The sequence below is a fragment of the Cinclus cinclus genome, chromosome 16, assembly GCF_963662255.1.
Source record: "Cinclus cinclus chromosome 16, bCinCin1.1, whole genome shotgun sequence".
Lineage (NCBI taxonomy): Eukaryota > Metazoa > Chordata > Aves > Passeriformes > Cinclidae > Cinclus > Cinclus cinclus.
In genome coordinates this window covers 15,714,417-16,002,774 of record NC_085061.1, presented here as the reverse complement: position 1 = coordinate 16,002,774, position 288,358 = coordinate 15,714,417, and the positions used below count along the sequence as shown (strand labels likewise).

Here is a 288,358-nt window from a genome sequence, read left to right as displayed (position 1 = left end):
CATTCAGTTGAAGAAGCTTCAGCACAAAGCTTTAGAATATTTTATGTTGCATTCTTTTCAAATTTCCATTTTATTTTTGTGATCAGAAACAATTTACCCTCAGATATTTATATCTAGCTTTTAATGGAATTCTCCATTTTCTGAAACAGCCCACTATCCTGACCAGAAGTCTGTGAACTGGGATCTTTCTATGAGGTTTGATGTATGTACAGGCTTTTGATATAAAAAAATCTGCTGCTGAAAATACTGTTTAGTGAAGACCATGCTCCAAGTGAAATGATGTGTTACCCACAGCTCTTTATTGCAGAAGTGTACAAACTCAGGTGTTACATTTTAGTCAGCTGGTTGATTGTTTCATGGAAGTAGGTCATTATTTGAACACTAGAGCAGGTTGTCTTACCATTCACCTTTGAATATTTAGAAAGCAAAGACAGTGGACAAAGCAATGTAATCTTATTTCAAATTTGCTACACACAACCCAAATTATTACAGAAATAAAAGCCTATTCAGTCTGCTTTATGTCATTAGCTACTTTGGAACAATTAAAAACCTACATGGTACGACCATCTGCTATTAGATTTTATATTATGTATCTATATATTATATAGAGCTCAGTGCTGAAAAATAGCATACTGAACTTCGACTGCAAAATCCAAATAAATGGCATCCTGAAAAAGTAATTATTTTTCTTCAACCACAGTGTTCCATTTATCCATATGCCTATCACCGTAATGTATTATAGTTTTGACTGCAGTGTTGTCTGCAGAGGTGCACAGTAAGCTCTGAGGCTTCTGGAATCTCTATTTAAGCAGCTGATCCTACCAGGAATCTTATTTAAAAGTTGTATTTTGTGCAGCTCTAGTCAAAACAAAGGCCTGGGTAGCTACTGGAATGGGAATGGGTTTCCTGAGGAAATGCCACTTGTGGAGTGCTTCTCATTTTCCAGGCTACTGTAAAAATCTGCTCAGACACTGCATTTTGCCTTCAATGTTAAAACCTCAAAATGGAAATACCACAGGAGGATCTTAATTTGTCAGCAGCCATTATCTGACAGATGCCACAGTGTACCTCAGCAGAGCTACACTGCATTGAGATTAATCACTTCAGTGGCAGGAACCAGCACATCTATAAAGAATTCTGTTTCACAGCTGATGCTACTTCTTGCAAATTAGCAAATGCTGTTCCTTCAGAGAGGTGTGCATCCTAAACAGGGTCTGGGTGAACAGAGCACATCTTGTCTAGGTGTCTCAAGAAGTGAGCAATCACTGAATATATAAAATTTCTGCCCAAATGGTGGAAATCCTTTGTGCTTTGGGATGTTTAAGATTCCCTTACCTACTTCACAGAGGTCTAAAATGAAAATGATGTATGGCTAATTATATACCCTTTATTCTATATACCATGAGATCTGACATTTCATTTGAGTGATTAAGTATCAATAATGAACAGAAAACTGTTACAGCTGATATATCTGATCAGTAGACACTTGGCCCACAAAGGAGTTTTTTGGGGTTTGTTTGTTTTTGCTCCCTGTAAGAGCCCTTTACTTTTATTTTGCAGGCCTGGTGGGTGGGAGATGACTTTTCTACAGATGTCTGGAGAATGTGTGACACGAATACGAGCACCTGTATGGCTATCACTGATGAGTTCAATGGTGAGTGTCTCTCCATGCCTATGTTCCTTCAGCAGATCTGCTGAAATTGCTATTAAATTTACAGGGGCAGTTTTAAAGTTCTTCAAAAATCTGCATGTCCTAACTAGGCAGGTCTTCTAAAAACTTTAATATTGGTTTTTCATTGGAAAAGCAACTGTTCTAACAGTTTCTGTGAGAGGAAAGCAGAAGGAACTGTCATGTGCACATAAGAGACCAGAGCAAGAGAGTAAACACAAACTACTAACAATGACTGCTAACAAGTTCTTTTAAAAATTAGGTTAAAACAGTGAAGTTATCTGAAGTGATAGAAATTGCCTCAGAATTGAACTTGCAGAGAAGAACCTAAAAATACTGACTGTGTGCAAGAATGGGGGAAAAAGTGGAAGAAAACACAAGCTGGAGTTTTTAACAATGAAGTCTTAATATACAGCCTAGCGTAATATCCTTCTTTACAAAAATTGAAAGTATTCCCAAATATTCTATTTATTTTTTTACTTTCAATATACGTGTACATTAAAGAGGTAAATAATTTGAAGAACCACGTACCCACGAAGTAATTTTGTTTTCCAAGCATCAGGTTGGTTTAGGGCCCGTAATGTGCAGTGAGCTGACTGCACACAGGGTATCTCAGCTAACCCAGGTTTAAGGGTTTGCATTTGTTCTCTGTATTACTGTGTGTCCACTGCAGTCAGGTACCCACCCCGGGGAGATCAGGGGTGGCTGAGGTGTGTCTGCTGCTCCCAGAGCTCCTGCCTGCCGCGTGCCTGTGCTGAAGGAGAGGGGCCATGGGAGCTCAGCCGTGTGGCCCAGCTGGACTACAGTGGGGCTGCAGATTTACACACAGCAGCTGCATGTGCTTAAAAATGTATTGGTTACTTCAGCTCCCAGTTACTTCCCAGGGAAGTAATTGACAGCATGAAAAACCTGAAGGAGAGGAATCTTTAGTGCCTAGGGTATTTATTCTGTCAGGTTACATCTGCCTGGACAGAAATGTCTCCAGGTCCCGTGGGAGGCTGGGGTCTGCATTTGGAAGTTGTTTGGGACAGCACAAGTTTCACTGTGCTTCTAGGGACATGGATGTCAGCAAAAGGTGTAGTGTGGCAGAAGTAGTCTCTTCAGTGTTTTCATTCAGTTTGATGAGAAGCTTTAGAATTTTGACGCCAGTGGCTGTATTAATACCAAGGAAGCAGAGGAGAACCAGCCTGTGCAATGCACACACAACTGCTTTGCTGCATCTGCTGGGCTCCTACTTACACAACACGGCTCTGCCCCTTTACTCCTTGCAGGGAGAAAGCAAAGACAGAAACTATTTGTAATCAAGGCTGCTTTGTTTTTGCAGAGTATCAATCAATTCAGGCTGTTCAGGCCGCCATGATCCTGTCTACAATTTTCTGCTGTGTGGCATTTCTGGTTTTCATTCTTCAACTCTTCCGTCTAAAGCAAGGAGAAAGATTTGTGTTAACCTCTATTATCCAGCTCCTGTCATGTGAGTGATTTTTCAATGCATTTAATGATATTTTTGTGAAAGTAAGAAAGTGGGAAAAGGTTTCAAAAAGAACAAGCTGCATGAGAACTCTGTGGTGCTCTTGAGGCCATAGCTTATCCTTCATAATTGCTTAATCAGTGAACTGTTCCATTCTGTAATACATAGGCAGTTAAAGCATGGGTGTCATCACTGCTCAGGATAAAGTAATTTAAACTTTGAAATGAAAGAATTTGAGATTCTGAACTTCTTGAACACAATAAATAACTCTCTAACTGTTTCAGGCACTTTGGTTTTTATCAGTCTTAAAAACTACCCAGATGTTCAGAATCATTTTCTGTTCACTGCAAATGACACAGATACACAACAGCACTTCAAATCTAAAGCCTGTCAGATAAACTGAAAATACGTCTTGAAATGCTTCCAGGTTAGTCTGAGGATTGAAAACGAGTGTCTGCAAAGAAAGAGCATTGGTGGAAGCAGCCAACAGAAGAGACAGTGAATAGTTGTGTGTACTGATAATATTTTAAGATGCTGACCTTTATTATTTTCTTCCTCTTGCAGGTCTGTGTGTTATGATTGCAGCTTCCATTTACACAGACAGGCATGAAGACCTGCACCAGAGCCATGGATATAGAATGGAAGTTTCCAAAGGCCAATATGGCTATTCCTTTGTCTTAGCCTGGATTGCATTTGCCTTCACCCTGATCAGTGGAGTGATGTACTTAGTATTAAGGAAGCGTAAATAAATGTCAGCACCTTGTTATTTCTGTCACTGCAGTACAAAACCAAATTACAGTAATCATTTTGTATATAATCATTTATGTGGTTTTGTAGTAAAGGTATTGTTTCTCTTTAAATGTACTGTGTTCTTGATACAAAACAGAATTAAAAAAAAAGAAAAGAAAAAAAGAAGGCAGGTGAAATGCCTGGCACCTCCAGGTCAGGGGTCAGAGCAAGACAGAGCCAAGTTGTTTCTTTTACATATTTCATCATCATAAATGGTTTTCCTTTATTAGGCATTAACAGTTTGTTCCTGGCCTCTAGTAGATTACAAATAAAGCCCGTATAAATTAATTTGTAAGTAATATACTAACTGTATTCCTGGACCAGATACATCCCTTTGAGATATGCTAAATATAAGGGTGTGTAAAAAAACGAGGCCCAGGTCACAGTGAAAAATCAAACTGTTCTAAAGTCCAAAGCTGCACTCAGAGCTCTGCCCTGGCGCAGGACCAGTGTTCTGCTCTTTATAATGTGCAGTAAGTGTCATCAAGTTTTTATTAAAACCACTTGCTCTGCAAAAGTAAACAAGTCCTTTTTGTACTCCAGCAAATGTTTCTCTCGATTGTCTTTCACATGTAATTTAAGCACAGAGGGCCTTTGGTGGGAGCAGTTATCAGCCAATTCCCTGTTCAGCCTGGGCCCAGCACAGCTGGAGCAGTGAGGAACTCCCCATCCCAGTCCTGAATCCGTTCAGCTTAGCCTTGGGCAGCCTTTCTGGGAGGGAGAAAAGGGAAAAGAAAAGCATTAGTCTGCCTGCATCTGCAGTTTTCTAAGCAGACTAGTGATGAAGCAATGCCAAATTTAGGTTTTTACAGCCAAACTCAACATGTTTATTATACTGGGCTTTTATCATGTAGTGATTTCATGGTTAATGTGTCCTGTACAAAAGCATTCCCTGAGTCTGTCCATTAGGAAATTGGCCTTTTAAAAATTCATTTTAAATTCCTTTGTGGATTTTACTGGAACTAAACACTGCTACTAAACAAATCAGAGTGCAATTGCTATGCTTATGCATTCCAGGATAGGTTTCAAGATAAAATGACTTGGTGGTTTTTATTTTTCAGTAATTTTGTGAGCTAAATCTTTTCCCTAATTCCAGGCTTAACTGCTCAGCAGTGTAATTTGGCTGATGATGATTTTGGAGATCAGTGTGGAGAATGAATGAAGTGGCCTGTTCTGCTTAGTCACAGCTTTGATGCTTAAGTACAAATTTGACTTTTTTAAAGCTCTAACCATTTATTATTTCAATATATTCAGTACAGGCCCAATACACAGTAAAAAAAGTAAACAGATGTTGAATGAGGTATTACACTTAAAGTAGAACAAGTTCAGTATCATAAGGCAGTGTAGCTCTGCTGAAGTTAATAATTACTACACTGATGTCTGATGTAGTCAGATAATGAAATTTTGTTTGTTTTCTTCATATTTATCCTTGATTTATCACAAAGTAAAAGTTCAGGTGCATAGCTTTTTAGGAACTATCTCCAACATGAGTGACAGGTCATGTAGTTCCATCTTCATTCCTTCAGCGTCCTATAATGCTTTGGCATGTGCTGCTTGTCTTTTGGGAGCAAAAAAAAAACCCAAAAAGACTGTTAAAAAATAGGATGAGCAAGCAGGACATCACAGTAAAAGTAATAATAACAGTTAAAAACCCACATCAGTTTCAAGAAAAGGGATTTTCCCCAGTCTAGCATCATGGTAGTGTTTTGTCCGGTTTTTTTCCTTAGTGGGAATGCTCTGAATTTCAAGAATTATTACCCTACTTTTTAAAAAAGTGTTTCTGTAATTTGCTGAATACATTTCAGGTTCAAAACCTCAGTTTTTGCAAGCAAGCAGAATTTGTCTTAAATAAATAGATGCAGGTTTAAGGCTGAAAGTAGAAAGACTGTTAGGCATTTTGTTACATTTATTAAACCATGAAATGTTAGGTAAGCATTTTGCTACATTTATTAAACCATGAAACCATAAGGGAAATTTTAAAGCAAATATGGATTAAAGCTCTAATATCTAGAGAACAGTCCTGAAAAATTCTAAGTTAAGCTTTTATGCCAGTGACTTGCAGAGATGCTTCAGTTTCTTGCCTTGAAAATGCTCAGGTCATTTGTAGAGCAGATATTTAAAGTAAAGATGTAGATATACATGAACACAGTTTAATTCCGCAGTAAAAGCTGTGTCCCTTTAATTAAGTGAAAAGCACACACACAACAACCACTCTGATGCACAACACCTCCACTTTTGTATAAACACCAGCACGTGCATGATGCCACACAGAATAGATGGGAATGTTCTGCACAGCAAGTGAAAAAATACCAAATCAGTCTGAACTAGAGTTTGAGCAGGACAAACATATTTTAGGGGTTTTTTTCTACCTTATATGCCTTTAAAATATACCATTTTCTATACTCTATATATTCTGAAAATGTACATGAAAATAAAGTAAAATGAATTCTTGTACTGTAGTAGCAAACTCAATACATTTAGCAATCTGACCTTGTCTTTAAGCTTGGGATATATTTACACAATGTTGGATGAGAAATAGTTGAATATTTGTATGAACAGGTAAAATTAAATTCTTCCTTCCTGTAGCAGAACCACAAGCTGATTATTTTGTCCTTTGTTGAAGACTTTTCAGGGTAAGCAGAGAATATATTAGTGTATTAAACTTTTAAATATATGATGTCAAAAGAATGTCTTGAGTAATGCAAGATCCACTGATGCTTTGAGGAGTTATTACTTATAAGGGATTTTTATTTTCCATCACTTGCCGGAACATCGTATATTTTAGGATGAGGTTGAGTGCCTTAAGCAAATAATGAGAGAAACAGGCCAGTGACTTCTGTATCTGCTCTGATCTAAGCTTTGCATTTGCACTGAGGTGCTAACAGCACACTTGGGTTTGTGTGATCCATTCATAACACTCCCCCAAATCCATAGAAATAATTTCCCAAACCCCATAAAACTTCTCCCTTCTAATCATAATGAATAAAAGGGAAAAGTCCCAAATATTAAAATACTCACTACCAGCTGTGAATCTACCTATATGTTTTTCACCCAGCAAGTAATCATCTGCAGTACAGGAAACAATCTTGGAAAAACGATTTATAATATTTATGCCAAGATACTTACCAAAAAATATGTTTGCTTTTATTTATGTATTCTGTTCAGGACAAGAGATGGGCATTACATTGCTATACTGTATCTTAAAATATTGTAGGTGATAGGATCTGTGCTGCTTAGACTTTAAGTAGTTTTTTACCCCAGCTACATCAAAAATTAATTTTATGTGGTTCTTAATGTGTTCAAAATAATGGAGGGATTGCTTGACTTGTTCTGTTCTTATCATGAGCATAATGGAATTTTGTGCCATTTAGCTAAATAGACCAAAGAAAAGAATTCTTCCTGTAATTCCTAAAGACAGGAATAAGATGAGCCACAGCCTTACCAAACACTAAAGACAGGCTAAGAATCCTAAAATCATTGAAATAAAATAATTAAGTTGAAAATTTTACTATATTTTTCATTTCTTTTATATGTGCAATAATCGCCTCTCAAGTAATAACATGAAAGAAAATGAAATGTGGAAGTGAAGTAGTTATAAAAAGAAGGCTTTATTTTCAAGGCTGTAGAATCAAGGTTACAGAATTAATGGAGTAACATAACAGACTATAACAAGTAAGAAACGTGAAGTTAATACTGTCTGCAGTGCATATCGTGCTTTGACATGAAACTCACTCAAATACCAGTCTAGTACTTAACAGCAGTAGCAAACCACTTGGTAAGGTACTCTGTGTACTAAAGAGTTTTCTAAGCAGTTATGGATCAGATCAGCAAATGGTCTATGACATCCAAATAGTTCTTGTCATTGAATGACAAAGCAGCTCCTCTGGGGATGATAACCTGTGGTCAACAGCAAGGCACTGGAAGTGGCAAAGCCTGTATTTGCCTGTTTTGTTCCAGACTGAAGCAGAATTACTACAAGGTTTTAATGGGACAGACACAGGTGATAACTGCGTAAGGAAGCACATTTGGATCAATTTCTGTAAGGGTCCATGACAGTACAATCCCCCTTGGATTTTGTCATGAGCCTCTTTTAGTTCTGAGATTCTGAGAAGGGTCTTTGAACCCTTCAGGAAGCACTGCACAAACAAGGATCTTTGGCAAGATGTGGATACCTGGAGGCAGACTGGCTATTGCCTGAAAGTCTAGGCACCGAGACAAAACCAGTTGTTAGTGCACCAACAAAAATAAGCCACTCATACTACTTTATATTCATACTAACTTAACTTCATTTAAATGTCTAAATCTTCATTTAAATCTGTAAGATGAATTGCTGCTGTCTGTACAGTTTCCAGACTAACAGCACTGGCCTGGACTACCTGACGTTCATGGACTAATACTCAGCATCTTGTTGAACTTGGTTTCTATCTGTCCAGTTGGGTTTTCCCAAGGTAGAAAACCCTCCTGACACACTGGTAGTAACAACTTAGCATCACCTTGTGCTGTCAAAAGGAGGGCTAAAGAAGTTCCCATTGCATTTAGAGGGTATTTGTTTATCTTGAATCACTACTGCACTAACTTTCTAAAGGAAAGTGTGTGCGTGTTCTCCATAATCCTTCCCAGAAAATTCAGCCAAAATGTCAAAACGCTGTGCATGTACTTTGTTTCAAAACAGGTTTGCATTGCACAGATGAATAAAACTGCCTTAATGAAATTAAACTGCTGTAATAAATGTCAGCAAGTATGAAACAATGACAGTGATACCCAAACTGTATCATATGCAGGCTTTGGTCTTTCTTTACTGCTGCTGCTTGAAGAAAGCTTTTGTTCCAATTCAAAAACCTGCAAAAGTGAAACTTTCCAATAAAGATTGTGCTGCTGTCATAAATGCTAAAGTTCAGAATACTTCATTTAAACCAAGCAGGCAAATATTATTACAAAGGGTTGGAATATAATGTGTGCACTGATTCACTGACTCAATTTTCTTAGTATATTAATAAGTAAAAAAAGGTGCTATATTGAGAGGTTTTTAAAATATTACTTTAGACATTTTTATTTTTATCATAAAAATATTAGGTTTAAAGTATTGGTATTGAAGACTCAAATATGCTTTGGAAATTAAAAGCCTAAAAGCTCATAGGGTAAAAGTTTAAATCCTTTTGTCAAGAATTGTTTTTACACACTGACAGATTTGGAGGGGGAGGAAGGGAAAGGAAGGAAACGACAAAGTAGAGGAAAAAGAAGATAAAAGGGGAAGGACGGCTAGAGCAGGTTCTGGCGCCAGGCGTTTTTGTGTGTTTATCTCTGACGATGGTGTCTCCTAGCGTTCCTCACTTGCTTCTACAGAAAAATATTTTGCTGTTCCAATCCCGTTCCAATGGAGCCTCCTGGTGGCCAAAGAAAAGCCTTCGTCAAAGCCCAGCCCGTCACTGATCCTTTCCCTTGGCAAGGTCTTTAAAAAGCTTAACTTTCCATTAAGTCCTGAACATTCTGCGGTGTGAACAATTTAAAAAGTGGCTGGGCTCTGGCCTGGAAGGTCCGTTCTGGAAGAGGTTTGAAGCGGCTCTGTTGATGACGGTGCGACCATCCAAGCCCTGCTCTCTTCTCACGGGAGCTGCCCCTGCAGCCCACCACAGAAACCATGGCAGGTACACCCAATGATTCCACGGGATTAGCCTCTCCTTAAGGGTACCTAAATTATTACATATTACACCTCAGGCATTAAGTTTAGGGAGTTGCTGGAAAATAAATTTTAAAATTTTTATTTTACATTCACTAGAATTGTGGTTTTCTTCTTTTGCATTGATCACTTCAAGTTTTCTTTCTTTCGTTTCACTCTGATAATAGAGAATTTCAGTGGAAGGCTTGTCTGTAATCAAGTGTATCCAAGACTACATACCAGTTGGCAGAGTGGAACACTATCTGCTTGCTTAGATTTCTTAAAACAACCAAAAATTATTGTAAAATGCAAAATTACATATCCAAAAGTTCACGTAAGTGAAAGCAACACTTGATTCACAGCAAACTATTTAGAACATAATCTAATTGCCTGAGGACATATCACATATCTTAAAACCTTCACACATAAAGAGTAACTTGTTTTAAAAAACCCAAATTAAAATTTAAAACTTGAGGCTTGTGTCTTACTGAGCCTTATCTTTGTTTTATATTTCGATTAAAGTTTTTGGGAAAATTGCCAAGAAGATGTGAATCTACTTTTGTAAAACTTGTGAAAGCCTTAAACAAAAGGACAAGACTGCATATTTGTCACAGGCAATTCTTTTATACTTTTAGATGTGAAAGAACAAAAAGTCTTAGACTCCAAAGACTTCTTCTGAACAACTGTATTTTTTAAGATTTTTTTTTTCCATGAAATATATGGTCAGCATGAAACAGGAGCTGACAATTTATAGAACTATACCTCCTGTAAGATTAGCTAAAAGAATTTCAGCACAGCAAAATACAGTCTAAGGACATGAGAAATTCCTGTTCTCCCTAACAACCAAATGTCCCAACAAAAAAAAGGTATTTTGCAGTCTTATCATTTTAGTACTAATGCACCAATATCACCCATGAAAAATGCTCTTGTACGAGTACTATGTTACTGACATTTTTTATTTATTGTTTCGTATTTGCAATTGCACTGTCTAAGAAATTAGTCTTCAACTTGCAGTTCATGGGTCGTAGGCAATGGGCTGGGAATAGGTAAATGGATGATGCAAGGTAACTCAAAGAGGAAGGTACACTGTCAGGAACTTTTTTATGATAAAGAGGTCTGGCCCTTCAGCAGAAAACTCCAGTATGTCTCCAGGACAGCATCAAAGCAGAAGTTGTCAACATCCCCTCCTTTGAATTCATTTAATCAGACTGAAAAGAACTATGTTGTAGTCTCAAATTCTTAAACATCAACCAATACCAGCTCCATATACATTTTTTCTGTTCTTAATGCAACAGCAAGGGAACTGTATCAGCCATGGGGGAGGCTGCAGCTGCATCCCACCTAAGGAACAGCTGCTGTTGATGAGGTTTCCCCAGGAGTGCCAGGACTGCATTCACGTCCATCTCCAGTTCCGAGACCTTTTGCCACAACAGAACAAACACAGCACAGACTGACACAGCTCACCTGCAATAAGAAGTTGTGTATTATTGCTGTGTGAAGAGTAGACAGTGAAAGAGTTGAAACAGAAAATAGAGTTATTATTAACCTATCTTTGTCACAAAAAAATAAAACAGTTTGCATAATTTCGGTGTCTTTCTTTAAGGTAGCGTAATAGTGTTGGGGGTTGTTTTTTTTTTTTTCCCTTTTCCCTCTGTGGAATTTTCCCCATTGTCATGCTAAGATACTGTTGACTGGGCCCTGGTGACAAGGTGGGGGGGGGGGGGGGGGGGGACTTTCAAGAAGTGGGAGATTAATCTACCAAAGGCCACATGGTTAGTGAACACCCGAGGTTCCACTAATCGAGCAGGCCCTGCCCAGTCTGAGCCCTTGAGAACACCAGATGGGGACAAGGTTCCAGTGGTGCATATGAGAGGTATGCTGGGAAAAACTGTTTGGGTGAACCCTGCCTCCAGCAAAGACAATCCAATTCGGGGGGTGGTTTTGGCTCAAGGGCCAGGGTGAACCTGGTGGATCATGCAAAGGGATGGAAAGACCCGATGCATACCCCAAGGAGACCTTGTTTTAGGGTGAACTACCTACCATACTGTGCCTGTATCTGTAACTGTATGGATGTCTATAATTTGAAGATTTTAATTTGATTTGGCATGATGGTAGGGGAAAATTCGGGGTGGATAATGTTGAGGGTTAGTTCTCTCCCTTTTTTCCCTCTGTGGAATTTTCCCCATTGTCATGCTAAGATACCTGTTGGCTGGGCCCTGGTGACAAGGGGGAGGGGACGGGAGGGAAGAGTGAAATCCCGCGAAATTCAAACATCCAGAAGAGGAAGAGGAAGGCTGGGCCTCGGCCCATTTCCCCCGCGGAGTTCGGACGAGAAGGACAATCGCCGTCTGTGTCCCATCCCTGCCATCCCAGCGTCAGGAGCCATCCTCCGGGACCCACACCGTGAGCGGAGAGCTCTCTCTCCATCTCTCTCTCCCCCTGGGACAGCGCTGCCATCACCCCCAGCCCTCCTGCGGCTCTGCGGGACCCGCCCGCCCCCAGCACCGGGAACTGCAGCTCAGGGAAAAGGTGCCTGCAGCCAAAAAACACTGGGACTGAGTTACTGTTCTGTTTGTGGCTAATTTCATAGCTGTTGTTGTTCTTGTTTGTCTTGTTAGATATACTAGTAAAGAACTGTTATTCCTACCCCCATATCTTTGCCTGAGAGCTCTCTTAATTCCAAAATTATAATAATCGGAAGAATCACATTTTTTTTTCAGTCCAAAGGGAAGCTTCTGCTTTCCTTAGCAAACATCTGTCTTTCAAACCAGGACAAATGGTAATATGTGATTTACACACAAAAAATTCACACAGTTATACAAATAAACATACTAGTGATGTTTTAACTATTTCTTCATGGGTTTTTTTGCATTCCACTTGTCCAACTCTTCTCTTTAAATGTTCTACTTCTTCATTAAAGAAGTCATTATTTAAAATACCCATCTGCTCACCAGTCATAAGTTTAATCTAGAGTAAAGAAAAGATGTGTTTCAAACCTGAAAATATAAACTCACTGAAATGCCTGTATGAAACAAGTGCTAAATTTAAAATTTTCCATAGTTTCAGGAAGAGTAGTACTTTTCTTTCTATTGTTTGTATGGCATTTCTGGCAGGTACAAACCACAGAATTTTGTACCTTGGCATTCTTCATTGGTCTTAAGTCACTGTGCATAAAGGAGGTGTCACAATATGCCTACCTTCTAAAATTTAAATGTTTGTATTACCACTAGCAATGGAAAATACAGCTTTAAACAATTTAAAAATGTTTCTAATTTCTCTACAGACAAAATTAAGGGTTTTATTTTCTACAGGACTGGTGATCAAAAATTGCTGAGAGGCAAATTTAAAGCAGGGTACTCATGAGCAAGTGAAACTGCTTAACCTGAGAAATAAATAAAAAAATATAATGTTTATATAATGATGAATAATAAAATTTTAAATATCTTCTAAATATTTTAAATTATTCCTGTTAAAATTATTAGTAGACTTTGTACATCAGACATATATCCATAATACAGCTACAAGAAAAAAAAAGTCTGCATAATCAGGACTAGAGTGTATCGTGATGTAAGGAAAATAAAAATTTTATGACGAGCACAGCATATCGACAAATTCTATTCCATGAACACACTCCTATAATGAATACAGCTCTGGTGTTTGTCCTGTGCTGTTCACTAGAGCTGGCTTCGGCAAAGACAAAGTCCTGGAAGTTTTCACAGGCTGTAGCTCCTTGCTGTGTGCTGGAGAGAGTGAAAGTTTGGGATCTCAGACCCAGAGGGCCTCTCTCAGGAACAGCTGAATAGCAGTGGAAGTGGCAAAGCTCCAGTTGTCCTAAGCTGGTTCTAGGCATGGAAAATTCCTCTGTGTGAAATTCCAGGGTAAGACAGCCCATCTCTGTAATGTCTTGCTACCTTCCTGACATAAAGATGTATTCACCCAGCAGAAAATACTGTGAAATATACTTAATATTGAGAAACATCTATTTTTTCCCAGAAAACCTGAATCTTAACATCTGAATGATGCTTTGCCAATGTTTACAAATATAAGCCCATTTGTTTCCTCCGTGTTGATTTTTTTATTTCCATGGATGACAGATCATATAGAACTGTTTCTTTCATCAACAGTGCCAGGGTGTGCTGGTTAGGTGTTCCTCACATTGTAGCCTCAAGCTTTTCCATTTGTCACATAGTAGGTATTTAATAAATTAGGGTATAATAGCTGAAGGATATATAGGACTTACGCTAAAAATTGTGTTGCTCTATTAAACCCTGTGAACATTTTATGATTTATTGCTTATATTGAAACATTTGATATTGCAGTAAAAAAAGAGGCTCCTGAGATGCTTCATTTTAGTAGATTTGCTGTTTACATAACAGAGTAGTCTAAAACTGTGAACACTGACATTTTATTAACGGCATTGTCATGCATTAAAACTCGTGAGGTGCTAATGATTAGTCCAATGATTGATTTGGAAACAATATTTTGAGTGCATTTGTTACTGTTTTTCAAATGATCCTCTCTGTGCAGTCTACATCTTCAGAAAAAGTGAGGATATTCCAAATGGGCATTCATAAAGCGGACTATTGTTTTCATCTGTGTACAAGAAAAAATTCTGCCCTGGTTTTGTTTTTCAGAAGCTGTTCCTTTGCATAACTGTTTGAGGATCTGAGAGTAAAAGCACTAGCACTAACCTCTCCAAAATACTGGCATTTTTATAAAATGGTACCTTTAACTTTCATAAGTAACATTAATTTTATACATCTTTACGTATATACCCAAAGATATTAATGAAAATTAGAATGGTAGTTTAGAGACTGTATAAGTCTAAGGACATATTTATCTTCTATTCATAACTATGCATAGTGTTTTATTAGCTCAAAAGCAGCTTGTAAAGCTTTTTTGGAAGGAAGATGATTTGAAATTCTCAAATGCAGTCTGCTGTGAGTAGCATTGGTAAATAAAGCTAGGATAAAAGGCTGTTTGAACACCTAAAATGTAATCATTTGCATTCAGATTTTTTTGTTGTTTTATCCTTAGGTGAAAAGTAGCAGCACAGAGGAATAATGGATGATCTTTTCAAAATTTTAATTTTTTTGTCTCACAAAAACTCACAGAAATACAGCGGGGCTTGGGGTTTATTTTTATTTTTCTCTGAAAGGTCTATGACATGAATGGTTTCCATTAATCAGAATGAGATATTATGTTTCCAGTTTCTTCAGTTGCTCCATCATTGCTCAGACTACAATCTTATATGGCAATTCTATTTAGAGTGTAAAATCTCATGTGTTTTTCCTCAATGGCCATTAAACAACATTATTTAAATGGATGTTTTAAAGATTTTTTAAAAATCAAGCAAAAATTTTACAAGCATGTATCAGTAGAAGTTGGGTTGAGTTCTCATTTTGCATGCTCATTTCCTCATCTCTGTCCTCTGCAAGGAGGTAAAAGCACTTGTGTCTCCTCAGTGTCCTGACTTGAGGTCAGACTGGTGTCTTGTCTCTGTTAGCAATTAAATTCAGAGCAGTAGCACAGTTTTGAAGGGAGTGCCCTGATTATTTCAATTTTGTTCATGTAGGGTCAGTTCTTAAAACAGTTCACTGATTGCATGTATATATTAGATGCCTTTCAAAGGAAAGAAAGCCAGAAGCTCTGCTCCAAATGAATTTTGATAACTGCCGAGACCTTTGTGTTCTGAATCTGCTCCCAGAAGCTCTGGAGAGGTGATAGGAGTACTTGGAGTTCTCACTGGAGATCTTTCCTTACCTCCTAAAGGGATCATGTCCCTGTGGGTGGGCAGCATGTGCTGGGGCAGCTGCAGGAAGAATGAGAAGAGAAGGAAGTTTGGCCCAGCACTCTTCCCACTCCACAGTGGGAGAAGCTGGCTGGAAGGACGAGGTGTGACAGAGGACTCGGAGCAGACCAAGCACTTCCAGGCCCTCTGCTTTTCTTCCAGAGCCCTGAGAGAGTGCTTTTCTCCCTGTGTGCTGTTTGCCCCTCAGCTTCAGCACAGGTAAACTGCCAAAGGTCTGTTGGGATAATGTTATACTTTGGGTACTTCACTTATGCTTTTTGGTTTGTAATATTTTAGTGTAATGCTCCATCTTCTGGGCAAGAGGTAACATTTAACAGGCTTAGAATGTCTCATTAAATTATGTGTCCTATTGAACATTTTATTAGAGAAATTTGTTTGGCACTCATCCACTTTGTCTTGCCTCCTTTCCTGCTATAGATTGGCTTTTGACTCTCATTAGCCAGACATTTTTTGTTTGCTCTTTTTTTTTAAAAAGACGTCTGTAAAAATACAGTGGATCGTTTTTTCCCTTTCTCTTTCTATTTTTTTTTTAATACGACCTCTCTAGCCAAGAGTTTTAATGATTGCAGTTTTAAAAAGTGCCAGAGAGTTTTGAATTTGCATTAGTCAGGAAGCAAATGATTGTCAGTATCTGGTCAGTTCAAAAAGTTGCACAATGGGCAATAGGAAGCAAAAGCAAGCACAGCTAAAAACGCAGTTGTAGGCTATCAGTTAATGAGTGAGTCAGTGCTACCCTTCTTAAAGAATCAACTCCCAGATTTTTCACCATTTTTGTAGTGAAAATTTCAGCTCCAACCACATTTTAAACCAAGGCCATGAAGTTGGGGTTTAAAGTAATTTTTATGAAATTTGCATGATCCTCAGAGGCCCCAACACCAGCAGTTCATTCCAGAATTCCGACATATTTATAGTGGTCTGCCCTGATCCATAGAGAAAGACAGAAACAATAACAAGGTCAAATCTTGGTACATTAATTTGATGGAAAGAACCTCTTAAATAAAACTGCATGCAGTTCCTGAATGTTACTTTAGCTCCCCTACGCTTAAAACAGATCCCGAAACAAAATTAATTTTCCAACAGTAGTCACAGACAATTCTAAACATCTTCCAGAGACATATTAAAAATATGTGGCAGGTTGTGTGTGCTGTGCTTCCCCTTTGTGTCAATCAATTACCAACTGTAATGACAAGCAGGTGATCAAGAATATAAAGAGCACCTGCTCCATGCTGTTCTGTACATACACATCTGTTCTCAAGTTGAGTGTGACTCAAAAATTTGCTGAAGCCATGGTTCATCAAGCTGCATTGCAGGTAAGTTCTGCCCTGCTGTTGTGAGAAATCTGCAGGATAATTGGGATTCCATTGAAAGGTCCATCAGGTGGTGCAATTGCTGCATGGTCTCGCTACAAGATTTTTCTTCAAAGGCTGGAAGCAGGGTGTAAAAGGAGTAATCTCTTATTTTACTGAAAAACAGCTCAAAAGGAATGCAAATTAAATATATTCTTTCATATAGGAAACACTAGTTTTGAAACTATTTACAGCAGAAGATGATTCCTAACAGTCCTGAATGAACTAGCAGGTGCATTATGCTAAAGTTTGTAATTGTCCAAAAGATTTAAAAACCCCACAAGGCTATGTAAAATATTCTAAAGAGCTAGAGAAAAACTTGGGTCACTAAGTTAAAGCAAATAAACAGCCAAGGGAAAATAAAAGCCTTTCATGCAGAAAATCTGAGAACCTTTGTTCCTTTCAACTCCACATCTCTCTGAGATGGTATGATATGCTCCTCTGTTTTTAGCTGTCATGCTTAAATACAGCAAATAAATTTTAAGTCCATCCAAAATGTGAAAGTATACTTTCCACATATAGAGCTGTCAGATATAAGATGGTATATGAAGATTTATTTGACAATAGTCTTTCCTTAAGTCAGGAGACATTTGAAGTATTACTAAAAAGAAAACACACAACTGTTCTCGTTAACTGTGACAAATTGCACAAGCTGCAAAAGTCCAAGCTGCAAATTTGCACAAGCTTCAAAAGTGTAGTATAAGTTTTTGATAAGAAAGTTATTTGATGTTTTCTTCCTTCTTACCTTTTGAAGCAAAGAAAATGGAGAAAGAAAATAAATTTTAAGCATGAAGTAGAAGAGTAGAACTTGAATTGTACAGGAGCGCAGTCCAGATCTTCACATGAGGATTTTGCCTGTCAAGTGCCTCAGTTAGAATTAGTTCTTTTGGTTTTTAACAGGCACTAAGTGTCATAAAGTAAGCTGAAAAGTGAGAAATGAAATGGAAGTAAGTTGAGAGGTGATGGCAGAGGGCTGATAAATCATTTAGCTGTTATCTACTAACTCTTAATTTTTTTGGTCTAAATTGGTAATATGAGTCTGGAGTAGCACAAAGAGATCTAATGGAAAAGTAATTAAAATTATATTGATTAGCCAGATTAAAAGTGAAAATAATTATTTTTAATAATCAATAATTGAATGGCCTACATAAATTTGTAGGGTGTGGATTTTGTTTCAGAACTTTGGAAAGCATATACATCACAAAGTAAGTGGTCGTGTTAAGTAACCTTCCTTGAAATGGTGCTAAGTAGTTTAATTTTACTTAATTGTTTTATTTTTCTGTTTATTGATTACCTCCCATAATTTGCTTGCTTGAACATCACTTTGAGGCCAAATGACTTAGATTTCTTGGACAGTCCCATTTATTGCCTGTCACAAAGACACAACACTAAGCTTCCTTCTGCTTTCCTTCCAGAAAGAATCTGTAGCTTCACCAGTTTTTTCAAAAATAACTTACAAATTAATATAAATAGTATGTGGAGCTCTCCAGCATGTTCTTTAGATTTTTCCATGGTGCATATTATCTCCCTTAGCACATTAAAGTCCTTAATGACTTGATATTTGTTATCCTTTCTGTCTTGATGCTAGGTGTACCATTATCCTGCCAAAATATGAACTTCTTACATGAAATATACTTCCAGAAGTATCAGTTATCATTTAAAAAATTGGATGTAGTCTGTAACTGCTGTATTAATATGCTTCTTTTTCCTCATGCTAGCTGCAGACAGTAGTCACACCTAACTAAATAAACATCAGTAGTTATTCCACTAAATTTATTACATACATCTTTTCATACATCTTCCCAAACAGAAGCCCTGAGAGTTGTTACACCAGTAGTGCATGCTGGCATGTTCCAAGGTAAATCTTATCTCCACAGATCTGTCATTTTCTAGAGACCAGCTTCTAAGCTTTTCCATATGTTTTATTCCTTTGTTTTGTCTTCCTTCAACATCTGTTTGTGTGGAGATAGAAGCACATGAGAGTATGTTTGTCTTTATTTTGCAAGAACCAGTAAACTGTGATAGAGACACGTTTCTCATGTGCATGGATTTCAAAATAACTGTAGCTTTTCCATCTATGTTAGAATATAATGAATAAAAGTCTTCTAAATTATGAAGTCTGAAGTTTCTTTTGGCCATCTTCAATTGGAGGGTCAGTAGTCTATGCAGTGGGGGTGACAACTACTGGGATGTGGCAGCTTTATTAACGACATGATGCTGACGCAGTGTCTTGCTTAAACATTTGGGTTCATAAAGATGCTGGCAGGCTGGGGACAAGGCAAGTCTTAAAGTTATTTTTGATTACATGATCAATGCAAGTGAAAATTTGAGTCTCATGGCCTCAATTTTAAGTTTTCATTGCTGCCTTCCCTTGAGAACCCTAACACTGTTAGAAGTGCTTAAGGCTGAAGAACTTCTGCCCCTCTCATAATTTTCTCATGTTTTCATATATTTGATTTATTGCTGTACCTTTTTCCTCTGAGTTATCTAATCTTTCAGTCATTAACTCGCTTCTTTTGGGAAAAATATCTGACAGCCATTAAAAACTTGGGGCTTCTGGCTAGGAAAACAGCAGGGGATGTCACACTTTTCTTTGAAATAAAGGCCTGAACTGAGAGGTTTGTGTCTCATGTAGAAAGCACACTGTGGCTTGTCCTTAATACCATAGGTTAGGTAACATTAAACATCAAGTCTGAGGGTAGCCAGCCTTTGTATTGAGATTGTCTGTGCGATTTTTGTGTATGCATCCAGCCTGACAGAATCTGATTCATTCAAGTCTTTATTTTCCAATCAATTTAAGCTACTAAATAAGTAGTTTTATATGTTGTTACACAACAGCTTAAATCAACTCAAGTCAACACTGCTGTGGTTCTACCTTTTCCCTTCCCTCCATGTGATGGAGTCTCATGTTCCCTTTCCAGGGCACTCATATAATCCATGCAGAGCTCATTCAGGGAGCTGACTAGCAGGATGTGCACTGTGCTTTGTATTTTTTCCAAGTCAGTTTTCTTGGGTCAGGGTAGAGCCAGCACACGTGTGATGTACAGGCTGATGATACAGGCTGTGGTAATACCGACATACATTATCATGGTTGTTTTGGGAATGCATGGATGGATGGCTAAGCTCATCTAATAGCTTGCTGCGAAGGAAGGGAGGGAGGGAGGGAGGGAGGAAGGAAGGAAGGAAGGATTCCAGGAAGGAAGGATTCCAGGAAGGAAGGATTCCAGGAAGGATTCCAGGAAGGAAGGAAGAAAGGAAGGAAGAAAGGAAGGAAGAAAGGAAGGAAGGAAGGAATGGTGGGTTTCTTCCCCTGCCTCCCAACTAGGTAGAAACTTAGTTATGTTCTCTTCCTGATTTTTTCATCAGTTCTGAAGTAATTTGAATGGTGTGTTGTGCTGATGAATTTGCTAACAAGGCAGAAAACTCCCTTAAGATGCTAAGTATCTAGCTCTGTGTTAGCAGGATTTACCATACATTCAGACTAATTCCAGAGGCAGCATAAAACCAGAGAAGAAAAGGTGTTAACAGGGTTTTAGCTCTGAGTGAGAGTAAACTAGTTGTAGAGTGCACTTAAGAAATGAACCTGGGCTTGACTATGGCTGGTCAGATCAGTGACATTTGTCATGCAAGTGAAAAGATCTTTTAAGAAACATGAACAAAATCCATGAATTTACCAAATCCCAAGGCAGTAGTGTCACACAGCATTATTAGATGGGACTGCTTGATGCTCCAGAAAAGTCATTGTGGCCTTTGAAGGAGAAATGTGATTTAGTTCTGCTTTTTCTTGCTTGACTTACTTACTTTGAAGTTGTGCAATTTGATAGGTAATGAATTTCTGGCATCTCAAGGCTGAGCCTTGCATGATGGAGAAAAGGCAACACATGATTCTAGAATGGGTAACTTGGCACCCCATCGTGTATGTTGAAACAGGTTTAGCATTGTATCTCTGTGTTTGTTATCTTCAAGGTGTCCTGTTCATAGCTTAGATCTTGCAACTTTTCCTCTTGACTAGACTTTCATGCCAGAAGTTGCAGGATGTGGAGATGCCAGTCCATCTTTCCTTGTGTAGGCTTTGTTAGCAAAGTGGAATCACCCTGTGCATGTGTGACCTGCCTTCAGGTAAATGTTAATAAAGATACTGTTGTAGTATTGCAGAAGAGAAATGATTTTTGGCTCTGGGAAAGCAGGGAAGTTGTTATGAGCATAACCCCCAGGTCTTACACTGATTTGCATATTTTGTTTTGTACAATGGAACAATGATTTTAATTGTTTTCTGATTGCTTTTTGATTTATAAATATTTCCCACTCCCTTCTAAGGACACTAAACAATACAAGTGTTTTAAATGCTTTTTAAAAAAAAGTCTTTAAAAGTGGAGATCTGTTAAAGTAAAATGAAGTAGTATGGTTTTGTATAAATTGGTAAACAAAATGCTGATAAGAACTTACGCATCTTTTTAAAGACTGAGAAAGTACCATGACTGTTTGATGAAATTTCTCATCTCCCACTAACACCTACATCAAAAAACTTTGATCTGCTAGAAAAATACCAGGCAATTTCCATGAGAAAGATATCTTTGAAGCAGATTTGCATGGTTGGCCTGTTCACGCTGCTAGCATTGGAGAGATTGTGTCCTGCTTTGGCTGCAGAAGTCAAAGGGTCTGTGCAAAGGCTTTGCAGTCCTCCTGAGAGGCTCAGCGTGTCCCAGCCATGTGCCACCAAGGGAGACATTGCTGTTGTGCACAGGGGCCTAAACAGGACGAGCACTTACATGTGGTGTCTCATAAAAAGCTTTCTTGGGAAATACTGTGGAACAATCCAGGAAATGGATATGTGGTTGGGATCGTAAGTGTCTTTATCTTCACTTTCAAGCCATTGTTTTGAGTTGAGACCACTGTACATGTTAGGTTGCACTGTTACATTCTTTCACTTGTATTTTCAAAAGAAAGAGATAGAAGCACAATGGAAATGGAGGTCTTGATTTCTAATCTCTGAGTTGTAGAACAGCTCAGGGAGAAAAGCCTTTTCAATTGCCTTAGATAAATTACCACTGCACATTAAAATTTGTTTTAATGTGAATGCTTTCTGCATTTAGTGATTGCAATTTGTTCATTCAGAAGAGATACAAAGGGTATGACCTATGATTGTTCATATTTGAAAAGAAGATTTCTCATTCTTATAAAAACACCTGCTTTTCATAGCAAAGCTCTGGAGTGTGCCTCAAGGTATCATTTCAGCCCATTCAAACCCATGCTATTAGATGAGATAGTCACCAAATATGTCTGTTGAATGCTGAGATAACATTGGGGCTTTCAAAACCACGTAAACAGTAAGTTTAAGAGAAAGTAAAATATGAATTCTCTTTGTTATTATTTAGCAACTTCTTTAATTTCTTGAAATATACTGTAATATATCTCAGACTTGAAGTGGGAGAAACTAACTTGTGTTAATAATTGGTTATTTTAAATGCTAGGGAAAAAAAATCTACCTACTGCATCCTTTAGCATCTGAATTGGTATTCAGAACTAAGAATCAGCAGGCTGCTCCTGGGGTATTACTAAAAGTGACCCTGAAGAAGACTGTTTTTTAAGAGGCAAATTCAAAATGTATTTCAGCTGTTTATTAAGAAGTTCATATTCCTATTTAGCATGTATAAGAGAGAATGCAGTAAGAAGAGAAAGATAAATCATGGCAGGAAACATTTAGAGCAGAAGGTGATCGAGTGTAGCAGTAGGCAACAACAGCAATGGACAAAAATATGTGGAGGGGAAATTGGAAGACCAGGAAAGGTTAATAGATTTTGGTAGATGAAGAGCGAGTAAATTATAGGCAAATACCGAGCAAAGTGGAGCAAGCAAACAGTATCCAGGACAAACTTAAATGGAGATGAGTCAGAACAAGCTGACACACCAGAGTATGCCATAGCTGCCATTTCAAAGGCAAAATGAGATTCTTGTCTTTGCCTTATTTTAGAAGGCAGGCAGTCTTTAAAGAGAACTAAGTAAACCAGAAAAGAGGAAAGCACAGGTTCTAGAATGGCTGCTTTGACTGTTGCTGCCCGTGCTCTGAAGCCCTGGTAGCCCTGAGCAGCTCCCCCTGAAGCCTTAAGCCACAGCCCCAGGCCCAGGCTCTATTTAAACTCAGCCTCCAGGCCCCCTTCTGCCTGGGGAGAGCTGCAGGGTGGCCACGTCCGTGCTCTGCTCTGGGTCCTGCAGAGCAGGACTCTGGCCCCTGCCCTTGATGTCCTGGTGTTGGCCTGGCCCTCACATGCAGAGCAGTTTCTGGGTTTGGACCTGTGTTACCTTGGACCTGTGTTACCAAGCTGGGTCTGCTCTGCCTGGTGGTCCGGGCTCTTGGCTGAGCCTGCCCTGCGCTCTTGCTTGGCTGCTGGCTTTGGTTGGTGAGCCCTGCCCTGCTGACCATGCTGGTGTGCAATTGCTCCTGGCCCTTGCTGCGCCTTGACAATTGCTTTGGTGACTGGAATAGGATAGGTTCAGTGAAAATCAACAGCTTCTCTTTTATTTATTCTTTCAAAGTATTAAGTTGGCAGAGGCAAATTATCCGTTTCTAGAACTGAACTGCTTTAATGGCTTTTTATCTTTCCAGTAATTCCTTGCATAGTAAAATAAGAGTGAAAATAATGTAAATAAATGGAATTTTCTCAAATACTGACATTTGCTTAAAATAATCTTTTCTAGGTCTACAGCTGTGCTGAACTGACAGCTTTTGAAGCACAATATATGTAACTTGGTATGTTGCTGTAATGGCTGGAGGAATCTAATAGCAGTTTGGAAAGCAGGAGGCAGTAATGGTACTGTGACCCTTGATCTCAGGTGAGACTTTCAAAGTGCTGAACTTTTTCACAGCTTACCTGATATTTAAATCTGTGTTTTTAATATCCTTAGAATTTTCACCTGAAACTGTGGAACAGAAATTATTAACCTTATTAACTCTACTACTTTGGAATAACTTTAGATCTAATGTAATTCATTCAAGAGCAGTTTGCAGAACTTTTGTTGCCAATGATGCACTTCTCTATTCTATTAGTAGTATATGACTTTTCAGAAAGGAAGGCTTTTGCCTTTTTAAATAACATTAACTGGCAAAACTTTTTATTCATATCCTGTTCATTTTGTTAGAAAAGCTAGCTATAGTACTGCATCCAGCTTTCTCCCCTGCATTTGCACTCTATCCACTTTCTAAGGGAAGTGTGCTTATGTGCTTTAGCCTAAATGCTTAATAGAATGTTGCTTCAGTTGATGAGGACATGTTCAATGTCTTTCCTATTGCTTCTAATTACACAATGCAAAAAAAGGTTTCCATTCTCCTGAACAAGTTTATCTGCTCAACTTCTTCTGTCCAAATGATCAATCAAACTTCCTAGTCTGCATTAAGGTGAAGATAAATGCTGAGGCAATAGCAGAGACAGGCGTCTTCTGGGAGTGCAGGCTCTGGGTTGTGAAGTCTAAGTCTCCCTTGGGAGACTAAGGGAATGGGATTGCAAATACAGCAGCTAATATGTGCTTTGAAGCATTTGGTTTATAGGTAGGCATTGGCTAAATTCTACTACTTCTGACATTGCAAGTACCACTACTTCAGGATTTCACTTCTGAATTTTGCTTTCTAGCTCAGTAATGTGGTTTTTGGTAGTGGTGGATTTATCTGTAGCCTGACCTTGGCAGCTGATCCTGCCCAGCCTCCATTTTCAGGGGAGCAGTGCACGCTTCAGTTATATTATCATCACACTGCAGAGATGAGCAATTACTTAAATTTCTTGGCTTTAGCTATGTGCTTACTCATGAAACTAGATGCTTTACTCATCTCCTTGTGAGACATGGGAGGGTGGTTTGAGGAGTTAAATAGAACTTCAGATCTCTGATAAAGAATGTCAGAAATTTAGCTAACATGATAAATGATTCAGTCTTGTGCTGGTTTGGTAGGCCTTTAAAGAACCATCCAAACAAAAACCCAGAAGCCAGACTAATGTACTGCATTTTTCTGCGAGCAGCCACTGTAAAATAAACAAACCTTAAAGATCCGTGTGGCGTGAAGGATTGAAAATGTTGTCAAAACTGGGTCTTTTGGTCAGCTGCAATGGAGGCATGAGCACACTGAGTACAATTACCATGTATCTCCCCATAGGACGTATCATAGAAAAGACTAAAAACCAGGTCCCAGTTTTTCTGAAGTGTCATAACATTGATACTGTAACTTAGGCTGTTAGTTCATTACTTATCTTTTGGGAAATTAAAGCCACTTCACATGTGACTGCAGGGGTAGTGACTTTAGTGACTTGCTAGTGAATAGTTGGTTGATTATAACATCTCTAAAACACTTACATTAACTTGTCCATGAATTATTGAAAGTATATGATAGCAAAACAGAACCTCAGTGATATTTTCAATGTTCTTTCCTTTCCTTGTTTAATCATGTCATTATTTTACCGTGACTCCATGGAACAAGGGAAAATGCAATTTTGACATTTTCTTGTAGATATCAAAGGATGAAGTATTCCATTATTATAACAGCTCAATGTCCCTGACAAATTCTTTTTCAGCCACATTTTAGCAGCTGTATTTTTTACCTATTTTTTACCTACCCTGTGCTTATTAATTCTTCAATACTGTACTTCCTGATCCCTCCCCCCCCATTAACTGCTTTCTTTTATAGCTTTCCTTTTTTACTTTTTTTTTTTTTTTTCCCAGAGCCTTGGTTGCAGAATAGCATTGTGCATAAAGTGTCATGTTACTAAAAATATAGTTTTCTTCTCCTACTTAATGGCTGTTTTGGAGAATGTGCAGTGGCTTCCAAACGTTCAAATGAAGCTTTGCAGTTAATTTGTTAACTGAAAAAAATCTCATGATGTTTGGTTCTTTACTATGTCATTTTATGTGGTTTATTAGATGAAGTATATTTGCAAATAGTGAAGATTTTGGCTGTGCTAGTCAGGTAGACCTCACTTATAATGACAGTTGAAATAAAAGGGGTTAATAATTCCATTTGTATGGATTTTTCAGAACCATCTATTCCATGAATGTAAGATATAGCACAGAGTAATCTAGTTCTTTACATATATAAAAAATGCAATTGTCTGGAGCAAAGGTTTACGAATCTTTCTGTAATACACAACATCTAAGACTGGCATTGCACTTTTGTCAAAATACTTTAGCTTGTCCAAAATTTGTGTTTAATATCTGTGGGGGAAGAGGACAGAGCACTGCTTCCTTCATTGATTGCTGAATTGCAGAACACTTGCATCTTATTCAGAGAATAGGTAAGGTAAAGGAACTCCACTGTCTCTGATCAGGAATCCTTTACTGTAGGATTCTCACTGTAGTCACTTCCAGTGTCTTCTGAAATTCAAGTTTATGCTTGTAAGTGGGTCCTAATTCTGTGGTCTGAACTGGCAGCCCCAGTGTTCTGTAGGTAACTAGGTCCTGCTCTGGATGGGTAACGTTCTAAGAGAGCACAAAACAAGTCTGCCACAGAGGTGCAGGAAGGGTAAAAAGGCATAGATCAGCAAATACAGTATTCAGTATTACTGTGCTAAATCTTCCAAACATACTGCCTTTCCTAAGTTGGTCTCCTTACCTTACTTTTGTTTATGGTTCCATTATTGAAATATAGATGGAAACACCATGTAGTGCCTAATGAAAACACTGGTCTGTGTACATTGTACTGTCAGATTGCCCATACTCCTTGTGCATCCTAAACTATCTTGATCTCTGGCAATCATTTTGAAGTTACTTTCATTGTACAGTGCTGTTTGATCCTAAGGGATGCTTAAGTAGCTGAGTAACTGGATAAACAGAAGCTGAGCTGCTTGAACAGAACTTCCTTGCAGAGAAAATGGATGTAGCTGTGAAAACAGAAGCCCGTTAGCTCTACTACTAGCTCTACTACTCTTAAAAAAAATAAAAACCCAGTAACTTTAATACTGTTTTGAATAATCAGGTGGTGTTTGTTACTGATATTTGACTGTTCTAAAGTAAATGTAAAATTGTTGCTTATCACGCTTGTATTTAATTTTTGTACTTGATAAATGCTGATGTCAGCCCATACTCATATGTATGCTAATCACTGTTCTCACTAAAACAGTAGGAAAGCTTATGTAAAGATGGGGTTTACAGAAATACCTGGCAATATTGTCCTATGTATTATTTTAAGGACAGTCTTTGTAGTTAAATTCCAGTTTTCAGAGATCAGCAAGTCACTGGTTTTCTGAGAGCATTTTACCAGGATAAGAAAATCAAGAGATACTTAAATGTATCTCCAAAATGGGCAGTTTACATGACTAGTACATGGCTAGAGGAGTAAATCAACTTGCTTATTCATAAGCATCTTTACTGAACAGCTGCTATCAGATTTTCATTTAGAGATAAATATTAAGTCAGTTTAATTTTGGTGCTAATAAGCAGTTTGTGTACTTGTTCTTGAGTAATAAAAATACACCTTTTATATGTGATTTTATCTACTTTTAGATATCTCACTCATACACAGAAAAACCTTGAAATTAAAACATTTATTATCAGTGATACAATTGCTTACGAAATCATGTCTTTTATTTGACTGTTCAACTAGAAATTCATGAGGAGGCTTTGAAATAGAAGCTGGCACTCAGGATTTCCCCTTTTGAAATCATTCTTTCTGGTGCACTCTCCCTTTGGCTGCGTGAATTCCTGCACCACACCTTGTGCAGCCTGTGGTCTGAATAAACACTTCAAATGCAAAGTCAGGTGTTTGTTAGCCTAATTAAAGTCTTGCTAGTCTAATCAAAGAGTTCTTATTAGCCTAGGAAGTTTCAGAGAGAATACTGTTGTAGAAAAGGTTTCAGTCATGATACAGTTAAACTTATTATTCCACGCACCTTTTTATTTCCCCCCTTTCCCCCCCTGCTTTTTTATTCATCCGTTTGCCCCCTTCTGTGTCCTGAGGTCAAGGGGTGCAGCTTTCCCCAACAAGGAATGGGAGGGAGGTGACAGCCTGGCGACATTTCACAGGCAGGAAACTAATACTGATGATGCTGGTTTTTTCTTGTAGCCCTCTTGGGGCTAATCCTGTTCTAGTGCATGTTTACTCCTTAGTCCTTCATGTGTCTGGAATTCCATATTACAGCTGAATTTCCCAAAAGTAATAAATACTACATACATATATATATTGGATGCTTATTCTTTGGTTTTCTTGTCGTATGTGGTTTTATCCAACTCTGAAATTTGTATGCATTTAAGGACCAGCAATCAACTTTTCATGAGCTGAATGTAGTTGAGATCTCTTTTAATTTCCTGCGCTTGTACTTTCAAGCCCTTTGTCATCTTGTGCCTGAGCTACTCTATGCTACATTGTTATTCTAGGGTTGTAAATAGTTTATTCTGTAATGCATAACTACCTGTTACTATGCTACATTAATCGGAGGAATGTCTTGCAGTTACTGCAGCAATAGGTCTTGGACCACCCAATTGCTGAGCTGTAAGTAAAACAAGCAGTAGCACCTCCTGTTTGATCTCCAGACAGACCAAGACAAGTCCAGAGCTCTGCTGAGCTTTGAAGGAATGGGTTCATAAGAGCCCTGAGATCTGACTGGCAGTGGCAGTGTAATGTTGGCTTTGCTGCAGGCCCACAGAACGTTGCTGAACATTGTTTTGAGTTCAGCTCAGCCTCTGGCCCCGCACAGAGCTGCTCCCACGGCAGCAGGGGTGTGCACTTCATCCTCACAGCGCCAGTTTGTGACTGACTGCTCTGGGGGTGGTTGGAGACAACCAACATTTAATGAGAGGCTGATTTCAGTTTTCATGTGTATCTCAATAATGGAACCTCCCCACGCCCCCAAACACAAAACCTCAAACACAAACCCCTGAGACTCAATATGGAGTGTGCCAGTGCCTTCTGTAGTGTGACATACAGAAGACAGTAAAAATACCTTTTCCCTAAAAGTGTGCAGAGAAGAGTTAAATATTTTTTTTGCATCTTCTTGTTTATGCTTTTTGTTTTCTTGACATCTTTGTTCTGATCTCTCTATTAATTTAATCTGGACATGCTAGGAGCATTTTGAAATGCAATCGTGATTCTTCTGTGATTTCCTTTCTTGAGAGCTTGTTCAGAGATGCAAAAGAAGGGATCTCAATTTTAGGAAAAATCCTGAATATTTTATTTTTCATATCTCATCTAAAAAATGCTAGCCACTCTTGAAGACCTTGGCAATGCTTTTGATACAAAGTTAATTATATGCTTTCTTAATGTGCTGTGAGAAGAGAATAATGCTTTAATGTTTATGGAAGAACTGCAGATACCGTCTGAAAAACTGGTAGTGAGGCAGTTTTCAAAAATGTTTAACACTACAGCTCAGTGTTTGTATTAGGCTATTATAATAAAGGATAAACTACTTTACAGGATTTAAAACTGCAATTAGTAAGTGTGCTGTTGAGGATTGGCTCTGCTAAATGAGGGAAATGGGTATTAAAATTCCTGTTGTGTTTACAGGTCAGTGAAAAACTGACTGCCTGCCAACCTCCTTGACTCATCGTAATGCCTCAGAATTAAAATAAAGCAGTTAGTTTAGAGATGAACTTGCTGCTCAAAGATTGAAGCTAAGGATGAGGTGACTGATGGGAGAATAATCTGGAGTTCTGTGGTGTAGAAAGAATTGCAATGTTTCAGTGTTTAAGGAATAGCAAGTTAATGTTTCCATAGTTCTAGAAGGAAACAGAAGATGCTTGGATTATTTGAAGGTGTCAGGTGGGTTTAGTAGTGATAATGCACTTCAGATCATGGGAGCAGTAGAGATGCTTTGATTTATCAATGAAATTTCCCTAGCAATTTTCTCCCATCCATTTTCTTTTCTGAGCAGAGGAGATTAAAACATTCAGACATTAATTTTCAGTGGTTTCTTGTTATGCTTGGAAATTATTCAAAACATTGAGGGTTCTGTTTTTGGCCATTTTTTTCCCTACTACTCTATTCTTTGCCTGGGTTTTGATTTTGTTGTGAAGAAGTAAATTTATTGACAGTGATTGTTGAGTTAACCATTGTGACAGAAATTCTCTTGAGATTAAATAAGCATTGAGGCTTTACTGTTACACAACTGGTAATGTTTTTATTGAGGATTCTGTACACCAGATTCCTGAAGCTGATGTAGCATGTGCCATCACTGAAGCTTTCTAACTCTGGCTACGCTGTGTACCATCAGGTTTTTTTAAGGCCTTTTCCCACTTTTTTAAAGAAACACAAGGTGTCAAGAAAATTTACTATATCCAAGAGTAGGAAGTTAAATCTCCAAAAAGTGTAGTGTACCTTTTTCCAAAGGTGACAGGGCTACATTTATGGTATTTGCACAAGGCTCTAGAGTTCCTAGGAACTATGGGTGTGTGGGCACAGGGACAAGAGAAGGAGGAAGAGGTTTGTGAAGGCTGTTGATTGAGATCCCTTACTAAAATCTGAAAGAGCAATTGTTTATTTTAATGTATCTGGTATTATGTGCCTTTTCATACCAATATAAAGCATCTGATTAACTCTAAAATACAGAAATCTATTGCTTTTACATCTCACGCAAAGCTCAAATGCTTTAGATGAGACAGTAGTTTCTGACATGCTTCTTAAAGGTCTTGGTACAACATTTGGAAGAAAGTCCCTTTATAATTATATACTTAAATGTGAAAAATAGCTGAGCTGTAACTAGCAACAGAACGAAGCATATGGAACAAAGTAATGCACAGTAGAGAGAGGCAAGTTACCAAATTTAGATGGGCTTCAAATTTGAGGGCCTAACCAAAAAAATAAATTATTACTTAATTTCTTAGACTCTGCGTGAGTTTATAATCAGGGTCTCTTGAATCTCAGTGTTCTTAACTGATGTGAGTCCAAGCTTTGTTAATTCTTGAATAAGCAGTGGTGGAAATCTTCACTATTCCTTTTATTGAAATAGGTGAATATCAAAATTCCAATCCAACTCCCACCCTGGACCAAAAAAACCAAAAACCAAAAAACCAAAAATTCCCATAAATCTAATAATGATCCAAGGAAGGTATAGCCTGAAAAATACAGAAAATTGTCTGGAGAAAATGCAAGTTTTTTCCTAGAAAGGGTGTATAGAATGCTCAAGATGTCAAATTTCAGTTGTTACTTTGGTGAAATCTGTATTGAATTTGAGAAGCTCTGATTTGAAATACTAACTTCTACTGTCTCAGATTGAACATAGCAAAACCAGAAACACTACTAAGTGATATTCCTAATATTTTTTTGGTCTGGATGGGTATGGAGATTTGTGCTTAGCTGTCTCTTGCTTTATCGGTTACTGCAGGGTTTGACTGCAGAACCTGTAATATTAATGAACCTTTTCCAGCGAGTTTGCTTTATTGGTACCTCTCTACACAGGTAAGTGCATCCAAGTGAGAGAAGTCAGCTAGGGAGTAAAATCCTTGGGCAATGCAAATGAATTCCCTTTCACTTTATTACTTGTCCTGCAAATAAAATAGAGAAGCTGCCCATTAGTCAGAGGCAGTTTGCTGTGTCTGTCCCTAGCATTGCACAGAAGCAAGGTAAATCCAGCTGCAGAATGGTCTGTGGGGTGAATCATGCACCTGGGCAATGCTCAGCACCAGTCAATGACCGTTCACTGAAGGTCATCATCCTTCTTTCATTCTAAAACATTATTTCAGCTGCGGTCATAACAACTGCATATTAAATGTAGACTGGAAATTCTTTTATATTAGTTTAGAGAAGCTGATGATATCATTAAAAATGAACTCATTCTGAGCTGGAAAATAAACCTTTGAAAATGCTTTGAAAGTGATGAATAAGTGTTAATTAAAATGGTTCATTATATCTGCCTCCTAACTGCTTTAGTGATAAATAAAAATTTTCCAGTGCTGCTGAATCAGTACTAGATCAGGGATGTGTACAGCAATCACAGTTACCTGAACTGACTGCTGAATGACATTTGTGCTCTGCAGTTATGAAAATCTGAGCATTTAAATTTTCAATATAATTATTAGGCAATGTGGAGACACCAGGTTTTTTTTTTTTTTTGGTAATAGAACAGTAACTTTTTTCATTTAGTAAATTACTCTATCGAAGGGAAAATACTTACTCTTTGCTCAAACAATTAAGCAGAAAAATCAAGCTCGTATTTTGTAATACAGGGTATTACATTGGTCTTGGACAGAATTCCTTGTGGGTTGAAGGGCATTAATCTGCGACTCCAAGTAGGTCTAGTGCCATTTTTGGTGGTGTGAATAAGTGCATGCTGGCTATTTCTAAATTTAGTCTTAAGGGGTGTAGTGCATTGTCAATTTTGCATGGAGTTTGGGCTGATAGCCCAAATAATGACAGAAATTACTTTTGTTGTAAGTGTGTGACAGATTTGTCTGAGGGCAACTTCTAATGCAGAATGGGAAACAAATATGGAAATAGTAATCTGCAACAGGTTTGATGTATTTATTTTTATATTAACTATAGAAATATGTGCTAGAAGTTGTTTCTAATTAAGAAAATACATAAAATGCATATAACTAATAGATACAGTACATAGGGCATTGCAGAAGAAGGCAAGAGTGGAATTATAGGGAGACTTGCATGAATCACTAGTTAAATTCTTCCTGACTGTATGGGCCTGTTAAGAATGTGGATTTTGATTTTTCCATCCTAGGTCCTCCTTTTTTCTTTTCAAATCATAGTTATCTATTAGTATAGCAAGACAGGAAGCTTTCTTATTTTGCGTAATTTGGTTACAGACTTTGATACTTTTTTTCATGTTCTGCATAGAGAAAAACCATTTTCTTACAGAGGTCTGAAACTGGGAGCTAGGCTCTGCAGAATTTTGTAAACTGAGGCTTTGAGTCTGAAGTTTCGTACTTTAGGTCAGTAGTGTTAAAATGTTTTCTTTTTTGGGCCATTTATTGTTTCTGACTGGGAATTTGGAAATGTGGATTATGATTGTTTTTTTATTTTTTAAATTAGCGCTGGTATTCCCTATGGAAATATTTATTTTCCAGAAGAGCAGCCTTTTGAGAAATTTCTGGTATGTTCTGTTATCAAATGAGAAGGGTAGGTAGATACTGAGCCCGGGAGAACAAAACAAGCCAGAAGGAACATGAAGTTGATTAGCTCATAATGAAAACATGTTAGGGAGTTTGAAAGAAATGCATCTAAAGTAAACAAAGCAAAAAGATGTTTGAGTGGGAGGTGAGATGCTTGAAGAAGGGTGGATGGGTTTTGAGGTTGTAAATCTTGAAAGGGAGGAGTTATTTCATCCAGATCTGCAAAAAAAGGCACAAGTGGTTCTAATGAAAGCAATGAAGAATATAAAAATGGCTTTTGGCAGGTAGTGCTGACTGTTCTGCATTGTGAAAGAATATTGCCTGTTGGCTTTTGGGCAATGCAGCTGTGGGACATGCCCAGCTGACACACTTTGTTGAACAGTGTTCAGTGGCAGAAATCTCTTCCTCTCTTCCAATTGCCTGTGCTCAGTGGATTTCATGTGCTCTTGCGCTTGTCGTTCACAAATGTCACAAAGACATGGGTGAGTTGTTTGGAACAGAATAAATGATGAAATCCTGGGACAGCAGGTTGCCTTACCAGCTTGTTTGTGTCTACAACAGAAGGCCACAGTTGCCTTTGGCAGGTCCACCAGAAATTGTCTTTTTACCCTAAACAGTGGCTCCTATGGGTTTTTATGAAGGAATGAATTCATTGGCCAGAGTCACTCTCAGGTTTTTTTTTATTTAGCAGAATGACATTCTGTGACTTAAAATTTTAAACAACAAAGCAAGTAACATTTAGTAGAATGAATATGCATACTTGAAGGATAAGTGGCAGTTTAGTAGTGATTTCAGTGCAACTACCAGAAGGAGAAATAAAATGAAAATAAAATAACTCCATCCCACCCAGTATAAATTTCCCTCAAAGTATGTTTAATTTGGGAGATGAACAGTTTTCAGTCAAGTGAATGGGTGGTACATGTTGGCTGCTTGTACTAAGGTTTGAGTGGCAGAATATGTGTTGTCTTGGAAAGGAAAAAGTTTGATTGTTTAATTGTGTTTATGCCTTTTTATCATTGTCCATAATGAACATGATGAAAGCAGAAAAGAACAGAGGCACTTCTACTGCATTGCCAGGAAACAGGTGTCCCTACTTGGTTATTTATAGACCACGAGGATGCATTTCATGGAAATGGGCTCTGAATGGCCAGTGACCCATCTGTTTTATCTGCTGGGTATTGGGACTGATTGTGTGGAAACTGACTTTTTTTAGCTGATGAAATTTGTGCTTCTGAACAAACCATTAGATGAGTGACTTTCTGCTATTCTTTTAGTTCTGCAAATCAGTCGTATGTGGTTTTTAGGTTTTTTAAATGGGAGGCTCTTGCTGTAGACCTTTTCTCATTCCTGCTGAGCGAAGAGATTTCTTCTGGCCCTGAATGCAGTATTCTGGATTGTAGCTATTTAGTACAGCTGATTCACTGGTTTTGCCTGTTTTTTAATTACAAGTTTAGTGGTTTTGGTGTTCGCTCATTGTCCCTTTCGGTTTCAGATTAGCTGGAAGAAATGTCATTACCTACTTCTCAATACTTTTCTCCCTTCTCTGCATTAATCTAAGCTTGTGTCCCAGAACTGTGGCTGTCACTGAGAATATGTGAGCCCTGAATGCTTGCTTAGAAATATCAGTTCTTTAGGATCTAGGTCAAAAGCTGATTCAAATGCAATAATTTATAATAATGAAACTAGGGCAAAACAAACAAACAAACAAAAAGCCCTAAATGCAGCTTTTCAAGTATGGAGAGGGGGGAGTAATCCATTACATACAGAATAGCCAGCACATCATGGGTTGAGAAAAAAATTACTGTTCCTTACCAAATGAAGCTGTCCAGACCTTCTCAAGCAGCTTTAAGCACTGGTAGTTCCTTTTCAGTTTGTGCAGAATGGTGACATCTACAAATACTGTTACAGCTTTCAGAGAGCAGAAACAAACATGACAAAGAGAAACTGTCTGACCTCCTTCAGTCTACACTGGTCTGTTATAGTGTTACTACATAAACTGAAAATCTGCTCATTGGTAGATGAATTTCTTGTGATTATGCATCACAACAATTAAAAATATTAAACACCTATAAAACGTGTTGTAAGGGTCCATGGTAATCTTATAAATCAATCTTGTGCCCCTTCTGTAATGATGAAGTTATTGCATCTTGCAGTTGCTGATATTATTAGGTCTGTATTAAAAGTATATATATGCTGATTAAGATAAAATGTTGAATTTCTTTTCCCTTTGCTTACTTGCTTCAAAATTTGAACTGGCTATGGTGACATTGTTCCTGTTGCTCTGAGGTTTAAACATGGAGCTCATTGTCTATTGAAATTCTGTACAAATTATACCTTCTCTCCCTGGGACGTAGGATCTTTCATATTCACTATTCATATTAATCTTTCATATTCATAGTATTTGTTGGGGAATGTTTTAATGATTTAAACTAAGTTCCTTATACAACTAATACAATTTAAAATGCAATTTTGTTTATTCATACTCTCATATCAGAGGTGGTGGTTAATATTCTCAACAATGTTGTGATGGAAAGAGGTATTTAATAGTCAGTGCATAGAGTTTGCCCTCCCAGGTAGTAAGGCTTGCAAGATAAATGCTATGATGTACTTCCAGTGGTTAACATAATTAATCCTCTCTCTGATCTCCTCAAAATACTTAATTAGGAAGGCAGAGGAGCCTCCTCTGGATGTGCTGGGATCCTACAGGATCAGCACTTTCCTTGAGAAGTCAGGACAGTATGGGGTACATAAAGAAAAAAGTTTCTAATATGTTCTACTTATGGGTAGAACTAGGACATACTTTTTTTCTGGCCACTTATTTATTCAGTAGATACAGATTTGGGTCAGCCAAAGACATTATATTGCTATTTAATCCTGCTTAAATTGTCCAGTTGTGATATAAATAATTTTGACCTGATGTTTTTGAAACAATTTTATCTTGCTTAGATAGCCATTTAGATGTTAATATCCCAGCATTTCCTTCAAAGTCAGGTTTTGGTTTAAAGTGTACAAAATTGTTTTCCTACTTTGCATTAACCACTGAACTGAAAATATCCTTCATTTACACAGCAGTATTTGCAATGCTTCTTTTGGGGGAAGCTACAAACAATTCAAAGCTTCAAAGTAAATCTGCTTTAATGTGTTTAAAAACATGCAAGATATTCCTTGATGGGAAATAGAACACTTCTATATTATTATGTAATATTATGTAAAGATAAAGAAGCTGAGGGAAAAGGAGACTGACTCATCACCAAGAAAGCTGATGGAAAAACATTTGCTCCTTTTCTCCATCACAAGAGTTTTGTGGATAACTGTATTAAGAGATTGTGAGATGCTGAAATACAACAAGTGGGGAACATCTCTAGTCAGAGAAAATGATACATTAATTTTTTTGTTTTCTGTCCTGACTTTTGCACGGAGATCACTTTGCTTCTCTGAGCCATAAATTTTAAATGTTTTTGCAAAGGTGAGGTAAATTTGGTTCACACTGATTACACATACAGAAATGCTCCTCTGCTGGAAGAGAAGGAAGTGATGTGGAAGAGTTAGGAATTATAGCCAGCTTAGGTTCTGGGCATGTGCTGCAGCATCTTTCCCTTCCACTTAGTGCCCTTTCACTTAAAGTGATGACAATTTTCAGAACTGAGGTGCAAATTCAAACCTGTTGAAGTTCATCCATGGTCCTAGTGCTGAAGCAGTGGGATTAAAGTAGTTGGTAAAACGATTGTTCTGTTTGTCTTGCATACAAAGAGTCGGTTTATCACAGGTGATGGCACTAACTGTTAAAAAAAAGTGGAACAGCTGAAGCTTGTGTTTCAGTGACATTCAGCTTGCTTTGGCTATACTTCAGGTTCCTTTTCAAGCTTTTCTTCAAAATCTCATACAGGAAAAAAATCACATGAATTTAAAACTTATATTTGAGAATGAAAATACAAACCCAGGTATGATTTTGGGAATGGTAGCCAAAACCTGAACCTGAAATCTTATTCAAACTCTGTGTGTACAGGAGAGGGATACTCTCTCTGTATCTGTTTGCCGTCCCTTGTTTTTATTTCCCTCCAGAAATTTGCAGGCAGGCTATGACAGTGATGTAATTGTAAACTTTTAAAGACAAAGAAGATACAGCTCTACTTACAAATTTGGAATGCTTTTAAGTAGATGACAAGGATCAGAGAATGTGCCCACAGCCTTCACAAACTGATAAGAAAAGCATCAGGAGAAATAAAGCAATCCCAGCGCTGCCTTTGACAAAGCAAAACACTTCAAAACCCCAGGCAGTGAACTGAAATGTTGGTGTCTATTCAGAAAGGGTTTGAGCTGTAGTTTTTTACCAGGGTGAGGGGAGGAGGGGAGCATCATGTGTTTGTTTAGCTTGTGTGTGCTCTTCAGAGCTCCTGAAGGCAGTTCATGTGCCACAAGCCGTGACTGCATGACTGTTGCATTCTATAAATGTTCCCATGTCCCAGCAGATTAAGACCTAAATAAGGGGATTTCTTCAGTGCTATCTATACTCTGCCTGATTTATGTTTGCTACTTATTGTAACTGTCTCTGCAGGGTTAATCGTGCTATTCTTAGCTCAGTTTCTTTGCCTCCTTGTTTCACCTCTGATGCAGTGCAGTGCTGGAACTGCAATGCATTGTCAGTTTACATCACATTACACCAGTAACAGTTTTTAAATCAGCACGAGGTAATGTGATTTGTTTTCCTTTCCTGTGGTTGGATGCCTACTAAGTAATCAAGGCTGCATGCTAATGACTCAAGAGTAGTTACAGATCACACCTTGAAAAAGTAATTTGATGTGGACACTATGTGGATAGCTTCTCAAATAATTTTGTGTAAACAATATAAATACAGCTGTGCTCTGGAAATCTTCAACCCAGTTTTGAATGTAGTTTACATGCAGAATTGAATGAAAACAACTTGCTTATGCTTAATGTTGCTTTGGACTATTTAATGTAGGATAGACTTTATTTTTAAAAATAATGCACTTGACTAGAATAATCTGTTCTCCTTTATGTTCTGTCCAACTGCTTGTCTTGAAATATTAGTACACATGGGGGGAATTTTTCTATATAGTGGCTAGAATTTTGCTCTGAGGACAAATATGTCCCAGTCAGGTGTTTGGTATCATTCTGAACTTTTTTGACAGTTGGACAGAACCACTGAGATTTTTCCTTAGTTCATACAATGGGATTTAAAATGAAGTGTCCAGCCAGGAAGCATGATAGATGAGTGTTCGAGATCCAACTAGATCCAACTGAGAAATTGCAGTATGGTTGCAGACCTGGATTTTAAACTTAGCCTGAGACAATATTAAGTGTTTGATCTGAGCACAATTTAAGGTCTCAGTGAATCATCTCACTACTGCCTAGAGAAGTGTAAGAGACTTGAAGAGTGGCATTTCCACCACATAGGAACGGAGGAATTCTCACTGTGTGGAATTAGTTCCAATGAATCTATAAGCAGCCTGTATGGAAGACAATTTTAATGAGCTTAGTCATCCCTGTGCTGCAGTTGGAAGGTGTGGTAACTGCTGAAATCGCTGACTGGAGTTCTAAGTTTACCTTTCCTATAGAACAAGGGACAGCGTGCAGTTGCTCTGTGCTTATGCAAGACTGCTGTTCTTGGGTGACACACAGCATTTGTTAGGTAATTGCCATGCAAGGCAATGGAGTTGCTTTTTGTCTCCTTGAGTAGTTTTAACATCCTTTGACTTTTAGACCATCTTTCCATCCATTTCAGGGAGTGGATTATATCCTGCTGTTCCTTTTCCTTTTCTCAGAGGGAGGTCGAACACTGGGATGCTGTTCAGCTTGATAAGAGTAGTCATAGAGGAATTTTGGGATTTAGCCAGAGCTTTAACTATTCAGAAGCTCTTGTGAATGAAGTAAATTATCCTGAGCATATGACATTTCAAGAGGAGCATTTTATACGATGGCGTACTTGATGCTAAGAATAGCCATGACTTCCTGTGGTTAGATTAACAATCACGTGCTCCAGAGGTGATGGATGTACAGTCCTTCAGTGTGCATGTCCTTCTGGAGGATGTGTTGGGTTCTCTGGAGTCACTGGAATTTATCTGTGTGTGACACTTGTTAGGGTGTTTATTTAGCTGCTGCAGGGCATGGTTTGAGACATGGCTTTGTAGGTTGAGTCTGCATCTTGGTCTAAGTGAACAGCTGTCAAATCAGACCATATCTTAAATGGTAAATCAGATTGTAATGACTCATGTCCTTTTCTGCAGGAATACACAAAAAGTAATTTCAGTTTAAGAAATATAAGGGAAACAATTCCTTTCTGCAGTAAACCCCTTGGTTCAGTTTATCAGTTAAATATCTGCTGAGTTTATAGATGACTAATAATTTGCCTTTTAAACAAGAAATTTATTGCCTTTTCAGTCTTTCTTTTATAAACTGAATGCTCCGTACTATAATGTTTATAAGTTCAGTTAGAATTTTGACTTAATGTTCTGTCCTATTATAAGCTAGTGTCTTTTGTGGATCTATATATAAAATCAAAGGCTCCATATCTGTGCTGATTTGTCAGATCTTGTGTGTGTTTGTTCCTCACATTTATAAAATTAACTTATTTGGAAAACAACCTGAGAAAATACTATTCACTTATCTCTAGAAACTGAGCTTTATTATTCCTGCCTATGCTTTCCTCTCTCAGCAGTCTAAGTGCCTTAATTGATCATCTTGATATAAGGTTTAACTCAGCAGTTAATTGAACACCAGGGAGTAAAATACACTTTCGTTTACTAAACTGCCATTCTGCTGGTGAAGACATTGGACCTGCCAATGCTCCAGTGCATTCAGGTAACAGTTCACAGACAAAACATAGGTGTAGATCAAGGTAAAACACAGATTATCTCAAAGCTTCTAAGAGAAATGTGAAGGCTTAACATGTGCTGAAAGTATCAAACCTTCATGGACCTAGTCTGGTTGGCTGGATAAAAGAAAAATTATCAAAAGTAAATTATCAAAGTTATTCAGCTATCTTGCCTGATGTGATGGGGTATATTTAGGGAGTATACATCACGCTGTGTGCATGACAAGATATATTTTGAGATGGTGCACTTTTGTATACAGATAATTTGGGCGATCTCATGCAGAATAGAGATCTTTGTCATTCAGAGGATAATGGGGTGTTCTTTTTTTCCTTCAGAATGTGCCCCACTTAGATTCTCAGAGGCCACTTCTCTTGGGGGTCTCTATCCTCCTGTGGTCTCTTAAGTAATACTGAAATCAGAAGTGCCTTTGTAAGTGATCATGGTGATGTTTTAATGACTCTGAATTGGGAAAAACTGGCTATGCTAAACAGCAAGGGATTGTCAGCATTGGGAAATTTTGCCTTTTTCAAATACCATAGTGTTTGTCAGGGCATGGAACTGGAGTAAGTGAAACAGATGTTCCCGATGAGCGAAGATGAACATCTGGAAGTGTCCTTATGCAGCTATGCATGCTGATGGCTGGTGCAGCTCATAAAGGTTTGCAGAAGGTAAGGCAACAACAGAACCCTTGAAAAATATAGGAAGACATTTTCAAAATAATGAAGGATTAAAGTGACCTGCTTAAACCCCAGTCCATGCCTCCAGTCGGAAAACTGAGCCAAATCCTAGTTCAGAGCCCCTGTCCCATCCCCAGAATGGAATTACTGATAAAAATATTCTCCCCTTTCAACCTTGTAACTTACTCCTGTAGTAAACAGCCAGTCTAGGAATTAATGCTATTAAAAGATACTGTGTTCAACTGAGGTAAGAATGTAAGCTGAAAATTCTGCAAAGAGTAAACACAGAGTCTGTTTTTCATTTTGTTTTTGAACCTTGAAGTGTTTGGGATGAACAGCTCTTTCACCTGTGTTCAAGGATGAATGTTGATAACCAGCAGAGATGAAAAGTCACTTGGTAAAAAATATGATGTTTCAAGTTTTCAGATTTACATGAAAGAAAACTTGAAATCGGGAAACAAGTCTGTGAGTTAGTATAACAGTGAGATTACTAAGGCTAAGTGGTGATTACCACTTGGGGTGAATATAAACCCAGTGTGTTTTGGCATTTTTAAAAGAATATAGATATTGTATTCATCTGCTCCTTGGGATACTGTGTAAGAAAATGCTGTTTTTCCTGCAAATCTAACTGTTTTTTGATTTTGATAGGAGAGTCTGTGTAAAGGTGAAGGCAATACAAGATAAACACAGATGGAGTAGCTCCTGAACCCTTGTCCAGTGCTGTGTGCCTTGGAAGAGGCCACTGTTCCCCACTCAGCCAGGCAGTCTAAAAAGAAAGTCTTGTCTTCTTGGTTATCTTCCATCATTTTTGCTTTCTGGCTAAAATCAAGAAAGCAAGAAATCTGTCTGATCTTTCCAGATGAAAGATAAGATCTGGCAGGCTTTAAACTGGAGCAATATTCTTGTTCCTACATATATCACAGTTATTTTGGAATCTGTACGATAGAAAGGACTGGTGGGAACAGAAATAGTTGTGTGAGGGTAGATAGCATACAGCCGTCTGCCAAGTGAGATTACAGTTAATTGGCTTATAAAAATTAAGCAATTGTATATTAATTCCAGAAAATGGCTCTGGGACTGATTTTTTTCCAATAAGTTGGTGAAATAACTTCAGATGTTTGTTTTTTAGATGATTCTTGCATATAATTGGTGCTTAAGAAAATCCAATCCTGCAAGTGTTTGAATGTTTTTACTGTATGTAGAGGGTGAGGTAAAACAAAACAGGATATTTATAGTTCAAAATATGTACTTGAGCATATACTTGACTATGTCATGAATTTCAAAAGTTTAGTACTTGTGTTGATATATCAGATCTTGTTTAGCAGATGGTATTTTAAAAAGTAGTTGATCTCAATGAAAATAATTTCATTAATGTAAGCCTAGATTTAATTTGTACCCACTTAAGTCACATTTATGAAGTCATTCCAGTAAACCATAGAAGGCTCTTTATTTGGAAAAAATACTGGTTTTGCTTTTTGTATTTCTTAATGACTGTTATGAAGTTTATCAGAGAGGATGCACCTATGTGCATAGAAATTTAAAATGAGTTTAGGCATCTATGTTCAAATACCAAAACAACAGAAGTCTTAGTGCAAGTTACTTATATCACTGAGTGTGGATGGAACTGTCCTGAATGTTGACCCTGGAAAGAGCAGAGAGAAGCAACACTGCAAGGCAAGTCTGCAGTCAGCATCCTCCTCCCAGGTGTAACTCAGGCTCCCACCTGTAGGATCCACTTAATCTCAGCCTCTCAACTCGAATTCTTTCTCAAAGCAACTTTGAATATATTCTGTGTCACCTGGAGAGCCAGGACCTTCCCAGTCCTTGACCTCTCTTTGCAGAATTCATACAGGAATGATTTTCTTTTGTCCCATTAGGACAGGAGAGGAGGGAAGAATAGAATTCTTGACAGTAACTTTTTTTGGGAAAAGACCTCTTTAAACCTGTATCTTTTGACCATAAAGAAACCAGCACAAACAAAAGGCATGTCTCCTCCTAAAGATTAATTCCATGAGTATGGAATTAACCTTTCAAGTAGGCAAGAGAGCAGTCAACTCCTGTGTTTCTAGTAACCTGAAAAAAAATCCTTGAATCCTTCCTTCTTCCATCTAATTTGATCTCGCCTGCCCTAAGAAGCAGAAGCCAGTCCTTTTAGGTTTCAGAGCTACCCATCAGTCAGACAAGAGTTTAGAGGTAGATGAAATAGCATTTGCTTTTCTTGGGAAGACATTTCAGAGCTATGGTAATTGATTAGGATATCCATTCCTAGAAATGTGGTCACCTGGGTAAGATAAGCCTGCATTTTAGGTAGGAGACAAATGTGTTTTGTTATTTTATTTAAAAAGCCCCTTTGTCTTGCTCATTGTTTCCACCAGTGAGATTAAGTAAAGGTTTGAAAATACAATCAAGTGAAATAAATTAGATCTGCTAGTAATCACAGTTGTGATTATTACCACTGCAGCCTGGAATTTTCCTTGGGCAGGGAAAAGCAAGAGGGATTCTTTCTACAGAGAGCAAAAAATGGGGTTCCTTTGAAGCAAAAGCAGATAAAACACAGGACAGAAGCACCATGATAATTGCCCTTTAAAGAAAACTCATACTCAAGTGGCTTAATAGCATTCCTGTATATGAACAAAAGCCATGTAGCCTGTATGGCAGAAATAGGTGACAGAAGGCTCTGACTCATCATGTGGAACTGTAATTTAAGTTCAAGGGGGATTTTTCTATCTTGGATCTATTCCTACTGGCTCAGATGTCTCATAAGCCTTTAGCACCTAGTTTTAATAGAGCCAGTGCCTACGATTGAGAGATGGGTTGGATGCAGGGAGCAAAATACTACTCATCTTAAAAATATCTTCCAGCTAGAGCTGAGGTAACTCTGTGCTGGTAAGAAGCTTCCACTGACCTTTACTAAATTTGATTTTCTAGATTTAGAAAAGTCTCAACTCCCTAAGAATTTGCTTAGTGAAGCACTGAGAAGCAGATGCAGTGTAGGCATCTTGGTTCTTCCCACTCAGTACAACTTTCTTTTAGCAAACAAGTTCTGCCAATGAACAATGTGTGAGAGGTCACTGCTGGCTCTTATCAGTCATAAGTAGTATTTTTTTTTTAAAACCAATTTTATAAAAAATTACATAATATTTAATGAAAGTTTGGTTTACAAATAATGCTAATATTGGTAAAGACAAGTAGATCACCTGTCTCAAAAATTCATAGGGTATTTTCTAATTATTTTCAAACTTAACAAGTCTGTCCAGCCCCTTGAATATCTAATACATGAGAATTGTTTCATCAAAAGATCAAAATTGTAGTAGTCTCTAACTTTTTTGCTAAAAATTTGAAAATATACATAATCTATATACACAGGGGTCTTTTTAGGTATATAAAATCTTTATAAAGGTAGACCATCTCAAATGTGGGGGCACATAGGATGTTCCAAGTGAGGCAAGAGCAAAACTGCTGCTGCCATTATAGACTTCCAAAATGTGAGCATCCTTTATGTAGAGCAATAGAAGGTAGTAACTGCTTGTCTGGGACACTCACCATGCTGTCCATAATAGATACATGAGACAGATTTGTATGGTTTAGGGGGACTGAAGAGGAAGCTTCAAATGGTATTTTTAGAAATTCTGTTTGTAAAGGCTTACCACTGCAGTTACTAAATTCAGTCAGGGTTAGGAGATTGCATTTTGGCCCTAAATAAATAGTGGCAATTTTTGACTGTTCCTTTACTGTTGTAGGCACTAATGAATAAGCTGTACTGGCCATGCATTGGTCAGGTGTTTCCTTGGGTGTTCCTAGAAGATTTTATTAGAAATATACTGTTATTCCCCAGTTTCTCACGGGGGAATGCAGTGAAAGGAGAAGAGAGGCAGTTTTAAACTAGTATTTGCCTGGTTCAGTTCCCTGAAGCCCAGCCTTGTGCAGGCAGTTCAGTGTGTAGTGGGATTGGTACTGATATGGTCTTCACAGGACTGCACCGCTGTGAGACAGATCTTTGTTAGTAAAGCTGCCTTAATTAAAAAGTACAGAGTTCGTGATGAAATTCTATTTTGACCCTTTGAGTTAGATTTGAATAAGAAAGAATTCCTCTTGGGAGCTGCATAGAAGAGTTTGGACATACATCTGAAGTAATTTGATACGGGAAATCACAGAAGAGGCAGAGACATGATCCCGGCGAATAGCTCTGACAGTCAGAGGTGAGGTGGAAAGGAGCAATTCTGGCGGAGCAGTCCCTGGTGTGTTCCTTCCTTGCTGGGGATTGTTTGCAGAGAAGCTGAAGTGCTGTAACAGCCTCAAGCTCCACTCAGTGATGTTGCCTCCTCTTTTTTTCCATAGCAGCTAGCTCATGTCCTTTGCAAAACTGAGAGTAGCTTAAGGCCATCATTTCATGCATGACTGGGTAAATTGTGCAAGAAAGAGCGCTGCCAAATGAGGAGCTGCGCCAGTTTTCAATAAGAGGGCCATCTGTGACAAAATGTTTTAGCAAGTTTGAAAACAATTGAGTTCTTTTCCATTTTTACTTTGGTTTCATTTAGCATTTAAGTAACTTTGAAGCCTCCCAGGACTAAATTTGTGTTACTGTACTATGTGTTTGCTATGCATTCAGTTTTTTTGAGTGTCAAGTGCTTTCATTTCAGACCTGATCCTGTGTGGTTCTGAAAAATGACTCTGCATCAATGTTACTTTTGATAGTAATTTTGTTAGTAGTTACAGCAATAGTACCTAAATGTAAAAGCAGTTTATTGTAAGAATTAAAACATTTTTAAATTTGGAAAGAATTCCAAGTGAGCTTCTGTCCCTTAATCCAGCCTGATTATATCCCATTATCATCTTGTTTCATTAAATTTAGGAATTGTTGCGACGGACTTTTCATGTAGCAAGGATTATTGAGGAAGTCTGCCATTTGTTTGAGATATCTCTCAAACTTTTGCAAGGAAGACTACAAAGAAGACTACCTCAATAATAGAGTGGCAATAATGGAACCTCTAATATAGTACTTTTTCAACTAATTTTGCTGTAATTTCATGAAAAGAGTTTTAGGTTTTTTAAGAGCATGGTTAGACTTAGCTTACTTAACTGCACTTTCTAAAAGCAAGAAGAAAATATAGATAAGAGTAGTTTTCTGGAGTCTGGAGGTTTAATTTGACTTTTAATTTAGCTGTTTAACATGTCTGAGGTTAAGCATCTTTCAGCTGGTACAGTAAAGCAAATAGAGAGGAAGTTAGTGTCACTCACTAAGGAGTCAGTGACAGACAGAAACCTGCCTTGTGCCAGCCCATCAGACCCTGCTTTGGAAAAACTGCTTGCACCTGATCATTTGGCTGCGTGTTTCTGCTGGCAAGTGCTCTCTGCAACAGGTCATTTTCAGAAAGAGGAAACCTTTTTTGTAACTTGATGTTATTTTAGAAGGAACAGAGTATGAAGAAAGTTCCTGACCTTTAAATATGTATTTATATAGGAGGTAGGCCTGGTAGGGAAACTTCAGGTGGAAAATATCCTCAGAATGCATGATTCCATACCTCTTGAACTTGTGTTGCAGCTGCTTTTAGTAAAGTGCAGAGCTGCCCATGTGGAGAAGGCAATCATTTAGGGATAAATCCACCTGCTTTCCAGAATAAATGTTGTCCATGAAGATGCTCAATGCCCCACATGCAGGGATGTGTTTCTTATAGTGCTTGTGAAGTAAATGTTCCCGTACACACAATTGACAAGGATTAGACATTTAAATGCAGGTTTTATTTTCTTGTTTCTGCTGAGTGAAGTTGACATCTTAATCACATTTGCAGCTCTTTAATTTAAAACTGTGCAGATATACCTAGAGATGGAGGGTGAATGTTTATTAAAGCAGCAGTCTTAATTTTGCAGCATTTATTAAATTCTGTAGGCAGTAATCTGCTTGAATTTGGTGAAGCTTTTGGGAAGACTGCATATGTATTGCCAAGATTAATCCCACTGTGTTTGCACAAACTTTTAATATGTTCTTTTCTAATTCTAATTTGTAAATTTGGACTGTTTTATCATGATATTTCACAAAATTTTGAGAGTAATTGAGGAAAAATATTTGGAAATAATGCCAAACTATTTCTAAATTTAGATTAATGGAAATTATATAGCTCTGAAGTTAAAAAATGTGGGTATTTCTTGTATTGGTCTTTCACACCATTAGACTCAGTGTATTGTACACAGTATATTGTATACTAAATATTTCCCAAAAACACCATGTCCGTTTTTATATTTCAAACATAGGCTAATGCTAGAGCCACAGTTTTTCACTATTGTGAATTTCACTTGCATTTGAGGATTTTGAATGTGCTTTTGCTGCTAGTTCCAGTAAATCTCCTGGGTGATAACACTGAAATAGCCCTTACGCAAGGATGGAACTGCAACCTTATCTCCAGTAACCGTGACAAACATCACTGTAATATTTACAGGGGGAAAATGTTCATCCAGGGTGAAATGCAGAGATGCATTAAAACATCAAAGATTAAGAAAAAAAAAGGCAGTTGAAGCTGCTTAATTGCTTTGCTTAGACTAATGTAATGTCTGAGGAAATAATCCCTAAATAAGTTAGGAGGTGAGATTTGTTCAAAGGAGGAAAAAAGCCAAGCATAGACCTTATCAGGGAATTCAATGATGAGATTGTCAAGAGCAGTAAAGCTGATGTGTTAAGTATCTTTGGGAGAGATTTCTTGGTGTTCTCTGTCTTAATGTAGTGAAAAGCAAACTTCAGTAGGTGAACACTTGGCATTATCCTGTTTGAACCCAAAAGTTTCCTCTGGCACAGGAGTGTGGGGGGATCTGTCAAAACGTGTGACTGCCTTACTCTGAAGTATTCAGTGTAGGAACTAACATGGCTGTAAAGGATGGAGCTCGGGAGAGGCCATCCCTCTGTGGTACTTAGCTGGAACATTCATCTGTGCAAAGCCAAATCAGTTGTGGCAGCTGGAGCAGGATGGTGGAAAGGAAGAAGCAGGAGAGCAATGGAGTGAGGCAGAAGGCACAGTAGGTGTGGTGGAGGAGGTTTAGGTGGGATGTGGTGTGGGCAGGGAGGCAAGAATTGCTCTAAGGCCAGGTGGGTCCGACACCCTAGGGCTGTGAGAGGGGAATGGGAGATGGAGAAACAGGCTCTAGGCTTTGAAATGGGAGATGTCGAAAGGAGGATGGAGCAGCAGGGATGCCCAGATGGAGCCAACTTCTACAGAGCTTTTTTTGTGATATTTGGCTGCTGTCTGGAGCTTTTAGGGCTGCTTTTAGTGCGTAAGCTGCTGCTCCACATTCATTCCCCTGAGCCCCACGGCAGGGATTTCTGGTTGACATCCCCTGCATCAAGGGAAAGGAGAACACTGTGGGGTTTCCCGGGCTACCAACCTTTCGCTGGGGATGTTACTGCGGGGCCAGCGCTCGAGTTTGCCACTCCTGTGCCCCACACCCGGTGTTCTCGCCGTTCCCCCAGATCTGACACCCCCTCCCCCGATTGCCTGCGTCTGACTCATTCACTGGTGCTTGTGCAAGCAGAGCGGGGCGGGGGGGGGAGGGTGTGGAGTGGGGGAGAAGCCTTCAAAGTATCCGCGGCTGGGCTCGGTTTGACAGGGCGGCCGTGAGCTGCGGCTCTGCAAGGGCGGCGGTGCCGGGGGCGGCGGAGCGGAGCGGAGCGGAGCGGAACGGAACGGAACGGAACGGAACGCAGGCGGCCCCGGGTGGAGCCCGCCGCGCCTCCCGGACTCCGTGCCGCCAGTGCCCGCCGCTTCCAAGGAGCCGGGAGCACCGCGGGGGCTCCGTGCCTGCTGACCTGGGGAACTGCTGCGGCAATATCGCAATTTAAAAAAAAAAAAAAAAGGAAGATAAAAACAATAATAAAAAAATGAAGACGCTTAAATGCCTCCTGCCAAAAGTAAAGAGCGAATCTCAGTTACAATGGCTCTGCTGAAACTTGATCATGCGGGATTTCAAGCGATAAAGAGCTGCCGGGCTGCTATTTACTGCGGTGGGAACAAGTTGCAGGATGAAATCCAGGCGTTAAGGACCCTATTTTGCGCTTCATTGTTTGCAAAGGAATCTACTGAAATGACTTTGAGAATCTTTAGACTGGAACTATGTGGAGGGAGAATGCAGTAAGTATCGCCTTTGCGGGGAGCCCGGATCGGCCAGCTCCGGGGCGGGGGCGCGGAGCCCCGGGTGCGGCGCTGGGCTCCCGGCGGTGCCGGCTCCTGCCGGCCGGGGCTGCGCTCCGAGCTCCCCGCCAGCACCGGGGGCCGCTCAGGGAATGCCGCCCGCTCTGCCTGGCGCGCCAGCGTCCTACATAGAGCCGGGGTTGCTTGAAGAACCATCTTCATGCATATTTTCTGGGAACTGTGAATGAAAAATACAGAGCAATCGAGCTTTCCGTGACGGGCTCTGCTATAGTGTCTCCCTGGGCTCGTTTATGGTAAACTGGGAATTAAACTGTTGTGTTTCAGGAGCGAAAAGAGCTTAATTCCCACACCGCTTTAGCTGTGCTCCAGGTTATGCTCGTTTTGAGCCTGCCAAGAAAACTCCTGTCCTCGCTCATGTTAATTAGTTTGCTTCTAGCTGCGCTTTTCCGGTTGAATGTCTCTTCCCTTCGAACCCAAACCCGTCCGTCTCCCTCGGAAGCAAACGGGCAGTTGGGAGCCCAAGATTTTCCTGACCTGGACAAGATGAGGGACGTGTCCCGGACAGCTGAGGGATCGCGAAGCTGCTTTTAGCAAAGAGCTGAAATCAAAGTGAAGGGGGGGAACTTTTGAGTGTAGTCACTTTATCTCCATTCACGTACCGCATGCGATTGAAGGATAGTTCTTTTTCTCCCGTCAAACCCGCAGCCTGACTAACGGCTTCTCCTCGTCTCCTCCCCTCCCCTCGCTGTCCCGTCCCGTGTCCAGCCCCCCCTTGCCTGTCTCCCCGTCCTCGTAGCTGCCCTCCCGGGATGCGATGTCGCTCGCAGGCTGCGGCGGCGATCACGCGTGCGGCCCGCGGCGCGGAGGCCGCCCCTGAGCCCGGGCAGCGAAGGGCGCGACATGCCCGGGGTCGCGACATGTCCTGCAGCGACACCGACAGCAGCACCGGCCCCTCCGGCAGCCGCCGCCGCTCCGTCTCCTGAGGCGCTGGGTACGTGCGGCCCCGCGCCCGCAGGGGGAGCCCTCGCGCCGGGACTGGGAGAGGGACTGGGAGAGGGATGGGAGAGGGATGGGAGAGGGACTGGGAGAGGGACTGGGAGAGAGATGGGAGAGGGACTGGGAGAGGGACTGGGAGAGGGACTGGGAAAGAGATGGGAAAGAGATGGGAGAGGGACTGGGAGAGGGACTGGGAGAGGGATGGGAGAGGGACTGGGAGAGAGATGGGAGAGGGACTGGGAGAGGGACTGGGAGAGGGACTGGGAGAGGGACTGGGAGAGGGACTGGGAGAGGGACTGGGAAAGGGATGGGAGAGGGACTGGGAGAGGGATGGGAGAGGGACTGGGAGAGGGACTGGGAAAGAGATGGGAGAGGGACTGGGAAAGAGATGGGAGAGGGACTGGGAAAGAGATGGGAGAGGGATGGGAGAGGGACTGGGAAAGAGATGGGAGAGGGACTGGGAGAGGGATGGGAGAGGGACTGGGAGAGGGACTGGGAGAGGGATGGGAGAGGGACTGGGAAAGGGATGGGAGAGGGACTGGGAGAGGGACTGGGAGAGGGACTGGGAAAGGGACTGGGAGAGGGACTGGGAAAGAGATGGGAGAGGGACTGGGAGAGGGACTGGGAGAGGGATGGGAGAGGGACTGGGAAAGAGATGGGAGAGGGACTGGGAGAGGGATGGGAGAGGGACTGGGAAAGGGACTGGGAGAGGGATGGGAGAGGGACTGGGAAAGGGATGGGAGAGGGACTGGGAGAGGGACTGGGAAAGGGATGGGAGAGGGACTGGGAGAGGGACTGGGAAAGGGATGGGAGAGGGACTGGGAGAGGGATGGGAGAGGGACTGGGAAAGGGATGGGAGACGGACTGGGAGAGGGGAGAGGGACTGGGAAAAGGGAGAGGGGTGGAGCGGGGCTCGGGGGGAAGCCGGCACATTTCGCTTTGCTGTTGCGCCGCGCTCGGGGGAGCCCGGCCCGCAGTGAATCGGGCAGCACGGCGGCACCCGAGTGCACTTCAATGCTCTGTCGAGTGCTCGTCTCCCCGTGTGCCCCGACAGGAGGGGTGATGCTGCAAGCCCGTGTCTGGCTGTGTGTTGCAGCCGCAGACGGCTCTGACCGAGGATGGAGATAGGGCTGGCAGATGAGAGGGGGGATCTGGAGAACGCCACCCCTGATGGGACTGCCCCGCTGTGTGTTCTGCGGGACGCTTTGCAACAAGCTTGGCTTTATGTGGCACAGGGTCTCCCTTCTTGCAGCTAGCAGAGAGCCAGTTATGGGGGTGGAAATCCCTCGGGGCAAGAAACGGGGGGAGAGCTTGCAGAGTCAGACCTGCTCTCCTCCCTCCTTCAGACAGTTCAGACCCCTTCTGTGGCTCATCTCTCTCCCCATCCTACTCCGTCTGTATTCAGCCCCCTACAGAGATTCAGTGACGACATGAGGTACCCAATGCAGTGATGCTCATTTATGGAACACCCTCCCCTTCAACTCAAGGGACGACTTTGTGTCCGAGATCAGCAGTTCTGAGGTGCTCAAGTTCTGAATGCTGCAGGAGAGGGCAGAAAAGAATTAAGATAGAATATTGTGCTTTTGAATCTGTTCCAGAAATGCAGCAGTAGGATTCCTTAAGCAGCGGCTGCCTAGACGAGACCTTCAGAAATAAAACAGCATGGCTTTGGGATGCTGTGAGATGTATGGATTATGTGGAGTGGGGTTTCCAGCAGACCTCTGGCTCACTTCTCTCATTTTGAGCTAAAATATATCTTTCTGTTAGACTGTGACTGAAGTCTAAATAGATGTTCAGGATGAAGGAAAATATCCTGGATGGAAGAAGATTTCTTTTGCTTATTTTAGCACAGCAAGGTTAAAGAGAAGGATGACAATGTCTTTCTTTTTTTTTTTTTTTTTTTAATGATATCAGTCATTTAAATTTTGTTGGCTATCCAGGAAGAATGTTAATGGGTCTTTTCTCTGAACTTCAGCTACAGTTTTTGCCTTGCTTGTGGAAGACCAACTATAATACTGTCGTTATCAAGCCAAGTTTTTGATAGGATATAAGAGGCTTGATTTGGACCGAAGGTGAAGGGTGCATTATAAAAAGCTACTAAAGTTTGCATTATGTCCAGAAGCTTTCTGTTTAAAACCTTCTTTGAAGATATACAGTATATATATTTTTCTCTATGTTCTTCTTATACATTGTGATCGCTTTTACAGGGGATAAAGCTGGCAAAGATGAGGAAAATTGGCTGTGCTCTCCTGGTACTCCAAGCTCTTCTGGCACCTTTGGATCTTGTTCATGGAGCAGAGAAAAGCTATCCCATCCTGAACATTGCAGTGATTCTGGGAAGGACCAAGTATATAACAGAGAGAGATATCAGAGCTCTCTGGACCAGGGAAATGTCAGCAGACCTGACTGTTGATATCAATGTAGTGACCCTTCTTGTGAACCAGACTGACCCTAAGAGCATCATAACACATGTTTGTGACTTGATGTCGGGCACCAAGATCCATGGAGTGGTTTTTGGAGATGACACTGATCAGGAGGCAGTAGCTCAGATTTTGGATTTTATTTCATCTCAGACTTCTATTCCAATTCTTGGAATTCATGGCGGGGCCTCCATGATAATGGCAGATAAGGTAGGAAAATTTATTAAGAGCTCTTGCTATTATAATGTACTTTATTGTGTCGGTCTCTATCATGAATAATTGCTACAAGCAGTTAAAAAAAGATGCTCTTAATTGTCTCTCTGTACTTAAAAGAAGAAACAAAGTATGCATAATGGTGTCTTTCTTGATGGCTCATCAAATATGCTGAAATATTTTGGGGCTTGTGCCTGAAACTCAACTTTCTAACACTATAAAAGCAGCCCTAATGAACAGTTCTCTCCAGCACATGGAATGAAGGTCAATTGAAAAAAAACAACTTCAATAGCTAATATGATCTATAAATGTAAAAACAGCCTCATAATAGTAGGTTCATAAAATGATTTTTAGGATAGGATGCAAAACTATAAGCAGATGTTCTGTGGTGCTTATAAGAAATGGCAAGCAATGGACTTGAATGAATGTATTTGGATACAACAGTAGTAATAGGACAATAGTAAGTCAGACTTTAGTGATCCAGTAGTGTCTGAATTAAGTAGTCTTGCACACTTGAACCAACTGCATTCCACAGATTTATGTAATTAGATTTTTTTTTTAAACTGGATGCTTCTACTTTCCTATTGTAGTTCATGAAAATCCAGTAAGGGCTTGTCTGAAATCTGGAGATAATGACAAATGGTTTTGTTGGAAAACATATTTATATGTAATCTGTTGTGAGACTGGAAGAGCAAAAGTGACTCATGTCTAAAGTTCCTTAACGTTATAACAGTTTTTAAGAACTCCTTGCTAGCACTGCAGCATTGATGTTGTGAGGTGTTCGCCGTTCCTGAAACAGGCACTTTAGTGCACACACTTAGTGTGTTCTGCTGGGGACTCTGCCTCACCTGAAAGTCACAGGAGCTCCCATGGGGGTGTAAGAGAGAAGAGCTCAGAGGGAGCGTGCAGACGTGGAAATCACTGGCTTGCCAGCACATGGGGATCTTTAATGTTAATTGTAACTTATTTCCTGATATTTCCATACTTTAGGGTTCCTTATTAATTGACTATTATTATTTCTTATGAGTGACGTTTGAACAGGAAAAGGCTCTCTGAACACATCTGAAAAGGAAGGGGTCCAGGTGTATTATTTTGTGGAGTAAGGAGGGAAAAAGAAGCAGGATTAGTTATGACTGAGGAATCAGCTTTGAACTTCAGAAGCATTTTACTTCTGGCAGAGACTTTTTTTTTTTTCCATTGGAATAAGAGGTCTGTTTCTCCTGGTATTTTGAATGATCTTCCTTTAGGACTTAACATTCAAGGGGAGGACAGTAAGTACTGAATTACAGCAGAGATCCTATGACTGTGGCTTTGACATCTTGATTTATACAGGAAGATCATTAGAGTCAATGCTGCTATCCTAAATGCAATTGCAGTGACCAAATTACAGAGGCAGTTATATTATGTGCTTTTAAATTACAGTGCAGATTTACTTGTCTTTTAAAGCTGGGTTTATATGTGTTTAGTGCTTCCATTTGATACCTATTTCACTTTACTGACTCTGCCAGTGTAAGAACACTTGAAGATCCAAGCCAGGCTAAGTGATGAAACACTGGAAGAAATCCTTACAGAATCATCTTCATTCTCAGTAGCAGATGCAAGATGTTATTGATACAGATCTATTTTTACTTTTATGTAAGAGCTGCTGGAAAATGAAGCAGTCTAATTTTTTTCTGTCTCAGTAAATTACTACTATTATTGCTGTCTGCTAATATTATCATTATTATATCACTGTCTTTTATTTTATCAAAGTTACCAAAGTTTTATTAGCAAACTTTCCTGCTGAAATTTAGCTTCTAAGATGTCCATTTGGGAAATCAAAATTGTGTTTTGTGTGTTAAAGCAATCTAACAGAGCAGCCTTCAGTAGCTTGAGTTGGCTGAAGGAATTGTTTGTTCACGTAACTAATATTGCCTTAATTTTTAACCTGACCTTTGCAATGTCTTGTAATGGGGTTTGGAACATTTCAGTAATGAGACTTGCATGTTCACTCAATTAACCATTCATTTAGGAATGAATTCCTGGGAGATGAAGCTGAAATACACAGTGCTGTCATAAAGGCGGGCAGATGAAGTCTGAGGGAGAAGGATTGCAAATATGAAATCTTTCAAGTCACTGTCAGGATTTTAGCTGGCACACAAAGGTGTTGGCTGACTTGTGAAGATTATTCTAAGTCTCCTACTTTGTCTCATGCATTGAGATGCCTGGCTCTGCAAAAGGTGCCTTGTCCCGCTTCTGCTTGTGGGTGTAGTGCTCTGGCACTGTAATAAAGCCATTTCATTTATGTCCTTATTGAATGAGTTCTGTGCTGGGTGATTGTTATGTGATGTTGAACTCGACTAAACTGAAGGCACAGGAATGAGAACTCATCTATAATGTTCTACACTGCTGAAAACTTCACTGAATGACTCAGAGGAGATAAGCTGCCATATTCTCTGTGGCTAATAAATATTATGTCAATGTGAATCTTGACTGAAGAGTCATATCTGTAAAAAAAAACAAAACCAAAAGGTAGTTCTGTATTTCTAAGGATGAGGTATGGCCATATTTGGAGTTTGCAGTGATTAATGCAGGACCTACAGCTTTTTGAAGCACTGAGTCCCTGTCTAAACATCTGGGGTGAGTGATATGTTGTCTAGACTGCCTCCTTTGCCAGCCCAGCTCTGCTCCAGTTTGCTCACTTTGCCTGCACCATCTGAGGAGGGATTTTGCATGATTCAGACGTGGAAAATAGACAGGCATGTGAAACCAACCAAACCCGAACTTTTCCTGATGTAGTCCTCACTGATGTGTTTTCACCTGATATCAGCTGTCTAAACCCTACCAACAAACCAGTGAGACACCTGGGGCTGTATGGCACTTACCTGATCCTGCCTATGCTGCAGAGATACCCTTTGGACAGTGCCACATGTTCTGCTCCAGCTGATTTTATCACCTACTCTTGGCAGGAGCTTTCCTGTCAGTGAACTGCTCCTTGGCTTTGGTCCCCAGTTCTGCCACACACTTCAAACATGTTCAGATGTGGGATGGTCTACTGAAACAAGATGAGAATTGTCTGGGGCATCTGCGCCAGCCTGCTGAGCATCAGCATCCCTTGGAGGATGCTGCAAACAGCCTGGCTGTTTATTCATCTTGTACCTCTTGACATTTGAGACATCTCAACACAAACATTACTTAAGAGCTGTTTTCTGACTTGAGCATTTGTTTTCAAACATAGTTACCTTTGTTTCACCACATGCTATGATTACAGTGATAGTATTTGTAATACTTTTTAAAAAAACCCAGATCATCATGGTTAGTTTTGTGTCAATACTAAAAGACTTGCTTCTTCACATATGGGAAAAAAATCCCTATGTGTTATAAATACAACCAGGATTATTTAGTGTCTTTGAGCCATACTGCTTTTGCATACAAAGACATAATTTGAGGCATTGTATTGTGGAAGTACTCACTGTTATAGCATAGTCAAGAAGTGTTAAAGGTGAGAGTAGTTTTCCACAAGGGCTATCACAAGGCGTTACTTCTTGAAACAGATCTGGAAATGTTATGCAAAATAACTAACTGCTTTTCCAAAAGGTAAGTACTGTGTATTATGGCATAATGATTCTGAGAGAGCCCTGGAGGTTAGACAGGATTGCTGGAGGTTGTCTAACTCAGCCCTAACTCTGTGATGAGCTAATATTGTAATCAGATCATCCAGTCAAGTTTTGAATATCTTCCTGGAAGTAGATATCACAACCTCTCTGGGCAGTCTGTTTCAGTAATTAACCTCTCTCACCATGCAAATATTTTCCTTTTATCTCATTAGAATTTCCCTGGATACCACAGGCTTTTGTTCTTTTGCTGTGAATCTGAGTCCAGCTCTGTCTCAGTGCTGTTGCAGGCTGCAATTACAGCGCTCTTACCTGTCGCTTTCTTGGGGAAAAGGTTCCATCAGCCCTTACTTGCACTTGCAGTCCTTTGGACTTGCTTGGGTGTAGTGGTGTCTTGTATGGAGAGACCCCGAACAGGACAGGGGACTGCAGGTACGGCCTGGTGAATCCTGCAAGGGGAGCACTGCTGACTCCTCCAGCCCGTCCCACGGACCGTGCCCTGGAGCGCTGCCTGGATAGATCAGAAATAAGGCATCTAATTGCTAATGAGCACTGAGTGAAACTGTGCTTTGAAATCTTTCTTTTGGTGGTGATTTTTTAGCCACTGTAATGAAATTCCTGCAGATGTTTTCTTTCACCTAATTACAGGTGTAGCTGGAATTGCTTTGTTTTAGCTCATTTGAGAGGCAAAAGATTGTGCTGCACTTGTGCAAACCAGAGCTCGAAGCAGGCGTGATCAGAGCCCGCTGAGACTCCTGGCTCTGGAGCATTTATGCTTCCTTATCTGTACCTGAATTTGTTGATGATCCTAAAGTTCTTCTGCACATCCTCCAGCGTCTTTACCGAATGTCTCCATGGTGCAGTGATTCTCTAAAGGACCAAAAAGGTTCAAAAGCCACATTTAACTTTTGCACTATGTGTAAGTGTGCTTCAACTCTTAATGCTTTTAGAATTGTTTGATGGATGGCAGTGGGGTGTTGTATTTGTTTTTTATTGTAGAATCTTTTCTGGAGGTCATACTACATGGAATGTACTCATTAATTCATATGTCTGCCATATGCCTATGTAGATTTCTGTCCAGCCTGTTTAGTTGGCTCATAAAAGCAGTTCTGTATTTCATTATAGAAAATGTAAATTTATGATTTTCTGTAATAGCAACTTTTCATTCCTGCCCTTACTGGTGGCTGATGTGTATGGCACTGTGTGTCTGAGCATGATATTCACTTTGGCTTTGTTACTGTAAAAGACTGGAAGATTAAACCATAGGTTAATAAATACTTTAGTGCAAAAACAGCAGTATTCATATAACTGCTGTTTCAGGTCTAGACATAGTAGCTCTGTGCACTACTACATAGTCTGTTGCACACAATATTTCCAGCTTCTGACTCATTTAAAGAAGCAATTAAATTTGAATTTCCTTCCTTCTAGGTGTATGGAGGTCCCAATAGAAGGAATAACCTTCAGATATTCTAATTTTTATTTTGAGCTGCAGTAGGAATGTAGCACTGACCTCTTTGCAAATCTGTGTTTACTTGTCCATATCCATGAAAGCCAATCTATATGCAAATTTAAGAAAGTCTTGCACATCCCTAAGTTTTTTAGACCTAGAATGTAATATGTGGTAGTACATTTTTCTCACACGTGCTGTAATCAGTGGTATTAAATGGTCAAAAACGTGCCTGAGATTTGTCCTGCTGAGGTGAGTGAACACAATATCTGGTGTTTTTCCTCCTCAGGAGGCAGTGCTGTGCAAGGGTGAGGTGGTTGGGCTAGAGCCTGCTGGTTTAGACATTGCTGTTCCTGTACTGGCATGGCTGGGAGTGTTTGCTGCTTTCAGCTGGGTCTCGGAACTCAGAGGAGCATTATATTAATGATGTGAGCTTTGCTTTCTTGCTCTTTTTCTCCCACTCCTTTCTATAAAGGGGTTTCCTACCAATTTCTAGAGGTGATTATATTATTCCTTATTCTCTTGTCCATATAAGTTTATCCCTCTTAATTCAGTGAGGGAAAACATGCATGAATTTCTGGAATACTGTGAGAGTAGACTTGAACTGTTGCTCTTATGGAGCGCAAGGGAGGGATATTTAGTATATTTTTCCAAAGTAGAAGGAAGGTAGTTTTGAAAAGATTAGGAATTTTGGTAACTAATGAGCAGGTTGTAGGAAATTTGAGTCTTCTTTAGTTTGCTTGTTTTTTCATGCAGTTTAGGTGTGGGAAAATTCCTGAAATTTTAGTTTGCTTAAATTTACAGCTGCAGCTGAGCTGAGGGTGCAGGCTTGGTTTCTACACACCACTCGTTTAGGGGAGAGGAGTGTTAGGCTTCACTTTAGTCCTTTGCAATAATATATATTTTCATCTCAAAGGTGCTGTTTTCTTTCTCTTCAGACTGTTCTTACAGTAAATAGAAATCCTTAAGTATCTTTGTTTTGAGCAACAACATCTTAACACTGCTAACAAATCCCTGTTGTGGATCACCCATGCATTCTCTCTGAACTATTGCCTGCTTATGGGTAATTACAACACAGCAGACTCCTGGGCTGTGAAAGTAGGACACCAAGACCTTCAGCATGATTTCCTGCTTGCAGAAATTCCTGGTGGCATCTTTGGAGTTTTTTTTTCCCCAAGAACATTCCCAAATACGAAATTAAATATTATCCCTTTTAAGCTATAAAATAGTTATAGACCATTACAAAATACATAGTAGGTTTGTGGCACTTAGAATATATCCAGAGAATATACCTGAAAGTATAAAATTATGCAATGTACAAAACAGAAGGGCTTTGATATAATGTCAAACACATTTTTTGTGTTTCAACTGTTAATTATTTTTGAGTATGCTTAGATTTTTTGAATAGACAGTTCATTAGTGTGTTTTGTCACTTATTTGAACTGGCAATTTAATTTGAAGAATTTCTTTACAATTTTTTTAATCTTGCTTAGAAGGCGATGGGATAGATCTGCCTACTTGGTGATGATACAAAGGGCTTTGTAGAGATACATAGAAAATCTTTGCAGGCTGTAGCTTTTATTTTTTACAAATCTGTGGTCATCTGGTTTGTGTGTACTCCTCTTCCCCTCTTCCCTCCTCCTTCCTCCTCTACTCTTCCCTGGAGCGATGAAGTTGTGTGGATTTTACTGAGGGAGCCCAGCCTGGATTGTCTCCACACCATCTGTCACCATATTGTTTGTTTAAATCCTTGAGATATTTTCTTCTGTACTTCACTGAAATGAATACATAAAGCTGCTGCAGCATCATTGGCTACTTATATTAGATTTAGACTTAATGTCCTTAGGAGAAAACCCCTGTGCTTGCAATTGAGGTGCATAAGCTGGAGGCACAGTTTGTAAAACTGCACGTGGTTTAATTCTCTGAGTGCAGAGCTCCAGCTCTGCAGTGTGCTCATCCCCCAGGCTGCTCTGGCTTCTCAAGGGGGGCACCTAGCTGGAGCTCCCATGGCCTTGGAGAGACACTGCTGCTCATGGGTTATGGTCTGGTCTCCCCACTCTTTCAAGGAAAAAGTTCTGTGCCCTTCAGTAAATGCAGGCGCTATTCCTCTGTCCTGAGACTTGATACTCGGGGAAAAGGTGAAACTCGCAGGCTCTGTGAAACCAGAACTGGAAATAAAATTGGTTACTTAGGAGGGGGAATGTTTTGGAGAGAAATTGAAGTGTGCAGAAGAAATGTAGTATAAAAGCTGGACAACCAACAGGAAAATGAGTTTTGCTGATATGCAAATGTGATATTCCAAGTTGCTGATGGAGGCAGTTAATATGGTCTCCTTTCCCTTCAGCAATTTCTTCTGTACATTCCATACACATAAAGCTTAAGTGATCAAAAAGATTCAGTATTTGGAGGGATGAGGTTCCAGATGTATAAGTTGTCTCTTATTTGGGGAAGAGCAAAATTCCTCTGGAGAAAGGTCTGGGAGTCAGCCATGAGGGCTCTTGGGCTGAGGGGTAAATGGGGTTCCCTGATCAACCTTTGTGAATGATAAACCTCTTGAAAAAGGAACAATTTCTAGTCCAAATTTGTGACTGAGTTTTTATTTGCATACTGATTCTTTCAGCTTCACTTGCGTATTGAAGAAATAATTCATAAATGTATATATGTAGATAGTTTGCGTAATCCATTTCTTTTCTCTTCTCTTCTTTGACAGCTACAGAGACTGAACTAAAATTAGGAAATCTAGTAACATATCTGAGGTCAGACTGGTCATGAACCTCTAGAGCATGGCCGTAACTCTGTTTGATTGTACATTGGTCAATCTTGCTTAGCAAGATTAACATGTTTTTGGACAGGGGCGAATTCAAAGCCAAGGTACACTTCCTTCTGTCTGCAACACTCTGAGAAACACATTAAAGGGCTCTGGATGAGATTTGACTAAAACACTAATATTCTGCATACACCTCCAAAATAATCTCAATTTTCTCTGTACATCATCTTCTGGTAAATATTTGGGCTTGATCAGACCTGAGATATCGAGGTCTGGCTTTTTTGGTGTACATGCAGGTTCTTCTCTCTGCTTTCTTCTGGATTACCTTGCTGAAGGTGGAGAAGGAAGTGTGAGAGAAAAACAGGTGGTAAACTTCCATGCTTTTAATATGTTTCAAATACATTGATTTACCTACTCCTCGGGATGGAGCCTGCAGATGGGGGTGCTCTGGTGTGCTGCACTGGCTAACAGTTGTGAATTTCCCAGTAGAACAGCTATTATGGAGTAGCTTGGATAAAGTAGATTTTTTTCAGATCAAGACCATATATCTGTTAACTTTGTGCATCCCTTGATTTGGGTTTTGAGTAAGCTCTCTTGGAGAGGTGCTTCATTGCCACATGACTCCTCAGTCAGTGTTTTGGGCTTCCTGCCTCCATCAGAGGTTTGGGAAAGTAATTTTCTTCTAGGCTTTTAACGAAGATAGGCTGAACCGTTTCCTTGTCACAAGTTCCTTGCTGCAGCATGACTGAGAGCACCAGTCTTGCTCCATGGCCTCTGCTCAGTGTTTGTGACTATTTATAACCTGCCTTTTGTGCACGTTGCAGCAAGATATTTCTATGAACATGTTTCATTCAAAGGATTGTTGGGTGGAAAGCTGCTTCTCTTCTCTTTTTTTTTTTTTTAAATTATTTTTTCTCCCTTTCTTAATGGTGCTGGTTTATTTCTAGTGTCCCAGCTTTTGTTTTGAGATTTCTGTAACTTTATTGATGGAAAGTTTTGTCTATTTGTGCTGAGCAGTTTGCCTTTCCATGTGACTAAATTACCAATAGGACTGATTTGTTTTCACTGCATTGATTTTGCGTCTAGTGGAAACACACTGTGTATGTAGAACCACTATGAAAGAAGAAAGGGCAGGGATTTTATAGCCACCTTTCAGTTCAACAAAATTTGCAACACAATTAGGTATGACAGAAAATAGAAATAAGGTAATCTGTTCTAAGTAACAAGTTGCTTTTTGGAGTTACAGAAACATATAATTACCAGAGAAATTGCACGTTACTTTTTGTGTGTGAGGCTAATTAAGAGTTCTGAGTAAATTTTGTTGGCATAGGCGTCAGAGCTATATGAAGTACCTAATTGGGACGAGATAAGACTTGTGAATTCATCATAAGAAAACAGATGCCAGAATGATGAGAAGTGTCTGTATTCTAGTCAAGTATAATTTAGGATGGTCTGGTTTATTTTAAGCAGTCACATTATTTTTGCAGGAAACAAGCTAACCCTGTCCTTTATTTTGTTTTGATCTGTTTGCCATGTCTCCTCTCTCCTTCATATGCATTTAACTACTGTTATCTGCAAAAAGGCTGACATTTCCTTTTGTGGAATCCGGGTTCCAGAGAAAGATGTGGATGGCTCAGCTTTTTAGAATGTGAAACTTAAAGCTCTGTTCCTTAACTACCTACCAACAAACTGGTAAAGAGCACAAGAAATACTCGCTTTCTTCATCCACTCTTTAGACTGGATTTTCCTTACCCAGTCTATTGTCTGCTAACCTCCTTCACCCAAGAGCTGCTTCCAAACACCCTCCTCTGATGGAGCCTTCAGCTGCACCCCATCCATTTGCTATTCCACTTTATACTACTGTCATGGTAGTTAGGATGGGGTTTTTTCCCATTTATTGCTTTAGTTCACTTCTAGCAGAAGCAAAAGTAGGTAGGAGGGAATGCACCTCTCTGCTTAAAATTCTGTATTCCTGAAATTTAGGAATACTGGGAATCTTTCAGTGTATACAGAGCACAGAAGATCCTAAAATCATCTTAATTGGAGCAAATAAAAATTCTCTGGAGTCCCAACAACAAAGTAAAAACTATGAATGTAAGCCAAACCCGTTCCTGTTTAATAAGCAGGAAATAGAGGAAAGAAGTATAAACTGAACCAGGTGAGCTAGGGTAGTGTTGGTGGGGAACTGATGTGGTGATAAAAGAGAAATAAAAATTACTGATGGACCTTTTGTGAATAAAACAGTATGAGAAAACCAGAATTACTCAAAATTCTGAAGTTTCCATCTCTGTCTCTTCAGGGTTCCTGACCTTGGGATTTTGGGCAATCCTTTGCAGTCCTAAGTCATTCCTTCTGCATTCATTGACTGCTTCCCATACTTGTACAGGGAGGTGCTTGCTTTTCCTGTTGCAGTGTAGGGAGTCTGGGCTGTAGTTAACCATTTAGATGGACTGGAGTGTCTACTTGTATCCATTCTAATGCAATTTAAAATTTACCTACTGCTCTTGTTTTCATCCTTTAGGATTACCTCTGAGACAGGGAGTCTGTTATAGGCTTTCCTGAAATAAAATTCTCCCCTTGTTTTGCTGTGCACTTGTCTGGCTACTGATGCTCTTCTCTGTAAGCATCAATTTCTATAAAAATGGAAAGAGTTTTCACTAATTCTCTGATTTGTAGTACTGTAAGTACTTTTTTCAATGCATCTGTGTTCACTCTGTTCAGGTACTTTGTGGGATTGCCTACTACCTTGCATTTTTTAGGAACTGGAGCCTCAAAATACATGAATAATTCCATTTTATAATTAAATTCTGAATTTTGCATCTCCCATTAGGGCCTTTATAATAGCTGCGGAGAGGAGAGAATGACAGGAAAAAATATGAAAGCAAATTTCTTGCCATTGTGTTAGGTCATTGCTAATTTTGCAGTCTCCCTTGTATGTGAATGTGTTGTGCTGTTACTTTAAAAATACTGTTCTGAGACACAAGTTCACTGGCACTTAGTACTTAAATTGTAATTATGAACAATTATGAACAAACAACTTAAATTGTAATTATGAACACTGAACAAAGTTCTGGATCCTGAATGACACAGATCCTGGTGTTGTCTAAGTGACTGGTTGGATCATGGGGTTGAAAATGAGCAGTGTCTGCAGAGAGCAGAGCACAGGGGAGAGCCAGACAAGGACAGCCTTGGCTTTTTGCAGGGTGAGCTCACTTGTGGAGGGGAAAACACAAGTTGCATGATCCCCTGCACTCTTTGGGTTAGGTAAAGACAAAAATGATCTTCATAGACATTTCCAGATATACTTAGCTGTCATTTTTACCAGTCTTAACAACTGCAGAAGTAATCAAAAGTCACATCTTTTCAAACCTTTCTCAGGCTTCAGGCTTTCAACTTCTTGCATTCCTGTTGTTCTTTACTATCCATCACTGTTTTATACTGTAGGAGTAACTAAAGTGTTTCTAATGATCAGTGAAAAAAATGACACTAAATAGATGACTTAGGACAGGCGCAAATAAAAGAAAAATCATGTTATAATATCCTGAACTGCTGCTCAGTATCTTCTCACTATGTACAGATATTTTCAGATTCCCAATTTCTCATAAAAACATATCACATGATCTCTGAATAAAAATTCAAATGAATGTGCAGGAAGTTTGTGTCCCCAGCTGTCACTTGCAGTTTGTGTGCCTTTACTGGTCGCTGAAAGCCTCACCGGTCTTCACTGTGCTTGTTTAAATTGTTTTAAGTTATTCTCTCTGGTTCCTTCCTGGTACGGGATGACTCCTGGCTTAAGAGAAGCTGGTTTTTGATTGAGCTTTTTTACAGTAGGAGGCAGAGATCTTAAAATAGGGACAGATTTCAGGCAATAATAAAACATAACAGTCCACCTCAGCAATCCTTATTCCAGTGCAGGTCCTATTGATTTGTTAAGTTGCAGTGCAACCCTTACTGGACACTGCCTGAAAGCAGAGGAAAACTTAAGCTAAAATAAGAATGAACTTTGCTCATTTCCCACACTCTACTGCATTCTTTGAAGTGCATAAGCTAGCTTATAGGCATGCAAAACCTTAGTTTTAAATAAGTTATGCAGAAAAAGCTCTCTCGGTCAGCTAAGGCAGTTCTTAAAGCTGAGGAGCAAACTGCCACTAGGACAAGATAGCATGCAGGTCATGTAACAAGTCCATATTGTAAGCAAAAATCCTGCTTGTGCTGTTCTGACTTTGGTGTGATTTATTTCATTGGGAAGTAAAGGAAAAAGAGCAAGTGCAAAGTAAGCTGATGCTTTAAATAATTAGTCCTTTAATGCTTATTTAATTGCTTTTCCTGAAGATTTGAATGCTGCCATGTAAAGAGATAATGAAGGGGGTATTTCCTTTCTAATAGAGAGGGCCTTAATATGCTCTTTATGTAACAGCCATAAAGATGCAGACATAGTCGTGTAATATCTGAGATGGAAAGGCCAAGTACACAACAGACTTAAAGCATTTTCTACTTAGAAGAGCAGTCTCTAATTAAAGGAATTATTTGGTTTGTTATGGGCTGCACTTGGGGTGTTCTCTCTCATGATATACTGGATTGCTAGTGAAATACCCTGCTGACAAGCTAGTTAGTTTTATTTGAGTTAAACCTGATAACTTATTCGAGCTTATTTTGATAGTTAGGTTTCTGCCTTAGTGGGTCATTTTGAGGTTTCATTTGCATATTCTACCCAGTTAAAAATTCTGGTATTAAAACAGTTTTTCTAATTCAGCTCAGATTGTGGAATATTTTCCTTCCAAATAAACATTCTAGTTTGTATTAAAAAGAAATTCTCCTTCCCTTGATTTCTTTTTAAATCAAGTATGTACAGTAAGCTTGGCTCCCTATTGAGCTGGTTTAATCATTTGTTTTTTCCATCTGCAGAGAGCCAGTTCCCAAAGTAACTTCAAAAAGCCTTGCCTGAGTAAAAGCTTCCAGCTTTGGAGCAACAAAGATTACAGAAATATGCTTATGCAACTGCTTGAAACCTCTGGCTATCTTGACATGGAGAATACAACTGAATATTTCCCTCTATTATTCTGTTACTATAGACATTAAATATTTGTAACTGAGAGTTTTTGCTGCCACTTTACTTTTGTCTCCCGTGGTGACTGCACAGTGTGATGTGTTACACAAGTGCACAGACATGGCATTTGCAGGCTCAAGGGGATCTCTGGTGTTCTGGGTCTTGAAGTGATCTCTCATGTAACTCCAACAAGAAAACAACCATAAAATTCAGCCTTGACTTAAACTGTGCCTAGACAAGCCTGGAGACTTGCAGCAGCAGCAAATGCAGGCTATTTGTAATGTTTTAGATTTGTGCAGGCTTTAATCAAATGATGAAAAGGCTTCAAGTGAAATGGCTCCTGGGAGAGTGGTAACCTCCCTTCTTAATTTTTAAAGTGTCCTATGTTGACATGTCTAATCCCTCAGTTTGCTGAAAATAAAGCCAATCCCCTGCCCAATACAGGTAGATAGATATGGGATGCATATTTTATATGTAATGAATATGTCATGTTTTTGACTGCAGTAACAAACTTAAAGTAGTTGCCGGTGTTTGTGAGAATCTGCTTCACATGAAGGTCAGTATAAGTAATTGTCTTTATTTGGGTCATCTTCCTCACTAGTGGTTGTTCCTGATTCATGACATTCCAGTCCAGTGGTTGTCATCATCACTTTGGAGTTTGGAGAAAAGTTTTTTTTGTTGTTTTTTTTTGTTTGTTTGTTTGTTTGTTTGTTTTTTTGTTGTTGTGGTTTTTTTTTTTTTTTTAACAAAACTGTCTCAAAATCAGTGTGTCTGGGATTTGTCCCAAATTAATTTCCTGTGGAGAGAAGAGTTATGAGTTTGGTCTCAGTGCAGTAACTCTTCTGGATTATAATATCTGTCAGTGGAAATGCACTACTTTGGTTTTAACTGAAGCTATTTCAGATCTTAATTTTTGGCTTAATAAAATCCTTACCACAAGCAAATCTAATTCTGGCATACTATTTCAATTGCACAGACTTTCATTTCTGACTAAGGATTGGAAGGATTAACCCAGATTTTAGCAGTTCTCTCCATGACTGGGTAGATAGGATTAAAATCTGTGCTGCTCACTGTGGTTTTTTATTCCAGTTTTTGATTAGTTATGTCTCCTTACCAGGGTGGGAAATTTTCTGAGGTTAAGACTACAGCTAAAAGAAGTATGGTGAATTCACTGGCTTGCATTGTATTTTGATTTAAAATACAGCCCAAACATGCTTTGCCGGTTTACAGCACCAAAATTTATAGTTTAGTACATTTTAGATTAATTTTGTAGTTAGAAGTATTTAAATATATATATATATATGTCATCTTTGAGGCTGTATAAATACATACTTTAGGAGAAAATAATAATAAGGACCCAACTGCAACATCTTGTTAAGGACTGGCTGAATGCAGCAAAAGATTTTGGGCCAGGATGTTCCTGTATTTAATTTCTATCAGTGCAGCTATTAGAAACAGAGACAAGTTCACTATGCAGGAAATAGAGAAATTTCTGGAATCATGTCTGCAATTAGTCTTCCACCCTCTAAAAAGACCTAATCCTGTAATGAGCTTAGAAATTAGTTACTTCAGTGACCAGGGAATGAAAGTCTCACCTCCAGGAGATGAGACAAGTTGAATTTGTTTAATCTAGTAAAAATGAACCTGGGAGGAGGATATGGTGGCTGGATGCAGAAAGAAGAAAAATTGATTAAACAACATAAAATGAGTCAGACAACTGAAACTTAGGTGGGAAACTGAAAGCGGTGAATGGTATTTAGATGGAAAATGAAGAAGCTGAGGAATGGTAAGAAGCTGGCTCAATGAAGAAGGATGAGCATGTTCTTTCAGTGTGCTATTTCTGATTCTGCATTCTTCTTTACATTTACAGAAAGCTTGAAATTGAGAAGACCATGCAACACTATAATAGCATTGCCTCCAGATCCAGTCAGGCTTACATAAATGTTAGATTTGGTAAAGGTGAAGTGGGAGGAGAAGGATCCTGATGTGCTTCTTATCAGACAGTCAAGGACTGTGCTCATCAGCCTTGGAAAGATCCTGGCCTTGAGATTCTTGTTGGAATATGGCAAGCTATATTCTAAAAATTTTTGAAGCCTCATCTCCTAGAAAAGAACATTTCCCCAGAAATTAAAAGTATCTTTACCTTTTTATGTGACGCAGGAGAACTTTTCTCTGTGTATTTCTGCCCTTTTGTATTTTGTTCTTTTGTGCCTCAGGCAGCAACAGAATTCTTCTGAGAGACGTGATGAAGACATACTGTCCACTTGGAATAATGATGCTGTTTGCTGCTTGTCATCCTGGACTGTTAGGGGAAAAAGAGAACCCGCAAGGCTGCAGTACCCATAACAGAGCCCTTGTGTGTTCCAGCCCAAGCTGGAAGTGATGATGTCTGCATGTCAGACACGCTGTGCAGTGCTTTATGGGACCTGCATTTGTGTGCAGTCTGGGTTGCAGTTGCAGCTGGAAGCCCAAACCATCGCAGATTTTTGATGTCTATGCTGCATGTTTGTTGCCATTGCATGGAGGTATTTCTGTCTGTAAATAATCAGCTGTTCTAGCCCAACTGAAAAAAATCTTGATGACTATTCCAATTCTCCTTTAAAACTTTGTTTCATGGACTAATTTTTTTTTTGTTTTGTTTTTGTTTTTGTTTTTCCTTTTGCTCTGGAGAAAGGGTTTGTAGTGATTGCCATGACATGCAGGGGAACGTGCCATGGGCTAATACATGCGTAGTGAATGTAACGGGGTGATGATAATGTGATTATTTTAAGTAATCTAGTCCAGGGAGTAGAAATTGCTATATAAGTACAATGATATTTTCTTTTCACTGCGGTCCTGAGGAAAGGAAGATTTCAGGTGTCTGTTCACATAGCTTGCAGAGTCTTCAGCTATGAAGGGTTCTTCAGAGACAGCACTCTTCATCTGGCCTTGTTGAGCAACTGGAGTGTCAATATCACTGAAATTTGATTTTCTTTATTGAATAGCTCTTAAAAAAGGCTACAGAAGGCAATGCTTTCCAGAATCTATATTTTTTTCTGCAGATTCAAGCTGTGGAGGAGTGGATTCTCAGTACCTGAGAGAAGCTCTCAGGTCCTGATTTACAGCAGAACGTTAGGAAAGGAAGACTGTAAAACTTTAGTTACACTGCATTATTTTCTTGCCATTTTCTGTGGCTGTGTTTAAAGAATTGAAATTATGTCCTTGCAAAAAAGGAATATTCTTCCTAAAACACTTTAATGAAGTGGGCAAAATCTTTTTTTCTAATCATTTGCTGTGGCTGGAGAGGAAGGTTAAAATGATGCGCTAATGAATGCCAAATATGGTCTACAACACATGGTTAGAACTGTTTGTATTTTTTTTCCTCCAAAAAAGGTTGAACAGTAAATTGGATAAAACTCTGTTTCAAAGTGCCCAAGCCTGTTTCTTTCCTGAAGCAATCCAGACTTTTTCCAGACTTCATTAATACTGGAATTCTAATCTCTTTAGCTCTAACAGCTGTTTCATTTTCAGGGACCTTCAGAGGCCAATTATTTTGTTAAAAAATGCTTATTAATGAAAATATGTTACATTGTAGAAAGAAAAGGCCAATGCAGATGAAAAACAAAAAAAGGTGCTTTAGAAATTTTAAGACCCTTTTAGCTGTGCTTTTGGGAGAGGAGAAGAAAAAAAAAATTGGAATAGCATTGTAGCATAGTTTGAGTGTTTTTGTGACTACGCTTTTTTTTTTAGTGGGTCCGACGTGATCTGTTTTCTTGTACTTATGTCATTAAACAAGAAGGTATGAGGTGCTGGAAAAAGTTAGTGTAGCTTTGTGAGTCCCTTGCCTGGCACCAGTTTCTTTTTGAAGCAGGTGCCTTAACCTCTGAGTTAGCAAAGGCATTGTCACTCAGAATTACTGGTTTTCTGCTGAGACCACGTGCAGGGTCATGACACAAAGTTGTGTTGCTAGCACAGCCAAAACTCCTGGAACTTGTATGTCCATGTCCACCAACAAAGCCACCGTTGGATTTGTTCTCCTCTTTTTTTTTCCAATGGAGGTTTCCATTTTTGATTTTGAGAGGACCACATCTGCTTGTAGCTTTGTGTTCATCAAATCAGTTGTGTCTTGATTCCCCTGATCCCTCCCCCATGCTGCCGCTGTCTGCCTGTTCTAGATCTACTTTGCTGGGAGAGCTTTGGAAAAGTATTGTGAGTTTGTCTCTTCCATTTCTTTGCTCTTTTGCTGCATCTGATCTAGTCTGACTGGCACACGGAAGCCCTCAGGGTTTGAGGGCCATGAGTTGCCTGTGGTTTGCCTCTGCTATAAAAGTGAGAGTTGGCCTCCTGCCTCAGTTTCACTGGAAATTCCTTGGAATGGCAGCTGTGCTTTGTCTGCTATTTTGGACAGAAAACTTGCAGAATTTGCCCTGTGTTTTTTCTGAAGTGAAGCTCAACATGCTGCAAAGAGAGCAAAACTTTAAGAAACATCTAGCAAATCAGCAAGTTAGCAGTCTGATCTCTTATGTTCAATGGTGCTTTTAAAAAACCTCCGTGCATTTGTAATTGCTAATTTTAGTCCAAGTTAAACATGATCTCAGAATCAAACCCTGATTTTCAAAGTTGGCTGTTCTCATGTTAGCTTGTAAATTTATAAGTAACTGTCTGAATGGATATGCAGGAAAATTTGTAGTACTTATAGGACTTAAGTAGTATAGAAGGCAGATACAAGTGTGTAAATAGCTCTTGCTTACATATGAACAATTGATATATCAGTTGCTTTCTTTGGTGTCATCTTCAATAGAAGTTTTTATTTTCTGTTCTTTAAGACATGATTAATGAGCCTGTAAGTGATAAACTTACTCAAAAAGTGATGCTGGTGATGTCAGGGCATTTCGGTGACAGGGAGGAATTTGAAGGGTTTCAGGTGTGACTCCTAGAGAAGGGTTATGTGAATTCACTCCTCCAGGCACCAGGAGGTCTGAAGTTCAGGCTGGGGCTCGGTCCAGGAGATGATAAATCTGCTTTCCCAAACTTCATCTGTGGTTTAAGAATGACAGCAGTTTTTACTTTATCATTATTTCAGTAATGGATGATTGAACTGTGCTGTAGTGTTACCTTATTCCATCATGAATAAGACACAGGTTTTGTGTATACTGGTCATACTGTAGGGTTGAAACAGCAGACATTAGCAGACCCCCAGATCTGGAAGGCGAGACTAGCTAAAGAGTTATGAGAAAATGGAGCAGAGGATGTTATTACTCAGGCTGTCAGAAAAAGAGTTTCTGTAAATTACATGATTTTAGTCTTTTCAGGGGATCAGAGGAAAAGAATAAATGACCCAACATATTCCCACTCTGGCACTTACTTTTTTCATTTTCTCCTAGTCCAGTGACTAGTCTGTTATCTAACCTATCAGGTTAATGAAAATCTGTATTTTCCTCTGGCATGTTGCCATGTTGATTAAAATACCACTGATCTCATTTTCTTTGGGAACTGCCATGATGAAGTTTGAAGTGATGACCTGTGAACTGTCTTCCACTGCAAAAAGTCTATCAGGTAAATAAGTTGGAAATCCCAAATGGGAACAAATGCCCTAACAAGGTACTGGCCTCAAATATTAATTTTGTTACCAACTATTCCCAGTAGACGTGTAATCCACTGGCTGTTAAAGTAACCTGATTTTTCAGTATTGCAAGTACCTATGAAATAATGTGTAGGTAATGAAATAATCTCCTTCTCTAACTTTTAATGGCTTTTCATTGTGGATAATATACCTTTGATTACTGGGAAAGACAAAACAATATACCAGATAGTGTTTATTAATTAGCTTAATTCATCATGTACCCGCTTGTGCGTTGAAAAGAAACCTAAAAAAGCTTATTTTCTCTGCAGGGATACACTTTACTGGGGTAGATCAGTTGACCTGAGGTATATGCTGAAACATATTGAAGTGGTACCAGTGTGGATGTAAGCTATTTAGGAAGTGCTTGCATGCTTCTCTGTGAGGGAACTCTGGATGTTGCATTAATCCACTGCAAGTTAAATTGTAGCTGTGCATGTCATTCAGTAAAGCAGAAAGTACCTGGAATCTTTAATGATGCTTTTCTTTTTAAATAATTTGTTCCTTTTATATTTGTAAGAGTATTCATCTCTGTGCCACTGGTCTGTGAATGACTAGAAGTAAATCCCAGTCCGTATCTCCAGTTATTATTATATCCTTGCATAATACCAGTTTACCGAATTTTTAAGGGGAATATATGACATTCTGTGTCACACAAAGTAACATTAATAAGAAAATTTTGCATGCTGGAACATAGTCCAACACAGTACAACAACAGTCACATCACTGGACCTTGTTCTGTTCCTTAGCTTGAGAAGGGTGAGCAGAGCACAGGACAACCACTGGGCAAAACCCAGTGTGAGGAAAGATCACTGTGCTTTGAAATCTGAAACAAAGCAAGCAGCCTTGGAAGGAGGCTTGACAAGCTGAAGTTGGCTGATGCAGCAGAGGATGTATGTGAAATTGAAAAGCAAACAGAGCTGTTTGTGTGCTGGCCATGCCTTTCAAGAAGTGAAAATTTGTGTTCCCTCTGGGAATAATAACAGAGTATATCTGTAGAAGAAAGACAAGACTGAGAGTTTTTGCTGTGTGCTCATGTGCAAAGTGAGTCCTGCAAGTAGTGTGCTACTGAATGAGTTAGTTTTAGCCCAGAAATATGTATCTTAGTGCTTCTTTTTTATTGGATGTATTGTTTTTACCACTTAAACTTGCTATTTGTTGTTAATGATAGGTAACATTAATTTGCCCTATAACATCAAAGTTAAATGGCAGCATTGGTGAGACAGTGGGAAAATACTTGGCTATTGGGGAAAAAATGGATATGTGAGGTCTTGTTGCAGAGGGGGCAAAAGCACTGACATTTATTATATGCATAAATGCATTTTCTGATTGTCACATGAATGGTGTTATAATTGCTAAGAGAAATGTGCTTTATGTAGTTCATGTTATGAAATCCATTATTTAATGTAGCTGCATGGTATATGCAAATGCACTGCAACCTAAGCAGCACTTCCCATTTTAAGGATATTTTCTTCTGGTTCATGCTAAAATGTGAAAACAGACAATGTCTATCTACATAAAAGAACAACCAACAACTGCTTACCAAAGAAGTTTTTAAACAGGGATCTCAATTGATATCACTCCTGTTCGTGTGCTTGTTGTGGAAAATTTAGGTCTTTAGAAAAGATTGTTCTTGTCTGGTTGAAGTGGACAGTTAACTGTCCCTCTCTTGGAATATAGAATAATTTCTTTCTTAAAAGAAAGCAGAACAGTGCTTTGTTTAAAGGTAACTGATAGCTTGTCTCTTCCAAATGATGAATAATGTCAGGATCCCAATCTTGGCATGCACTACTGAGCTATTTTCAGGAAAGTGCAAATAAAGGCTATAATTCCTCCTGGCACATCAGGGGTGTAATGGAAGTGGCTGGCAGCATTTCAGGGAAACAATTAGAGTTAGTGGAAAGGATTCCCTCTAGGCATGACTGTCAGTCAGAATATAAATAGAGGGTGAGAACCTAGTACCCAGCCTTGCTACCTCCTGGACAGCAAGTTCCAAGCCAGCCAGCACAGGTGATAAGTAATGCTTGTCCCAGGGTTTTTGGATTTACAGCTTTCACACTGACAGGCAAGGTGCTTGAAAATTAGACATATTGCAGTTGGGGAGATGAGACAGAACTTCAGGTATTTCAGTGTTTGCAGTTTGTAACAAGGTACGTGGCAAGTTTGTAACAAGGCAAGGCAGCTGAGATAAGGCTAAATTTTGGGAAGAATTCTAGAATATAACTTTTAATAAATGAAAAATAAGTTTTAGAAGGCGATTTGAAGCTCCTTTTGTCTCTGGTTGTACAGGAGCAGGATGACATGATGGTTCATTTGCTTTGTAAAAGTGGACAATTGTCACTTTCTCCTGCACAGCTCACTGTAGGGAAGGTAACCTATGACACTGAAACAGGTGCTTGATGCTTCCTTGAAAAGACATGACCAGGGACATTGCAGCACCTGGCCAGTGGAAATTTGGTTTCAAAGGTTTCATAATAAAGGGTTCTTCTGCAAGCAGAGTGAAATTTACTTTCTCTAACTTTTATTTCTGGCAATTCAAGTTGATGAGATGTCAAAAGCACTCCTTACAGTGACATTAATGGTGACAGTTCCTTCAGAGTGATTGCCTTCTTTTATCAGAGAACACAGGCAGGGCTGGTCTACATGGAGCTTGCCTTGAGGGCACAAGCTGCTGCTTTATACTTCCGATGGGTATCTGGAGTTTTCGTTGCTTAATTATTTAAAATATGTAACAAAAAAAGGTGAGGATTATTATATTCCTAATTGAACGTTTAAAACATAATATGAAAGTCCATCCTTCTTTTATTTTGTATATGGTAGTTGGCTTTTTATATAGGATGTACAGAACAGGGCATGAAAATGTTGGATTACTATTTCTTCTTTTTGTGTCATAGTGACTTCCTTAAAATACTTCTGCATTTCTTGTTGCAGCATTAGAGATGTTTTCATTTTCCCTGCAAAATGGAGAGCCTCAGGGCTCTGTGCTGCACCGGATTCCTCTGCCAAGGCACATCAAAGTGGGAAAATTCCATTATTATTCCCTTTCAGTTAGAGTCCACCTTCATCTAGGAATCCAGAGCTAAGTTCTGCTGTAGGTTCTGGTAGTGCCCTATTTCCCAGTTACACCAGAAGGCTGCACCTGAAGAGTTAATTTTGGGCGAGGGGTCTCCTCCAATTGAGTCTGATTTTACCCATCATTTTACCTTCCTGTTCCTCCTCCCAGGAGCTCCAGTGACAGCTCATGCTGGTGGAGATCTCCTGCAGCAACATCTCTAAAATCCAAGCTGATCTTCATGACTATGTAAATAATTGGTTAAAGCTGCAAGGTCCCAAATCCAGAATAGAACATGCTGTTTCATTCCAGGCAGCTACCCGTGGATTGTGGAATATTTAGCTGGTGGCTTGGAGACAGATTTTGTAAAAAAGCTCCTGTATGCTTTAGCTCTCTGCTGGAGATTACTGGGCGAGATTGCTTTAAGCATGTTGTATTCAAGCGTTTTACATAATGGGGAGTAGAGGGAACGCACGCAAGCACCAGAAAAGTAAAACTTCTGGTTGTAGCTTTTCCTGGTTCCTATTTCTTAAGGATTTCAGATTTCTTTTTTTTTTTTTAATTTTTTTTTTTTTTTTTTTTATTTCAGGAACCCATTTTGGAGCAACGTGTCTGTGGTATATAGGACAATTTCTCTGGGCTGGTTTTTTTTTTTTTTTTTGTGTATTAAGATATGTAAATGAATCTTCCTTCTGTCATATGCAGCTACCCTGAAGATTAGCCAGACTTAGTGAGACTGTTCTGTGGCAGGTGTAGGGTTTCATTTTTAAGGTGAATTAAGAACTTGGGTAAAAGTAATTTTAGTTTTTCTTTCCACTAGTTCATGCTATAAATTTTCCTAGCTGTGTTGTGTGCTTTTTTCCACTGTGTGTTTCCAAATTTGGTTAAAATGCTGGTATAAAGAAAGAGGTTATGTGCAGTCAAGAATGGTTTTTTATGAAATGTATGAGTTCCTTTTCAGATATTCAAGGTTTTGGACAGTATATAAAGATGTGCTAATGCTTGCCTTCAAGTGGAGAGAGTGGATTTCTGCAAAAAATAACTCATGCTTTAGTTCAGACAAAGTACTTTTGATTTAAAAAGCATCTTTCCTTTATCATGTTTAACGTACATCCTCTATACTTAAAAATTGAAATAGAAATTGAGGGTGTGGAAGAAGAATACCAAGAAAAACTAAACACTCTGGATCAATTACAGGTTTATTTTAAAAGAGGGGTTTTAAAATTGAAAACGGATGTTACTTTACACTTAATGTCAGAACTTAATGCCTTACCTCATATAAACTATTTTTGTAAGCAGAAATCCCATTTATTTGATGTTTTTAATAGCTTTGGTTTCCTTTATGCTATAATTAATGTTCATGCATAACTGCACCACTGAAGGGATAACAGGTGAAACTGGAGGCTCCAGCAGTCGTTTGGGAGATGACTTAAGCTGTGGGAGGAACATAATAGTTGGTTATATTTGCTAGAATGATCCATAGTGGTTGGAAGTTACAATTTAGAAATGAGACCTGCACTTCCTAATGATCCCTCTGAGATGAGAAATTTTGATTATCTGATCTTCTGAATATTCAGGAAGATGTGTAATATCATTTTACGTCTGCTTGAATTATTTAAGGATGACTGTTGGTAGGTGTGATGCTAACCATAAAACTTTTTACAAAAGTTAAAATCTGGGACTCGGCTTCAATATTTTGCAGGAGATGGATTTTTGGTGCAAAAGAGTTGCCTTTGCAAGGGGATGTTTTGCATCCTTTTCTTGTGCTGAAGGTGAACAAAAATTCCCCTGGTTTGCTACATTGAGGACTCAATTTAGTGCTAATTCTTTTGCAGACTGCTCGAGGTGTGTGAACGTGTCAGAGGAGTGCTCTGCCTGTGGCTCTTGCTTCTAAAGATAATAACTTAGTAGCCACCATTTCTCTGATGCAGCATCATTTGCTGCCTGTGTGAGGCTTCCAGCTGCAGACTTCAGGGACTGTCAGAACTGCTTGTCTCATGGAAAAACGAAAGTACTCTCCAGCAGGAACATCTGAATCAGCCTGTCTCTGTGAAGTTGCTCCTGCTTATAGCTGTAGCTGCTCAGGACACTTCAGAGCCATGGGTTATTGGTTCTGTGCAGCTGATCCAGTATGTGGGTCTCATCCATGACCTTAAATAAGATCAGAATAGACCTGTACTGGTCCTGGGCACAGGCACCAGTTTTTCATGTTGGAGTCCCAGTGGTAGCAGCCCTGGGATATGTGTTGGGGCAGGAACTCAGTCTCTGTCACAGTGCAGTTACAAGGGAAACCTGTTGATCTGTTTATACCAGCTCTTGAGGGTCTCCTGGTTGTTTCTTAAAACTCCGTGGTTCATAACTTCATCGGATCCATACCCTCAGGAATTCTCTTGTGTGGGAGTGTGCAGAATAACCTTGGGAGGAATTGTAAAGGTTTTTCATTTTGGTCTGTTTAGAGGAATGCAGTAAGAAAAAAAAGGACTTGTAATTGTCATGATTATGACCGCTGGTTTTCTTCAGAATTTAGCACCAGGAAAGTGCATCTCTTATATCGGGCAAGCTGTGAGTTGTGAAATGACAATGCAGCTTTGGTTGTTCTAGGTCAGCATTGATGTGCATTGCATTTCAGGATCTATGAATGTCAGTCTGTCACATCATTTATATTTGGCTTTATTTTTAGTTTTTCTTGTTGAGTAAACTTTGAGTTTGTGGAGGTGCTATAGACTTCAAATGCCCCAGAGACAGAATTTCAGCAGTTGCAATCTTGTGCCTCATTAAATAAGTAGATCTTCCTTGGCAGAGTGTCCTGATTGTATCAAATGCTTCCGCTCAGGATTTGTTGCTGATGAATGTCCTTTTGTCCTAAGATCACAAAGGCTGTTCCTGTGGAATATTACAACTTGCTGCTTAGTGTAGGCTGTGGGTGGACATCCCACGGACAGAGTAAGAGATTGTTCCTGAATGATGCCTGAGTGCAGGGGTTTTGTTCAGAAGGGGTTAACTCACTGAGTAAGCATCCCTAAATGCTCAGTTACTGGGATGCTTGCCAGATGAGGTCATGGATCCAAACAATAAAAAAACAAACCCAAGAGGTCAAATGTGCCCGTGTCAGTGTAAATCACACGTACCATGAATCCAAGCTGGTTTCCTGTCCATAATCCTACCAAACCTGGGACATACCTGGTTCTCCAGTATTATATCCCTTCTGCACATGTTTTTTTTGCACAATCCCTGCTTAAAATCTTCCTGGCAACCTTGCAGGGGGCATGACGTTTTACTCTCTGAAGGTGGGAGACAAGACAACTCGAAGAGCTGTGGGGGTTTTGGATTTGGTTTATTCTGCAAGCTGTTTTGGAGTGTGTGACAGCCTGCCTGGGGCAGCCCTGCTGCCTCAGTTCTTCTCTGCTGAGGTGGAAGCCAGCTCAGGGAACTCTCTGTGTGAGGTGCAGCGAACCTCCCTGGACACTGGCACAGGAAGGAGAAAGTCCCATTGCAAAGTTTATGGGAAGGTTTCAGGAGACTGAGCAATGAAGAAATGAAGGAATGTCTGCCAGTTGTTGGGACTGAGACCTTTGTGGGGTGGGGTAGAGACCAGAGATGAGTAGTGTTGTTGTCTATGACAAGATTGTTGTCTGAGGCAGGTCACGTAGTGGATGTACATAGATGATGAAGGGAATGAGGAAGAAGAAGAGGGATGAGATTGTTTGGCTTTTTAAAAAAGTAATTCCTGGACTTCCGAGCAAATGCTTTTCTTCAGTCAGATCCATTGCAGTTCATGCCCATAATAGTTTTGTTTTTTTTTATCCCCAGCTCATCTGTAGTTCTTCTCCTCAGTGCACCTTTTCCCGTGAGAGGAGGGAGAGCAGCTTGCTGCTGAGGGAGGAGAGCATCTGTGAATAACTTATAGTCATGTTCCATTCTGAAAAATCAATACAGCTGGGAGATTTCAATCTGAGGCAGTATGCTTGTTTTCATCTACAGCTCACATGAAACCTAAAATTTATGTGCATATTTCTCACAGAAGCTCCCATCTGTTACCTTAGAGCATGTTTTCATATGTATAAATAAGCTTAATTTGCAGTTGAGAGAACATAAAATACTTACAGGCTCTGTAGGTATCTCAGGGGTCGCCTTCTGCAGTAATGTGGTGAAATGAAGGCTGTCAAAGAGTTAGTATTGAGGATACAAGAAGGATCAACTTGGGTTGAGATTTTATTTTACAGTTTAAGTCAAGAAAGGTATTATTAAGGACATCTTAGTAACTCTTGCTTTTGCTGAGAATTTGGAACTAGTGCAAACTTATCTTCCTTCTAGGACCCTACTTCTTAAACTTTCTACCCCACAAATACATATCCCTTTACTATAATTGTGCTTTTCATGTGCAATTTACACTGCAGGTGAAGATATTCCATAGCTTTAAAGGATTGACTATGCAATTTCTCATGAGATCTTTAAGTTTTACTGACTCCAAGCCAGTATGACATGTCATGCAGGAGAAATCACCTCCCTTCAGTTATCCTTCTCTCACAAAGCTTTCCTACAATTTCCTGTAAGATTCTCACAGTGTTCTTGTGTTAAATATCAGAGAATTTTGATCAATAGCGGGAGGCCTATAATATTCAACTGGAGTGCAGGAAAGTGAATTGGGAACTAATTCTATTTGTATTTCAGAAATGGACAGCAGCTTCAGGCTGGGGGCAGAGATGAGTGGACTTGTAGAACACTCTCAGTGCCAATGTCCTTTGTGTAATCTTCTTGACTAGGAGGTTGGAGCCTTCCTGGAGTGAAAGTCTTGAGATTGAAAGCGTTGTCTAGGATCAAGTAGGAACTGAATCCTGGTAGGACTGAGAAAGCATATCTAGTTCTAGGAATTTCACCCAAGCTGAAGAAAACAGCAAGAGAAAGGAAAAGCTATCTGACTGCAGAAATAGCACCGTGGTACACCTAGAGGAAGGTTACTGATTGAAACCTGTCACTGAAGGGTTGTGCCGTCGTAGTCCTCAAAGCCTCTTCTGTTCCATTTGCATGGCTCAAAAACATCTTGTCTATAAAAAGCCCCTGCTTTCCTCTGTTATTTAACAACAGCAGGTAGTATTTTCTCAAGTGGTGCCTCAGTAAAGAAGAGACCCTGCTTTGCTCATTGTTCTGACTGGGGCTGTGCTAGGCAAGCCTCTAACTGTACTCAGCAGCATCCCAAATGTTTTAGTTTGATTGAGAAATAGTGGCCCATTTTGCATGAGAGAACAGTAATGAATGTTAATGTGCAGAGAATTTGTCAAAAAGCATTAATAGGAAAAGAGTGTGTGTTTGGGAAGCAATTAAACCTGAGCTGATGGAGGAAGCTCACTGTACTGTGAGATTATCTGCCAAATATGCTTAGACAAACAAAATGTGCATTGTAAGTAACATTTCATGTCTTAGCTGTGACCTTAAATGATATTTTAAAGGGGTATTTATTGATAAAACTCATGTATTTGTGCAAGTTATTCCCGAGTGGGCTTTGCAAGCTTTAAGAACTAATAGAGGACCAACACAAACCGGGTTGAAAAGGTCTTTTTGAAAATACCACTGAAGTTGTGGTGTCCTGTTATATAATGAGTGATCTAGATTAAAGTTGCTGACATTCAAATAAAGGCACTTGTGAGAAAATCCCAGCAGTTCTCTCACTGGTTCTTCTCACACTTCTAGAATGTATTTTACACTTTCTTGAACAGATGAGATTGAGCTCTTTCATAGTGCTTTCTTTACTCTATAAAAAAGTGTGAAGCAGCCTTCTGTAGAGAAATAGGCTAGAGTCACTAGAGGTTCTCTGACACATTCTCAGTCTTCTCAATTTCTGTGACTACAACAAGAATGCTTGAGGCCTATTTTCATAAATACAAGCTATACACTGTAATTTTAATCTAAATAATGGCTGCTCATAGATGAAATATGCAAGCAACTTTATAAATATATCAGTGTTGATTAAAAATCCATCCAAATTGCCACCTGGTCCTATCCAGTTTGTCATTGCAGGAGGAAAAAAGCTCTGAAGACTGCTAATCTCGAGGCTGCTACAATAGGCATGGAACCCAGGCTGATTCTGATGATTTGCTCCTTGGAGTCTTTGTAGGATTCTGCAGTATACACTGGATATCGGATGATGACAAAATGGTCAGGGATGAAAGGCCTATCCATTATCTCAAGAAGCATTCAAAGCTAATTTTAATTCCACTCATTTGGGGACAACTATCTGGATAGGAGATAGCTCTAGATATGTCAGATATAATTTTTCATTGAGTTCTTTTAAATACTTTTCTTTTTCTCTCAACTTCTGTGTAAAAACAGACAAGAAAGTAAGGCAAGTAATTTTTAACTGGACCCAATTCCTTATGTTTGAGTTTTCAGTGCAAAATTTTAGCATGATCCTTTGAAGAGAGTGTTGGGCTACTCTGCTTGTGCAATGACTGAGGAAGATGAGTTGCTGACAAAGGAAGACTCATATCTTTATAGCAAAGGAGCTTATGAAAGTCTGCATCGGAAATTAGTTTCGATCTTTCCGGAAAATGGAAACTGCATTTTCAAATGAAATTTTGTTCGTTTCTGCTCTTTGCTCTCTAATTTTGAATAAGACATGACATGAGTCAAGCGTTAATCCACTTCTGCTTCTGAGTTATGATGTTAAAAGAATGAGGGGATGATTTGATAATCCAAGGAAAAGTATTTATCTTTCTATTAGGTCTGCTGCTAAAGGTAGTTTATTGTATTAGATCACCTCAGCTGCTACACTTAGTTCTAATTCCTGTCTGCAAACTTTACCAGTGATGCTTAACTGCATCCATAGCACGTGGCTTAATCAGCTCAGTAAATACTGCAGCAGTCTGAAATCTGCTGGATCCTGTGTGTTTAGGTACAAATACATTTGGGAATGTGGAGAATAAGTTTTACTTGTCCAGTGTTACTCTCTGGAACCTGGTTGTATCCAAAGAAACAGAATTCCCCAGTGTCTGGACCTTGGTAATACCTGCCATTTTTCTGATAAATCCTGTATGAAGAAAGGATCTTTTCATGCTTCTTGGAAGCCTTTCTTTTCCTTCTGTCTTGCCAGGCATGCTTATAATCTCTTCTAGTCTTTGTCCCCTAGGCTTGCTTAGTACTTGCCAATTCACCTATCTGCACTATGAAGGAAAGAGATCTTGAAATCAGGTAAGCTTCAGTACTATGAATTTAAGGTCTAATTAATATTTACAGTTTCTTTAATTATTTTTCTTGTGCTTAAATTAAGAATTCATGTTCCCTGAAGAGCTATTGAAGAGCTGAAAGCCATTCAGTGGACCTAAGTCAGACTTGGTGCAGTGTCTGTATAGGAAATGTAACCACTTGAACTAGATGTTGAAAATGGTGGTGTCAGTATCTTTCTTTCCTTACCCATTTCATTAGTTAATGTATGTATCATTTCTACTTTGTATTGTGAGTTAAACTTTTAATTCTGTAACTGCATTTAAATGCGAACCATTTATTTTCAAATTTGAGTCCCTACATGATGTTTCTCCAATTCAAATATCATGGTAAAATATATTCCCCCAGAGGCTTGGTACAGTGTGAAAATGTGCGAATAATGGATACATGTGCAGTGTACATTTTCCTACCAGATGGTACTGCTCAAATTCATAGTGTGTTGCATAATTGCTTTAGAAGAGCCTGAATGAATTTGCTTAATTTTAAAATTTCTTTTGTAAATGTTGAAGGATTTTTCCTGCAATGTGTGATGCTAGTTCATTGCCAGTTTTGATACAGTACCCATCTAGAGCCCAGACACCTGAGTTAAATGAAGATACAACATCCTATCTGTTACCAGTCAGAGGGCAAACAGTTTTTGATTTTTGAAGAAAAAGTTTACGTATTGATTCTGACATACCAGTAAAAAAAAAAAAAAAAAAATTACCTTTGTATCTACAATTTAGATGAGTCAGTGCATTAGTGGTAGGAATGATTTTGGTTGATTATTATAAGAAGGTTTGGAAAACTTCTTTTCCTTGCTGCTTCCCTCAGATTTCTGGTAGGACATTTATTGAGTGTCCAAGCCGTGGTCTTGCACACCAGAAGTTGTTAAAGTGCAGCATTTAGCTACTTGCAGTGTGGATGTTTCCTAGCGAGTCAGAAATTACTGTGGGAGCTGAGTGGTGTCAGAGTTGACTCTAAATGATGCTGTCTTAATGGAACATAAACTCCTTCGTATGTGCTTAACAAATACAGAAAAATTCTCATGTTTCTTAACATTGTGTAAATGCAAAAAAAAGCAGTAAAGCTGTCTGGGAGAAAATGCTTGTAAAAGTGTGCTGGCTGAGTCACTTTGTAGAGGCAGATATCTTCACTGCTTAAAATGAAGACTACTTGTAAAACATACACTTAGGGATGAATTATCAGGCTTCTGCCATTTTTGATGTTGGAATTCTGTAGATGGTTAGCAATCCATTTGTAAATATAATCTGTGCATGATTTCAGCTTAAGGGCAGTTCATGTCGGGGGAGGAAGGAAGCAAACCTGAAACACTTACGGTAAAATCGAAAACTTAGTTTTTGATTTTCTGTGAAGCTCTATCTGCTGTTTTCTAGTGGAGTAGAATGGAATCAAGATCTTGTTTCATTACCTGTTTCTTCCCAACACTTATTTCACTTTTGGTTTTGATAAGAACGCTTGGATCCCTATAAGTCTGTGGGATCTGATGGGATTCATCCAAGAGTCCTCAAGGAGCTGGCTGAGGCCTCAATGGTTTTTGAAAGGTCTCAGGAATCTGGAGAGTTACCGGTTTAGTAGAAGCTGGCTAATATCCACATTTTCAAAAAGGGCATGAGGGATGGTCTGGCTACAGGCCTGATGATTTCACTTTGCTGCCTGATAAAATTACAGAGATTATAATTCAATTGATAAACACCTGAAAGACAGCGCAGTCATTTGTCACAGTGAGCACAGGTTCATGAGGGGGAAGTCCTGCTTGACAATTTTAATTTCCTTTTCTAACATGGTAACTAGCTCATCTAGGTTATCAAGGGAAGGAATTGATGTAGTCTTTCTGGATTTCAGTAAAGCTTTCGATCCTGTCTGTCACAGGATCCTTCTGGAGGAGATGTCCAGCCCACAGCTGGATGAACTCCTCATGTCATGGGTGAGCAGCTGGCTCATGGGTTGGGCAGAGGGTTTCAGTGACTGGGGTGACACCAGGCTGGTGACCTGTCACTAGTGGGGTTCCACAGGGCTCCATCCTCGACCCCGTGCTCTTGAATGTCCTCATACATGATGTGGATGGGATACTAAGTTTGCTGATGGTACTAAATTGGGAAGAGCCATTGATTCCCTTGAAGACAGAGAGGCCCTGCAAAGAGATCCTGACAAACCAGAGGGCTGGGCTACCAGGCACCGTGTGAAGTTTGACAGAGCAGTGCTGGACTGTGCACCTGGAACGAGGCAAGCCTGGATGTACCTACAGACAGGATAGGAGTCGGTGGCTGATACCCAGGAGGGCTCTTGGCCCAGCATGGCCACCCAGTCTGGCAGGGCCTTGTCCCACTGCGCTGGGGCAGTCACTCGAAGGTGGTGTGGTTCATGGTGCCATGTACCACAAGGATCTGAACTGTCAGAGAACAGCCGAAGGAGAGGCGTGAACCTGCTGAAGGGTCTGGAGGGGAAGCCATGAGGGTCAGCTGAGGTCACTTGGGTTCTTCAGCCTGGAGGAGACTGAAGGGAGACATCACTGTGGTCTTCACAAGGGGAAGAGGAAGGGCAGGCACTGGTCTCTGCCCTCTGTGACCACTGACAGGATTCGATCAAAAGGCTCTAGCTGGGTCAGGGGAGATTTTGGTTGGGTATTAGGGAAAGGTTCTTCCCCCAGAGGGTTGTTGGGCACTGAACAGGCTCCCCAGGGCAGGGGTCACAGCACCAAGGCTGACAGAGCTCAAGAAGTGTTTGGACAAAACTCTCAGGGCTGGACAAAACTTCTTGGGCTGTGCTGTGCAGGACCAAGAGTTGGACTCAATGATCCTTGTTGGTCCCTTCTGACTCAGCATATTCTATGATTCTATTAGAAGAACCTTTCCAAGCATAGTGAAATACTGTTTTTAGATGAAAGCTCTCTGCCTTTTGTGTTTCAGGTTATTTTGCAAAGTTTTTAAATTTTCAGCCTTGTGTTTAATATGTCTTCCTCTCATTGAACTTGTAATTCATTTTTGTTTTGCTCTTCTGTAAATTTTACTATCACTGCCACCACTTGTTTGAAACTGAGTAAGAATGGAGATGATAAATTTAAAATACAAATAGAAAACTTTAATATTTGAGTATTATTAAATGATGATCATCTGGTTTGAAATCTTAAGTATAAGAGCTCAGAACAGTGCTAGACTAGCTGTCTTGTAACATTGGTTGCTACTGAATGCTCAGAAAAACTGACTGCGTGTTTGTAGTTTTTCTCTTCAGATGAGAAAGAAATGTTTTGGTTGGTTTGGAAAACCTTTGCAGTGTGGCCATACACACATAGTCAATATAATCTTGTTTCCAGTGGGCTGTGACTTACAGTGAAAGAATCTCTTTGCAAAGTTAGCGTTTTACATTTTACTTTAATGCTAACCACCACATTTTCTTTCCTGTTCAAAAACTCCACTTGGCTTCCATCTCAAGAACTGCATAACAAAATTCCTCTCATAAACTGCTAATATTTCAATAAACACTGCTTAGCGCACACAGTATTTCTTTGAAAAGGATGATGTGTGATACGCTCTTTTTTATTATTATTTTCATGGTTAGAATCCTTTCACTGTTTTGGAACCTATTCAGAGCTCTCTCATACAGTCTGTGACTCCATAGGTAGCACTCCTAAATTCCCTGTGGCAGTGCTCCTCTTTCATCTCCTCCACAGAGCAGACAGGAGTGTCTCTGTCAGCCTTTCCTTTGCTTGGCTAAACCAGGCAGTGGAGTGGGTTCTTGGTGTGCCCTGTTGCTCCTGGAACCTCTCTTTGTACTTGTACAGTTTCAAGTGTCTTTCCTGAGTGTGCGTAGCAAGAACTGTACAAACCAGTGTTTCAGCTGTGTGTTACTGGGGCTTTGTCCACCAGCACTAACATTTCTGCAGCTGAGCTGCAGGTACGAATGAGGCATCCTGGGATGAACTTTTCACATCACATAATGATCAGTGATTTAATTTAATTCATGCCGGGTTATACATCTTGGGAGTGAAATAGCACGCTAGTTCAGTGTTATGTGAGGTAATATTGGCCTTGTTTACCAATACACAGTATTTATTTCTGCAATAAAGATTTACCAAGAACAGCTTTTGTATCTCTTAAAAAAGCATGATTTTTTCAAGGTTAGATAGTGTTGAATCTACATTTACCTTCTGAATTCAACATATGACCCAGGAAAATGCTCATTGTCAGAGGCTGTGGATTCTTTTATGTGCTGGGAGCAAAGTGGGAGCCTGTTTCTACTTGAGTTTGTCCTTTTTTTCTATGTTTGCAGTGTTGTTCACATCGTTAATTTGATTAACACAACAAAACAGCTTTCAATGCATTTTGAATGGTATCCAGAAGACTGACTAAAGGAAGCCTTAGGTTGAGGCAGCCTGTTTACCCCAATTAAAACACTGTAAATTCATGGTACCCACATGGTTCTAGCTGAACAGCTAGAAAAAACATGATGGTTTAAAAGCAATAAATGTAAACCATTCGGTTTCATTTAGAACAGTGAAACTGATTATTTTTCTAACTTCTGAGAGAAGTTTCTGGGACATACTCTTTTCCATAAGGTCTGTGGGTTTGTGCAGGGGGGATTTGTCAGGGATATAAAATTAGCAGGATTTTGTCTGTCCTCCCATTTCTATATGATGAGATATAAGTTCACATTATTAAAAAAAACTGGTTAAGATGTATCAAAAAGAGGCGACTGCTATGTTCATTAGAGAAACAACAAACTATTTTTAAAGCCATTGAAAACTAATTTCAACTTAATCAGCTTTAATCTGTTAAAAGGAAATCAAGGTGACCTTTTTGGTTCTAAAATATTGAGACAAAAATACAACTGAAAGGGGGAAAATATGAATTACATTAGTAGCACAATGGTGACAGCAGCCACCACCTTGCTGCAAATAATTTTATGGATTTTTCATGTAATAATTTATTTTGTAAGATTCCCTAGAGAAATCTTGAAATGTAAAAAAAAAAAAAACAAAACCAAAAACAAAAAACCACCACCCAAAAAAAAACCCACCCAAACCCCATCAAATTATCTATAACTGTGTAAAGGTTGCAAGAAATAAATAATAAGAAATTACATTGTTGCTTTAATAAACTAATGTTCACATTCTAGTCCAGACAAGATCGGTAAAATTAAACACTCATTAACACCTTAATTAAACCTTATTTAATGCAACATCCATTTTGGTCAAACTCTGTGATTGGTGACCAAAATGCTCCTAATGACTGTATACTGAGAATCTACTGGGGACTATCTTAGAACAGTTCTACACGTGCCAACACCAGCTTTCCTTGATCCTCCTGGCACTCTGATAAGTGTATAACAATTGAAATGATACCTGTCATTCAATTTGTCTGTGTTTTGGTAATTGCACAGCTTGCTGAACTTTGTTCCGAATCTGTAATTAGCTACTCCTGGCAGAAAAATGAGTTACTATTCTAGTCTACCCAAGACTCCTTATTGACTAAATTTGGATCTTCCAGGAGTCAGTATGTCTGTTGGTATTTTAGCCTCATTTATAACTTCATGGAAGACTGATCTTTGCTTTGTACTTCATGGCCCATTGTGCTCCATAAGGTTAAATGTAGCCTATTCTGTGTAACTGTTTTATAGATCTAAAATAATATATTTGTTTTACTAATGGTTGACTTTAAGAGTTTCAGACGTGCTTGCTCCTGCACTCCTGGCACATGGGTTTCAGACTAAAAGGTTTGTACTTAATTATATGAACTTCAATAAATCTAGCAATCAAGTCATGCAAAGTAGAATGAATATGTTGGCAATGTAGCCAGACTGTCTAGAATTCAAAGTGATTTAGGGAGAAAAGCAGGACCTTGGACAGGGGCAGGCTGTGCAGTAACTTTTAAGCTTCCAGATGCAAGATTTATTTATTCTTTTCTTTCCTTTTCAGTAGGCACATAAAGAACAATTTTGTTATTAAAGTAAGAGGCAATGGGTTTAGAGAAAATATTTTACACACATGTAAGCTGCACATGCATTAGTCTGGTAGTAACAATGCCATGCTGGATTTATATATGGCCCTATATATGTGATAATTTATGCTGGAATTTCCTATCTGTAAAACAGATACTGAGAAGAATAACTCTTTTAATGAATTTTTACTGTGGTTCTGTTAATTTTGTTTTCTCTGCTCAAGATTTTATTTAGTGGAGGGTTGTTGTGCATAACAGAACTTTCACTGAGTTACATCCTTTGGAACATTACAAAATTTCCTTGTTACTTGGTGCAGAAATACTGTAGTCCAATCTAGAAGCAATAAAAACTGAAGTCACAAGGAAAATCATGTCCTAAGAATGTGTCAGTTGCCTTGAGAAATAATTTACCAGTGTAGGGAAGTTGTGCACTGTTTTGATGAGCTTTGTTCACAAGTCAAAGGATGTCTTGGAGTAGCAGAAAGGGGACTTGGCACCATTTGTTCTTTCTTCCAGACGGTCCTGGTGACAATATAGGTTACATCTGTTTGTCTGGACATGTGATGCTGACTACTGGTGACTTTTTGAAGTCTGGCATATGCGTCAAAGCAAAACGATGAAGTGCTGAACAAGGCCAAACCATTTAAGGACTTTGGTGCAACCTGGAACAAGGCCTGGACTATTTTGGTTCTTGGCCTGAGCGAGATCTGCTGTGCGTGTTTGCACCTCAATCAGCATTACCGAAGTGTGAGAGAGAGCCAAGAATAAAAGAGTGAGAAATTGGTTCCTTTCCAAGGCTCTGGGCAAAGCTTCTTTGGTTGAGAAGCAGCTGGGGCAGCCGTGGTGGAAGGGGCAGTGTGGGGTGGGAGTGCAAGTCGTGCTGGGCTCAGCAAGGGCAGGCAGGTGCTGCGGGGAGCTGCTCCCCTCCCTGTGCTCAGCTGGGCTCCGTGTCTGGGGCTCTGGAATGGCTCCTGAAAGATCAGCATGCTGCAGCCCCTGGCCCTTGCTGAGCCTCTTTAGGGAAACGGCGAAGAAGGCAGAATGAAATGTTACTGGAGAGTGTGTGAGTGGGTAAAACACCGTGTATGGATGTACACAGCTGTGATTTTAAAAAAATCATTACTTTGACATGATATCAACAAATGCAAGTATTATGTATTTAGAACTTCTCTCTATGAGTCTGCCAGATTTACAGGGGGAATATCTTAAGTCAACCTGAGGCAAAAAAATCAAGAGCAGTGAGTTTCCAGCTCAGTGGAGCATATTTCACCTCCTCCCCAAGGGGAAATGCAGAACATTTCCTTATAATTCAGGTGTGTAAGTGAGAAGCACTCTGGGTGCATTGTATCAGTCTTGTTGCTGCAGCTTACTTACAGAATCGTTTTTCAGCAATGGTGTTTCATCTGTATTCACTCTTCTTATAAAATTAATTTGGTAGTTCTAATTAATTTGCATCTGATTTATATGTCAAACAAGAAATTTAGGTTATAGCTTGGTCATTTGCATGTTTTACACATTGTAGCAGTGTATAAAAGATTTTCTTTTGGAAAAGATTATACTATTTGAGTGTACTGTCCCTTTCTTTAGACTTCTGTACTGTTCACTTAAATTAATGAAGATGCTTAATTTATTAGATAATAAAATATTGTTGATGCTTACATTTCTAAAGAATCCTGTAAGGTACATAAAAAGTGAGTTTTGATCCAAGCTGAAATGACAGCGCTGTCCTACCCTTTTATTCATTAGATACTTTGAGGAAATAGCCTTTGACATATACATCTCAGAACAAATGTATTTTACCCTTTTATTGACAGGCTAACAGCCCTGTATAAATCAGTGTTTCCTGCAGTTCAGCCCTTAGCTTAATTTGCTCTAATAATAAGGTGCCCATGGGCTGAGGTTGCTGTACAGGGGACTGATTCCTCATTCTGGTCTCTTACTATGGCTTTCATCAGTTGCAGTTTCCTTGTTTCAATACCATTGCACCATTAACCAGGGAACATTCACGGACATGCACACGGGTATTAGGAGAATTTCTTGGATCAGTGAAACAAAATCTGAGAATGTGTTGGAAGGACCCCCTAGAGGTCACCTGGCCCAAACCCTGCTGCTCAGGCAGGGTCACCAAGGCCAGGCTGCCAGGACTGAGTCCAGACAGCTTCTGAATATCCCTGAGGATGGAGACTCCACAGCCTCCCTGGGTGACCTGTGCCACTGCTGTGTCACCCTCAGTGGAAAAGTGTTCCCTGATGTTCAGAGGGAGCATCCCATGTTCCAGCTTGTGCCCTTCTCTTCTGATCCTGGCACTGGGCACCACTGAAAGGAGCTTGACTCCATCTTCTTTGCATCCTCCCTTCAGGAATAGCAAACAGTGACAGACAGTAGGGAACGAAAGTGGAAGGACAGAGGAAGCTGTCATACCACTTGCAGCTAATTCAGAATTGGTGTGGGAAAGTGTTCAGCATTTCAGGTGAAAAAACATTGCCTGCCTTGAGGTATTTATCTGGATTTGTCTTTGTGGTTGGTACAGATGGCAACACCTTCCTTAATTTCAACGTAAGAGCTGAGTGTATTTTTATCTTTTTGATATTCTGTTTTTATTGAGATGATATGGGAATGATCAAGTGTTACAGTTTTCCTGGTTTTCTTGTCTGAGCATTTTCAAGGATGATGGGCATTCCATAAGAGACAGTACAACAAATGAGGATTGAAATATGGCTGCAAAGCTGCATAAAAGAAAAACTATGCTATTGCCTGGAATAAGGTATTTGCATTCACTTCCTACTCTTGCCTGAGAAAAGATTTTTCTCCCTTTGCCTTTAAAACAGAAGTTTTGTTTGAAAATGGTTTTGTATAAACAGGGATTGCAAATACAGTGGACTGAAGGTGACTTTGCGCAGGATTTTTGAGTCCTGGGGATATTTACTCATTTATGTATTTATTTTTGAAGGTTTTTTAATACACTTTTCCCTTTTGAATTCTGAAGAACCTTAAATTGTCGGGAAAAACTTTCCTTAAATTCAGAGTGCAAGTCAAAGTTAGATATGACTTTTGTATAGTGATATAAACTGGGACTTATTTGCATATCTTGTGCCAAATAGTGCAGAATTGGAGTACCACAGAAGAAGAGTCTATATTTTAAATATTTAAACCCTAGAACATGGAGTTAAAGAGGCAAGAAAAAAAATGTGCAAGACTGTGCCCTAAATCTCATATTTTACTATAAACTTAATCTAAGTATATAATCTTACAAGTACTAGAAAGTTTTGGATGAAGATGATAAAATCTCAAGGGGGGGAAGGCTCCAACAAATGAACAGCTTTTTAAAAGTGGCTTGGATCATCAAATTCCACTAGTCAGTTTACTGTTCCAGTAGGCTCTGCAGGATATGCCAAGCAAAGACAGTCGGTATACATGAGAGTATTTGTTAACAGAAACAGTAAAGAAAACTCTGCTTCTTCTGTTTTACTCCATGAAGACCTTGAAACCCCTTTCTAGTATGGTACAAAAAAAAGCTCCAATTTAGCTTCTGAACTTCCTTCCTTTCCCTCTCTCCTCATGTGCAAGCTGATGTGGAAATTTCCTAAACTGTAAAAATTCATGGGCTCTGTATATACCTAATATAACTGTAATAATTTGGAATGTGTAAAGAGGTAAATGTATAAATAATCACAACCCCAAGCTGAACTCTAAATTTTTTGAAACAAGGGCAGACTATAATAGGAACTCAGCAACTGCAGTGTTAGTGTACTTGATTACTGAAGCACAAAGAAAATCCAATAATCTACTAGAATCTAATTCAGTGTTATAAAGTTTTATTAGCTGCTAGTTTGAATATGATTGTAGTGTAATTAATAGTGGAAGATTCATATTATCTTCTTTTCACTGTTTATGTTTAGAAATGCTTTTTTGTCTTCTCATTGCTGAATATACTGCTTGAAATTTTTCTCTGAGTAGCCAGTATTGGTTTTTCCTGATGGAAGGTTGTATTTTTCTGCTTTAATAATGATCTGAAAACACTCAGAGAAGCTCCATTTGGTTCTGCAGTGTAATACATGAAACACACTGAGATACAAAAAGCAGTTAATCAAATTTTAGTTCCCCCTTGGCCTTTTTATTATCTACAGAAGTATAAATGTACTTCTTCAATGTATTAATCATAATTTAATTTCTTTAGCCATTTAGGTAATTTTCTGTTCTCTAAGTGTCCTTTTTTGTCTAACACTTCTACCAGTGTTTTGAAATGGCAGAGAATTTTATAGGTGAAATCTTAGCGGTATCTCACAGAGATCGTCTTGATTTGTGCCAAGTCTATAAAAGTGGCACAAAATGATAATGGCTTTCTCCTACCTTTGGTACATTCTTTTATAGCTGGTTGAAAAACAGAAAGCTGCTTAAGTGAGAACTTTTCTCTGTCATTAATATTCAGATACTTAATTTTTTTTATCCTTTCAGTGATAGTTTTCTGATGGGGCACTGTTTAAAATGGTGTCCATTGCTTACTACGATAATCCTCTTGCCCACTGAATTGCTCCAAGTTTTATGTTTACATCTCAATGCTGGATTGCCCTGGAGCTGTTGTCCAGCCTCTCTTGTTCTGTTCCTGCCCTTCAGATCTACAGCCAGGTACCCTGATTCATGCAAAGGTAATGCTTGGGATGATGTCGTTTGCTTTGGGTCTAATGTTAAGCAGCTACTAAAATAGCCCAATTTTCCAAAAAACAGAGTTCAATCTTTACATAGTGTTAAGAAAGCAAGAGCTTCATTGCACAATTGTCAGCATGATAATCAATATGAACACCCGAGTCCTAGGCCATGAACAAAAGGCACATCTGTTCTCTCTATGGAATTTTGTAACATACCTCATTGACCATTCAGTAGCCTTATCTCTGTCCTGTTGGGCAAAAATTTGAATGAAGTCTATGAAAATACTTTAGTGGCATAAATCTGAGCAACCCTTTACTTGAGCAAGGCAACCTTCTAGCCTACAAGCTATGTTGAAGCTTTTGTGACTGGGAATGCATCAAAAGCTCTTTGGTCAGAGCTGAAGGTTAAAAAAAAAGCTCCATTCTTAAAAAGTCACTTAAAGTCCTTAAAATAGGCAAGCAAATGATGAGACACCTGACTAAACTCACTATAAAAATATTCTTTTTTCTGTTAAGGCTAGTGTAAAGAGCTTGTTCTAGCGCTGAAGAAACAGATAGGAATGCACATTTTGGATATAGTGTAGGATTTGCTTTTGTCACAGGCTGCAGTAATATTGGCTGATATAAATCCACAGCTGACAGAAGTCAGATCTCTGGATTGTCTTCCAGCACATTGTCCAACATGAGAACTCAATAATAAGCTGTCAGAAACCTTCCCAGTTCTAATAACTCAAAAGGTTTCCTATTAATTTTAGAGAATTTATGTAAGTCTGATTCCAAGTGTTTGTATTATCATGATTCTGCAGTGCTCTCATTTAACTTACAAGTTTGCAACCTGCCAAAGATTAATCTCTCTGCACCAAAGGTAACAACATCTGCCAGTATTTATATCAAGAATTGGAAGAAAATTCCGAGTGTAGAGGTGTAATAGTTTTTGTTACAGAAAGGACAACCATCACCCATACACAAGCACATCCGCTGGTGCACATGCAGCCACTTGTGCAGAAGTGAGACTCCATTTGTGAAGATGCCATTTCCATAGCAGTTGACAATGCAATTTTGCTTAATCTTTTAAGCCCTCTCTTGGAATTCAAACATTTAACCTCTAAAGCTGCTTCCATGAGGAGCAATCTCAGAGATTTACCTAATTAGTCACAAATGTTAGTCATTATGTTTCTCTTTAAAGACAAGTAAAAGGACACAAATCATCCTGAAAGAGAGGCAGCTTTTCTACCATCCTTTTTTTCTGGAAACTTCTTACTTTTTCAAAACTTTCTCTGAGAGCTTTGGTCTTACCAAAGAGGATTCATGTGAGAAGTATTTTCCTCTTCATGTTGTATCCATTGATACTTGTAAACCCTGGATGATGGGCTGTATGCTGTATATGCTGTGTTGGTCATCCATACACTCTGTGCAGAAGGGCATTTGCACAATGCTTGGCTGCTGACTGAGAAGAAGAAACATCAGAGTGGAATGTGCCATGTGACAGCCTTGTGACTTGTGTGCTGGACAGGCTTGAGGCTGGGGGGCTTCAAGAGACCTGGGGGTTACAGGCTCTTGTAGCAGTGTCTGCTCATTCTTCTGTGGAGTGAATAGGAGGGGCCAGGATTCTTCCTCTTCAAGTCTATAAAACAGCAGGCAGCTGTCACTGTAAGCAGACGAGTTTTTTTGTTTTGTTTTTTTTTTTTTTTTTTTTTTGGTTCTTTCTTTTAAGACTTCGGCTGCTTTCTGGTTTTGCTTTTCTTTTTTAGTGACTCTGCTCTTTCCACCCCTTGTCACTTTTGCCTTTGAGCGTCCAGTACAGTTTGAGTTCTACGTAACCACAAATCAAAGGCTTTGCATTTGATTAGAAGGCAAAAAAAAAGGAGATGTTTAAGACAGAAGGGTTTTGCAGATCTTAAGCCTGGTTCAGGAATTCAGTGATGCAGTTTTTGTATTTTGAATCTGAAGAGAGGGGGCAGACATGTCTCATTCTGAACCTGTTTCCTGCCTGGGCAGCAGAGGGAGGTGGTTAAGCCTCATCCCCAGCTCTAACTTGTGGTGCTCTGCCACTGTGTTAATACTCAGTGCATGCTCTCAGTGATGAAATATGAAAACATTTTGATGGTACTTAGGAGCAGAACTTAGCCATAAAATTTTCTTTCTACTGTGCTGTTTTACTGCTGTCTCCTGAGCAGCATATGCCAGTTCTTTGCTTGTTTGCTTCATCACTGGCTGTGTGTGGGGCAAACAGGTTGTCACAGGTAAATCTGCAGATGGTTTTCTTAGCTTTGATCCAATTTGTCTAATTTGTAGGTTCTTTGTGACTTCCTGCTTCTCCCTGAACTGTGAGACACAGCAATATTGGAGCCACATGAAAACACTGCGTGGCTCATTTTCAACTAAATTACCCTGAGCATGTAATTATAGCAATTAGTAAAGCCTCCTCTGTCTTTCAGCATTCTCTAGAAAACACCCTCCTCATGCAAGTTAAGTAAAATGCCCAAGGTCAATAGCTACACAGTCAAGTTATTTAAGAATTGTCTTGATGTGAGCAGGATAGGGTTTACTGCATGTAATAAAACAATATATCAGCTTGGCAAAAGATGTGTAGTGATATTGTTGTTTGGGATTTGGAACTGGAAAAAAATGAATACTCTTTAACAGTTTTTGCAGTTACCGTTTTGCAGTGTCCTCATCCATTTCAGTACTGGGGAGATCATAAACACCATTTGAGAGCATTTGGGATGTTACTGAAAATGTCTTTGGAGACAGCATCATTCCAGGGATATGGTTACTTGTCCACTTCATGCTTTGAAATAGAAACATTTTTTGTTTGGGTTTTCTTTTATTGGTAGTCTTTGTGGTGTGTTTGTTTGCTTGTTTTTATTTATTTAAAAAATATTTTAGATTTAATTTCATTTATCTGCAAAAGCAGAACACTTAAAATTGTGTTGGGGGTTGGTTCTCTCCCTTTTTTCCCTCTGTGGAATTTTCCCCATTGTCATGCTAAGATACCTGTTGACTGGGCCCTGGTGACAAGGGGGAGGGGACGGGAGGGAAGAGTGAAATCCCTCGAGATTCAAACAGGCAGAAGAGGAAGAGGAAGGCTGGGCCTCGGCCCATTTCCCCCGCGGAGTTCGGACGAGAAGGACGATCGCCGTCTGTGTCCCATCCCAGCGTCGGGAAACCCCCATCGGACCCTGCCCTGCTGTCTTCTCTCTGTGAACTACCACCATCCAGCACTCTGCTGAGTATCGGGACCGACACCGTGAGCGGAGAGCTCTCTCTCCATCTCCCTCTCTCCCCCTGGGACAGCTCTGCCATCACCCCCAGCCCTCCTGCGGCTCTGCGGGACCCGCCCGCCCCCAGCACCGGGAACTGCAGCTCAGGGAAAAGGTGCCTGCAGCCAAAAAACACTGGGACTGAGTTACTGTTCTGTTTGTGGCTAATTTCATAGCTGTTGTTGTTCTTGTTTGTCTTGTTAGATCTACTAGTAAAGAACTGTTATTCCTACCCCCATATCTTTGCCTGAGAGCTCTCTTAATTCCAAAATTATAATAATCGGAAGAATCACATTTTTTTTTCAGTCCAAAGGGAAGCTTCTGCTTTCCTTAGCAAACACCTGTCTTTCAAACTAGGACAAATTGTTAAATACACAAACCACTGGGGTTAAAATTCTTTAAGGAAACAAAATTTATATTTATGGCTGATTCCATATTGCAGTGGGATCCTTCTTCCTTGTTGGCTTAGCTGACAGTCCACATGGCTGTGTCAGAGTTCAGCACTATTGAGAGTCGACTTGATTTAGCACTTTAGAGGAAAACACCATTCTGAGCCCCAGAAAAAATCTGTCCAGCACTATGGAGAAAACTGAGAACACCAAAATATCCAGCCATATCAATTACTTCAGTTCAAGACCTGTGTTATTTTCAGCGTCACCTCCATCATGGCGTGGTTTAACTATTTTATTGCTTTAAACTCATTTGGACCAAATCTCTTAGCTGTGAATTTTGTGGAGGGCTGGTGAAGAGGGTGCTCCATGGCATTCTTCTAGAGTAAATCAGAGATTTGGGAGTGTTGCAAGAGATTGCTGGATGGAGAACTGGTGACTGCCTCTCATATTTGTATCCTGCATACACACACACACACACACACACACACACACACACACATATATATATATATATACACATATACATATGTATAGCTTACTTCAAAGGGATTGAAAGCAGAGTTTAGTATTGCAGCAGATTTATTGCAAACTCTTGTCTTTCCTTGTGTGTTTTTGCATGAGATGATAGGGAGTGGGCAATTTTCTTCAGCAGGATATTTATATAGATGCGAGCTCTTGTGGCATGTACACTTGTATATATTAGTTCCTTCTTTTTATAGACTGGTGATCTGAAATAGAAGTGACTGGCAAAGAGAAATGTCTTGAGGCACTTGAGCATCTTGACAGAATACAAATGGTCCATAATACATATTTCCCCACCTTAACAACAAACCTCTTTCACGACTCTTCTCTGAGGTTTAAGTGGAATTGTTAATGATTCTCACTGTTTTTCTTTCTCCACATTTTATTTATCATATCACCTTTGATCATCTTGAGAAAACTTGCAAGCATTGCACAGCACAGTTCTTTTAGTGTAGCCAGTATGTCAAGAAGTGTTTATGTAATCTGCCAAGCAGTGTGTCATCCTATGCACCTGGCCTGGTGTTCTTTACAAATCTCACCTTTTGAACTCAAGCTTGTAATGGAAATGTGCTGGTCTCTGAAGGTGCAGAGGTGCACGTCCCTCAGTGGTAGCAGAGTGATGGTCATGGTAGTGCATTTGCCACCTGAAATATGGTATTAATGTGAGCATGTGGTTTTTCTGCAGGGGGTTCTTTAGTGTAGCTTAAAGATCTAGAACAGGCTATCGAGCAGAAAAAAGCTACTACCTACCTAGGTTAAAAACAAAGCATAGTTTGTTTAGCAGGTAGAAAAAAGCTTGCCATGCTTTGTCTATGCAAAAAAACAATTGTGTGCAAGGAATTTACTAAATCAAAGTATTTAGTTTGCACAATAGTGAAGTTAAGATTCTGTGAATGTAGAACAGGCTTTTCTTCAGCACTGTACTTGCTCCATATTTGCTCCATAGTCCAAAGTGCAGGCCTGAACCTGTTTTTTCTTTTTAGTTGAGTTGACTTGTGCGCTCGATTACCAGTCTTCTGAGTGTCTTGTGTGTCCATAAATACTGGTTTTATTCCTTATATCCTTTGCATGATTTGATGCACATGGAATCTTTTTCTGTCCTAAAGTCCCGGATAGTGCATGAAGAAGCCTGACAAGTAAGGGACAAATTAATGCTAATGTAGTTTGGGAACATTCTTGTTCAGTATAAATTTTTTTTTTTTTGACAAATGAACCTATTTCTTCATCTCCTTCTTTTTGCCCTTTCTCCATGGTTTGCCGTGGTTTCTCTTCTTGGAAGAGAAACGAGTCACATATTTGAACATTTTTCTCCTGACCTTTCCTGCTCAGCTCCTGAGCAATTCTGTGTTTTGATGTGTTTATTCAACCACATCTCTAAATGGCCTTATGACTTAGAAGAAATATATTGTCTAATTATAGCTGTGAGCCATAGGCAATTGAGAATATTTACTTGGGTGCATAACTGGCCAACATATTTTATAAGCATCCCTTATTTCTTGTGCTAAGCTTCTCTACAACAAGATAGAATCCAAATGTTGTAAGTCATTAAAACAATTAAATTCCTTACATTTATAAAACAGATAACTCAGTTTGCATCTGCTTTTGCAGCAGCAAAGCTTGCCTTGCTGAACAGGCTGCATCACATATACAACCTGCACACAGTTTCCTTGCCACAAAAAGTATGAACAGCATCTTTCCAAGCCATTTTTCTTTCTCCAGCGCTGGTGTCTGAGGCAGCTGCCCCCAGTGCTGCAGCAGTGCCCCCAGACCCCTTCTTCTGGGGGCTTTAATTGTCTGGGCTCTGTGAAACCATATGGCAAATGTCTGACTGATCTGCTGAGAGCTCTCTCCTCCTCTGCCCAGGCACGGCCACCCACCCGGGCTGTCAGGGGAGCTTTGTGTGCCTGTGGATTGTTCCTTGACCTTGAAGGAGAATTGTGCTTGTGCTGTCGCCATGAACAGCTGCGAGGGGGTGCACGCAACCTTTTCCTCAGCCAGCTTGACCACAGGCAGATGCTTCTTCCATGCAAACCTTAGTGACCTCAGCAGGTCTCTGTCGTTTTGAATTCTGTTCACAGTGGTTGTTTTAGTCTGTTTTAAGGTCCTTTGTACCAAAATAATAGTAGGATCAAACTATTCAGCTGCTGCAATATTCTTGTGTTATCCAGATAGATGAGAAGTGCACAGAGAGCTGTGCAAAGTATGCATAGAATCTACTAGAAGTAATAAGAAATTCTTGGTCCAAAGCCACCATAATTCTTATTTTACTTCTCACTATCAGGAGTTAAGCTGTGTATTGTGCATATTGTGCTGAGCAGGTGGAATTTTTTGTTGTTGTTTTTTTTTTTCTTTTTTTTTTTTTTTAACAAAGGAACTAAATAACAACAGGAGTTAGTTCTTAATGTTGTCATCACTTACTTTGCCAAGCCCTCTGGCTTTGTTAAGTGCATATCAGCCATTGAAAAAAAAAAGAAAAAAAAAAGTTATGTCAGGGCCAGTTGTAGTCTGGTCAGAATCTATCTCTGGCAAAAAAGCAACTAAAATATTTGATTCAATAAAGAATTCTTTATGTAGCTGGTCACTTCTGTTGTTGCTGTCCTCTTGGAAAGAATTTCTGTTCTGAAATGTGGGTTTCATGTAGGGCTGCAGCAGTTTTCCTGTACAGGACAATGATGTGACATACCACTAGTGGAATGATGCTGTTGGGCTTTTTAATGCAAATTTGCTGGTGTGATTTCTGTGAAAAGATCACAACTAATCATGCTGTGCTTGATAAGCTGCAAATGTAGTGAACAGTCATAACTGTATGTTTTCTTACTTCAAAAGAAAACGGTAGCTATTATAAATATAATTGACTGTGTTTTGAGACTCCAGATCTCTAAGATCAAGTTTTCAGGATAACACAAAGGTTTTGCTGAATTTTGTTACCTGACAGAGATAAGGTAGACCTTTCTATTGATGTGTGTGTAGGGCAAAATTCATATCCATAATTAGACCTACTGTACATAGAGTATTCAGTGCCTTTCTTTAATAGATAAATCTTGCTGGAATTGAAGCCTCTGGGATGTTTGCCCAGGATACCTGGAAATCCTTGGTATAATCACTGAATTGTGCAGATGACCTGCTCCTATACACTAAAATAATCATGTTTTGATGTGTTAAGAGTTCTTGTCCCTGTGGATAACCTGTGTAACACATCTACAAGTTTGGGAAATTCTATATTATCCTATGCTCTCCATATTGAAAAGCTACTGTAGAAAGGTCAGTGGGTATTATCTCTTTTTGCTGAACTGGGAGATTTCAAAGAGTTTCATTTCAAAGCTTGTTGTTCTGTTTGTAGTTAATTTCTCACATTGTCTGAAACACATTAAAGATCTGTCCTAACAACAGCACAGATAAAAATGCAGAAGAATGATTATAGAAACTACATATGCTGCACAAATGTATGGTGTATAAATGTTATGTGAAGAAAGGTATTAAATCTTTTATTTTTAAGGAGTTCACACAGCGGTGAAATGTTGAAAGTTTCTTAAAAGTCAACACTTAAAGTAAGGTGTTTTTTTTTTATTCAGTAAGCCATTGTTGGGAAGCATACCCTAGCTATTAATTATACAGCAGTTCTAGCAACCTTGAAAGTTGTAAAGTTGTGTGTAATGTTTTTCTTTGGGCTTGGTTGTTTTGTTTTTGTTTTTTTTTTTGGGGGGGGGTGGTTTTTCTTTCTCCTTATGAGAGAAAGAGAGAAAGATAGAGAACATGGTTATTTCAGAATAAAAGAAATGATTAGACAAGCATGATTGGAGATGAGGGAACACCCAAGGGACAGCTTCACAAGCCCTTGCTCAGTCAATCATGCAATGAAGTGCAACCTCCTGGAAGTAAAAGCACCCGAGAGGCACAGGCAAGGCATGGCCCAAAGTCCACAGTCTCCAAGTCTTCTGTAGGTGCAGCTTCATGCTAAAATACTTAAAAATCACTCTAGATGCAAACTGTGATTTGGCTGAACTTGCCTAAGCATATATATTCTGCTTGAAATCAATTGCATTTCTATTATAGCACAAAGATGAAAGTATATACACTTAAGATTATTGAGTTTCATTGCTCTGGCAAATGAAGGATTGGTCACTAGTCTGAACTTGCTAGCTTTAACACCTCACAGGGATCACTTTATAAGGTAAAAAAATTAAACAGCTTCTAACAGAAGATGTCCCATTTGATTCAATATTTTCTTTTTTTCTTGAAATTAATTTTAACTAACATATAAGGAGTTGCAGACTAGATCTAGTAATATTTTTTTAGTGTCTCACATAAACCCCCTCAAACTATTTTCTCATTAGAGAGCCTATTTATACTGCATCTATTTAAATAAAAGACATTGATATCATCTACCAGGAAAATGATTTGTTGAAACTTGGCTGGATTCTAGCAAGTGTATTTTTATATTCTCTGGGGAAGTGGGCAATGTCAATGTGACAGTGACTTGGAGGAGTGGTGGTTCAGTGAGTGCTGGTGGGATCAGTGTGAGGCAAGTGTTTGATAGATCTTGGGGGTGCAAAGGCTGTGTGCTCACTGTGTTCTCTGCGTGGGCAGCGATCCTGCAGTGAGTCCCTGCTTGTGTGCTGGTATTCTGGGACCTTTGAGGGAGCTGCAAAAGAGTGGGAAGGACTTGGCCTTCCTGAAGTGGTGGGCAGTGATCCCACAGTCCAGAGCAGAACTGAGATGCATCCAGCTCCAAGAAAAGGCTTCAGCAGGGTCAGCAGTGACCATCCATCATCCTGCAGCGATGTTGCTGCAGATAGCTGCTTATGACTGAGCAATTATAGGAGTTTTACACTGGGTGTCACGCTGCATCCAGCAGTCAGCCTCAAATGGCAGTAAGTAGCCAGCTTCCCCCTAAAACAGGCACGACGTTACCCGGGGAGCTCCAGAGGCTGCTCTGCACCTGGCACCCCATGCGTGCCAAGGGAATGGAGCGCCTTGTGATGCTGGATGCTCACCTCACTGTGCATTGGTGCATTTGCCATTTCTGTGCAGACTTTATCTCTGCAGGCAGATGGTAGTTCAGCAATGTCAGAGAATCCATTCATTAATTGGTGCTGATACTTAGTCTCCGGGAAAAAAAAAAAAAGAGCATTTATATTTATTTTCAGAAAGACTTAGGTGCAGGTTTTCGCTACCTGCTTGAGATGTCATGGGCTTATAATCCACATAAGTTTAGGATTTTGGAATGGTTTAATAACTTTAATTGCATTTTGTAATGTCTTCTATTCCTGTGTCCTGCACTGACTAGTGTACCCAAAAATTAATTGGAAATACAACTTAATGCTGGGGAGGTGGATCAGAAGTGACATTCATTCAGATATAGATATCCATAACTGTTTGGTGGTTTTGCTCCAGACTTCCAGCAAAAATATCTGCTTTTGCAGCTTCCTTCACAATTATACAGATTATATATACAGATGGAGCAAAATGATTTCACTTTGTGTCACAATGCTGTTGGTAACTATTTAAATTCCTGTGCTCTAAGCCTTTTAAAGGTTAAGAAAGATTGCACATGTACTTGTGTGGAGGAGTCTGTGTTTGCTCTGGGGGATGAACTGCCAAAGGGCATCCTTTGCTGTAAAATTCAACAAATGAGTGTAAGAATGGCTGGCTCACTCTTAAAGTGGCTTTTATAGTTAGAGCTATTGTTTTGTTGTTCCATTTTAGTTGGAGAAGGTAAGAAAAGGAGAATGTAGCTTCTCATTGAGTTGATTACATAAAATAGCTCCCCAGTGGCTTCTCATTTTAAACACAAGGAAGAGTTGAGTGAAGACCAACAACCAAGGTGAGGTCAATTTTTACTGAGAGCTTTCCTCTAGCAGTGTCTATTGTATGTGTAATGTTTGGTTAAAGAATTAGCAATCATAGCTTTCTCAAATACCTGCCCCTTTTGTCCATGTCTGATTGTCAGTTGAAAAGTATTGGCAGCTTTCCTTCTTATATAATTTTTTAGACTGTCTTGCTGTCTACAACAACTTGCTGGTGAAAATCTTCTGATTAAACTGTATCCTCTGCACTCGTAATTTCAGTGCCGGCCTAGCCAATTCTGCTTTCAACAGATTTTGTATTTTCAGGCTCAAGTTAGGCTGCAATCTTTGGCTTTTAGATAACTGTCATCTTAAAAATAAAACTTAAGTATTTGAAATTCAGATGATGCTAGAATAGAAACAACTTCTCCTCAAACTATGATTTGTACAAAAATTCATAGATAAAATTAAAGCAAATGCATGTTTGCTCGTTTGAGCTTGCTGACATGTTTCCCACATGGTGCCTGGTACGTGCTCAAGGGAGAACATTTTCTGTGCTCCACTGTGCTCTCACATCCTTCCATCTCATGGTACAGCAAGAATGCAGGGCCATGGGCTAGAAATGGGGGTTGAAAGGGACTTTATCTTGTATTTCTTGTTTCACGTTTTCTGTAAAAAAATGGGCAAATTGTTAAAATCTATTCAGCGCATGTTCAGTGGTGTGGTAAAGTGGAGATAGAGCCCTGGATGCCAGCTGGGTTGGTGTTTGTTTACCTGCACCATGCTCTGCAGAAGCACCTTTCACACAGGCCCAGGTATGTGGTGCTGCAGCCAAATGGTAGAAAAATTCACCTGATATTCTTGTAAATTTTATTTTTGCTAGAAACAGTGGGCAAATACCAATGTCCAGTGGCTCAGTGTGTGTGATAGCAGCATTATATTTTGGTGGGTACTTCAGGTCCCCAACCTACGCTGAGGTCTCATTGCTGTACAAAAGTGACTGAATATTGCTGCCCGGTGGCTGAAATTTGTGAATTACTGAGCATGAGCTTTAAAACTATACAGCTGTTAATGTCACTCTTTTAGCTGTCATGTTCTACTTTTGACTGTCATTTTCTGGAAATGCTGGCACCACTGAGAGGGCAAGTGTGTGCCTGTAAAACCACTGCCTGCCTGCTGGGTTCACTGATACTGTGCATTTTAGGGGCTCTGCCAGCATTTCCATGAACTCTTTCAGCTTCTGAGGTGCATGTGCTCCCTGCAGCACCCTGCTAACTTCCTCTTGGAATGGACTGATGTGGGAAATCCGGGGCATTGCTGTGTAGGCACTTAAACCCAGAGGTACCTTAGCAAGTGATGCTCACTATTGGCTGTCAGCTCATTGTCTGCTTAAGATGCCAGTCAGCAGGGGAATGTGAACTGCTGCTGTTTAAAAATCCAGTATTGGGTGAGAAGTGGGCATGATGCCCAGAACTCAGATGAAATTTTTGGCAGATCCTGCATGATCCTGTGACCAAGCATCACGATGACCATGTTACATCTTGAATATGAGAGTCCCTCATGGTGGCAGTGCAGAGGTGGTTATACTGGGAAGGTTTGTGAGGAGGGTAAAGAACTGGAAAAGGCAGGGCCCTTTTTTTGGGAGGGATCCCCTGGGCAGGTGTGGCTGTCGTTGGAGAGGACAGAGCCAGGAGTGCCACTGGGGAGTGTAGGAGCTGTGGAAACAGCCTGGGCACCACCAAGCTTCTGTGGCTGCGTTCTCCCAGCGGCATTCAAAAATGTTTTATTGCAAAGGCTTCATTTTCTTTCCTGGTTTGCAACCTGCTCTGGCAGTGTGCACGGCTTGAATAGTCAAATACGCATTATCAGGAATTTCAGACAGAAGAAAATGAGCCCTTTCTGCATTCAGTTGCCATTTCTGTAGCGGACTGGCAAGGTGTTGGAGCAGGGCCAGCGCTCTCTGCCAGAACAAACAACATTTCTGGGGCTGTGGAGCTGCTCTGGCACTGCGTATTTAGTTAAAGGTTTAGCACTGGAAATGCGTGAACAATTAAGACTTCATTTCCTAAATGGAGTGCATTTTGTGATTACAGAAGAGAGCACAGTGGTTGGGATTTAGTGTATTTGGGGCTGAAAAATGGTCTTACACTGTGAAGCTGCTGTTTACAGTAGAGCTGACTGAAGACAAGACAAAGCAAGGTTTTCCCTGTAACTGTAATTTCAAGTGTGAGATTTATCTGTATCAAAGAATGTTACCTGATTTTGTAGCAAATGTAATTCAAAACATGCTTTCAAATTATACATGCTATTGCCTTCTTTGTAGAAGAAGACAAAATGTTGCTGTAGAGATAATTTTATTTACTTTCATTTGCATTTATATATTATTTTTTGTCATACTCTTCCCTTAGGTTTTCCTGTGTAGAGATTTCCTTATACCTTCTGAAGTTGATAATTATGATATCAAGCAGTGTAGTGGTAGATTAAATAAAAAATGTCACATTTTAACATGGAATGCATTTATCACAATGAATTATTTATTTTAATCATATATTTATTTACTTTTGTGGAGAAACAAAGGCAAAAAGAATTCTGAATACACTGAAGACTTTTTTAGTTTTATTTCAGCTGTTTATGTGCAAATCTTTCACTGTTCTTTCTTGATTTTTATATTCCCTGTAAAGTGCTGAAGGGAATGGTGCATTACTACTGCAGGTGACATTAGCCACAGCAGTGTGAGCAGATGCGTCTCTGAAACTGTTTGGAAATCGTTGTTATCCCCTGGCTATCCTCCCTGCTCCCTCCCGTGGACTAGGCTCTGTTTGGAACTGCTGCAGAGGAGCTGAGCTGGGAACGTTTGGTTCCCGAGCAGTTGGTGGTGCGAAGTCTCAAGGTCTTTGAGTAAGAGTGGCGGGGCAGGAGCTCGGGAGCGGCGCTCTCCGGAGGGCAGCGCGGACAGGTCTCCCTTCCCCGGGCCCTGCGGGCAGAGCTGCGAGCCGGCAGCTGCAGCCCCGCTCTTTGCTTCCGCACACAAATACTGAAGTAGCTCTTGCTGTTTTACTTATGTAATAAATTGAGGTTGCTTCAAAGTCCAGTGACTTAGGGCTCAGTTCCAGCCTATACAAGTGTGCATAGATTTTTTTTTCTTTTTGATAATTTACACTTTCCCTCTTACACTTCCCACTATTTTTTTTTTTTTTTTTCAATGTGTGCTTGTTAAGTTTTATTTGAGACTGGAAGCAGGTGTAAACTAGATCAGTGTCAGTTCTCTTATTTGGTCAGATATAAAGTATTTTGTGGCTTAAATTCCTTTCATTTAAGCCACATTCCCTAAATGCTCTAGATGCTACATGAACACAGGCATCACTGCTGCTCTGTGTCCTGCTGAATTACTTTATACCTGGTGTCTTCTGGCATTCACACATCCTTGATTTATTGGTAAACAACAGTGAAATTCATTCTGAAAACCTGGACCTTCAAGATGCTGTTCCCCTTCCTTGATTAGGATATTTTTTTCTTGCTACGGATCAAATAAGCTTTACTAGGAAAAGAGAATTCTTACTTAGTAATGTAGAATATTAACTCAGAAGCCTCAAATGATGTACTTGAAACTGTAGGTCCTTGCAGTAATTTTAGTTTTCTCACTCCTTGTTTGTCAGCCCTGGACCTTGGTTTCTGTCTGTGCTGGTCCTTCATGAAGCAACTGCAGGACTTTGTTAAGGGCATTAGGAAGGTCAGGTTTTAAAGGAACTTACAGCTTAAAATATGTTGACTAATGAAGTAGATATTTACTTTAGTCCATGACACTGTAAGTTGCATGACTCTGTGAGAAGCCTTCTCTATATATATCTTACTAACCTTTTCAGTCCTCTTGAAATCCATACTCAGGGGTCTGTTTGGCTGTAATGTCAGCGGGGCATCCAGCATTTAGTGGGGGCAGTGATGAATAGTTCACTGCAGACTGAAGTCAGTCCATTTTCCTGTCCTTTGTAAGAAAGTTACATTCTTGCATGGTATCATCTGTTTCTGTCAATAGGGAAGGGGATCATGGTTTGATGTTTTTGAGTCACCTGAGCACTGCTATTTTCTTAGTATTATTTCTAAACTTAGTGGAGTCCTCAAGAACTATAGCTGCTTCTGTTATTTTGGATGCTTATAACTCCAAAAAGCTGTACCCTTAGGTGTGTGTTGGAAAAGATACACATGATGAAAAGATTAAGCCGACTTCTTTTCTAGTTTCAAGCTTCCAATTTTGCATCTGCTTCTAGTCACACAATTCTGTTTTCAAGGGAGGATCTTAATTATTGTGCATTGGCAGTTAACACTTGCACTGAAGCACCAGGGTGAGAATGCTAATGAAATAGCACTTAATGAAGTTGGAGGTAAAAAAGTGCTCAGAGTTTTATGATTAAAAATTGTCACTTGGCTGTGTGTGCATTTGTAATTAGATTGTTTTCCTTGTTCATTTCTGATTTTTGGTGCATGAATTAAGATGTGTAGATCCTGGTACCCGGAATTGTGGACAGTATACAAATCCTAAACCATAGCTGGAAGTTAATTACTGTCACTTCTTGGGTTCTGCAGTCTGGACTTTGGGTCACTTTGAACATGACTGCATTTTGCTGAATACATTGCTTTTACCCCCTGGAAAACAAAGATATTTCTGACCTTGCAGGGTACTGAGAATTAATTTGTGTGTATCAGTAAATTGCTTTGAAACTCGAGACTGAAGAGTCAAGAAATGGTCAGAAAATTGAGAAGTATTAATTGTTATGGCCATATAAGATTTAATTCTTTAATCACTGATGAATATGCTTAGAGCCTGTGACTCCTTGAGTATGAAGTAAAAATGTTCCTAGGATGTAAAAATGCTCTCTAGGATGTTAACATGATGAACAGTCTGCTTATAACTCCATTTACAGCCTAGATATTTGCTTCAATTAAAGATAAACTTCTTCTGATGGCTTTTCAGTCAGTGAGACATAATAAAGATATGAAGGTGAAATCGATACAGTAGCAGCTGCTTTGCCCCAGCACCGCAGAATGGACAGAGCAGTGGTGATGTACAGATTAAAAATGAAAAACCTCTTCAGATATGTAGAAATCACTACTACAAAAGGTGTTAATGAACCTGTATTAAATAATAAAACAGGACTTAGGGTTCATCCTAGTACTGCTTTGATGCCTAAATGGGCTTTCTGACAGTAATTTTGAGGAAAGATTTAACTTAGAGTGACTTTTTTTTTTGGCAAATTAGATTTAACATGATTTGGTAAGTCATAATATCTTCCAGTTCAGAGGAGATATTGGATGGATACTTCATTTGCTGTTCCATTTCTATCAACTGCAATGAAGTCATATTATAGACTCTGCTTAGTTTCTGTTGTTAGTTTCTGCATTATGCAAACTACTAAAAAGCCATATGAAGTAGGGAAGAACCTTTTATGCACAGTTGAAGTGACATAAATGCACAGGCTAAAAATAAATGAACTTCAGTTGCCTGTTGTCATGTTAACTTTTAATTTTTACATGCTAAAGTCTGAAATGCTAAATTAATTGTAATAGGCCCTGTTTTTTGCTGGTCTGTGGTGTTCATTTTCCTGATCTGGACAGCAAAGGTCTTTTTAGGTGATTCCATGTATTCTGATGCACAAATTCACACTCCTGGCCTTTTCTTCTGATGTTCCATTTTAGGTCAAGTAAATTTTGGAACGTAAGTTGGGGTCTGGATTTTTCAACATAAAAATGAAGTAGCATCACATACTCTGCATCCTGGTATACTGGCCAGGTACAGAGGAGACATCCACTGACCATGTTTTCTCATCCAACTTTGTGTGTTTTCCTGAAGTCTGACCTGCAAAGCCCTTTGGTAAAACTTCTGAGATAATAGTACCTCTGGGACCATTGCTTTGCACCTTGAGTCTCCTCGTGAGAGCTGCTCAGCCCAAGGGATGAGGCACTTGGAAGCACATTGAGATCTTCCAAATTTTCCAGAGCAAAGTTCTGGTTTAGTTGTCATCAACAAAAATGTTTTATGTTTTGTCCAATGTGTGATTGCCTTTTTCTAGGACAGTTTTTATAGCTTGGCTGAAGTATTTTATATAAGGTTATAGGCCCTCTTAAAGCAAGTGTTGCTCCTTGTACATACCTTGCATGATTTTAAGGCAAAAGAAGAACCTGCTAATATTAGCACAGCTAATTACTCTAATCAATTAGCATGGGATTTCCTAATATAGAAAATTACATGAGCATGATTAGTACTGCTTTCTTTAAGCACTGACAGCTTTCTGCCATTGTTTCCTCCGTGCTGGATCAGTGTTTTGCATAAAAATGAAGAGCTTTTCACTGTGGTGGTGCTTGTGCTCTGCGGTGTAGGGAAGGTGCAGAGGCTGTGCATGACCTGTGCATATGACCTGGGGCAGTTCAGGCTTTCAGAGTGCCACAGTTGGTCTCTCTGAGATGGACTTGCACTGTCTCTTCTTTAAAATTTTTTAATTTTTTTAAATTTCCCTTCTAATCTTTCTACTCTGAGCAAGTTTTACATCAAGCTTGTTGCTTTAAATATTTTACCATCCCAGTGATTTCAATGAACTGCAGTGAGCACCAAGACCAGGAGGCATTACTCTAAGTGACAGACCATTAGATTTTGGATCTAGATTTTTAGCTCAATACTCAGTCTTTTGAGTCACTACTTGATTTCAAGAAGTAGGGCTTAAAATAGCTATGGAATGAGGAGCAAGACAGTAAATGTAGATATTTAAATTTCCTTTGACATGGAGAAGAAAGGAAATTGGGGTTCTTCAAAGGTGTGTCACTCAGTGTGACACATTTTCGTTGATTGAGTGTGACACACAAGGGCTGCTGAAGCCCCAGTGGCAGACTAGGCAGTGACAGGGCATGTGAACACCATGACAGAAGCAGAGGTTTTGTCCATCTGTTTCTTGCCGTCCCTGAAAAAATCTGGAAAATTGCGGATTTTAACACTTGATAGAAAAATTGGCATGAGACAAGCTGAATTGTTGTCTGTGATGATATCACTCTGTCACTGCCCAAAGGAGGATTTTTATGCCAGAAGGAGCTAGACACGGCCATTTCTCAGACTACACAGCTTTCCTTAAAATAAAATGATGCATGAAAATGTTATATCCTGATAATAGACTCTACTTCAATGTGAAATGTGTCCTTGCAGCTCATTTTTATAGTGTTGCACTCTTTTTTGCAAGAAATCCTTTGTAAAACAGCTCAGACTTCCATTAGTGCTTCTGAACCTTCTCTTCTGGAACAATTTTTGTCACACATTAAGCATGACTTCTGTGGGATGACAGAGATGAGAGGTGGGATACCTTCACATTTAAGTACATGCTGTAACACACTGACTTCAGATGCTGGCTTGGGTTTAAGGTGTTTTATATGCTGAGCACTACTTACTGGCATCTGTGGAGAAAAAAACCCTGAAATAAGCACTTTTCCATTTGAACAGCTTGTTTAGGAGAGCAGGCATTGCCATACTTATTCCACACCACAGCAAGTTGAAGGATTTTGTATGATTTCTATGAAGGTCTCAGTCTTTCATGTGTCCTTTAGAACAAATGCTCTAAAAATTACATCTGATAAGGAAGGGATAGTTTAATGTGATTTAATAGGTTGATAATGGTGAATATTTTTAGTTGTTAGTTTTCATCATCTTTTTTCTGTTTAGTTGGACAGCACTAATGCCCCTTATGGGTTGTCACAGAAGCTGCTGAAGTTCATTTGGTTTAAAAGGTCTCATTTTATTTCATTTGCTTTGGCTACATCCTTGATAGCCATACTCAACACTAAGACTCTTTAGTTTGTCAAACTGGGGAAGTTCTCATTACTCGTAGCAGAGCAAAGAAGTAGGTCAGGGTTTGCATGCCCTGACAAATGTGTTAATTATATCTTCATTAAAAGAATTAAAAGTTTGGTGGGTATTACCCAGTAGGAAATGGACAGTTGAGTTGATACGTGTCTTAGCTTGCAGATTGCATGGAGTAACTTGGAAAGAACAGAGGACCTCCAAGGATTGGAGCTGAGGTTTTGATCTTGTTCTTGTTCTGGACCCTCCCAGGACCACAGAGGTGATTTAGCCAGCCCCTGTAGTTTGGCGTGCTTGCAAAAGCATGTTTGAATACAGCAGTGGGAAGGAAATAGTGGCACAGTGGCTGGATTATGTTTTGCTGATGACTCCAGACCACTCTCCAGTGAACAATTGCTCTACAGGGTGGGAAAACTAAACACTTATTGGTGTCACTATTCCCCTTTCACATCAGTGAATGCTGAAAAGACTCCTGTTACAGAGCTGACACTGCTGAATCGCTTCCAATTAGAGCTGATATGATGTTAATTAGCCTGATGCTGCTTGGTAAGATGTTTAGCACTTTCGTCTTACCTATAGTATGTGCTGAGGCTTTCCTTTGAGTGAGCCAGGGAATTCCTGGAAGTAGGAGACTGCCTGGAGGGTCTTAGTGTGTTTGTGTGAAGACTGATTTCAGAAGGGTGAGATTTTTTTCTCCTTGGGTGTTTTGCTTGTGAAGCCCTGTGATCCATAGCAAAATGATCCTTTGTTTATAATCTGAGTGGAAATTCTCAGTGAAATTCTTCACAAAACACTAATGTATTTACCTATGTGTTTAATCAAGAAAAAAAAAATAATGTGGAACTCTGCATGCAAAGCAGCTGAATTAATGATGTTTTCATTCCACATTTCCTGTGCTTTTAGCTATGTGAGTTCAATACAGCTTTAATTGCTATGTGTGTTTTGCACATATTCCTCCTTACAGAGATGGTGGGTATCTTGGAGTTGATGATGTTGTTAACTACTGAAGAAAACTCAAGTTCTTGAATATTAAACCTTTATATGGTGCAGGGCTTTAAGGCAAATAAACTACCAAACTCTATCAAGTATGTATGTATGTATGTATGTATGTATGTATGTATGTATTTATGTATGTATGTGTGTGTGTGTATGTATCTACACCTTGATAGTTGAACGAGAACACTTGATGGCTGTTCTGTCAGTTTTGAAGTGCTATTGTTTGGCCTAAACAAAACCATAAGATTACTCCAAAGAGAGTGCCCCTGCTCATTCACATATGATCACCTGGAATGAAGCAAGGAAAATAATTTCATACCATGTGAGCCTGGTCTCTGAGTCTGGGCTGATACATTGACACACATTGCTCCAGTGTAAAAAGAAATTTGAATTCCAGCTGTGTTTATTAAAAATCAAAGTTCTCTTATCCTCATTTATAATTTTATAAATACATATTTTTATGTTCTCTGTATGTAGCAGCTAACAGCTATTCCATATCTTTAGTATGTCAGATGTGTTTTTTATGCTTTTATGCAGGCACTATTAACAAGGCAGCTTCATTAGTTCCCATTTGATTAATCTTTCCTGGGGAAGTGTTTGGCAGTGCTGTGTGCTCAGCCTTCTGAAATGGTGCTGGGATTTTGCTTGGAAGTTCAGCTAGACCTGCACACAGAGCAGAAACGTCGTGTAATGTGTCATCCCTGGAATGACATTTTTGTACGCATTTTAGAAATCTGTCACGTCAGAGGAAATGTGGTTTAAATATTGGAAAGCTCTTTCTGGTCATCAGCCAAATCAGTGCTATTGTATTTTTAATAGATAGATATCTGAAATAAAGGATCCCAGCTGATTTGTTAATTCATATAAATTTGTATATTTGCATGTAATTTGAAAAACTTTGGAAACATGTTAATGGAAATGCCTCCGTAGCTAAGTGTGGTGGAAGCAGCATCCTCAGCTGGGTACAGAGTAAAATGAATGTGGTATTTTCTATTTAATTAGCTTTAAAATGTCTGTCCCTCGAGGGAGCTGTGCAGGAACCAGTAGAAGTATATACTTGATAGATTAATAGAGCTCATGAATTTTGAATGAAGAGACATTGATCCTAAGGTGCCTTTTTTTCTTAAAAAGGTTTATTAAATGCTCAGGAATGGTTTTTTAACACTGACAAAGTAATTTGGTCTGTTTACGCTCAGCAGGTATTTTTGTTTGGCTTGGTATGTCCCTTAGTTTAGGCCTGTCACAGAATTGCCTGGTGAAAATGGGAACTGGCATTTTACATGACCATACTGATGATTGTGACTACAATAAAACAATTATCTTGGCATTTCTTCCTTTCAGTAAAAAAGTCACTAATTTTAAAAAAATCCACTCTAAAATCTTACTGAAACTTTTCATCAGTTGAAGAGTATAGTTTACACATCCACTGATGCTGATGATTAAAATTTTTGAATTGCGGGAATCCTGGAGAAAAAAAACGGCTGTAATGATTGCCTGTTGTGGTGACAGTTTATTTGAACCCGTTCCCTCCACTTCTCAGAATGTCCAAATTGGATGTTTCTGTTTTGTAAGGGCTTAGTTTTATGAAATTCCATGGTCTCCTTGGTTTTGAGAAAAATGGAACACTGCAGGTGATGAGGGCACAGTCAAAACTTCTCCCTGAGCTCCAGCCTGGGTACTGTTGGCAGCTGCCTTGGCTGCTGGTTCTTTGTGGTACTGAGAACTGGTGCATTTCTAGGTGGAGACCTCATCAGAAAGGGATCAGGAAGTCAGGAAAGCAGTCCAAAGGGCATTACTCTTGAATATTTGGGAGTCTGCAGATAAAACACAGGGACTCTGAAACTCGGTGGTGTGGTAAGAGCTACGTGTGCTGTTCGCCTGTGCCGAGGATGGGCTCAGCCTCGGAGCTTTATTGAGGGGGAAGCCTGTGCACCAGGGGATGCTGACTGCTCGTGGCAGCTCTGATGGTGGCTGCTGTAAAGAGCCATCCAGCCTGCTGCACAGAGCGGGAAGAAAATGTGGCTCCTCGGGGAACTACCCTTTTCAAATGATCTTTGTTGGCTGGACAATCCTCTAACTGGCATGGCAGGTTTCAGTAGCAGAGTAGAAAGTGAGAATTTTATAATATCAAGTCACATCAGAGTCACTTTGTCAGACAAAGCTGGGGAAGGCTCCAGCATGACAGGTGTTGCAGATTTTATCAGGTTCTTAGTAAGCTGGCATTTGCTGGTAGAGACGAGCAATAAATGAAGACAGCAAATGCCCAGAGATATTCCTATGAAATTCAGATGAAGCGAGCAGTGTTCGCTAAAAGAGGATACTGAGCAGCAAAGGAGGGAATGTGTTTGAATCTGTGCACTTTCCCGCTGTTGAGTGTCCAACAGCTCCGTGGGGCCTGGAGAGCAGGAGCTGCTGGTCCTGGCTGCCCCTGGCCTGGGGAGGCCGGAGGTGCTCAGCTCTCACGGCTGCCCATGGGGACAGGCAAGGTGCGGGTGACACGGACAAGGAGCAGAAAAGGCTCCTTCTGGTAACTCGCATGGGAAATACCGTCTGCTTTTCACGTGCCTTCAGCCAGAGCATGTGTCCCTTCAGGGAGCGGGGGAATTTTTGTGAGAACTTGTTAATGCTGTACAGGTTGGCCGAAAGGTCTGAAAGGTGTGGGCTTGTTTGTTTGTTTGTTTGTTTTTGGTTTTTGTGTTTTGTTTGTTCTTTTGTTTTTTCCCATTTAATGCTTGAGTGAGTTTGGATATAATTTCTCTTTCCGTCCCAGTATTCTTCTTTTATATATAAAAGTCGGTGTCTGATTGTTGTATTCTGGAGGTTTGCCAAAACGGATTCATTTCAGTGTCTCCAAGACTTTTTAATTACAGTAAGACATTCAGATGCCTTTTATTACAGCATGTAGCCAGGGCCCTTTTTTTTTTCTTTTTGTGAATTAATTCTTATCTTTCAGGAGACAATTAAATGTGTAATTAGCTGAACTTGGCTTACAGGCACTGTGCAAGAACTGTGCACCAAAATGACTCGTTAGAATTAGAGCACTTGGTCTATTTTCTATACTGGGGGGGGGGGAAAGTACTTTTTTTTCTTTGGGGAACTGTGAATGGCAATAGCTGAAGGTGCAAAAAACCCAAAAAAGCTTATCCTTTCCCTCCTTAATAAGGGACTCTGTGTTTATTCCTCCTGCCTTCTGTAGCTGATTTTGATTTACTCTTACTGCAAATTGCTGTAGTAATTGCAGTTAAGAAGGTACAGAATATTTTAGATCTTCTATCATTAGGAGTCAAACACATGGTTTTCAAGAGGTGTTTATTCTCTCAGTAGCTTGATGTTATTTAAATCTATTTTTGCATAAAAAGAAGTTAAACCCTGAAGTTTTCATAAAGCTGTAGTCAGTCAACACAGTGAGTAAATTATTAATAAAGTGCATTTTATGGTTGAGGGTGCAGAACAATTAAATAAGAGCATAAAGTTTGATAACTGAAAAAATGCTTTCACTGTCTGAATCCGTCAAAGGTCCAATTATATCTAACTAGTACCTGAGGCAAAGCAGGGCAATGGAAGCCTCCTGCCATTTGACAGTCCAAAAATTCTGTGCCATATTCCCATGAATACAGGAATATTTATAAGTAGTGAAATAGTTTATGTCGGAGGTAGAACCCTAGTCATGAGGATTTTGTTCATGTATATAGATTACATCTATAAGTGAAATTCCTTCTTAATTTTTCTTATGACCCGTGCATGTATTGGCTACAAATTGCTTATGGATAAAGGAGATCACATGGTGGACTTTGCTTCCAAGAGGTCCACCTGCATTTCATTGCTGCTTTTGGGCATTTAAGCATTCAAAAAATGAAAATAAAAGTATAACACTCTTAAGTTTTGGGTTGGAAAACAAGTGATTTGTATTAATCCTTCTGCTTGAGCTGATGGCTGTGTAGATACTTTCTTTCATTTGGCATGTCAGTGTAGGTAGGCTGGGGAAATGGCTGTGTTTCCTTGTTCTCCAGAATGTCTTTTCTCTCTTCTAGTCAGCAGTCTGTATCAGTAATGAGCAGGTTTAAACCATAGCTGATTAACAGTCTGTTTACCATTATATGTAAATACTTTTGAGGGACTGGACTAAGTCAGCCGTGTGTTTTGGTGCTGGAAAAATCCACAGCAGCCAGATCATTTCCTGAGAATTGAGGGAATTCACATTCACCCTGTGAACTGAGCATGGGTGAAAGAGGAAATTCAGTCTTTCTTCTGGTGGGGAAGTTCTAGTTGGAAGTGAAGCTGTTCTGGCCAAGGGTAGCTGGTCTAAGAGCTGAATGTCAGGTCCTGGTGAGAGTCATAAAGAAATCTGTTGGGCAGGTGGACACCAGGCAACACCTTTCTCTCTCACAAAAAGACTTAGAAAAATTAGAGACAATCCTTTAAAAAGAAATTAAGATATTTGATAATTTTGCTATGATAAAATCAGACACTGTCTTGACCACAGTATGTAATTAAATGGACAACAGAGCTTTCTCTTCAGTTGGGTAACTAAGATTTGAGATGAAATGTATTTGAGCTTAAATGTAGAGAAGACAAGCAAGTCTTTAAAGTCAGATTAATTATCAGAATAATTTACAAATGTAGTGGATAGGCTGAGATGGATAGTCATTCACAGAAAATGTGAGAGTCTAGGTTTCCCTCCTTCCAAGCTATATAATGTAGTTCAAGTAGGAATAAATGTAAGGAATTCCTGTGTGTCAGAGAAAGCCTGTTAGGTAGCAGTGGCCTTTTCTGGGCTTCAGAAATGTCTTTACAAAACAAAACCAGGATGTTCTTTAGTCCAGACTTCCACTAGAAGCAACCTTGTTTAGTATCAGTATTATAGAATAGATTCATATTCAAATAAATTCTTATGTTCAGTCCTGTCAAATTTTTTGGTATGATGCCTTGGGCAGTGCTTATGCTCCTGACTGAATGATAGGATTTGGATATGATACCATTTGGATCCTGCCCTCCCTACCCCCCTCCCCCCCCCCCTCTTTTTTTTTATTTAGTGTACATTCTTTTGATGTAATGTGCAATAGGAAATATTCTGAATTGCAAGCTTGCTATATTTGGACAATGGACTTTACAGATAATGGAAGATACTAGAGAACTTCTAGCATCTTTTTGCCTGTAAGGTGTGTTGGGACTTTTTCAAATTACTTCATCTTTGGTTTATTTATATGTTGTTTTATAGAGAGGCTATGGCTTAATGGTGAGTTGTTTTTGGTAGCAATACAACATGAAGCATTCCTGTTTCCTCACCTTCCCCCAGACATCTGTTGTGCCAGCACGTTTGTACGGCTCTGCTGTGAACCAGAGCAAGGAACTGATCTGGCTTTCAGAGCAGCACTGCCAAGTCTATAGGATATATGGCCTCTTTCCAAAGTGTGAATGAATTTCAGAAGACAACAACTGTGGGAAAATGTGCCCATCTAGGTACTTCCTGTGCAGGATGTGAACTTGTGTCACGATCAGACTGAAAGCACAGGATCTTCCCTTCCAGAGCGTTTCAGATCTCTGCCTTCACATGCTTGGGAGAATTGGTGAGTTTTGGATGATACAACTGTCAAGGAATCCTTTACTCCTTCTACAAGAAGAGTCTAGGTGATTTTGGGATGAGAACAGAAAACACCATCATTTTGAGAAGATTTCTTGGAAAATATTATGCTCACAGAAGTAAATGCTTATAAAACTCCATAGTGCCAAAATCCACTGACGTCACAGGGTACTGGCAGTTCCAAAATTGTGAGTGCAGAAAATAGATTAATTTTAGGTCTTTGAGTGTTTTTGTGGATTTTGACCCTCCCATCAGCCCCCAATCAAAGTTTCAATGCTAAGGTATTACAGAACCAATAACCAGTTTTTGGTTTGAGCCCCTTTGTATGGAGTGTGGCACAGGCATGGAGTTGGATTTTTTCTGGTTGTTTTGGTTTTGTTTGATTTTTAATATATAGCTATTATGGGAATTGATCATAGACATGGTGTAATACTCATAAGAATGCAGTTCTTAATTTATCAGAATATGCTAGAGACATTCCCTCAGTTCTTCCTCTGTTTGATTCTCACTTATTTTCCAGTGTGGATATTTTCTTTGTAAGAAACATATTAAAGTCCTTAGGTGTCCTCCCACACACCTAAAGCTGCATTTGGCAGACTGAAAACACTTTGACAGCTGGCTTTTTGGGTCAATTAAAAATAATGCTTCATTACTAATGATAATTTTCTCCTTACCATGCCTAGTAAGATCCAGCAATTCTGAGGGAGTGGATGTCTGAATGCTATGTTCAGTTTTTCATAGAGGTTGATAGATACCATCACAAATCAAATTTACTGTGCACTTGATCCAGTCCACATTTTAAAAAATACTATTTTCCTACCATGACATTTTCTACCACTGACTCTCCTCAACATGGTTAAAGCTTTACTCACTTGTAGCTCTTTATCAGAGACAGTCTCCTGTAGTCAAAAAACACCTGCTTAGATCTAAAATCAGCTAGGCAGTGCTTGTTTCTTGTGTCCAGAACTGCTCTGCTCCTCACTGGAAAGAGTGTCAAAGCAGCAGTTGGAGACTTCTGTTTTCAAGCACAGATTTCAGGTTGACATCAGTCGAAGGAACAGCCTTTGGCCACCCTTTTGGCCACCCAGGCTCACTGGACTGAGTGGTTTAATCTTCTGAGCTGGTTGGGATGAGGATGGGTTTAAGGATGTGTCACTGAAACATTGTTCACTCATGTATGACTCCAGTGGGTAAACTCCTCTCAGAGAGGATCTCAAATGTGTTAGATTTTTCACTACTTTGATCCTGTGTTTCTCTGCCTCTGTGTAGGAGTATGTTAAGGAAAGTATTTTGGGCATGATTATTTGATATTGATACAACAAATGCAACAGTTAAGGTCTATCTTTGCAGGTCTAAGACAGGTATTTTGACACATTTTGCTTTCTTGACTAAGGTGTTTGGTTTGGCGTTTCTTTTTCTTGTGACACCTATCTCAGGTGTAGTGTATTTTTCCTTCTAGTGATTTTTGGATGGATGTTAAGCCATTTATATAATCTGTTGATGAGTGAAGTACTGTGGGCTCAGTATCACACAATGATTAGGAAGTACTTATGCATTTCATTGCTTTCCTGAGGAGTTCACCAGTCACTTTTATTATAATTCCTAGACTTAAGTAATTTTCCTGAGCAAGCCTCAAATTTAATTGTGACCAAGGTTGAAAGAATGAAAAGCTTTGGAAGCTGTGGAGGCACATAGCTGTAAAAGCTGCATGAAGAAATCCAGTATTTTTCAGCCAAAAAAAAATAGCTTTAGGCTATAGGGACTTACATTTGGGGCTTCATTGTGTATTGGCACTGCAGAGGGTTGCTGTATCACTGGGAGCTGAACCCCAACCTCCTGAGCTGGGGAGCCTTGTATGCAGGGCCACCTCAGTGACAGGATGTTTTTGCAGAGAGCTTGCACCCAACTGTAATTTTAATTGAAATTCCCATGTGCTGACAAGGCTTCCACAAATCTAAGTTGACAAACTAGCTCAACGATTAGGAGTTATGGATGATGCACCACTTCTTGTTGATATAGGCTCCCTTTATATAAATAATTAGAAATGCTGAAGTAACAGAAGAACTGGGATGCATTCGTGAAGTTCATCATGAACTGATTTTTCTTGTGCCATCCTCTGACTATTTCTGTGTCAGCACAATTGAACTTTCTTCAACTGTGTAAGTGTAAAACTGCTGCAGGTGTCAGAATAACGCGGTAATATTTTGAAGCAGAGTACCACAGTGGCTCAAGACATTTGGGTATAATCATTAACATTTCACAACATGTTGTTAGTCACAAAGGGTTTGTTAGTCATTGAATATAGTCTGTGAATATATAAATTGAACAATCAAAATAAAACTCAGTTTCCCAATGGCCTCTGGATGTCTGGTGTCTGATCATCTGCTCAAAGCAATGCTGACTCTGGAGACTGGGTGCCTTACAGGGCTTTTGTGTTTTACCAAGTTCTCTTCTATTTTCTCTATCTAGATAATTGCCCAGCTCTATTTCCCTGTAAATGTGTGAATCCCTGCAGTCTATCCATAGCTCTGACTGCAGTGGTCTTAAGTGTTGTGATTTTTTTTCTTTTTTCATAACCAGAACATTGAGGCTAAATTGTTCACTGAAGGTTTGGGATAATGAACAGGATAAACGCCTCTGCTCGAAGCATCCAACTTGGATGGAAAGAAATATCTGTTCGAAAAACATATATTGGGTAGATTGATTTTGTGAAACTTGTAATATCAAGTATTTATTCCACTGCAAGATGGTCTATTTAAGTTTATAATCACGATTGCTCTATGCACAATTTATTTTAATGAAGATAATTGAATTTAATACCTTGAAATATATATAAATAGAGGTGAATTTTGTACCTTGTGCAGTCAGCAAACATTTGTACCCTGAATGACAGTAAATCAGATGCATCACACTGTTTCCTTCTTTCCTGGCAAGCTAAGAAACAGCTCAAGGAGTGTTGGCAGCTAGCACAGCCTTTTAGGCCTAGGTAGCTGAGAATACTCTACCTGGTTTCTTCAGTTCTTGCCAGGGAAAAGAATGAAGATTTGGAACTGTATCTGATCTATGGTGAATAGAAATTCTCTGGTTTCTGCTGAGGGAGCAGAATCTCCTCATTGTTGAACATGCTGCAGCCTGGGAGCAGCTCCAGCCTCAAGGAGCTGAAGTCTGAGACTTCAACCTTTGGTCCTCCACTAAGTATCAAATATTGAGTGGTGTGCCTGCTTGTGAAAATACCAATCATCTATATTAGCATAGCCATGTAGCCTCAGAACCTGTTGGATGTCATCTCTAAGAAAAGTTAAGCAGAGATGAGGTGACTGAAATTTGTCCAGGTAATTTCTGCCATGCAGCTTCCAGGCAATCCTGCATCTGACTTTTCAGATGTGCTCAACCATGTGCTGCTTTAATGGTGACAAGTGGGAGTGATGAAATACACCTTTTTTGCTGTGTTATAAAATGCTTTAGTTTTGTGTGTTATGGACTCTTATTTTTATTTCCTATAAATGGGTGTCCTGGTTTGGGACAGCAAAATTAATCAAAAAATCCAAGAAACAGGACACAGGGATGGTACACTTTTTGATATCTCTTGTCTTTTTAAGGCTTCAGGGAATTGGGATGAGATAATAAAAGCTTCAAGCTTTTTGTATTGCTTTCAGAGGAATTGTTTTGCCTGTCTGGAAAGGTTATAGTTTAAAGGTCTCCTTTGTCTTCTAGCTATTTAGTCTACAGTGTATATTTTCTCTCCCTCCCAAGGAGGATGTAGTTATAATTGTTGAGTTGTTATAATTATTGAGTTAGCCACTTCTGAAATTTTGAGGTTTATTCCAGGCCTCTCCTAGTGCTGGTCAGCACCGAGGGTGGGGGAGGAAGGATGAGGCTATAAATGCAGATGTTAAGGACTGATTAAAGGGATGGGCTATGAGAGACATACCTCAGCACATGTTTGAGATACAGGTCGGTGGCAGTGGTAGCTGAAGGGACTAAGCAACTATTTTCCAAAATCATGATCTGCTATTAAGGTTGAGAAGCTTGAGATTTCTCTTTGTTAGAAAAATGTCCAAATGTTTAGATAGGTGTGGAGCTGTACTTTGCTTACAGAACTGCATTTAGTGACAACAAATGCTTAAAGTAAGTTTGAAAACTTAAAAGTTCCTGGTGTCTCTTCTTTCTCTTCCCTTTTTTAAAAATTAAAAAATTAAACTCTTCTATCCCCCCACAGACTCCTGTGCTTTTTGTCTATGTTAGTGATTATTTTTCTGTAGAATTTTTTAGTAATCTTTTGAAAGTTGCCTGGCAACTACTAATTCTCATTTAGGAGGAACTTGCATGCAACAATCCTGAGCTTTAAAGTGTTTATAACAGTCTTATAAAAGAGTTGTGTGCAGAAAGAATCCTGCCTTTCATGCCAGGAGACTTCTGATCTGGTGAGAAAGGTTCTCCTGTGAGGATTCACATTAACACTACTGACCAAGATAGTTCTTGCAAAGAAAAAGATGCGTTTTCAGTGTTTAAAATTATTACAGTTGAATCAAAGGAGTCAGTGAGACTCCATGCGCAGTACAGGGAGCGCTGGATTTCTGCTCTCTCACTCTTCAGCCCTGTGGTACAAGGAGATGATTGGGATTTGGCCCATATAGCCATAGCTCCAGCTTTTGTTCCGTATGAGCTTTGCTGAGTGCTGGGACTGTGCCTCTGCCCTGCCTCTGGGTCAGCTCCAGCCTCCTGCTGAACCGCTTCTACCACGAACGGCTCTTGACTGTGTTCCTGTAAGAGCAAGAAATGCTATTTGCTGCTTCTTTTAATAGTCAAGGATTTAATATTAATTCAGTCTTGACATCAAAAGAGCATGATTTCAGTTTCTTTGGTAGAGGTAGGAGGTCTTGGTACCTCAGTGGTCTGTCCTTATTTATGTCCCTCCCTCCCTGCAGTTGGTCTTTCACCCAAGTTGGCAGCGGTGAATTGGGATGTTCCACTCTTTGGTGATATCTGCACAACACAGCAATGTTGTTTGTCCTCTCTATAACCTGATTAGCTGTGTCATCTCATGGTTTCTTGTAATTCTCAGCTTGTGCTTCCATAACTTGTAGCTGACTCTGTTGTATTTCAAACTGGTGTGAAAACTCTTTGGGGCTGTATGAAAACACCTATAATTAATCATGTCAGGCATCTGTTGTGTGTTCAGTAGGTGAATGACAACATGTGGCTTTGCTTGACACTCCTAGGGTTGTCATGGTCTGTGAAGCTGCACTTATCAGAGGGTGGTTGTAAAGAATAAGGGGGAGTTTTCCAAAGCAGTCCACAGATCATGGATTTGCTTATACCCACCCCTCTTCTGAAGTTTCCAAGGACTTCAAGGCCCTGCAGTTATTTGCAGCTTTCAGAAGTGCTGTCTCCACTCAAAAGCAGCCAGCTGTGGGATTTGCCTGTGATCTGTGGCCTTTGTGCCCTTAATTCCCTGGCTGCTCTGTAATCCATAATATACACGAGCTCTGGCAGTTCCTGTTTTTGTTGGCTCTGTTGAAAGTGTACATATAACTGATGTTGGATAACTGTGATAGTTCTCTCAGAGCAATACCAACAGCTATTAAACACAGAGCCCTACTTCAAAGTGTGGCAGGTGTTAGGAATATACCAGTGCCTGGATCCCAAAGGAATTTGGGCTCACGTAACGCTTTGAACTTAACTGGACTGGGCATCTATGTAAATGTCTTCAAGAATGTGAGCCTGAAGCCCATAGGACATTTTAGCCCTGCAGTGCAAGTGGCCTTGGGAACATCATTCAGCTTTCAGATCTTTTCTCCCATAGAATGATTTAAACCAAATAATGTTTTATTCTTGTAAGAGACTTTCTTTTTTTTCCCTGAAGGAAAAAGAATTCAAAGCCTTTAGCAGTGCTAAGCATTAGAAGAGTTAGAAGTATCAAAGGACATAGATAAGGATAGAGGGTTTCTTTGACAGTTTTGTCTCCCCGCTGTGGCAAGTGACAGCCAACATCTTATTTTGAGGAAAGCTTTCCATGCTGAAAATGGTGGTACAGAAATTCTTTCCTTTGGCCTCATTCAAATGCAGCTGATCCTGGTGATGGTTCATGCTGATGGCACTTTAAAGTATTGTGCATACTAAGATAAATGTCATTCAAAGGCCATCATAACCAAGTGGGGCCAATGGGAAAAGCCGGGTTCAGTTTTAGAAAAGCACAGCTTAAAGAACCCTAAATGAAATTAATTCTCTGGTCTCATCTGACTATGTATCTGGAAAAAACTGCTGAATTCAGCATTTAGTCATGGGAGAGTAAATTATTCTAATTTTATTTATTGATTGAAGCAATGTTAGGTTAAACTAATATCATATTAAATTCTTGCACTGTTCAGCATTGATGTAGCATTTTGCAAAAGCACAAATAAATATGTAGGTGTCTTCTGAAAGCCTGAGAGATCAATTTTTAGACTGTTTTACAAACCTTGCCAAATTAATTAATGCAGTTCTAAAAAATGTTTGCAGAGGCACTTTTCATTAGGACTATCAATGAAGGATCTAAAGGGACACTTACTGCATCACCTGTCATTAGATTTTTTCACAAAGAGTGTGATGTATACAAAGAAAGATTCTGTATGTAACTCCAGAATATGTTTTGCAGTAGGCAGTTTTTATGGGTGGACGATTAGAAAAGTCCATGGTTGAGTACCCTGAGACCCTAAGAGAGAAATTGAGGGTTTTATGAACAGCTTTTCCCCATGTCAAAAGCTCTCCGACTGGGCTTGAATAAAGAAGCATCAGTACATGTTGTCATAATGAAAGTTTGATGCAAGCTAATTGGTTTTGTGTGCGTTTCCACCTCCTTTTTTGGAGATGATGTAAAGAATCCTGAATGCTAAGTGGAGAGAGCAGTTTGGTCACAGTTTAGGAGTGACAGGTTCTGAAAATCATGTTTTCATTGTTGAATGGGCTTTGCTAAGTGGCAACATTTCCTTACTTACTTGATAACCCTTTATGAATACATGAATATTTGGGAAGAACCTCCCAAACACAAAACTAACTGGCCAGCAAACCCTGAAATCTGAGGAAATGTTTTTGCTTGTATCTTTTCCACTACAAGAGAAAGCAACAGGGAACTAAAGAGGGCAATGACCAAAGAGTAGGATGCCAGCATGAGAACAGAATTGCAAATTTTTCTTTGCCGGAGTTCCCTTCTATTCTTCCTGCAGACCTGGTGACTCCTTAAGCATTGAGCATGAGTTTCTTTTGGTTTGACTTGTCAGCTTGAAGTGTTGTATTGAATTATTGGAAAGCCAAATCAAAGGTGTAATCATATAGTAACACTGGAGTTAAAACTTGGTGCACAGCAAAGGAAGTAAACCACTCTGATTGGTGCTATTATTAGTAGTAATTTGATAAAAAATAAAACATTATCATTACTATTTTAGTACTATACTAAAATATTAAATAACATATAAAGTAAATATTAATAAATAAAGTTTAATAGTACACTTTCATTAAAATAGCATACATTTTTCCTTGGTACATTAGTGATAAATCTGGCTGAGGCTGAATTTGCTGAGGGCTTTCTCTTGAATTTAAATAAGAGTTGGAGTTGAAATCTTGCTAACTCCTATTTAGGTCTTGTAAAACTGAACGTCAGGTTTTCAGTCTATGATTTAGGCTTGCCAACGTGTTTATTTTAAAATTGAAAACAATAAGCAGTAACGTTAAAGAAAGAATTAGAAGACTGGGGTGCAGTTGTTGGCATTGCCTTCACGAGGGTTGTGCTGAGGCTGCTGCTGCCCCGTGGTGAGGAGCAGGAGGGGGCTCTGAAGGAGCCAGTCCTGCAGTCCTGGTGTGCTTTGTGCTCCCTCTGGTACCTGCTTTGCAGTCAGAGCGCTGCCTCGTGCCGCTTGGGCACGCGCATCCTCAATTTACACACCTGCTTAATGAGTGCTGCTAGCAGCCGTGCAGGACTGGCTCAGCTTTAATTGTGAACCTGTTTTGTCTTTTCCTTGATCCGTTAGACAGCCTGGCTCACCTGGGAGAGGGTTCATCCAGACAGGCTGGCACAGTAAATACTGAGAGGAGAGAGTTCTCTAGGGATGTGTGACAAGCGCTGCATCGCTGGTTGAGCCACTTCGTAATCACTGCCATCTAATCAGTGCTGCTCTTCTAATCTAAAAAGGAAGGTTTCCTGTTTACTAAAAAATTAGAAATTCCAGTCAGGCATTTTATCTTAACCTAGAAGGAACAGATAACAGCATGTAGCAGTTTTCTGTCAAGCAAAAACAATCACAGAATTTATTATGTGGTGCAGGGTCTCATTCAAGCTCTTCCTAAGGTGGATGTCATGCAATGAGCTTTCCCCAAAAACTCAAATGGCTTTAAACTCTATTCTAATGAACAGACATTTTAAAAAATGTGTTAAGCAGCAAAAATAGGAAATATTTCAGAGAGAGGACAGAAATAGGAAAGGTTTATACGGTAATTTCCCAGGAATCACTTTTCTAAGATGTGATTACTCTGCTTTGCTTTCCTTCAGCAGGATAATTACAGACAGACACGTTGGGATAAACTCCTCTGTTTAGGAACAGTGAAGCACTGTAATGCTGTGTTTATGGAAAGCCTGTAAATTACCTGTGAGCAGTACCAAAGTCAGTAGTGGCTCAGCACACATGGGGTTCAACACCCACAAACAGGCTTTTCACTGCTGAAAATGACATTTATGTTTGTCTCAAATGTACTATGGGTTACTTGGGAGCTGTGTCTGTCTTCCACTTCTAATTAGAACAACTCACTTAAAACAGGAGGAATTTAATTTTCTCTTAATTATTTGTAAAAAGCCCAAAAGTGGTTTCTGTCACAGCCTTTTAATGACAGAAGAAAATGCTTTCCACAAAATATCAAGGCTCTTCATCCAAGAAAGCATTATGCCAGGAGATTTTTTAAGAAGTCCTTCACATCTGGAAATTAGGGATCCACCTTTTTAAAAGTGAAAAGAAAGAGGTTTGCACCCTTTTTTGTTTCAAGGAAATTAATACTTGCTTTCTTTTAGTAAAAATGAATGTTTTCTGTTCCTGGATATTAAACAGCTAAGCACACAGGTACTGCAAGGCTTTAAATTTAAATTTGGAATGTCAGAATTTTCTAATCTGAGATTTGTCATGTATGGAAAACAGGGCATAACAGATACGCATAGATGAAGAGAAAGTGTTAAGTTTTGTGGGTTTTGGCTTTTTGTTTACCACTTTGCAAGATTGGTAAAAAAATGAAAAAAAAAAAAAAAGAAGAACGGTTATATGTAATTTCATTTTGTAAATGAACCATAATATTCTATTTGCTCTTCAAGAAATCCTAGAATGTGGTTGGGTTATGTTTGGAAATTGTTATGACCATATATACCCCAGTTCAGGTATAATCCTGCCATTAAACTCCAGTAGTCCCCACCCCCTCCCTCACCACATCCTGAAGACAGTACCTGGGTTTTTGTATCAATTTTTTCCTGAGCCAGGTTTGAATAGCTGAGCACCTCTGAGACTGTTAATGGTGATGAATGTGATATACTGATCATAAGAAAAAGACCTCTGTGTGCTGGAGAAACATACTCCTAACATGATAACGACTCTACTGGGATCCTTTGTAGATCTAGAAATACAGAAGTTGTTTAGCTTAAAATGTTGTGGGAAAGGCTTCTGTAATTTGTCACAGACAGTTGGGTATTTGCTTTCCTTTTGTTATGAATGCAGGTTTTACAGCCATGGATACTGACCAGCTGTAGAATCATTTGAGATTTTGGATCAGGCCTTTACTGTTCTGGGATTTTGCTTCTGAAAAACTGCTTGAAATATTATTCTGGAAATTTATGAAGTCTAAAGGGAAGAACATCCCTGCAGTCTCTGTGTGCTTGATCTGCATGTTGTCTTATGAAATTTGCTCCTTTTTGTAGTATTTCATCAGTCTGCCTGTGTGCAAGTGTAGTAAAGCTCAGTTAAATTTCTGTGGGTACACAGAATATTACTGATGTGAAAGACAAGCATGAAAGCGCTGTGGAAGAATTGTAGCCTGAAGAAAATTTCAGCCAGTCCACCTTCATTAACTTTAAATGGCCTTGGCAAGTCTGAGGTGTAATCCAGAGAGAAAGTTGGAAGGCAGGAGGACTGCAGAAAGGGAATTGGGACGTGAGGAGGAAGTATGACCAGGCTGAAAAGGGAGTACACACAGAGCTCAGAACATACCTGGGTTCTGAACAAAACAGGCAACAAAATGCTTTATCCCTGCTTAACTTCAATACAAGTCTTCAAAAATTTCATCCAGATTAGTGTCGCGGTTCCAGTGCTTAATTTGGCTGATGGGTAAATTATAGGTAATGTTCTTCTGGTTGTAATGAACTAGAAAAATCACTATTCTTGCCCTCTTCTGGAAAACTACTGAAATAGTTCTGACAGTATAAAGCTTGATTAAAATCAAGTCTGATACTTCAGCTTTTAATGATTAAACTAGTAAATGTCTTTGTTCCTGTAGAGGTTCCATAGTTTCTTCAATTTATTCATTAACTCTTAAATCTTCACTATGAGTGAGTGTGACAGGAGGAATATGTTGTCACTGTGTGTATATAAACATGTAGGCATTTTGGGTATCACTGGGATTCTTACTGTGTATTATATGAATTATACATGTTATTATATATGCAGTAGGTGTATTATGTAACAAACAGAGCCCACAAATTTGTTCTAAACCGGTTTTTTATTATATGACCTCCAAATGTTGGATGGAACCTAGGAATGTATAATGATGTGCCTTGGAAAAGACAGAGTGTCTGCAGGGAACTGAAGAGCTTTATGACCTTCCAGAATGTAGAACTTGGTTGAGAAACAGATTATTCCAGAGGTCCTTGTAGTTGCAGTTGTTACTTCTAATCCTGTAACTCCAGTCACTTGATGTCACTCGGCCACAACGCTCAAACTAACTGGGTTCTGGTGAACCCAGATCCTTGAGCTGTTATGCAAGAGGGAAGTATGCTAATCATGTATAATGAACTGTCATGACCTTATGTTTGGAAAGTTTATGAATTTTGTCATCTGTTTTAATGGAAATTACATGTTACTCTCTTGGCTTATTCCCTTGGTGTAGTTGTGCTCAGCATGTTCAGTTGATTGCATTGATTAATTGGTTGCATCATTAGTATTTGTTTTTAAATGTGCAGACTTCAATATTTTCCTGCAAAGACATATAAGAAAACCCCCAACAAAACAACCAAAACCAAAAGAAATAACAAAGCAACAAGGTACTTTGGATGCTGGTCTGCAAGTCCAGGTGAGAAATACCAAGGGATGGTCAGAGAGCTGTGCTGTCTTCCAGTGTAGCAGCATTACCTGGACTGCCTGTTCAAAATGTGGGAAGATAATGTCATATCTTTATGCTGGCCAGGAAAACGAAGATGAAGGAAGTAATTTATTAGTTTTTTTCTGGTTTTGGCAGGAATTCATCCTAAGTGTTGAAGCTACTGCTTGGTGAGGGTGAGAAGAGGTCTGAGTTAAGAAAATGTGCAAATGTTTAAATAGGTTGGGAAATTACCTCATGTTCATTCATATGAAGGCATGGGCTTCATCATGTACCTGTATGCATTTAGCAATTTCCTGAAAAAAGCTTAAGAGATGACAAATCTCTCTCAAATTCCCAGATAGTGATGTTATCAATCAAGCCCAATTTGAATCTCTTCTACTTGTCTGTTGAACAAATGAGAACATTTTTAGTGTTATCTTCTCAAATTATTCTTCTTGTTGTATTGCTACTGATATGAACAAAATGATGAGAATATCCCTTATGCATCCATTTAATTTCCACAGGCACCAAGGTATGTACAAATACCATTGCTCAGCTGAGAGCTCATTTGGATTTGGTAGTCTCATTTTCAAGTAATAATTGGAGCCCTTCTTTATGGAGAGGCCATGCTTTTCCATATATGCTAATTTCTGCTTTAGCCCCAAGCATCTGTATATTACTTCAATTATGTTATGTTTATTTATACCTAATTCTGTGCTTTGTGTTGAATTTTGCTCATGAATAGTTTATAAAACCTGTTCCTTCTCAGGGGATTAGGTGAGGTTGTAAGAAATAACAATTTTTCAAAGAAAAAACAAATGGGATATTGTAACTGATCAACACAAGCTGTTTGATGTTTTCGTAGTGAGCAAGAAAATGTTAGTGTGTCTTGTTTCTATGGAGTGACTGTATAATAATAAATTTAACTCCTTAATGAGATTGGTTGGGAAAAAAAATTACAAGGAAAATGTGCTTCTTAATCTTCTGGAGGGGTGATGAAACTGTGCAGAGATCATTAGGTATACATAACTCTACATATATAGTGTAGAATTTAGTATGTAGAATATAGTTTATTTTACAGGCTTGAATTTTTAATCAGATGTCAATAGAATTTACAGTTTTTTTCCTTTAATTTTATTCTTAAATCAGATTGCTATCAGTTGAGACACTCCGATAATTTAAGTCCTGTATTTTAAGGTTATATCCTGTATTATGGGCATGAATAGCAACACATTATCATCTATATGTAATAAAAAACCCCACTTTTAGTAAAAAAACCAAACACTTTCAGATCAGACTTAGCATCACTAGAAGGAGATTAGAAACTATTTCTGTATGGATGTGTTTAAGACATTTCATGAGGTGTGGCACTGTGAGATGATTTGTGCTAAACTCTTCCATCTATTGCTGGGGATAAGTAAATCTTCCAGGAGGAAAGATTTACAAGGATATACATTATTCTGTCTCACTCTAGGGCTTGCTCCTTATTCCAAATGAAACCTGTTATAACTTGGAAACTGAGAGCTGTTGAAATGTAGCTTTTGTGAAAATCCTATTTTATGATCCAGTCACTTTACAAATGCAGTCTGATGTGACAGACGTTTAGTGCTGGCTAAGCTACATTATTGAAAACAGTGGACAATTATTACTGTAATTGAGGGAGTTAAACTTCTATTTGCCCTCACTAATTTTATTTTAAATCATGTTATTCTTAGTATTTTTTATTAATAAGAGTGATTAACTTGAAGAAATGGGATTTTGTAAATGGCATTCCTTAACTGTTTGTGATTTGTGCCCAGTCTTGTGTCACATTGCATTACTTCTGCTCTGTGCTTTTCTATATTTTCTGAAAAAGAGCACGAATTCAAATGACAGCACTTCCTCTTTATGTTTTCAAATTAAAGTGTTTCACGTAGAATTGGATAAAAATGTCATGTTTAATATTTTTATGGACAACCAGTGGTTGTCCAAATTTTTACTGCTAATAATCCACAAACAGTGAAAGGAAATGTTTGCTGATACCTGTGAGGCAGTTAATTTGTTTTGCACTGTTCATCTACTTCCAGCATGCTGCATGCTAGGCTCTGGATCTGTGCCAGCTCTGGACAGTGGAACTGGTGTAAGTTGTGTTGGAAGTAGCTGAGCTGTCACCAGGAATGGCTTTTAGAGGTAGCAGTCCAGGTGAAATTTTAACCTGGGACATCTGGGTCAGTGGGAGCTCACCTGACTCCTCCTGTCCTGTGGAGCTGTTGAACATCTGCCCTTCCCATGAAGGGGAACTGCTCCCTTTCCAGTGGGTGGAATTTTGCTCCTCACCTCCACTGTCGTTATCCAAGATCCTTTGAGCAGCTCAGGGATTCTGAATTCCTTGCCAGTGATTTTGCAGCCTGTGCCAGGCAAGCTGAGTAGAGGAGATCCCTGCTGTGGGATGTTGGCCCACTCCCTGCAGCACATGTTTGGTGACATAAACATGGTCATTTGTTCTGTGCATGGTTTATAGAGATGCTTTTGTTCTGAGTGCCCTGCTCCTGACCTGATCTTTAGCAACACAATTTACCCCCATGCCGAGGTAGGATCAGAAGGAGAAAGGAGCTTTCCTATACATGAGCATTTCTGCTTCTTTCTCTGAGGTTTCTGATGGACTGCCAGACTGTTGCCATGCAGTAACAAATGTCTATCCATCAGGAGGAATGGCAGGTCTCCTGGGATCCCCCAGGTATCCATCCCCTGAAGGGCTTCACATGGGCGAGCGACTGGACTTTCTGTGAAATGGAGCATGTCAAGCAACGTGGCAAACATTTTACATCTCCGTTCTCTTTTCCTTCCCAATTTTCAATACATGCTGTGCAGAAAGACTGCCTTATTTAGTAGGGATTTGAGAAATCAACACTTTTCTCCCTAATACGAGCTGTGTCTGCCCCTGAACGCAGAACAAGGCCTGCTTGCTCCAGAAGATTGTCTTCCTTGAGAAAAGGTGGAGATTTTGTACAGCTTAATTATTTGGATTTTTAAAGTTATCTGTTAATGTAACATAAAGTGTTCTTATCTGACGAACTAGAAATCACATTGCTTATATACAGAGAATTATGAGTCACTGAGAAGAGGGTCAGAACTGCCTAGTGAGAGCTGTGCAGTGAAGTCTTCCCTGATCTTCCACGTTTCACCTGTGCTTCAGGAGTTCTTGTGAAATATACTGCAATATATCCAAGGAATCAGGTCATAGCTTTTATCTTTTCCTTTTTGTTAGTACATGGCAGTAAGCCATTGACAAGATCAATCCTAAATTACTTAATGACATGTTTAACAACAGTGAAATAATACACCTGCTGTGAACATCAGGTGTCAGATGGAAATGGCTGGGATGCTGCTTTCAAGTTATTTCTAAAGGACCTGCAAAAGAAAAGTAGTCTTTGTACTTTGTAAACTTAGTTTTAGTGTTCCAGAGTATGGCACTGGGGAGCACAGAGGCAAATCGAGATGGAGCAGTTTAAGGGGAAGCACATTCCTTTGTGCCCCTTACACTGAGATTTGAACTGCAACTGCAGCTTCCTTAGCAAGCTTGGTTACATAAGGTCCCGGAAATGTAACAAGTACTCCTCTTTTATGTGTGGAGCTGAAAGCTTTTAACAACTTGTAAGAACAGGTGTTTTGTTTGTTAGTCATCCCACACAAAAGGGTTTTTTTTTTCCAAAGGAACCCAAAGGATTGGCATCTAAATGCCTTTGTTCTCTTAATGAGAGTGAACAAGAACTCCCACTTTGTGTTTGTAGAGAAAGTATTTCAGTTAACTGAGCATGAAACTCTTTTCTGAGGACGCACAGAGTAGCAAAAATAAAACGGGCATGGATGAATTATCATATTTGTGCAGATGCTCCTTTCTGCCTAAGCAAACCTACCCCTGAAGACTTTTGAGCACGCTGAGCTCCCATTGAACTTAGATATAATGGCATTTGCAATTTAATTGCACAATGGATACGTGAAAAAAAATCTAACTGTTGCAGCATATACCAAGATTAGCTTCAAATCCTTTTTGTTTCATACCTAGGTTGGAAAAACACAAATTATAATTTAATATTTTCATTGAAGTAATGGAAGTAATCTATTTTTTTGGTGTAGTACCTACCCAGGAAAATGCTGCATGCTTTCTGTTGTCACATGCAACTAATAAAAATTTGTGGCCTTAAAGCCATCAACCCATATAATAAATTTTGTTACTTATTTGTGTTCAGTAGAAGGATTTTGATGTTTCTCTCTTCAGAGATATCGTGGAGGTTAAGGAAGATGTCTTCAGTTCTCTTCACATTATGCAAACTTTTTTTTTATAGCTAGAAATGAGATACTCAGCTTGCTGTAGCACTGCAGCATTTACAGTATGTCGTATGACTGTTAAATCTATAATGATTTCTAGACAGAATTATGCCTTGTAAGGAGATAAATAGTATTTTGAACATTTCCTTTCTTGATGTTATGTTTCCCCTCCAATATTTACTGTAAATCAGAACCATGCTTAAAGATATTTTGCCTCTGCATAACTAAGGAAAAGTAACAAGCTAAGCTATTTCACAGAAGAAATAGTTTTACTGCCCATGTAAAGTCTCAGTAATTTGAATATATGTTGTAAAGCTTTTCTGCCCGGAATATTATTTGCTTATGGGAATAATGCTTGGCAAATCTCTTGATGTATGATATTCTTGCAACCAAATAAATTGGTGCATCCTTAAACAGAATGCCAAAATGAAAATGTAGATTAAAGTCAAATGTGTGGAACAGTGTGGGTAGAGTCAGCAAATGTTGGTGCATTAGAGTTTTTTGTCTGCACATTTCTGTTAGGTTACCGCACAGAATGCAGTGAATGCTTATGTCCTTACCTGGGTTCCACAGTGATGGGTGAAACAGCTGGATCTGCCTGCAGCTGAATTCCAGAGCCTTCCTGTGCTCCTTCTGCTGTGGGTGCACTAGCTCTGAGCACTGGAGCCCTTGCAACTGCTTTAACGCAAAGATGATTTGTTTTGTGATTGTTCAAAGGCTCTGCAGTGAGTACCAGTGAAATACCGTTCATTGTTGGTGTAGTTTGTGCTGCTTTCTTATCAGTAGGATTAATTCTAAGGATAAGCAGTTAGTCCCCCTCTCCTCTTGAGCCAGGGTGATATGTCAGTACAGATTTAGATCACATATCAGAAATTTTGTAACTTGCTTCTGACCTGCTGCTCTTAAAAGTACAGTGGAAAAGGCAGTTCATTTCTAGATTGATAGGCTGATCCCTCACTCTGAGAATGCATCATTAACATAATACAAGAGCAGCTGCAGTTTTGCCCAGTGGCCGAAGATGGTGCCTGAAAAGGAGAATAGAAAGGATAAGCATAAAATGGAATTTCCCCTGAGTACAGTCCCTTCTTCAGATCTGCTGATTGTACCTCAGAGCAGAGGAGTATTCTGAGCACTGTGAAACACTTCCTCCAAGAATTTAAAAGCAGTATATGAGCTTTGAATGAGTTACAAAGGTTTTGTCACTTTGCTTTCCCAAGGCAAGTGAGTCAGGCTTGCACCTCTTCTTGTTTAGCACCTGGTCTACCTGGGGAACCAAAATGCCTGTCTTCTTGAAGAGATCAAGAGTCTTCAATCTCTTATCTTCCCCTGATACTTAAATTTATCCTACAAATCTCTGTTGCCATGGAAAGCTGCTTGGAATAGTTCCCTTGAACTCTTCCTCTTAAAAAATTCCTTCCCATCTGTCTGTCTGCCCTCCCCAGCTTGTCTCTGGCTGTTGGGTTTCTCTCTCTGATCCAGCGCTGCCAAAGCAGGTTCACAGAGGTGTGGGTCCAAGACTTCTGGCTCATCAAGGAAAAGCACAGGGTAGAAAATCAAATTTGCTTTATATTTCTTTTACTTGCCTAATGTTTTATACTCACCATTTGGTGAAAGGGGGTGGAGGAGGAGGTTGTTTGTTACCTTCGTTTTTACTTGTTAAGTGGAGATGTATGGAAATGACTTAGTTAATGGTTCTCTGGCTTCTCATCCTCAACACAAATGAGAAGTGTTTTAGCATTCAGTTGAGGCCAAATGTTTGCAGATAAGAAGATGATGTCTTAAAGCATTTTTACTGATATTCAGTTAGGCTTACCTTCCTATATGGTGTATGACATTTATATACATGTGCAATACATACTGGTTGGAAGGATTAAATTGTTACTGATTTTGGATTTAATGCTGAATTCTTTGCCGTAGTATATTTAAGTGTTATTGTGGGTATGTAAGGTTTTGATTCTGTTTGCAGGATTAATAAGATTGGATGATGTTATTTTAAAAACTCCTAATGGCAAAAACTGTAAATTTTCGTAAATTTTGTTGTGTGAGCTGTGATTTGATATTGCAGGATTTTCTTGTGCTGTACTTGTACTAGAGAAGAGATTGGAACAGAGAATTGTACTTATCCTCAACCACCCTAAATCTTTGTTCTAAGCAACTTTTCCTATAGGTTGGGGTGTACAATACATATGAAAAAGACATTTTAAAGAAATACAATTATGCAAATGCTTAGTGTGTTGCATACTGAATACCTGGAATAGAAATTTGTTCTGGGAGAAATTATTGCATCATGTAGATTCTTGAAAGTTTCCATAAGTTGTTCAGACAACCAAAACTTCTTGATTGCATAGCAGTAGTAATATAAACACATCAAATTTTACTTAGCGAAAATATTACCACTACATAATTTAATTTAGGAGATATCCAAGAAGATGTCAAGTAAATTGGGTTCTGTGTTCTGTGGATGGCTACACAACATGTAACTTGTGTGCCTGTATAAAGTTACGATTGTGGTAGAGTGAAGTCAATATGGGTGACTGATTCTTAAAATAAAATTAATTAGGCTGGTGCTGGAAAAAGCTGTTAATCAGACAAAATGTGACCACTGTGCTTTTTAAAGACTAATGATATAATCCTTTGGGGCAGTAAAGTAAGTAAGTATTAACTATTACAATAAAATTTTACTTATTGAAAATCTAAAAAATATGAATCGGCAAGCTTCACTTTTTATTTAAAGAGAAAGGTAAAGCACTGTTTTTTCATTTATTTCTTTTTGGAGTTGCTTTGAAATTTTAGAATCTTCCTTTGTGTCTGAGAGCCATCTGACTGTACCAAATCTTGGCTGTCTGGGATTCACTTTGAACCCGGTTAAACTCCATTTACAAGGCTTATTTCAGGAAACATAGCCATTATCAGCAGGATTGTTTTTGAGATTAATAATTAGACCTAGTTTCCTGCTTCAAGAAATAATACAACTCACTGGAACCTAATTTTGATTTTATATCCGTTTAAGTTCCCCAAAATGCCCATGAATCAAGAGAAGCTCACCCGTGATGGCCTTGTGGGAACAGATGTAGTTCAAAGTGAATTAACTAATTGATTTGATAGGTGATTCTCCAGGGTCACAGAGTGCAGCTGGAGGAAGGTAAGGTATTCCTCATAGCCCAGTTTGTTTTTTCATGTTGTCTTGGTAGTAAAAAGCAGAGTGTCTCAATACTGGTAAGAAACAAAGGGCACATTGGTAAATAAAGCCCCAGTGGAATATGAGACATAGTGGGGATGGACAGTCTATATACAAAGATTTGTACTTACTTGCCAGAGATCTGGCTGGTTTATTTGCTTGGTATCTTTCATACTTCCTATATCTTTTATGGTATTTTAGTTCAAGAGATGAATTATGTGGCAAGGAACTACCAGTACTAGGAGAGGAAAGTTACCTAGACTTTTCCTTTCTAAAAATGCCTGTGTATATCCCTGCTGGATTTCCTGAGTCTTGGCCTTTGACTGGGCTAAGTCACAAGCTCACTGATGCTCTCTTAATGTTTTTTATTTCTGATACCTGGTGAATAGCCTTCTATGAGTCTGAAAAGTGTTTTTTGTGTCTGAAAATGCACCTAGGCTTTCTACCTTCCAACAAGTGCATTTTGATAGTTCTGTAGTAAAATCATGGCTTGGGGCTGGGTTGCATCATTTCATGTTTTTTTTCTCAGCCAGGTAGGTAACCTGTACAGAATCAGTTACTGTCACTGTGCTGTAAACTTTCTCATGTTGCCATTGGGGAAGCTGGAACAGGACCCCATTTTTTTCCCTAATGCTGTCACCAGAATTTTGTTTTGGTGTCTCAGATGTGAATTGTTGGCAGATGAACGTTCCCACACAGTAGAAAGCCAGTTACTGTCACCAGTATTACTGGAGTAACTTCACAGCAATTGCTTTTCCTGTCTTTCCTTTGGAATGTCCTTAATTTTCGTGATTGCTCTCCCTTCATTCATGACAACTGCTTGAAGAGGTTTCACTGAAAGGACAGACTCAAGAGCTCTCCAGATGAACTCAGGTGTTCCTTGAGGTGAAAGATGTGCTCTGTGGCTCATTTAAAGTCATTTTCCTATGGAAAATTAGGTCCTCTTGGGCTCTTCAAGAGACTATTTACTTACATCAATTTAGTGATAACTAATTACATGAATAAAGCAGAAGGACACTGCTTATACAAACCATGAAAAAAATCTAAATTAAAAAGAAAATGGCAAAGGATTTATCTGCAGTCATGGCGAGGGGCATAAGTGAAATGATGCTCAGCTGTAATCTGTCCTCCTTGCTACCCCATATAGTAGGTCAAACACATTTTTCAATATTTATATTCTGGGTGAAATACTGACAAGAAATGGTACTTACCTACAAACCCCATAAAGAAAGGTAAAGTATTTTAGGGTAATGCTGATGTATGGAACCACGTGACCCAGCTTAGGTTAAAGAGTCAATGATTTATATTCAAGAAATACTTAAATGTACAAAATAAATAGATTTTTTTTGAAATTACTTTTTATTCTCCCTTTTATTCTTTGAGGCATCAGTATTCTATTTCTTATGTTAGGGTTCTTTTTGACCCCAAAAGCTGCACAATAGCTGTTACTTAGCCAAATAGCAGAGCAGCTCCATATTGCTGTCTTGTAGATGCATAATTTTGCCCTTCCTCATTGAATTGTTCACAGTGTAAAGCATTTCTGTAACTGTGGAAACAAAAGTCTAGAAAGGAGGCATCTTGTTAAACTTTCCATCAAATGACCACCCCAAAATCCCTGCTGATTCATGTGAATCTGTTCAGGATTTTACTGCCTGCTCACAGGCTTGCTGGCTCATTTCAGTCTTTGAAAGCATTTTCCACCTGTCTGTCCTGGTTGATCAGGAGCTCACATTGAGCCACCGTAATTTCCAGTGGTTGAACAATCTGTGAAAGAAAACAGATGTGTTAAAACCCAGATGTTGAGTAAGTTCCATACCAGGAATGGCTCATGAGTTCTGTGCAAAACTAGTCATCTTCCATAATTAGGTTATTTCACATAATCACACAGTGAGTTACTTTCATTAGATGTGACACCTAGAAACACTGTTCTCATTCCTTTCTCTTTGTTTATTTGCTGTTCTGGTACAAAAAAAAAAGACAAAAAAAAAGACAAACTTCAGCTCTTGTAACAGGCCTAGATAAGCCAAATATGTAGTATAGCATTAAATGGATGTATTAAAAAGGGCAAAAAAACCACCACAAAACCTGTTACCTAACAAAATTCTTAGGATGAAGCCATGACCTAAAAAAATACAGAATTCTTTGTGAAATGGATTTCTGCAGACTCCCTCTGGAAATGGGAAAGAACATGCTTGATTAAGCCAGTGGTAACCTTTTGAAATCATGTTTCTCTGATATTTATTCCGTGAAATAATGAAAAGGGACATGTGAGATGTTGGAAAGCCATAATGTATTCCCTTGCTTTCTACTGCCCTTTTCTAACTTCAATGATCCTCTCAGAGAGCAAACTTTTAAATAAAAAGTAAGACCTTGGTTTGTCCTTGTAGCTGGCCTTTATACCTTTTGTAGCTGTGCATTTGCACCAGTAAAATTAGAGAGTAAGAAAATTTCCACCCTTTTTCTGGCTCTGTTTTTACCATGTGTGAGGCCAGAGTGGCGTCAGGTCCTTTGGAAACAAGTATTTTCTGCTTTTTGTAAGAATGAGTAAATTATTGCCACCCTCACATGTTGCTATGCTTTGAGTGAAAGTACAAATTTTTGTATAATCTCCCTCAAATTGCTCCCATGGTGATAATTGGAGGAGTTTTGTCCCTGGGCACCTCAGTGAGCTGTTTGTGTTGGGAATTACGTGCCCTATCTCTTAATGAATAGAGGCGGAATTTAATAACTTAAGAATTCAAAAACATGCAGGGTGTCTTGGAGGAAAGGTTTTCCTTTCAGCTCTTCCACTTCAGTGCTTCCATTTACTGAAAGTTTGGCATGGGTTTGTGCCCTTCCACAAAGGAAAACTGTGACTGGGGCCTGGATATTCATGGCAGAGAAATGCAATTCACTTCATGTTTACCAGGGAATCAATGCACCACTTCAAGTAATCCAATAAAAATGGTACCGAGTTAACACCCTGCAAGATGCATTTTTTACCTACATTTGAGATCAGCACAAACAATTTTATTCAGTATATTTTTGATGTGATACTAAATTATTCAGTTGAATTCATGACTAAACTCTGGCTTTTATTTTTTCCAGTCTTTATAGAAATGACAAATAACTACTATATTTCATTAAACAGAGAACAGCTTGCACTGTGTATGGAGACTTGGCACCACATGCCATAAATCTTTATGAGAACGGAATGTCTGATTTACAGTGGTGTAAAATCAGAGGAAAATTATTTTTGCTGATCTCTGTGAAAGAGAGAAAGAATGAAGCAATTAAGATAACTTTGAAGTCCTACTTGTAGTCCTGTCATGATAATCTTATTGCTCTTTGAATAAAGTCATTCTCTGGATTGCTTTTTAAGCTCTCTTTCATACTGGTTTTTCCTTCCTGTCATAATATTTTCTTACCACTGAAGTGACTGCCCCTCGCTATGTCTGCAGAGTGGAAAATTGATTTGGTTCAGTGTTAACCCCAGTTTTGTTCTGGTTTAGAGCTTAATTTTCATTTAACAAAAGGTACACTAGTTTAGATAACAAGTATTTCTTTCCTCAACTGAGCAGCTCCTGCAGCCCTTTCCCTGGCAGGCACAAAGTACCAGCAGGTCTCACCTCAGCTCTTACAGCAGCTGGATCCAGTAAGATCCTGGAAAAGCCGGAGCTGGGAAATTCAGATGACATGAAAATTGCTGAGGATGAGGTTTCCAGAGAAATATTCCTGTAATCTGCTGGAATTGGAAAGCAAAATGTACAATTCTGACAACAGTGACAGATTTATAGACCTGGTGCACTAATTAAAAACAACTTACTCTAATATATTAATCTATGAAAGGACAGCAGCAGGGAGAGCTGGGCTGCTTTGTGCACAAGCGTGGGAATACTGAAATCTTCTCCTGCAAGGACAGAACATTGTCACATACGGAATTTAGGAATAATGTTAAGCAAGAAGCAAATTGAAGGATTACTTCCTTCTGTTGGGAAACATACGGGGAGATGTTTTGCTTTAAACTGTACACTCATGTACAAGACAGAAAGAAATGAGAAGTTTTATTTTGCTCTTTACCTTCTCTTTTCATTGCTGTTTTTTGTTCACATGGATGTGGTGGAATCTAGCTAAGAAGTTAGAAAACTATTTCTTCCAACTGGACTTTTACCAAGTGTAACATCTTGGGATTGTCATGCTTTGAGATTTATCTGAGAAATTCCTCTGTAAAAAATTTTCTTGCTCTGGATAAATTATACTCCTTCCTTGCAACCTCCATCAGTAGTCTTAATAGTTGGAAACACTGAGGAATGAAAAAAAAAAATTGGCATGCATTCAAAGCACCTCTGGTATTACATCTGTATTCCTACTACAGCAATGATTTAGATGGATGTCTCAATACATGACAAGATGTCAATTAAATGAAAAAACTGATTAATTGTGTTTTTTTACAAACATCACTCTAGTTTGCATTTGAATATAGAAAATTGGAACTTAGTATTTTACTACACATATGGAATTTAAGTCTGTATAAAGCAGAGGAATAATAATGCTTTTTGAAATGAATATGAAGCTTAAAACCTCCCAAAATGAAAAGCTCTGTGGATGTTTAAGAATGCAATAGTTGAATCTGTTAAAGTTTTATTTATTTATTTACTATTTCTGCACTAAATTTCACCCTTCCTTCCCCTAGTTTAATAGATATGTCCTTGAATATTCTCCTTATAGTCATTTAAGTATCTGCTGAAGTTCCCAAGGCTGCAATTTCCTTGTAATCTTCCATCTGTTTCAAATGCCTTGCAAATACACAGTCAGATCTTCAGCTCTATAAAAGCATCCAGTGAAGTCAGTGCAGTTACATGGAATTTCTTCGGATGAGAATCTCATTTATGATGTTGGTGTCTCCATTCTTACTGGATCCAAACTTCTTTTCACAAGTTATTCAGCATTTTAATCACAAATTGATTATGACTGCCTGATTTTGACTAGACTTCGCATTCACAATTATAGGAAATGGGTTCTTGTGATACGGGTGTGACCTTTACAAAAATGTCTAAAACTCCTTTCATAAACTGTTTTTCTAACACAATATTTACAAAAGGAAAGGATTTACTTTTATTACTTCTCTCTTGTTGTCAGCCTGCTGCAATGGTGTGACGCAGAGCATTGTGCTCAAGACTGTTCTTAATTGCCAGGGAAGATGCCAGGGACTGCTCTAGGTTAAAAATCTGCATTTACTAGTTAGAAAGGTCACACTTGAAAATGTCCATGCAATTGTTTTTTGTCCTCAAATACTTCAGTTGCATCATTGGAGAAGTTCCTTGTGATGCACAAAGGACCAGAATTATTCCTTTGCTATAAAACACATATAGAAAGGGGGAAGAGTGAAAGGATATGATGGACATAATCTACTTAATCTACTGTAAATGATTTTACTTTTTACTGTGATTTACCATAATAATAAATGGAAAGCAAGATAAGAGTTGGAGAGGAAAACTGAAGTGATTGGCTTTGCATTACAGTATTTTTTTATGCTCAGTTAGGAGCTGCAACGAAGATGGATTCGAAGCACTGTCTCTAGATATCTACTTTACTTTGCAGTAGTAAATCAGTAGTTAAATAATTAAATGCTGTCTCTGAGCAGCTTTTCTGGATGCTGGATTCCTTTAGCTGTGAGAGTCCCCCCATGAAATTCTTGTTTGCTGGTTTTTAACTAGTGTAGGTCACCAGGAAATAGCCCCTAGAAGAATTCAGCAGTCAAATATTCCTGATTCAATTCTTCTCTAAAACATATTTTATAACATTTGTAATTAACCCAAAACATTTCAAATCTGTCTCTGGCATTCAGAATGTCATCACTGAGGTGCCAAAGAAACCATGGCAGATGATTTCATTACCACCAGCAGTGTGTGTTTTATACCTTCAATATCAGTCTTCAGGGTCTGACACAAGTTGTAAGACTTTTATTGCTGTCAAGCTATATAAAATCCTGGTGTCAGCTTCTTAACACTTGGAAAGTAATAACACTCCTCATCTTCTATTAAAAAAGTAGACTGTTTTCCTGGAATATATTTGCAGAGCTTGCAGACCTGAGCTATCATTCTCACTAATATTTGTATGTTTAACACCACCCTGCCATGAAACCCAAATCGGTTAATCTGTTTCTGTTCCCTCCAAGTGTAAAATAGGATAGCAGTTTGTGACTATGATCATAAAACTCTAAATTAAAAGCACTGTATGTGTCTTCCTTCAGAAGCCTGCATAAGAAATTTTGAATGATTCATATCTTATTTTTAAATCATACGCTTTTGTTTCTCCCGGAGTTCATGCTTTCTGTGTCTGAAAATGATGCAAATAAGTTGCTCCTACTGGTCAAGAATAAATACTGACGTAAAATAAAAATAAAGAACTATATGGCTTCTCATGTATAGTTTTGTCACTCTAATTATTGTATGTAAATGCAGAATGTAAAATTAAAAAATAGATTTAGATCTCACAGCAACTTAGTAAAAACAGTAAAAACAGACCACTGAAAGTGTTTGGAAATTTATTGCCAACAGAATTAATTGTGCTGCCTGTTTCTGGTGTTAAAATAAGCAGGACCTGCCCTTGTGCTGTATAAAATATTATGAATTCTGTAAATCATAAGACAAATATTAGAAACAAATCAGTGTTGGGCAACATTACAGGCAATTCCGGACTCCGAGGCCATTGTTTGAAGTTATTTCCATTTAAGTCCTTTAATGAGGACACTGACAGATTTCTGGTTGTCCTTGGTGTCCCATCCTGTTAATTCTCTATCAGGCATCAATGGGCTGTGTGCTCTGAGTGGAGCAGGACCAGCAGTGAACTCAGTCTCTGGGGACAGAAAATCTGCTTCTGCAGAGTCTGAAAGCTTCCACCAAGTCTAGTGAACCTTGGAAATGAAGTCACCCTCAGACATCATGTCTGGAAGTACAGAGCTCCTCCAGCATCTATACAGCATGTGCATTGCAGTTTGTTTCCATTGTAACTACAGACTGGTGTGAGTTTGTTGGGTTGCATTCATACATTTACAGGAGTGTAGAACTTTGTGCTGGAGAGTTGTTTAACTGTGGGTGGCTGTCCCCAGGGAGCTTCCTCAGGAGCTACTGATTTGATTTCTTGTCTTCAAGTGATCCAGCACTTGGAAATTTCCTATGTAAATATCTGTTTGTAACTTTTTGGCAAATATTCCAGTTAGCTTTAAGTAGCTTACCATAATCAGTGTTGCTTACTGATGATCTGAAAACATTAAACCACAGAAAGTAACTGGAATGCAATGGAAGTTTGGCAGCTCTGGTAGAACAGAAAGCATTAGAGATTCTGTTCCCTTTGAAGTTGTACCAAGTGACTAATCTCTTGCTCTGTTTGGTATTCTAGGATGTCATGTCCACGTTCTTCCAGTTTGGGGCTTCCATCCAGCAAGAAGCCATTATCATGCTGAAGATCATGCAGGATTATGACTGGCACGTGTTCTCTCTGGTGACCACCACTTTCCCTGGATATCGAGATTTCATCAATGTCATTAAGACTACCGTGGAAAACAGTTTTGTGGGCTGGGACATGCAGAATGTCATCATACTTGATACTGCCTTTGGAGATGCCAAGACCCAAATTCAGCTGAAGAAAATCCATTCATCTGTCATCCTGCTGTATTGTTCCAAGGATGAAGCTGTCTACATCCTGGATGAGGCTCGGTCCCTGGGCCTTACTGGCTATGATTTCTTTTGGATAGTTCCCAGCCTGGTTAGTGGTAACACAGAAATCACTCCCAAGGAGTTTCCTTCAGGACTCATTTCAGCAGCTTATGATGAGTGGGACTACAGTTTAGAAGCTCGGGTACGGGATGGCCTTGGGGTTATTGCTACTGCTGCATCAGCCATGCTGGAAAAGTACTCCTTCATTCCTGAGGCAAGAACGAGCTGCTATGGACAACTGGAGAAAAATGACCGGCCCTCTCAAACCTTGCACAAGTAAGGATGATTGCTTTGGGTTACCTTTACCTATGTAGCTTTGCCAGTTTTCTCTTCTATGTGCGCTGTGTGTTTCTTGAAGGAGAATGTTGTTTTTTGCTAATCCCACTGAGACCTTTTTAAGCGGCAGATTTCAGATGTTCCAGGAGAATGTGCAAGAGGACTTGCTGCACTGATAGCTGTGCTCCTAGAGATGATGTATGCTATGGAGAATAAACACTGCTCTGAATCTAGTGTAGAAGATGACAGAAATTGGTCTTAGAGGGTATGAAGCTGAGTTAACAAAATTGGACTGTTGTGTACTTTAACTATGAGGTAAAATTGCCAAAATGCTCTGGAGGCTGTGCCTGTATCACTTGCATCAGCAAGAACCTGGCAATATTTTAGAAGACAAGCAATGTGCAGCATTAAAGCAGTGTCCCTGGAAATTATAGAAGTATTGGATTAGTTAGGCAGCTTTTATCACATAAGAACTAAAATCTGTCCCCTTTACTTGTAAGGGTATATTTTTGTCACCTCTCATAGAATAACTGTTAAGCTTAATCAGCGTTAATCCAAAATGATATAGATGTTTTCTCTAAACACTTTGTCACATGGAACTGCCAAGGTTTAAATCAGGATTCTACTACTACTACTACTATTATTATTATTATTATTATTATTATTATTATTATTATGATGTGGTGTTGTTGTTGTTATTGTTATTATTATTACTACTACTACTATTACTATTATTATTACAATTACTATTATTTTCCTTTTAATTATCCCTTTTAGACATGATACTCCTGATTACTTCTATCCAAAATGTTGCATGGTAGTATATTTCTTTATCTGGTCTGTGAGAGGGAGTAGGGTCTCTTGCATATTTTTTAATAGCTCTTGACAATATAGAAGCTAGTAAGCAGTATTTATGACATTTGTTCTGACCATATAGTGCAGATGAAGCGCTTTCTACAGAAAAGCAGGATAGAATTGGCACAGGAAGGAAAGTTGGTGCTGATTTCAGAAAGGAGATTTTGGAATAGATACATTTTTAAACTTGAGAAGTATGTGCATATTTAGATTAGGAGTTGATTACCACATGATGTCCTGGGACACTTGTTTTCTATGAGAACAGCATCTTTGCAGACAGCATTCTTCAGAAGCTTTCTTAAAAGCCAGATACAACCAAGTACACGGATTTTAGCATTTTCTTAGTGAAAACTTGCTTTTAGTATGACACTTGCAGGTTATTTGTGCTCCCTTTCCTATTTTTGAGCCTCTGCCTCTATAACTACGGATTTCCTGAAGACATTGCAGAACCCCCACAGTTCTTCTCCTGCTGCCCCCTTTGCCCCTGTGAGTGGCTCTGTGGCCCAGCAGGGCTCTGGGAAGCCGTGGGGTGTCCCTGGTGTCAGGGCAGAGCAGTGGGTGGCACTGCTGGGGGACTGTCCCACCTGCACCCAGCATGGCCTGGCATCCCCGTGCTGGTTCCTAATGCAGCGCTGACGGGGGAAGCATCCTGTTAAATCAAGTTCTGGGCTTTAACTGTAGGACCTGGTCTGCAAACGAAGCGGTCCACTTGCAATAATTGAGCTACAGTTTCTGTGGAAGTTAAGTTGTAAATGTTGGGGTTTAAAATACTCTTGGAAGGGGCACAGAAACTTGAACCTGTTTTGAAAAAGGCTCCTGCCCTATTGTTTGGCTAATACACTAGTGTAGACTTGAGTTAAGTATTCAATACTCAGAATAAACTGTATTTCTTTAAACAATCCTTATTTTCTCATCAAACCTGCATGAGTACAAGAACAGGGCTTGTCAGTGCTCAGACAGTGAGATTAGACTTCACCAGGAGATTCTGCAGCATGCAGTGCATGATGCACCCAGGAATTATTAATAGGAGAAGCTGTTGTGCACTGTGGCTAAAAAAAGTCACTTCCTGATGTGAAACACTGAGCTTCTATGAAGTAAAAATACCTTTTCTGTACTGGAGATCATTTGAGCTTCTCCAACACCACAAGAACAAGAAACAGGCTGTTTTTAATTTAGAAATGTCAGAATTATACTAGAATATAATAATAAACTTTAAGTAGTCTTTCCTGTCACATATGATCTGCTAGCAAGGCAAGTATATGTACAAGCATTTACCAGTACCAAGTAATCTCAGGGAGCTGACCAGTCTCTCCATGCCAAGGTGAATTCCATAAATTCATTGAACTTTCTCAACCTCATCACTAAATTGTACATTTCTACTTTGCATGACAAATCAATGCCTAAATTGGGGTTTTATTGGGAAGTGGAATCAGATCCCAGATAGTGCAGTTTCATATTGTAAACTACAAGACAAATGTGTATGTGCTGTATCAAGAAACCAACCTGAAGAAAGGACTTTGAAGCATGTTCCCAATGGAAAGGGCTAAAGTGACTGTAAATAGCTCATGGACCTGGGGTCTGCTGTGCTCTGCCCCCCATCCCTCAGGGAATCAGTGCTGGAGAAGTAGGGTTGAACAAGAGGACACTGCTGCAAGCTCAGAAGCAGAGAACTCAGTGGAAGTCAGGGGACAGGCTGTGTAGGGGGATGCCTGAGCAAGCAAAGCTCAAAATAGAGAAAAACCTAGGATTTTTAGGCTCCATGTATTGTAATGACAGTCTAATTCAGCTTTAAACCCAGTGTAGTATTCTGAGGCTATGCTGTAATAGTTAATTTGCTTGTAAATGGAAATTAGTAATGCTTTATGTGTGACATCCCACATCTAAATAGCAGTTTTAGCTGTTTGTGAAGAAATTCTATGTAAAGAAAGCCATGAAGTAAAAGCTCCTCCTACCTCTTTCTCAAATCCTTTGAGCATTAAATTGGTTTGAAGAGATATTTGTCATGAAGCACACAATTTATCTTTCCCCCATCACTGCAATTCTAAGATGCTTTTATTGCCTTCCTAGACCCAGAAGAAAACCAAGTTTGCTTTAGTTTTTGGAATGATCTGATCTATGTTCATTTCTGGTACACATGGGAAAGCCAGTTTTTCTCTATGAATAAAGGATTTATAATAAAATATGGGGCTCATTTTCAATGCATTAAAAACACAGATATGTATGTGTATTCGTATCTATATTGATTCAGATCATCTTTTTCTATCTGTTTAAGACCCAGACCTCCCAAGGCAGAAAACCACTATTATGTGAAATACTGGCAGAGCAGGATAAATAGAATTAGCACCTCATTAATTCCAACTCAGTTGAACAAACTCTTGTTCTCTCTGAAAAAAAGGAAAACGCAGAAGCAAACAAACAGCAAAACAAAATAACCCTGCCAGTCATGGAGAATGCTGCTGCTTTGTGCATTGAAATGGTGCTGCTTTGTTTACAAGAGTGCTCTTGTGTGTATGAAAGGCACTACCCTGGGAAAAACATTGCACTGTAACATTTCCAACCCCGCTGATCCTTGCAGGGATGGATGAGTGAGGATGATAAAGCTGTTGCCATTGTCCTGAAAAGCAAAAAGATGTGTCTGTCCATAGGTAGCCAGGTGTTTGCCATGTGGTGCTGACATTTAGTGAGATTATGTTCTGAAATACAGACAAGCTGTAGGCAGGATTTAGAGACCTATCTTTCAGCAGTGAAGGTGTAGGTCCAGAAAGTCTTCTACCCTTCCCAAGCACTGTTTCCTTTATTTGTCATCAATGGACCAGGAGCAGGAGCCAGGGACACAGCCATAGGGCCAGGGACAAAGGTTTAGCTGTCCTTGCTGTTGTGCTGCTGTTAGCCTTCAGCACAGCACGTTCTTCAGAGGGACAGGGTTTGCTGTCCCCTTGTCCTGATAGTCATTCACCAAGTTCAATAGTTTGATTCCAGCTTTTAGCATGGCAGATAAATTTGCCTCCTTTGAGCAAAATCTGGGATTAAAGGGACACAATAGTTTGGTGAATAATCCAGCAAATCTCTTTAATCTTTTCCCGCATACAGATCAACAGCCAATTTTTAGAGGATTTGTTCATTTAAGTCAGAAGACTCGGGAACAATAGGTATCATCTTCTTTATTGGATGATTGAAGGTATATAAATGTTTAACTAATTAGATATGAGTCCAAAGTGAAACTAAACTTCACAGGCCACAAAGAAGGGGTTGTGTAGGGGAACACTGTCCCAGAGACCCCAACATGGTGCTGGTTTGCTGATAAAGTAATTCAAGAAATTATAGAAGACCTGTATTAGAATTTTCTCCCAAGGCAGGACAGTTTAGGAAGCAGAAGGTACCAAACATTACTGGATTAGAACATCACCTTGTTATTGTGATAATTAAAATACTTTAAAAGAAGAGAACAAGCATGGCTCTGGCAGTTGAGTGGAGCCTGCCTTGGGGCTGAAAGCAGGGCTCAACAATCATCAGTGAATGTTCTTGGAGATGGAGCTGCTGCAGGCACCATCCCCCTTGCAGGAAGCCAGGCACATATCATGGGGAAGAGTTTGGGATGCTTCTGAGGTGGTGCAGCAGTATGTGATCAAATTAGGGCTTTTTTTGAAATGGTGATGCTAATAATAGCATTAATGTGCTAAATATTGTGGGGTTTATTTGCACTCATCTCTGGTGCATCCCAGGGAGTTGAGCCCTTTCTAACTTTGCTCCCTCCCTTTGTCCCTCTCTCAGAAGGGTTCCCCAAGAGTTTTGTTATCTGCAGAACTGGGGAAAGAGGACTTTTCCAGAGCCAGTGGCAGTGACTACTTTAAGGGGCAGCTGTCAGGAGGTCCCAGGAGCTGGCATGCAGTTCCCTGCACACGGTCACTGAGCAGATTGCTCCCCAAGTTTTACTCATCCAGGCTAGCTCCAGACCTAGGGAGACACAGCTCCAAAGCAAGGAACCCTTGTGGAGGAGTGAGGGCTGGGAGGGGGAGGAGGAGGAGGATGCACACAGAGGAAGAAGTGGCTCTGCATCACTGCAAAGGATTTGAATTCAGAAAAAAAAGTCCTACATAGCCCAAGATACTGAACTGACTTAAAAAAATGCATCAGTACCTTGTTTAATAGTGTTCTATTGCAGACCTATTTCTATATGTACTTCAGAGCACGCATTATATAGTGTACATGAAGCATTTTTGTATTTGATTTTGCAGAGGGAATCTGTTTCTTAATGATAAATAATGTGTCTGGGGGGTTTCTGCTGATAAGTATCATTCAAATGTCATGGTTGAATCATAGTAAGGAAGTTCAGCAGTTCAGAGCCTCAACAAGATAGAGAAGAAAAGACAAAATTAGGATTCACTCCAGCTTTTTTAGGTATGAGGCTGAGTGAATGCCAAGCAAGAGATAGGCTGGCTGTCTAGGTTATTAAAATGGTTGGGTTTACAGTATTTGCAGGAAGGAGAAACATGTTGGCTTTGAAGCATTTCATCTGCTTTAAATCTCAGTTTGTAAATTCCTTCTTTGAGAGAGGAGAGGGAGAGTTCCTCTTATGCAACATGTATTTCCCCAAGTCTCAGCTGCTTCTCTTCATTGCCTGCAGTTGTCAGAGATCTGAAACGCTGCCCCACGGTGAAGAACACACTAAATAAAAAATTATAGTCCCTGGTGATGGCACCTGGGGAGTTTGTCAAGTTTGATTATCTTATGTGAGGGCAGGAAATGTAGATCTGAGCTCATGGCAGAGAGGACTCCCCTGGTCTTCCTGCTCCCTGCAGCTCTCAGGCCCTGTGCTTTGTTTTACAGGTCTAGGGACTAAGTTCTCTCCTTAGAAGGTAGCTCAGAAGTGACACATTTTCCTTCACGCCTCTGCCTTACCCATTGGAGTTTTCCCAGCTGCTGTTGTGTTTGGGAGCTGCATTCTAGGTGAATTCCACACTAATTATAAACAAACCTGTTACTGCAGACCTGATTGTGCTCCTGAGCCTGACCAGTCCCGGAGGGTCTTGTGGGACCCAGGTGGGTGGGCAGGAGAGTGTCCAGGCTGAGGAGATGGATTGTTGTGAGGACCCTCCTCCCTGGCGTCCCAAAGGAGCACCTGGAGGGTGCTGAGGCTCCACAGGTGGCATCACACCTGCTTCTGTGTCATGACTGCTCTGCTGTGCTTCCCTTCTGTCCTTGTTGGCTTTCTCCTTACCCCCACAAGTTTTTGAAACCAGGGCTAGGGTTGATCTTTGTTTCTAACAAAGTGACCTTGATAATTTGCATGAAGTTGTGTTTTTTTCCTAAAAATAATACCCAACACAGAAGCCTTCTTGGATTTGCTCTCAAATCCTTGGATCTATTAGGAGAACACTTGTGCATCTTGCATAGACATATATATGGTAAAACCTCAAAAGAAGTGCCATAGTCTGCAAACATTTGCTTTTCATACCGTAGAAGTAGAAAACCTCCAAAGTTCTGCTCCAGGATTTCAAGTGTTTTCATACTCGCCCTGCTATCCACCAAGGATGGGCAAAAGGTGCCTCTGTGTCAGCAATATTATATCCAAGCAAATGGTGTTCTGAAAACTAAGCTCTGATCCCTTTGGCAAAGTCTTGAGCCATTTGTTAATGGAATTAGAGTGAAGGAAGTTGTGATACTGTAGTTCTGTGGTAAGAAAACACAGGTTTTTCAGTATGTTCTGGCTTTCTGGGTAAATTTAGAATTTTGACAGGGATAAATACTGCAATTTTGCATTAATCTGAAGCTCTGTGTGAACTACTTGATCTTTCTGATTTATAAAAATAAAGTTGGAAACCTTGAGAGGAGTTTGTAACATGGGTGCTTCAAAGGCTTGCTGTAAATATGACAGCAGAAATGTTCTGCTGTGATGTTCCAACATTTCTCAGTTTTGCTGGGGAAGATGACAAGCAAAAAATAATTGTGTAAATGTTTAAAAGTGTTTTTAAATGCATAGTTAAGGTTTGGTTCTTTGCATGGTAAAAAACCTGTTTTGGATTCGATGTGGGATTATCTTAACTTCTGTCAGAAAACAGGTGCCATTTTGATGTATGCATCACCTGGGGAACCTTACAAATTTCAGTTTGCAAAAGTTAATTAAGATGTCAGTGTCATAATGCCATCACAAGGCCTTGTGCTATCATGTCTTTGCAAAGGCTGTGGCATTAATGAGGAATGAAAACAGATTAACTGCAAATCCAAGGTGTGTTGCTAATTGCCCCCTCAAAGTAACGAGTTCAAATATCTAAACACCTCATTTTGTTAAGAACAGGCATTTGCATTTCCAAAGCTACTTCAGAAACATATTTTATCCAGTTCAGAAGCCAAAGACCTTTTGCACAGAATTAACCTTGGATAAACTCAAATCTTTGTGAGAATACCATAATATAAATTCTTCACAGCATTATTCCTAACCAGGAACTGACAAGCACTTGGTTATTTTTTGTAGGACAAGCGGTTTGGGATCTTGGCCAGTAAAAGCAGAGCAGGACTTCTGTCCTTTGCAGAGGAAAAAATAACAATTCAAAAGCGAGTGTAGGTTGTAGGCATTGATTTCTGGCGAACATGGGCAGCTAATGAATTTTGTGCAGAAGAATGTGCTTGGGGAAACAAGAATCTCTTTGAAGTTCTTTTTTATTGCTGCACTGTGAGAATCTGGGGTAGCTCAGAGTGCGTCACTCATGGATGACTTTTCATCAGGATCAGAGAATACAGTTTTAAGAGACTTTTCAGATTAGGGAATTGTTATAAAACAAACAAACCCTTTCAAAATGTGTTTCTTTACTTAATGGCTGGTAAATGAATATGATTTAAAAATAGACACCGAGTTCAATTTTTCACTTTAGAGTTGCGGTTCATATGAGTCCTTTTGGAACACCTGAACTGCAGCACTGCACTTTGTGATGGCTCTTGACTAGCTTCCAGGCTAGGCCATTTGCATATTAATCCCAAAATATGATGAGTAGTGTTTGAAATCAGGGGTGGTGATCCTACTGACCTCCATTAAGGAAGAGTTCAACTCCGGCCCAATCACCATTTTCATTTTGTGGTTGAAAACCCAAGTGAGCACAAAAGCCTGATGTGTGTTTGGGTCCAGCACTTCGGAGGGGACACAGTGAAGCTGACAGCTTCTGTGAAATGAGGTGGTTTCTGCCTGTCAGGTGATATATTCATTTTGGAGGGGTGTTACCTCATGGGTGTGAATTGTGAGGAGGAGGGTGCAGATGTGCAGATGCAAGCATTGCCTGTTTCCACGGCACATCCTTGATTTCATCTTGTGCTCACTTCCCGGGGAATTCACTGCCTGGGTCGGGGTGGTTTTCAGCACTGAGTGAATGTTATGCTGCTTCCTTACATGTGTGCACAAATAAATCCTATTTGGTGGTTTGCTGCCTCTGAAGGTGGCAAACAAGCTTTTGTTCCCAACCAAGATCTTTCACTGTTGGATGAAAAATGGAATATACGGGAAATTATTTCAGCTGAACAGCAAAGTTCTGTCAAGGGGAAAATTTTCACCCTGGAAAGTTATGTGAGTTATTACAATGGGTGAATTTACAAATTGCTGTCAAACTGGTGCTGAATGATGTTAATGTGGCTGTTCAGGGTAGTGCACATTTATTTATTAACAGTTATGATATAATGCCATTATTTCTTCTGGGTCTAGGTATGTTTATTTAGTGTGCTTCTGCTACTGGGATTTTCAGGCAGCTATGTCAATACAAAGCCTTCTCCTTTGAATGTGGAGCTGAGGAATTTTTCCCCAGCAGATCATGCTGCTGCTGCTGCTGCTAAAAAAGCCAGCCATAACAGCCAACCAACTAACCAAAAAACCCCTTCAAACCCATATAAACATGTAAAAGAGTATTGGTTTCTTGTGGGTAAAACACTACAGGTAATGTATGAAGAGTAGCAAATTTCTGCTCTTCAGAACACATCTTTCTATGGGATGGACATCTGCACTCTGTCTGCACCAGTCTTGGGCTGAATGTCTTTCAATTAAATACACTGAGAATTCAGAGCAATTAAATGTGAATAACTTAAGACCACAGAGATGGGCTGGGGGGTGTATTGTCTTGTTCCCAAGACTTTGGATTGCAGTTTTACCTCTTACTGTGGGATAGGTATGTCAGCTGTACACTAACAGTGTGGAGTTTTGATCTTTTTCAACAAAATTTTAAAATTTCTCATTGTTTTATATGTTAGTTTTTGTGTCTATCTTTTTTCCTATTCAAAATACTAATTAATTCCTATGTCTTTTGAAAACCGTTGAAAGTTAAGTTCAGTACGAAAGAATAAAAATATAAATCCTTTTTCTTTGTAAATTATTGAACTGAATATTTATCAACACCTTCAAAGCTTTTGTGTCTGGTTTTGGCATTGGTGAAATTTATCCTTGAGTCACAACAAAACTGTATGTAGCAACAGTTTTGGGAAGAGTTGACCGGACTCCTGGAGGTCTGAACAGGGGAAGACAGGTGGGATGCACTTTGAGTATTACTGGTGACACAATAATACACTGTTACATACAGGGGTTGTGTGGGTTTGTTTAAAATGCTCCTGAAAAGCTGGTGAGGTTGTGCAAAGTGCCAAAAGGATTTTTCAGGGAGGGGACACGTTAATCATATATGATGTAGAAGCTGTTAAAAACGATGTCTGCATTATAATTCATACATCAACAATATTTTGCTTTGACTTGAGCCATGGAGTGCCTCGAAATGCCCCAGCTCTCCACGCTGCAGGCACAGGCTGCCCCCAGCACTGGCAGGGCTTGGTGCATGGATTTAATCCGTGGTTCTGGGGGCTGCACTTGCTGCTCATGAACTGCTGGACAGCCCATTAACTTTGCAGTGAACTTTCCTTGTTTGCCTTGCAGGTTTATGATGAACGTGACGTGGGAAGGCAGAGATTTGTCCTTCACAGCAGATGGTTACCAGGCTCACCCCAGGCTGGTGGTGATGGTGCTGAACAACGAGCGGGAGTGGGAGAAGGTGAGCGCTGCCCTGGGCAGGGGCTGCTGGGGGACCAGGAGGTGGAGTGGTGCCACCCCTCCTTATTTCTGCTCCAGCAGCTGGGTCACAGCACTTCACCATCCTGAGTATATCTGATGAGTTTTCACAGATCAGTGAAGAAAAGCCACGTGGATTTCAGATTTCTCTGAAATGCACCTTGCATTTTCGGTTCTTCTTAAAATTTAGTAAAGTAAATTGGATAACTGAAAAATGTCCAAAAGCTTGGTCCTCAGCTGCTTGAATTTGGGTGGATTTTTATATCTTGGATTTTTATATCTTGGATTTTTATATCTTTAGATCTTCCAATTCTTTAATTTGCTTGATTTTGTGGGGGTTTTTTACAGATGTTATAGTAAAAACACACTTTGAAAAACACAACTGTGAAGTTCCTGTTGAATTGGAGAATAATCCTGTTAATGTTTGCCTAAAAAAATTCAGAATCTTGAGTAGTCCAGCTAGACAAGTGATCTCCATACACTTCTATATAGACTAGAAGGAAAAATGCCTTAACATCAATGTTAATCATATATGGAAGAAATAAATGAAAAAGTTTATCACAAGCATCTTTTCTTTAAAACTCCAGTCTTAGCCTGTGATTGTTTTGGCTCTGAGCTTTGCAGGCTGTGGCCCTATGTTTTAAAAACTTGTTTTAAGAAACTGTTTTTAATATAAGACTGTAGAAAAACATACATCTATATCATCCACCAGTTTTATTTTAAATTCATGGAACTGCATTATCTAAATTGCTGATGAAATTTATGAATTCTTTTTGTTATAGTTTTAAAAATCCATTAAATCAGCTTAAAACTCCAGTTTATAGGAATACAAGACTCGTCATGATGATGAATAATAATGACAAAATCAGAATTACTGAAGGACATCTCAATAAATATGCTAGTCATGCAGAAACACAGAGCGTAGTACTAGATTATGCTGTGTATTTCTTTATGTTCATTTGATGCAAATTTAATTCTCTGGATAAATTTAATCCTCTCCAAATGTGTCAATCTGAATCTTTGGAGGACTCATTTGCTCACTGTTATGAAAATTTCTTACCCTATTTTAAAATTCTTCAACAGTCTGCATATCATATATAATGTTCTGGAAAAAATACTATACTGCTTGGGGAATATTATTAGTACGAGGTGCCAGAGGAAGAAAGTGCTCAAAAAGGCAGCCAACAACACTTACGTTAAAATAATTTCATACATTTTGTACCTTGAAACTTCTCTAAAGAGCCCATTCAAAGGGCAAGGAAGGATGGGTTTGATGTTTTTGACAAATGAGCTAACAGCAGCAAAGAAATACTGGATATTGGAATCAAAATTATTTCCAAGAAATAACTCAAGCCTGATTCAACCTTGCAGTGACTCCCTGTGAGCGAGTGAAGGTTTGGGGCAGGTTGTGCTGCACCTGCAGGGCTGCAGTGCCACTCCTGGGGGCTGAGCCTCCCTTTGTCTCTGCGGTTTTCCAGCTGCTAAATCCCTTCCTGCTCACTGTCAGTTTTCAGGGGCTTCTAGGAGCAAGAGCAAGAATGGATGGATGTGATGGTGTGTGGCCCTGCTGGCGGCAGGCCAGGTGAGCTGCAGGGCAGCTCTGGTGGCTGCTGCTCCAGCACTGGGCTGAGGGAAGGGGACCAGGTAAAATCAGGAATTGTCAGAGGGAGGACCAGGTTAAATCAGGAATTGTCAGAGGGAGGACCAGGTTAAATCAGGAATTGTGTCAGAGGGAAGGACCAGGTTAAATCAGGAATTGTGTCAGAGGGAAGGACCAGGTTAAATCAGGAATTGTCAGAGGGAAGGACCAGGTTAAATCAGGAATTGTGTCAGAGGGAAGGACCAGGTTAAATCAGGAATTGTCAGAGGGAAGGACCAGGTTAAATCAGAAATTGTATCAGAGGGAAGGACCAGGTTAAATCAGAAATTGTGTCAGAGGGAAGGACCAGGTTAAATCAGAAATTGTGTCAGAGGGAAGGACCAGGTTAAATCAGGAATTGTGTCAGAGGGGAGAGGTGAAAGGTGGCCAGGAACGCTCTGTCACCACCAGACTTAGTGTCCTGGCCACAGGCTGGTCCCTGCCTCTGTGGATGAGGACACATAAACTGAGTGATCAGTTATCCTGGCAAGCTGGCCCCAGCTCTGGGCTCTCTGGGCACACCCCACATCTTTCCAGCAGTGCCACCCTGCTCCGCTGGCTTAGAGCTTGAGAAGGCCCTTTCCTTCCACATGGTTTATTTGAGCACCTCTCTAGTGTTGTCTCGATGTTCTCTCCAAGTTGCATGTTTTACCTCATATCTCTCAGGCAATTTCTTTCCTCTTGTTCCTTTCTCCTTGAGCTGTTTTGCTCGATTTCAAAACTGTCAGAGTTACTCATCTGAGATCTAACATTTGTTGCTCTTGAGTTTTCAGATAGGCACAAGCTTCTCTTTTCTCTTACAGTGTAGCAGGAAATATCACAGAATGGTTTTGCTGAAGCTTTATTGAATATCCTCAATCCTATGTGGAAAAAAATGAAGTTTAAGTATCTAAATAATTTACTCATGTGAAAAAAATGACAATGCAACAGCCTGTTAATCTTCATAGTGTAACTAATGTACATACTACATGTAGCTACTTTATGTAGAAAGAGTAATTGTGGTTTATGTGAAGATTTTTTTACCTTGTATTTTCCTGAAAAATTCAAGATTTATTATTAAAACCAATTTTTCTTTGGTTTTAATCTGATTTTATTCAAATACAATTTTTCCTTGGTGGCAGAATTGATATACTTCACTAAAAGCTTGCAGTTATAGAGAAACCATTCAACCATAGCTGCAAAGCACATATCTCACCCCTTGGAAAATAAGTTATTTTTTTCTTTACAAGTGACTCAGTATTGAAACTTTGAGGTGGTAACTTCACATCTAAATGGGTTTCACTGAGGGGTTTGTCCCATGCCAGATGCTGAAGAAAGCTATTTGCACAATAATGGTTTGAAGACTGTAAGTGACTTTTGGGGCATGTTTAACAGACATCCAGCAAGATATTTTGACAGATCCTAGAGCAGCTACTCAAATTTCTGACACCAACATTCATATTCTTGCTGCTGATCATGACAGGCAATGGGGATGCTGTTCTCAGGCAAGAGATTTTTAAGAAGACAAGTTTAATGTGCTTGTTAAAGTGAAACTTGATAAATTTACCAGAGTTAACAGTGTTGCCCAAATATCACCAAAGCAGGATCGCTGTGCTAGTGCTCAACAACCCTCAGAGATTCAGCAGAGATTCAGCCCCAGCTGCAGCTCCCCTGTCCATGCTACCTCGGGGAGGTGGGACCTGCATGTCTCACCTGGCCCATCAACTTCACTGAGCCGCCACCTTCACTGTCTGCTAGTCTGCCTTTTTTCTTTTTTGTTTAATATATTTTTTAATGTGGAAATAAACCAAATCTATCCAATATTAAAATCCTATACTAGAATATGATTAGCAGTGGCAAAAGTAGGCAGTTTAATTAGCAGTATGTATCACATATTTTAAGTGAGATGGGGAAGACTATTTAAAGACAAGTGTGTTTCATATGTAAAGGTAAGTTCCAGGGTAAAAGCAGTTTTTACTGATGCTCCAGGTAGATACAGATAAAATTATCATGGTGGTCTGTATTCTGGGTGAATTTGTGTACTACATGGCACAGCTGCTAAGTAAGCACCACTGCAAGAACTATTACTTAGATCCAGGTTTATTCTAAACAGAGCCTGTCATCTTTAACTTTCTACTATGCAGGGGTTTAATGCAGAACTTGATTTTTCTCTGATTAAGTAGCATATGCCTGGTTTGCAAACTCTGTGTGGGGTTGTACACATTTGTAGCTGAGTAGGAAGGAGTGGGCAGAGGGTGGGTGATTCCTGCCTGGAATAAATGAGCCAAGGTCTTCATGGAGAGCTCCATCTGGCTCCCAACATCCACCCTCATGTAGCCCAGGAGACACAGCTCCTGTGTCTGGCTGTGGAGCTGACTTCACTGGGCAGGAGCTGAGGAACCCAGTGCTCGGGCAGATTCCTGACACTGCTTTTTGTCAGAGTACTTTGGGGATAAAAAAATCAGTGAGGTGCTCCAGGGTAATTTGTGAAATCTCAATTGATTTGAGGAAGGGTCATGACAGCTGAGAGATCCTCATGTCTCATGATAGATATTTCCTAACACTTGTGAAGAGATGCAGATATTTTAACTAGAACAAATGAAATTGCCTGAACTAATCATCTATTTGCTGGGGTATCTTTTGTCAGTAGCTGTGTGTTGTAATGTGATACATTCTTTTTGCCCATAGCAGAAGCAGCAGCGTGCTCTTTAACATCTGTTGGGTTGTCATTCCCTGTATTCCATCCTTGCTGTTTTGTGTATTTAGTCTTCCTATAAAAATGCTTATCCTGACACTTACAATCAGCTGAAAATTGCATTTTGTTTCTGTATCAGTGAGCTTTTGCCTAGCCCAAAGGCCTTTCTTTTGACCTTTACTCTGCTGAATTGTTTGAATTGCACCAACTATTATGCATAATTTCTTAAATCATGTATTCCCAAGAAGGATCCCATCTCTTTGTGCTGTAAAGGAATCATAACTCCCATGGAAAGCAGAGGTGGTGTGCTTTGCTCATTCTTTATACCTCTATATTAGAGAGCACAAAGGCCTTCAGGGCAGCTCTCTCTCTCTGAAGGTGAAGGAATGTCTGTCTGGGCATTCTGGAGATCTTCCCTCTCCAGAGGTCTTCACTGAGTGCAGAGGTGACAAAAAACATCTTCCCCCACTGGGAGGTGGAGGAAGGAGCTCTTCCTTTCTAATGATGTAATCAACTCTTAAAATGGCTTCTCTGACATGATTCTGACCTCTGGGACGTTGCCCAGAGCCAAAACTGTACCAGCCACTGAGGATTTGGTGAGTGGTAATTAAAAATTCCATGTTGGAAAATGAGGCTGCAGGAGGTGGTGGCTTTTTGTTCTCCCTCTGTTTGTTTATAATCTTTCTGGGTCCTGTGTTTTCCTTGGAGCCCTTCTGGTCACAGGACTGGTGCCTTCCTGATGGCATCAGCAGCAGCCATGAAGGAAGAGCTGGGCATTTGCATTCCCCATATGAGATTTTGCAGCAAATTTTGGAAACTTCAAAGTCTTTAAATGTATGTCTTCAAACCATTCAGGACTGTGACTTGTTAATAAGACATGGAACTGCTCGCATCATATTTTGTCATTTAAATTTAGAGTCCCATTGGGAAATATGGACCTTCTGAAACATAAAAGTGACAGAAAGGTTTGCAGCAGAAGCCGTACAGCAGATGCTGTGTCTGGAGGAAGGGTTTTGCTCTTGCACGTTGTTCTGCAGCTGTTATTGCTGACCTGACAAACTCTATTTTATCTTTTCAGCTATTGATTTAAAGCTTGCCATAGTAGCTCTTCCTTCTAAGTGGAAAAGTGTAATGAAAAAGAAGTAGTAAATAGTTTTTCAATAAAGCAAGATAGGCTAGATTTTGTATTTGCTCAGCACTGTTTTCTTAACTGAGACAGCTCAAAAAGTATGTTTTTCAATGTACGTGTGTTAAATGTAAAAGAAGCATCCTTGAAAATCTTTCTGTTTTGAAAGGTTTGGCTAGGTAGTCCTGGGAATGCATTTAGTATCCATGTTGTCATGTAACATCTTTTCTTACAAAGGGCTGATGAGTGTGTGCTGTGTACAGCTCCCGTCTGCTGGGAGGAGGGTGACAGGACTGAGGTATTTGTTTGTTTTTGGTGAGATATGCTGGTGTGACAGACTCTGTGCCAACACTGGCACACAAGGAAGCTCTGCTCAGGATCTGGCCATGCTCTCTTTCTCTGTTCCATGGCCTCTGTGAGGGTGTGTGAGCAGGGCTGTGTCAGTCATCCTTACATTGTCTAGAGACTTCTTTAGGGGGCAGTGGGAGGGGGACTCTGGGGTACAGCAATGTGTAACTGTTCAGGTCTCTGTCTGCCTTTGGCTGACACACAGAAACACACCAAATTCTTCATTATCATTGTCCTTGGCTGCAGTCTTCCAAAGATAATGAGGCTTAGGTGAGGTGGTCAAAGCACATATACCAGAGTCAGATAAGGGGTGCTTTAGGCAACAGATGAGATGAGATGAGATGAGATGAGATGAGATGAGATGAGATGAGATGAGATGAGATGAGATGAGATGAGATGAGCACCCTGTGACTGACTGTTAACTCAGTCTGGCTTCAAACAAGCTCTTCTGTGCTCTCAGCTATTTTCCCTTTCCCTTCCTGTATCCTATAGAGATTAAAACAAAGGGAATAGTCCAGACTGCAGGTGAAGTGGGAGAAAATAGGAAAGAATATGCAAGTTCAGAAGAAGTACAATGGTTATATGTACCATTGCATGTCTTTGCTTGAAGATGAGTTTTGCACCTACAATAGTGAATCAACAGTTTGATGCACTGTTGAAACCATATTTTCATTGTAATTTCCATTCTTTTGGCTATAAATTAGGATTTCTCTGGTTTGGGACCCAGTCTGTCCCAAAAATGTTTCTATGCCTGCTTTTCAAGTGAAGGCCACCTTCTGTATTTCTCTGAGATCAAACCCATATTTGTTATCGGTATACTAGAAATGAAAGAAATTTTTCATAAGTCTCTGGATATTTTGTGGCATTTGTACAGTAAATGTATCTGCATGCAGTCTTTGACAGTTCTGTAAGGGAACATGTCTGCATTTTTAGCATGTTACCCTCAGTTTGAATTTTCTTTTAAGAAAATACTTGGTTTACAAATACATACTACTGTGTTTATTACTTTAACACAACAGGTTCATAGATGCAACTCTCAAAAGAAATTAGCATTTCCCCAGATCCAGGTATTTAGATGTGTCTGGTTTTATCCTCCTCAGAACAGTAAAATGGAGTTGCTCCCACTGAAGTAGAAAGAGTATCAGAAATGATATCAGAATATCATCAACTTTGGTGTTGGTCTTCTGTTAATAACACCAAAGTAATTGCTGTGTTCTGGATAGGACCAGGTGACCTGAGGTGGTTCCTGTGATGCAGATGCTGGGGGTGGCTGGCAGAGGGATGTGCCTCGGGATGAGGGAGGGATGGCAGAGGGATGAGGGAGGGATGGCAGAGGGATGTGCCTCGGGATCGGGATCTGCCTCCTCCCAGCATCCTGCACCAAGTGGTTTGGGAAGGCAGAGCTGCCCCTGCTGCACTCCTGACCACACAAATGCCATCACATTTCCTTCTTGATGCTTGGAATAGGCAAACAGTTGGGCACATTTTCCACTGCTGAAATCCCTCATATTCCTTGGCACATTTGCTGTTTGTCTGAGGTCCTGGGCTGGCTGGAATCCTCTCATTCCAGATGGCCACTTCCATGTTGTGCTGAGGGCTGTGATGACACCGTGTATGTCATGTAAGCCAGCACACGCTGCTGTCGCTGCCACTGCGTCCCACACCTTGACAACTGAACTGCTGTGTTTCTAAAAGCAATAGATTGTTTCCTGTGTCTGAACTAGCTTTTCTCCTAAAGGCTTTGTCCACTGTGTTTTGGTTAAATTTCATACCAGTGAAATATATACAGAGCAATCATATGTACAGTACCCACTGATTTGAGAATTCCTACTTCTCTTGAGATATTTTGAACTTCCTAATTTAAGTGGGTAGAGATTTGACATTTCTTCCTCCTACATTAAAGTTCAGTAAAACATCTTGACTTATAAATAGGATGGAAAGGAAACTGCAAAGGTCATGTGCTTATAGGCTTCCCTAAACAGGAATCAATATAAATTGTGTTCTTTGAGAATTTTTGTGATTAACTTTCAAGTTTTGAGAAGACAGAATATAGGTAACAATTTAAAAAGAAAAATAAGGACCTGAGTCTCTTATTGTACTGTTAATTCCCACAATTTTCCTTGCAAAAGAAGTATTTCCACAGTCTTATGATTATGTTGTCATTTGTTTAGCTTAAGCAACTCAAGAATTATTAAAATGCATTAGGTTATAAATTATGTGGATTGCTACCTCATTTATATTATCTGTCATCAGATAAAGCATGCAATTAAATTTCTGGATAGAAAGTAGTTAAACAATCCGAGGAGAAAAACAGTAGACTCAAAAATATTTAAATCATAAACCTCCTTCTGGTGATCTGGAAATGGAAAGAAATGTGGGTTAATTTAGAAGGGATATTTTATAGTAGTAAATAAGCTGGAAATTTCATGTGCAGTGGGGTTTGCTTTCTTAAACGCACCCAACAATTGGCAGGATAAAATAGTTATTTCTAATGAGAACTATTTCTAATGGAAATTCTTACTAAAAGTGTGGTTTGGTCTGGCTCCAGTGGAAACCTGGGTAAAGGCTTTTACAATGGCTTTTCAATGTATAAGAACAGAAGAGTCTTCTCTTTAGGAAGATACAGAAATGACATTATGATATTTTGTTTATGGGTCAGATGTGGAGGTGTGAGTGTGTATTAGGCTTTTTTGTTTGGGGTTTGTGGGGTTTGTTTGTTTGATTTTATTTTAATTTATTTTTAATTACTTCAAATGCACCCTGATTATGAATTGACTATCTGGTTGTTGTTCTGGCTGAGGTAGAAATGCTGAATGTTAAATTTCAGTGCATGTAACACCAGGTGATCATGTCAACTGATGGCATCCAGTCTGTACAAAACAGTTACCTATTAAAATAATGCTACCTTATTTGTCTTTACCACTGTGCGTTTTCTCATTTCATGCAATTACTAATACATTTTAAAGTAATTTTAACAACAAAATCCCAAATCAACTGTCCTAGCCATGTTATTCCCAGTACCTGTGTTGCAGCCCATTTAATATTGGCTCCCCTTTGTCAAAGACCAGCAAGCAGCTCTCAGCAGCCTGTGGATCTTGGTCTTCCAGGTGGGGAAGTGGGAGAACAACTCCCTGAGCCTGAAGTACTCAGTGTGGCCAAGGTACAGCTCCTTCGCAGACAGCGACCCCGATGACAACCACCTGAGCATTGTCACCTTGGAGGAGGCTCCCTTTGTCATTGTTGAGGATGTGGATCCTCTCATGGAAAGCTGCCAAAAAAACACCGTGCCATGTCGGAAATTTGTCAAACTTAAGTGAGTAAATACACAGCGTTGCCTTTTCTTCTCCTGACTGCAAAATACAGGCCTTTCTTTTCCCTCCCTTCCTTCCTTCCTTCCTTCCTTCCTTCCTTCCTTCCTTCCTTCCTTCCTTCCTTCCTGGAATCCTTCCTTCCTGGAATCCTTCCTTCCTTCCTGGAATCCTTCCTTCCTTCCTGGAATCCTTTCTTCCTTCCTGGAATCCTTCCTTCCTTTCTTCCTTCCTGGAATCCTTCCTTCCTTCCTTCCTTCCTGGAATCCTTCCTGGAATCCTTCCTGGAATCCTTCCTGGAATCCTTCCTTCCTGGAATCCTTCCTTCCTTCCTGGAATCCTTCCTTCCTGGAATCCTTCCTGGAATCCTTCCTTCCTGCTATTCCTTCCTTCCTTCCTGCTATTCCTTCCTTCCTTCCTGCTATTCCTTCCTGCTATTTCTTCAGTATTTTCCTTCCTCTTTCTTTTTCCCTTTCCCACATGGTATGCTCTTTGCACATCCTCTATTAAAAAAATATTTAGAGATCCTGGTTATACACATGTAAATCACATTGAGTTATTAACAAGATAGTAAGTTTAGAGTAAGTCAATGAGAATCGGCCCTTTTCAGTCACATGGAAGAAGATTGTGCTCCAAAATGGGACTGTTTTAATGAGTCCTCCTTGAATTGTTTCCAGTTATGTTGAGATAAGCCTGCTTTCATTACTCTGTAAAAATCTGAAAATGTCTCCTAATGAAAATGCAAGTTTATGCTGAAATTTGGTATAGAATAAACTACTCCAGCATAAAATACCACTGTGACTTACCATCAAGAGAAAAGTTCCCTTCTTTCAGTGCTCCACAACTTTGGAGCAGTCATTAGAAATCAGTGGAAGAATTTCCACTGTACATTTGTCAGTTATGTTTCATCTGCTCTATGCCTTGATCTGTGTATTTATGAACTGAATGTAACAGGATTTTTACTGAGCAGGTGTGAGGGAATATGATGCATGTTTCTGAAGATTTCCAAAGGCTGCTAAATGGTTGTGCACATGCTGCCTGAAGTCCAGAGATTTTTTTTTTTTTTACATAACTGTACTTAGTTAAATTCTAAACTAGTTTTATTTTAACTTTGAATAGTTCTAAAGGCTGTAAGATATTGCCTTGCCTTCTGGAGAGGCATATACTTTTAAGGTTCTAGAGGTCACAAAATTAACATTTCAGAACAAAAAGGTGGAGATAAAACTTGCATCCTTGCACTTAAAGGTGGCCTGAAGTTCACCTTCTCCAAGTGCAGGGAAAGGTGCACTTTGAGAAGATGCATCCATTTGCAGCATGGTGAGCTGCTGTGCCTTTTTATAGCTTACATGTTCTTTAATTACTAAATGACATGTAGTCTGATGTCTTGAGAGTAAAAGTAATAAAAATTTAATCTAATTCTAAGAGAGAGATTAGTAAGAGCAGGCTGTATGTCTTGATGGAACAGTGCAGTGCATGAGGCTGGATCCTGGAGTAGAAGGATGTCATGTGAGGTAACGTTATCTCTGTGTTTCACCAAGCAACTTTGTTATGATTAGCAGGAGCTGCAAACACCATATAACTGTAAAAGCATCCTGTGGGTTATTTCTCCCTTGATTCAGAAAAACATGGTCACTCACAAGACTGGCAAAATGTTGTTTTACAGTGTGCTGTAGCTTGCTGTTGTGCAGCCTCTGTTTTTCCTAGCAGGACTATTCATGTGTGTCTTCTCTGTTGACAGCAACAAAACTAATGAGGGAACTAACGTAAAGAAGTGCTGCAAAGGATTCTGCATCGATATCTTGAAGAAGTTGTCTAAAACTGTCAAGTTCACATATGACCTGTACTTGGTGACGAATGGGAAGCATGGCAAAAAAGTCAATAACGTGTGGAATGGAATGATTGGTGAAGTAAGTTCTCTTTTAGGGAAAAGAGTTCCTAAGTAGGAACTCGGGGATGTCTGGTGGAGCTGCTCTGGAGGAAGGAGGTGTTCTGTGCTGACACCTGTGGTGTGTTCTCCCTGTGATCAGGTGGTGTATCAGCGGGCAGTCATGGCCGTGGGTTCTCTCACCATCAACGAGGAGCGCTCAGAAGTCGTCGACTTTTCGGTGCCGTTCGTGGAGACTGGGATCAGTGTCATGGTGTCCCGGAGCAACGGCACAGTTTCACCCTCTGCTTTTCTGGGTATGATCTCCAACCCATCCAGATAACCTCATTGCATTTCTGTAGAGTTTGGTAGATTTAACAGTGTGTTAATATATATTGTATATTAACACATTTCTGTTAAGTTTTGAATTTTACGTTGACAAGTTTGTGCTGTCTTGATGTGCTGATTAACATGGTCATTAACACATGGACCCAGCGCCGTTGCTTTTGGATGCTGAAAGTGAAAACCAATGACAGTGATTTCAATATGAAGAAGAATCCCCTAAAATCTTCAGTTAGGAAAATTACATCCTCAGCCCTGCTGCCTTACAAACTAACTTACACTTGTTTAGCCCATCATAGTCTGTTTAATATATTTTTAATATTCACAACATAATTGAAATCCCATTGTAGATTTGAAGAGCAACTTCCTTATCTTTAGATATAATTTAAAGCTAGTTTGGTAACAGCTACCTCTGGCTTCTGAACACCACAGTACTGCACTGGAGAGCTCAGTGTTTTCCCCATTGATGCATCTGAACAGTGGAGATACAGCAAAGAAATGAAGGGCTGGGCAGAGAAGAGGTGGGATATAAAGAAACAACGACTCTGGGTTTCTTTTCTTGCATGCTCGTGGCTTCAGTTGTGCATTTTTTCCATCTTGCGTGTTTCATTATTTTCCTTTCCTCTTCTAGTATTTATAGTTTCTTTTAGTGTTTGGCCTGAATTTACCTGAAGCTGAAAAGAGAATGAGCTGTGAGGTGGTTCAAAAGTACTCAGAATGCTGTTATGTACTTCATAATGTATTTGGGCCAACTATTTTTAAAGATACCTTGTACTGGAAGAGTGACAATAAAACCGTTAAGTGGAAAAATTAAAAATCAGTATATTCCAGATACCTTAGAGCACAGTTTAGAATGTTCAAGTCCATTGGGTCTGCAGTGAGGCTGGTTCTAAATTGAAAAGTGGAAGATCTTCACTCCCCCTGAAGCTGCTCAGAGACATTAAGGAGCACATAAGTGGTGTAGTATCAGATCCAAGAAGGTAAATAATTGCATTTTCTTACACAAGAATCATCATTTAACCACAGAGCTTGTTTTTCATACCTGCTCCATAAAAGTACATTACAGAGATGATGAGAGTAAATATGACACAGTGAGTAATCTAGTAATTTCCCAAATGCAGTGATACCTAAGTGGTTTTTGTTGATGCTTGATGTGACGGAAAGACTTTAAAGCAAAATTGCAAGAAATTATACTTGTAATGAAAATAGTCAGAGTATCTTTTAATTTCTTTGAGTCACTGAGTTATAAAGTTCATTTTTTTAATTGCAGTTGCAGCATGTTGAAATGAGCATTGGAAATAAGAACTGGGGTATTTTCTAAAGTGCAAGTGCAGTTGATTTTTTACTTATCTCTTAAAAACCTGTTTACAGCCACCATCAAAAGAGAAGCTGCTTTTGCATTTTTCACAAGCAACAGAGTTATTAGATTTCTAAAATGCATTTAATGTTATTGGTTTAGTTGGATGCGTATATAGTTCAAAAGAAACAAAAAAATAACCCCTTCTCATGACGCTCTCTAGAATAGCTCTACTTTTGAAGAAATCTGATTTATTGCACCAATAAATCAACTCTGTGCACTCAGAAGTGTGCTCTGGTTTTTTCAGGCGTAGATGAAGCTGCCAGTTTGCTGGAATTGACTCTGTATTTTGATGAGGTGTGCGTAGTAGTAAAATGTTTTGCCTTGCAAAATACTATCAGGCAGATAACTGAATTTATTCAGAGACTGATTTTGTTTCAATTAAGTGCATGTCTGAGTACAGAGTCATCTTACGTAAGTCTTTTAAAAGATTCTTTTAAATCTGTCAAATCCAATATTATTTTTAAAGAATAGCACTTGATTACAGTTCCTGAAATATCTGGGTTTGTGAATTGTTTCTATGAATGTGGACAAGTACAGGATTTTGTGTGACTGGATTTTTCCACTAGATTGTTGTGTCCAATAGATCTGAGTAACCAATGGGCTGTGACAGCCTTTTCCTTGTTATCTGCCGTGTTCTGATTCGTATGTGTCTCCTTCAAATGAGAATTTTATCCACACTAAAACATTTTCACATTGCACTAGAAATCATATATACTAGATATAAAAATACTGAAAAAAATTATTCTGTTGAGTTTTGGTTCAACTTCATTTAAACAACCAAATAAAAAGAAGGAAACCTTAAATCTCTATTTCTGTATTTTTCAGAGGGAGAGTTCATAGGTGAGGTCAGTTTTCTTTTCTGGAGGCAGTGATGGAATAGAAAATCTATGCTCCTCTTTATCTGATGTATTCCTTAGGTATTGGTTTTGGTGGTGGGAGGTAGGACCCAAACACATCTTGTTCCTTGCTTGATATTCTCCATTGTCAGTCATTTGAAATATACACAAACAAGTCATATATTAGCTTTTTTTCCTGCCATATTTTAGCTTTACTGAAAATTCCTTTAAAACCCACTGTTTGCCTGAGGGAAGTTCCTTTTCTGTCCTTTGAGAATCAAAGCACAGTGCTGAATGTGTAATTGGATCTCTGATATGACAGGAAGATCGACTTTGTTCAGTTGATTTTGTACTTGTTCAGTCTTACTGCTTGCTATTCCAAATAGCTTTTGGTTTTCCTATTGCTTCTATTAATTCTCCACCTCATTACCAGACTCCTTAAATTATTAAAGAGAATTCTGCTTAAACTCTTGTTTGTAGCTCACTTTTGTACATTGGCTTGATTTGCCCTTCGCCTTCTTTAGATTTTGAGAAATTACCATTGCTGTTTCTACACTGTTGCTTTTGATAAGGGTTTTATCAACCTTGCTTTCTTCTGTGAAAATGCTGTCAAAATTTTATAGTGGTTCTACATGAATTCCAATTTATTCCAGTTACTAACTGAAATCAGAAAATGTTTTGTTTAGACTGCATTTGGCTACATAATGTCCCTTCCCTGGCTGCATCTAAATAGAAGATCTTTCTCTGCCTTCTACAAATTCTGTTATTTTCCTAACTTGCCATACTCTTCCTAACAAATAATTATAGTACTTGAAAGAACTTCATACCCTGTCTTAAAACTAAAATAATTAATTGAAAAAATATTGCTCCTTTGCAAGAGGAAATCACTTTTGTTTAAAATGTCCCTGCTTTGCCTTTCTAGTTACCATCCAAAATCAGCAGTGGGGCTATTTGTTACTTGGTCTGATCTAGGTTCCAGATTTCTGAAGAAATCGTAGCAAAGACAAAAGATCTCATCAGATTTCTGTTATTACACAAATTATTGCATTTCATTCTATTCTGAGTGAATCAACTGAACTTGGGCTCAGATTGGGCTGTTGGGTTTAGCACACCTCACCTCTCAGTCGTTGTCCTTTCCTGCAACGAGGGAAGAAGTTTCAGTGATTCTAATCTTAAATTCAAAGAATGAAAAAGCTGCAAGAGAGGAACTTCTTGGGCTTTCAAAAACAGGCAAAGCATTTGAACACACTAATTTTCTGTAATTCCAAGTGTGTCTTGATTCTGTTCTAATTAGAAATAGTATACTAAGATTTGTTTTCTCACACTTCAGAGTATGCTCACACTTGCTTTATTTGCACAAGTTATGATGTAAAGTGCCCCAAATAAGTTGGCCTGATAAATAGATATTACTTTGCCATGCTACTCTTTCTTAGAGATATCCTTGTACCAAGGTGGCTGCCACAGGCACTCCTGAAATGACAGAGAATCTCTGGTTGGGAAAGATGATATTTGATATTGATACCAAGTCCTTTCAAAAAGTTGGTGCCTAGTCTTTTATTTGAAACTCCTTTTAGTTCTATGCTCCAACCTATTTCTTTTACTTAATTATAGTTCTTCTGTCTTTCAAACTGACATCAAATTTTTCATAAACCCCTTTGATTTCAGTAATTTGCTCCCAGATGAGAATGAGGCATTCAAAAGGATGTGTTTGCAGTTGATAAAAACATCATCTTCATTGCAAGTAGATGAAAGTAAACACAGAGAGAAAGCAATCCTGAAACAAAAGTGTTTAGTTTGAATGCAAGTATTTATATTTTCTCCTCTAACACTCTTTGTTGGATAGAAAACAAGAGAGAAGTCTATTTCCCTGAATTACCAAATGTATTAAACATATGCTTAATTGCTTTTGCTTTGCAGAAACACAGTCATAGCGGTTGGACCATTCTGTTGATAAATTTATATAATACAGGGGCTGAATAGACACAGCAACCTGATTGTGGACTGAATAAGCAGCGAGTCAAACCCATCATGTGCCACTCAGTGTCAAAGAAAAGTGTGCAGCCTTTTGTTTTTAATTGCAACTTCCATTTAAGCTTTTGACACTATAGATTTGGTCTATATATACGAACAGCAGTTCGTTATATGTTGCAAATATATATATATGTATATTTGGTATCATTTTTGTTGGAAAAAGCTAATGCAGAGGAAGATGCTGGGCTTGCCTAGGCAAGGACATTAGAATTCTTGTGCTGTAACTGGTTTAATGAACTGTGGTTCTGTTTCTCCTGTCTGTTTTGCTGCAGAGCCTTTTAGTGCTTCTGTCTGGGTGATGATGTTTGTGATGCTTCTCATCGTGTCTGCCATGGCTGTCTTTATATTTGAGTACTTCAGTCCTGTAGGATACAACAGGAACTTAGCACAAGGGAGAGGTAAGATTTGTATTTTACTCAACTCTGTGTCTATAAAAAAATCATGCATTTCCCATCCCTGGCTCTCCATCTTTTCAGAGAAACATAACATAGGAATAAAGCAGTGAAATTAGCTATGAAACTGTTTATGTTCTTCATTTAATGTATGATTCTTTGATGGCTTGTATGCTCATGTTCATAATTCCAATTCAATGGAATAAAGACAGAGAGCAGGGTAAGTGGTATCAGAGTTTTATTCATTGTTTGGTTAGCACATAGCATCAGTTGTAAAGTGTCAGCTTCAAAAAGCAGTGAAATATGTTCTACTCCTGACTATTACAAATTCATGACCAGTTCAGAGAAAGTTACTTAAACTCCTGAGGTCTGCTGGACAGTTTGAAAAATACCAGCTACATTGTCCATTGTACAGTCCCTCTAAAATGTTAGACAAACTCTTAGCCTTGAAATGAAGCCCCTGGCAGAAGGGCATTGCTCCTTTCTATGTAGCACCCTCAGCTACCCAAACTGCATTTTCAAAACAGACAAGCTCTGTATTAACTACTCTTTCTCAGTGAAAGCTGCACTGTGACTCAAGAGTGAGGATTCCATGTCTCACGATGCCCTAGTCCTCCCATTTCTTAACTGACATGTGAGAGTGCTGCCTTTATAAAAATTTCTAAATCATTCTTGCCTTGTTTAATAACAAGAGATCTTCCAGCTTGATGAACACAGTTCTGGGAACTATTAAAAACAAATTATTTCTTCTAGACATTGGCTGGCTTGTTCACTGAAAAAGTGGATTACTGTAATGTTCAGATGATGTTATCATTTTAATAAGATGGTAAATCTGTAACCTCTGTGTGAAATAAACACTGTGTTGAAAGAGGGAAAATCAAAGGTCAGTATAGACCCTGGGGATCCAGGGACTTGTCTGTTCTTTTCTGTGCCACCTCATGTGCCTGACTGGATTATTTGGTGTACTTACAGGTACAAAGACATGTTAGGGCACTAGACCATCCCAACTCGGACTTGCCACAAATCCATCTGCCATAATTTCAAACATGGAACATTTATTTTCTAAAAATTATGTATCTTCTCTCATTTCCCTAGGCATTTTTTTGCAGGATGAAGCTCAGTGGTAATACAATCTCCAGTGGCATAAACAGAACTTCAGATTGCTCCTTGGGCATATGATTTCTTTAACACTGTTGATCAGAAAAACAGCTGTTATCAGCTTAGGCCTTAATGTGTTTAGAAGGTAGTTTCATAAACCAAAAATCAACTCCATTGTGTTTATTTTACTGCACTCTATTTTCTAGTGCTGCTGCAGAATAAATCTAAGATGTAGAGCTTGACTGCATTGTGAAATACTTGCACTGCACTAGAGAGTATTTCTACTGAAATGAGAACATGCACTGAGTATATACCCAGTTAGGATTTTATTATTTTTAAGAACCATTGAATTATTATTAAAATAAATTATAGTTAAATGAATAGCTAAATCTATATTTGTAATGTGTATCTCCTTGGATAAAGAAACAGGGAGGGAAGAAGGTAAAATGACAGATTTCTGCATCAGAGCTTATTGACTAAATTGCAGTTGAACTGAAAAAAGGATAATTATAAGTAGGCCAAATGAGTCACAGTCAGGGGAGGCCTGTTTCTCTCCACTGAGGGTACAGGGAGTCTGGATGATGGGCAGTGTGTGATTGCATTGTGCTTACCTGGAGCTGGGTGACATAGCTGCTTTTGGGTCTCACAGGGCTCTACAGGTGAGGCCCTTGGGGTGGATAAAGACATTGCTCATTCACTTCTGCCCCTGTGTGTGTCTGGGGCCAGTGTGCTGGCCACTTCCAGCTTTGGGATGAATTAAAAGATGACCAAAAATAGAAATAACAAAAATTACAGAATGGCTTAGCTGGGACAGAATTTTACCTATAATGTCAACACATTTGGAGCCACAGAACTGACTCTGAACATTTGAGGCAGCCAGAGCCTGGCTTGCTCTAAATTCTGTGTCTATGCAGGTAGCTCCTTTGTTCTGTCTTTTTGATTCATGCTCTGAGTACAAAGGTGCTTAAAAGTAGGTGACACATTCACACACTTTGATCTTAAAAATGCTTACATAATGTTCAAAAAGCATAATGTTGGATGACTGGAGATGATAAAAATAATTTGGGTAAGAAAAGTACTAGAATTGAGTCATTAAGGCTTAAACCTCCAGTTTTCCATTGCACATATCTGCTGGCACAGAAGACTGACAGGGCAACACTGTGGCACATTTCTTCCTGCAGGAGACATACCAGCCTGCTTCTCCTCCCAACCTATGCTTTCCATTTTCATTTTAAAAATTTTGAACAACATGCCGCGTAGAAAAAAGTTGAATTATGTTTTAGAAGTGTGGAAATTGCTGTCATTGCAATGGAGGGTACCTATGGGAAATCCTATGATTACATTGGGAGTACAGTGAACATATACTGAAATATTTTCTAACCATGTGTCTGGAACTAATGGGCTGTCCCTGCATGGTATATTGGCAAGGTTTCATTTAACTGCAGCTGAGCTAACTGCAGTTTGCAATTGCAGATCCCCATGGACCATCCTTTACCATTGGAAAGGCAGTGTGGTTACTGTGGGGCTTGGTCTTCAACAACTCTGTGCCTGTGCAAAACCCCAAGGGGACGACGAGTAAAATCATGGTGTCAGTCTGGGCTTTCTTTGCTGTCATTTTCCTGGCCAGTTACACTGCCAACTTAGCTGCCTTTATGATTCAAGAGGAATTTGTTGACCAAGTGACTGGGCTAAGTGATAAAAAGGTAGGTGTTCAGGTCAAAAGAGGTCAGTGTCCATTCTCCATAATCCTTCTACAAATCTGTGCTTTGTGATGAAAACTCTGTGCAAGATAATGGACTGAAACAGGATGATTTCCTTCTGAGTGCAAGTGCAAACTTTACTAACAAACCTAAGACCCAAAGCATGAAAATATCAGCGTGCTTTCAAAATCTCTTGAGTTACCTGTTCAAAAGTAGCTGCTTTAACTGAAACTTACCTTTATTTTGTGATAGAAATCAATTAGTGAGTCAAGAATGCCTCAGCAATATAAAAAGCTCAAAAAATTATGTGGGATATTGGGTATATACTAATAGAAAAAAGTCCATTTGCTAAATTATTGTGATGGATATGCACAAGATACTTGAAGGATATGCTTTGTCAAGTCTGTGCCCAGTTGTTTGAAAATGAAACTAAATATTGACATCAAGAAGAAATAACTAAATGCAGTATAGCCCACAGGACAACTTCACAAAAGGTTTCTCTAAGGACAGAAAAGAAAGGAAATTGTTGCTAAAAACAAACCAAAAAAGGCAACATCTCAGCCTTGTTGGTTTTTTTGTTTTAACTGCTTTTTAGGACCAGCTTTTGACTGAGTGTCTGGTATTTCAAAGCAAGCATGGCTAGAGGAAAATTAAAAAGAAACAGAAAATGATAATAGTTTTTTTTTCATTAACTTGTGTTGTCACACAACCTTTGAAAGAGCATGAGGATTGTTAAATATCCCTCTTATTTTAAGATCATGTTCTTAGAAGAGACAGATAATTGCCGTTCTCTCTTGGGGAAAAAAAAAGGAGAAGATTTGAGAGATGTCCTTCTCCTGTTGGTGAGAAAGAGCAGAGCGTTTTCCTGCGCCCTGGCTTTTGGCAGGATTTGCCTTGGCCTGGCACAGCAGTGGGGCTCAGGTGTGACAGAGCAGCCTCGCCTTCCCCTCGCTGCCTCTTTGCCACGGGGCTGGAAATGTCAGCTCTTCTTCTGCAGCTTCTGGCTAATAACTTCCTTAGTTTTGTCCTTTTTCTATTCTGACTGCTAAGTAGGATTTCATTTCCACAAAAAGCAAAATAAAAATAGAAAAATACTTGAATCAGAAAATACCATCTGTTCTTGTGTGGTCTGCTGATCATTTATTTGATTTGCCACCTTTGTTTCTATTTTTCAGTTCTTCAAACTTTGCCTGAAGCACATAGAGCTAAGTCAGGGAAACCATGCCTTTTCTGATTAAATTAAACAAGTTACAAGTCCAGAAAAGCAATGAACTATTTCAGAACATTCTTCTTGTCATATGTGGGTTTTGCCTCCTTCACAATCCTGAGGTTTCTTGGATTTTAAAAAATCAAATAATTTGGGATAATTTATGGGAAGGTAATCTGATTGACCTTAGATTCTTTTTCTCCCCTCTTTGTCATGTTTTTACAGTTCAGTAGAGAGCTTTGACCCTTGCAGGAAGCAAAGCAGTCATAGGCAAGGGCTAGAAATGTGGGTATAATCAATTTTGAATAATTAATACCTGAAAGTTCACTAATTTATTTTTTTTTAATTAAAAACCCCAAAATCTGCTTCTGGGCTGGTAAATCAGTTTGTTATTCTTCTCTCCCACTTTTCCCATTGCCACACCTGAAGAGTCAAGCTCTTCTGTCAATGCTGTACTGCCAGTGCAATAAAGTATTTCCAGTTAGAGATACTGGGGTGTCCTCATGTGATGGAAAAATCAGGAAAGAAGCCCCTCTCTCTGAGCAGCCATCCCTGACCCTCAGCATTCAGTGTTGTCCCATTCAGGAAGTATGTTGCTCTCCATGAGCTGGTTCAGCAGATTTGCTGATGTGATGATGATTTGTTATTTACCCCTCGGTGCTTTAAGACCTCCTTATAGATCCCTCATCCCTTGAAATGTTGTTAATGAATTTGTGAATGCCATGTCATCAGTGTGTCACCCAGAAAGACATGGCACAGCATGTACTGGAGTTAGGAGGGGTGGGTGTTCATAAACTCAAATGGTTCAGCAAATGCAAGGAAAATTATATTTTGACATTCATGTGTATGCAATAGATGTTCAAAAGTTTTGTCTTTATAAAAAGATACAGAAACCAAAGTATCCAGCAAAGACTGAAATTAATGGATTTTCTACTTTGGAGACCATTTGTGCCTACTTCATGCAATGAAAGAGGAAAAAATTGCTAGAGGAGGGTGGGTAGCCATGCACAGAGCTGCCTTGCACAGTGTTGATATGCTGGGGTTCTGCCTCACGTAAGAATTGCCTCGTGAACACACGGTCCAGGAGCTTCTCTTCAACCTTAACAGGAACCCTTAAAAGGTTCAAGTATCAGTGTTCTTTCACTCCAAACGAGTTGTAATTCCTGCCATCAGCAGGAGATTATTCACTGTTTTCTACTGTTTTAGTAAAGTTTCCAACAGTTCCTTTAAAATCTCCAGAATAACAAACAGCTGCTCTTAACACCAGCCTTTTCAGGCAAGCAAGTAAATCTTTAAACTGAGTCAGTATGTAATGTTTCTGAAAGATCACTTTGCTGATTTAATGAAATTGTCAGTTTTATTAAGGTATATAGAAAAAAAATAAAATAAAAGCAAAAGACTGGAGTTCTGTTGCCATGTGCTGCAGTTCAGGGGGAGAGAAGAACAAATTGATCAGTCTTCAGAGCAGTGGATCTCTCCACTATGACTCGAACTAGGGGCTTGTACATTCAGTTCAAGAATTTTGTCCGTGATTTGAAAGATCACAATTTCATGAAATGTCTAGGAAGAAAATGATTTCCTAGCAAACATGATATATTTTGTTTCTCATCGTGGGACTTCAGGGATAATGAATGCATGTGAAGCCTTGGTCTTTTTTTCTTTCCTTGTCTCTTGTCTGCCCCATAGATCTTTGCTGCAGTCACAGTGACAGTCCTGTGTGCTTCTCCAGGACGTGGCAGTTCATGGAATATAAGTTTAATATTATTGATGAAAACTTCATTCACCTGAGATATGAATGCAGTGTTAGTAAAAAGACTTAAACCTCTTTCTTCTTTACAAGTAGTCTGTGAGCAGGCAGTAGTAGCAGCTGATGGTTTCAAAAATAATCTCCTTGTGAGTGATAAAATTTGTTGGTTGGTGCCAAGAAATTCCAGTCTATAGATGGAGTTTGGAACTATTAATCTGCTTTTTAACTCTGTGACTTTTGGATGAACTTGGGCTTTTTATTCATCCTTCTCTTCTGCAGAAATATTTTTGTCTTCCATGAATGTTCAATTTGAACAGATGTGTTAATTCTTTCAACTATTCCTATGAGAGGAAATGCCTGCCAACATCCCAGATTCATATGAATGTTCTTGAGAAGTGAGACTACTTAAAACCAAACTTCATTTTGAAATTACCAGAATACTCCACCATAATGTCCCTGTTCCCCCAGTTCCCCTGCCATTCCCCCAGGTCCCCTGCCATAATGGGAACTGAGCTTGCAGAATGCTCACCACAGCTGAATTTCCAAAAAAATCTAGCAATATAAGGAACAGCAAGTCATACAGGTCCTGACATTGACAGTGCTTCTTTAGTTATTTTTTCCAATTCTATTGACTGGCAAATTTAGGAGACACATGAAACCATCTCAGTACATCAGAGATTTATTTTCTCTAGATTTAAAGTCGATAGCAAGCTACATTTATATCTGTAGGATCTCTGGACATATATTTAAAAGCAGGGTTTGTTTCAGTGCTGCATAATAATCTCAGAAAGGGAGATGGCAAATATAGACTAAGAATCATGAGTAGTGTACAGTGTAATTTTGGTGCATGGGTCAATTACTATGTGTAAAAGTAGTAGCAAAGTTATAATTTAAACAGTAAAGCTCTGAAAAGGGAAAATGAGGAAAGTAAGACATCTGTTAGCTAAACAAATAGAGAAAAATAAGAGTTCATTCCTTTATGCTTTGTCAAAATATGCTTAATTAAAATGAAGCATTTAATTGTAGTTTTGTAGCAAGAAAATGGTGTTGCAGCAATATTTTCACAGTCAAGGTTTGATGGAATTGAAAATACTCCCAGTTTTTATGTAAACCCATTTGTATTCTCTTTGCAAATTTGCACTGGCTCTTGGGAATTCTTGATGCCCTGAGACCAAGTGTTAAAAAGAGAAATACTTCAAATGGAACCCCAAAGGAATCAGCAGCTGTATAAATATTAGTCATCTCTTGCAGAACAGGATGTATAGATTGCTCTTCTAACTTCAGCAATAAAAACAGAGTGCATTTTCCTGTGGAATTTATGGGTGACTGCTTTTATCAATACTCAATTCAATTTCCTCATTAGCCAATAGTTCCTCTAATCTGAGTGACCTTTTTCATTTGTTTCTTAGAGATATTTTAATCCTAAATTGTCACCTGGATTTTAAAGGAAGATGTTGAAAAGGTACATATAAAATGTTCAGGTCCGTTAGCAAAAAGTTTGTGTGAGATCATTGGAAGGATTGTCAAGTGTGAAACCTGAATGTGCCCTGAGCTATTGCCATTGCTTTGCAGGTGCCCCCTGGCTGGTTCATGTGTGCTGATGCAATAGCGATAGAGTGAAATTGTAGAATGAGCCTATATACCCTCAAGCAAATGGTTTGTAGTTTTAAATGATAGGGATGAACGGGGCTGGGATTATGGGTGTGAGAGCTCCAGAAGCCCTTCTCATATCAAGCTGTGTAGTTGCTGGGCTCCTGTGGAAGCTGCAATAGGATTTATTCCCCTCCAGTCATGGGTGGAAAGAAACTCCTCACCCTGCCTCTCCCTGGCACAGCTTCCTGCAGTCCCCGGCACCCTCCAGGACTGGGGCTTCGGGCTCCCTGTCAGCTACTGTGGATGATCCTTTTTCTGTCTTCCTGATGGGTAATCACAATGTCCCAAATGAGATGGAAGTGTGAAACGATTATCAACAAAACACTCTTTTCCTTTGGTGGCAGTTTACCAGTGTGTTTGGGTACTCTAGAGAGATGTTGGCAGATGAGGATCTGCTCCAGTTTCTGCTATCCTGCCATAGTGCAAAAGCCTGGGAGAGAGTCCTGTTTGAGTGGCAGAATGGAGCTGGTTTTACTTTGGGTGTAGATCACGTTCAGTTAGTGTGAAGATGGTTTCTGGTATAATTGCCAGACCTGAATTAACCCACAGCGTTTGCCTATAAGAAATTTGAGGCAACTTACACAACTTCTGTCTTCTTCAACCTGAGATTGCCCTTCACATTTTGGATGCCTGAAACACTTTGCTTATCCCCTTTATCTCTAGTTTCAAAGGCCACATGATTATTCACCTCCTTTTCGGTTTGGAACGGTCCCAAATGGAAGCACTGAGAGGAATATCCGAAACAACTACCCTGATATGCACCTTTACATGACCAAGTTTAACCAGAAAGGAGTGGAAGATGCCTTGGTCAGCTTGAAAACTGGGTGAGTTTTTTTCCCATGGTTTTTAAAGAATGCTGTAAACTTTTAAGAAACAGAGAACTATTGAAATGTATTCACTGTGGTACTGAACAGACTGATGTCAGGTTGCTGTGCAGTACATGGCACTTTTTTTTCCAAGTGCACTGTACAGTTATCAAAAAAGGAAAATGATTGAATGTGATTTCTGTGGTTGTTTTAAAATTACTTGGTAGATTCAATGTCCTGTGAGAAGTAATTTCAATGGCCATAATTAACGTTTCTTAAATTTGAAGACAGTACAGTCTCTGGTTACCTTGGTGGTGCTCCCTAATCTGGCTTCTGACAATCGTCTTAAATATGCTGGTAAATATTATTGTCCTTCTTTCTTAAGATCTGAGATTTACACTTGAGTGTCATCCATCCTTTTCTCTCTGAAGTAGCCCAAGCTGCCTGGTTAGACAAAGAGACAAATTTCCATTCCTAATCCTCCAAAGGCATGGGAGTGACTCATTGCTCATATCATTATTCATCTGGGTGACAGGAATCTGCTAGCTCTGAACATTTAGGCTTGATAGCAACATAATTATATTTGTTAATAATACAACAGTAATAATAACAATAACAATAACAATAATAATAATAATAATAATAATTTCTCAGTACAGGCTTTTTAGGTTTTGTTTTGAAGTAAGAAGCTGCTTTAGTGGGTTTAAATAGATGTACACCAGGGGTTGTTTCAGGGAACATCTCTCCTGCTGTTATTTATGGTGAACACAGGACATGTTTCTTTCTATGCTAAAATACCCTGTTACTTTTGATCCTTTTTGGGGAACTGTTTATCCTTTTCATTTTTACTCGCCTTCTACCAAACATGTATGGAAGTGTAATGTATTATTTAAACAAAACACCTTGAAATCCCAAAATCTTTCCATAGAGTGAAAATTCCTTTCTTCAAAAAGTTGTCCTTCCAGCTGTTTCCTTCTCTTCTGTATCCTTGCTGCTGTCTGGACTCCCTCTGCCCTCATTTCTCCAGGTGTTCTCGGCTGGCACTTCCCAGGCCTGGTTTGTCCCATCCCAGGACAGATGTGAAACAATGTGTGACATCAGCCGTGCCCAGGGGCTTCCAAACTGCAGCTCCTGCTCTGACAGAGCCTGTGCAAGTTACATTTCCTGGGTGACAGCAAAATTATGCATTAGAGATAGACAGCTGAATCCTACCATTCCTGATGGCAATTTTTGAAGAAAGAGGTGTCCTGATTTCAGCTATTTGTAGGATTTGTTCTATTGGATGGACAGTTTATTTAGGGGATGTATACTGCTTGTACTTTTCACCAACCATTTGTGCTACTGAAAACTGCTGCTAGCTTGAAAATCAGGCCACTTGTCAGAAACTTAAGTGTGAAAATGGGGCGGGGGGGGGTGCACCCTGACTGCAGGGTGGTTCAGGATGTTCACTACAGCTCAGGCTGGCTGCTCCTGGGCCAGCTGATGGTCCTCCTTAAAGGTTTTGCTCCTTTTGACAGCATCAGCTATTTCTTTTTGACAGATTCCTTTTCTCTGCTGGATTTCTTTCCTCTTCTAAGTGATTTGTTTGTGTGGACACCCCCAGGTGTCTGCCTTGTTCCCCTTGACTGATAGTTCTGTAGCAGATGGTACAAATAAACTTCTGGGTCAATACAAGTAACTGCTACCTCCAGCTGTGCTCCTTGGGATTTTGTCTGGTGGCACCTGCAGAAGGATTGGACAGCAGCATGTCAGCTGCTTTCAGACTCATATTCTTCAAAAATTTTTGTCCAGATTTTCTGACAAATTTTCTGTTCTTCAGCATACAGAACTGTATCTTCTCTCACCCCTTCATGATTTTATTGACCAAATTCTTTCCCTCTTCCACGTAAAATTTGCCCTTTCATCTTTAACTAGACTTGATGAAGTCTAGTTGAGACGTCTTTAACTTCCTTCCCTGCCTGATTCACTGGATTCCATGATATTTAGTACATCTGGTCCCATGGAGTCCGTGTTTCTGTAGCTCTTTTGAGGATGACTCATCTCTTCTTCCTCACACTGCTTCTGCTTCCAAACAAATATATCATTTCCATTTGCATCTTCATTGTGTGTGTTCTGTTCACCTTATTACAGTTAATTTGTCTCTTTTCATCTTTATCTCTTTCCAAAACTATTCAGTACTTTTATCCCATTTTTTTTTCTTTTTCATTCTCATCCTTGGGGATACAACAAGCAACTTTGCTTATGCATGGTAAGACTTGCTGCTTCAGCACAACTTTTTGAGAATGAACTATCTGATCATTTTAGTCATACTCTATAGACTGAGAAGGACTTGAAAAGAATCTGGTTGATAATTGCTGCTGAGAGTTAAAATAAATATGAGCTGTGTTATCCCTGAAGAATGTTTGCATAACCTGTATTTCCAATCTCACTTTAAAACTACTTTTGCGTAATTGAGGACATGAATCCCTTTTAATTACTTTTGTATAGTGTTTTATTTTAATTTCAAGATGGAGCAAAAAATACCAGCAATGAAGTGATGCTTAATGACTAAATGATGCCATACATGTGGCCCTTGTGATCTATATAGAATGAAATGATAAAGTATCATCTTGTCACAGTTCAGTCTGGTTTTCCTTTATCTCAAACAAAGTCTTTTGATCAACTTTAATTAGCATTAACATGCTGAGATGTATTGGAAATATCTTGATCTTTGAGACCATTGTGTTTAATACATAATGTTATTGAGTTGAACTGGAGGGAGATAGTGGGAAGATGACAAACATAAAATTTCAGATGCACAAGACGCACAGATTTCTAAAAACAAAAGGCAAACTGCTGTGGATTATGTTTTTGTTTGTTTATTTGTGTTTTTTTTTTTTTTTTTTTTTAAATCTTGCTTTTTTTCAAGAAGTGGAAAATCAGCTGCTTCAGTGGCCAGAAAAAGCCGGGGGGATGGGGGAGTGGGGGCAGAAATACGGATAGAAATTAGAATGTTGCTGTACACGCAGAGGTGAGTGTGCTCATGTCTGTGTCTGGGAAGCCCTGAAAGCACACCCAGCCCCTTACTGGTTTAGTATTTGAGAGGTGAAGCTGCTACTGTTTCAGAAATTAATGTACAAGGAAAGCATCTGCCTTTGTTTTTTTTTAATTAGAACAAGCAACTTCACTACATGGGCAATAGGTTTGGACCTATCTTGTTCAATTAGCATCAAAAATGTTTGAGATCATCACCTGGGAAATGCTGCAAATCGAAGTGGAAATGAGGTTTTTGTCATTGGCATTATATCTACTCTCTGGTGAACCCCCATTAGGGGTTCAGTGCAGCTTATTCCTGAAGGCCTGTTGCCATCAGGGGTAAAGGCAGAATTATCAGCTTTGTTGGTTTTTCCTCTCTGATATGAAATCAAACTTTGTTTCTGAGAAGTTCTTAAAAAAAAAATCTGTAAAGACTCAGTAATATCCATCTCTTGTCACTAGGGTCTTACTTCTGATATTCACTGATGTATTTCTCAGGAAGCTGCTGAAACACTGAACAATAGCAGAACTGTATTAACTAAATGTGTCAGTTTGCAACCAGGCCTGTTAAAAAGGAAGATCTTGTTATTTAAGTACTACTTAACAATTTTCAAAATGGCAAAATATTGTCCCTCCTTCAATTCAGTTCACTACTGAAAGCAATCTTGATCTTGTAAGCTTGTCAAGAAGCGTACTTGTGTTTTTCACTAGATTTCATGCATTTAAGGGATGAGGTGGTCCACACGTGCCATGCTACGTGCAGAGCTTTGGACTGTTCCTTAGGCAGGACCAAGCAGCTCAGGGCTTCTGTAGGGTTTTGTTCCTTAATGAGAGCAGAAATGGCAGTTGTTGCCCTGAGCATTACTCAAAGAGCAGAGTCTCTAAGGCATTAGCTAATGTGTTCTTGGTGGGAGCATCCAGCTCTGCCGGAGCTCAGGAGGCTCCTCGGAGCTTTTGAGATGCTTATTGATCAAACCCATCCTTAAAAACACATTGCAAGCATTTCTGTCCATGCTGTATTTAATTGATCTACTTTTCTAGAACCCTCAGTGCCAGGGAGACAGATCCTATTGATTGTGCTTCTTGAAGAAAAAATAAGCTCCAAAAAAAGGTAGTAGTTAATTATTGTGTTACGTTTGCAGTGGCTCTTTGGGTGTGCTTCCTTCTGTTTGCCTGGCTGTATTTTTCCTGAAGAGATTGTAGTCAAAGAATAACATCTTTTTGCAGGCAAAGCAACCTTCCAGTCGCAGTTCTCTGGTGTGGGTCGTATGAGCTCATAGCTCTCGAGTTTGCACACAGTGTTTCTATTTGTGGCCATAAAACTGTCAGGAGGAGAGATCGCAATGGTAATAAACTGGAAATGCATTTCATGTTCTCACCTTTGCCCCAGCACATCTACAGTGGCATATAGTCTGGGATTTAACTGCTAATGGCCGAAATGAGCAAATTTAATTGGCAGAGGCTCTTTTTACTGTAGGGATAAAATGGGAGGTGTTTGCTTGCCAGTTGCCCGTCACTTCCTTTCAAGGGAGCTGCAGGAATGAATCCCTGGTGTTCCCCAGGCAAGCAGCCCCATGTGCAGCTGCAGATCCCCTGGCTGTCATGAGTGCTTTACAGCTTTTATTGCCAGCCACAGCTGTGACTGTGTGTTCAGGGATTTGATGTTGAAGTTTACTTGGGACTTCATCTGCCTTCCTGTTAAAGACAGCAATGCTGGTGTTGATACACATCAGTTGAGTACCTTATTCCCTCATCCTCTCCGACATGCTGATGGAATTACAGAGCTGCTTGGAAAGGCTGCTGTGGTGGCAGTGTGCACAGCAGGAATGGCCTCAGCTGTGCTGGGTTATCAGATGTGAAGGATTACATCCCCATGATTTATGAGCTGCCCCTGAGGAGCTGCTCTGGCCTGCAGGCTGTCCTGAGCTACCGCTTTGAAAGGGACAGGTGATGGCTGTATCCTCAGCATCCTTTAATGACAAGTTACAGTGCCAGCAGAAACACCTGGAAGCACTGAACTGAGCAGCGCAAATGGCACGAGGAGTTATTTCCTCTGTGCAAGCCCACTCTCCCACGTGAAAAGAACATGATTATCAACATGTTTTATAGAATCTTACAGCACTAAGCTGAAGGAGTGCAGGAGGAGACCCCAGAACGCCCCAATGGCCTTTGAACCCTGCCTGTGAGTTTATTGGCCTGAATTGGATCTTTGTTGTTCTCACAGTGATTATGAATTATCCAATTCACAGCTTTGCACACTGTTATTTGTTGAACAAATACAGCCAGGTCAGAGGCTGAGCTGGCAGCTTCTGCAGCGTGGCACAGGCATAACCAGGAGGCAAACATCCCTGTTTCCCTCAGCTGCAGCACAGCTGGGATTGTGCCCAGCAGGTGCTACTGCTAATTAGGACTGCCAATTAAAGTAGTGATGTGCCTAAAGTTTAAATCAAGCACAACTTGTCTTTCAGGAAGCCAGCTGACATCTCTCCACTTCAATGCAAGGCCAATTTCAATATTTTTATTTTATTTTTACAGAAAATTGTCACCAAAATTTTCACCCAAGGAAAAACTTCCTAGTTTTTGTTCTTTCTGTGGTTCATACCTTTTCACCTTGAAAGAGGAGGACAAGCTGTGAGACAAACTGTCTGAAAGAAAAATGATGTATTTTAACTTTTCATTAAAAGCACAAATTCTTCATTGTTCTCCTGGGGATGCAATAGCAGCTTACAGCCAGAACTCACAGAAATGTCCAAATCTTTAACCAAATTTTTGAGAATTTACCAGGGTTGGTTAATGCTGAAAAGCGTTTGAGGGAGAAAGGAAAAGGCCTGTAGGCAGCATGACATATCTGTAGTCACAATAATTTATTGCTTGCAGCCCTCCAGGATACCTGTTGCAATACAAGAAAAGAGAGCACCATCCATGGGAGCTCTCATCATAGAAACACAGGGGAAACATCCAAGTCAAAGGTCCTGAAACCTGGGAGAGCTAGATGTTTGCTGTGCTCCAGGGTGTCTACTTATCACTATCAGTTTTGACAATAAGCACTAAATTATTGTACAAATACACTTCCCTTAAAACTGTCTGAAGGGGCAAAAATGTGAATAATGGCTTCCTTCCTGACTTTCTGTTAAAAACCATCTCTGCTAAAGTTTGGCCTATTCAGGATCTTCTGTTCTGGCTGACCAAGTTCATACAACTTCTGCAATCAATAACTTCATTTAATTTGGCATCAGATGGCTGGGGTAACTTGATTTCAATTTACATTATGATGCTTTCTGTGGTGCTTCAATCTAATATATGTTTCAGTGTTCACTCTAATGTTCATTTTGGCATTGTGCTCTGCAGGGAATGATTTCCAGTGGGTGTTCCAGCTGTAGCCACACGAGCTAAGAATTGGAAAGCTGGTTTGCAATTGGGCAACTGCTGTCTGTGCCAGAGGGCTGCAAAGATGTGAAAACATTTAAATTTGCTGGTCCACCTAGGAATATTTTTCAGAGTGATTTCTTCACTCCTGTATCAATTCTGAAATCTAGTATCTTAAAAGAAATGTGTGGCTGAATGAGCACAGCTTTCCTGTTTTTACTGCTGAAGTGAGCAGAGTTCAGCACTACAAGCTGCCAGTGCAGGCATAAAGGCTCCTATGGCATTTCCACTCATGGCAGGATTTTCTGGCATCAGTTTTTTTGATAGCTGATTCCTGTTTTCCCATAACTTGCTGTCCTTTCAGGAAATGGAGTTATTCTCATATTCCTGTAATTCTTACATTTTTGGTAATTTCTTCTTTGCCAAAAATTGCTTCTTTTGCAATTTTTTTTTAAAGAAAGAAAACCAAACAACCCTGTTTTCTCTGGTTCACCTGATGCATAGAAATGTGGCTCTAGGAAAAAAATAATAGTAATTTATTTACAATTCTTTTACTTAGTACCTGAGTGCCCTTCTGGAGTTGTTTTTTTTTTTTTTCTTGGCTTTCTTTTTGCTTCTAAAGGTTACTTCCTTTGTATTACAACTTTTTAAGGTAATGCTCTTTTCTATCTAATACCTCTAAATATTACAAATAGCCTGCAAATAAAATGAACAGGTGGAAGTAGCTGTGTGCCATCTATCCCCTATTCTTTTCAGAAGCTATTCTGAGTTTTAGTCTTCATTTCTTTTGGGGTTGAGATCAGGTACTTGGTGAGCTGTGCTGAATTTATCCTTCATTATGCTATTGTAACTGGGACAAAACCTTTAATCTAAAAATACATTCCCCCCACTCAGCTCTTCAAATTTTATGTTTTGATAAACTGATGCGTTGCAAAAACTTCTTGGCTTGGCTTCTGAGATGTGAAGTGGGACAACCTTCCATTGTATAAATTAATCATAAAGGCATACTAAATTTTCCATTATTTTGATGCTAAGGGGAATGTGGCAGGGACTGGGAAGATGGGTGGGCAGAGGGCTGCTGGATGGAGCTCCCATGAGTGAGGAGGGTGAGTGTGCCCATTCAGGTAACCACAGCCAAGGGAGGTTCTCAGGGGATTTTCTGGCAGCTGGGATTGCCCTGACAGGCGAGGGGAAGCCTCCACAACCTCTTGTGGTGGTGTTAATGTCTGTCAGAACCCGCTCTTTCAAATTCTGTGTCTGTGTTTCCTGTGTTAAGATTGAAGTGAGGATAGTTTGAGCTGGGAGAAAAGTTGAAGGCTCATTCTGTGCTCATCAGTTCATTTAACTGGGTTATACTTTGCTGGCCTGTGTTGTTGCAGGGGCTGGTTGTGCAATTTACCCCTAATGAATTGGCAATATCAAGATGTCAAGAAATCCACTCAGTGTGTGTGAAGTTCAGTTCTGTGAGGAGCCATTTGAATATGTACTGAAAGATAAAGTCACTGCTGGTGACAAAGTGCATCAGATAACCTGAAATGCATTTTAGTCAAAACTGTGTAATAGAAATCGACAGTCCTTCATGGTAAAGGTTAAATATCTGCTTTTGCTCCAGCAGTATCAAAGTGTCACTTTAGAGACTTTCATGGAAGCCTCATCTTCAGAGCAGCATTCTTTCCCTTTGATTGCAGTGTCATTCCATAGTGACCTTTCAGCACTGGATCCCCAGGACACAGAGTGACACAAATGATGCTGTCCCTCACTGTTCACTCTTGACATACTTTCTTTTATCTCTTCTGTGGGGAAAAAAGGGATGAAATGGAAGTTTGTGATGAAAATCCATCAGATCTTACAGACAGTATTTTGTACTTGCTGCCTTCCCAACAATGCTATTGATTATCTCTAAAAATACATGCTTAAAGTTAATCCAGCCTTAAGTGGACACTTTTTTTTTCCTCCTGTTTTTTGTCCCTAATGTCATTGTGGCTCCAGAACTACTGAGTAGATTGGCATTTTAGATTTTTACATCTCATTCCATCAAGAGAAAAAAAAAAATCACTGACGAATCATGTAATTGTTTAAGGAAGCAAAGGAACATTTTTCAGCTGTGTTATATTTCTGTTGTTAAGGGAGAAGTTACTAATAAAGGAGCATTTGCCTCGTCTTCCTTTTCAGTTTTCATCATAGAAATTTTATAAAAAGTTGTGCCAGTAATGAAGATGGGGAAAATTATAGGGAAGTGTTTTCAACTTTTCTGAAACTGCTTTTTTGTACCTTTTTCTCTAATTTAAATTTTCTCTATGCAGGCAATTTTGCACATGTGCAGCAATGCTTGAGAATGAGTTTTTGCAATAGCTATTCTGATTTTTCAACTCTTACCCTTCTTGATGAATCATAGATGTTTAGTTATGTGACTGTCCACACTTATTTTTCATGTATCTCTCTCTTCAAATTATCACACTCAGTAATGCTCTTTTTGGGTTTTTCTAGAACTATTCCAGTTCATGATTTCATAACACCTGATGTTCTCTGATGCTGTGAGATAAAATTCTCCCCACCTCCTTTCCCCTTGGTGCTTGCTTGGTCATGAAGATCATTTGCCTTTGTAGTCACTGTTATATAAATATTCCAAACTGTTTAGTTTTCCTTCAGCCAGGATTATTGCAGTAGTTCTGTGGAAGTTTGCAGACTTGCTCATTGCTCAGATGAGTCACAGATCTGCAGTTCTGCTCCCCTGCACTGGCTGGAGGTGCCTGGCCTGCTTGACCAGTTCAGGGCAGTTAAGAACATTCTCTCACATTTTAACTTTGATACTTCTCTCTCTAATATTTTTTACCATTTTATTTAAACCTCCACAGTGTGACAAAGCTTTTCACTCCCTGGTGTGGCTGCACTGAGCTGACAAGTTAATAGTTCCTTTGTACGTGACTGGGGCTTGCAGGAGGCTCTGAGCCCCTCCGGGTGCGTGGAAGCTGTTCTGCACTGAGGGTGTCACCTCAAGGGCAGCGTGCTCAGCTGTGCAGCACACTGCAGTTTTGCTGCCACAAGAATCAAGATCTGGGGCTTGCTAGTCTCTGGAGAAAGAACAGGGAGAACTGGAGGTCCAGGTTTCCCAGTCCTGCCTGGAGAATGACAAGACAAGGATGTGCTTCTGTGCCCAGCAGTCCCTGCCTGGCATTTCCACCAGAGCCCAGTGAAACAGCAGCTGTGGCTTTCCCCACGCAGTCATGGCAGGAAGGAAAGTCTCTGTGTTCCCAGCAGCCTTCTGCCCTGCACACATCCCTGCCTTGTATTCCTCTGGGGTTGATCCCATTGCCAGCTTTGCAAACAGCTCAGAAAGGGGCGCTTTTTTGGAATTGCCCAGATTTTGCTGTCTCCATTTTTGGAAACACTAATTGAGAAATGTTTGTAGTTATCTGAAGGTCCTTAAAAATTTGGAATGCCAGAAATTCACCTCCAAGTGATGGAAGAGTTGGGTCCCCTAAGATCTGAGAGTTTCAGTTGGGGCTTGTTCCTCCCTGCCCACGCTGCAGGAGCACAGTGTGTTCTGGAGCTTTGCAGGAACAGTTCTTCTGTAATCAGCACACGATGAAGAGATGATTAAGCCTTGAGAGGTTATAAGAGTTATGTTGGAAATGCAGAAAATATATTCTGAATATAAGTTTGTATTTGTGGACAGCAAAAGTTTTTCAAGGCAATCCATTTTTGATTTACAGTTAAGACATTGGGCAGCGACTGACAGCAGAACCTTCAGCTCTCAGCATCTGTCAGGAAAGTAACTCATGTTTTTAAATTGATTTGTGTAATGGGATTTGTTGTGACCTTATAGGAGTAGTATAGAACAAGTCGTCAAAACTAAAGCCTTCTGCATCCTCAGAACCTGTTCCATGTGTGAGCACTGCACTGATCCCAGACTCCTGGGAACTGGGGAGGTGCTTCCACATCGAGTGAGTGAAGCTCTGACTCTACTTTGTCTTTCTCTCCCAAGGTTTTGCTACAGTGCTCAGTAACCAAGGAGGCAAACTGCATGTGAAGAGTGTAATTTCTGAGGTAGCACAAGGCTTTTGCCCTGGAGTCTTGAGCAAAGAGATCTTTTTCGTTTATATTTTTGACTGAGACTATTTTGACAGAAGAATAGCTGACACTTCATATTTTCTCTTTGTTTAACAGCATGTGTTTCATGTGCTTGCATTGCAAAACTGTAAATCCCAGAATAAACAGATGACAAATTCCAGAGTGTGTTTTAAGTTGTCTGGTTGCAGCAGTGTCTGTACCCAGGGAGAGAGCAACACCTCCCAGTCCCTGAGCTGTGAGCATCCTCTGAGAGGGGTGGAGTCCTTCCTTGCACCCAGATAACTGTGGATGTCAGCGTGTGAGCCTGGGCTCTACTGATTTTGGTAATTGTCTGCTGTAGATCAGAAAAGCTACATTATCCTGAGGGTACAGCAAGCAGGTTTGTGGGGGTTTTTTTGCACTATCCAAAGGACATAGATTTTTGTCTTTGCTCTCTATACAAGCAAAGATTGTCTCTGAAGTGCTGCATCAAAGCCCATCTTTTAGAAAATTCTGATCACATGCAGAGGGCTGCAGGCTTGGGCAATGCCCCAGCACTCTCTTGGCTCTTTCCAGTTGAATTACCCCCAGTGCCAGGTAGCCATGCGTGTTTTATTTGGGTGTATATATATATATGTATATGGATTGAATTTGTGACATTGCCTAGCAGATGTTTAGTGATTTTCTGCATATTAAATTACCCTTTTACAGGAAGGAGGGAAACCAGATTTTAAGCATTGGTGGGGCTAATCTGACTTCTAAACTGAAGGTTGCACCAAGTGAGTTTTAGGGAAGAGAAAAAAGCAGAAAAACTGATGGCCCAACTATTTTTTAAATGGTTGCATGAACCATCTCTACTCTGAATTAACTACTTCACTAAATTTCAATTAGATGACTTGAATGGTGATTATTGGGATAAATATCCTTGAAGGAAAGCAATAATGAACAGTGATTAGTGACAGGAACTTCACTTTCTCATGACAGCAGACAAAATCTAACAACTTCATTTGCTCCTGGTATTCATCTTGGTCTACCGTGAGATAGACACAAGTTTCTTTAGTGCCACATTTTTGGTATCTTATTTAGAGTTCTGAAAAAGTTAGGGTTCTGTTGATTGATTATTTATGAATAAACTTTGAATTATGATACGCATGAAAGCTTCTTGGGGCTTTTTTTTTTTCTGACAGTAGTCAAAATGTGATATGTCCAGGTCTTGCTCCATTCTGTAGGTATAAATGAAAAGCTTTATCAGCATAAACTGATTTAATCTTAGTAGAAAGTGTGACTCCAAAACTTCATAGCAACAGAATTCACAACTGGTGCATCCTGATATAATGTAATTGAAGCTGATGCTGTTGTACCTGTTTGTGCCAGAATACATTTATTTTTATAGCTGTCTTTGCATGGAGACGGGCCCCAACTGTTGGTGGGCAGAGTTGTGCCAGGCTGCATCAGCTGCAGCCCATGAGATCTTGCAGCAGAGCTGCACAGTGATGCTCTGTGGCTCTGCACAGGCTGGGCAGGCAGAGCTGCCAGTGGGTGCGGCGGGGTGGAGACTCCCCCGCGCCATCCAGCAAAGCCAGTGGTGTGGCTGTGTCCTTCCCGCTCCCCTGGCTTCCTGTGGGATGCACAGAGACGCTGGGAAGGGAGGGTGTGTTACTGGGAATGGAGCAGCTTTGTGTGTCCTTCAGGTGAGGCTGGAGCTGAGGCCACGGCAGCTTTTACCTCTTGCTGTTATGTAGGCTCTTGCTCTTGTGCAAGTAGTGCAAATCTTGAAAGGTTTTGGCTGCAGATGAGGGCAGCGATGCAAAATGAAGTTTCATCTGTTTCTTTTTGAAGTGTGCATATGAATTTCTGGCAGTATAAGAATGCTTTTTCTTTGACTGGAATCTGCTACTGTCAAGTAATTGTCCTTCCAAATGGCCTCCTCTTCTTCTGTGTGCATTTTCACTGCCTTCATCTGTAAAACATTCATGCACCTACCTTACAACTTTCTTTACAGTATTTCTGAGAAGGTATCCCTGGAGGATGTTGCTTCCTTCCCTTTCTTTACTGAATTTGTTTTCCACTCCTGTTGTGTTCCCTGTATTCTTTAGAAAATGGGATTATCCCATTCTTCCATTTTTAGGTAAATGGAGTAAAAGGCTTAAACTTTTTCACAAGTTCCTTTCTTCCTGCTGTGCTCCAGATACACAAATAATATGTTTGGAAAAAGAAATATTTTCTGTCATGTTTAAGTGGAATTTAGGTAGCTCTATGAGATATGCTCCAGTATCTTTTTTTGTCTTATCAAGGACTTAACCTCCACCTTCACTGTTTATTTTTGGAAAGAGAAGTAAAACAAGGGTGTGTATGTAAAACTGGTGAACATTTTCAATTTCCTTCAGTATTTTCAATAAACTGTCTACTCTCTATCTTTCAGTTCTCAGTTCTCTGTCGTCATTTCTGTTGGTTTTGGGGAACATTTTGCATCTCAAGATACTTATCCATACTGAGAGCAAAGATACAAAGATATCAGGGCAAGACATTTTGTAGATTGGTTTCTCCTGCTCAGTATTTTTTAACAGCGTCCCTTAAAATAGAAATGCAAAACTACGCGTCCTACTTTCCCCTCACTAAAATAGATACCTTTTGTTAATTTTAGATACAGCAGAGCAGGATATGTAATTAATGATATCAAAGAATCCATATGATACTCAACAGGGTCCTAACATCAAGGACAAAAGAAGTATGACAACAGCTGTCCCTAATGATTGGTTTGTAAAATGCTTTTTTTCATTTCAGGAAGTTGGATGCTTTCATCTATGATGCAGCAGTACTGAATTACAAGGCTGGAAGAGATGAAGGCTGCAAACTTGTCACAATAGGCAGTGGGTACATCTTTGCCACTACTGGCTATGGGATTGCTCTCCAGAAAGGATCTCCTTGGAAGAGACAAATTGATCTCGCCCTCCTTCAGTTTGTGGGAGACGGTAGGGACCAAGCTTTTTTCCTTTCTTTTCTTCCTCTATGTGTGCACAGTTAATTCAGTTTTAGTAGCTCTGAGCCTGCTAGCACTGTTCTCTTGAAGTCTTTAAAATAGAAAAAAAAGTAAAACAAAGTAAAATTACTTCTTGGTGCTGAGACAGGAGTTCTCCTCCACTCAGTTCTAACTCACCACCAAGGGCATCAGCCTCTGTTTTCAGAAAGTGCTTCCATAGACATCACAAAGTAAAGCAGGCCTAAGTGCTTGAGAGCATTTATACAATTATTTATTTCCTTTAGTTTTGTCTCTCTCTACCTCCTTGGTAGATGAGTTACCTTTCAGCATGACTGTTCTGCTATTAAAAAGTGTTTAGCTCAGTTCTGAACCGATGTGAGTGATGTCTTGTCTAGGATGGATTCATTCAAACTTCTTGTAAAAGAATGCCTGTGAAATGGAATTAGGGTGACTTGTTTCATTGTACTTCAAGCAAATATTTTTGTATTCTAACAAAAAATAGAAGGACTCCACGTCCTCTTGGCACTTCTGCCCTGAAGCAGAAAACTTGTTGCACATCTTTGACATATTTGAAAACATCAATGATGACTCAGTTTCCACATAGGTTACGAACTCCTTTTTGATTCTAGAAAGCTTCATGTTTCACCTGTGCAAGCAAACAGAAATATGGTAATTAAAATTTTTCTCTGGCATGACTGATTAAATCCTCAATCAAATTGGAATATGGTGTGTATTGCATAATTTTTAATTTTTTTTTTTTAAATACATGTGTGTGTTGACTTTGCATTTGTCTATCAGTGTAAGAGAGGTCTTTATCAGAAGATGAGTATGGGTTTAATTCCACCAGTAACAAGCAGTTGAGGGTAAGAATGATGAATTTCAGTGTAATAAGAATGGCAGAGAGCAGGACTTAGTGTAGTGGCCTCCAGTTCCATAAACCCCAGGACATTAATTTTCATGGGGCACACAATGAGTATGTTAGACTTCCAGCACATGGATTTTACTCCTATTATAACACTAAGAAGAGGTGTCATCATCACAACTGATGCATTTTTTCTGGTATATATGGAAAGAATAGCGTCATTATATCCATCGGTTGGATTTAGAGAGGCTCATGGAAGAAACCTCACTTATTTGGGTGAAGAGAGGACTAGATGACCCTCAGTGGCTGCCTTTCAAATATTCACATATTCTTGAATATTATTTTCTGTTTGTGTAATACTGTTACAAATTCTTAGGTGCTATAATTCTGAGCCATTTTTAAATGAGGAATTGGAGTCAGAGAAGTTGAATTATTTGTCCCATACTAAAGAAGAAGAAGCTTCTGTAGCCTGAAGGAGGATCTAAGTTGTCTTTCTCAGTGTGGGCTAACCCCTCTAGATGTAACCAGAGCAACACTTGGGTTTTCATTCCTTTCACTTTGCATTTCCTTCATGCTTAGTCCTTCAGCATTTTTGATACTTCTATCATCCAAGACAAAAAATTTAATCACAGGAGTGAGAATAAATTAATTGAAAGGAAAGCACTTGAAGATATTTAAGAAGAAACTCATCAAAATACTGAAGGTGCTGCATTTCTATGCTTCACCTCGACTCTGAATATCAGGTACAAAACGAAGTGGGTGAGAGCAAACTGTGAAAAATCTTACCCTGTGTTTACACCTTGACCTGTGGATTTACATGGCATACAGAATAGCAATAGATACAGGGAACACCCAGGTGAATGAAACCTCATTAAGAAATGTCTGTGCCCTTGCTCATCTTGCCCAGAAGATAAGCAAACATTGTGAATGCACAAACCATGGGAATTGTGAATACATTTAAGGCATTTTTTCACTACCATTAGAAGTTGCTCTGAACAAACCAGGAATGCCAAAACATTACTTTGCTCTTGTGAAGGATCCCTAAATTTGTTTAGAAAATGGAGTGAGCTCTAGTAAAGAGAATAGTAGCTGGACATATGTGATGTGTAGAAATTATTGTAGGTATGTAACTTTTAGTCCCATAACTGTTTTATAACTTTCTTACTTTATTGCCTCTCAGGTCTAGATAACCCTTTTCAGGAGAAAGAACTCCAACTACCATTGCATTCCCACCAAATGTGGGGGGAAAAAAATCAATAAAAAAGCTCTAATAATGAAATTTCTTCTACTGAGTTACAAAGTACATTGCAGGTGAACTGGAACTAAACTCCAAGAAATTAAATGTAAAGAGTAATTGCCTGGAACTAGCTCGACCTGATTTTGTAATCCATGTCTAACTTCAGTAGTTCGATGGATAATCTTTTTAGCTGTGAACTTACATAACTCTGTTTTGGTGAACTAGAAGGGGTGAACCCAGAGTTCAGACCAACAGCACTTCTCTGTATCACTAAAAATCTCTTTGAAGTTCTCTGGACTAAGAGCAAGTATGGTTGGGGGGAAAGTTTCATCCTAAGAGAGTACTCCTGGGAAAGTCTCTGTGGAGCCTGAATGAGGTTGTTTAAATAAATAGGCAAACAGAAACGAAGGCAGAAATCTTTCACATGTATTGCTTCTGTAGAACATATTATTCTCTAAGTCTAAGCCTGTAAAACAGCAGAGCCTCAAGTAGTACTGAATCGTTCTTCAGTATGTCTAATGGGCATTCATCAGGGTATGGAATAATTTCAATGAATGATTGTAAACCTAATGTGTTCCGTAACCGTAAGAAAAAAAACCCGTTCTAATGGGTTCAACACACACAGTTTTTTATATGAATATGTTAATAAGGGGAAAAACATTTTTAGATTATACTATATACTTGGATAAGACCAAGTAATTTGTGTAAAAGTATATCTGATTGCTCATACAAAAAGCCACAATCTCATCTCTTTTTTGCATTTACCCAGCACTGAAATATTTTAGAGCTTCCAATCTCCTCTGCACATGTCTTTCTCCTGTGATTTTTTTCTTATTTGATTTTTTCCTTTCTGCTTCTATATCATTCTCCTGTCTAAGTCAGTTCACTTAACACATTGAAATGAATATTTGGTGCAGTGGATAGGAACCTCTTCCCTCTTCCTTGCTGATGTAAAATATCCAACTGAAGAATTAACTGCTTGTTCCTGCAGGGGCATCTTTTCATACTCCTCAAAGCATGATACTGTTTCTGTATTAAAGCCAATGACTCTGAACCCTCTTTTTAATCTAGTTGGCATTGGGAAAAAATGTTAAGTAAATACAGAGGGATGTAGGCTTGCATTAGGGATAACTTCAAGCTCTGACTGGGTAGTTTATCTGTATGTTTCTACATGAATAGTGTTCCCATCCTGAGGATGGTTCTACTAGGTGGAGCAATTACAATTACCGACAATTGCCAATCTCACTGCAAGAGCAGCTCTGAAGTTCCAGTGTAAGGAAGCAGGCTACAAGATGCCAAATTTGTTACTCTAACAAAGAGGAAAAGAGACAGAGGAAAGAAGGATGGGAATGAGTTGCTGAGGAGTTTAAAGAATAGCTACTTAATTGACTGAAAAGTATAATAATGCTCAAAAGGTTTCATCCCCTGGTCTGTTTAAGTTCACGTACATAGCCCTGCTCACAGGAAGCTGAAATAAATAAGCAGTTGTTAGTAGACAATTAATTGCTTTGTAACTCTGAAACTTTTTAACAGAAAGAGTTAGGAATTGCTTTTTCTTGTATAAGGGATATGAGTGAAGTGCATTGCTAGTGAATTTCTGGTTTGCTCTTGCTATCTGTGCAGCATATCTCATTATCTGCAGAAGCTTTGAGCTGATGATTAGCATCTGCAGCTTTGTTGAAGATAGTTGATCATTGGGATGATTATCTAAAGCCCAGTGGTGATTGTGCTGCTTTTTCTGTTTTGCTGTGGTTACAAGATGAAACTTCCATTGTTTTTTAACAGAGAAGTAAAAATATTTCTACTGAGGCACAGAATATCAATCTTCTGTTAAGAAGAAGAAGAAGCACCCAGGAGCTCAGAAGCAACTAAAATGATACGGCTGCTAAGAAACAGCACCATCATTTTGTTTGGATCTTCCGCCCACAGCCACAGGAATGTGTCAGGACAGAAATGCCGTGCGCTGAGGAATCGCATGATCCGTGCTTTGATTTCTTTTCTGAACCTCTGTAGGAGCAGCTGGGCAGGCTGAGATCCCCAGCAGCAGCGTGGTACCTGGCAGCCGTCTCTGCCAGCAGCGTGCAGCAGCACCCACAGCAGCACTGGGGGAGGCACCCGTGCTCCCCAGCTCCCATAGAGGGAACCTCAGGCCAGCTGTTCTGCAGGAACCTCAGGCCAGCTGTTCTGCAGGCCCAGGTGTTGCTGATACTCCTCTGGCTTGGGCTGCACGTGCCATTTAAAGAGTGGTACTTTTTCTAAAAATATCCCGCAAAATCATTCGGGAGGCATTGTTTCTGAAACCCATAGCCCTATGTCTTTGGTATTTGGTGTAGAACCACTGGTGCATAGAAAGTGAGAAGAATTTAGCTTTCTCTTTCTTTCAGACTTTCTTCCATCTCTCTTTTTTCTTCTTCTTTTTTTAATTGTGAGAAGATGAGATTACTGAACTACAAATGACAAAGCTGCTTGATAATTAAGAGAGTAAGAGGGGTTCTGAATGTGAATGGGATGGAGAGAAAGACAACAAGGAGCCTTTAGCTATGTGGGAATCAGCAGAATAGAGGGATTAAACACTCATGGCAGCAGAAGTGGTTGGATACAAGGATCAGAAAACACTAGGTAAAGATAGCAGTTTTGGGGAGGATTGGAAAATACCAGGCTGCTGGCCAGGTTATGCATCTCCTCGTTTGAGGTATTTGTAATGTTTTGCACTACCTGCAGATTAAGAGCTCAGTTCAAAGGACAGTGTGGAAAGAAATCTCCAGGAAGAGGGAAGATGGTGTAGCTGTATTGAGCCGTTAACCCGTGAAGCTGAAAACTTTAAAGCAATTAGAGACTCAGAAACATAAAGAAGAAAACTGGTTCTAGTCTGAGTTTCCACACAGCCTGTTATCCCTTCCTAATAACTTTCAGTTCTGGTTAATCTTCATGTGCTTTTAGGGCAGCTTAGTACACTAAGAATTTTTTCCTGGGTGGGTAATTGCTTCCCAGCCCTTACGGATAATAGGTAACTGTGGAAATGAGATTTACCCCCTTACATCTGGAGGGGGAAAGCTCTTCGCTATTTTTTTTTCATATTTTAGCATAAGCCTTCCAAATCACTGTCTAGATTATAAGGAAGTGTAGCAGTGTGACTCACACGGGCTGTTCAAGCCCAAGAAGGAAATACGTACATGATTATAAGGACATATTTTCAGTGTGTGCTGCTCAGGCAGAATACACCCACAATCGCAGTGATTTTCTGTTTATATATTTAGTGTCCTCCTTAAGCAGTGGGTGGAACAAATGTGACTGAAGAGTGTGAGTGTATAAGTGGAGGGCGTTTGTGTAGCTGAACAAGAGTTAGAGGGATTGTAATATTGAAAGTCGTGCTTAGCAGTTCTGTTAATTCATCCTTAACTAATGGGGACATGCAGAGTGGAGTCATTAGCTCACAGTAAGTTTATTGCTGTCAGTCATCTGTGTTCCTCTTGCTATTTTTACAGGGGGAAGTAACTCAGAAAATAAGAGTAAGAGAGATTGTTTTGGGGGATCCAGGCTGAATTTGAAAAGTTGCTGTGCTTTTATATAATCTCATCTCTGAAACATTCTGTATGTATCATATAACTGGGTCAGATTGGAATTGATGAGCTTATTGAACCAAATGCACATCAAGCCATTTGGCTGCTGACCCCACTATTCAGGGGGAAACACCCTTTTATTTTAGAGTCCCCAAGTGGTGGGGTGCTGTCCTCCTCCTCTGTCACTTAGGGGGAGTTCTACCAGAGTGAACACAGAACAGGCTGTCCCTACATTTGAAAACTACCTTTTGTCCAGCCTGAGCAATCAGATGCCACCGTGATGCCCTACATCTGGCCATGTGAGTGTACCTATATAACCCTCCTGTTTCATCATCTCTGCTCAGTACATGGCAGTTTGGTGTGCTGACTGCTCAGGCTGAACCTCAGGGTAGCACTGTGCACGGGAGCCCCTGACACTGTCAGCAGCAGCCAGCTCCTCTGGCACCTTCTGCTGTGACACATGGGCTGAGATCTCCTGCCAGTGACCTGCTCCTGGCCCGTGCCTTATGCAAGTTCAGGGAAGTGCTGACACCAGAGGTCTGCTGTACTTAACCACCATAGCAACAAGGGTGCTGGGCTGCAGCTCTGCTTTCCCCACTGGGACAGGGCATCCTTTCCTCCTTGGGCCCAGACCCACTCCTGCAGGATGTGCAGACTGCACCAAGCAGGGATGGTTGCAATGCATGACACAACACAATATATGGGAAAATTAGTTTTTCCAGACAGCTCTCATTGCTGCAAGGCAATGTGTTTTGGAGTCAGGGGTGGGTGACTGCCCGTGCAGCTGCAGTTGCTGATACAGCTGCTGAAGGGTCTGGCAGTTTGATGCAGGTGTGCTTGGCACTGGGCGTTCCAGTGCTCAGGTGGTTGCAGGTGCCTGTGTGCCACGGAAAGAAGAAGAATCCGGGGAGATCAGTAACCCCCCTGAAAGAGTCCCAGAGAACTGACACATCTCAAGAGCCAGTGTGACACAGGCTGCAAAAGGGCAGCGTGTGTGTCAGCTGGGCACCAGGGAGAGGTGGCAAAGCCTCCAGAGCCTGCTAAGGGCCGTGATAAGGAAAAGCAGATAGGTCTGCCCTTTAGACTCTATTGTTTCTGTGTCTGGATAATGAAATTTTTATTGTGACAAAATTGTTCGCGGGACACAGTGGGCAGTTTATCAGTGCTTCCCAGGATGATAACGTGTGAAATAGGCAGGAGTTTATGTAGAAAGAAAGGCCCTTTTGGGATATTCAGGCCAAATGGCAAACTGGCACATTTCTGTGCAAATAGCAACCAGAGCAGAGAGCTCCATGGCCACAGGAACAAACCCGGGAGGAGCAGAAAGGGACCAGAGCAGTTTGCAGTGTAACCTAAACCCATTGTAAATAGTGCTGAATTGCCAGTGAGAGAGCTGGAATGTTGCAATTTATTGGAGTGTTCTTTGAATGAATACTGCAGACACTCAGCATTGCTTGAACTATGGATTTTTCAAGCACTTATTTGTGCTCATTCTTACACTATAAATGAAGCAGACCTTTATGATATGGTGCTCTTGAATTTTTAAATATCTCTTAGTGCAGGAATCATGCAGTAATTTGTGAGTTTTCAGGTTAAATAGATTGTGGATGTGTTAAACAGAAAATAAACACTGTATTTTTTTTTGTCAAATACACTGTGACTCTTCATTTTCTGCTGCTGTGCTAGTGTCATGATGTACTTTGCTGCTGAAATCTGCAGCTATTCATTTACACTAAAATCTAGTCCACACATGAATGAAGGTAGGAAATGAGTGTGGCATTACTTTCCTTTAGTAAGTGCCTGAAGTGAAAACAAAAACCCTTAAAATAAGTCTGATTAATATTTATGAGTGACTTGAGAACCCTCCATTAGATGCAGACTTGAACTCTATTAGCACTGAGTTCAGTGAGGCCTGGCATTTACGGATATTGAGGTTGCTGACTTAGATTTCCAAGGTCTATTTTATGAAATATTTGGAGCTCCCACTTGCTAATGAGTGTTATGCACACACAGGGATGACTGAACTCTCCAGTGCCTGTTAATCACAAATTGCTGGCCTTTCAATTGCCAAGTGTAATATATTGCTATAGGTGTCATCACCCTTCAGCTCACAAGTCAGACCACCCAAAAGGATTTGAAAGACAACATTCCTCCAGATGGACTTTGTTCTTTTAAATTAATTCATTTTCTGAACCAAATTATATCTAGCCTCAAAATTCAATGTTTTGAATTCAAACTCCAGGCCAAGTTTGGAAGTGACAGATTTTAATAAGGAATGATTTGACACCACAGATAACAAAGTTTTTCATGCCTGAGGATTTTGTAATAAAAATGTTATGGTTTCTGTGAATATCTGATTTAAAGTGTAATGGGCAGGAAAAGCAATAAGAAAATTGGGCATTTTTGCCAGTTCTATAGGGTCAACTATGCTGAAGTCCTTACAGTTAAATTATTACTAATTTTGTCTGTGTTTCTGTGTGTACACACACACACACACACACACACACACACACACACACACACACACACACACACAAATATATGCACATATATAAAAGTATATACTGGAAATGGCAACTGTTTTATATGGAGAAACCAGAATTATCAGCCTAATATGTCCATTCCCAGATAGCATCGTTCCACAGATAGGACAATGCAATGATTCATGGTGCTTTGCTACCTATAAAAATGTGGATTCCTTTCGGGCATTAATTAATAGTGCTGTAATTTTCAGGTATTATGGAATGGATATTGCAGTAGCAGGATCTGCAAGGCTTTTGGATGCTTTGCTCTTCTTTACTTGCCAGGGCACTGTCATTTATCTTGACTCAAAACAAGCTTATTTCATTTCTGTCGGGATGTTTTTGGAAAGGTTGCTGGATTATCAATAGTTACTTTAGATGTACACGCCAAAGGGAAAGGAACATGGAGAAAACAGTAATAAAAAAGAGGTTTAAATTCCTTCATGAATTTTGTTATGAATAGTGAAAGGGCACAACAGTCAAATCAAATTGATGCCTGACAATCATGGGAGATGTGAATTTTCCTGTGGGAAGTAATGAGATCTGATTGGCAGAGCTACAGCTACTAATGCACAGACCAAAAATATTGTTCTCCCTTTGGACTTGGGTTCTTTTCTCTTCTTATAGCCTCTGTGAGTTTTATTCATAGACCTTGGGGAGGACTTGAAAGAGAGATGAGGGAAACAGTCCACTGAGGTTTAGCAAAACAAAAGAAATCCAAATGTTCTAAGATATGGAAATGCAATAATGAACCCCAATTATCTGTGTGTACAATATCTATACTGTTACAATTAATAATTTATAGTCCCAATGTCCTGGATTAGAAGATTTTTTAAAGATTCATTAGGATCGACTTTCTTCTTTGTGATGCTCTTAGGTATTTTGAAGATTGAGCACTGTAATTTGGGAGAAGACACATTGCCTTTTGCAGATGCAGAGGTTCAATTTGTGCTTCAAGCACAAAATTAAACTCGGAATTAGCAAGGGACCAAATAATCCCTCTTACAAATTTGTGAAATGCCTTTGCTAAAGTGCATCAGAACTTATCCTTTCTACTTCAGTTTTTCATTCACATTCTCTGAGAAGCAATTTCTCCATCACAGTCTTGTGTTCTATTTCCAATTGGAACTCACATCCAAATTATCTGTGGTCTGCAGCTTTCCTGGTGCCCTGGCACTCTATTCTGCAAAATGCTTTTCCACAGCAGGTCATTGATCTTCTGGTCTAGCTTGAAGGTAGCTGAAATGTCAATACATCTTCTAGCCATTTTTTTCTGTTCTTTTTTTCCAGTGATGTATGAATTATAATACTGAAAATGTATTCTCTAATCACTGGCTAAGGATTAGGGATTTGTACCATGGAAATTCTTCCTCCATATTGAAGCCATATCTTAAATTGGAAAACACACCAAGATAGCTAATACTGTCCTTTTTGGCCCTCACATTGCCTGCTGTATTTTCTAGAAACAATGAATTAAAAATTATAATATAGTTACTCAGCTGACTATATCCCAAGAGAGTAAAAAGGCCTGTATGCCCATGCAGTGCTTCACTGAGAACAACACTAAATATCTGAAAATTAATAAATCATGCAAAATCACAAAAAAAAAATTGTTGGCAGGAACAATTGCAGTTTCTTGCCCACCCCTGTCCATGTTGGCAGTAGCAACCATTGCTAGGTGACAGTGTCCTTCATCTGAGGCCAAATCTCATCTGTGAAATATGTATTCAAAGTTAAGAATACACAAGAGAGGGAGGGAGCGGATTTGCTTTGATAGCTTTAAGTAAATGAAGTGTTTTAATGGCAGCAAGGATGTGGCACAGCCAGAACCAGAAATGCTCTGTTTCAGGCATGTGATGAGGCTGTTTGTGTTTCTGTTGCTGCCCAGGAAGCTGGAATGGCAGCAGAAAAAGGGAATAGATACCAGAGATGAATGCAGAGACCAGATGTGTCAGGAGACCTTCAGCCATAGCCTCTCAGCTCATTTAAAAAGAAGAAATAAGATTATCACGGATCAGATGGGAAAGAACAAACTACTCGTGGCACAATCTAAAAGAATCACAAGAATTTGTGAAATCTGTCTTGTGATGTTAAAGGGAATGGCCAAAGGGAGGGATCAGAGTGGATCAGGGAGGTGCAAGTGTAGGGTAGTGGGGAAGAGGGGGCATGAAAGGGTCTGGTTGATCGTCAGGATGCTTCTCTGATGAGTTGTCTCTCTGATCTCTAAAGCCTGTCCCAGCTCTTTACTAACTCCTTCCACTCTCTATAACAAGTGCTAATAGTTACAGCACGCAGAAGAAAGTTCTGTCTAAACCACACATCCTTCTTTCTAGAGCATCCAGCTTCCCACGTAATTTATGAAATCTGAGGACATCTGAAACTAGGGTGCTGTGAGTTGAAGTCTGCTATATTTGCGACTCCTGGTCTGCAGTGCTCCACGAATAAAGCATTAAATAGTGCTGTATTTTTAAACTTGCAAAGACTTTTGAATACTGCGAGCAGTGATTTTTGCATTTTGACTGGTTTGACTCCTTGCTCTCCCTAGGGGAAATGGAAGAGTTAGAAACCCTGTGGCTGACTGGAATTTGTCACAACGAGAAGAATGAAGTCATGAGCAGCCAGCTGGACATTGACAACATGGCAGGAGTGTTTTACATGCTTGCAGCAGCCATGGCACTCAGCTTAATAACCTTTGTCTGGGAGCACTTATTTTACTGGAAACTGAGATTCTGCTTCACTGGAGTCTGCTCAGATAGGCCAGGATTGCTGTTCTCAATCAGCAGGGTCAGTACTGCTTTCATTTCTTCCCTTCAGGAAACAGAAAGAATTAACTCTGCCTCCCTAAAACATTATCCTTCCTTTTATTCCCACCTGGACATTTAAAATACATGTTGGAACAGCAGTGTGGTGCTCTGGAGTAGTCAATGGTTTTAGGATGCACTTGCACTCCTTGTAAAGTCTTAATCTATTGGACTGTTTAGGGTATGAATTATCATATGCCAGGATAATCAGTAATCAAATGCTGAAAACAATTACAATAAGGGGAAATTTAAGTGAAGAAATGGTAGATGCAGGAAATTAGTTCATTTCCACATTAAAAATCCAGAAAAAAAATTTATAAGAGACATTGGTTCTCAGCTTTGTGCATTTCTTTAGCAAGAGAATTTTAAGTTATAAAAATACAGTGGAATATTTTTGTAAGCTTTTCTTGATAGCAAACTTGAATGAGAAAAGGTCAAACACAGGTATCATTTATGTCTGGTTAGACACAAAGGCAAGATTTAATGATAACTTTACCAGACACGAAAAGGATTTACACATGCAAGAAACTGACACTTGTAAAAAACCAGAAACGTGGGCTTATTCTTATATTTTTGACAAATTGGTTGGGTTTTTTTCTTTATATATTTTTAAAACAGATAGAACTTTCATTAGGTAATTGATTTTTCTGGATTTTTTTATATAGCTGAGGAGAGCTGAAAATGATACTAAAATGGCTAATTGCTTTAAAGTGTGCTGCAATTACCCTGTTGAGTGGATTGGACCATTTTGAAGCTGAATTAAAAATAGTCTGCACTACCCTGTTGGGGATTGTCTAGAAACCATATGCACCTTTAAACCTCCACATTTTATATTTGAACTTTGTATTTCTGGCCTTTTTTTATATGAAATTCTCCTAAGAAATGCAGGGAGAAAGAAGTACTTATGTCAAAGGTAAATGTCTGAGAATTGCTAGTTCACAGGGTTGGAAATGTCAATTGGGCTCACAGGAATGACCGAAGAGGTTGAAGTGAGAAAATGGATTTCATCCTTTTGCTCAAAATTAACTCAGATTCAGTTTTACCAAGAGCTGGGGTTTTAATATGTACTGGGATAGGGATCAGAAAAGCTAAAATATGATGACTAGAAGCCTTATTTCAGTACAAGTGAAGAGTGCCTTAATCTCCAATAAAATAGTCCCACTACAGGCTTGTTTAGAGAGGAAACTTAATCACTGGTTTAAAATAAGAGAGTATCTATTATGGAAGGTTAGTTTCCTTTTGTGACAAGATTAGGGAACCTTTTGGGGTGCCTTCTAATCTTATATTATGGAATAAGCTGGGGAAGCCAAGACAGACCACTGGTTTGTGAAATATTGGCAGTTTTTCTACTTTGTAGTTCTAACAGATACAGCAGAAAATGTTCCTCCATTTCAATGCAAGGAAATGATAAAAAGTTAGAGATGTACTTTTAATCTTTCCAGTAATTAGATAAGAAGTGTTTAATTTTTCTTTATTGCTAATTACGACTAAAATGGAAGTTTTAAAAAGTTATACCTGGTGATTTAATTTATTTTATATTACTCATATTACAGGGTATTTACAGTTGCATTCATGGAGTACACATTGAAGAGAAAAAGAAGTCTCCTGACTTTTCTTTGACCAATTCACAAACCAACATGTTAAAACTGCTGCGAACAGCAAAAAACATGACCAACATCAACCCTTCAAGAATTGACTCCCCCAAAAGAACAGCTGATTTTATTCAGAGGGGTTCTTTAATTATGGACATGGTCATGGATAAGGGAAACCTGACGTTTTCTGATAACAGATCCTTTCAGACAAAGGACAGCTTTTTTGGTGACAACATAAGTGAACTGCAGACACTTCCTGGCAATCGACACAAGGACAATCTGAACAACTATGTTTTCCAAGGGCAGCATCCTCTAACACTGAATGAATCCAATCCAAATACAGTAGAGGTTGCAGTAACAACAGAAGCAAAAGTGAACTCCAGACCCAGGCAGCTTTGGAGGAAATCTGTTGAATCTTTACGCCAAGATTCTGTACGTCAGGGCCAAGGTTCCCAGAGAGAAAACGGGTCAGAGGAAAACAGGCAGCTTTCACTGAAAAGCCAAAGATACCTTCCTGAAGAGATTGTCCATTCAGATGTATCAGAGACATCAAGCAGAGCTACTTGCCACATGGAAGCTGAAAACAACAACAAGCACCACAAAACCAAGGACAATTTTAAAAAAAGGACAGTAGCATCAAAATACCCAAAAGACTGTAGTGAAGTGGAACTGACATATCTGAAAACCAAACAGGGCTCTCCAAGGGATAAAATCTACACGATTGATGCTGACAAGGAGCCAGGATTCCGCTTGGACACACCTCAGTACATTGAAAACATTGTCCTTCCAGAACCTGTAGAGCTTCCTGATGTTTACCAAGATCACAATGACAACTACAGGAAAGCCGAGCACGCTAACAGGACTCCATCACAGAATGAAGACAGTCTTCCAAATAATGACCAGTACAAACTTTATGCAAAGCACTACACTCTCAAAGAAAAAAATGCCTCCCTAGGTGACATGAACGATAGGTACAGGCAGAATTCCACCCACTGCAGGAGCTGTCTCTCCAACATGCCCACGTACGCAGGGCACTACTCGACCAGATCTCCCTACAAATGTGATGCATGCTTGCGGATGGGGAACCTTTATGATATTGAGGAAGATCAGATGCTGCAGGATACAACGAACTTATCACTTCCTGAAGAAATATATGAGCGTACTTGGTCACAAAGCAGCGCTCTGCAATATAATAAAAAGAATAAACTGAAGATTAGCAGGCAACACTCTTACGATAATATCGCTGATAAGTCCAGGGAAATTGATATTGGAAGACCTTCTCGTAGTATAAGCTTGAAAGAAAGAGAGAAATTTCTTCAAAGTAGTCCATATGCAAGCATGTTTAGTGTTCCCTCAAGCAAACTGTTGAGCAACAAGGCCTCACTTTTAACTCATGCTCTGGAGGACAGTAAGCGGAGCAAGTCCCTGTATGCTGTTCACTCGGATGATAACCCTTTCCTGCACTCCTATCGTGATGACCAGCATTTATCCCTTAGGCGAAGTCCAGCTGATCTTTATAAACATTCATTGCCAACAAGAGGAAGAAATGATAATTATTTAAGGTCATCCATACAGTCTACAGCATCATACTCTTCCAGGGATGGTCGGATCCATAATGACATGTACATTTCAGAGCATGTTTTGCCTTACGTTGCAAATAGGAATAGCTTGTACTCAACTCCAAGGGTTTTAAATTCCTGTAGCAATACACGTGTGTATAAGAAAAGGCCTAGCATTGAATCAGATGTTTAAATTTTCCATGAACACTTTATCTATAGGGAAAGAATAGTTGCCACCATCTTAGAGGGAGAATTTTTCCTTTAACAGTATCCTGCTCTGGTAAATGATACGTAAACCTCTCCCTTTCCCAATGTACTTTTGTACATGAATAGGTAAACTGGTATGCTCTGAACTATCCTTTTAAAATATGTCTTGTTGAAAAGGAAAAAAAATAGCCATTTATATATGCTTTATATATAAATGGCAAGATGTACTGAAATAGCCCCAATATATGTTGGCAACTATGCTGTTTTGTACCTAATTATTTTACGATTTCGGTTATTCTAATTTATGTTGCTAAGTATCATTCAATGTACTTTTGTCCTTAGCAATGTTTAATGATTTTCTAGTACTGGATAAGCAATATGGTATGCATGTAGTATGACACAGACAACAAGAAATAGGGATGTATTTGCACAGATTCAAAAGTACGACTCTAAAAGAGAACAGAAAGCTAAGACTTCCAAAAATATATTTCAGCTTCATAATCATTCTCAAAGCCAAATAATAATTTTAAAAAACCCCAAACCCCAGGACCTTAATAAATAAAATACAGTGCGTTAGCACAGAATTAGTATGTTCCTTCTAGACTGACCGACAGTAGATGGGAAGGCAGTAACCCCAAACATTTGAACTGCTGTGTACCAAAAGGAAGCCCCATGGATATTGGTTAATGTTCATGTACAAATGCTTTTCTTATATTGCACATGCACTTACCATTACAAAGTAAGTTCATTGAAAAGTTTGCAGTAATCTTGTCAGAAATTTCACAGCTGCCTAATCCAGAGTATATATTTTTAGATATCACTATATGGCACTTACTATGGAGCTGTGGACTTTATTAGTAACCTTGAGGCCTAATGTGTACACGAGTTTGCATTTGCCCCTTACTGGTAATTACTCAGGGCTGTATAGTAATTCTTTTATTCTTTCACTTCCCAAACCAAATCCCAACCCACTGTAGTTCTTTGTTCATAGTGTATTAGTGACAACTAATTAATTGTATATTAATAGTATTAAAGCTGTTAATACAGTATCAAACACCGACAGCCATAAGTTCAGTGTGCTCAGTGAGGAGCATTGTACCATTTATTTGCATACACAGAGAAGGATTAACACCTTTGGAAGGACTTCTTCCTTCCACAGTATTGTGCATATTTGTTGAACATCAGACCATTTTTCTAACCTCTCCAATCAGGTCTGTCATATAAAGTGAATATATGCACATGTAACTAAGAAACAGTATCTTCGTTATCACTTACTGATGCCCAAAGGTATTCACACAACAGGGATGCATTGTTATATGACTTTTCCTTCCATAGATGTCAATCAGATTATTTCACAAATAAAATGTCTGCTACACACCCCTCCTTACCCCTCACTGGAAGAAAAAAAACCCACTAGATTTTAACCATAAGGGAGCATGAAAGGGAAGAGAGGAAGCCTTTCAGGAGACGAGTGAACAGCTGTAAATTTAATGTCAACTAGAGAAGTAAATATAATTGCTAATACATCTAACTACTGAAAGTGTTCCAGAGGTGGTGCTCCCCCCATTTTTCCTGCTACTCTGAGAATTGATTTAGGATTTTTGTGTAGAGGAAATTTAGATTATTTAAGCATTAGTCCCTCCATTTCACTGAAGAACAGTGAGCAGGGAAACCATTACCACTGTGAATTGGAAAATGTGAATATTACCCTAACTTTTCTCTAAACTGAAACTCTTTCCATCAGAATCGTGCCTGTCAGCTGTAATTGAAGCATCTGCATGCCAGAGGTGCAGTATGCAAGGTGTTTAATTTAGAACAGCATACTGCAGAGCAGAGTTGCAAATGGGAGATAATATAAATGATGTGTAGGGATAGTCAAAATAAAGCTTCTAGACTTTTGTTTACAGATTATTTTTTTTTTTTTATTATTAAACAGATCTAAACTGACTTTGAGTATCAGAGTCCAGAATGAGTTGTTGGTATTTGCAAATGTATATGTACCCTCACCGTGATGGTGAAGGATGATATTTTTTAAGGAATGAAATGTAATGAGATATTTTTTAAGGAATGATATGTAATGAGATTTGGGCTTCCGAGTCTCTTTCTAGCTTCCAAAAATCTGAGTATACTTTATTGCAAGTATGACCAGAAGGCATATCTATGGATATCTTTATGCTGTTCAGGTAAAAATATGTTTTGGGTATTCTTTATTCAGTATTTGGTCATAATTATTGGCCCTGGTTCACATGGGATGTTTTCTGGTTCCTCACTGGAGGGAGTTTTTATAAACAGAAGTTCCTTACCTGCCCTTAGAGAGACTCAAATTTCTTAGGAAGAGTTGTGTGAGCTAAGCAGGGTTAGGATGTCTGTGGGATGAGCACTGCTTGTCATGAACCCAGACCTTTTCCCAAAGACACACGTATGCTTTGCTCTTGAGTCTACAGGAAGGCAAATGCACTGTAGGCATAATGTTGTAATGACTGCAATAAAAATATTTCAGGCAAATTTTAATATCCAATCCAAATCATAGTATATTGACTAAAATCTGAAGTGTTTTCAACTATCTGGTGTGTTTCAGCAGATATTTGCTGATGTCATGCCAAATCCTGCCATGGAAGTTGAGCATTTTTACCAAGTAAATCATAAAACTCAGTGGTGGCTCTTGTCTTTCACATCGTCATAAAGCTCTCAAGTATTTATTGATCACTCTAAGTCTTTTGTACCATCATCCCTGTCTAACCAGACACACATATTTATGGAAGTACTATATGTGAAGTTGTGGGAAAGAAAAATTCCCATTTACATTTTCTCTCTTGAGATTCAGTTGTAAACATCCTCAACCCAGCTGGATTTATCTTTCTGTGAAATGTACAAGCAAATTAATTACACCAAAATATATTGCAGTGTTTGCTTTTTCTGTTTTGAGCAGATTTCTGGTGACTGTAGAGATTTATTATTAATATTATCTGCAATATGCAATCCAACCACCTGCCCCAAACCAAAATAACAAGACTGAGGGAAGACTTGATAATGTTGCACAGCAGTTGTTCACATGGAAATATAAGATGCTTCCTTAAAGAGGGGGAAAAAGACCCACCAGATACTGAAAGTAGAGGGAGTGAGAGTCTGCATGCACTTGTTGTTTTGATTTTGGCATAAATGCAAGTCGAGCAAGGGGAAGGAGAGCTGAGGCAGGGCTGTGGGCAGTAGCCGGTGCGCTTGCAGATGTGCTCGTGTAAAGAAGAAGCAGCTGAGAAGTTGAAGAAAAATCTTCAACAGAGCCACAAGCCACAGCTTGTGAGGCTCAGCCGTAGAGTGCGTGGAATTCTGAATTTTGCCTGAGCTTTGTTGATATATTTGCACTGACTTTGAATTAAACTGAGATCAAGACTTTTTGTATTTCCCTCTCTCTCACTCTAGCTGCTGCTATACTTGAAGAGGAGAAAAGAATCTTCCTGCATAAGTGGCCATCCTTTCTGTACCTTTCTGGATGGTGCTGGTGACTTGTTACATTTTCCTGATTACAGCTCTAGCAGTTTGTTGGTCATTCCTATCACCAAGATTTCCTGTGACTCCAGCTGGAACTGAATCAGGCTGTAAATGATATGGGCCATTCTTGGTAGCATGTCCTGTAGTGTTACACTGCTCCTGGATGACACCTTTTGTGGAGGCAGGATATTGAATGGCTGAGGAATGCAGTAGGTACATGCAGGTAAAAACAGCTACATAGACATACCTGCCTCTTGCTTTTTTTTCTCTTTTAAAGATTGTAGAATTTCTTCATGTTTTTGTCTTTCCCTTTTCACCACAGTAAATTTTCCTTTTTTCTCTCAAATAGATTCTGTGTTCTGCTTGTGTTTCTTAGAACAGTGTAGCCACCCACTAATTTAAAAGCATGGAAATAAGATATTTTAATATATAAGGTAAAATTAAGGAAAATTAAGAGATTTTGCATTTCTGGAAAATTTAATTTAATGTTTTTGCAGCTTTTACTCAGAATTCATTACTCTGCTATCTAAGAAGCTTGGTTAGGAAAAAGAGTGCTGTGGACTAACAGAAATGAAATCACTGCCAGCTCACCATGTTTTGGCAGCATCTCATAAATACATGTCTCTTTATGGTCTTTCAGGAACACTTAAGAGGTGAAATAAGGCTCACAAGGGAAATCAGGTGTGGTTTATTTTTCCTGATGAAAGGATATATTTTTATACAGTTTTAAAGGAAGCTCAGGCTAGAGCTGCGTGAATAGCTTTGGGTTTCTGTGCTGGAAGGCTGAGCTCTTTCTGTTACCAGTGGGGAGAGAAAGCAAGAGAAAGCAGGAGAAAGCAGGAGAAAGCAGGAGAAAGCAGGAGAAAGGAGAAAGCAAGAGAAAGCAGGAGAAAGGAGAAAGCAGGAGAAAGCAGGAGAAAGCAGGAGAAAGGAGAAAGCAGGAGAAAGCAGGAGAAAGGAGAAAGCAGGAGAAAGCAAGCTCCCTCTGGATGGAAGCTCAGAGGACTGAAGGCTTTGGAGCAGTTATGTGGGGGATGTGTCCAGAAATGTATTACCTCTCTCTGTTGACATTTCAGGACGTATGGGCTCCTAACTCAGACGTCTCAGGTAGGTGGGCTTAGAAAAGCAATGGTCTGTTTATCCCCAGACTCCATAATCTGCCAGGTAAATCTGCAAGTGAGTACCAGGTTCAGCCTTGGAGGTGTTACAGGTTCCTGTGCTCATGCAAATAAGGGGTTTTTTTTTGTGGGGTTTGCAGTACCCCCTGCATAGTTGGGATAATAATTTGCTGTATACCATGTGACTATCTAGCACGGGAGAAAAGTGTTAGGATCTATTCCTTATGGAATAACTTGCTATTTTCATATTTCTTCAGTGTAGCATATGCACCTTAGTGATGAGGAAGGTTTTGATACTGTTCCCTCCCTTGCTGGGTTTGTCAATGTAGAGCAGAAATTCACTAATCTAAGTGTCTTGAGAATCTGGCCTGGATTTGGGAAGAATTCAAGACGTGAATCTTTTTTTGTTGCTTGACATTACATTTAAGATGTTTGATATATGAAACCTAGTGAAAACAGAACTTTTATGAAAAAGTCCTCTCCTACTTAATATAAAAGAATAACTATCCTGTAGCTTGGCTGGATTGTGCCAAGTGTTAATCATCACATCGTGTGCTGCTTTCAAGATGAGTGTCATACCTTCCCTTGCTATACTTTTCCAGCTCTGGGCCTGTCTTAGCTCAAAAGTCCTTTTAAAGCAGATACCTTTCCTGTGTAGACAGTCTGGTTTGCAACATAAAAACAGTCTTCCAGGGATAGACTGAAATTATTTTCTCAGCAGTGTTTTGGGGTTTTTTGTATTTTTGTTAATCTAAACTTCCTTTCTATTGAGAGCCGAGCCTTTCAGATTTAGCAGTACTGAAGGAACTTCTGAAAGAACATAAAGGCCTTTCAAAGTGTGACTTACAATATGAGCCATTTCCCTGCCCAAACTCACCTGTACCGTCTTACTTAAATGTGTTGGCAACATGTCAGCCTTTGAGGGAGCTCATTTTAATCACAGCTGTGTATTTCTTTGTGATGGGTCTAAGCACAGACGGGAGCTGGTGCGATAGAAGAAGGGCTCGATGCGCTGTGGCTGGAGTCACCCGTGCAGCTGTGGTTAAATGGCACTAGCCTCACGACCGTCCTGTCTCTTACGTGTTTCTGATCGTGCAGTGTCTGTCTGATGTGCCCGTACTGCACATGGTGTAGAACTCCTGTCCAGTTCCTCAGCTGTCCTTGTGGAGCTGCTCCCATGCTCACCCCCATTCCTGTCTGCTGGAGGGGAGGTGGCTGCTCGCGCTCCCGGCGTCATTGCCCGACAAAGGGAGCTGCAATCCTGCCCTGCTTCTCCCTGCTCTGCTGGGGAGGGTTCCTGCACTCTCTGTAAATAAGCTCTGCATTTATTCCCCTCACTCAAGCTTTGACTTTTCTTTCCCCCCTGCTTCTCTCGACTGTGTACAGAGTATGCGCTCTAAAAAATGTGCTCTTCCAAAGTCCTGCAACTTTGGAAGCCAGGAATACAGGTGTGCATCACCATGCAGTGCAGTGAAAATGCACTTGGTTCTCCTCGTGGGATCATGAGCCTTTTTGTTCCATACTGCAGAATATATCTGCCATGGTTGAAACCGTTTTTCTTTTCTTTCTTTTTCTTTTTTTTTAATTTCTGAGTTTCTGCCATTCCAACAGCTGACTTTGTCATATCTATAATTTAAGAACCAGAAATAATATAAGTAATTTACCTCACTATTTACCAGGTTTTTGTTGTTTTGCTCTTAAATGACAATTTTTACTCCTTATGCTTAATTCTTTACTTGTATTGGAAACAAGGCTAAATTAGTAGAGAATATAGCCATGCTGTAACATTGTCATGCAATACCTTTATTAATAGATAACCACACTAAATATAGTATTACATATTTAAGAGAGATGGTTTCGACTCTCCAACTCTTAAAAAGTAGTGGTGATAAGCAGTTATACTACTAGATGTTCTGTCCTTTCCCTTTTGTATTAGTATTTGTTTTCACTAATATGTTTCAAAAAATATATTTCTGTGCACGTTAGAAAACTGTGAAAATAAATACCAATAAATATTGTGATACTTATTCAGTGCACTGTAAAGTTCCAAGGGAGATGATACTTTGCTGGAGAATTGATGAAAGTTTCCTCACTTCTCAGAAATGGTACTAAGCTTTAATGTGGGAAAATGGTAATATTTACAATGACATTAAATCTTAATGGAGAATGTCTTGTTTGCACTTCTGGTACTATTAGAAGAAATTATATGTTTTTCTCAGCAAATGCATTATGAAATTACATTTTAAAATTTGTTTTGTGCATTGCAGTGCATAAGAATAACTGCTTTGAAGAGATTTGTGTTACTTCATTACTACAGCATTCTTTTGTCAGATAATTTTTTTCCCTGAGCCAGTTAATAATGGTGTTTAATGGTAAAAACCTTTTTTGGGAATGTATTTTGGCTTCTGTCTCATATTGCAAACCCTGAACTTGGACTTGTAGTGATGCAGCCGAAGGCCCTGACAAGGCTGCTCTGCCTTTCTGCGCTCCTGGGCACGCGGACCTTCCTTGTTCCCATCTGGTACAAGATTAGGGGAGTCCAGAACACTTTTGGAATATGTGCTGTGCAACAGTAGAAGTGTAAATGATCTTCAAAAGTGAAACTAAAAATAGATTGGAGGTTCACAGTTAGCCACGCGAGCGGGGGGGTTTGTGACAGGGGTCTGAAGTTTCTGGAGATGATAATTTTTAACTAAAGTAATTTGAATTCTACTTAAGTTTATGAAAATAACTGAAAAAGTGTGAGTTTTAAAGCCAAAGTCTTTACTTTTTCATACGAGGTTTCACAGGAAAATGGGCCAAAGAATGCAATTAAATATGCAAATGGTTAATCCTATGGAAAAGAGTATCCTGTAATTTTGATATGCACAAGCATATTAATGGTAATAGGAACGATGTGTTTTAATTTTCCTGTATATTGCTATGTAGGTTGCACTATTTTGAATGACACAAGCCTGATATTTTAATTACCAAATAAGATGCTGTTAATTAATAGTTGTTAACCTAAATATATATACAGTATACACAGGCGTGCGTGCATACACCTTCCAACCCAGTCATGCCCCAAAGCCATGGGACACATTTCAGCAGTACTTTATTTTAGTGGTTTCTCCTTTCCAAACCTCCCGTATCTGGAAATCCTCTAGCAGCATTTATTGTAGTGTTTGATACCGGGTACAGGAGGGGCTAAGGGACTTGTTTGGGTCAGGATTGCTCTGTGCTAGGACACATGAAAATATTTAGAGAGTTCCTGTCCAAAGGAGCTGGAATCGATGCTTGCTGTGATAACCAAGCCATAGGAAAAGGATGGTTTTCATGCTAGTTTAAAAATCTTGGCCAGAGAGGCTCTGTTGGCCTGGTGACTGTCTTTGAAGTCACCATCAGCTCATGTGGTCCACATCTGGTTCTTAAACATGGTACCTAAGGCAGCTGAAGAAGGATCCTCCAGAACAAATTCCCAGGGAAGAGCCGCTGGTGTGTGTGTGTGTGTGTGTGTGTGTGTGTGTGTGTGTGTGTGTTCTCCCATGCAGACTGGGCAGGCTCCAAGATGGATTTTGCATGCCAGGCAGGTTTTAGCAGTAGTGGGTGAGGCCACAGTCCCTTCTCTCCATGCACAGGCTTTTGTGCTTGCTAGCACTGGTGATGTGGAGATTTCCGCCGAGGACTGAGTGTGGTGTTTGGCTTCTTTTCTAAATTTATACTGCTCTAACTAAAACTTTAAAAAAATACCTTGGAATCATTTGTTGGAACTAATTCCTGAGCTGTTTTTGAAAGAGAAAGTTGTATAATTGCCAATTTTTCCACCTTAGCCAAGAAACAATAAATTTTGTTGGGTCAGATTTGCTGCAAGTACATTGGAGCAGAGCTTGGTTTCAAGAAAATTTTTGCTTAGCTTATTATTACCTGGTCTAAGTTTGGATTCCAAAGGTGGACAAAACACCTTTTGACTTAAGTAGAGGTGTGTGAGGGAGTGTTGGGAGAGCAGATCCTTTGTGCAGTTCTCACTCAGATTTTAAAAATCCCCATGTTTTAAAACCTCATGTTGCAAAAGTTTGGAAATTGCATCGTGTAAAGTTGTGTGCAGCTAGGAAGGAAACCAGTGCAATTCCAGTAAGGGCTGTTAGCAGTTTATACTTGATATCAGGTACAATATTTTGGAATAGTCCTGCTGCTCTCCAAACATCCATTTAGCACCAATGAAGAACAGGCTGATCTCTGTGTCCTCACACCTCACACCCACATGCACAGTGGATCTCGTGCCTTCCCTGCTGAAACCAGGAGGCACAAGCAGAATTCATTAAGGTTAGGCAAACTCCTACCTGATTCTTAACTCATCACTCCACTTTGATGCAAAATTTGCATCCATACATGTCAGCACTTCACTTGTGTGTTAATAATGTTGATTTTAATTCATCAGATTCAAATTCTCACTAAACCTGAGGGGCATTCTGTGCTTCCTTTCATCCTGTTTAAGGATATTTATGGGCTTTGATGAAATACTAATATTTCTGTGCTGCTAAACAAAACCACCAGAAATATTTTAAAATCTCAAATAACTCTTTGAAAAACTTTTGTCACCTGTTTACTTGAATAATGTCAATTTAATGTGTTGTCCTGATCAGTTTTTGTACATATACATGTGTATATATATATAAAAGCTATATATAAATATGTATATGTATAAAGCTTTTGGGGAGAATGAGGAGCAAGACAGAAATCCAGTGTTGTGTCAAAAATTCTACAATCATTTATTAGCAGTTTCAAGTAATGTATTGTTGTTTTGACTTTGATTAGATGTTATTGGCAGTTGAACTATGAAAAATGAAATGCAACTGAGAAAAAGAGAATTCACAATATTAATTTAGGATTTTTTTCACAAAGAAAATTAGTTACTAGTACAATTGGAAAAAGTATTCTTTTTTTTTATGGGGGGAAAAGAATTCCAGGTGTAATAGTTTGTATCAATTACACGGAGCACTTACCTACATTGCACTAGGAGAAATTTGCATGCCAGAAAATTAAAATTTTACCAGAAGTCTTGCAGCCATTCAGTTCCATAGACAGTAAACTAAAATGCCTATCACGTCTGTTATTTACTAGTGCAATTTGCTGTAACTCTCTCAAAAGTGTCATACTTCAAACCAAAGGATAAGTCACAGATTTCCAATTATTAACAAGGAATAGTAGGGATTTGAAGAGCTCTTAACGCCTGAGGAAATAAATCAGGATGTTAGAGTAGAAATAAAAGAATATGGGTGAAGTGGAATCAACCATAAAATACTTTTTTTTAGGGAATCCAGAATTTCATTATAAAATTAGCAGTGTAATGGATTATTCAAAAGAAAGGGTTTTGGGGAAAAGAGAAGATTTAAAATCTAGTTTTGACATTCCAATTACTGCCTGTTTTATTAGCTGTGTTTAGCAAAGTGAAAGGAATTTGAACCCACGCAGCTTCAGCTGCTGTGTGGCTCCGACACGTGAACAGCCAGCTCCCCTGCACCCTCTTCTGTCCCTCCCTGTGAGATCCGGGGGAGGCTGGAGCTGCCCCAGAGCCCCCAGTGCGGCGCGGAGGAGCTGGCAGTCACACACCTCTCTCCTGTGTTCACATCCTTCTCACTGCAGCTCGCCCTGACCATATTCTAACCCAGTGCATGACTGAGTGCTAATACTGTATAAATATTTTGAAACATATCTTAAAAAAAAATAAAAATGTTTGCTTCAAACTTTTTATGATAGAGAAATATATAATTATTATGGTTGTCTTACAAATTGTATTGTGTTCATTTTTTTTTTGTTAAATATGTAGAAAAACATTAAGGGAACGGGGGACTTGAATGTCTGTGTGTACTGAAATGTATATAACTATTTGGAAGAACACATGTGCCAAGTATAACATGATGTAAAAATTGTAAATATATGAAAAATTCATTTTTCTAATAAAGATAATTTCTGCCAATTAATATGAAAAGGAACAATGGTATCATTCTTGTCTGTCTTGTGAAATGGAACAAGATGAAGCATCACCTACAGAGGTGGTTTACATTTGTTTTTTCCTTAGCCATTGATGTGATTTGAAGGATGTTAACAGCCACATGTTTTGAGACATCCTTTGCTGTTAGAAATTACCTAAAGGTGAAGATGCCTGAAGCTAAAGCTAACAGTATGTGCTTGGTGATCCCAATTTAATTTAATTCACGAAGAGGATCAAGACAATTAACTTATACGAAATTCCTTTGTTGTGAGAATGATGCTTTGAGAGGTGCTCCCTCAGCACCATCCTCCCAAATTTCGAGAGGCGTCGGCTGCACGAGGCACGGTGGGCCTGCATGAGGAGGAAATCTTGGCTACAGAAAGGCAGGAGCTCTTTGGGCCCCTGTGGAGGCAGCATCCAGCCTGAGAAGGAGGTGTCCTGCCAGGACTGATGCCACCCCTGAGAAGAGCTGGGGAGCTGGAGCTGTGGAGCTCAGCCAGGTGAGGATGGAGGAGAGCAAAGCAGGGGCAGAGAAAACACCAGCAATGTCTCACATCTGCTATGACTTTTGGTACCCATAAGCTTGCCTAACGTTCTGGTTAATCAAAACGTAAATCAAAATAGATGTTTTAGTGGAGAATTTAAAATAAGTTCTAAGGTTGACCATTTGCCTGGCCATGGGAGCAAAAGAAGTGAGGGTCACACTGGGCTCTGGAATGGTTTCATTTGTTTCTGCTCATTTTCCATGATGTCTCATCAGCTAATTAAAATCTTTGAATCCACAAAATGGGCAGAAACAAACCTTTGGCAATTAGAATAATGTTCTTTGAGGCAATGGGAGGAAAGTCATTATAAAAATCTGAAGTATCCTTTTGATAAAGGTACTTTGTGTTGAATGTCAATATAATGATGGGGGTGAAAGGTGGCTCATGGATATCTCACAGCAGAAAAGTCCCATCTATTTGCTCCCAAGATGAACACGATTGCATAGATAATATAAGAGATATAAAATTGGACTTCTATTGTTAATGAGGTTTTTAATGAGGAAAAAACCTGCTGGGCTTATGGTCTTCTGCTAGAAGGTTGTTTGGAAGGGACCCTGCCCTATTTGTATCTAAATATCCCCATTTCATGAAACAACATGAGAGTTTCCCAAGTTACTGGATCATTATCTGAGCTTGAGCCTTTGTTTTTATGTGATAATGGTATTTGTATCCAGGCTGCTGTTGGATCAGGGCTGCTCCTCCCAGCTCTACCTGCCAGCAGAGCTGATTCTCTCTGTGTGCCTCTGAGTCAGCTCAGCCTCAGTTGGGATTCCCTTTGGGATCTGGTTCAAAGACAGTCACATTCCCTCCCATCATTCTTTTGAGTCTTTGCTGATGTGGCTATGGCAACTACCAGTCTTCTAAGACTTTGCTTGCTACAAAAAATGAAGTTTAAGCGGTAACTGGGAACTGAAGCTGTTTAAGTGTCACACACTGTGCATGGCACTGCCAGCAGAATTCCCAATGAACTGAGCAGGGCACCCAGTAACAACATAAGTTTCTCCCTGTAATTTGGACTCAAAACCACCTGTTCTAAGCCCAACTGCTGAACTCTGTTCATGTCTATATACAGAAATACAATTCACCCTTCTTGTTGTGGTGAGTTTTCCCAGTGATCATTCTAGCTGCGTGTTTCAGTGCTTCTTCCAGCAGTTTGCAAACAGCATTAGCTTCCCCTTGCAGATTTGTTGCAGTACAGAAACCAAACCATGGCTTCCACAAATTGCATTATTGATCTATTTTATGGTCCTCTGTCACGCTGTGCTTCTCCCACTTCAGCAGGCACCTCCCCATGTGCAGAACCCTGGTCCTGTTTTCCACTGAAGAAGGGAAGTTTTACAAGCTGAACAAGGGTCTCTGCATTGATTTCCGTATTTTCTCTCTAGATGTTCCCAAAAAAGCTTTCAGATGGGAGGGAGGGTTGGATTGTGTGTGTGTGTGTGTGTGTGTGTGTGTAGAGTTTACTGACTATTTATTTGTTTGCCACTGGTTAGCTTACACAGGATGATCATTGCAGATATTGACTGCATTCTGTTCAAATCAACATGCTCAAATCTTTTTAAAAATAATGTGTGTTTATAATGAAAACAATGATTGTTCCTAAACTAAGGCAGTAATGATCTTAATGAACTGAGGTTTCTCAGCTTTGTAGTAGGCAATAGGGTATGGTAATACAGAATGTAATGGTGATTAGCATGGTTTAAACAAGGTTGTTGCAAGGTCAAAGACATTTTCCAGGGGTCTTCATGCGGCTCCAGGTGTAATTTAATAAAAATAATCCTTAAAAAACTATTGGAACTGCAAAGGCAGATGGTGTTTTTAGAGTAGACCTCAGCCTGCTAGTTAGATGTGACCCACCTCATGAGATCATTGAACCCTTTCATAGTCCAAGACTGCATCATATTTACACCGTCTGTAAAGAGCTATGAAAGATACAAAAAGCAGAAAATCCGAACACAAAACTCCAGAGACACAAAATACAATATTAAGCAGGTTTGAAAGTCTCAGGCCCTCTCGTTATAGAATTGCGTGGTTCCACTAATTACTTTGGGGACTGAAGCTGTTTGGCGTTTTGGAGGCTTGGATGTGAGCAGCTGTCTCCTTCCATCCTGCATGGGGAAAAGCAAATTGAGTAGGAACTGAAACAGGCATTTCTCTATGCTCAAGGAAAAGCAGCGACCTTGGCCAGGTTTTACTCCCAGTTCCTGAGATGGGTTAGTTTTATCAGTTAAGAGGTTTGCCAACTTAAGAAAAAGCTTCTTCAGCATTATCACAATAGCACAATGCTGATTTTACCCTCCTCTTTTCCAGCAAGAGAAATGTGGCAAATTGCATAATTCTTCTGGTAGTTGAAATGCCTCTAAATCCCTTTTCTGCAGTTATAAAAGAAGAAGCATTTGTATACCTTGGAGAAGATAAAAGTAGTAGGAGTGAGGATGACTAGAATAGCTGATTTTCCTCTAAGAAGAAAACTGCTGTTGCATTGATTTGGCCGCAGTGAGTGTTTCCCAATATGGGCTTTGAAAGCTGCAGAGCATGTTAATTCCTGTTACCCTTTTTATTTTATACATAAATGTGTGTGAAGAGCTTATGTTTAAAAATAGGGGTGGGGATGATGCTGAGGGTTTTTGCTATGGGGGAAACTTTCAGATAGGACTAGAAACTCCAAGTATCCTGCAAAAAAAAGTGAAAATCTCTCCAAATGTGCCTCTCACCAGAGTAAGTTCTTCGAATAGTAGCTCTTAACCAACCTAGAAAATAATATATTTTTAATGAAACATCAGATCTCAAATTGTTAGTCCATTTAGATTTTTGCTTTAAGTTGAAATGCTGAAATTGTATTAAGGTCCTCTTTTCCTCACCTTTAATCCCACTGCTGTTCTTTTCCATGGATGCACTATTATCTCAGCAGATGGGAGCAGCCAATGTGACCTTACTGTATTTGTACTTCTCTGAACTAAACAGCTGTGATCTTATCACCTTCCTTCTTATTTCCCATTCCTTCCATCTACTCCTAGCACTTTTCTTTATTTCTGTCCCTGTTAGATCATGGAAGTGTGAGCTGCACCTTGAGCCAGACCTGCATGGTCAGCACATTTCTGTGTGTTACAAGCATTGTAATCTCCGTGTTCTTTTCTATTCCTGTCTTTATAAAAACTAGCATTTTATTTATTTCTCAACTGCCACTCTACAATGAGATGATTTCAGTATTCAGAGCATAATGGCATCCATAACCTTCTTTTTCAGATGCTGGTTTTGCACTCAAAACATTTGGATAGGTTGAACTGTTTCTCCTTGCATGTGTTTATTTCTTATGACATTTCTAAATGCAAACATATTTTTTTTCCCTAAATATTTGAGTCTGACAGTCCATTGCAGATGTCCTTCAAATTTGTTGAGCTTGGAATAGCAACGAAATGACAGGACATTTACAGACCAGGGCTGGGGCTATGAGCTGTGCGTTGTAAGGGATGCTGGACAGATTTACTTACCTCTGTGGCCTGAATGCCTACATGCTGTGGCACTTCATCCTGTGTGCTGAGGATTTTCTGCAATAATGTTTTGCATTTAAAAAAGGTCGATTATGTAATGTGATGTACTGGGTTAGACCATGAGATGCTTTGAAGTCAGAGAATGAGAAACTCACAGTTCAGGTGATCAAGAAAATTATTAAATATTGATACCATAAGAATGGCATGTGTCTTCAATTCTTTCACACTGCAATCTAAATAAATCACAAATTTATTTCTGTGGGGAGCTGGATGCAGATAGAAGAGCCAGTTTTATAGAGAGAAATTGAGGCAATGGTGATAATAGCCCTATTTAATCATGGTATTTTACATATTTCTCAGAGCAGTGGGTGGGTACATTCGAGTGTGTAAGAACCAGAGTTGCCACCTCGTTGCTCACATCAGTGTATTCCCCAGCTGGTTCTGTGTATTTCTCTGGAAACCTTTCTTCTTCCTGAGGCTGGGAGGGAAAGCAGGATATGAGGTTATCTGCAGTGTGATGCTTGTACCCTCTTGCTGTCTGTGGGCTACAGCTTCACAATTGTTTGACAGCTGGACTCGATGATCTTGGAGGCTTTTCCCAACCATAATCACTCTAGAAATCTGTAACTGTGAAACCTGTGCTGGAACAACAAAAGCCCGTGATTTTAGACAGAAAACTGGGAGGTAATTATTTACACATAGGCAGCCCAAGAGGAATTAACCACAAATGCACTCCAGTGAGCTGCAGTCTGTCACCCCGTGTGCCAGCGGTGGCTGTGGCTCAGCAGCCCGTGCACGAGCAGCTGTGCTGATGTGCACAAAGACCAATTACCATCCTCCTAATTGCAAAGTGTTCCCACTGGCTTCATTGTGCTGGTGTAACCCAGGGAAAGCTTGGTTCTGGATTCTCAGTCTTCAGCAGGCACTGCAGGGCTTGAGCAGCCTGGGATGGGGCTGTTCCCAGGTTAAGGCTGCTGTTTCAGGGCTGCGTGTCTGCGTGTGCACACTTGTGCATGTGCGTGCGCGTTTGAAACAAGCAGCTCCTCAAGTCCTCTCTAGTATGGCTGCAATGCTCTGGTCGCAGATTCTTGCTAATCTTAGCAGCAATAATATGAATCATTTTTAGGGATGGATGACTCGGTGGTTGTTAAGGCCAGAGAAACCCTGCCAGGGTGTGCCAAAGAGCCCCTGGCAGTGGCGGTGTGTGCCCAGGACAGCCCTGGTGTGGGATTGCTGTGTCCTGGGGAAGATGGAAAACCTCAGGCCTGCTTGGAGTAGGATTCTGTCAAAGTCCTTCTTCATTCTCAGTAGGGATCAAAGCAGATTGCTGGCCTGGAAATCCCAGGGTGGTTTCTAATGCTGGCCTGGCATTACTACGTCATGGGAACTTGTGAGCCTTGGTTTCCCTCCAGCCTCTTCAGTTTGTAAGTAAGGCCTTTGCTGGAGTGAGTGTCTCCTGCCATTATCGTATATGGAGCAGGCACTAAAGTCTTGGCAGGCACTCACCGGCTTTGCAGCAGTAAAATAGTTAACATTCAATTACTAATTTTTCTCCTAACCTGCAGTGTACTGGCATAGCTTCACCATATCTGTCCCTTTGTCAGCAGAAGCCTGAAGTACGGGGAGGTGTAAACAAGCAGAGAATGTCACTGAGCCACCAATATCCAGGATGAAGTAGAACAATGAAGGTGAGCCTCCAGAACGGTCTTATTCCACAATTACCTGCAAGGCAATCTGTAAATCCTTGACAGGACTGACACCGGGTTGCTCTTCATACCACGGAGACACATTTGCAGTGTGGGCACGCAAAGTACTGCTTTTAAAGCTGTGGACATGAAATTAATAACAACTCAAGGAAAATGCTCTGTTTTTTGACCTTTGCGGGATGCTTTGTCCTGAGTTTGCACAGAAACTTGTTTTTTTCTTTTAACCTTATGTAAGTTATGTTGTTAGATCATGTTCATAAAGACGTTTCCACATGATATTTTCGGTGGACACACTTGTGACATTTGCTGTTTGCATGACCCCTGTGAACTTGCTGAAGTGCCCTCAGGGAGTCATGAATATGAAAGTGTTTCCTATTTTGGCTTCATTTTTTCACTGTTTTTGCTGGCTGGTTGGTTATGTGCAGTGCAGAGCAGCTGTCCTCAATGTTACTGTTCTGTCCTCCTTACAAGGGGCACAAAGGAAAAGCCTTCTGGAGAAAGCAGCTTTGTTTCCCCTCAAGACCTTCAGCATGGGAAAAATGACAGAAAAAAGAGGATTTAGTGAAAGAATTTGAACTACTGCAAGACAGATCATAAGATTTTTTTTTTTTAATGAGATAGTTTATAAAAAGAGAAGTCATGTAATAACGATTCTGGAGATTTAATCAGAAGAGTTGATTCATATTCCAAAAATTATCTTTTTGCTGGAGTTGCATCTTCATTAAGGGCCTGCATTTTAATGGTCCACCAATCAAACTAAAGATCACTTTGTGGATATAAGATGGTGACAGTCCTATTTTAATATTGTGATGTCTTTTAATTGCCTTCCCTGAACAGTCTGTGCCCGAACCCCAGCACATCTGTCCACAGAGCTCATTGTTAAACTGGCAGGTGAGAGGGAGGAACAGGAGGGACAGTGTCACTGGATGACTTGGTATATTGGCACAAGTGTCCATCCACTGACAGAAAATAAAGTACCAAATGCTATTTCAAAGGGAAAAAACTCCCCAGCAGAAACTGCTTCAGGAGAACTGAAACTGTGAGTTAGAAGGTGTATTTGCAATTGAGCCTTGTTTGCCAGTGCAGAAAGAGGCAGAGTGAGAGAGTGGCAGTGTTGGGGATGAGATGGAACAGCCACATGGCAGCTGCATCAAATGTAGAAATGTCCCACTCAAATTTCTCCATTAAATAAGGAAAATATTATTCAGCCCATATAACCAGCAGAAGAAATCCCTCCTTATGTTGATAAATGCTTCTAACTGCTGTATAAAAATTTTATATTTTGGATACACGATGCAGCAGAATATTCAGGACAGCAATTTTGATTTAGGGTCCGAGCAGTGGGAGGTGCAGTGCTTTCCTGCTGTGTGCCATTTAATTCAACTGTGTTGCCATCTGATTCAAATGAATCTCCTGGGTGTGGGTGAGTCAGTTTTCCGTTCCCTGATGTGCTGGTGTAAGTGTTACACTTCCCAAAAGTGATATAATGCCCCCAAATATTTGGTTGATTTATTTTACTTCTTGTATTTATTTACATTTTAATTACTACAGATGGAATAAGTTCTCTACTTTGAAGTTTTATTACATTAATGAAGCTGGCATAGTGTAGCCTAACTAATTTTGAAAACTCTCTTCAGCTTTTCCAGTTGTGGGAAAAGTATTTCAACTAAAACACATTGAGGCCTGAGTAAGTTGTACAACATATGTCATCCTGATATCCTCAGAGGTACAGACAGGAAGAAGATATGTATCAAATTTCATAGTCAGCAAGAACAATAGCCCTTAATAAAACTGAGTTTGGTGTTTTGGGTTTTTTTTTTAAGGAACAAGATTTATAATTCATTGCACTTTCTTTTTTGTTTCAATTTTTTTTTTAAATTTTCTTTTTTATTTTTTATTTTTCCCTGTACCATTTCTCTTGTGATGCATTCCCTCTTCCTAGAAATGAGCACTGTGGTGTATCATGACAAACAGAGACAGCAGCATATGTTTTTAGGAGCTGTGTGTATGTGCTGGACTCTGACAGAGCTGTCTTCAGGTATGTCATAGCCTTCTATGTTTGCATCCATTTTCAAATAGATTTTTCTGTTGTGTTAAACCTCCAACGAGAACTAATGAAATGATGACCTGGTGAAAAGTGGTGGGAGTGCAGGACACCCTTGGGGTTTGTGCACAGATGACCTGACCCTGAATTTCAGCCCTGTGGAGGGGACACAGCTCTCACCTGTGACTGTCCTGGTGGCAGCAGGTTGTCCTAGTTGCAGCTGAGTGTCAGAAGAATCAGCTTCTGTTCAGCCATCCTTGATATTGTGTCCTTTCATACCTATGAGAGGAACTGTCTACGCAGGTGCTGGTGCAGAAATACATCAGTTGAGCTGTGAACAATGAACTACATTCTTTCTTCTAACACTAAATTCAGATCTTGTTAAAAAAAAATAGGACAGTTTGCACAGGGAAGAAGAACTTTCAGTTTGGACTGTGCCAGGGTAAGTAGTAAGTGGTGGGTTTGAAAGGTCTTGTCAGATTTATGTTCAGCTGGTGTGTGCAGTGTTACAAGGAGCAGAAGTGCCTGCATTGCACAGGCAGGTACTGAGGATGCTGCCAACTCCTCTCACTCCTGTGTTAGCCTGAGAAACTTTGAAAATCAGTCTTCCCCAGTGTGAATGTCTTATCTGTTGAGTGTACCATATACTAGATGTTTTAAAATCCTTGTATTTTCCCACAACTTCTTCTGGAATAAAGCGCAGTTGCAAATGGATCTCCACTCTCTAATTTCCTTCTCCTGCAATGTGGCAACTTGAAGCTTAGCAAATGCAGTTTTTATAACCTATGACAAATGTGCTCATAACCTTTTACTTTAACATCAGCTGCTCAGTATTCTTGCCTTAATCTGAAATTCAGGCAGGAAAAACTATTGAGACTATGGAGTGGCTGTTATAATAACTCTGATTCAGTACCTTGAAGGACTAAAATGAAATAGAACCTGATAACATCAGTTTTGTGCAGCCTGTCTTTTCTACCAGCTTTTAATCATTTTTCATAATGACTCTGCATTAACACCCTATTCTAGAAACACATTGCTCTGTTGTTCTCTGGTATTACACACTCCTTGTTTTGCTTTTCTAAATAATATTTTTGCTTCATTCATCTGTGCTCCCTATGTATCACCAGGTAGATTTGATGGATTTCTCATCCTGAAAGCCATCTGCTCAGTTATGTTACATAACATAAACTCATCCACAGGTTGATAGAAGTTCCTGCTGAACCAAAGCACTAATTTATGTTCCTTCTTTCCAACATTTGGTCCCTGGGCAGGCCTTCTCAGCTAAAACCTTTCAGACAGTGCTGGGACTCAAGGCACATTTTGGAGTTGTCCAGTTGGTCTTGGTAAGAACTCCTGGGGCCTGCCTGGGGAGGCTGGCCTGAGTGCATGGGAAGAGGTGGATAAATTGTCCTGAAAGGGGTCATATACTGCTGTAGGAGAATATTGTGCCCAAAACAGAAGAAGGATGAAACTGGCAGGGCAGAATTCAGAGACAGTGGAGAAAGTAAAGTAGACAGTGTGTCCTTGGAGCCTGGGATTGAGTGACCCTAAAGAACAGCAGCAGCAGGGTAAGAGGCTCCTTTCTGATCCAGGGAAGTTCACCTCCTGCTCTTCTGGCACGAACCCTTTTGCAGGCCATCAGAGAACTGGGTATGATGGCAAAGGGCTTCACAAAGGAAATGAAATGAAATAAAACCATTTCTTTCTTTTAAACAGGCCTTTCCCTGCCTTTGTTGCTCTGCACTTGCAAGGTGGAGAGCTGCCTGTGCTAAGAGCTGTGTCTGGGGCTGTCCTCTGGGCTGTTGGATGGGAAACACATCTGCCATCAGGACCTCAAGCTGTGGTAAAAGCCTGAAGGGCTCTGAGACATTCAATCAAGTTTGTAAGAGCAATATAGTGGGTCTGTCATGCTCATGACTGAACAGTTGTATTTCTATTGTGTTTTGATTGAAGAGATTTTCTGTTTGACCTGCCCGTGTACAGAAGCACTCTGGCATGAACCAGATGGGCCATACTCAGGCTAAAATGGAAGTGTTTTTCTCTCTCACTCAGCTGTTTCTTATCGCACAGGGGTATGTTCCAGCAGCCCAAGCAGTGGGTCTGGCAAGGGAGGTTTTTGGTCAGGGTGATGGGTGTGGAGCCATGGGGGAGGCACAGCCATGAGCACCAGGTGCCCAGTTTTTCCTCAGCCTGACAAGACACCTTGGTATTATACAGAGCCCAACTGCTGCTGACTGCATCCAGCTGCATGAAAAAGTGTCTACAGAGTTTATGGCTTCTAAAACATGCAAGTTGTGGTATGTGTTATTTTCACCACTTCCCACCATGGGAGAGGTGGGATTTCTCACTCAGAGGGATGCATGTTGTACTGACTCTGGAGACTGAATATGTGCCTCCAAGTGGAATTTCACAGCCTGGCCCTTCTCCTCAGAGCTCACACGGCTTTTGGCTTCCTTTGGCAGGAGGTATGCCATGGAAAAAGTTACTCTTGGAGGGATTGAGTGTTTCTTGGGCTAATTAGCTGCATTGTTTGCAATCCTTGAAGCATCTAAGTTGATATGCTGAGTGCAAGAAGGGGAAAGTTTAATGTATCTTAATGAAAACTAATGCAAGTTTAAATAAAAAGCAGCAAACAAGTCCCTAGTGAGACACCTGAGCCACAGTTCCACAAAATTTAATTAATCTTTCCTTTGTATTAAACATTATGATGCAGGGAAGAATCTGTGCTGAGGATAGCAGTGACTAATTTCACAGCAAGGAGTAAACTTTTGTGTGCGATTTTGTCTCACCACATGCCTGGAAGTAGGTGCAAGGGATTAACAACCAAGGACCTCAGGTACAGAGACAGCTGCTGCATGGGCCAGGTCATGAGCTGACATCATCAGGTAAATATAGGCAGGAGGTGTTTGTTTTTTTTCAATCAAGACGTAAAGGGGAATATTTTTAGTGCATGTTTGAAACACCTCTGCATGCTACAGATGGTGTGTCAGTGGTCTGGGCTCTGACCTCCGCCACTGGTAAAGTTTGGTTCTACATAACACTGGCCACAGGATTGCAACCCTTTGTCCCAGGAACACCAGGTATATAGAGTTAAAGCTTTGGATCTCACATGTTAACCACATAAACCTTTCCAGAGGTTCAACACAACTGTTTGCAAGGCAAGAACATTTAGTATGTCCTCACAGCAGGCAGAAGTTCCTCCTGAAGCCCCTACCTGCAGCTGTTTGCTCCCATGTTGCAGATGTGTATAAACAATTACTAGAGAAGTCAATATTTGTTTGCTCAGGAGATCCATACCAGCATCTACAAACTGGGTGAAGGTCTGCATTTCCCTTGGCAAGGATCCTGTTTGCTGCCTGACTTTCAGACCTCACTTTCAGACCTGACTTTCATATCCTTAGAGAAAGTAAATATGCCTGGGATTCACTGAATTCTGCTTTTTGTGTACCTCTGCCTCTGGAATCAGCTTCCCATGCTGGCTGTAGCACCTTCACCTGAGCAGGCAGCTCCTCAGTCTTGAGGAGAAGGACCTTGGTCTGAGAGCAGCCAGAGGATGCTGGCAGCTGCACCGGCTGCTGCTGCAGGCCTGCCCTGCATGATTCTTTCTGGCAGCAATCTATACTCTCTTTTATCTTAAAAAAAATAAAAATCTCCCTCCCACTACTGCATGAATGGATCCCCTGTCCTGGAAGAAGAAAGCTGACCAAGACAGTAAGAGTCCTACCCCTAGTGTAGGCATTTGAGAGGGAGTTTGAAAGGCTGGAAGGTGATGCCTCAGCCACAGCCCCACCTGGGTCAGGTCACAGCCCCAGCAAGCAGGGAGGGCAGGGAGTGAGGGCTCCTGCCTCTCTGAGCTGCAAGGTTCAAAGGGCACCATCTCACAACTTTGGCACTTTCCACTGACTTTCCCTCTGACACCTCATCTACTGTTTCTAACCTTAAGCACTTTTCATTATACCAGTAGCGTTTCTACCCCTGAATATGTTCCACAAATCACTAGAATCATTAAGTATCCAGCTGGTGATGGAGACTGTGACTCCCAGAGCTGCTGGTCAGCCAAAAGAGCTGGATTTGCTCTGGGGAGTCAATATTTGTAGAGCTAAAGACCCAAAATAAGAATGAGGAAATGATGTGGCAGATTTCATGAGAGAAATGTCTGAACTTCTCTGATGAGTTTGTTTTGCTGCTCTCTGATGAGATACTAACCTGACAAAAAGCAGGTGGTTGATTAAGTGTCACAGTCAGCTCGGTGGCACTGGTGACCCCAGGGAGGACACTCTGACAGGTAAAAACAGCTGTTTCATTCTCACATGTCTTGCATGCAACGTGTTGCATGGGCTGGTGGCACTGTGAGAGATGAGCAGCACTCCTTGGGCCTCTCTCACCTTTCCCATCAGACATTTAATCTACAGTGTGTATTCCTGACTGCTGCAGTGCCAGGAAATCTCTTGCCATGGAATTTTGATTGAGTTTGTGTTTTTCCATGTTTTGTTGAAAATATAGTTTCTCAAGAAAGGCAGCATTGCTGCACATCTTTCATTACCTGTTGGTGCATGACAAGAAGTTAGAATACTTACAGAAAAACCTGAAAATATTAACAGAGGAAAATTCAGACATATATTTATAAGTTGATCCAGAGAAAAATAGTCATGGTGGTATGTTGGGTTTTTCTAATGGGGATGGAAAAGCAGAAGAGCTGTCAGTATTATTTTATGCCAAATAAGTAATGATAACAGGGTCAGTCTTTTTTAACACCCTCTTTCCTCTATTTGACTTACACTTGAAGCCAAAGACCTGCATTATTTCATAAATGCATTGGGCACAAATGCATCGTAAATGCTCTGATGAGGGAGAAGTTAATTAGGATGAAGAGGGAAGCTGTGTTCCAGGTGCAGGAGCCATTAGTATTCTTCTGCTCTAGTTCCCTGAACTACTGCATTTATTAACCTTTAACCAGATCAGAGCCAATTTCTCCTGTTTCTTACATAATGTTGGAATTATAATTGACAGTACTGATGAAAGGGAAAAGTCTCTCTGCAACTCAAATTTTTCTTGCTTTCATGTAGAGGGTTTTAGAACAAGAGTCTTATCAGCTGTGAATAATTGCATCTCATTAGCTGTGTACTGGAGTTATATGTGCATGCGTATTGGAGTCGTGTATATATTTGGCTGGGAAATGTTATGGCTTGCTTCAAGTGGCACTGGGGATGTGAAATTCAGTGTGCATGGCATGCTTATGTAACTGAGTGACATTGCTGAAGAGGTAGGAGATGGTGGTTGTGCATTTGGGTGTTTGCAATGTTTTCTCTGGTACCTCAATAGGTTTTGCTCTTCTAGGAAAATTTAGTTCTGTGCCGATCTTGTAAATCCAAATTCACAGAAAGTGTTGGAATCTTTAATAGACAGAGGAAGCTGCCAAAAAAAAGTAATTTCTATGAGAATGCTAGAGTTGTCTTAGCCCTCAAATCCTTTAGAACATTAGGAAGAACAAATAATCCATTTACAACCTTTTGACTGCAGCCTTTATTTTGACTTTTTTTTTTTTAATAAGGCTAGAAGAGGGTTCTAAATAAATGAAGTGGCTTATTTCCAGGAGGGCAGGTCTCTTCTCCTTAAGGGGGCTAAGCATTTAGTGACCCAGAGGTGACTTTCCATTTTGCAGAAGCTGCAGCTGCCACGTGGCTCTATAACAGGGGCTCCCACCCCTGCGAATAACCTGGCTGCAGAGCAATCATTAATTGCTTTTTGGCACAAGGACTATCTTGTTGTTTCTCGTAGTTCAGAGACAATTCAACTCACACACGCATATATTGGCATGAAGAAAATGCCAACTGCTCTTATTTCCAGCAAAACAGTGACATAATTGTCAAGCCGATGGAAAACAAAAGCTTCCTCTTAATTTATTTGTTATTAAACAAAGAAAAAAAATCTGCTGTTTAACTAAGGAATGCTTTCCACACTTTGCAGGAAAAACAGCTAAAATTTAATGCTGGGATAATTCATGATGAAATTGCTGAAATATGAGTGTCATATAAATCCTCATGAATTCTTTCTTTCTTTCTTTCTTTCCAAAATGCAAAATGCTGATTTCTTCTTGACCCTATTGGATTACAGATATTTAATGAGCAGAGCTTTCATGTAGGGTTCATTTTGTATTATTGCTTTCTCAATATTACATTTACAGGTCCCTTTATATACAGCATAACACCAAATTGTAGGAACATTTCTCACTTTAGCCTACTTTATGCTTCCTCTTAAAGAAGAAAATAAAATATCAGGTTTTTTTCTTAAGATAACTTATGTTTGACAGCTTTGTCTTTGAATCAACTGGAGGATTTTAGTGCCTCACCAGAAAGTTTTGGGAACCAAATTCCCAGTGCTGCCCAGTGTGGTGCAGAGCAAGGAGATAAGAGACCAAAAATCACATTTCCACTTGTTGTGTTGACATGAACATTTGAAGGACAGGATTGCTGCTGACTGCAAATAATGGAGCTTGCAGGATTTTTCCAGAAACAAATGGAAGTATATTCAGCAATATATTAATTAGCAGCTGGAAAAGAATTGGGAGGGTTGTGGTAGTGATTAATTGTTTAACTTATCCAATTGTTTTCCTAGTATATGATTTTTTTTCCACAGAAATAAATTACTTTGAGTATTATAGCTCGTGCTTATGGGAGGAAAGAAGAAGGTATTTTTCTAAGATGGCAGAAGGATTTTCTCCTGTATTTCTAAGGAAAGTGATAGTGAAGATCCATCAGCGCTTGAGCACTGCCTGGAAGATAATAGATAATTATAGACTTCATTATGCCTTCAAACAGGCAAGCAAAATTTTAGATCAGACCTTTAAAACTACAGGAGTACAGGAAAAAAAATTTGTGAGGAGCAACAATTTTCTGATCAATCAACACTTGCAATGGAAAAACAGGATTAGGTTCTTAGAGGCTTAGTGAATATTTTCCCACCAAATTTAGGATTTTAATAAAGCAGAGATGGAATTCCATGCATGAAACCTTCCAACCCATCAGTCACAACCAAACTCCAGCCTGGACATAAAACTGAGAAATTACATAACACTGAGGCACAAAGGGAAGCAAAGAAGGGAAACCAGACTGCACGAAACTGCAATTAATCCAAAGACTGACTTCCAAACAATATAGGCCCCCTTCCAAAAAAATTAAAGCTCCCCAGGCTGGTTCTAGCACAGGGCAACCTCTCCAAAGGAGTCAGTTCCTTAGGAAGTCACAGCATTCACATGTGCAAGAGAATATTCTGTCCCTTAGAGTTTTCTTCTAATGTTTGCTACATGCTCCAATACATAGTAAAGTTTCACCTTGCCTGTGAAAACCAATGCAATTAATGCTTTCTCAGTAATCAGGACATAAAGGCTCTCCTGATGAAGCAGGTCATATTATGAGCATTTAGCTGTTCCTTAGGGAGATTTCAGTGTAGTCTGTCCTTTATCACTTTCTGATGTAGCAGGAGGAACAGACTAGCTGGAACAACTTGCCACCTTCAGCTGTTATCACCTTCAAACTCCCAAATACATTCCCAGCACGGGGCACATCCTGCAGCTTTACAAAGCCCACATTACTGATTATTTTTATCTTCCTGAGCTTGGTAATGTGGCCATAGTGACTTGGGGACCTGCCTCTCCTTGACCCAGCTGCAGGGATGAGTCCTGGTCATGCAGTTGGCTCTTTAAAAACACAGTCTGCAGCTGTGTTTTCCCTTCAATGTGTATTGAGGAAGAATGACCCTCTTTTCAAGATGTGCTAAGAAATAATCATAACTTGGCTGAAGAGCACTATAAAAAGCAATAATGTTTGGGCTTGCTGAGCTGGGCAGAAGAGCTCAGCACTACTACAGCTTCATTTCAGAGTCCAAGGCACCCAGAGGGGTTGAGAGGGATGAGTCAGTGCCGTGCTGGGTGTTAGAGCCTCACAGAATGCTGAGTAAGGAGCTCCTGCTGAGATGGAGAATGCAGCAAACACAACTGGCTTGGCTCAACACGTGTTAGCTACAGCACACAACAGCTCTGTGGCAGCAGACACGTTTTAGACACGCTTTGCCTGGTTTATAATCCTGCTGAGGCCTGGTACTGGCAACATTAGTCCACGCTTGCCCTCTTCTGCTGTTGCTGTACTGAAAGGTGGAATATTGCCTTTAAGCTTCAATGAGGATAGAAAATCAGGCTAACTCATCTGATGGGAACCCTCCACCTGCTCACCTCTCTACAGGTGAAGCACTAGAGAAGACTGTTCTTCCTCCAGTGATATCATTTGGTGCAAGATAGGCTAAGCAAAAAAGCATCCAAAACGTCTTCACACAGGTTTAGCAACAGGTGATATTGGTATAATTTTACCAGTTACTTTCATGCCATGTAGATAAACTTAAAAGAACAGGTCTTAATCAAAGATGAACTTAGATGACAGTTTGAGTGGTCAGATTCATGCCTTTTTAAAATGTGTCTAAAACAAGTATCTTGTTTCTGTTTTGTTCCTCTTTAGTGCTGTCTATAATCATGCCTCTATTAAAATGATACTTTTAGGGACTATCTATTTGATAGACTCTCAAGTATTCATTATCTTAATTACTGACTATAAATTACCCATGATACTCTATCCTTGTTTGGTGCAAAAATAACGACTTGTTGTCATTCAGGTGCTAATCACCAAATCTTAATGCTTTGCTAGTTTATTATGGGTTTTCAGAGGAAAAATTAAAGGAGAATCTTAAATATGTCTGTTCCCTAACTTGTCTTTTAACAGCAGTGCATCCATTCTGCCTCTGGAGAACTTCAGTGGATGGTGTCAGGCTGCAGAGCCAGGGAACTGCCTGCCTGTGGTGCTGGGAGGTGACAGGAAGGGTGTCCCATTGCTGTGGGATGTGATCTGAGAGCTGTGCAGCAGCATTGCTCCATGCGTTCTGATAGGATTTCTTGTTGGCAATTTTCTGCAATGGTTTGTCATTCTCCAGCGGTGCCAAGCTTGGCACAGCAAATGCAGCCAGCTCCTGCTGATGCCCTGCCCCTGACTCAGAGCAGGGCTCTGAGCTGGGCTGTCTGCTGCCTGCTCACCCTCCCCTGGCACACTGGTGCAGCTGCTGGGTGTACTGGTGCAGGGGAGAGTGGAGCCGTGATCGTGTTTGTCCCTGGGCTTTCTGTCGAGGTATGAAATGAAATGAAATGAAATGAAATGAAATGACATGAAATGAAATGAAATGAAATGTGTGAGGCTGGGAAGTGCTGAGATGCCCAGGTGTGCTCCATGGGGATGAGGACATAGCCCAGGGAGACTCTGGCTGTGCTCTGCAGAGAAGGTGGCATAGAGGGAGGTGCTGCCCACCTCCAGTGGTGAAGGAGGAGCTGCCTGGGATAGGCAATCTCCTACAGGCTGGCTGCAGCCAAGGCAGGGCTGCAGAGAAGTGCTTGGAGCATGAGCCTTCCCAGGCCCTGGATCTGGAAGGTCTGGGTGCAGGAAAGCGAGCACTTGGAAGCCAAAATTTTCTTCAGGGCATTTGCCCTGTGCTCAGAGAATATGAGAATATGCATGGGCAGAGCAGAATAACTGCTGAATAACAGTTATTCTGAACAGAATAACATTTATTAGTTGGAAGAGCACCTTATTCTTGCTCAGATTTTTCTGTGGAGACCCTGCAAGCATAGTTACAGCACAGGACAACAGAGGCTCTCTGTTCCCAGTCTGTCTCCAGCCAGAAGGTCACGCTTTGTCCTGCCACTACAAAATCTGCCCGTTGCTGATGCCTCGTGTCCCTCACAACAGCAATCTGAGCCCTTCTTAGCTAGCCCATCTCAACCCAAAGACATTTATAACATAGTTATAAACAGGAGTATAAAAATATTAGTATAAGAGTCCCTGTTGTTGCAAATGACTGCAAAGAATTTTCTTAAGGTCCCCTATCAAATGCATCAAAGAGCAGAAATGAGACCTTAATTTAAGTTTTGCTCCTATACTGCAGTCACTAGGCTGCAGTGCTTCACCTGTTCACAAAACTACACATTTAATCATATTATAAAGAAACAGCATAACAATATGGAGAAGTTTCTCCATAGCTTGTTAGAATAGTGGGGGTTGTAATGTCTAGAGATGGTTCACTGTAATCTAACAGTTTGCCACTTGCCAAAAGAAGCCCATAGCATTTTATTTCAGTAGAGTGATCACTGGAATTATTTATTAATGTTCCAGTCTTACTCTAGTGGGAGAGTTTCTTTTTATTAAATCAGATTTAGGTATTTTTATCAGTACTGTTTCCAGCTGACATGATTTTTCATGGCAATTGAATAAGCAAACAATCACACAGTATGATGTGGAGGGTCTGATATATTTAATATATGCCATGTTGTCTATAATGCTCAAAATAATCCTGATCAAAAGATGATGTGAATTCTGTTGGAATTAATATTATCATAGAAATGTATTTAAGTGTTAATTCTCTTTGATGTGACCATGTAGAAAAGCCTTAGGAATCCGTGAAGATTAGGGGAAAACTGACAATTTCTGGCTATTTCTTATTATAATACAGACAGATTGTCTGTGCTAAATTGCTAAACCACTTTAACAGGCTTTTCAATGTCTTTATTTTTCTTGTTCTTCCTCCCCCCCCCCCCCCCCCCAAACTTGATTTTATTCATATTTGCCTATCAAGATGCTGGGAGTAGGGAGGAAGAGAAAGTCTTCAAGGGAAATGTATTTTATTATTACTAGATATAAAGAGCACCTGATATTGCACTCAGATTTGAATTTTCTTCTTCCAGAAATGTTAGAAAATTTTTGTAGTCAATGGGTGAAGGGAAGGAAAAGTCTGCATTAGAATTCATTGGTCTTTATATGTGTAGAAGTCTCAAACTCTTGACTTCTATATGCCTGACACGTCCAAGGAACCCCTGCGTGTGTAGGTCTTCTAAAAACCTTCTGGCTGAAAGAGACAATTGCCCATTTTATACCTGTCAGTAAGGCTTGCCATTGAGCCTGTTGTAAACTGACTGGTATGTATTTGCTTTTATGCCATTCTGTGTGCTTTAAAAGAAATTAGTTTGAAGTATTTCTAGTTTGTCACTGAAAAAAATGGAACAAATTGCAAGGTAAAACTGAAATATATGATGGTAAACTGCTGATCATTCTAAATGCCAGTTGAACACCTGATTTACATAATAACTTGATTTTTATGGCACCTGGCTAAATGCGGATGTAAATGCTGGTACAGACAGGCTTTTGTCTGAATTTCATTGTTTGGTTAATGTGACAGGACAAAGATTAAATACTAGTGGAAAAGAAGAGTAACTTTTTGCATACATTTGCAAATGCCTTTTGATGATATATGCACATATTCTCTAATTAACTCTTTTGGTTCCATGAGTTGTATCTGTTTGTTTCCTTCCCTAATGAACCTCACATGCAATAGGGGGTCTGCACTTGAAGATCTGCCTACTCTTCTTAGTTCAAACTTTACTCTTTTATACTGTGAGAACACTTTCAAACCAGTGCACCCATTCTTAATGGTACACTCTTCCCTTCCTTACAGCAGTCAGTCACTTTACTGATATTTGCTGCTATGTGCCTTCAAAATTAGTAGTGCTACTGTTTAAATATGAATGCTACTAAAATTACATATTAACTAGCAAGCTGTTGGAATCTCTGTTACCAATAACTGGCAGGAAAAATAATTTCACACTATAAACTTAATTTGGAATTCACTATGGGCCAAGAATTACTTATATCTGTCAGGGTTTCCTAACAGAAGACTCAGGAATAAAATAAGTATTGTTTAAAAGCTAAACTTTCTTTGAATAAGTTTCTATACTGGTCTCTTGTATGTTTTCTGTCTGGCAACAAATAAAATGTTGAGGTATAAAAACACTTGAAACTGAAATTGCTAATGATTACTCCAGGGTGCATTGCACTGTGATGGATGGTCTGGAGGGCAAGGTCTTACTGGGTTCGGGCTCTGTCCATATAATAAACTTCCTTTATTCTAGGAAGAGAAATTTCTCATAGATAATCCTTGTGTCTTGGAAATTAAATTAACTGGAGTGGGTTGTTTGGCAGCAGCCCTTGCAGGAGGAGCAGAGCAGCCCTGCTCCACACCTGAGCTGTTCGTGCTGGGCTCCAGTGCACTGGGAGAGAGTGAACATGAATGACACTGATGGATGTGCTGCCAACTGCACATTTGTGTTTTATAAAGCATCCCCTTCTCTGTGGTCAGGCCCAGAAAACTGAATTCCAATAAACTGTCTAAAATGTCAAGGCTTTATTAAAATAAATACCAGGCACTGTGAAGGAAGCACCTGAAGCTGCAAGTGCATTGAGGTCTGTTGTGGCCACTGCTAAGGCAGGAGACTGACTTAAATGGACTCTCAGTCTGAAAAAGTGCAATATCCTCTTCCTACGTTTCTTCATTTCCAGTTTTGTATCTTGCTTAAATGACTTAGTGTAACTCAGTGCATCTGTCCAGTATTTGCTGCATTTCTGTGAGCCTGAAAAAGGCTTCAGTGTGTGGAGCACATGCAGTGGGTTTGGTGACTGATGTTGCTGCTTTCTGTTTGTGTGAATGATTGTAGGAGACCAGAAGAAAACTGGAAACCCAGTGATTTTGGTTATAGTAAATATGACACTGAATCACTGCTCGTGAGTAGACACAGCAGGTCCTGTTCACATTTCCAGTCAGTGCTCTGTGTGTGCCCACATGTATGGTCACATATTGTGTGTGGGTACTCTGTGCAGGGCCTTGGACAAATCTTTTACTGGTAGCAAATGCTGAGACATTACCAGGGAGAAAGGGATTTTACTTTCTCATTTTCTAAGCATTTTTGTGTTGTTTCTTTTATTCTTTTTCAAAATAAAAGGGAAAAGCAGTGAAACTCTCTGTGTTATGCTCTTGCAAGAGGGAAAAGAAAAATTACACAGGAATTTTTTAATCAGTGTTCTCATATTATCTGAGCAGCACACAACTTAGCACTTTTTTATTTTTTTTATTTTTTTTTTTTTTTTTTTTGCAAATGTTATAGTGTTATGCAGTTTAGGAAGGACTTAGGAACTAAAGCTTCTAAAAACAATCTGATAGCCTCAGGTGCAAGGCCAGTGAGATAAAGGTACATTTGAAGGCACTCAGCTTAAGTTTCCACCTTGCTAAAGAAAGTGTTAGAAGATTAGAAGGACAATCCTGAGGCTGCTTAGTCCCAGCTTCTGGCCCTGGTTCCCTGGTCTCCCTAAGTATTTTTGTGAATCCATCAATGGATAATGTGTATTGTCACTACACTTGCAGCTGTCAACATTTCTCTAGTTTCAAACATGAAGAAATCCCCTCACATGACCTATTCATGTCTTCTAAGTTTCATTCCTCCAGGGCATATTTCCACGACGTTATTAAAGATTTTTATTATCCTTTCATGAGTGCATAGCATTTGAGTCTTAAAATGTGGTCTGGAATGAAATTCTCCTGGAAAGAATAGGTTTTCCTTTGTCCTTTAATTCTGTTATTGTAGCAAAGCAGAAAATGCTGCAGACAGTGCCATAAAATTTAAATAATTAATGTAAAAATCTTTTCCTGGCTGTGACAGGGCAATATCAGAATGTTCTGAATTGCTTATCTGTTTCCTAATGAGAAATAAGGAGTATTCTAGATAATAAGAGATTCCCTAGGGCTAATATCTTTGAGGACCATGTACTGAAAATACCTAATGTTTAATAAATACAAACTTGCAATGTCGAATGATTTAAAAAAGTGATTACAATATTTTTATTTGTCAGTTTTGGTGGGTTTTTGCCCCAGACTTTCTTTCAATAATGAACACAAATGCATTACACCAGCCAGTTTCTATTTGGGACAGGCTCCTGCACACAGGCAGGGAAGTTGATTGTCCCCTCGTGCCTGCAGAAAACAGCCAGGGAAACATCTGTGCTCAGCTCGAGTTGATTGGAATGGAACGGGTTCAAATGCTGGCAGCAGGCAGAGGCTCCAAGAGCCACGGAAGGATGGTTAATTGGCTGTGAGCTTTGGAGCCTGACCATTAGCTGGGAGACACAACACTTATTTACAGAGCTGCATGCTTCTTTCCAAGGCACACAGAAAGCTGGCAAAGCTGTGGCTGGGAGGAATGGCAAGGGAAAGCCACCGGGTAAGTGGCACTGGAATGCTGGTGTTTGCCACCAGGGGTAAACACAGTAATGCTGTTAGCTACAGCCCTTATTTCTTCTCCAGTCAAAAAAAAAAGACAAAAGAGCAAAACCATACAATATTTTCTCTGAGGGAGTTTTCATTTGAAGTTTTTAGCCCAAGTTGTTGCATTTCAGAAGTAGGGGCTGTGCCAGGTTTACTGAAATTGTACTGTGAGTGGTTAAATTATCAATTTATTACAGCTGTCTGCCTTAAAGGGGGTTCAGCTATACTTTAATGGAAGTCAATGAATAATTGGCAGCAGCTGGCTTTGCTGCTTCTTTAGAGGCCTGTCACACCCCTTCCTGGGAGAGAAGTTAGTGCTCCTTTTATTTTTCTCTGGTCCTTGACACAAAACTGACTGAGCATGGAGTTAAATGCTTGATGGGGTGAGTTATGAGTACAAGTCTGTTTTCTCAGTGTGCTAGGACTTGATTGTTTGGCAGTTCCTCCTTTCTTTAGATGAGGTATTCTTGAGATTCTGTAAAATGCTTGTTGTAATAATGAAGAAGTTAGGAAAGGGAGTGATTTCCACCTCTGCATTTCAGGAGAATAAATGTGCTCAGGCTGCTGTAGATTTTAAAGTGATGTATGAAAATGGAGCAGGGTATTTTGTAGCTGAAAATGACAGGTGGATTTCAATGTTTTGGAGGAGCTTTCCTCTGTCTGGTAAAGAACAGGGCTCCTGCCTGGATGACTGGTCTGGAAATTGCTTCTTGGAAATCTGTGCTGTGCCTTTGAATGGAGGTAAGCCCCGTGAGAGCTGCTGCTGTGGCCTCTTCCAGCTCCAGGTGCCTCCTGTGGCACCGTCCTGCTCGTGTCCCCTTCCCCTGTGCTGTGCTGGAGCTCAGCTCTGCCAGGGAACCACGTTCCAGGGCTCTTGCCCTGTCTGCCAGCGGCCCCTTCTCTCGCTGCCCCTTCAGACCTAAGGGTGGAGGAGGGAAAAGCCCTATGGCTGGCCCTAAAGGAATTCACCTGTTAGTTCTATGCCTATTGACTTTAATAAAATCCACTCAGACGCTCGTCATCAAGAGCCAGTCTGCTGCTTTACATAAATCTTAATTTGTTTACCTCAGCTGCTTTAAAAACAAACGAGTACCCCACCGCATCAGAACAGCCACAACTCCTGCTAATTAGACCCTAAAGTACATTGAGATGACTTTGGACAGATGTGCCAATATTTTATTATGCCAGTTTTGGCCAGCATATTTTTTAATGTGTGTAGGCCTAATAAACTGCAGTTTTTCGGCTTTTGGTTTACTAGGCAGTGGCAATAGGAGTTGGAAAGGCTGGCATGAAGATGCTTTTTTTTCACAAGCAAGAAGCAATGAACTCCTGGGACCTGAAAGAACCAGTTCTTCCTTCAGTTTGACAGGATGATATCTGTACTAAACTGATACGTTAATTGAGTCTGGCAGCCTCCATTTAATTGTGACTCATTGCAAATGATCGAGTTAGTCAGCTCCTCAGCTGCAGCTCTGTTTTTGTCATGAAAATAAAAGAAAATAGGTACATGCATAGTTTTACTTTCTTTTTTTTTTTTTTTTTTTTTTTGTTCCTAAAAAGCGGTGCAATTTTAAATATTTCAAGACTTGTGAGGTTTTTGGGTGGTTTTTTTTCTTTTTTGTCAGTCAATTTCACACATTTTTGACCTTGATAATTTTAGGCTCTATCTGTGAAATTCCATCTCACAATTTGTTACCTGTTATCACAACCATTCCAGATTTAAAGGTACATGGGAAATAATTAAACAGAACTGAACTTATTTGACACAGTTATGCTGCAACAATAATGCCAGTAAATTTCAGTACTGGTTAGTAAAAAGAACAATGCTTGTGACAAGGAGTAGCCCCAACATCTGGAATCAGATTCACCTCGCTGTGGTTGGGTTAGAACAAAAACAAGTGCTACAACTTCCTTTAACAAAGATGCCACTGTAGATTAACCTCATGAGAAATACCCATCCTCTACACTTTTTAGTCTAAGGAAAGGTGGTAGAAAATAAGAAATAATGAAGGAGAACTTGGTTCACCTGCCTGTAGAAAGTAATTGCTTTTTTTTCTTCTGATTGGTATTATGCTTGCTGTTAAGAAAACTTAAACTAGCCTGAAGTATTATTTTGCCAGGAGTCAACACTTTGTTTAATTGTACCTGTATCAAGAAGACTTTTAGTCCAAAGTAACAAAGCTGAGAAAAGAGAGGGTGGAAGGGAAAAGAGGGACAAATGAATAACGATGCCTGCAAGGTCTTTGCAGAAATAGAATAGTTCTAAATCCATCTGGTTACTACCAATTACTTGCAGACACAACGAACTGTTCTCTCTCACACCAATTTGCCACTGTAGTGTGGTTTATAAATGCTAAGCTATACAAGGGCTTGGTTAAATACTCCAAAGTATTTAATATGTAGAAGGTTCTTCCTGACTTTTGTAAACTGGAGTCCTAATACACCTGTGAAATTCTGACCAAGGAGTAGAAACTCTTCTAATAACTGTGTAATAATACGCAATGCTTTTAAAATGCTTTCCAATAAGAGGGTAGAATATTTTTTTTTAAATTTCAAAAGGGAATGGGGGAGAAATCAGTGTCAGATATAAGTTCACAGAAATCTGCATTTGTGTGCTGAACTCTTGAAAGGAAGGACTTGTTACAGCTTCTGCTGTAATGGTCAGGGATTGAGTCCCAGAACTTCTGATGGTGAGCAGAATGTTTGGAATTGCTGTTTTATGCATGTGTTCATATATTAGCATACTATAAAAATGCATAAATAATAATTCAGGATTCAGGTAAAAATAATTCGATACCAGAACAGCTTAAAAAAAGTTACAGTATAAATTGGTATTGATGTGCAGTGCTGGTTAATTGAAAGTCTGCTACTCCCACATAAATATGAGGGGGGGGAAAAAGTGACTTATCTTCATCTACATAACAGCTCATCTCAGATATAGGCTAGTAGGACCTGATTCTTTATCTGATATTAGAAGTGTAATTCTTACATTTTGACATCATTGCAATCACTCAGCCTTTATATGCAAAAGAGCTGTGTATAACATATGTGCTTCCAATGATTAATGTGGTAGTTATTTCTGTTGTGCTAATTCACAATGCTTCTTGTGTTTGCTTTTGTGGGACAAACCTCTATCAGTAGTGTGTTATCTTGCCAGTTTCTCCACTATTTTTATTTAGCTAATTCAACCGTTGCATTACTTAAAAGGATCTAATTAATCATTATGTTAGTAATCTTGGCTTTTATTGAGACCACAGTTAATTAAGTTTACAAATTGACATGGCAAACTTTGATCCAGACAAATTAGGTTGGAAGAGGATTTGTATCAATACAAATCTCTGGACTGATAAATTGTTGGCTTTTCCAGCTGGTGACAAAGATCTGTCCTGGGCTGGGGAGGGCTCCTGAGTGCAGGCAGGCAGCGATGCCAATGTGCTGAAAACACCTCTGGAAACGAGAGCCTGGAGATGTCAGGGGCTCTTCAAAATCATTCTGTGGTGAGAAGAGGCTGATCTTGCAAGGCTTTCAGTACCCACCCTTTCAGTCAAGGCTTCTCCAGCATGGCACTGCTGAGATAATGGGAAGGAGAAGGTGCTTTCCCTGCCTTTTCCTGGGAATTGTCCTGGGACAGGCACCTCGATCTGCCCGAGCTGTGACCTGTGGGTGCTGAGGATGGGGGGCACAGGCAGCCAGCAGAGGGGAAACGGGCCCTGGCAGGGTATTTATTCATGGCAGCTCAGGGAGGCAGCGCCTGGCTCTTGTGGAAGGCAGCTCCTTCCCCAGCAGCTGCAGGATGGGCTCAGTGCCCCAGGAGCTGCTGAGGGCTGAAGTCTGTCTGCAGAGCCCTGGAGCTGCACCCCAACACCCCTGTGCAGGGAGGGCCGGTGGGGCAGAGTGCCCCCAGGACCCCCGCCTGCTCCAGTGGCTGGGGAGCTGCTTCTTGGGGACCCGGGGTGCTGGGGACGGCTGCGTGTCTCCCCACCGTTTGTCCCCGTGAACATCAATGGCAGGGCTGGAGGGGCCTGGCAGGAGCCCTGGAGGGGTCTCCTCCTGATGGGATCCACCTGGAAAAATGGGGGCGAGGCCCCCTTTCCAGCTGGGTGACAGCTGCTGAGCAGGGATTGGAACTTGGGAGTGCTGTGAGGGAGGCCAAAGGGAACTGCAGAATCAATTAGGTTGGAAAAGACCTCTGAGATGGAGTCCCACCTGTGAGCAAACACCACCTCGTGAACCAGACCATGGCACTGAGTGCCACATCCGGTCCTTCCCTAAACACCTCCAGGGATGGTGACTCCATCCCCTCCCTGGACAGCCCATTGCATTGTCTAATCACACACTCTGTGAAGAAACTCTTCCTAATGTCCAACCTTGACCTCGCCTGGTGCAGCTCAAGACTATGAGCTCTTGTCCTGTCACTGGGTGCTTGGGAGAAGAGGCTGAGCCCCCAAGTGGGACAGTGGTGGACAGGACTGAAAGGATGTGGTGGCAGGGACAGGGAAAACTCAGGATTAACAAACCAGAGAGATGCCCATTGTGTGTGCCTGCACAAACATGAGAAGTGTCCTTGGAGTCACAGAGAGCAGGCTGGCCAGCCCGGGTGGAGCCCTGCTATGGAAAAGCAGGTAGGGAGGAAGAGCAGGAGCCATGAAGGAGCAGGTTAAGTGTACAGCTGAGGGGCTGTCTTTTAAGAGACTGCGGGGCAGGGCTGGGGGAGAGGCCTTTGGGGTTGGGGTTTGTTCCTCTGGTCCCCAAACAGTTCAGTCCTGGTGTTTCTAGAGTCACAGGTCAAAGGAATATTTGGGTGATTTTGTGCATGAGGCGATTTGGAATACATTAATAATGCAGTTAGAAACACATTAAGAGTGCAGGACATTAGTTATGGAAAAATAAACCCATGTGTAAAAGTCATAATTTACTGGATCTCTTATTCTTTCCCCCCATCAATGATGAATATATTTAGCAGTGTTTTCCCCAGGACTGTTTCACAATCCCTGCACTAGCTGCAGGCTGTACCAGTTAGATGCAACTCCTCATTTAAAGTCTATTGTCCTTTCAGAGGCTGAATGAAGCACTGCAGGGGTTTTGTGTATTTATTGTGATGGTGTTTGTTTCATTCCCATTGTTGTCTCGAAACCTTTATTCGTATTCATTCTCCACCTTGCTGCCTGCTGCAGTGGGGCTCAGCAGATGGCTCTGACCACTGCTTGCAGGGCTCTAGGAGTCCTGAGGCAGCTTGGAAGCCACTGCTGGTCCTGGGGCTGCAGAATAAATGGATGTGGGAGAGAGAGATGTCTCCGCTCCTGTTCAGCGTGCTGCTAAATGGTCTTGGATGCCTTCAGAGCAAAGCTGTAAAGGGCAGGATGTTTGATTGTGTTCCAGGCAGAAATGTATCTTTTGGGCACCTTTGAGCATTTTAGTACAGAATGGCTGAAGGAAGGCCTGAGTAGTTTGCTGAATGCCAGCACAAAGGTTCTGGAGCAATCGATGAGGTGGTTCCTTTGAAAGGCAGACAAGTGGATGGATGAAGAAATTCAGGCAATGCCCACTGAAGTAATGTGCTGGTTTGCTGATCTTCAGCAGTATTTAAGAAAGGGTAGGAGAATAAGAAAACTCCAGTATTTTATGCTTTAAAGAATCTTAAAAGATTATTATATTGATTTTCCTTTTAATGATAGAAGTCTCCTAAGTATTTTGATTCTTGATTCTTATGCATTTTGGTCTCCATCCTTAATTAAATGTTTAAAGACCTTAATGGGAAGTAACTTACTGCTTTATTCTGTGTCAGGTGCTTTTTGAATCAGGGTGATCTAAAATAAATTTGCTTTGTGTTTTATTGTTTTCTAGCTGTCCAGCAAACTAGAATATTGCTGATTCACCCAGCTTTTCTTTTCAACTCTGTACTGGGAATATTTATACATGTAAGTACTTTAAAAAAAATTCTCGAACATTAGATATTTTTGCACTAACTATGAAAATTGTTTTGAGAAAATTCTGAATGTAGATCTGTTATCTTTTGCTAATTTTGAAAACAATAACAGGTAAAACATAAGCTTGCTTCTTTAACTTTAGTTATTGTGATATTTCAGTACAGAAGAGACCTCTGTGGTTAAATTTTTCAGAGTAATGTGTCATTACTGTTGCTAAATTATTCATATTAAAGGATGATTGATCGAACACAAACTAAAATGTGAGGGCTAGAACAAGGTCAAACTTACTTTACAGGTGTACAAAACCTCATAAAATCAGTAAATTGGACATGCAGACAAATAGTTGAATCCATTAATAACGTTGTTTTCATTGTTATATTTTGTAGCCCGTTTTAATTCTCTGACTTTCTCATAGACTGCAATGTACATTTATTCATCCTGGTCTGTAAGCAGTTTACAAAACCCTTTTTAATGGCAATTTTAAACCCCTGTCCTCAGGTAGATACACACTCCTATATCACAGAAGAATTGATGTGAAGTCCTTGCAGTCTCTTGACTTGTCAAGTAAAGATTACACTGGTTCAGTGATCTCTCTCCCAAGTACAAGCATTCTGTCCTCAGAAGTAATCCACAAAAAAACTTGGAGCCAACAGAATAATAATCACAAGTTGTTTATCTAGTGAATTTCCCAATCAGTTGTGATATAAATAATTGATGTATGAATTGCAACATTGCATTACCATTCCTAAACAGTGATTACATCTCATTGAAGACTCTTTGGGTCTCATTACTCATAACTCCTTATTTTACTCATTTTGGGATCTCTTCATCAATGTACAGTGGCCTGATACAGTTTCTTATGCTTACTGTCATATAATATGATTAAAAATTTAGGGAATTTGTAAAAAAAATTAACTCATAAGATGATTATTGAACTAAATGAAGGGTAAAAAGTAATGAATATTTACAAAACTGAATTATGTTTTCTATTATGCCTTTCTAAAAAAAAAGTAGGAATGATTGCGACTTAAAATTTCAGCCTATTCAGTGTTTACTATTCTAGGGAAGCCTCATGGATATGATTAGTTTATGGCAGCCTCCAGTACTAGATATTGGGGAAAGAAGTCACATCGAAAAAAATTAAGGTGCAGGAAGCACAGTATTGCCAGTTGTGCTATTTTAGGTCTAAATTATCTGTACAGAATGAATCTACCACGCTAAAATGGCTCTATTTGGGCAGCACCAAGCATCACAGTATAGAGTTTAAAACAGTATTTTACCCCTGTTTTACTTGGAATACCTGTTGGATATTTTGAACAGCCCTGTGAGAGAAGCAATGACATGAAAATTTTTTGTTTGCAACACAGGTACTTTTTCTGACTGATATCTCCTCACAGATCCGGAAAGCAGTTGGGTCAGGATTGTTTCCTTGGAGTGAGTGAGTAGGGCTCCTGTAGCCATGTTCAATATTTCATAAGTTGAGACACAGCTAAAATATACTTCATCCCATAATTTCACTGCTCACATTTTGTATGTATTTAAATAGAACTGAACAGGATGTTTTAGAAGAACATGCTTCATCTAGAAATGCCAATTTGTCAAAACCGGAATTGTGTGGGAAAGGGCTGATTCTATCCTTTTTTTTTTTTTTTTTTTTGGTAGAAAAAGCTTTAAGAAACAGATTTCAACTGCTGAGAGCATCTCATTTCAACATTTTCAACATGCAAGTGGCAGTTTTCTTGGCTTGGAGAAATATTTAAATGCTATAAGAATAAAAAATGCAGAGAAATTTAAGAGAATGAAATAATTCTTGTAAAGTAAATCAGGCTTTAAGCACTTTAGAATTTAATTAGACTTTATGGCTCTGCATCCACATTGTTTTCAGTACCCCTATGATGCAGACAGCTCATATTTCTTAATTTTTGCCTCACATAGCCTTGGCCTGATGCTGCTTTCATTCACAGTGAAAGGAAAACTGCTCTGGATGAGGTGGGTTGGACTGTTGAGAAGCCAGTCTGGGATCCTCTGGCAATTTGCCCCATCCAGAAGTTGGGTGCTGAGTCAAGAGCTGCCAGTCCTGTAACAGCTCCAAAAATAAAACTACAGCTTACATGGTGGTCTCACGGGGAAGATTGGAATACATTGCAATATAATTTTGTGTGACCTTTTGGTGGTGTTTGAGAATGCTTGAGTTACCATATGATAAATGCAAAATTTTGTGCACCGTTAGTTATGGGAAGAGTTGGTATTAAGAAACCCCACTTACCATCCCTTGGAAACACATCACAAGGGTTAAACCCAACAGGGTTCAGTAGAAATAACCCTGAAATCAGTAAGTTATTAGAATTACTTTGATTTTCAATTGGCAGAGAGAATATAGTGCACATTAAAAAACCCCCCCAAACCCCAACTTTGGCTGTGTATTTGGTGCCGTTATGTTATTGCACATCCTCTTGTTTTTTTGGTGTTTCATTAAGGAAATTAGATCAAACTATTGGAAAGTCACTGCTTTTATTAAATTATGCTATGTCTAAAGGCTTGAGCCTATTAGTTAAACATCATTGGTATAATTTGGTTAAAAGAGAGCTCAGGAAATATTTTTTTTTCTTCATGCTGTGATTGACTTGAATGATTTTCTTTTTGGCCAACTAAATATTGTTAGAATTGATGTTGTCACGTAAAACACTGCTTTGCCAGACTTCAAAAGTTCCTCTGTGGACCTGTAGGGAAAATAGCTGTGGAAGGTTATTTGTTCTTGTATGTCATGAACAACCCTTTCCTTATTGCAGAGCAATTGTAAGAAGGAAAGAGTTGTTTAGGACAATCAGTGGCCTCACTGTCATTAACTGAATTACAAGAGTTCTTATTACGATGTCAACCTCACAGTACTGAGTCACTGGTTTTAGAACCTTGGGCTAAATGTAGATGTAATGCATGGTAGAAAAATAATAATGCTTCAGTGCCCACATAATAATGAGCTGTGCACGCAGAGAGATTTTGACATATTGGTAATTCTGTGAATATATCAATCCTGAGCTGCTTGGTAGTCAAAATGTAAATATAGTCTTAGAAATTATTATGTGATCTTGAACACAAGTTTCATTCTGTTTCTTTTTGAATCATTCATACAGATGTAGATTCATGTGTCAAATGCAACACATTTTTTCTGATTCTCATTGGCTCACAAAACAGGAGTAGAAAAGAAAGGTGGTGTATCTGATATGAAAGAGATGGAGTGGCCTTCATGTGTGGGTAAAACCAAGGGATTCTGACTAGGCCATTGAAAGGATTGTGTATCAGTGTAAATTTTATTTGCCTCTAAAACCAGGAATGGTGAATTGAACTGAGAACAACAGTACAAGGTTTAAAGCAAAAAAGGTATTTCTCCATTTAATGCAAAATAAAAATCATGGAACCACTTACTGTAAAGAGCTGTGAAGGCAAATACACATGGATTCACAGTGGATTAGAGAAATCCATGTTTAAGTATATCGGGGCTGTTGAATAAGAGGTCTAGAAGGAACTTCTGGGTTGCAGTACCTAAGTCAATCCAAACCCAGAAAGCCTGTCCTCTGGCCTGTGAGAGGGCAAAAACCACTGAATTATGGAGAAAGCTCTTAGGATCATATTAGGTGTACCATTGATACCTCTGTGTGCACGTGCATCCACAGTGTTAGCAGCTTCTGGTGTTTCTGAGTGTGGGCAGAAAGAGAGCTCTGCCTTTAGCTGGGGGGCATGCACACATATTGAGTTTCTTTGCTCATATTTGCATATTCCTGGGTGTTATTTTCCAGGTGTTACAGGTTATGCTGTTGTCGCTGTAAAACTCTTGCTGCTCAGTATTAAGTGGAAGATTTTCTTTCCTCTCATTTGTGCTGTCATCTGTTAGAACTTGATTTTGAAGCCTGTTTGCTGTGGAGGACAGGATCATACAGCTGAAGTGCTCACTTGGATGGGAAGTGCAGTTTAGAAATGCCATCTGTGCAGCTGCTGGGACATTGACAGCACTGCCAGGCCTTCCCTGTGATTGCAGCTGTGTGAGGACTGCGTGTCCTCTGCTGGTTTCCTGCTCTCAAACTGGGGAGTGCAGATCCTGGACCCTCCCTGGAATAAAGATCCTTTCTGATTTGGCTTGAGTGTGACCTGAGCCTTTCAGGGATTAGGTGTGTTACAGGGGTTGGATGTGCCCGTGGGGGAAGGTGTGCTGTGTGTTGGTAAAAATCTCTCTGTGATGCAAAGCACTGGTGTGCACAGAGCTGCAGGTTCTGTCTGCAGGGTGCTGGGGTCACAGAGATGCCAGATTTTGGATAGGGAGTTGTTTATGTTAACCAGCACAAGGAGCAGGAGTGATTACACTGCCCCAGGGCAAGCTGAAAAACATCTATTTAGTTCTAAATTCAGGCTGTGGTTTCAGAATTTGTGGTTCCTGATGCTTTCCAGGGTGTCAGGTACTTGGTTTTATATGGCCAACTGAAATTATTGTCATAAGATTTGCAAGCTTAGAAAGGTATTCACATATGTGCAATATAACAAAATGCAGGAAGATACACTTGAAACTTTATAGATTTATGTCTTCATTAAAAAAGGAAAAAAATAACTGTTTCAGACAAGGGATGGTTTTTTTGAGATGTTAAGGTTGTTCTCTCTGACCAGTTTATGGGGAGAGAAAATGCACTGGGACAGAAACCTAAATGGAGACAAAAACCTGGATTTTTTGGAAACAAAATTTGCCTTTGTAAATTAGAGATGGGAACAAAGTTAACCTTTGTAAGGTTTAGAGGTGGGGAGCCTTGAAATTAGATAAATTAAAACAATTTTTACTTGAAGGGCTTTTAGCAGGGAAGGGGTCTTTCTGTAGCCAGCCCTAAAAGTCTTTAATGCTTGAAGATCCATTGGCCAGGCTGTGAGCCCTGAGCCCTAAGACATGCAAGGCTTGGGGTTCTGTGCCACAACTGCAGGGTATTGGCCACAGAGGCTCTGCCCTCCCCATCCTGAGAAGGTGAACATGGGCTGAAGAATTTGGAAGGGAGCACAGAATGACCCCAAGTCCCAGCACACACTGCTCAGCCTCGCGGTGGGGTCTCTGCAATCACAGCACCACAGGCATAGCCAGGGCTCTGGAAACTCTTACGTGGGTTTGAATAGGAAGAGTCAGACTCAGCCTGCAGTCTGATCACAAATAAAAAGAATGCGCATGTTGGAAAAACAAACTCTTAATCTGGTCTTGAATAGCAATTATGATGCATTTAGCATAAAATACTAGTTATGGGGAAAATAGGTTTTGTTTTCCATTTGCAGCAATGTGGTTCCCTGTGAGATTTAATTAATGGCTCTCATTTATTCTTATTTCTCCCTATTCTGTGAGTGCTGAGTATAAAACAGCACATTTAATTTGGCTTCTAGGCAGCAAACAAGTTCATTTAATGTTGATATAGAAGCATCTCTGGATTTTAGAGGGAAATGAGAGGAAGGGCCATGGAGGGGAAATGTGATTAGTACCATTGATATCATAGACAGCTTGAATGGCTTTAGCAATCAGGGGGAATTTTTCTGAAAACCAAGTTAATATTACTGCACAACAATTCAGAGAATGGGGAATTATTTCCCATAGCACATTAGATAAATTGAGCTTGGAAGTTATAACCCACTTAATCTGGATGCAACATTTTGTCTTTTGGGGGATGTAGGATGTGTTAGAGGCACACACCTATGCTCTCTTATCTTTTTCAATTAAGAAAATAAAATTTCCTTTGGATAATGTTATTTTGGGGAATATATTTCAAGTTAAGGAAATTTTCCTATTGGATAAGACAGGCTATACTACACACTTAAATGTGATATGGAAAGGGTCAAAGTGGCCAATCTGCAAAGTTCCTCCCACAGACATATAAACCAGGGAGTGGGGTGGGTTTTGATTGATGGCTTGAGCAAGTTAACTGGAGGAGGACTGTGTTCCTTAAGCTGAGGGAAGCTTTCCTACCAACTTGCATTTATTTCAAGATCAAGGCTTCTACCAAGCAGAGCCACTGGCATCCAGAGCAGAAACCCAGTGCTATAAACTTGCACCTGATTCTTTTGCGAGGAAAAAGCTGCTCCTTCAAGGGGATTAACTTCTTTTGAGGAGTGTGTGGTTTCCAGAGGGGCTGGAACTGAAAGGAGCAGCCTATTGTTTCACCTGGCAGGTTCACGCTTGGGTTTAGTTCACAGGGTCTAGAAAGATGATCACTGTGAAAAGGCTTTATTCCTATCTTGTGATAGCAAAAGAGAGAATTAAAAGAATAATAAAGCCATGGAAATATATGTTAGGGGTAAAAATTGCTCAGGGCCCTTTGGAAAGGGCATCAGTAGGCAAGAGAGAATGCTGAGGAGGACATGGTACCTAAAAGCAGTAACGCTTCAATTTCCTGACTGTACACAATGTGAAGTTTGAATCCTTCTCAGTTGTGTCTAACATCATCTGCTCTTGGCATAGATCAGCCAGGATGGAAGCACGGGTATCTCTGCTTCTGATGACATGACTAATTTGTTTAAAAAGATTTGGAATGGGAAATAGGGATTTATATTTTGCCTGCTGTAGTTGTGTCATTCATCAACTGCTTTTTTGTCTTTGGCAATGGTCATCTTGTCCTCTGGCACAGTACTCATTTTAGTTCATTTGGACTCTCTTAGTTTAATGGGGAATTTTTTCATATTTGTTACAACTTAAAGATGTGGGACTCAGGCAATTTAGGCATACCACAGGCTTGGGCTATTTATCCCCTCCCCTCCCTGCTCCCTTTTAAAAAAATCTTCTTTATTATGTTTTCTGATGAAGTTATAAAACCCAACAGTATTGGCAGGAGTGGCTGGCAGAGCTGAGTAGCCGAGGGCCTTTTGGCCTTTGTGCAGATCTCTCTGCCCTGTGATTTTCACCACTCATTCTTCTCCCAAAATGAGAAAACTCGGTCAGTCTCCCAGCCCTAGGAAATAGCAGCACATTTGCTCACCAGATGTTCTCCTATCTGGTCTTAGGAATAGGTTATAATATTTGACTCCTATACCACCAGTGGTTTTTCATTTTTCACCACCTTGGGTCTTGAGTGCTCCTTGTAGTGTTGGGAGTAAACTGGAGCATGAAAGAAATCAGAGGGTTTTTGGGGCAATTTTTGAATGAGTCTGAGACATGAAATAGGACATGATTTGACCTGCACCATGGCAGGTGAAAGGCAATGACTGCTATTGACTCCTGAGAATCCACTCAGGATATGCAGCTTTGTAAATAAAATGGTTAAAGAAAGCAACATTCTAGCATCAACGTTATGTGCTCAGTTCTGTTACACAAAGAAAGTAAGAAAAAAAAGTAGAGTGAGAATAAACATCTCCCTGCATGCATTTGTGTGCTGGATTCATGAGGCACCTAGCCTTGGAAGCACTTTGTGGAACATTGTAGATGTGCTTTACTCATTGTGTTTTATGAACTGCATTTGGAGAGTATTATTTAGGCTCAGAGAAGTTATTTTTATTTTATTCCCTGGCATGGTGCTCAGTTTTATTCCCAATTGGTTGAATTATCTGACCTGGTACAGTTTGGAACCACAGAGCTGCTATGATTTGCATTGGCTTTCAGATCCATTTGGCTTGGTAGAAGGTGCCTAATACAAAATCAAAGCAACAGATGCTCCTTGCTGGCTTTCTCTGAAGCTCACACACCTGCAAGTACTTGCCATAAACTTGCTATAGGGGCTGCTCTTGGCCATCCTCCTGGTTTTTGTCATGTCCCTGTCCTTTGGCAATACATAAATCTTAGTGAAACAAGAAGTTGTTTCTTCTCTCCAAGCTGTATGTATGTTTTTTCCAGTCTGCTGTGTCTTAGGGCAGGCTGTGAGCTAATGATAAGATTGCTAAGGTGAATTCCCAGATCACCATGTTTTCTTCAGAGATGAAAGGCCATGTAAATATGCTTTTCTGGCTCCTTTCTCAGATATAATTTCCCTGTTCTCTTTTTCCTCTGCACTCTACTGGTAATATGGTATTGTAATTCCTCTGTTTGCCTGTACGACCTCCTGTGCTGTGTTATCGGGGTGCAATTATTAATTAATAATTAATTAATTCCAGTTTGTAGTTAAAACTTTGCTCCAATTTGTATTTATATTTCAATTTCTGTGAAATACTTCAAAATATTATAATAAAATTAGCTTCCAGAAGTGTTAGATAATGCTCCTTCCAGAAGAAAAATATCTGCTTTGGACTAAATCAGAACTTTTAGAATTTGCGATATCTTCAACCCAGCAAGGGCAGCCAAACTAACCTTACAAATAGGGAAAAGTGCTGAGAGCTCTATTTTGAGCTGGGAATTCCAAGGTTGCCAAGGTTTCTGTTCTACAACTGGAAACCTAAAAGCTGAGAACAGAAACAATTTGATGCTCAGTGTCTGCAGTCGCATGCTAGAGCTGCTCTGGGGGACCTGGTGCCATTAGGGAATTTCTGCTCATCTGTCCTGTGAAGCCCAGATGTGTCAGGAATCTTAGCACCTTACAGAATACAAGTGCCGAGCAAGTAAAATATGCCTCGGCCCACTTTGATGGCAGTAGAAGTCTTGAATTTAAACAATTTCCTTGTTGAATAGGAATATTTAATTAGGCATGTAAGGCATGTAGGCAGAAGAAAGAGGATGCTTGTTCATACATTAATTTTGAGGAGCAATACAATTCCTTGGCATTTAACCATAAATGCAAGTTTCTGCAAGATCTGCAGCACGCATCTGAAGGCAAAACTGAGGTCCATTTGAAAATTTGAATCTAGTTAATTTTTTCTATGAACTCTTTTGTAGGGGTCAAATTGTAGAAAGCACAGTTTAACCCTTCTTGGTCCATATGTGGTCAGTCATGCTAATGATGTTCCTATTATTTTGGCAAATATTCAGAATATGGGTGACATACATAGAACTGTGGCATTCCCTCACGGTAGGCCCTCCAGCACTGAAAGATCTGATGACATCTTATAAAGTGCAGTTATGTAAAGCTTTGCTGGAGGCAAGACTGTGAAGCTAAAGCTTTACTGTTTCCAGTGCAGAAAAAAGTTCTAATGTATTTGTCTGGTCTCAATTGTCATCAAAACTTGCCTAGGCTTATTAGTTACTGTTAACAGGACTCTTCAGTTCAGCAACAACTGAAGGTATTTCTTAATTAGTGGAGCAGGAATGCAAAATTATTCTTGGCATTTAAAGTTGGTTATACTCATTCATAGCTTATTGAACTAATTAGAATCCCCAGACAACCTCTTATTTTTATCTAAAAGAATAATGTTCCACATCTCATCGTCGATTTAGAATTTCTTTTAAATGGAACTACTGTGGAATCTAAATTTAGATAGGAGCTCTGAGCAGGGACAGTTTTGGCAGAGCTTACCAACTAATTGCTCATGCATCAGCCCACAACACACTTGGATGAGTAATGTATTTTTGTAATGAGAAGTACATACATCTTTGTCAATCTTCAGGTTTAATTGGAAATACACTTAACTCTCTCTAGTGCCACATGTAATACAGTTTTGGGGTCCTGTGTGATTAAAATGGAAATTGTAGATGTCAGTGACATTACACTGGTATTACCACTGTGAGTTGGAAAATAGCAGGTGTAAGCAAGGAAATGAAGAATGGTACCTACCTAAAGGTGTACTAAACTTCTGCAACTTGAATCATCCCTGTTTAGAGTTGGTAAAGTTAGTTGAAGTTGATCAGAGAAGGGCAGAAGTAGATCTTCTTTTCATTTATCTTATTGATAACTTTTAAAAGGTTTTCTGCTCCTAATGCTTCTCTTGGTAACCCAGTCAGCTGTGGTCAAGCAATTCCTGTGAGTGTAGTAAGCTTGCAAGTGCATTCATCTGCTCAAGAATTAGGACTCTAATGGTTGGCCTGCTAAATTTCGTTTAATAATTATTTTAGAGGAAGATTTTCAAATAGCAGGTTCCAGGAGGCCTGAGATTAGGTTTTATTTACTTTCACTGGCATACAGAAAAGTTGGTTTGTGTTGACCATTTAGTTTGCACTGTCTGTGTACCTCAGAGTGTGCAATATTCTTTGAAAGCTACAGTAGATTCACACTTGGAAATTGTTATAGCAGTTAATGAGTGACTAAAGAAGAGCAGAGAAGAAAATGAGCCAAACAAATGGATTGTGACAAGCAGTCTTTGTGTAAATTATGTAACTGCACAGTATTTCCTCCAAATTGTGCTCTGCAAGGTGAAGATGTAATTAATGAAGTACTATAGCAGATTAATATTTGAGTAATTTTTCTTATTAGTAATCCCTAATGCCAGCTGGGAGAATTTTATTACCTTGCCTGGGTTTGGAGATTTATTTATGGAAGCTGTGGTCACAGACTAGCAGAGGTTTTGTGGGTGGGGTTTTTTGGGGTATTTTTTTGACAGTTCAGTCCAAAGTTATTATTAGTTAGGCTTGCTGTGGAATACCAGCTTTTTTTTTTCGAGGTCATTCTAGTACTTGGAGATTGATAGTTTGAAATAACATCTACACACACACACACACACACATCTATCAGACGTTTTATTTCCAGCAGAAGCTCCTTGGAAAACCAACCTTGGAAGTGGCTACTAGCATGTAAAGGTGACCATGCTTCAACCTTGTATTGGTCTGGATGAGGAGCTCAGCCACACAGATCAATGACACAGTGCTTGGGAAGCTTTCCTCACACGTGTCTGCTTGCAGTCATGAACTGGTTCATGCAGCAGAATGTGATATTCCAAGCCAAGGGGCTGCATTTAGATACACAAAAGTATGTGACTGTATCCTTTGGCTCCTACTATTCCTTACATTCTGTTACACCCATGAAATGGAGCAGTCTGCTGCAGATTGAGTTTTGTGCTGGATCTCTTAAACATGCTACAAACCAGTGGGGTAACAATAGCAATGCTGCAGCTGAGCATGGATTGATTTTAACAGAACTTAGTGATTTATTGCACCAGGTGGAACATCAGGGTACAAGGTAGCACGCAATGATTAGATTTAAGCAACATAACTCAATGTGATGGCTGAAATGTCAAAAGGGGAAGGCATTCATTTTTCTGGTCAGCCAGTATTAATTCCCCTACCTGATGTCCAGCATAATTTTTTCGAAGAGTCAGAAGAGTGGGGGAAGTTTACAAGGAGACATATATGTAGTTTTTCTGAACAAGGAACATCACGAGCAGAATGATTTATAATAGATGGATAACAATCTAAGTTTATATCTGGCTCTTTTAGCTGTAACTAGCAGTTAGATGGAATCCTTCAAGACCAAATCATCCTTAATCCCAGTTCAGAGCTTCTGTTCTTACAGCCCATCTGTTCACATGACAAATTTGTCAAATTTCAGAAGACTGTTGCTCTGTAATTTTACCATACCCCAAAGTGCTGCTGCATAAATAAACCAAAGTGAAAACTGAAGAACTTTGGCTTGGGATTTTTTTTCCCATTATGTCTTCAGAAGTTTTTTTTTTTTAATTCTCAATTATTTCATGACAACTCTGATATATTTATTTTAGTCTCTGGTAAGGAATAGTTGCTCATTTACTAAATTTTTTTCTCACCAATTTTTTTAATTCCAAACCATTTGCATGAGATTTTGCTGACTCATGCCTCCAACCCTAAAAGGTGAGATACTTAAATCAACCCAAAAAAAAAAAAAATCAAGGAATTCCTCAGATAAGATATTATGCCCACTAAGGTAGTTAATTCGGGTCACATTGTATTTAATTTATTTGGTTTTATTGATCTTTTTTTGCCACGACAGAGGTTCTGTCACCAGGAAAAGTGCTAGCAGAATTGCAAGGATTTTTTGTGCAGCAGACCCCCGTGTGGTGGGGAGTGGGTGAGGCTGGGCTGTGCACCAGGGCTGGCTGTGCAGCACAGCATCCACGTGGGCTCTGCAGTTCCAGTTGAAGTGGGAGCAGGAGGATGCATTTCCTGCCCCCTGCACCTTGTGTGGCTCTGAGTGCTGCTGCTGGAGACAAGGTGGAACTGTCCATGTTTCTGCACCTTAACAGCAGCTCTGCCTTTTGACTCTGCAGCCCTTGGCACAGCCCCAAGGCCACCAAAGGCTGCACGTTCAAGTGAATTCATGCTGAACCCTCCTTGTTTCCAACCTACTGAAACACTTGGAGGACAATTATAGCTCTGCCTTTCAATGGCAGGGGTGGAATTGCACCTCCTGCACAGTTGTGTTCGTATCTCACGTCCTTAAATTTCAATCCAGGGTTAAAAAATGGTCCAGGTTCAGCAATTCCTCAATCACAGGAATGAACTTCATCCCAGTTTCCTGGCTGTGATTTTCTCCCACATGGGAGTTCTGGGGAAGAGCCTCTCTAGACCTTCCCACCTTTTTGAGGCACAAGAGAGTTTCCACCATGTGGAAATGTGTAAAGACTAATGAAAAACTTCTCTTAATGAGAATCTAAGAGAATAACTTGCACTGCATGGCCAAGATAAAGCTTATTAACTGATGAAACAAAATATCCCTTTAACGATTCTTTTCTTAATAATCTCTCTTGGGCAATTTCTGAGTTATTCTGGTTTTTGGTTTTTTGGTTTGTTTTTTTTTTTTTTTTTCCCTCCCTCTGGCCAAATAAGGGCTAAGAAGAGTAAGATCCCTTTAAGAAATACTGGTAACAAATGAAGTAATTTGTTTTGTGGCTGAATAAAATACTGCATTACCCTGAAACTTGTGGAGTTACCAGTATCTCAGAAGGTATTAGGAATTATCAATTTAAGCACTTTCAGTTTTTTTCCAGGAAAGGATGTTGGTGACAAAGAGAACAAGTGGGTGAGGGGAGTTGGTATGATGTAGTTGCAAAGCTCTGAAGGGTTATTTTGACAGATCTCATGAGATCCATCTGACTTTTGTTCTTTGCCGTAGTGGTTGTTGTGCCATTCTGTTAGTGTGTGCAAAGAAGGTTTTAAAGAGGAAGGAAGCCTAATCTCTGGGATAAGTCATGGTTTGGTCTCCTATTTTAAGGCCACCAGAATTTAATACTCAATTATGATGTAATTAGTAATGGGTGGTCATTTAGAATAGGATTTGCCCAGCTAGTCATTGCAGCTAATTTGTTTTACTGAGGAAAAGGTTCTCTGTGGAAAGAGAACCGGAATGCCTCTGAGGAGAGGGAATGAGGTGGTACATGGAAATGTATTCCTGAGGTGTCCATCAAGCCCACTGACACCTGCACTCATTTGTGGGGTGCTGTCTTGATCAACTGAGCTTGTGAAAATTCCCTGCACCGTTTCAAAAGCAAAGGACTAGGTCATTTGTCCGTGGCACTGAAATTGTATTCTCAGTAATGGATTAGTGTGTCAGGGTTCATCGTACAGAAATGGTTCTTGGAGTGAGCAGCTCTCACTTGGAGCATATCAAGTACCAGGCTACGTGGGGAATATCAGAACCTCAGATCAGGTTCTTCTGGGGTCACAGAAGATACGCTGTTTGAGTACAGAGTTCAGGGAAGAAATTTCATCAGGGTGTTTCTGCTGCTGCATGTAAGGGATGAACATGTGCTCTCTGGTTTTTGAAGATCTTTCCCAGACACGCCCTGCCAGCCAGCTCTAGATCTGTGGTCCCCGTTTAGCACCCGTCCCTTGAAATGCACAGTTCTACTCCAGCAATTTTTGGCTTATTTTGCACAGTGGTCTGTAATCTGAAGTGACTGCTTGCTTTGTGTGCTAGAAATACCCATGGTCTCGTGGTGTGCAGGTGTTCCAGGTGCTGTTTCCAGTGTCTCTCTCTGCTGGCTGGTGGGATCCTGGAGCAGCTGGTGGCTCCTGCCACGACCCACACCCTGTGCTCCACCTGCCCAGAGGGTTCAGGTGTCTCTGGCATTGCCAGTACCCAGCTGGGCTTTCTTCTTCCAGAACTTGATCTTTACATGTTCATGCAGCAGCATGACCTTAATTCCTGCACCACCATTGAATCTGTAGAAGATCTTGAGTCTCTTCCTCTTCTGCCCCTCTCTCCCATTCCTATTGATATCTGTTTCTATTTTCCTGCTCCCTCAAAAGAAGTTCTAATACATAATGCCCACAGGAAGGAAGCATCCAAGAGCTATTTCTTTGACAACCAGTGAAAAGTAGAAGCAGTGTGTGTTAATTGACTATTGTCTGTTGGAAAAAAAACCCCTCCAATTAACTTCTAGAAGTTCGGCTCCAAAAAAGATTTGACCTTTGTGTCTTAGGATGATTCTATGAGCTAAACCTTGTCACGAAATCTTAAAGTGGCTCAATTTCTACTATTACCATGATGAGATACAATTTCTATGGGGCAAAATGGGGTCCAGTGTTTGCCACAGGCATTTTTGTAACTCTGCAACTGAACTGTCTGTTGATAAACTTTGGCATATTAATTAATCACAGTGATTTGATGGCAAACAAATTTCACTTTATAGATTCTATAGTTATTGTTTAGGAAGCCATTCTTATTTGAGTGTTTTCTTGTTGAAGTCTTGACTGGCCACCTAGATCAATGAAAATATTTAGTGCTATTTCATTTACTGTTTAAATAAAGCACAGGTTTGAATAAAGCCACACCTGCTGCAGCTTTTAGCTGGCAAAGTGATATTGTTCAGAGATGTCATATTATGCCATTCTGTCAAGAGAGGTTCTTGAAAAGGACACAATTGCTGCGGCAGAAATGTGTTCTTACAACTAAATTCTTTTTTTGTGTAGTTCACTGGAACAGCAGCATGAAACTGAGCTCTGATAACGCAAATATCTGTCAGTATTTCATTGTTACAGCTAATAGTTGGAGCAAAGAGTTGGGTTGTTTTGTTTTTCTTTATTTTTCCCCTCTAGAAAGCATGGCTAAATAATTTTGAATGGATTTATGGCTAATTTTTCTTCTGTGGGCATTCTTATGGCAGCAATATAGTCTCAGCACAGTGTTAAAATGCCCATATTGAAAGAAGGAGAAATAAAAACACCACTTGCAAAAGCAGATTCATGTGAAAGAAGTGAAGAATAATCCTGACTTCCAGAGGGGCTGGAGCTCAAAATTTCACAACTTTTTCTTTTATTTATTTATTTTTTTTTTAAATAAACACAGACCTCTCACTGTTTTTCTTTCTCATTTCCTTATTCTTGAGCTTCCCTTTCAGGGGCTAATCTAGGCCAAAGAAGAGAGAGGTATTTAGAGAATAGGCTTCTGAATTACCCATCTTTTAAATAATTTCTTTAATTATCATGACTGTTTATATATTTTAGCTGAAAACTGCACCAAGTAATTTGGCTTTTCATCATGCTGGCTGATATTGATTGTTCATGCAGTAACTTGAAGTTTACAGCAAAGGACAGTCATTAACTTGTCAATGAGGAATAGCCCTATGTATAAATGTAGATGTATAAACTCAACACACCTTCAGCTCTGCTTTCAAATGCTCCACTGAAATAATGTCTGAAAAACTAACAAAACTGTTGGGCCATGAATAAATTCTGATGTATGGATCTTCTATCAGCCTGCTTGTGCCTTTCTGAAATGAAGCAATTATGTAAAAAAAAAAAGATATGAGGTGCAAAGATTCTTTCATTTAGAATTTTTTTTATTGATTTTGCTAAGACTTTCTGTTATCTGGAAGAAACTGAGGCTCTTCATTTGGCAGCTATGCACACATTATTAAAGAAAAAGAAACCACTTCACTAATGTGGGTGCACTTCCAGTCATCTGCCAACACTGACAAATTGAGCCAATATTATCAAAAATAGCACTTCTCTCTCTCTTTTTTTCTTTTTTTTTTTCCCCCCGATGCTCCAAAGCAATTACTGTGAAAGCTCTTTTTGGTAATGAGCATTATCCCTGTTCAGAAATGGAGAAATCAAAGTTACAGTAAAATTTAACCAAGGGCAGAAATTAAATACAAAAAATTAGAGAAAAAGCCCTGTGGCTATTGAAGATTTTTGGTTCCCTCACCAGAACAGTGCATGTTCTTAGATCATATGGTCTGGATGCCCATGAATATAATTAAATAAGTCTTTAATAAATACTGTAGCAGTGTCAGCCTCTGCTCTTACTTCACTTGATTAAAAACTATCCTGGTCTCCCACTCCAAAGAGCCTGGTGATACAAGAGATGTGTCCTCTTTGTCAGTGTTAAATTAGGCCTTGATTGGAAGATGTGCACAGCATTTCTTAGGGAAGAGTGCATGCTTTCAAGTTCCACAGAGATTACTGAAGTGTGTTTAGGTGTTGAACTGCTGGTGCCTCGATTCCTACCTTCACCTTCTGCATTAAGCACTTTGGTAGGGGTGTGGAAGTCAAAGGTTTCACTGTGAGCATCTGGGGAGATTTCTTCAGGGATTTGGATTCGTGTTTGGGTTGTTCCTCTCCATCAGGGTGATGCCAGTTTTCAGACAGAAGTTTATCCAGGTATTACTTCTGCAAAGCAGGAACAAACCAATCATTAAGAGACTGTAATTCAGTATGGGGACTGTGATGATTAAATTCAAAGCAAGAATGGGGTTTCTCCATTTCTTGAAGCTGTTGAAAGTGCTGCTTCAGCTGAGCTACCTGCAATTGTTAGGTACTGCAGTTTCAGGATTTCTTCTTATATGTAAGCATATTCCAGATTTCCACAAACAGAGAAACCTGGCATTCACCTGTGTCCCTGAATTGGAAATGGGTCCAGTGTGGGCCAGTTTCTCATGGTTTTTTCTTCACAAAGTTTCTTAGTTTCGTGCACCTGTGCTGTACCTCACAGAAGAGATGTGATACCTTATTGTGCTGTGTCACAAACACAGAATAGAAAGACAGCCTATGCTCCCAGGAGACTGGGTTCTGTGTGGAAATCAAGGGAGAATAGGTAGGGAAGGGGAGCAAACATTTGTCAGACTGAGAGGGAGTGGTGTTGGCAGTGACTGAACAGTTGTCGTCTTTCTTTGCGTATTAAGCTTAAAATGAAAAACAAAACACGTTTTGGAAAAGAAAGAGGAATTATTAATGCTGTCTGGTCTTTGTTTCTCCTTATCTCTCTGAAAATATTTTCAAAAAAATTTTTAGTAAACATAAAAACCCTTTGGAGCAGATTGCTGCAGATGGTTTTGCTTAACAAGATGCATCTGTCTGAAGATTACTAGTACTATTAAGTTGCCCTTTATTCAGCTGATCTTTTGAGATGGAAGCCCATGTGTGATAATATTGACATATGTTGATATTAATAAGTTTATCATCAATATAAATATTCAGAATTGTACCCATGCCTAGGAAAAGCAGCAGCACATTTCAGCAGCTCCCACGAGGCAGGGATGTCAGCCAAGGTACAGTGGAGTCAGACTCTGGGTCAGAGCCTGGAGCCCTGCCCCAGGAGCTGTCTGCCTGCACATCCCAGCAGGGTCCCAGCAGTGTCCCAGCAGGGCTGGAGCCAGGGAATGGTCAGAGCAAGGAATGGTCAGAGCAGAGAATGGTCAGAGCAGGGAATGGTCAGAGCAAGGAATGGTCAGAGCAGGGAATGGTCAGGGCAGGGAATGGTCAGAACAGGGAATGGTCAGAACAGGGAATGGTCAGAGCAGGGAATGGTCAGAGCAGGGAATGGTCAGGGCAGGGAATGGTCAGAACAGGGAATGGTCAGAGCAGGGAATGGTCAGTGCAGGGAATGGTCAGAGCAGAGAATGGTCAGAGCAGGGAATGGTCAGAGCAAGGAATGGTCAGAGCAGGGAATGGTCAGAACAGGGAATGGTCAGAACAGGGAATGGTCAGTGCAGGGAATGGTCAGGGCAGGGAATGGTCAGAACAGGGAATGGTCAGAGCAGGGAATGGTCAGAACAGGGAATGGTCAGAGCAGAGAATGGTCAGAGCAGGGAATGGTCAGGGCAGGGAATGGTCAGAGCAGGGAATGGTCAGAGCAGGGAATGGTCAGTGCAGGGAATGGTCAGAGCAGAGAATGGTCAGAGCAGGGAATGGTCAGAGCAAGGAATGGTCAGAGCAGGGAATGGTCAGGGCAGGGAATGGTCAGAACAGGGAATGGTCAGAGCAGGGAATGGTCAGTGCAGGGAATGGTCAGGGCAGGGAATGGTCAGAACAGGGAATGGTCAGAGCAGAGAATGGTCAGAGCAGGGAATGGTCAGGGCAGGGAATGGTCAGAACAGGGAATGGTCAGAGCAGGGAATGGTCAGTGCAGGGAATGGTCAGAGCAGAGAATGGTCAGAGCAGGGAATGGTCAGGGCAGGGAATGGTCAGAACAGGGAATGGTCAGTGCAGGGAATGGTCAGAACAGGGAATGGTCAGAACAGGGAATGGTCAGTGCAGGGAATGGTCAGTGCAGGGAATGGTCAGAGCAGAGAATGGTCAGAGCAGGGAATGGTCAGGGCAGGGAATGGTCAGAACAGGGAATGGTCAGTGCAGGGAATGGTCAGAACAGGGAATGGTCAGAGCAGGGAATGGTCAGAGCAGAGAATGGTCAGAGCAGGGAATGGTCAGAGCAAGGAATGGTCAGAGCAGGGAATGGTCAGAGCAAGGAATGGTCAGAGCAGGGAATGGTCAGAGCAGGGAATGGTCAGTGCAGGGAATGGTCAGAACAGGGAATGGTCAGAGCAGGGAATGGTCAGAGCAGAGAATGGTCAGTGCAGGGAATGGTCAGAGCAAGGAATGGTCAGAGCAGGGAATGGTCAGAGCAGGGAATGGTCAGAGCAAGGAATGGTCAGAGCAGAGAATGGTCAGAGCAGGGAATGGTCAGAGCAAGGAATGGTCAGAGCAGGGAATGGTCAGAACAGGGAATGGTCAGTGCAGGGAATGGTCAGAACAGGGAATGGTCAGAACAGGGAATGGTCAGAGCAGGGAATGGTCAGAGCAGGGAATGGTCAGTGCAGGGAATGGTCAGAACAGGGAATGGTCAGAGCAGGGAATGGTCAGAGCTGGGAGTGGTCAGAGCAGGGCAGGGTCAGGGCAGGGAATGGTCAGAGCTGGGAATGTTCAGGGCAGGGAATGGTCAGAGCTGGGAATGTTCAGGGCAGGGAATGGTCAGAGCTGGGAATGGTCAGAACAGGGAATGGTCAGTGCAGGGAGTGGTCAGGGCAGGGCAGGGTCAGAGCAGGGAATGGTCAGAGCTGGGAATGATCTGGGCAGGGAATGGTCAGGGCAGGGAATGGTCAGAGCTGGGAATGATCTGGGCAGGGAATGGTCAGAGCTGGGAATGGTCAGGACAGGGCAGGGAATGGTCAGTGCAGGGAATGGTCCGGACAGGGCAGGGAATGGTCAGTGCAGGGAGTGGTCAGGGCAGGGCAGGGTCAGAGCAGGGAATGGTCAGAGCTGGGAATGATCTGGGCAGGGAATGGTCAGGGCAGGGAATGGTCAGAGCTGGGAATGATCTGGGCAGGGAATGGTCAGAGCTGGGAATGGTCAGGACAGGGCAGGGAATGGTCAGGGCAGGGAATGGTCAGGACAGGGCAGGGAATGGTCAGTGCAGGGCCGGGTTTGATCAAGGCATGGCCTGTCCCCGCTCCCACAAGAGCTGCTGAGAATCTCCTGAGCTGCTTTGCACTGCTTGCTCTCTCTCTGTTAAAGGGGGTCTGCCTTGTGGAGGTGTTCAGGCCCTTTATTTATTTATTTTTTGCTGTGTTTTCTTGTTCTCTGCATCACTCTGAGTTTCACAATGTAGGTGATGCGTTGCAATAGAGCTGTTATTTCTGTTAATATAGCACAGGGCTTTTATAACAGCTTTTAGTGACTAAGACCCCAAAAACTTGACAGAATAAAAGAGAACTTTTTTTTTTCCTCAGTAAACTTCTTTTTAGATTTTCATATATATCTAAGAAGGTCTCTGTAACTCAAATTTAAATTACTGAGTTTTTTTTTTTTTTTTTTAGGACAGCATCATGATTTTGAACGTTGCTTTCCCATTCAAGATTGTGTTTCATATGTAGTAAAGCACAGGGTAAAAGTTCAGTGATAGCCATAAAAGGCTGAACACTATAGAAAATGTTTTATCAGGGAGGGAAATTCACGGTTAAACCAATTCACTTAAAGATATGGTGGATTTATCCCATATTGCTTGTAAAGTACTATTAAAGTAAAAAAGAAAAGCTGTAGGATTGATGCAGAAATTACTGGTTGAAGTTTTACAGTCCGTTCCTCACAAGTAGTCAGAATAGATTTGGATATTAATCATTCCAGACTTTAAAATTAAGGTTTTTGATTAATGATAAGTTTGAATCAGAGTGTTAAACTTTTGCAAATTTAGTTTCAAAGATGGATTGTTGAAGCTTGTTGAGGGCCATTGAAGATCTGTATGCCTTCTGGCATTACCCTTGGGCAGATCAAAAAGTCTCTTCAGCTTTTTGACTTATTTTAAAAGCAGAGACATAGAAAGTTAAGGGACTACTTCTATTTCTCTTAACCCTAAGTTAGTTGGGTTTCTATAATAAAAATGATACTGAAACCTTTCCAGGGAAGTTGAGCTAGTAGACAGATCCCCGAGGGGTCTGAAATACTTGCAGGTTGCTGATCTCTGGCAGTGCCTGGTGTGGAGGCAGTTGCTGTCACTGTAAGCACAAACTAAACAACCACACTCCTGTTCAGGTAGCCTTGAGAGCCAATATTTCTGATATTGCAGCAGCTCTTCACAGGGGATGACTCAGAGCCAGGTAATTCACATTTTTATTCCACTTGTGGACTGAGGGACATTATCAGATGGACAAGCCAGTTGTCTTTCAGTGAATTCAAAGTGTGCTTTAGAAGAAATGACCAGACCATGCTAACCGTGCTTGGTTAAGGAAATGTGCTTCGAGTAACAGAATCACAGCATTTGGAGGATCCTGCTGTGTGCAGGAGTGGCTAAGAAAGGCAAAAGGCTACCTGATGTTTCCTTGAGTCACCCTCCCATGAAGGAATGTTCAGAAATCTCCTGACCAGAGCTGTCTGGAGGTAAGAGAAGGTACTAGAAAGGTGCCAGCAGCAGGATTGCAGTGTCAGCTCTGTCGTGGATCACCGTGGGCCTTGGCCAGTGAGGTGTCCTCCATCTCAGCCCACCCCTCTGCAAAGAGCTACTCATTCTCCATCACAAACTTCTAGGAGACCATCACACTAAACAAAGAAAAGATAAATATTTAGTTCTAATTTTCCTTCTCACTTTGAGCTCATGTAAGAGGGAGTATATTGTTTGTTTCATGATGGATGTATCTGGAATTGTAGATTATTGGGTTATATTAAAAAAAGATTAATTTTTTCAACACTACTCTCAGCTTTGCAAAATGGTTCTTTAAGTGGATATTTTTAAACCAATGGAAGAAAAGGTTTATATTTAATATGTTTGATATATTTATTTTATTTTATTTAAGTATACACCTCCACAAAGGTGTGGCTTTGCTGGCTGCAGTGAAGCACTCAGAGCTCATCAACTAAATACTGTTTTGTAGCAAAGCCATTCTCTCCCACAAGAGTGGAGCAGTACCTTTAGAGTCTGTGAAGAGAGGGTATGATGGTGAGAAGTTGCAGAAATTTGTGGTGCTCAGCATTGATAGTAAAATGGAGATATTTCTAGGCTAAAGATCCTTAACTCATGGAGGCTTAAGGGGAAATCCTTATTGCAATCCATATTGCCACCAGAATTTTCCAGATTAGGGTGGTTTTTAAATTTTGAAACAAGAAAACGAATAAAACTCCACCAAACAGTTCAAAGTAAATTATTCCCATTTAAAACTGCTACTGCTATCTTCAGATCCTGGCTGATTCTTAATGCAAGGAATGTGTAGCATTTCGAAAAGGGTGAGTGCCTTTGCAGATGATATCAGTGTAGATGGTTTTTTGAGGTGCTGCATACCCTCTATATCCTAGGGTAGATTTCAGCAGGCATAGGTCTTTTTTATAGTTTATGAATGTTGGTATTCTTTATATGCAGGAAACAAGTAGCTGAGGGACAATCTTTGTCCACTCTACAATTGGTTCTTATCATCTGTTTTCATCCTGAACCTTGCAACATCAATCAAATGAAAAATAAAAATTGCTTTTCCCCCGAGCTGTTACAAGATGGACGTACAGACACAGATCTGAGCACAACTGGCATGGAAATCTTCAGGGGGAAGCATCACAGGTCAGAGGATTGGCAATGCCAGGAGCAGCCTCAGGTAATAAATGAGGAAAAACTGCATTTAAAAAAGGAAAAATTTCCATAATGAGAGCAAATAATGACAGAATTGTGGAAGCCTTTTCCGTGGTGATGTGAAAATCTGTGTGTGACTATGTGAGAGCTGCTTAGAAAGGGAAATGCTGAGACAGTGACTGCAAGAGGGGCCTGAGCTGTTGTGTTATGCTGAGCTGGCTCACTGATTAGCAATTAGATAGAAAATGGAAATATTATTATATATTAGAAATATCAGATATTTCCATTGATCTGAGGAAAGGAACCCTCAGGTTTGCTGCACTAGCAGCCTGCGTGGTTGGGTACCTGGATTTTGCTGCTTGGCCAGCAATAGGTGTTGGTGTGCCAAAGGATTGGTGAGACAGGTCAGTGCAGCAGAAACACAGCAGTGATTGCATTTCAGGGTTCCCAAAACATACTTTTGTGTTTTGTTGCTGCCCAGAAACATCCAAGATCAAATTATTTAGGTGATTAAGTGGAGCAAAAAATGCTGAAGTTGGCATGGAGCCAGGCTGTTCACAAGCAAGAGGGAATTAAGGCATTTTTATAGTTGGCATGGGACACCTGGTAATGCTACCAGATTTTTACTTTTAATTCATTTGCAAACTCCTTGTTGTAATGGGTCCTCTTTGTAATGGTCACTGCAAAACCCCAAAGCAGAGCTGAGGACAGCTGATGATTTTTTCACTCCTTCTGCCTAGTGAGTATTTATTAGTTTTTATATGAGAAATGTGTTTGGCATGAAGAAGGTATGGAAGAAGACCTTAGACTGGACTTGTAACTGGTACTGTATAGAAAATGTGTAACTGAAGAAACCTCTGTGATACTGCTTGGGTACTGAAGCATGCTATAGTTTGAAATGCATGCTAAAATATTTTTCCCTGCTTCTACTAAGCAAATATTTGTGGTGTATCCAGCGCTGATGTGAATACACCATGTGGAAATAGCATATTTTTAGGAGCACATTTTCTGATTTCTCCTGACTCTTACATTATTTTTTAAGACAAAGGAAGCAGAGAAGTCCTACTGAAAATGTGTTTGTGCCTGAACCAAGCAAGAATAAATCAGGTTCATGTAGCTATACAATTCAGTATTAAGTATACTCACTGGGAAGCTTTACCTCAACTTTGCTGGAGCATGTTCCATAAAGTGCATTGCTCGAATGGTTGTCAGCTTTTTCATGGCAACCTGATGTCAGTCATTATCAACTCCATTGCCAAAAATGGGCTTTAATTTTAATATCACTCTGATGAAGGCGGGAAAAATATTAACGTATCATAGTAATTAATGCTTGGCATCATTTATCTGTAGACAAGAGCTGAAATGTTTATCTGTGGGAATAGTTTTGATCTACACTTTTCTAGTGTCATCACTTATCACTTGTCCTTTGCTGGCAGATTCCTGTCGTTTCATCTGGGGCTTGTCAAAGGTGGGAGTTTTGGTCCAAGAGTTTGAGTGTGAAGCAGATGACACAGTTTGCACAGGTGAATTTTAAAACTCACATTTGTTGGAGGAATTACCTTAAATAGGGATCATTTGGCTTATCCTCATGAGATTTTTCTTATTATGAAATCTGTAAAAGAAAACCTGGTGTAGTCATATAGTTTCCAGCATCCAATGTTATATTTGTCATTTCAGAGCTGAAAGCTTCTGAAAGGATTCTCTGAAAAGCTTGGCTTCAGATTTCACATTATTTGATGTTTCATATCTGAAAATTTAGGCTTTTTTTGCTTTAGCAATTACAGGCACTCTGCTGTCATCTTGGATATAGTTGTTTGTACCTGATATAGGAACAAGATTTCAGTACCTGTAAGATTATTTCAGGAGTTACTTCATATTTACTTCAGAGTAACTGAGAAGGAGTTTGGTTTGTGAACCTTAAAATTAGGGGAAGAAAAAGGACCAAGGGTCCAATCAGAAACTGCAGATTCTATTCAGAAGCATATTCACAACTTATTTATATGCAGTAATTATCATCACAACATTTTAACTAATCACAACTTTAAGAAATTTGTTTGTACAGTAATGTTATAATTAAGGAAGCTTTTTTTCATGTAAACCTAAAATTAAATTGTGTATTACACAAGAGCAGACAGGTCACTGTTCTTTGGAGACACCGAAATCTCTAATTTGTAGTGAATTCAAAAGGCTTGTGATCATGCACTGAGTCTGTAGAGGGGTAGATAAATTCCAGTTCCAACTCCTGCAGTGTCCATATTTACGTGCCTCTAGAGAATGGGATATTTCTGAATACTGTTTCAAATGTATATGCAAATTGAAATGAAATTGAATCAACTTTTAGAATCTGAAGTTCTTAAATTGAATGGTTAGAAAAACACATGTATTCATCTGGATCTTGTAAATAGCTTGTAAAATTCAGGTTATTGAATAATCTTATATAATCTTTGACATTTGGTGATAAAGAGGTTGTAGCAATTCTTAAGAATTTCAAGGATACATCTGAATTTGCATTTATTCTGAGTCTTTTCAGCTCATGACCCCTTTCTGTGAAGCCACTTCACCTCAAAAGACACCTTTTCAAGGTGACCAGTGCAAACCTAGCAGCAGAGTATTTTGATCAGCTGATCTTTCCTATTTCCTTTTATTCCCCCCTCTTTTTCTTCACACTATTTCTCTTGTGTTTTTTGTGGCCAATACTTATCTTGTCATTTGCAGCACAACCACTTTTGGTTTTCTTGACATTTTTGTTTGACTTTGTACTCTCCTGTGCCTGTAAATTGATATATTATAAATAAATCAGGTTATAATGTGAGTATGAATAAGATTTAAGTTGAATATAGAGCCAGTGTCATTGCAAATGATAAATGGAACAACCTGTAATCATACTCTGAATATGGATTCTTAAAGCATTGGTAAATGCTAATAAATGAACCAAAGACAATTTCTGTTATATACCTTTGTTATTTATATATACACCCATATTACTAAAATATTTATAGAATGAAACAGGAAAATGTATTTGCCCCTCATCTTTCAACAGAGGAAACTATCAGTAAAAGAAAACACAAGAAATTAAGAAAGTGCATAGAAATGAAGTAGTTTGGAGAAATTTTGTCCCTGTTAGATAATTCATCAGGCAGGCTGAATAGAGTTTTGTCCCAAGTTTGAATCATTCAAAATTTGCCTGTTCAGTGGGAGGGAATCTCTCAGTGTGTGTCATGATCTGGTCATGCTCACACAGAAGAGAATCGGAGCAGAGCGAAGGATAAAAGGTGTGTGTGTGCCCTGGGGGCTGTGCCAGGTGTGCACCAGGTGTGTGCCAGGTGTGTGCCCTGGGGGCTGTGCCAGGTGTGTGCCCTGGGGGTTCTGCCAGGTGTGTGCCAGGTGTGTGCCCTGGGGGCTGTGCCAGGAGTGTGCCCTGGGGGCTGTGCCCTGGGGGCTGTGCCAGGTGTGCACCAGGTGTGTGCCAGGTGTGTGCCCTGGGGGCTGTGCCAGGTGTGTGCCAGGTGTGTGCCAGGTGTGTGCCCTGGGGGCTGTGCCAGGTGTGTGCCCTGGGGGTTCTGCCAGGTGTGTGCCCTGGGGGCTGTGCCAGGAGTGTGCCCTGGGGGCTGTGCCAGGTGTGCACCAGGTGTGTGCCAGGTGTGTGCCCTGGGGGCTGTGCCAGGTGTGCACCAGGTGTGTGCCAGGTGTGTGCCCTGGGGGCTGTGCCAGGAGTGTGCCCTGGGGGCTGTGCCCTGGGGGCTGTGCCAGGTGTGCACCAGGTGTGTGCCAGGTGTGTGCCCTGGGGGCTGTGCCAGGTGTGTGCCAGGTGTGTGCCAGGTGTGTGCCAGGCAGGCACGCTGCTGCAGCACCGCTCACCCCTGCCCTGGGCTGGGACTTCAGGGAACTTCTTCCCAATCCAGCTTTGTTCCTGCCCCAGGAGCAGCTTTAAGTGAGGTTTCCATTCTGGTGTAGAGAAGCCTGCTGCTCGTCCTTGTGGCTGAGCTGTGTGATTGGCACTGAGGCACTGCCCTGGGGACACTCCTGCGATTGAAAGGGGTGAGGTGCTTCAGAGCTCAGCTCCTGCTGCTCACCAAAGCTGCCTCGCATCATTGCAAACCTCCTGGGGTGCCAGAAGGAATGAAATAAGCTGGAGGCAGGAAGGTGGCTTGGCATTGTGTAAGGGCAGCTGGCCGAGGGGGATGTTGTACTGAGTGGATGGGAAAAGGATGATGGCTCTCTGCGAAGTGCTGTGACTGCCCCATGGCCAATACTGGGAAACTGTTTCAGTAGTTTGAAGACCACGTGTTGCTTCTTAAGTCTTTGGAATTGGTTATGTGATGCAGCCAACGGGCAGCTCGGTGTCTTTGTCATGGCAAGGCCCATGAGAAGGGAATTGTGTCTTACCAAACCTAAATCAAAGTTGTAGAAAGAATTAGTCTGGAAGGTAGGACATGTAATGTGGGACTTGGCTTTTTCTAATTGGCAGAAACAGATCTTTTATCATTCCATGATTCCTTTCAGGAATCTGTTGATATAAAAGAAGTGCAAAAATAAAAAGTCATTCTGGAATATGGGTACCTTGGGTTAAATGGAATGGTTTTCTCCTGAAACAAAGGACAGACAACTGACAAAACAAGTTGATGTCTAGAACAGAAATGTAGTTTCCTAATTTTCTTTGAGGCATTTCACTCATTTACTCTGTCAGTTGAGGGGAAAGATGAAGAAGGTGCACACAATATGTGCTACGTGTTCATATCCTGGAATCCAGTGTCGTAGCCAAGTGGGCAAGTCAAGCTGCTAAAAGCCACACCCCCACTCTTTAAACAGAAATTCAATGCTGAATAAAGTGTCTGTGAGGCTGGGGAGATTGAGTATCACCAGCTGAACCAAGTATGTATTATCTAAGCAGGTTGTCTGTGATAAGACACCACAGAGCTGACACAGCAAGCTCTGGTTTTCTGTCATTCACTGAGCTAAAACAAAATGACCTAAACTTTTTCTAGTGGTTCTTGTAGGTTACTGCTTCTCAATAGACCATTGTGGAGCTATTTGATTTCTAGCAATTTTTTCCCTCATGGGATGTAGATAGAAACTGAAATTCTAATAACATGGACCATGTTATCACCACGGTAATGAAATGTCTTGTCTCAAGTTGTGAGTTTTTGTTTATCATTAAGAATTTAATTCTTTTACAGGGAACAGCAGGTGAATTTGCTTGCATAGCTAAAGAGAAAATGAGGGCTGCTTTTTACATAATCCACTACAGATGTTATCTGGAGTTGGCTTCAGAATACATTAATATCTCTTTTGTAAGCAGTCTTATAATTGGCAGTATGTTTCAAGTGCCTTGGATTTTTAACTTGGGCAGGAGAGGAAAAGCAATAGCAACATTTGCAGAAGTTGTTTTGTAAATTCAGTCTGCGGTTAAAGTTTGCATGCCTGTAACTTTCAGGAAAAATAAATTAGAAAATGCAGTCCGTCATTTTTCTGTGAAGGCTTACGTGAGGCAGTTCAGGAAAATCACTGCACTGAATGCAGCAAGGCTTGAGGTCTAGAGAAATGGGTAGAGGGAGTAAGAGATGGCTTTGGTCCTTCAGGGAAATCCTGTTTTCTGCCAGGCCCTTTTGAAAAATGGGATGCATGCAGGAGCTGATGGGTGGCTTTGGGTGTGATGAGTTGCCTTCAATATGGACACAGTTGGTTACAAATGGGAGAGGGTGATAAAGCCATAATGAGTCCCAGATGAACGAGACAGGGGACCCCTGTGATTCCCCCAGACACCCTGTACTGCACACTGTGGAAACCCACCTCGTAATTCATGCTAAAATCAGTGCCTCATCTAGAGAGATGCTCAGTACTGAGTGAAAAACTTCAGTGATTGTGGAAGTGCTTTAACAGGTAAACACAGCAGAAGAAGGAGCAGAGCAGGTAGAAGAAGGTATAACTGACCTAAAATGAACTATTGAGTTTAGGAATCAAAAAAAATTCTGAACAGGAAAACTGCAGGGGGAAAAAAATGCCCCAACAAAAAGAAAACCAAAACCTGTAGTCATGAACATGATTTTTTTTAACCCCTGTGTTTACTATCAGTATCCTGTGTGTCTGAATTTGATGCATTAAGTCCTAAGATATGAAATTCTGAGACAGTAATTGTTCATAGTGGGGTATGGCCAACAGAATTAAGCTCTGCTCCTGGGAAAATCTTCAATTTATAGAAGGAACTAATATAAATGGTGTTAGAAGGAAGTAGTGATCATCTTTGTGAGAGATAATCTTTCAAAAAATACCCATGAAATTATAAAATTAATCATTAACTCTCCAATGATAGTTGAAAATAGCATCACATTCATCGGACAGATTATGAAGAGCTGCAAAAAGGGGATTTAATATATATTATACATTTTCTAGCAGGTTAAAGGCTGCATGAAAACCTTCTAATTATTAGAAATAATCTAGGCAAGCAACACCTCCTCCTCCCCATTTGTAGCACTGCTCAAGTGCCTACACAGTCCTATTCTTTTCTAGCCATTATGGACGTATTAAGTAAAGGTACACTTCAGAAATAGGAAGCTATATTTAAGGAATCGTGTCTCATTTCCCAGCTCTCTGTAGGTTTTCAAAGACAGCATTGCTTATATTTAGTAGCAGTTTTACTGAGAGACAAGAAATACTTCTTTGAAAATGTTTTTCAAAATAATTTTCGATCTTCAATCTTACATGCTAAGAATCCATAGCAGTGCCCTTGCACAGGAGTAAATGATGGCTGGAAGGGGCCAATGGCTGAGGCAGGTCAGGGAGTGAATTTGTTATGAAGTTTGCTTCTGTATTTCAAGTGAAGATGACCTGATTGAAGTGATTGCACCAATTCTTTTGCTGGTAGGAATTTGTCCTGTTGTACCAAGCATTAAGAGGCTGCTGGTGTCTGTGTACAGGCTGGAAGTTTTTCTCTAGGGACACCCTCTAGGGAGGCAGCCCAAATATTATAAAAGCTGCCTGTGTCTCTCCCACAGCAAGATCTGCAGGCAGAAAGCAGGAGGTGATGGTCTAATTACTTGCCTCTGAGTCGAATCCTGTGTGACACCAGCGTGAACTACCATGAGGGTCCACCTGGCTGCCATGGCCAAAGCCTGGCTGATGGCAGCACACACCTTTGAGTGCCGCCCCAGAACAGGGAGAAGAGTGGTGGAGATGCTCAGGGACTGGAGGATTGGATTTGTAATGAGCTGAGGGCCCAGATATCATGTGGAAAGAAAACCAAGTGAAAATGCTAAGGGCTCTGTGCAGCTGGTGGAGACATAGGCACAAGCTCACTGCTGTTTGGTTTTGGTTGCATTCAAACAGTGCAGTGATTTGGAACTGTGGGCAGATCTGCTTTTAAGAAAAACATAGAAATCCATTGTCTCGTTGTTATTCGGTGTTTTATTTAATGTTGCTGAATTTATTTATTTCCTAACTTGAGCAATCCACTGAAGGCCATATTACAAATACTATTTTAAGAAGTTATTTCCAAGGATTGCCTATTACACGGTTTTGCCTTTTACTTACAAAATATGAGAAAGGAAAGGACTTGCAGCACTTAGAGTTCCTTATATAATCAATAGTGAGGCTTTGGATATAGTAATAATATTTGGATATAGTAAATATATACAGTAAATATATTTATATAGTGAGCCTGCAATAGGCATGCACACAGCATCATGGACAAAATATTCTGTCTGTGAAACACTCATATTTGAAGTCTACATAGAAGATGTATTTGAGATTTCATTAACACAAGGCAAGCAGTATTAATATAAAATAATACCAAACTTCAGGGATGGAAGTAATGAAATTAACTCACAACATTATAACTTGGGATTGTAGTTCCTTCCTGAGGCTGCCTAGAAAGTGATTTTGGTTATTGCTGCAAGATAGAAACATTATCAGCTTTACATTGGATAGTTAACACCTGGTCTGGAGGAATGCACAAGTGCTGAATTCTGATCATGTAAGAAAGTTATGATATTGATATTCAGGAATATTCTCTGGAGTGGGTTTTTGTTACAGGGTGATTTTCATGTTGCAGTATTTAATCATTTATAATATATGATTTCTTACACTATTGTTCCTTTCCTTTTAACTATGAAAGATAATTGTATTTCAAAGGAGGGGCTTATCTCTTTATCTAGTCCTCTTTAGTCTTCAAGCAAAATTATTATGTGGATTTCTCATGGCTGGTTTCAGGCAACAGATTATTTTAAATCCTAAATAGAGAAAGAGATTTTAATTTCATTGCAAAAGCAGTCAGGATGAATTAGTTGGGAGGGAAAAACCTTAATAAATGACACTTTTTTTCCCAAGGGTAATTATATTTGAGACTATCCAGGATAAGCAAAGACTTATTGACTGAGCAGAATGGTATCGCTCTGGGTTTGGTTTTTTTAAGCTTTTTTTTTTGTATTAAAAATGTTTCTAAATTGGATATCTGTGAAAATCTTTAAGAAAACCGCCTATTCCTGTTAACAGAGTAATAATTTAAACTGTCTCTCACTCTGCCCTAAAATTGCCCCTGAAGCAGCTCCATCTTTCATGGGATAAAATCCCAAGCAGCACCCCTGCCTGCTGCCTGGCTGGGGGATGCTGTGCAAGCTGCCAGCTATCGCCCACCACTGCAGCCTGCAGATCCTCAGCACTGCACAAACCCCCAGGGAACAGAGGAGAGCCAGAGAATCCTGCAGTGCCAGCACGGGCACTAGTCTGGGTGCCATAGAAACTGCCACTGCAAGGAAGAGCTTTCCCTCGCTTGACTTTGCCATTCAAATACTGAGAATGCAGAGACTTTATACAGAAAAATCAAGGTGCCCATGTGTTGGTTCCATGTCAGGTGATTGTCCATCTGTGCAGTTTTCATTTGCCTCTCATGTGGGGCCAGCTCTGTGCAGTTAACTGTCATGTCCAAAACTCGTGTCTCTGTTTGCTCTTTTTTGTGCTGAGATTTCCTATCAGAACCTCTCAGTGTGTCCCTTCCCAGTGCTGCCCTGCAGTGCTGAGATTTCCCATCAGAACCTCTCAGTGTGTCCCTTCCCAGTGCTGCCCTGCAGTGCTGAGATTTCCCATCAGAACCTCTCAGTGTGTCCCTTCCCAGTGCTGCCCTGCAGTGCTGAGATTTCCTATCAGAACCTCTCAGTGTGTCCCTTCCCAGTGCTGTCCTGCAGTGCTGAGATTTCCCATCAGAACCTCTCAGTGTGTCCCTTCCCAGTGCTGCCCTGCAGTGCTGAGATTTCCTATCAGAACCTCTCAGTGTGTCCCTTCCCAGTGCTGCCCTGCAGTGCTGAGATTTCCCATCAGAACCTCTCAGTGTGTCCCTTCCCAGTGCTGCCCTGCAGTGCTGAGATTTCCCATCAGAACCTCTCAGTGTGTCCCTTTCCAGTGCTGCCCTGCAGTGCTGAGATTTCCCATCAGAACCTCTCAGTGTGTCCCTTCCCAGTGCTGCCCTGCAGTGCTGAGATTTCCCATCAGAACCTCTCATTGTGTCCCTTCCCAGTGCTGCCCTGCAGTGCTGAGATTTCCCATCAGAACCTCTCAGTGTGTCCCTTCCCAGTGCTGCCCTGCAGTGCTGAGATTTCCCATCAGAACCTCTCAGTGTGTCCCTTCCCAGTGCTGTCCTGCAGGCAGAGGGTGCCTTGACCCTCCTGGCTTTGCAGTGAGAGCTGCCTCGCTGCAAGCCCACCGTGCCCATGGGCTCTGTGCCCTCCTCTCTGCTGGGCCAGGGTGGCTGGGCAGGTCTCAGTGGATGTGACCCCAGCCCTGGGTCCTGCCCAGAATGCCTTCAGCAGAAAGGTCTGGATGCAGTGGGACAGCCAGCAAAGCCCCTCAATAATCTGGGAGCTGTGCCCCTCAGCAGAAACCTCTCAGTTGGTTGCAGGGAAGGCAGGAATGGCTCCAGGCTGCTGAAACAGTTCTTGTACAGCAAGTGTGTTTATTATGGGAAGGATTCCCAGGCCAGACAGCTGAACACAGTGTCCTCCCACACCTATGCTGAGAAGGACATGGTAGAATCCAGGACACACTTCAACATGACAAATAGCTTCCCAAAAAGAAACCACAGGGGTTTGCTTCAGGTCAGCAAGCTCATGCTTGGATGGGGAAATCTTTAATTTGCTCTAGAGCTGCCATATAAATTACAGGCTTGTTGGACTTTGCCTGCCTTTGCCTGATTTCCCCAGGACATTTGAATTAACCTAGTCCGTGTTGGATGAGGGGTCACCAAGGAATGCTGTTTGCTGCAGTTGGTGGCTTTCCAGCTAAAGGCCTTCAGCAGTGGAGTTAATATGCAGTTGCTATATCAGGATGGTGGGGCGAGATAGACTGATCAACTCATGGAACATCTCAGATCTTCTTCTTTCGACGACTTGTAATTTCCACAATGTGCACAATTTTTTGAACTGAATATCCTAAGCTAATTTTGAAAGGAAAGTTATGCCTTTCTAGATTTCCTCCCACATTTCATTTAAATAAGTTATTCTTCACCTTTTGTTCCAGGCTGCTGTGCTCTGTTAAATGCTACTTCAGAAATGACTGCCTTTTACTGATGGGTGAAATAATCTCTGTGCAAAGTCTGGAAATTATTTTCAGTTGGGGAGGTATTTAAAGTGCTTTGAAGTAAAGAAGTGCAGGATAAGGGCTATAGGCAGTATAGGATTATGAAGTATATATTATGAGTTTATTGGCTTCTGATATTTTGTGTTTCATGGGGTATTGAGAATCTCACTTACTTTCTTATTATTGCTTGTTGTTTCCCAAAAGATGTCACATTGTTTTGCCACAAAACCTGAAAGAGGTTGAATGGAATAAATATGGTCACAGAATCACAGATCTGTTTTTATTAGCTCAGTGGGACAGGCATGGGCTGTTCCCTGTGTGATTTCCTTTGAACACACATCTCCTCAGATAAATCTAACAGGTTAAATTGGAGTTATGAGCAGACTATACCACGATGTCTCAGACACGTGGATGTGAAAAGCATCTTGCTCTTTGTGGTGGTCAGGCAGTGCCATGTCTTTGGACATGGCTGGTGCAAACACCCGATTCCCCAAATGATAAATGTACGTGCTCCCTTTCCCGTATTAATGGGACTCTGGGCCTTGCTGTGGTGTACCATTGATTTTGGCAGTCCTGTGGCTGTGAAGGGGTGTGGGTGCCCCTGCCCAGCAGTGTTGGTGCCCTGCAGGTCAGAGCTGTGCCTGACGCACTCCTGCCAGGCTGGCACCGGGGCTGCCAGCTGTTCTCTGCTGCTTACGAGTCTCAGGACTTAGACTAAGAGTGACAGAAACAGCGATTTTCCAGCGCTGCCGGTTTCTGCTGGGTCTGCTTTGTGCCAATCCTGCCCTGAGGAGTGCTCCTGGGGCAACGTGGACAGGGAGAGCCGCGGCGTGTGAGGAGTCACGGGGTGTCAGCGGGTGCCACGCAGCGGTGGCACGGCTCTGGGTGTCCTGGCCTGGGACCTGCTCGCTCAGCCCCAGCGCCTGCTCCAGGCTGGTCCTGCTTCCCATGGATGCAGTCACCACCCAGGGATTTCTACATCTGTGCTCGTGTGATTTCACAGCGCCTTTCGTTTGAGGCGCTTGTGTTATTAACTCTAAAGCTGAGTGAAACGCAGTGAAATTCACGTTCCTGTAAAATCTACACTGTACTTGCTCTGGTCATGGTGTTCATTTCCTTATCTGGTCCAGACACGTGCTAAAAGAAACGTGCAAAGTTGGTCCCCTTAATAAAGCTAGTGTTCATAAAATCTTAATAAAATTAAAATCTAATCTCAATTTCTCCTTAATGCTCCTGAAATCTGTATGCCTTTAATTACCGGTACTGTTTACTGCCAGTTCAGTTATCAGGTATAATAAGTGAGCCTAATGCTTTAATGTTTGTTGCTGGCCTACTTTCAAAATCCCTTACACATGCAAGTTGTATATAATTAAATAAGAAATGCTGCCTGGAGTCATCAGCACCACTCTTACCTAGATGAAGGGAATGCCATTCCCTTTATTTAACCTCCCAGCCTGTACTACCTGGGTGCAATTCTTGGAGTTAAAACCAATACTGATCAAGTTTGTAGATTGCTGATGCTTGTCAGCTTTGCAAGTAAGTCATAATGCTGGGTTTTCAGTCTTGCTCTAAGTAGTCTTACTGCTAGTGTTAGTCTTACTGCTAGTGTTAGTCTCAGCCAGAACGCATTTTAAAAAAATTGGAGATTTGAGTGGTGGGTCAGTGTCATTTTTACAGTACAGTGGACCAGGAGAACAACAGCCAGACTTTTTTCTTATTTTTTTCCTTTTTGTTCCATTATTTTTTCCTTTGAGTACTGCTGCATATTTGTACTAAAACAGAAGCAGTTTTTGTTTGATTCTGCTGCAAATATCTTGCATCTTTTCTTATTCTCCTATCATTTCTGTGTCTGTTTTGTTTTGGAGCCTTGATTCTGTGTTTTAAGGTTTGACAACTTCACTCAGCATGTTGTAATAGCCTGTAGAAAGAACCTTTTTGATTCAAGTGTATCAAAGTGCATGACTAAACCCTCACTGTATATTTTGCTGGTGTCTGGTATTAAACTTCTTTATGCTTTAGTCACACATTAGGATGCGATGCATTTATTTTCATAACTGAATTCAGTGCTCTGGCTCAGCACTTTGTAGAAGGGAAGATAATGGAAGAAAGCAAACATTTCTATTGACTGGCTGTGATGTGTGATCTCCCAGACAGAAGAGTTTTTTGTTTAGAAGAGGAATGTTCAGAGGGAGGGAAAGAGAACAGCTGAAAGAAAAAAATGCAGCTATTTGCTACTCATTTCAAATCTTTGTTCTGCCTGGTATAAAGATTAGCAAGAAGATCTTTTGCTCTGCATGAATTAAGTTGATTTAATGTGTGGATTCATTATATTCTTGTCCTAGTTGTAAGCATCTTAATGTAATTTTAGGGGGTTTATTTAGGTAGAACTCTTGGATGAGTCTCTGTTTCCCTGGGCTGTATTATTTCTTGCCTTTTATATTTTTATTTGCTATGATATCACCAAACTTTCAGTATAATTTTGGGCAGTGCAAATACAATAATAATGAAAATTATTTCCTTCCTCCAGGGCTCTTGTAAATATCCTTTAGAAGTGCAAACAGTATTTTTTCCTGTTTGGAAGTAACTGAATCATCATTAGTAGCTGACATGTTGATTAATATCTACTTGTAAACCTTCTAAAGACAGTTTTTGTTTCAGTGGGTAATTTGCTTGAAAAGAGTTCCAGGAGGTTCTGGACCAATATGCAAAGCTGAAGGGAATGGGACAGTGCCCTTTATGCAATTTTCCAGGTTTTCTGGACATTTTCCTGGACTATCTCCCTGCATATGAAAGCTTTTTAGCTAAACCTCCTCAGACTCTTCCAGAGAGGAACTCTGACTTTTGAAGAGCAAATGGCAGCTCAGGAGCTTCCCAGCTTTGGGGTCAGATGGAATAGTTTCTGTAGCAGTGGGTTCTGCTGTTGGTTACACAAAAGCAGTGCCAGTAGGGAAACCAGGAACGTGAATTACCATGGAGATGAACACAAACTCGGTGGGGGCGCTTTCAGAACAGTCTCCTTGGCAAATTCATCCAAATGAAAACTTTTTGTGGAAACATATCAGTTGACAGGAGGAAGATCTTGGAACAGATGCTAGCTTAGAGCCCAGTATATTCAAACTGAGCCATGAGGGAACCAGATTCCTATCTTTACCCTGAATAACATCTCCAAACCCTGCTCTTTTTGTCTTTGGCTTCCTTTTCCTCCAAGTAAAAATTGTTGAAAGCTTTTGAAATCTTTACATTTTGGGTGGTGTCCGTGCTTCCTGATCCAGGTCATCACACTGGGAATAGTGACAGAAAAACCTCATTTTGTCAGTCTTTAGTTAAAGGAAGCAAGCCATGTTTGCCATGTAACAGCAGGTAAATAATTTAATGCAGTTTCTTTGATTTACATTATTGCTACCAATAATTGTTTTGGTCAGGCTTTTGTGGGGGTGGCTGAAAAATCAAATTCTATCTGCTTGGAGGTTTTACCAATATTGCTTCCCTCTGAAGCAGAGCACAGGAAATTGTATTAAACACAAAGAGCAGAGTACCAAGGTTCGTTCTGGAAGTAAATATGAAACTTAGGAGTGGAGAAAGTTGTCCATTTGTCTTTGTTGAATAGCTCAGATGAAAGAAAACAGATGAGATGGAAAGGGAATTGTTTTGGAGAAAAAAGTCTTGAATACTGGGAAGAAAAGCTAAAACCCGTGGTTTGGGATAATCCTCAAAAAGTTTCCAGTCTTTTGGGTGAGTAGTTGAAACGAACTGATTTTTCAGAGGCTTTTCTGATTCAACTCAAGCTATTTAAATGTCAGAGGAAGAGAAGAAAATTTGCCTTCACCCAGGAGGATAACTTTGAAAAGTAGCAGAAAGCTCTTGCATTCATCCTTCCTCAGAGAACAACGGGCTGAGCGATCCTGACAGGAGTGAACGTGGTAAGGAGCTGCTGTAGAAATCCAGGGACAAAAATATTTACAGTTTTGTGGAGCTGAAGAAGCCTGCAACCTCAGAGAGCTCAGAGTGTCCTATCATCAAGTCCTTTTACAGCTCCTAGGAGTGCAGGGCTGCAGGAGTTCTGTCCTCTTGCCATACTCCAGGAAGGCACAGGCTGGGAAAAGAAGAAAAAACCCTATGGCAGCTGATAAATTGCATTTAATCTGGAATATAGCAGTGAAACAGTGCTGATACCAGATACAGACTGCTTTGGGATGGCAAATACCTTTTCTCTGTCATTCCTGAGAGATGATGCCTTCATGGAAGAAGTGGGCAGATGTCCTGCCAAGGGAGCCAGGGAAATGCAGCTCAAGGCAAAGGCAGAAGGAACTAAAAGCACCAGTGCATTCTTTGGCCTTGACTGCTTCTTGTGTATAGGCAGTGCACAGAGAGGAGATATTCACTGAAAATTGACTCTGCTAAGAAAATGTCTTCAGTGTGTTCAGCTACATTACTGCACTGTTGGCTTGTTCCATAGAATGCTAAAGAGGAGATAGTTTCATTCCAAATTTTTATTCTTGTTGAAGGAAGAAAAAATGTAGCTATTTGCAGGGCTTGGACTGAATGCTAGCCAGGGCCAGGTGAATAAAAGTGAACCTCTCCTCTTCTGAACACATGTCAATTAAATGCTTCATTTCCAGAAAGCTGAAATCTTTCCCTAGGAAGAAAATCATTATTTTCATACATTTTTAAACCTGAGTGTTGACTGTCACTTTGGAAACGGCATTTTTCAGTAAAATATTAATAAATAATGAAAAAATATTGGAAAGTTTTTGTCCCATCCTTTTTCACAACACAAAGACACAACCAGAAATGCTTCAGTTTGAAGCCAAATTATCATTTTCAGTTTAGAGACAAATAATGCTTTTCTTTTTTTTTTCTTTTTGATCCAAATGAATATTATGGAAAATATTGCTGTATTTTTCCCTTTTCCTTTTTCCCTTTTCCTTTTCCTTTTCCTTTTCCTTTTCCTTTTCCTTTTCCTTTTCCTTTTCCTTTTCCTTTTCCTTTTCCTTTCCTTAAGATGAACTGCCATATAAAATATATCACAGCTCAATCAACTCTCATTCCAAATTTTAAGGTTAGCTGGGAGACATTTTATTGTCAAGTAAGTCTATTCTTACTAAGGTCTTTGGAAATAGGCATTGATGTTCTCACTGGGCTGTGTTACTTCAGACATGCAGCACTGTTTGAAGTAAATAATCCCAGACAACTAAAAGGCAGAATTAATTATATACAAGGAAATAAAAAAGAAGCTATAAGATAAAGCATCCAGATTTGTTGTGAGGTTTATTTCTTTCCTTTGTGGAAGAAGAGTTGAGCTCTGTTGGTTGCAGTAGGTTTTGTTGCCAAAACCAGCCCCTGGCATCTTAGGAGTTTGCACTGGAGCTGGAGTTTGTGTGTGGGTCCCTCATGTCCTGGAAAGGCTGCTGCTCATGGCTCAGCATGGGATGCAATGGGGGCTCTCTCCTCCACCCAGCTTTGTGCTAGGGCAGTATTTCTAGAAATCCAGTGCCTTGAGGCTTCTGCCGGATTTGGTGACACGAAAAACTGGTTTCATATCAAGAAAAGCATACAACTTGTTTAAGGAAACAGGTAGCTACCTCTAAATTGAGGAATATTGATTTTGGAAAGTGGTAAACATAAGTGCATGCTGAATAACGTGGGAGGTGAAAACTGTGCAGGTAAAAGGAAAAGTGCTCTGGGGCTGACCACCTCCAGGTAGGAATATAAGTCACTGTATTACTTTTAATCATTTTTTCAACAACCCTCTTTCTTCCTCTCTGCAAGATTCCCAGGAAGACTAGTTTCAGCTTTGACACTTATTGCTAGATGCATTAAATTAAGCAGTGTAAATCCGCCCCTGAGAATTTGCCATTTGTCTAGCTTTGTGCAGCAGGTGGAATTTCACTGGCCTGAATTGATGCCAGTTTTTCTTCCATTTTGAAATGTGTGCCTTTTCAGTCACCAGTGCTCCTATTTTCCCCTTGGCTAGGCATATGTCTCACTAAAGAGCCTGTTTGGAGGTTGCTGGTTTAGATAGTTCTTTGCTTTCAGGTTTGGGTTTTTACATATTTACCTGCCCTTTTTCAAAAAGCTGCTGAAATTCTGGGCTAAAGTCAAGGCTTTGCTTCCCTGGCATCCCTGGTTGGGAGGAGATGAGCCTTTCAGGGAGGTGAGCATTGCAGATGTGATCTGAGCACTGTCAGGACTGCAGTGTATTTCTCTGGCTGCTCTTTGCCTAGAGAAGCCTACAGCAGTATCTCTATATTTATGTCCATGTGTGCATATGTTTGACTGAGTGGTAGGAGGAAAAAATTTCCTGAGACTGCTGACATCTCTTCCCCTGGGGAGGGGTGATGGCAGATGTTCCTTATTTGTCCTACTGGAAGGGCTGAGCTAACTGTGGGCATGGAATCTTCTCATTGCCATGGCAATGAATGTCTTCTAGAAAATGTGATTTCTATCATATAGTTGCAGAGTGCCTTTTATTTAGATTTCCTGGAAAGGTTTTACTAAGCAGATTATTTTGGCACTTGCTTTTGCTGCTGTCTGTGTTACCATATCAGAGAACCACTCAGCACACTATCCCCAAGGAAACAGCAGCACCTTTCATGGTCGTGCATGGTTTATATTAATTGTTTGCAATGGCTGGTGTTCTCACATAATTTCAGGTCCACTTTCTTCAGCATAACATTACTGAAGAAGTGCTGAATAATTTACAAGATTCACATCTAATTAATGTGAGAAATCACCAGGAACGTGAACCCATGGTACTTGCTCTTCTTTTGTGTTTCATATTAGTCTGACAAGAATTTGCAGAACTTCCTCTGCAAGCCTCTCTGTTCGTCTGTGTTGAAAACATAATCTAAACAATATTCCTCAACTTCATGTATAGTTTACCATGAAAAAACCACTTCAGTTTATATTATGAAATTTATAGTCTATCATTAACTGAAGATGGTTTAGAATTTATTTTTTTTTTACGTTTGTGTTGTTTTTCACAGCTCAGATTATTAATGATGTTACATTTGCATTATTATCAGATTGGAATTATCTCCAGCTATTCACTTAATGATCACTGGATACAGAGCCATGCCAGGGCCAGTGTTACCTCTTACAGCATGTTACATAAAGTATTTCCTTTCTTTCCCATTCTCAATCCTGCCTGTTTTGGTAAATCTTTCTGGATCCAAGGTGTAAAAACCTTTTGGCATTAGAGTGAGATCAAAAGTCACTTCTTGCTTTTGCTGGTTTCCTTTATGTGACTTGGATGAATTATTTAATCTTGGTGGGTTAGCTCTCAGTTCACAGATAACATTGTATAATTTATCTTTTATGGTAAATTATGATAAATTTATCTTTGAAAAAATGGTAAGCTAGTGACTGTCTCATTGTTTGTTTTTTTTAAAAGTTGACCCCCATGGAAATGCAGTCTGTCTCTTTTTGTCTTTATCATCAGTGTCAAAGCTCCTCTTCTTCCACCTGTGTATACACACATCACTGGGATGTAATATGTGCTGAAATGTACAATGTGCTGTAAAATGTATATGAAATATGGGTGCACTGGGTCAGGCTTTGATGAAAGGTGTCTCAGTAAAGTGGAAGTGCTCTTCCCCTGCTCACTTCTCATGGCACAGCCAGAGATGATGGGTATTTGTTCTGATTGCTGTCTTGTAGTTTAATAATGGAGTAAGATAACAAAGGAGTAAACAATTAAAAAAAAAACCCACATGGCACTATTATTGCTGTTGTTCACATAGTTCTAAAGGGAATTAAAAAATACTGCTGCTGCTATATAAATAATTGATGTTGTAATCTTCAGGCCAGCTATCCTTTCATGAAGCAGCAGTTCAGGGAGCAGTGTCACTTCACGTCCTTGGGAACACAGGTTTGTACAAGATGTGTCAAGAGACACAGAATCACTGTGAATTTGGTTGTGGAGTTGTGAAGTACCACTGGAGTCACTGTTGGCACAAAGGTACTTCATAGCAGGTGACAAAGAAATGCTTCAGTATTGTTCAGTTTACAGGGGACAATGCTAGAGAATGACAGTGAGGTGTTGGCTAAGAGGAATAAGAGCAAAAGTCTCTGCAGCATTGCTATGATCCTCATGCACATCATCTGTGTGAAATTCCACTGAAGATCACAATGATCAATGGGACAGCACAAGATGTATTGCCTTTCCAAAACTGCAGTCCTGAGGGGGCCTTGGCCAAGTTTTAAATTCTGCCTTTAAAGGGCTGGAAACACATTCTGCTTTAATGATGCATCATTAAGAGCAGAAAAAAAATCTAGTAGTGGTAGTAGCTATTGCTCTAACTATAATCTGCTAAATTTGAGAATGATCCATTATCCTTGACTACAGAGAGCTCTTGAAATTCTCAGTTTTAAACTGTACTGCATCTGTGACACAAAGCAAGCAAAACCAGAAAATGTGAATAAAATACTCTGTGAAAAAGTGAGTGCTGGATTTTCTGATATAAGCAAGTAACAGAAAACTGGGTTGTAGAAATACAAACAAATGGCAGCTTTAGTATTGAAATTACCCAACTTTTGCCAATTTCAAGTGCAGCTGTGCTATTTAGGTTCAGTTAGTTTAAAAGAAAAGAATTTCCTTGCACATGGAGCTCTGCAGACATTAGAGTGGTGTAATAAATAAATAAATAAACAAGCCCGACCAGGGAGCACAGATGCCACTTAATGTGGCAGTGTATTAAAGTTTACAGCTACTTCTTTTAGACTCTTCCCTGGGGTGCCATGTGTCAGCCTCCTGGAGAAGGAACTGCAAAACCTGATTCACTGATGTACTGGATGACATCTGTGCTCGCTGGCTTGGATTAGGGATCCTGAATCACAAAGAGGTTGATCTGCCTTACCAGCACTAAGCTGACATGAGGTTAGACAGCTTTAGCTTGTTGTCTTTTTTATCTGGCTGTGTCGGATGCTATGAGTCAGGCTTTTTTTGCTTGGGGATTGCTGCTTTCCTGGGCAGGTGAGAGGTGTGAAATGGGTTTGGCCGTGTCTGTGACCTGCAGGGAAGAGCTCTGCATTTCAGTGTTCAGCTGAAGAATTGCAGGGATAACTCACAGGTGGGAAAAGGTGGCAGCTTCTCAGGGCACCAGCTGCTTCACGTGAGGTTAGCTTGGGTATAATGGTCAGAAAGTTCCCTCTTAAGAGGGAACTGCTGCCCGAAGTCCCTGTGGAGTGCTTTGTTTGCCAGCAGTCCATGTATTCATCGGGAGCCACTGTGCCTGTCCAGCCCTGCTGCCAGTCTGTCAGCGCCCGGGGCAGCCCCGGCACCGCAGCTGCTGATGGAACAAGCAAAGGCTCTGTCCTCTGCTGCAGGAAAAGGCATTTTCCATAGTAATTCATGTGCAAAAATACTGGGGACAGGGGCTTGCTTTGGGTTAGTACCGTACTATTGCTTCATTGTCATTCTCCTCTGTAACTAAAGCCTCCTTTATCTGTATGTTTATTTCAATAATTCTATGAAACATGCACCGAGCTTCCTAATTATGTGGATTCATATTCCTGGGTCCCCGACAGCTTTGACTTCCTGAACTTTCGGACAGGAGTAGGAGTACTGAGGGGAAAATTAAAATGATGTCAGCTCTTCTGTTAAAATTTATTTTAGTGTAAATAATTTCTCAGGTTAGGAAAAATAAGAGGAAAAAATATTATTTTTGGTATTTTGAAAAAATTAGCTTCCACCTGATGTTGCTTTATTCTCCCAAATAATTCAAAATCTCGGCCAGATACAGAAAATAAAATTTCTAGCCATCATAAATAATGAAAGGGCATCCACTTTAGTAAAGTGTTTTGGTTTTCATTATGTTCTAATTTTTTACTTATTTTCTGGTGTACCTCAACATAAAACTTTCTGTAACTGAGATACTGGGAGTTAACAGGGAATAGCATTACTCTGGATACCAGGTCCACTGGAGCTGAATAAATGCTGAATGCAAAGGTGTGGGGTTTTTTTAATCGATCACCTTCTTAACCAATGATTCACGGCAAACCTCTGGCATTTGCTTATAACAAGGAACAAGAGGCTGCCATTACCTTATCAACAGGGTGACAAATTGCAGGAAGAGTCACTGTTCTTGTATCACTGGGGGACTTTAACAGGGAAAACAGCATCACCTCAAGGCTTCATGGTAACATTTTAGGTTTTGCTCTAGATCTTCTAACCAGCAGCTTCCCAGCCTTTGTGATAGTTACTGCTCTGTGAGAAGCTTTAAGAGCCTTTTATAATAAAAAGTTGCGTTTCTCTTGGCCTAATTTTGCTTTTGAGAAATTTGATACTAGTTGTAGTCTATTTGCATGTGTCTCTGAAATCCATTTATTGGATTAATGTCTTAAATTCAAACAGATTAAGAAAATATCTTAAATTAGTCTGTACCCAGCTCTCAACACAAAGAAATAGCCAGCCTGAAAGGCTCTCATCAGATAGAATGGTCCCAGTTCTGTTCAGTCATTCTGGTTTAACGGCTCTCTCTGGGCCTGGTTTAGAGTCCAGCTAACTGCTCATGTGCTGGTCCACTCATTACAAAAAACTGGTATTTCTGCTTTTGAAACATATTACTAAAGTTTGAGATTTGGGGATAAATGAAAACTGATGTTTTTATCAACCAGACACAGGAGAAGCAAGCTGCCAGACATCCATATTTTTGGCTGAGAGTATTCCACTGACGTGGTAGCTATCAAAATACAATCTGGTGCCCATCCTGACAGATACATAGCATTTGTGTGACATAGGGAAACGTCAGCTTGGGGTTCACAGCCAAAACACATTTAGCCCACAGGAGCAGAAAGCTTAGTGCTCTAACCCTTTGTTATTTGGCTAGAAATGCACTGGGCTGAGGGGAGAATGCATTACAGGGAAAGACAAATACACACGGATATTGCTGTCACTGAAATGAGTGTGGCAAGGTGTGCACTCTGCTCTGCAGGACCCCTCACCTGAAGGAAACAGAGAACCTGCTCCTGGTGATGCTGGAAACTGGATACAACATCACAGGCTTAACATTCAACTGTGATGGAAATGGAAAAGGATGGTGGGAAAGGAGAGTTTTGCTGTAGTCAGTGTACTGGTGGGCACCAGGGGACTGGCAGAACACAAGCCAGAAAAAGCCTTACATTTGCATTTACATAAGAAAATAAACCAATGGACTTAAGGGACTTCCAGGTCATTTGTGTGACTCCTCGTTATTGCCTTCTTCCAGTCTTGTGGGTTTTGCTTCCTCTTTGATAAGATAGGAAGCACAAGGAAAAGCAGAAACCTCCAAATTAGAAATTTTGGGTTACTACCGTGTGTCCTTGGAACACAGACCTGCCCTTGAGGACTTCAGTGGATGCTGAGTGTGTGAAAAAAGGGTTTGAATCATTGAAATTCTGTGTGAGTAAATGTGGCCATAGCTATTGCTCTTTTTTTGGAAGAAAGAGAGAAAATCTAATTATACCACTGTGTCCTATTAAATTTACTATTATTTTAGATGAATGATAGTCCTTTATTTTTTTTTTACAAAAAAAAAAAAAATCAGTTGTACACAACCACAAATGGGTATTTAACTCCAGGACAGCATTGACAAATCAAGTGTGATACTTCTCAGTGCAGTTTACTCCTGCACAAAACCTCGTCCGTGTTTCTGCCTGCAAAAGATGAGAAGCCGAAAAGTGAAAACTGCATGAGCCTTCCCTGAAATAAATGTTCCAGAGGAGGGAGGGAAATGCAGTAATGCACCAGTCCCCAGTCTGTGCGGGGTTCCCATCTCAGTAATTGCCTGTGTGGAGGAATCTGGCATGTCTTGGCTGATTTCAGAGCTCTCGACCACCTGACAGTGCAAATCCTAACAAGCAGCAAGAGCAGCAGCTCCCCTGGCCAGGATCCATCACCAAGGTACATTAGCCAGGTATCAGGTACTTCCTGACACAGTTTTAAGGTTCCTAAATTCAAAACAATTGAAAATTTGAAAGCTAAATCTAGAACTAATGCAAATACTCATTTAAACCGTTTAAATTGGCTATTCTAGTGCTTTGTATTTTTTCAAACTTTTTTTTCATACTTGGCGTCGTGGACAGAAACATTTGTTCCTCTTAGCAACAGAGCCTGAGACGAAAAGCTCTGCATTTCCCCTCTCAGGCAGGGCCTGTCTCATTTCCTCTGCTGCTCAGGAAGCTCTTGTTCAAAACATCTAGAGCAGCTGGTATCTCTCAGCACAGAGGACTGCCTTCTTGACTGCACATGACCGAGGCATAATCAGCTTTTTGTCTTCTTAATTTTTTTTCCCTGCAGAATACAAAAGCATGGTTCAAAGAACTTTCCATTTCACTGGGAAATGTAAACTCTCATAGTGTGCCATATGTCTTAAAACCTACACCAATGCAGCTATTTTTTTAGTGTTTTGATTTTCTCCAATAATCCCTTGTGCTGTCATGAGCTAAGAGGTTTGTTTGATACTTCTGCTCCTGCATTTGATTCAGTCCTATAGCTAACAATGTCAGCATTTGAGAGAGGTCCCAAACTGACCTGGAAATGCAGAAGTATTTTATCATAGCCCACAGCGAGCTTTACAAGTCCTGCATGACCAAGGACCACAAGAGAAGATTTTGAAGAGTGGTGTGTTGGTCCCTTAGGTGTAATTCACATCTACACAAAATTGTATAAGTAATATATCTTGCATCTGTTAAAGGATGTCTGTCCTGGCAGTCAGTTGCTGGTTTTGAAATGGAAAAGCTTTTGTTTAGGGCCTGAATATTAAGCTTGAAATACGAGTCCATCATATTGAAGTTATCCAGGTCATGAATAGGGTACTCAGTGTGAACAATAACTGCAGAGTGCCACCCAGTCAGGAGATTTGTCCTGGAAGAATAATGGACACAAATTCTCCCTCACATCACTGCAAATTAATTCAGTTAAGTAACAAGAATTGTATCTGTGAAAGTTACCGTGAGAAAAGAATGAGGTCTGCTTTATTTACTTCTGGAACAATTCGATGTTTGGAATGGGCATTTATGGCTATATGTGCTCGAATAGGATTTTGAATTGTCA

At 40.0% G+C, this 288,358-nt stretch overlaps 2 protein-coding genes across 2 annotated transcripts in view; both read left to right on the top strand.

Annotated features, from left to right (window-relative positions):
- Window positions 1-3,886, top strand: part of EMP2 (epithelial membrane protein 2) — a 4,429-nt gene extending 543 nt beyond the window's left edge. The window contains exons 2-4 of the mRNA XM_062503715.1: window positions 1,561-1,654; window positions 2,994-3,140; window positions 3,702-3,886. Of these exons, the coding sequence (XP_062359699.1) occupies window positions 1,561-1,654; window positions 2,994-3,140; window positions 3,702-3,886 (426 nt within the window). The remainder of the gene's footprint in view (window positions 1-1,560; window positions 1,655-2,993; window positions 3,141-3,701) is intronic.
- A 44,489-nt stretch (window positions 3,887-48,375) lies between these two features.
- On the top strand, window positions 48,376-204,236 carry GRIN2A (glutamate ionotropic receptor NMDA type subunit 2A). Its single transcript, XM_062503501.1, has 13 exons — window positions 48,376-48,393; window positions 51,618-52,040; window positions 141,893-142,485; window positions 152,237-152,351; window positions 161,263-161,468; window positions 163,202-163,370; window positions 163,491-163,644; window positions 168,169-168,294; window positions 170,860-171,089; window positions 176,357-176,517; window positions 189,715-189,902; window positions 200,637-200,875; window positions 202,446-204,236. The coding sequence occupies exons 1-13, from the start codon at window positions 48,376-48,378 to the stop codon at window positions 204,234-204,236; spliced, it is 4,413 nt and encodes a 1,470-aa protein (XP_062359485.1).
- The last annotated feature ends 84,122 nt before the right edge of the window (window positions 204,237-288,358 follow it).

Bases quoted from the DNA above. Each gene is read 5' to 3' on its own strand.
- GRIN2A (XM_062503501.1), top strand. The intron at 163,371-163,490 runs GTAAGTTCTCTT...CCCTGTGATCAG, and splicing joins GGAATGGAATGATTGGTGAA to GTGGTGTATCAGCGGGCAGT. The intron at 200,876-202,445 runs GTCAGTACTGCT...CTCATATTACAG, and splicing joins TGCTGTTCTCAATCAGCAGG to GGTATTTACAGTTGCATTCA.